Raw genomic sequence first — 279,561 nt, 5'->3', positions numbered from 1 at the left:
TTTCTATCACTTCAATATGATTGTGGACGCACTATACATACACACAATTCTGTCCTTAGAGATCTTCATCATAGGTGCCCCTTAAGTAAGGTCTTTAAACTGAAAGGAACCATGCAGATGCTATAACAATCTATCGATAAACAGCTTTCTGCTCCGCTGAGCCAAAAAGAAATGTAAAGGGGACTGAGACGACCATGTACAGTTTGCTGAACTAATCACAATATATTTTAATCCTAAACAACCCATATAATCATCCAAGTTTACATCCAGGCTGTGCCTATATGAGAAGGTGTTGATTTTTTTTACGGCCTATTGAGTTGATGCAGACATGTGCATCAGTCTGTTCCTGAAGATGGGATCAGATTATTGCACGCGCTATACATTCACATGTCACATCAATAATATTTTAGGATCTTCGAGAGCAGCCAGCCCTGGGCCCGTCACATGCCAGGGCCATATGCACTTAGTCACCCTTTTCCACCCACTTGTGATGCCTCTTCCCATAGGTAGACTTAATACTTAAGACTTAAAGATTAAATCAAGTGATCATTCACTTAACTGAAAAACATTGATTCAACCAGAAAGAAAGTATCATGTTTCTTGGAGACGAAGCGATTTCATTCGTGGATCAAAATAGATCAAATGACTGCTAATAATTAGTTTGGTTCATGTTTATTTCTGTAGCGCCTTTACAGTGTAGATTGTGTCAAAGTAGCTTCACATAGAAGTTCAAGTAAATTGAAACAGTGTCAGTCCAGACTGACTTATCTGTCACTGGGGTCTTTCAGGAATCAGTCTCATGCTCTCCGCTCCTCCATGACTGCCACAGCATCAGCTCAGAATATGACGTGGTCCAGGATTATGTGATTATATTGTGTCCAGTATGGTGTAGTTAGTTACAAAGTAAATAGTTACTGTGATTAAATCACATTTCCACTGAAAGTAAAGGGATACTTCTCATTTTTTTATACTTGTAACATACTGTAAATAAAATCAACAGTTCTGTATAAATGAATTAAGAGCAGATAATATATAATAATTTGCAGAATAATTCTATTTTTCAAGTAAAGAACATTTAGCAAGCAAGACAATTGCATATATACATTAGTCAACATTCAAAGTGAATCAAAAGTGTTTTTCAAAATTGTCATATAGGACAGGGATAGGTGTTGTTCAGTAGTTTTACGACAACTTCGATAAAAGGTGATGATCCTCTTCATATGTTGACTACTGTATGCTTAAGAAAATAAAACCAATTGTGAAATTAGTTCATGACAATGTAGTGTATAAATACAGAGAAGCTTTTTTTTTAATGTTACCTCAAATAAAGATGGTTTTATTTGTCCGACAACTGCACATGCTTAAGACACAAGTAAATGTTTTAGAAATGTTTGTATGTTTAACATATTTTTTGATACATATATTGTTTGGAATTTAAGTGCGGTTTATTTATAAACTAATTTCGTGAGGAGCACTTGCTCATGATTGATCACGGCTGGTCCCACATCAGCTAACACATGATGCACCAATCCTAACTCACTATAAATAACCATAAAGTTATATAAACAAAGTCACTACAAATAAAGTTTTTCATCTTAGTCATCTTCGTCTTGAAGAATCCCCTATTCCACCCCTACTCCTCTTCCCTTTTCCAGATACGGTGGCACGGAGGCCCAGTGGTTAGCACTGTTGCCTCAAAGCATGAATGTCTCTGGTTTGAGTCCTGACCAGGCCAGTCAGCGAGTCTGCATGTTCTCCCCATGCTTGTGTGGGTTTTCCCCAAGTTCCTTGTTTTCCTCCCACCGTCCAAAGACATGCAACATAAATAAATTGACTAATGCAAAGTGGCATCATAGACAAACTCTTTGTGAGCTATTTCTCATAGCAATTCCTAACTCATTAACCATAACAAGCAGAGGAGTTTTCAAGGCCTACCTGAGTTCAAACTCCCCTCTTGCCCTTAAAATGGGAGGAAGCCTCGGGCTCGAGGATCTTCTGAGCTCACGGCTCTCTCCTGAGGCAGCATGCCAAACATGTTTTAATATCAATCATCAGCTAACTGTGAACTCTTGAAATGTTATTATTTAAACAAAACTAAACTTTCCCCCACAAGTCCAAAGATATGCGTCATAGGTGAATTGGGTAAGCTAAATTGGCCATGGTGTATGTGTGTGAATGAGTGTGTATAGATGTTTCCCAGTGTTGGGTTGCAGCTGGAAGGGCATCCGCTGTGTAAAACATAAACTGGATACGTTGGTGGTTTTTCCGCTGTGGCGACCCCTGATTAATAAAGGGACTAAGCTGAAAAGAAAATGAATGAATAAATAGAAATATCTGCCATATGAGATAAAATAAGGCTGAATTATTGCTACTGTTACTATTTATTACCTGAAAAAATAGATCTCAATTTTACTTAAAAAATCTTTTATTTTCCACAGCTTTAAGTTAAATTTTACAGTACAATAAAATTTGATCATATAAATAAAATCACTGGATTTGGCAACATTGCAATTTCAATGCATTTTAAAGAAAGAATATCTGTAAACACTTTAAAATTTGCATTTCATATGTTAAAGTTTTTTTTAATATAAGTGTGCCTGGTTAGTACTCTTTAGGAGGCACTGGAAATCCACAGCTTAAAACCACAAGCACAAAAGAGGCTTTTCATAAACAGCGTCCACCCAGTTTTTCAGCAGTGTCGGTTCCAGAAGTATTTTTCCCATTCATTTTCCATAAAGATTTTAAACAAAGTCATATAAGCCATTAAATAAACAAACCATGAGCCTAACATTTGCTTTAAACAAATTCAGACAAGCACTGTGTACTTATCAGGAGGTGCTAAATATGTGTTTTGGTGCAACCCTCTCATTCTGTGAACAGCATCATGCAATGTGATTTTTCAACACAATGTCAGCATTTAAACACATTGTGTATTAATGTGAACAGATCATTTCAACAAGAGCATACAATCATATATCATGTAGCAGCCTCACAACAACTTTTACTTCAAGATTGCTATCCTTATTAAAAAACTGTGTAGCTGTTGGATTCTCCATATCCAGCCTCCTTCAGATACTGTTGAATATTGATTGGCTCTGGCACACGGAGAACACTGCTGTCACTGGCGCTCTTCTCTCCTGATTGGAGTTTACGCCTGACTTCAGCCAATGAGGGCCGATCTTGCTCCTTCCAGTGACAGCAGGACTTGATAATTGAGTAACTAGAAAAAAAAACAAGTAAATGAAAATACAATAAACATTTTTTTATATAATCGTGTCAGATAAATGGCTGTAACTGTGCATTTACAGTGAGTTGGAGCAGTTGTTGGGTTTTCTTATTGGTTTCACTCTCTGATGATGCTGTAGAAGTTCTTTAACAGGGATTTCAGCAAAAGGAACTTCACCTGAAATAGGTTGAAACAAAAGGATATACAAAAAATGTGAAACAAAGTTAAATTTGTTAATCATTGTGAGTAACTTCTCAAAAGTGCCAAACTCACCAAGTGTCACCATTTCATACAGCAGCAGCCCAAAGGACCAACTACAAAGGAGAGCGAGAAATACAGATATTTGAGTTGAAAATGTTCACACTTAGTTGATGATTGATTATAAAGCTTGTTTGGCATGCTGTCCCGGGAGAGAACCCTGAGCTCATGAGATCCTCAAGCCTGGGGCTCTCTCCCAATTGCAGGGTTAAAGGGGAGTTTGAGCTCAGGTAGGTGTCGAGAACTCCCCTCTTATTTAGGGCTAATGACAATTAGGAATTGCTATTTAGAGATATACTACTGGTTAAGAGCTAAACTATAGTGCCAATTTAGATTGGCCAGTTCATTTATGTTGCATGTCTTTGGACTGTGGGAGGAAACCGGGGGAAACCCATGCAAGCATGGAGAAAACCTGTAAACCCAGCACAGAAACATCAACTGGCCTGTTAAGGACTTGAACCAGTGATGTTATTGCTTTGAGGCAACAGTTCTAACCGCTGGGCCGCTGTGCCGCCCTATAAAGGGAAAGGTGGAGGAGTAGGGATGGGAGGGGGGATTTTTCAAGGCGGAGATAACTGAAGTAAGAAACTCTGGTTATTTATAATGAGTTAAGAATCAACTGATTGGTGAATCATGTTTTGGCTAATGCAGGACCAGCCGTGATCAATCATAAGCACGTGTTCCTCTCGAAATTATTCTATAAATAAACTTCACAAAGTTTTCCTCATAATAGATATATTGTGTGCTTTACTTACATATCACTTTTTGGAGTAGAAGGTCTCTTGGTCAGTAGCTCAGGAGCTTGCCACTTTTTTCTTCCAGGATCTTCACTGTAATTAACATTTTCTGACGTCCTCGCGTACAAGTCATCCAAACCCCAGAGTTTTGCAGTACAAATCTTGCTGACCAGCACATTTCTAGCCTTTATGTTGCAGTGGTGAAGATCTTTGCCATGGAGAAAGTCCTACAGAGAAGAAGAATGAAAGGTGAGAAGATACGAAGCCCTAAAACTGAACAATGAGAGCATATGACACTATGGAGGATTACAATTTTTCAACCCTTGTGTGCAACTCATGATCAACAGTACAAATGACATATTTCCCAAAAGGAACGACCACGCACATTCAAGAATGCATGATTATGGTGTCAATGGGGCAAATCAGCCACAAACATAACAAAAGGCTAGTAAATTTAAACAGTACACAAAGGTTAAAGGGCTGCTACTAATGTTTATATTACCAGTTTAAAAAAGCATAGATTTGACTGTAAGAAAGTGGTGGTAAACTAGTGGAGCGCTTACCAGTGCTGAGGCTACATGGGAGGCCATGTTGAAGATTTTTTTCTCTGTCATTTGACACATGCCATCTGGTCCAACATTATCCTATTTGAAAAGATTTATTAATAAAAATTACTTGTACATTTTACAGCAAAATATTTATGCTTTTTTTTCTTCAAGACATTATGGTTAATCAAGTGATTTACTAATTAATTATTTGCAAAATTTACTAAGAATTAAAATTTTTAGACACTATTCGACACAATTATTTTGAGTACTCACAGTCAACTATGATTAAGCATGTTTGAATATGAATTCACTATACTTCAAAACATATACAGTTGAAGTCAGAATTATTAGCCCCCCTTTGAATTTTTTTTTCTTTTTCGAATATTTCCCAAATGATGTTTAACAGAGCAAGGAAATTTTTACAGTATGTCTGATAATATTTTTTTCTTCTTGAGAAAGTCTTATTTGCTTTACTTCGTCTAGATTAAAAGCAGTTTTAAATTTTTTAAAAACCCATTTTAAGGTCAAAATTATTAGCCCCTTTAAGCTACATTTTTTTCAATAGTCTACAGATCAAACCATCGTTTTACAATAGCTTGCCTAATTACCCTAACCTGCCTAGTTAACTTAATTAACCTAGTGAAGCCTTTAAATGTCACTTTAAGCTGTATAGAAGTGTCTTGAAAAATATATAGTAAAATATTCTGCACTGTCATCATAGCAAAGATAAAATAAATCAGTTATTAGAAATGAGTTATTAAAACTATTATGTTTAAAAATGTGCTGAAAAAATCTTCTCTCTGTTAAACAGAAATTGGGGGAAAAATAAATATGGGGGGCTAATAATTCAGGGGGGCTAATAATTCTGACTTCAACTGTATTTTACACTGCCATCAAACATAAACAACGGCTAAAGCCAACGTTAACATATGAAATAAACCAAACTTGTGTTAGTACACGCTCTACCAAATGGCAAATAAATTAGCAAGAAAGTAAGAAAGTATCAAGTTTATGTAGATGCGCAATGTTTGAGCTCAACAATATAAGATGTAAAAAGCATTTTAAAAGATAAGTTTACAACACGTGACATAAATAAGACTGAGCACAAATTAAGAATTTTATTGGCATAAATCAATAGCTTGTTTGTTGAATTTTTTAGATCTGTTTATTGCTATTTTGCATGTTCTAATTCGGATTGAGCATGTTGTTTTTCATTGACCAAAGCAACCGTTAAAGCACATATTCACACGTCAAAAAGACAACTTTTTATAAATTCTAACATTAGTTACACATCAATGCTTTGGAAACCAGAACATGCTAACTTATGAAAATGAGCTTCATAGTGGAAAATTTTTTGTTGTGGTCACGTAAAGTAAGAAAATCTGAGTAAAAATGAACATAAACCAACTAAAAAATGTGAAATCAGTCAGAGGGTGGTAAAGTCATGCTCAAACATGTTACATTCTATAGCTACGTGCGAGTACATGACAACCAAAACAGCAATAGCTACTGGCTTGGCTAGCATAATGCAGCATTTTGTTTGTGATTTTTATGTATCATTGAGAACGAGGGTGGTATTGACAACATACTGTAGTCTACTCATCTGTATGTAAAACTAAAAAAAAAAAAAGCAGTAGAAACAAGTAAATATAAATACAATACAAAACTGTCCAAAAACAAATGGTTATAAAGGTGCATTTGCTTTTCAGGGACACAAAGGTGTGTACTGTTGTCAAATAAACATTTACTTTTCTACTGCTTAAGAAACTGCTGCACTGAAACCTATAGTAAAATCTTTTACCTGTCTACATCTCCACAGAAATCCAAGCAGATCTCTGTTTTCCATCTCCTCAATAACAGTAATGAGAGGAGCCCGCAAGGATATCACTCCCAGCAGCTCCGGCAAGAAGGGATGAGGCCCTAACTGGGACAGGAAGGCCGCAAAGCCCAAGAATGACTGACTATCCTGATTACTGGCTGAATCTGAGGATGATATTTAAAAAAGGGTCAGTATACCTGGAATTCAAGATTTCGGTTAGACATTATGTGTAAGTTAAAAAAAACCTCATAGGCACCTTTAAGCACACGCAGCACCACATTTCTGTTTTCCATACGAGCCCTATAGAGCGAGATGGGGCTGTCTGACTTCAGTGAGTATGAAGCTGGGAGAGGAGCCACTCCGTTAAAGTTCTCTGGCAGTCGCTGACGTGGAAGTTCTCGTGGCTTTGCAAAGGCTGAAGCTGTGGCGCCAAACATGCCATCAGTAAAGGCAACATTGTTGGCATGATCAAGCCTGGCTGGCATTGGAGGGTTGAATGTCATGTAAGTTGTAGTGTCCAGTGCTATGGGCTCCCCTTCCAAAGCATTCAGACCCAGAGGAGCTACACAGACAGAACCAGAAAGAGGGTGAGAGACTGATTAGGTGGGGATTAGGCATGGGACGATAACCGTTTTCAAGGTATACCGGGGTTTGAAAAAGTCAAGGTTTTAAAACCGTCAAAATTTTTTGCAATACCGTTCCTAAGGTATGTGTACGATTTTTTATTTACATTGTTTTAATTTATTTTTTTTAGGACAAAAAGTATCTCCAGCAGAAACGATATCCAAAGACATAATTTTTAATTGTAAAAAAAAAAAAAAGAAAACAGCAGAGGTCAATAATTTATTTGAAGGATTTAGCCTGACATGTTTACTGTTCCAAAATATTTTAAACATTTCTTTAAAATAAAATATATTTTTTTCAATCTGGGGTCGCCACAGCGGAATGAACCACCAACCTATCCAGCATATGTTTTAAGCAGCCCTTCTAGCTGCAACCCATCACCAGTAAACATAATTATATACAATATATGCCAAATCTTAATTGATCACAGCTAATGATGAGTATTGATGTTTAATTATATTTTGAGTAGAACCATCACAAATAATTACATTTAAATTTATTGGTGGATACAAAAGTACCGTAATAAAACTGATGGAGTCAAAATTCCTTGTTAATCTTACTTGAGTAATAGTGTAAAAGCTACAAAAGTATGCTGTCTGATCATGTATGTAGCCTATGTAAGTATTACAAGTAGGCCTACCAGTTTCTAATTAAGATTAAAATATGGGCATGTCAATATTTTACTATTTGACTATTTCATACAGCTCCCATTTTTTACATCAGTTTTAGCTTTCGAACAACTGATCGTGGTGGCTCAATGGTTAGCACTGTTGCCTCACAGCAAGAAGGTCGCTGGTTTGAGTTGGACCAGTTTGCATTACGAAGTTTTCATGTTTTTCCAATTATTTGTGTGGGTTTCCTCCGGGTTCTCCGGTGTCCCCCCATAGTCCAAGGAGATATAAGTGACTTGGTTAAACAAAATTGTATGTGTGTGATTATAGTGTATGTGTGTTAATGTGAGAGTGTATGGTTGTATCCTAGTGATAGGTTGTGGTCGGAAAGGCATCTGCTGCTTAAAACATATGTTGGATAAGTTGGCAGTTCATTCCGCTGTGGCGACCCCTGATAAATAAGGGACTAAGCAGAATGGAAAATGAATGAATGATAGTCGTGCCTATGATTTTAAATTTACAGTTGAAAAAAATTCAATTCAATATAAATGTACTTTTTGCGCCTTCAATAGCGAACGCAAATTAATCAATGGTAACCCTTTATTTTGATAGTCCATTTGAGTATTAGTAGACTGTATGCTAAATATCTGTTGATACTGCTGCTAAACAGACATTTAACTGACTATAAGAAACTTTGCAAGTACATGTCAACTTACACTAACCCTAACCACAACCTGACAGTACACTTATAATCTAATGAGAATTAATTGGCTTGAAGATGCAATGTAACTTAAATTCAACAAACAGACCATCAAAATAAAGTACCATCAGAATATATTCGTTTCCCATATATAGAGTGGTCGCAACGACAATTTTTACCATAGTCAGATATCGATGCTTTTGGGAAATGAAGCGTAGTGCGATTTGCGAACCAATTTAACAGAAAAAGTCTCATTAATTGAACACTTGAATTTGTTAATTTCTAATGAGATATGGTTGGATTTTATGAGATATACAAGAGTAAAAAGGTACAGTCATGTGGAGTGTCAATTCCTGAAGCTTGTTAAAATAGATGGGATCAGATTATCACACACATCTAAGGAGCGTGCTGCTATACACTCAATGCCACAAGAGTAATATTTCAGAATCTTCGAGAGCAGCCACTCAAGGGCCCCTCACATGCCAGGGCCCTTGGCACTCAGTCATCTTTTTCTGCCCACTTATGACACCCCTGTCTGTGAGTGATTGGGTTACACTCTCTTACTTATAGGACTATAACTTCTGAAGGTCACCAATAAATAAAAAAACAAAATAACATTTGATTATTATACTTCTGGAGTTTGCATGTTCTCCCTGTGTTCTTGTGGGTTTCCTCCGGGTGCTCCGGTTTCCCCCACAAGTCCAAAGACATGTGGTACAGGTGAATTAAATAAGCTAAATTGTCCATAGTGTATGTGTGTGCATGAGAGTGTATGGATGTTTCTCAATGATGGGTTGCAGCTGGAAGGGCATCTGCTACGTAAAACATATGCTGGATAGGTTGGCGGTTCATTCCGCTGTGGGGACGCCTGATTAATAAAGGGACTAAGCCGAAGGAAAATGAATGAATGAATGAATATTATACTTTTTTTATATACTCACCATCAATGCCTTGCAGGTTTCTCCTTGTCCTGGATGCTCGACTGGAAGCAGGTTGCAGGCGATCCACCTTCTCTGGACAGAACCTCAGCAGCATAATAAACAGCAGCGTGACCAAGAACATCATGAAGAAGATCACCGGTACGATGATCACCTCTTGTTCATACACACGGATTTCTGGGGTCAAGGAATAAAAGGGACATGTTTAAATGACAACTTTGATAATGTAGTTGTGTGATGGTGACGATTCCATTATTCAATCTCACAGGCATGATCTACTCACCACACAGTGCATCTCCAGTCTCACATTCAGAATGTGCAGCGCTGGAAGTGGCCGCCATCCTGCGCGAATACCAAATGAAAATTTAAAAGGTTAGAGGTGCTTTTTAATAATCTACTTGTTATTTGTTGACCAACGTGTAAGTGGATTTCCAGATGCAGAGATCACTGAAGCTAAAATAATCCTCTCTCTCTCATAATGTCAGTATGAAATATTATGAGTTGAATTCGGGGTCAGTGAAACATGATCTTTGTTATCAACATGAAAAGACTTTGGCAGCTGAGACATCTTTCATAGTGTCCTTTCCAGGAACTTTCCAGAGAGATTTTTTCCTGTAAGGGCCACAGTCAGAATAAGGGAAACAAAATACTGATCCATTTGAGTATTAGTAGACTGTCTGCTTAATATATGTGGATACTACTGCTAACCAGACGTTTAACTGACTATAAGAAACTTTGCAAGTACAAGTCAACTTACACTAACCCTAACCTCAACCCAACAGTCTACTTATAATCTACTGAGATCTTATAATCTAATAATTAGTCAGCATGTAAATGCAATGTAACTTAAACTCAACAAATGGACTATTAAAATAAAGTGTGACCCATTTTATTTGTAATGTAATGATCACAGACAGAATAAGGGGGGCAAATACTGGAGTTTGTTTTCTGTATGGACCACAGACAGAATAAAGCGGGAAAACTAGGAAATACATGCATGTACATATTTACTGTACATGTAAGTAAAAACTGTGGATCTCACACTGACGATGGTGTCTTATATTCTCAAATACACACTGTTTGTGCAATATGAGAAGACCTCCTTTGTGAGCAAACAGCTGAACACACCCAATCTTTGTAAATGTCAGTCCAATAGTACATTTGCCGGGTTGTGTTTGAGTGTTATCATGGCTCTGTGAGATGCCACTTGATTAGTGTTTTTACTCTTCCATGGCTAAATGTGTTTTCAGAATGTAAATTGAGGGCAGAGTTTAAGCTCTGTCTCTGACACAAACACGGAACTGCTTTTTTATTTGGATTTTGATGCTTAACCTGTTTGTCTGCATTTTTTTTCCATTCTCAAAGTCTACACTATGACACGTCACATGCAAAAAGGTGCACAAGGAAACGCAAATAAACCAATCTTTACATAGTAAGTGTTTTTAATAACTGGGTATTTGTATAAATGGATAAATGCTGCTTTGGTCATTTAAAAAAATGCTTCTTGAGCACCAAATAAACATATTAGAGTAATTTCTGAAGGATCATGTGATCGCATGAAGACATGAATGAATAAACTGTAAACATTTATTTTTTTATTGCAATATCTGTCTCAGAATATTAATGTATACTTATCCAAATAAATGCAGTCTTGTTATACTGAGATGAAAAACATGAAGAAAATCATAGCCAGTTAAACTTTAAAACAGTATTGTAATACAGTATTGACTTAATATTGTGTTTTGACACCCTTAACTCATCTGTGCACTGTGTAATAGAAACTAGTCCACAAAAAAAGATGAAATCATCTGTCAGCTATTTCCACATATGCAAAATGCCAAGTCACATGTTCACAACCCATCACCACTATGGGGATTTAATCTGCAGCTCTCTATTGATTTACCTGATGATCACTGCAGATGTAGACGTTCTTAGCTGTTCAGTTTTTCCTTGTCTCTATTCAGAGAGTTTTCCATAATGGAAATAATATCCCATTGATGAATACATCACAAACATATTCCACTGTTGGTCACCTTCCTTGCTTCTAGAGAATTTCCTTATGGTGAACGATACACCAAGTCTGCTTGTATTTGTCGAGGTCACACCTTTGTTAGTTACTTGGCCCCGCCCTCCTCACCTTTGCTTAAATCTCATCTGAACTCTCTGTTGTTGTTAACACACTGCTTTATGGTAAGGTTGCTAAGTACAATATATGTGTGTTATTTCACAATCTATCCTTTTTGCAGTGTATCTAGAGATTTAATGCATAATCTCTGTGTTTATCTCTGGTTTGGTGTATTAAACTGATCAGAACTCGTGTTTAGCATCTTCTTCCTGAATCTAGCCAAACTGAAACCTGAAGATCCAGCTCCTCAAGTTTCTCTAGAGGTTCAGACTTCCTGGCACGGCTGCTGACTCAATCAGTGTGCATTAAACACAGTTAAAGAGGCCGTGCGAATTTTACATTTCATTCAATATTTGAGATTTGTGACAAAAATGTTTTGATGAATCTTGGATTTGAGGACTGACTGAGAATTTGGATCTTTCTATTGTCATCTTTGCAAGTTACTAGCAGTCAGAGTTCATTTTTACATGGGTTGTGCGTCAGCAGCAGTTTACAACATGACAAGAAAAATACAGTAGTCAATATTTGAAGTGGATCAAAAATGTTTAAACAATTATTTTCATTAAAAAGACAAGAATGTGTGTTGTTCAATAGTTTTAGGACAAGTTTGATGAAAGCTTGTGATCCACTTCAAATGTTGACTGCTGTATACTAAACATATCTACACTCTTAGAAATAAAGATACGTTAGCTGTCACTGGGGTGGTACCTTTTCAAAATGTACAAATTTGTACCTAAATGGTCCCTATTAATACCTGAAAGGTACATATTAGTACCTAAATAGTACAAAAGTGTACCTCTTAAAATTTGTAGATACTAAAAATACACTTTGAGGTACCAATATGGACCCTTTAGGTACAAATGTGTACCTTTTGAAAAGGGACCACCCCAGTGACAGTTCACGTACCTTTATTTCTGAGAGTGTAAGAATGTCACCTGAAAAAGTAATGTATTTACTGCTTTTGTTCTCACCAATCAAACCATAAATCTTTTTAAAAAATAGTTTGTATTTTGTGATCTTAATGTTTTAATCAGGCTACTTGACTTATCCTTATAAAGCATTATATGATAATATATAGCAAATGAAAGGTTCCTGTGAAACTCAACAGATCAGATTGAAGTTCATCTTTATAAGCTTAGTGAAGCAAATCATGTAATACAGTGCTTATAAAAAAATCACCATACCCCTTTGAAATACTGACTTTATTTGTCATACAGCCTGAAATCAAATCACATTTCAAATAACTTTTCCAGTCTTTGACATGTTTTTGTAGCCTTCTCCTGACCTGTGCCTTCTACAACTTCATCCTAAAGGATTCACAGGGTATGATGATTTTCTGTTGCCACTGTATCGGATAAAGAAATGTATGCAGTATGGAGCAGAAGCATCACATTGTGGTCTTGATTGGACAAGGCCCCACCCACTTCTCCCCTGAAAGGCAAAAGAAAGAATGATTGGAAAATTAACTTAAAATTAAGTTTTTAAATCCTACACTTAGTTAGGAATTCAAGGTTAATTCATGACACAGGAAAACCAGTTTTGGTATATACGTATAATAAAGTAGGTTAGATGACCATTCATCTAGTTGGATCATTAAACCAGTTAAACCAGTTAAACAAGATGGTTAATTGACAAGTTGTAAATAAACATGTAAATACACATGCATGACAAAAGCTGCATGTTTCTTAATTGACAGAAACAGTAAATGGATGAAATGATCTGATTATCCTGCCTAATACAACATCACTAAAATGTTTCTTTTAGACAGAAAAAACATGCTACTGTACACATAAAGCTAATTAGTACCATAATGAGTTTAGGTATAAAGTGAGTAATCAAATGCTTGTTATTGTTAATTAAACTGACTATGATAAACTGAGTGATTCGTTCACTGCTTTTTACTCAACTATAGTAACTTTAATAAGAATTGATTACTTGATTCAGTTAGACTAAATAGTTTCATTTGTACAATTAATTATTAAACTGCTCTGAATGAACAGATTAATGGGTTTGAGGTCCATTTGGGATTTTTATTTGGGTGCATACAGGGGCCTCATCTCAGAGTTTTAATATAAGTTATATATAAGTTTAGGACTGGCTCTGCAAAAATGTGTACATTAATGAATGGCATTAGTCAAACAAATTGTTAAAGTTGGTTAATGAGGTAGTCCAATCAACAGTTAACAACCTGTAGTTACTGATTGTAGTTACCGATGCGATGAGCTATGAGCTCAAATCTGTCACAACCGAAGAAAACCTCAACCTTCCCATTAAAATGGCACACAATGAATGGAAGACCAAAGGCCTAAAAAAAGAGGGGAAATTATGTTTACTGCAATTTCAAAAATCATCACAAAGAGGCTGTGGCATAAATAAAAGTCACTAACATTTTTCTCCAGGGCTTCATGTGTGACACTCTTCAGCTTGTCTTTAATTGGCTGAGAGTTGGCAATGGTCAGCATTTCTTTTCCCTCATTGGCTGAGAGACCTGCCAGTAATCCTGCCTGCACAAAGCAGAAACACAAAAAATGTCAAACAATAGATTGTTTTAGGCTTTAATTAAAATCTTTTATATTGAAAAGAGCCTTTTAGAGAATATTGGTTTGTTTTTGCCACTTATTGAATATTGAGTAATTGAGTGAGGGCGGCACAGTAGGTCAGTGGTTAGCACTGTCGCCTCACAGGTCGCTGGTTCGATTCCCAGTTGGACCAGTTGACATTTTTGTGTGATGTTCGTTTCTTCTAAATTGAACTAAATTGACCGTTGTGTGTGTGTGTGTGTATAGATGTTTCCCAGTAATAGGTTGCAGCTGGAAGTGCATTCGCTGTGTCAAAATAGTTGGCTGTTCAATCTGCTGTGGTGACCCTGACCACTGATCAGGGACTAAGCCCAAGGAAAATGAATGAGTATTGAGCTTTACAGATACTTGAAGATCTGTAGATTTGTAGGAGGCCGTTGTACCATTTGCAATATTAGTGTTGAATTTTACAAACGTGATTGCTCACAAACCATTTGTTCCTGTTTTTTAACTTGCATACCTGTCAAATCTCTAAGGTGCTCTAGTCCTCATAGTGTACTGTTCCAATAGTCTGGTAAATGATCTCAGTTTCACCGCAGACATTACAAATAAAGACCAGCGGTGTAAAGAAAACGATGCTTAAAGTACAGATATCTAACAGTGAAAATTATTCCATTAGAAGTTATGTCACAAATTCCAAAACCCCTTGAATTAAAGTATATTATTACTGTGTCAGTATTTTAGTTATACTGAACATAAATGTAATGTTTCTGTAGTGGTGGCAGAACCCACATTAATTAAGCTCTGTGTTTAATCAGTTTTTTTTATATAGAAGATTTAGCTATAAAGCAGCACTATAATAACCAGTAGTGTGATAATCCATCTTAAATCATTTTAAGTTTCTCCTCTCATACGTGATACAGAGTCATCAACTAGCTGCTAAAGTATTCTTATTCATGTAAAGTAGCCTTGTCCGCTATAAGAGATATAAGAGCAAAATGCATACTATCTAGGTTTTGTCTCAGTGATGGCTATATTTTTTCCTGTAAGGCTGAAATGAATTGTATTTGAATAAAGAGTACATATATTTATAAAAACATTTAAAAAAGTAAAAGTTGTTAATATTCTTTTTAATCATGTAGCTAAAAATAATACAGTAACTAATTACACTCAACTAACTGACAACACTGGTAATAATTGAAAGATCATTATGTAAATGAATACTATTTGGTAGTTTTTATTTATTTGTTTATTTGTTTGTTTGTTTCAATTTCTCCATCCTGTGTATAGGATACCTCAATGAGTGAGGGAGCCTGGGTATTGTCCAGATTGTTTTGCCATGCTCGTTTCCAGAGCTCTCTAGAAACCTTCTCCACCAACACATTTTCCTCTTGGTTTTTCTCTGCTATAGCAGTCACAAAGCGCATTGCAAGCAAGGTTTCTTAGATGGAAAAAGACAGTGAGAGGAAAAAATTGTTTAAATAAATTATGAAAGGAAATGGGGTGAAATATAACAACTTCTTTAATAATTTTTTGACAAAATACATGCTTTCATTAACACAGCCAACATCAGAAAAATAAAAAGGAACAAGTAAAAAATGGGGATGCATCATGAGCATGCACCAGGGATAAACATAATAAGATTTTTTTTAAATTAACTGTTCAGAGAAAGATCTAACATCATGCAAACTTACTGTCAAACAAAAAAAAAGTACACACCAGAAATATAATTTTTTTACTAGTTACTTTTAGTTTGACTGTACATTGCTTTTCATTGTACCTGAGGCCATGGCCATCATCATAAAAAAAACTGTGAATTTTAATACCTTTGTTAAAAACTGGAGGTGGATTCATAAGGACCCCGTAGTACTCAGACATCAGTTTCAGATCTGCGAGCAAGTACCGCTGCTTATTATCAACTGATCCAGGTTCAATGTTACCTAAAAAAATAACAAACTTGATTGAAAGTTTTCATCTCTTCATTAATAAATGCAAAATACAGGTGATGTGTTGTTGAATTATGGTGTAGCTGTTACAGCATAATTGCTGCCAGAGGAATCTGATCTATAATTACACACAAAATTGTCGCATATTAATGATTAAAGCTGGTGGTTCATTCTGCTGTGGCAACCCACGATTAATAAAGGGGGAAAAAGCAGAAAAGAAAATGAATGAATTAATGATTAAAGCATTCTAATTAGGAGATTGCATCCATTTTCTATGACCATCAACTCTTACATTTTAAATGAATACACTATAACTTGAATGTTGTGTCTAGAACTAGTTTATTTCTATATAAGCAAGAATATTTATGTAAAAGCAAAAATGGTTTCCTCCATTACCTGAACCTTTAAAAACTCCACCTAAAAAGGCCGGTTTATATTTAAGGTCAATGTTCCAAACATTTTTGTAGCGACACAGCACCTAAACACAGAAATACAATTATATTGGTACACTTAAAGCAAAAATAATATTAAATAAAAAGGATAAAATTACGGACCTCAAATGCCAGCCAAGAATAAGGAGAGACAACATCATAGAAAAATTCAACCACTTTTCTGGAACTGGACATCTGTAATATAACCAAATGAACATGAACACATAATTATGGGCTACAGTTTATGAATAGCTAATCATTTACATTTTTCATAATTCACACACTTCATAATTAATAATAAAAAAAAATTAACAGTGCTATTCTATAACCTGCAAATCTATTAGCATCTACTACTAGAATAAAACACTTATTTCAGCTGTTGATGTGAAATGAAAAAAAAATCATTAACTGGAAATTTTTAACAGATTTTTAATCAGATTTTTAGATTTTTAACAGAACACTCAAGGAAATGTGAGTATTAGTGACGACTGTAGGCTCATTCAGGGGAGCCTGTCAACATCTCATTCAAACCATACAAAATATATGATTTCATGTATATACAATTCTATTGTAAGCTTAATTTTCATTCATTGTTCTCTGAAACAACCTTTTTGCAAAGCTGATCCGAGGAGAATGAACTCAATACTCAATGAAATACTTCATTAAACATACCACAACAACACAATTTCCACTATTTTGTGCATATATGAAAAATTACTTTATGAGACTTAACATTGTATGATGCTAAAAACTCTATTACCTTGTTGAAAAACAACTTTTGTTTGTGACCGCTTCTGTAAACGCACTAATTATTTCAGAGACATTTTAAGACAAAACAGAAAACTCATGAATATTCATGTATAATCCATCCAGCATCACCAAATATCTAAGTCACAGAAAATTTCAGAACACCTGTTACCGTATCAGCACACAGCGGTCAACAATTTTAGGGAAATTAATTATCCCTTATTTTGTATTTAACACAAAATCTTCTTATACAAAAACACTGTAAAATATTTAATACAAAATATTTTTTGAAAGCCAACATTTATTAGCATATAGATATATGACATGAGTAAAACATATTATGAAATATGTTATATAAAATATATACATTTATTTATTTTTAAATGTCTCTGGCATGTTTAAAAGGGTCGGTCCTAATGTGCGGGTGGGCCGTATGTTGCCCATAAGCTGTAGTTTGGGGACCCCTGCTCTACACCCTCTTAACATTCTCATTTTAATATAGACTAATTAAAAGCACCATTTAGCCATCAGAGAGGATTACAATTCACAATCTGATCAGAGAGTATTCCAATTCACCATCAAAAACCTGATAATTCAGCACCTCAATTTTCTCTAGCAGGTTCAGACATCCAGGCATGACTCTTGACTCACTTAATGTGCATGAAATACACTCTGTGTTTATGATTTGGGACAAAAACATCTTTTTAGAACTTAGGCATATGAATTTGAATATGTTTATTTAGAGGTTGTTTAAAAATAGAGTTTGGAAGGGCAGCATCACACTGTGGGCTGGTAGGGTGAGGCCCAAACCACTTCTCCCCTGAAAGACAAATGAAAGAATGAGTGGAAAATTAGAGCCTTTGACTAAAGATATTAATACCCCTCAGTTTATGGTTTTATTTATGGTTTAAAACTGGGTATAGATAATATAATAAAGTAATAAAAGGACAAAAAAAAAACACCATACTAAATTAATAGCAATCTAATTGTATCTGATCATATGCAGTGTAGATTTAATGTGCATTATGGGTACTATGCTTTTGGCCCAATTTCTAATGTCACACTTAATTTAACCAATGGCCCAGTTGATTCAGATAAACTGCATCCACATATGATGTATTCTATAGATTTCTAGCCTCAATCTGTAAGATTTCCGACACTCTTCTGTTCACTTGTTTCTGCAGTTGGTTAGATTTCCTGCTTGTCTCTGGCTGGTTTGACATATCATTCGATTTTGGTGTATTTTGGCTAAGAAATCATTTGGTGCCAGCCATTGTATTTGATTATTCTGATACATATAATAAGTAAGCTTGACCAGAATTCTTAAGTGAAGAAAGTGTAATTCCTTAGTAGTGATGTTCTCATCTATTAAAGTATTTAACCCTTAGTCTACAGTACCAGACACCAGTAATTAGTTACAAATAAAGGATTTGCACTGCTGGAATGTTCCACTAGAGAATCTGCAATGCACAAGATGTATGTGATGCCATGCCAAGCTTATTGAAGAATGCTTGTCTTTTGTTTGGTGCATACATACAGTATAAAATCCTATGGGCCATACACCTGAATGTTACAGATATGGATTGCATCTGAGGTAAGACTACAAATACAGTTGAGTTCATCTAAGGTGCAATCACAATATAAATGCATATGACTAAACATACATGCAATATTTCAATGTGCACTTGCAGTCATGAACAATTATAATGGCTGTCGTGTGCACATGTCCACTAAGTCCATAAGACTGGGGATTCCAGAAAAGTTCTGCTTGTGTGCATCAGTTTGTTTTTGATTGAACTGCATCACTTTCATTACAAGCATTGATTTGGGGGTTTGCCTAGAGATTCAGGGATTTTCAATCTTCAATATTACACTGACAAATAAAGTAAATTATATCTTAAACTAACACAGGATTTTTACTAGGGCATCTGTTGCAGATGCTCTGAGTAGACTTCTACCATATATTCAAAGTGACATAACATCACAGAAGTGCTCAGTAAATTAAGGCCTTGATACACCTCAAATGAAGTTCTTACTCTTCGTTTGAGAACAATAAGAAGTTTGAAAATGCTGAGTGACAGTTTACTGTTTTCAAACACTCCACACTGCTTGCATGCACCCATAAACACAGCATTGATGACAGCTTTGAGAGAAAAACCTAAACAACTGCATTTAGGATTCATGGGCTTTGTGAGCTTCGTTTGTGATTTTTTTTTTTTTTTTTGTGAACTTCGATGTGAGCTTGTCTTTGATTTGCTGAGATTTAGCAAGGGTCAAGATGTCTTCCACCTCAACAGCTGAGAAACAAGCCTTTATTCCTACCTGTGAAAATCAAAAGGATTTTAAAGAACAAAAGAGTTTATATTATGACCTTTGTTACAGGTTTAGTATATGTCAGTGCTAAAATATATTTTGGAATATCCACGTGTGTACATTTTTTTTTAAAATCTTGGGTATAGGGTACCTCAGTGAGTGAGGCATGCTGGACTATGTCCTGATGAGTCCTCCACATTCGTTTCCAGAGCTCTCTAGAAACCTTCTCCAATAGATCACCACCATCTTTATCCTTCTCTGCTACATTTTTTCTTTATTCTTCTCCCAGGAGAACCAGGAAATATTGCGGTGAAAAATGATAACAACTGTAGATTTGGTTTAAGTAAAAAAAAAACAGATGGGTTACATTTTGTACTTACATGACTGAAGTACTGAGACAGCAGCGTCAGATCTGAAGTCATGTAGATGAGCTGATTAGGGTTTAATCCAGGGGGCTGGTTCCCTATGAAAACAACATACTTTAATAAGCTTTTACAAAAAAGTTAAAATGTTATATAAAATATATATAATATATAATTATATTGACATTATTTATAATGTAATTTTTTTCTATTAATTATAATATTATATATATATATATATATATATATATATATAATATTATAATTAATAGAAAAAAATTAAATAAGAAGAATTATAATAAAATAGTTACATTTACTGTCTGGGATTTTTAGATTTTGTAGTGTATAGATTGGAATGAGGTCATTTCCCTGTTACCTGAGCCTTCTATGACTCCTGCTAAGCAGGTTTTAATTTGAGTTCGACATTCCAAATATTTTTATAACGACACAGCACCTTAACAAAAAAAACCCCCCCACAAATATAAAAAATGCCAATGATTTAATTTATATCTTTCTGTAGTTCAAATGGTAGAGTATGACGATGTTAAAAAAAAAATGATCAAATGTGCACGATCAATACAATGTGTGGTTAAAGCCAGAAAACACTACGCACCTCAAATGCCAGCCAGGAGTAAGGAGAGCAAATATCATAGAACAACTTGATCACCTTTCCAGAACTGATCATCTGTAATAAATGAGCACATTTTAACATTTGCTGTGAAGCTGTTCACAATGACATCATCAAAACATTCATTAATTTTCATCGGCTTAGTCCCTTATTAATCAGGGGTCGCCACAGCGGAATGAACCACCAACTTATCCAGCACATGTTTTACGAAGCGGATGCCCTTCCAGCCACAACCCATCACTGGGAAACACCCACACATTCTCATTCAAACACATACACAACAGACAATTTAGCTTACCCAATTATCCTGTACCGCATGTCTTTGGACTGTGAGGGAAACTGGAGCACCCGGAGAAAACCCACATGAACGCGGGGAGAACATGCAAACTCCACACAGAAATGCCAACTGACCCAGTCGAGGCTCAAACCAGCAACCTTCTTGCTGTGAGGCAAGAACGCTACCCGCTGAGCCGCAGCGTCGCCCAAAACTGTTTAAATTTATAATTTTTTTCATGCATAGAAAAATACACAAAACATCCCCAAAAATCTTGATTTCATGAGGCAAATAAATATTCCAATGTACTAAATTGCATGTTGACAGTATATAGTACTGTACAACCAGTTTTGCACCTAAAAATAATTTAATGGATACTCACCTAGACAAGTTAGTTTGGTTCATAGCCTATATGAATCTGGCAGTTACTGAGAATAATGATTAACATGTTTGACATATAGCAAAGTTTATCTATAGTCTTTGCCTATAGCATGCTGGCATTGCATTTAAAACTGATTGTAATGGTTCACAAATTTGACTAAACAATTCATTTGTACATTGGACAGACCCCAACACATATGTTCTTTAGTCATGAATTTACTCCACTGAATTTATTAACTGATTCACATGGACTCAAAATCAGGAGATTCTCTTAGCTTGAGTGTGATTATTGGCATGAAATGTACGTTCTCTAATGCTGCAATTTTAGGATTTATTATTGTATTATAATACATACATTTTTTATAATAATCATATTCATGTCATGACGAGCAGGTGTTTGTGAACTAAATCTATTAAAAGGTCGAGCTGCAAGGCCAATTGTATGGAATGTGCAAAAATGTTGCATTTCTTTCTTTTTTTCTCTCTTGATACACATAAAACACAAAACTAGAATTCTTACCTGTCATTCTTTTCATTTTTACTTTCTTTTTATATTGTATGTTTGTATTTGTCAACACATTTTCTTAAAAATACACTAGGTGGTATATTTAGTTATTTTCATTTGTTTGTACACTTGAATTGTCATTGTTGTTAGTATTTGCCAGTGTATGACAAGTTTTGATAATAAAATGAAACTATTTATTTATTTATTTATTCAGTAATTGAAAATTTGTACAAGTGAAATTCGAAAGGGGGACTTTGTATTTATACTGGAGAACTATTTAGTTAGGGTAACGTACTTCGTCCTTTACAGACATCCAAAACAATGTCCCTGACTAAATGCTCTTGTCACTTTTCTTGCCGTGTCTTCATGTGTTAGTATATTTATCAGCTGACAAGAGCTTATAGAATTCCTGTGGCACACAAATACCTGCTGCCAAGAAATGAGTTTTCAATGCCTTTATTTATCATTAATAATCAACATTATGATAAGAAAAACCTGATATAATAAGAACAATTGGTAATATTTTGCCAAGGTATGATTTAATGTTTTGAAGGTGGCATGACCCCATCACCTTGTCTGACATTAGAAATGCATGCTTCTTATTGTATTTAAGTTCTTTTTTTATCATAATCATCAAGAGGAAGTAATGTGAGTATTATACTAATAGCACATTTTACATTCAGTGAAACACAAAAGTAAAATTTAGAAGGTTGCAAATTTAAAAAGAAATATCAAGTAAATATATATAAATTCTGTAAACATTTTCTAAAAGCTGTTGCAGTTAAAAGTATATACCGTGCTCAGCATATACAAGTACACCCTCACAAATCTATCCTTTAAATTCACATTTTTAATAGGAAGCCATACAATATTATATTTGTGCATATACAATAGATTAGTCAGTACTGAAGCCAAATCTATAGCTCATCTAACAAAATAACTCACAATAACGATCCAAAAACTAGTAGCCCAAATGTATGTTACAGAAAAAATATTAAATACAAATTTAAAAAAGCAAAAATCAAGAGAAGCAAAAACTTTCAATATATGATGGATGGTATATTAAACTTAGATTACACATGAACTAGGATGTTGCTTTGACATGCACTTGACCTGAAATAGAAGTTACTTAAAAGTGTCCTTAAACTTTCAGTTCAGGAGAGGAAAGAATTTAGTAACAATTGTGTTTGCATTGTGTAATTTAAATGTCTTGTTATTGCATGTCTTTAACTTACCCTGCTGTTCTGTTGTGCTTTTCTGATTTGGATGTGATGTCTGTTTTATAGTGCACTGCCACCACCGACTACACTGTAAAGCCACAATGTATGCTTGGTTTATATACAGTCCAGCTATATTTATCTTCAACGTGACACTGAAGACTGGAGAAATGACTTCTGAATAAAAAGTTTTTGTTGGCCTTCTGGCCTTGCTCACTGCGTAGCTATCCAGTCAGCTAACATAAAAGGCATAAAGAACCATAGTTTGCAGTTTTTTACAAGTTTTTTTACAATGATCTTTTTAGCGGTTTTTAGCCTTTATTGTGATAGGACAGTGGAGATTTACAGACAGGAAAGTATGGGGAGCAGAGATAGGGCCAGCAAAGGACCTTGAGCTGGAAATCGAACTCAGGTCACCGTGAGCACCTCAGTGCCACGTGTCGACGCACTAACCACTAGGCTATTGGCGCTGACCACAGTTTGCATATTGAAGATCCGTCCCTTCTGTCCATTATTCTGTTTTTGTAAAACTGTGAAACACAAATAAATCTCTTTTAATCTCACATAAGTCTTGTGCAGTGGTTTATCATCTCAAAGTAATGTTATTTTGATTAATTTAACCAACATCAATGAGCCATATAAAAAAAAACCAATAAGATATTTTAACAGAAAAGTCTCACTACAGTTACATTTATCAATTCAGCCAACACAAATTATACTTGCAGTGTATTGTCCTCGATGACAAGAAGTGTAAACCGTTATCACAAAGTTTCCTTGCGATAAGAGATTGTCAATCTACCATAATGCCTCGACTCTGCCAAACTGACTAAAATGAAACCGAAACTTCTGCTATTATTCCGCTACCAACTTTATTCAATAGATGGCAATGGAAGAAGACAACAGAGATTACTGACGTTGAACAAAGAACTGCAGAGTGTTACAAGGACCCGATTGCCATTTCTTATGCTGTTTTCTTATACTTCTATCTCATGCTTTATTTGTATCTGTATCTGATTTCAAATCTCAAATGTACACAACAAATTTGATAGCAGTTACTTTAAATTGTAATAATATTTCAAAATATTAATCTTTTTAATGTATTGTTGATCAAGTAAATGCACCCTTAGTGAGCAAAAGAGACATACAGTACCAATAAATCCTTCTGTCCCTAAACATAGATCGCTACAGAATTTTGTTTTCTCTGTGTACATGATTTGTTTTTTAGCTTTGATTTTGAACTTGGTGAATTAACACGATTTTCACTTTTTATTTAGAAATATTTGAAATATACAGAGAATGAATGAAAGGTGATCACATTTTGGCCATTGGTTTGACAGGATTAGGCCCCATCCACTTCTCTCCTGCATCACAAAATAAAAAGAGAATGACTGGACAGAAAGTTTTTCTTTTATACTGTAAAATTACTAAGGAATCTATGGATTTAAATATGTTATAGTAGTAAGTAAAAAGCTCATAGTTACCAATGATGTGAGCCATGACCTCAAATCTGTCAGAACCAAAGAACATCTCAGGCTTCCCATCCACATGACACACAATGGTGGGAAAACCAAAGCACTGCAAAAACAGTTGGAGAAAAAAAGTCACTGTAAGGAGCATTTATTATATTTTACAACAAAGACATTTTGGATAGAAAGGAGAAAATGAAAGTGCACTGACTTTATACTTAATGGCTTCACTTGTGACACTCTTCAGCTTGTTTTTTATTGGCTGAGATGTGGCGAGGGTCAGTAATTCATCCACCTCACTGGCTGTGAGACCTGCTTTTAATCCTGCCTGTGAAAAACAGAGAGAAAAGGCTTGTAATGTAATGTGCATTTACACTTACCGGCCACTTTATTAGGTACACCTCTCCAACTGCTCGTTAACTCAAATTTATAATCAGCCAATCACATGGCAGCAACTCAATGCATTGCGTCAACAACATGAAAGCGTGGATCTATTCTGCCTTTTATCAACAGTTCAGGCTGGTGATGGTGTAATGGTGTGGGGATATTTTCTTGTCAAACTTTGGAAATATTAGTACTAATTGAGCATCGTTTCAATGCCACAGCCTATCTGAGTATTGTTGGTGACCATGTCGATGCCTTTATGACCACAGTGTACCCATCTTCTGATGGCTACATTCAGCAGGATAACGTGCCATGTCATAAAGTGCAAACTAACTTAGACTGTTTTCTTGAATATGACAATGAGTTCAATGTACTCAAATGGCCTCCACAGTCACCAGAGCTCAATCCAAAAGAGCACCTTTGGGATGTGGTGGAACGTTAGATTAGCATCATGGATGTGCAGCTGACAAATCTGCAGAAACTGTGTGATGCTATCATGTCAATATGGACCAAAATCTCTAAGGAATATTTCCAGTACCTTGTTGAATCTATGCCACAAAGGATTAAGGCAGTTCTGAAGGCAAAAGTGGGTCTAACCTTGTAACTAGTACGGTGTGCCTAATAAAGTGGCCAGTGAGTTTATATAGCACATTTATTGTATAGGGCCATTCACCCAAAACACTTGGATTGTTGGTGCGGAGAGTGAATAAATGTCCACCTCAAAACCACGGCTGAGATGATTCTCCTGAGCAAGGCATAAAGTAATAAAATATATTCTTATGGAAAATTGTTTTTTAAAATAGTAAAAATGCCTGGCTTTAATCCTGCCTGTAAACAACTGAAAGAAAAAAACATAAGGGTCAATTTCAGAAACTGAAATGCTCATATTTTAGATTTTCATTGTGGAACTGTTTGGAAAAAATAGCCTTACAAAAATATACAAAAAAAAAAATAATAATAAAAAGAGTAAAATAGTTAATTAATGAAGTAGGAAAAAAATAGATTAACAAAAATATACAAAAAAAAAGAGTAAAATAATGAATTAATAAAGTAATGTTTATTTCATTACAATAAACAGACACACATTAGTATAAACAATACAACTAAAAATAAAACAAAAACTGTTTTCTTATCTGAAAATGATTCAGTTACATAAAATGATTCAATATATATATATATATATATATATATATATATATATATATATATATATATATATATATATATATATATATATATATCCATGGGTCAAGCGTTAATTAGAAGGGGTCAATCCCCCCCAAACCCCCCTGTAATTCACACCCTGAGTATACACTTCTTTGTTTTTACACTTTATGATAGGGTCTCTCAAAAAAGGAACAATTTTTTGGTCTGTGGAATATTACAAAATGACGTTCGATTGAAATTAACCATAGAAAGGCTATCTTTTTACAGGAATTGGGAAATAAAGTGCTTGAATATATATGTATATATTGCTTAGATTGTTACTCAATCATCAACCAGTTTGTAAATGATCAGATCATAAAATAGATTAAAGCATTCCTCTGTATCTGATTCCTCTACATCTACGCAATTCTTAAACATACTGACACCCAACTTAAAGTGTATCATTGCCACCTTTAGACTGACCACACAACATAAACTTGATTACAGTGTCACCTATTGGCCAAGTGTTATACATCCTTCATCATTAATTAATAATGAAACTTTCAAAATTGGTAATAACTTTTGATAGCATATGCTTATTTTGATAAACTTGGTATCAAATTATTCATTATATCATTATATATCATTAGGTCATGCTAACAAAACAGACAACAATTTTGCCATAATCTGCTAAACTTTGTCTGCCATAGTGATTTTGTCTAGATCACACTTTGAATGGTTATTTGGCTCCACACTGCTAAACTGTGCTCCATCTTAACTTCGTCTCTTCAACTAAAAACACTACTTAGCCATCAAAAGATGTAAGATATTATTCTGTCACCTATTGTACTCAGTGACCAACAGTAATAGTTAACATTTTAGACTTAAATGTGTATGAATTTGAATGTGTTTATTTGGTCGTAGGTTGTTTAAATACAGAGTTTGACGGAGAAGCATCACACTGTGGTCTTGGGGTGAAACCCAAACCATTTATTCCCTGAAAGACAAAAGAAAGAATGAGTGAAAAATTAGAGCCTTTGACCAAAGATTTCAATATCCTACTATACAGTTAGGTAGACATGTATTGTTTAAAACATCATAAGGAAAACTGGGTAAGTAAAATGTGAAAAACTAATACAAAAACAAATATATAAAACAAAACAAAAAACTAAATAAATAGCAACCTAAGTGTACTGCATCTCATCAAGTGCAGTGTGTATCTAGCCCAATCCCAAATGGCACACTTTATTTATGCAAGGGTTTAGTTGATTAAGTACTGTAATTTGTTTTTGTTTTCAAGACTTTTGTTCTCTTCTTGCTGCAGTTGTTGAGATTTCCTGCTTGCCATTCTCTCCTGGATGGCTCACTAAGATTGTTAGATTTGATTATTCTGATGTGTAAAATAAGTAAGTTTGAGTATATTTTTGTTTTAATATTATTTATTGAAGGTTGTAGTATATTAAAGTAAACGAAAAACAACTCACCTTTCAAAGACCACCAATCACTTCACTGAGCAACAGTCACGGCATAATAACAAATCCATGGCTACTTCCGAAACCGCATACTTACATACTATACAGTACGCTAAAATCAGTTTGTGAGCCAAATAGTATGAAGAATTCAAAAATCGCATAATTGCAGCGCGTTTCTTAAGTTGCATGTGTTGTGACCATTTGCTGTGCGTTTCTTCAGTTTGTGTTATGAGAATTTGCAGCACGTGTGCTGTCAAATTTATGAAGTTCGCTGCTTTATATGCTGTTTTTTGTAATTGCGTGTGCTTCCTCAAATTGCAGCACATTAAGCTCTCTCAGCCACCGTACAATAACCTTATTCATGTGTCCAGCAGGTGGCATTGTCTGAGAAAACGATAGGTCTGAGCGTGCGGGTTTGAGCATGATCTCCGGGCTTGCAGCTTGACCCTACTCATAGAGTTTGCCCTGAACTTACATGGCAGCTTTACACACGAAGGTGGTTCACTGAATGAACAGCCCTGGGATTATTTAAGTAATTTTTAAAATGTTATTTTTCTTTTGTCAGCATCAAAGATTCACATGGACTTTACATGAACTTTGAATGCCCAAAGAGATGCCAAAAACCCTACTAATCACTCCATGCAAAAACCCTCAAGCAGATGCTGGCCAATCACGTTTACGCAACCCTGGAAAATAATGTGATTGGCTGTTGTTCTCTGCAAAGTGTAGATGCTGTGACATATTTTGTGAATGAACCATGAAGCACGCAGCCGCCAGAGGTGTGACAATCTTCATAGCATGTGTAAGTATCATCTCAGGTGAGTGTGGTGAAGATGTGCAGCGAGGAGACATCTGATAACCAAGATGAGCCAGTAACTGCGAAAAACACCTGACTTAAGCAGGTTTTTGAGCAGGTTTCTAATGCGCATGGTCATAGTGGTAATGCATCTGAGCAGTCTCTGACTGTAATAAGGCTTAACGTTATTTGTCTTTTGTGCGTTATGTTGTTATGAAGCGGCAACGCAGTGGCGCAGTAGGTAGTGCTGCCGCCTCACAGTAAGAAGGTCGCTGGTTCGAGCCTTGGCTGGGTCAGTTGGCGTTTCTGTGTGGAGTTTGCATGTTCTCCCTGTGTTTGCATGGCTTTCCTCCGGGTGCTCTGGTTTCCCCCTGACTGTAATAAGGCTTAACGTTATTTGTCTTACTGTTATTAGTCCAAAGACATGCGGTACAGATGAATTGGGTAGGCTAAATTGTCCGTAGTGTATGAGTGTGAATGAGCGTTCATGGATGTTTCCCAGAGATGGGTTGCAGCTGGAAGGGCATCTGTTGCGTAAAACATGTGCTGGATAAGTTGGTGGTTCACTCCGCTGTGACGACTCCAGATTAATAAAGGGACTAAGCCGAAAAGAAAATAAATGAATGAATGAAATAACTTTGTTATGAAACGTATGCATTACCTCTGCACTAAAATATCTGTTATTACATTCTTTAGTTGTAACATGCAGTGATCAATGTGTTGACTGCATTTATTTAGCAGAAATTTTAGCCGGAGTGTTTAATTGATGGTGTCATCAGCGAACTTAAAAGTTGACTTCCAAAAATCTTAAGTCATTCAACCCCTAGTGTGCACTCTTAAGCCTGGTTTATACTTCTGCGTCAAGTGATCGGCGTGACCCACGGCGCATGCATTTATACTTCTGCGCGCTGTGTCTGTTCCTTTGCAATAACAATTCAGAAACGCTAGTTGGCAGTCGGTGTATATGTTCCTCTGTATCCAGTTTCTTCGCTGGTGTTTTTTTTTTCTGAACGGTACCTTAATGTACAAGTGGCTCAAACTCGCACATTTTGAGGTGGGAATCGAAGGACGTGCAACAACTTTAATTATAAGGTAAACACAAAACAACAGTCTTCATCTGGAGCTCCTTCACGGAACTCGACACTTGTAAACACTTGCTGCATCAGGCTCGCGCGGCTCTCCCCTCCACCCACACTCGTCAGCTGACCAAGCTGACCACAGAGCTTGCACTACACGTCGTGTAGTTAAATTTTTTTGAGAGGTGCATGTCAACGTCGCCAACGGCCACAGCAAGGGCTATGCGTCCACGTGTAGGCTGCGACGTAGCGTATGCGTGCGCTTGACGCAGAAGTATAAATCAGATATCAAAAGACAATGTTTAGAACCTGAAAATATGTGGGCTGACATGATGGCACTTCTCGTCTGGTGTGTGACCCCCTCATTGTCTTTAAAATCTTTCCGCGAACAATCATACAGGTGCGGATATACATCTGGACTAGCTCTGCTACTCAACCCTCCAGTGTATTCATATTGCTTGTTGTTTTTCTGTCTGACCTCCATGAATACGAATCAATCGGACGTCAAAGAATTCCAGAACAGACCCACTAATTGCATAATTGTCACAGATTAACGGTAGCTCAAAGGTGTTTTAGGAGCCACAATAAACTCCCTCAAAAAGTTTGCTTTGGTGAGCTGTTTTGAACTGCTGAAACAAACTCAAAATGAATTTTGTTATGTCCGGATTTAACAATGTCATTTCGATTCGTTCTGTGTTTTAAGTATATAAGGGCCTTTAAAAGAAGTTGCAAAGATTTAGAGTGCCATTTAGTTAACAAGGAAATACACCATAAGCTCAAATTTGTCAGAAACGAAGTTACACACAATCAATGGAAAACCAAAGCACTGCAAAAATTGTGTTAGTATGTTTTATTAACACAAATACATTTTGGATGGAAAGACAAAGGGTGCAGAGATGCAAGCAAACATCACTGACTTTGTACTTCGTGGGCTTCATTTGTGATATTTGTCAGCTTTGATTTGCTGAGATTCAGCAAGGGTCAATGGCTAAGAAACCAGACTTTATTCCTACCTGTAAAATTCAAAAGGATTTTTAAGAACAAAAGAGTTTATTTTATTGTCTTCATTATAAGTTTAACATATGTCAGTGCTACAGTAAATTTTGTAATATCCACATGTAATTAATTAATAATGGTACTTTAATGCTGATTTAATTTTTTAATCTTGGGTAAAAGATTCCTCAGTAAGTGAGGCATGCTGGACTATGTCCTGCTGAGTCCTCCACATTCATTTCCAGAGCTCTCTAGAAACCTTCTCCACCAGATCACCACCATCTTTATCCTTCTCTGCTACTGCTGTCACAAAATGCATCAGAATCACAGGGCCTAAGGTGGCAAAGAGAAAATGGAGAATACATCACTCACTCACTTTCAGCTTATTCCCTACTTTATTAGGGATCGCCACAGTGGAATGAACAGCCAATAACTTTGGCAATTGTTTTACACAGCGGATGCCTTTTCAGCCTCAAGCCAATATTGAGAGTACAACCCTCAGTGCTATGAAACACCCATACAGTCTTCTCATTCTCATTCTTCTTACATGTCTTTGGTTTGTGGAGGAAATCAGAGCACCCGGAAGAAACCCATGCAAAGAGAGCATGAAAACTCCAAATAGAAAGGCCTCCTGGTTGAGCCAGGACTTAAATCAGCAACTTTGTTTCTCTGAGTCAATTATGCTAACCACTGAGCAACAGTGCCGCTCCAAAATACAATACATTACATTAAAATAATATAAAAATCATTATCCTCTTCCTAAAATTACAGGAGTTTTCCAGGAGAAATAACAAAACGAGAGGGTGGTGGAAGATGGGTGTGAAATACAAGAGACTCCCATGAAAAACAAGATTGTTGGCAGGTATGGTCAGGACATTCTGTACAGGCTAAACCATTGCTATGTTCTTTTGACAGTCCTCCGTAACTGATCCAGGATGCAGCACCAAGCGTGGTTTTAATTAGCCGAAAAGAACACACTGTTCATCTGTTACCGATAGCCCTTGCATTAAATTCAAGGTGATATTCACTAACAAAACAGCCAGTAGACCTGCAACTTTTCACCTAAATTCATTTATTCAGTTTTTCAGGAGAAATAACAAAACGAGAGGATGGTGGAAGATGGGTGTGAAATACGGGAGACTCCCGGGAAAAACAAGATTGTTGGAAGGTATGGTCAGGACATTCTGTACAGGCTACACCATTGCTGTGTTCTTTTGGCTGGCTCTCCAGCCTGTGCTACCAGTCCTCTATAACTGATCCAGGATGCTCCCTCTCACCTGGCTCGCCTCTCTTAAGTTTTTCAAAAAAGATGGAGGAACTGGTGTTTGCTGGACCACTCCATTGCTGCAAGCCCCCAGTTAGCAACCAAAAAGCAGCAAGCTCCAAACCCACCTCTGAACTCACCTCGCCCTCCACCTGTGAGAGTTCCCACCAACCCCCATCTTCAGCTGGTAAATATAACAACTCTCAGTGATGTGTGTCGGGTGCCCGCTAAGATAACAGTATCTTTATCAAATGTTTACAAAACAAGCAGGAACCCAGCATGCCTGTAGCTTTCTCTAGCCAGATATCTGTTTTGTTATGTGATAGAAAATCAAAGGCCTCTTTAAGTCGTATAGCAAATTAAAATCTGGTGCATATTAAAGGTAGATCTGAGACTGTTGGGAAATAGCTAAAGCTGTTAAATTAGCACTTTTTAACATCTGATCACTTAACAATAAGTCACTTCTAGTCAACGATTTTATCAACACAAATTGCCTTGATTTTATTTTTTTAATGACACTTGGCTAGATGACAGATGTAGTGCAGCAGTCCTAAATGAAGCAGCCACCACCCCCCCCCCCCCCCTCTCCCCGGCCCCCCCAAACTTTGATTTTATGAGTGTTTGCAGAGCTAATAGGAAAGGTGGAGACATTGCTGTTTTCTTTAAAGATGTATAGGAGTGTAAACAAATGTCATTTGGTGACTATTTGTCCATGGAATATCTGAGTATAGCACTAAAGGGAGCTCCACGCATTTTACTGATCATTATCTACAGACCTCCAAACTCGTCTCCAAATTTTATTAATGATTTTTACAAAGCTGCAATCAATAGCAACCTCTGAATTTGACTATTTTAGTATTACTAGGGATTTTATTATTTGCATGGATAATCCTGAAGTCAATACTGTAAAAGAACTCATGACTGTTTTAAACACTTTTAATCTGACTTAGCATCTACAAGGACCCACACACAATCGTGGACACACTGTGGACAATTGTAGACTGTTGATAAGGATGGCGCACAATCTTATCATTTCTGTATATTCTTTGATAAATTGATCACTTTAGCCGTTGAAGACAGATCTGTCTCGGTCAGAAAGAAATGCAAAAATGAGAACACTAGTGAGCAGTTTGTTAAGGTCATATTGCTAACACCAAGCATATTTGCAGACTCTGTTGATTTCCTCCTTGATTTGTTTAAATCTGAAGTTAAGAATATCTTGGATGGGTGAAGTTGCTTGCTTACCAGAGATCTGCAAGCCTCGATGGCTGGTGATTGTGACAGAGATCCCCCCCCCCCTTAGGAGTGGATTCCAGATGCTCCAATTACCGTTCAGGAGGGAGGTGGGGAGAAGGCGGAACATGTGGAAGGTCTGTGCACCGGAGGTGGCCCTGGGCGTGGAGCATGAAGCTGCGGTAGATCTAAGGACTCTGGTTCAGTAGGTACTGATGGGTCAGACAACCCCAGTGGGTCAGGTGGTTCTGGCTCAGGAGGGACTGGTGGTACAGACAGCCCCAGTGGGTCAGAAGTCTCAGGTTCAGAAGGCACTGGCGGATCAGGCTCTGGCCGTTCGTGGGACTTAGGTGGTGGCTCTGGCCATTGGTGGGACTCAGGTGGTGGCTCTGGCCATTGGTGGGACTCAGGTGGTGGCTTTGGCTATTGGTGGGACTCAGGTAGTGGCTCTGGCCATTGGTGGGACTTAGGTGGTGGCTCTGGCCATTGGTGGGACTCAGGTGGTGGCTCTGGCCATTGGGGGGACTCAGGTGGTGACCCTGGCCATTAGTGGGAGTTATGATAGGAACAGATTAGGAACATGAAGCCATCTTGTGAGCTGATGGCAGACTGGTAGTAACCCTCATGTGAGCTATCAAACTAGCTGCAGCCATTTTGTGAGCTGGTAGACTGGAGCTGGCTGTCTTTGATCTTAGGTGGCCCGGTGGCATGGAGTTGAGTATCCACGTGCAGTATTTATTAACCAGAGAATGGTTAGGCAGGCAAAGGTGGATCACAGGTATGTATCCAGCCTTCCTCTGGATCTGGTCAAAATTCTCCAAGAGGAAAATCCCTCTGACATGTGGTTCAGCTAGACATTCCCAGAGGACCCTCACAATACGTTTGTGCCTGCTGGGTCTATCTGGCCTTCTCCTCTACCAGCGGATCCAGTGAGTTGAGTGCCATGTGCACTGATGGACATTCTTTTGCTCAAACATGGTGTTTGTTTTGGCCAAACTGTGACTTGGACAGAAATCCAAAATCAAAATACCACTCAGATTCACATCAGGGAGATTTTTTTTACAGGCTACTGTCCTGAGTAAGATATTTTACATAAAAGATACCCTAAATATATTTCACAAAACAAAAACATAGGCTGAAATTACAGACCCCTGGTTTTCAATACTGTGTGTGGTTTCCTGATGTTTTACAAGTGTTTTTTTTTTTGTTGTTGTTGTTTTGTTTTGTTTGTTTGTTTGATTTTTGCTTTGTGATGGTTGTTGATGAGCCTCTTGTTTGTTCTGATCAGTTAAACTGACTACTGTTCTTCAGAAAAATCCTCCCTGTCCAACAGATTTTTCAGTTTTTTAGCATCTTCTGCAGATTTAAATCCTTCCAGCAATGATTTTGTGATTGTGAGATCCATCTTTTCACACTGAGGATAATTGAGGGCAGTGTGTCCTCTAGGATTTTTTCCAGCTGTGGCGGCAGACTCTGTTGGGCCTTGTACACAGATCTTCGAACTACCTGTGGCGTTTTTTCATTGACAAATGTCGTGAGTGCAGTATTACAAGTCAAGATCGCATTCATGTAATATGAGCATGTGAATCTCTGTGCTCGAGCGCCGATTTCATCTGTTCGTGCACAAAACTATTTGCGCACCCTCAAATATACGCTGCTCAAGTGCAGAGTTTCTTGTGCGCTCTCAAATAAACGCTGCTGAAGTGCGATTTAGTGCCTTTATGTAACGAGTATGCCTTCAACATTTATTAGATTTGCTAGGAATATTTGTGAATGTCTCCAATAGACCTACAGAGCGGCATTAATGCGTTATGAAGTAAAGTCAAAGGGTTATAAACTCCAGCAAGATAAAGTCATTGAATGCAGAGACATAGACCTTTAACTATAAATAAAATATTATGGAAACTATGTTCATGTACTGAAAGCTACGCCGTGTTTTCTGGCCTCACGCATCAGCCAGTCAGTCAGCAGGTCACCTTAAAGGGTTAAACAAATAATGCACAGCAGTACTTCGATTACAGAAAAGTTTGCGCTTATAATTCACTTGCCTTTTGATACTTTTTGGTGCGATTATAACCCGCTATTCAAATAAACGACGTGGTGGGATGAATTTTGGTGTGGCGCCCCGCCATGGAAGAATGAATGTAGAGGACACCTTGGAGGGACTCAAACAAAACTGCTAAAAAAGGTTTAAACCCTCACAACACAAAGCATTAAGCTGGGGATGAAGACTTTAAAACAGGAAGATGCTTAAATTTCTCCTATTTTATTGAAATATCATTGTTTTCCATTTGGTACTGCCTTTCAGAAATAATAGAAAATGCTTACAAGTTTCCTGGTACACATTGATTAGTTACTGATCTATTCCCTGTCTATCAGTTCAGATGCAAAATCTGATCCTAAATAATCTTCAATAGAGTAAGAAAAACTTGTTCATATATTGTTGTGGGTTTGTAAAATAGGCCTGTGTTGTTAAATAGTTTTTATCTTGAACTTGGTACTTGAAAGCTACGTTGTTAGCTAGTTAGCATCTCCTCACAACTTGTTACAATGTTACACATTATTTTTACTCATTCCCTCAATATCCTTTGGGTTAGTCCCTGATTTATCAAGTATCACAGCAGAATGAACTGCCGCATCATTTTACTTAGCTCAGCATGTTTATATATTTTATTTTACGTTATTGGTTTTGCCATAATGTAAAGATGTAAACATGCAGTGTACCTTTCTAGCAACTAATCTGTTTTAATACACAGATAAAAAGATACGATTTTTAAGCTAATTTTCTGTTTGCCTGTGAAATGCAGCAGTGCATTTCACATGCACAAAAATCATCACGGGTTGTCACAAAGATAATGCAACCTGTCTGAAGAACAGGTGACTTGACAGTTTTGTATTAAGGACAATCAGGAGTTAAGTGCACTGGAAATGAATGTTTTTTTAATTATTATTTAATTCCATATTTGAAACTATATTGCATTTCCTCTCTTGGAAGACCTGATCTGATCCCACCCTTTGACTAAAATTAGACTAGCAAGCTGCTTTTTCTATTTTATTTTAGATGGTTGTTAGATGGGTGGATTTCGGTCTCTATTGGCTTACCTGCAGTGGCAGTGTGGCAGATTTTCTTACTCTGTCCTCCATGTGTGTGTGTGTGTGTGTGTGTGTGTGTGTGTGTGTCTATATATATATATATGCATTTCAAACGCAAAATATTATTTTGTCATTTGTATTTGATAGGGTTTATGAAAATGTGTTAATATATTATATTTTATATCAAAAAACTTAAGGCTCTTGTATTTTTGTATTTTAAGATACTGTAAATGACTTTGTAAAAAGTGTACATAATGACATCTTAAAAATGCAGCCTCAGGTTGATGCTTTCTCAGTTGTTTGCCTAAGCTTGAGGTCAGAACAGAAAATTGATTAATATTGAAGGTGGTTAATATAAAGAAAATAAAAGATAAATAGCATGGCATGGGTATATTTGGGAACAAGTCAACAATCATTGAAAATAGAAATCTAAGACCAGCAATATTTAACGGCATTATAGTGTACAATGCATCAGCATCTTTGCTTAAATTAATGAGATGGAATAAAATATCAGTGCAAAAACCGGGATGTGGAGCCTACAGCACATAATCATCATCAGTCTCAGTGCTGTAGGTGGAAACGCAGATGGATTGCTAATGTAGATGCCAAGAAAATAAGACAAACACTAAAATAATTCCTACAGTGGCGACACCTACAGCACTGTTTCAAATGCCAGTATAGCTGATCTGCAGGTGCTCTGTATAGTTAATGAAGAGGAAAGATGTCTGTCTAAAGATCTCAGTGGAACAATACAGCATATTAAACAAATATATAATAATACTCCAGTCTACACAGACTGGTCAAACACTTTAGACTACCTTTACACTTCCTTGTGTACAGGAGTAGAGGAGAATGAGGTGGCAGAGAAGCTGACTTAAACTTGCTTAGAGAAACACTGTTGCTACATCACAGAGTCAGTTTAACAATGAAGAGATTGATTTCAAGAGGCCTATTGATGTCACGCTCACACAAGGAAGACAAAAGAGGATAAAACTTCAAGGGCGTTTATTCAAATGTAGCAACAACAATAGTTGTAAGCTCAGTACTTTGGTTAAACGCCAACATAAGAATAGTCCATTCCCTGAAACAGGTGCAACTGCATTCGCAAGAGAAGGAGAACAGGAGAATTCAGGAGAGAAGGAGAGGAGAACCATGCATCTTTGATTCAAGCCAAAGACTGAGTGAGGTGAGTATTTATGATGAGTGGTGATTGCAGGTGGGGGTGATCAGTAATCAGGTGAGGATTTACGTGTGGTGTGTGGTGGATGGTGAGGGACAGCGGTGACTAGGACTGCAGGAACGAGCCGAGGGTGTAACAATTGATGCAAGGTTTGCGAAGAAATTTCATGCTTCCTTGTAAAAAATTTTTGTAGTATTTTAAAATACATTTCACAGTATTTTTGCCCATCCCTGTATGCGCATATATATATATATATATATATATATATATATATATATATATATATATATATATATATATATATATATATATATATATATATATATATATATATATATATGTGTGTGTGTGTGTGTGTGTGTGAGTGAAGTGATGAGGACATGACAATGTAAACTCCCCATAAACTTTATTGGCAAAACTGATACATTTTGACAAAGCTATTACATAGACTCAAGAAAATGTGAATTTTCATTTATCGTTCCCTGAAACATATTTACCTTTTTAAAAAGCTGATCCGAGAAGAATGATCTCATTACTCAATAAAATATTTAATTAAACGTACCACAATGACACAATTTCTAACATTTTCTGTATGACAAATTATTTTTTACGAAACTTAACATCGTATATTGTTAAAAAATCAATTACCTTGTTGAAAATTTTCTGTAAACTCACAGAATTTTTTAGGAACACTCAGGCAAAAAACTCATGAATATTCACGTATACCCCACCTATCATCACCGAATATCTTAGTCACAGAAAATTTCTGAACACCTGTTACCGTGTCAGCACACAGCGGTCAACAATTTTAGGGAAATTATTTATTCTTTATTTTGTATTTAACACAAAATCTTCTTATACAAAAACACTGTAAAATATTTGATATATGATATGAGTAAAACATATTAAAAGTATATATTTTTAAATGTCTCCGGCATAGTTAGCAGGGTCGGTCCTAATGTGGGGGTGGGCCATATATGGCCAACGGGCTGTGGTTTGGGGATCCCTGCTCTACACTCTCTTAACATCCCTATGTTAATAAAGAGCAGCTAAACACACTATTTAGCTATCAGAGAGGATTACAATTGTACAATTGACAATGTGTCATTTCAAAAAACTTTTTTTTTATGAAACCAATTTTCTCTAGTAGGTTTAGACAAACAGGCATGACTCTTGACTTAATGTGCATGAAATACACTGTGTTAATGATTTGGAATAGAAATCGTCAACTTAATGGCATATGAATTTGAATATGTTTATTTAGAGGTTGCTTAAAATATACAGTTTGGAGGTGCAGCGTTACACTGTGGACTTGGTAGGGTGAGGCCCCAACCACTTCTCCCCTAAAAGACAAAAGAAAGAATGAGTGAAAAATTCAAACCTTTGACCTAAGATTTCAATATTCTACAGTTAAAGGTTTTATTTTTATATATATTTCAATGGTTTAAAACATTATCAGAAAAACTGGCGTTGGAAAATTAAAAAAAGTTATAAAATAATAAATATATAAAAACCAACAAACAAAAGATGAAATAAATAGCAACCTAAGTGTATCTCATCATATGCAGCGTAGATTTAGTGTGCAATATTAGCACTATCCTTTTGGCCCAATCCTACATGGCACACTTAATTTAAGCAAATTTTGGCAAAGAAATCATTTGGTGCCAGCCATTGTATTTGATCATTCTGATAAATATATTAAGTAAGCTTGACCAGAATTCTTATGTGAAGAAAGCTTAATTCATTAGTAGTGATGTTGTCAGCTATTAAAGTATTTTAACCCATAGTCTTTGGGACAACACCAGACACTAGTAATTAGTTACAAACAAAGAATACGGCACTGCTTAAACCTTCCACTAGAGAATCTGGAATACACAATATGTAGTTGATGCCATACAAAAGCGTATTAAATAAGGCTGGTCTTTTGTTTAGTTCATGACTATCAGTTCCAATGGGCTATACAACTGAATGTTACAGATAGGGATTGCATCTGAGGTAAGACTACAAATACAGGTGATTATATCTAAGGTGCAATTACAATAAAAATGCATATGACTAAATATATACATGCAATTGTTCAATGTGCAAGTCTGGTGACAGTTTACTGTTTTCAAACACTCCATGCACATCCTAAACACAGCAATGATGACAGCTGTGAGAGAAGAATATAAATAAATGCATTTAGTGCTTTTATTGGTGCATTTTAGAAACTTGGAGAGTCTTGCACATATTAGACCATTTTCTTTCAATTTTAAGTCTTACCAAGAAAATATGCCATAAGCTCAAATCTGTCTGAACCAAAGAAAACCTTAGCCTTCCCGTCAACCTGACACACAATGAATGGTAAACCAAAGCACTAAAAACAAAGGGAAAATTGTGTTAGTATGTTTTATTACCACTTATTTTGCTAACACCAGACATGCAAGAAACCCCCACTGACTTTATACTCCAGGGCTTCATTTGTGATACTTCTCAGCTTGTCTTTGATTTGCTGAGATTTAGCAAGGGTCAGAATGTCTTCCACCTCAATAGCTGAGAAACCAGCCTTTATTCCTACCTGAGGAAATCAAAAGGGTTTTACAGAACAAAATAGTTTCTATTATTGTCTTTGTTACAGGTTCAGTATATGTCAGTGCTAAAATACATTTTGGAATATCCACGTGTGTAATCTTGATTTCATTTCTTAATCTTGGGTATAGTATACCTCAGTGAGTGAAGCAGGCTGGACTATGTCCTGATGAGTCCTCCACATTCGTTTCCAGAGCTCTCTAGAAACCTTCTCCACCAGATCACCACCATCTTTATCCTTCTCTGCCACCGCGGTCACAAAACGCATCGGAATCACAGAGTCTAATTTGACAAAGAGAAAAAAGAGAATAAAAGAAATGTGTGCATCGTTGGATTTGCTCTTCAGTGTTGGGACTCTCAGCAGTGAATATTAAACCACACTGAACAGAACTGAACTAAACTGACACAGTTTCAATTCACTATAATCTTCTATGTGAAGCTGGTTTGACACAATCTACATTGTAAAAGCGCTATAGAAATAAAGATGAATTGAATTGATTCCAGCACCCCGTGCTCCATCATTTTCCTTCAAGGGGAACCAGGAAATATGTGAATGATGGTAGTGACTGCAGATTTGGTTTAAGCAAAAAAACAAACAGATGGGTTACGTTTTTGTAATTACATGTCTAAATGGGATAAAACTCTTTCTCAACAATAAAAAAAATACTTTAGAAATATTTTCTGAGAGACCTTTTTTGCTAAGTTTTGAAGTTTGATACATTGGAACCCCAAAGTACTGGGACAGCAGCATCAGATCTGAAGTCATGTACATGAGCTTATTAGTGTTTAATCCAGGGGGCTGGTTCCCTATGAAAAGAACAAATTTTAATAAGTTTTTACAAAATAGTGAAAATGTATGTTATGATTAATAGACATTTTAAGTACACTTGTAAAATAAGTATAATCATAAAATAGTTACACTTACTGTCTGGGAATTTTATATTTTAATATTTTGTAGTGTACAGATTGGAATGAGGTCATTTCCATTACCTGAGCCATCTATGACGCCTGCTAAATATGCCGGTTTCAACTTGAGTTCCATGTTCCAAACATTTTTATAACGACACAGCACCTTAACAAAAAATAAAACAAAAAATACAAACATACAAAATGGCAGTTATCTAATTTAAACCTTTCTGTAGCTAAAACGGTAGAGTATGAGAATGTTAAGGTTGTGGGTTTGATTGCAAAGAAAAGCATTGATCAAATGTGCACCTTAATGCAATGTAAGGGTTAACCCAGAAAACACTACGCACCTCAAATGCCAGCCAGGAGTAAGGAGAGGAAATATCATAGAACAACTTGATCACCTTTCCAGAACTGATCATCTGTAATAAATAAGCACATTTTAACATTTAATGAGAAGCTGAAGTTCACAATGACATCAAAACTGTTGAACCATAGTTTTTTTCCTTGAAATATGCGTTTGTAATTTAAAACAAACATGTCTATTGGCATGTACAGGGTTTTTAACAGTACTATAGTAAATATTAATGTTGTTAATTATTAATCTTTTGTGGTAATACTATTGCTATAGTTCAACAGTTAGTTTTTACCGCTCGTGCTCGCTCTCTCTTGAACGCGCAGCACATGTATGCATACAAACAGGTGCGCAGTAGCTCAAATTTGCATTTACTGACAGACGGTTTGAGCTACTTATCAGAATTATGGGAGATGTTGGCCCGACAATATTTAATTAGATGAACATTTTTTAGTGTTATGCCTTATATAAATATAAAAAATATAAAAATATATATAAACACAGTTAGATAATTTAGTTTAACTACTCTTGGAATGTGAAGAGACCTTCAAGCAGTACAACAAAAAATGTTTCTGAAGACAATCACCTACTGCTAGGCTGTAGCACTAAATAGACTGATTTCACGCGGCCGCCATTTTTAAAAGCGAAATCGAGGCTGCGGTGGGAAGAAACCCGGAAGTATCGTTGGGAGTTACACTGGAACGTTGTGCACCTGGCTGTATATCTTATCAGCGAAGAGAAAGTGACACAAATTAATAATTTCACTGCCTTCCGAGTGACCCGAAGGTCCGTTCTAAATGAATGGTGAAAATAAAAAGGGATATCAGAGCTCATTTTCAGCTTAAGGGAAATGGCACCAGTTAGCTAACGTTTTCTTTCCTAAACACTCATTTTAGATGCCATTTATCAAACTCGAGTTAATGAACTGATTCTTTCACTATATTAGACTTGTCACGATACTGAATTAAAAGAAAAACCATCCATTTCCCGTTAACATTTGAGGCACTGTTGATGGCTTTCTTAAAACAGCACTGATTTGCCATTGTGTTCACGTGCTCAACAGAAATGCTTGTGATTGGCCGAGAAGGTCGTCAGTTCCCTCCGCTGTTAACCGAGTACAAACACAGACGAGCCGAGCGATCTGCTTGATAACTCGACTGATCTTCATGGCTGCTTTGCGCTCGCGCTCCAGTCTCCGTGTATCTGTGTTTGCACTGGGTGAAGGGCGGTAAACTGAGTGCAATACACGGAGCCTCTTGGCATACCGTAGTGTTGATAAGTGCGTAGTGCGTCATATTTTTCTCTGTTTTGGCCCGTTTTCACTGAGTGGTATGGTACGGTTCGGTTTGGTACACTTTTATGGCCGTTTCCACTGTCAAAAGGTGTACCGAACTGAACCGTACCGTACCACTTTTTCGGCACCCTTTCGAAAGGGTACTATGGCTCGTTTCCACTGACTGGTACGGGTCACCTTTCTCAGGCTTGCGTTTCCACTACCAAGGGTACCCTTTTGGTGGGCGTGATGTATGACAAAGTTTCAGTCGACGTCATTCTCGCTCGAGGAAATGTCTACAATAAAGCTGTAGGGGTCATTCACATATCATATGAGAAGCACTTCTCACAAAACAGATGCTTTATACACATAAATACTTGTGTAGAAATGTTTATTACTAACTTTTCTATGAACATGAGTTGATTATAACTGCAGATCAAAGACAGTGCGAAACAGCCTACTGTAACGTCTGTAATTATATTAAATAACTAAATAAATGAACATATATAAACACATACAGCCTCTTACAGTCTCTGATATGTTACCAACTACAGAAGAACTACATATAGCAGACATTTAGTCCGTATTTAAAACAACACAAAATATAGCCTACAGTCAGTGTAAACCTCTCATCTGTGTCTGTAATCTTCAGCAGCACATGTAGCCTCGGTTATAGAGTAATTCCACCTATCCCAGTTCATATTAGTCCAAAAGGTGAAGATAATAAGTTAGTTATACATGGCATTTTGTTCATGTTTGCTGAGAAATAATGTGCTCCTTTTTTCCGGCTTCTCCTTTGTTTCTTCACGCTTCACTCTCGCGTTTATCAGTGTCTGACAGGATCGGGTTTCAAAAGCACATCAATACTCAAGCGCAGGTTATTATCATCAGCTCAAGAAGTTTGTTATTTCAGATAAAATGTTAGACGCGCGTGAGCGCTAGCAAAAAAAGCAAAACCGCTCGCGCCTCAGACTGGCTCGTAAAAAACTACGGGGCACAGGGTAAATCTGCTCTTCTTCTTGGCTTTGTGGCTGTTATTATATGTATTTATAATTCCGCTATAATCTCTCGCTGTGTATTTCAAACATGGCGGGTTTTTTGTTTTCATTCTGGCTTGTTGCATAAGCGAATGACGTATCTCTGTAAGCCAATAGTGTTCAGCTACGCGTGTGGCTCCACCTTTTGGTACCCTTTCTCGTGTTTGGTACCCTTTCGAAAGGGTGCCAAAAAAGTGGTATGGTACGGTTCGGTACGCCTTTTGACAGTGGAAACGCGTACCAAACCGAACCGTACCATACCACTCAGTGGAAACGGGCCACTAAACACTAGAACGGGTACCATAAGTCGGAGCTAGACGCGCAGCTGAACACTATTGGTTTACAGAGATACCTCATTCGCTTACGCAACAAGCCAGAATGAAAACAAAAAACCCGCCATGTTTAAAATACACAGTGAGAGATCACAGCGGAATTATAAATACATATAATAACGAGCCATGGTAGATCCGGGCTTAAACAAACCTTGTCATCGTCTTGATAAACAGCCACAAAGCCATGGAGAAGAGCAGAATCTACCCTGTGCCTCATAGTTTTTTATGAGGCAGTCTGAAGTGCGAGCGGTTTGATTTCTTGCTTGCGTTCACCGCGCGTCTATATCTGAAATAACAAACTTCTTGAGCTGATGTTAATAACGTATGCTTGATTATTGACGTGCTTTTGAAACCCGATCCTGTCAGACACTGACAAACGCGAGAGTGAAGCGCGAAAAAGCAAAGAAGAATCCGGAAAAAAGGAGCACATTATTTTTCAGCAAACATAAACGAAATGCCATGTATAACTAACTTATTATCTTCACCTTTTGGACTAATAGGAACTGGGAATGATGGAATTACTGTCTAACAGAGGCTACATGTGCTGCTGAAGATTGCAAATACAGATGAGAGGTTTACACTGACTGTAGGCTATATTTTGTGTTGTTTTAAATACGGACGAAATGTCGATTGTGTGTGTTCTTCTGTAGTTGGTAACATATCAGAGACTGTAAGAGGCTGTATGTGTTTATATATGTTCATTTATTTAGTTATTTAATATAATTACAGACGTTACAGTAGGCTGTTTCGCACTGTCATTGATCTGCAGTTATAATCAACTCATGTTCATAGAAAAGTTAGTAATAAACATTTCTACACAAGTATTTATGTGTATAAATCATCTGTTTTGTGAGAAGTGCTTCTCATATGGTATGTAAGCAACCTGTATAGCTTTATTGTAGACATTTCCTCGAGCGAGAATGACGTCGACTGAAACTTTCTGTCATACACCACGCCCACCAAAAGGGTACCCTTGGTAGTGGAAACGCAAGCCTGAGAAAGGTGACCCGTACCGACCCGAACCGTACCGTACTGTACCAGTCAGTGGAAACGAGCCATTAGTGTTATCAACACTGATAGGTGAGACGTGTTAATGATAGTGGGATCCTTATCTAAATACATCTTTGTTATTAACGCTCAAAAGTTCTGTTTACTGAGATATTCTGTGTACTAAACTGTTAAATATCAAATGCAGAGTAATATGAAGAGTTAAAAGGTTGGTTTATTTTTTATTTTTGTTATAAAGTGATTAAGGAGAGGTACGGCTCATGCAAAACCATTGTGCCTGCCTGTTAAGTTTCGTATTGAATTTAAAATATTGCTTCTTACCTATAAAGCTTTAAATAGTCTAGCTCCTGTTTATCTAACCAATCTTCTGTCTCGCTACAATCCAACTCACTCTTTAAGATCTCAAAACTCAGGGCTTCTGGTAGTACCCAGAATCGTTGGATTTGCTCTTCAGTGTTGATTTTCTCTCAGTGGTGATTTTAAACCACACTGAACTGAGCTAAACTGAACTGAACTTAAACACTACAAACTGAACTACACTGTTCCTATTTACTACGACATTTTATGTGAAGCTGCTTTGACACAATCTACATTGTATAAGCGCTATACAAATAAAGGTGAATTGAATTGAATTGTGTTACAATATAAGTAGCAGTAGTTAATAATAGTGAATGTTTTTGAGATCTCTTTTATTGTATTGAGACTTAACTGCGTTTGTGTTATCAACACTGATAGGTTCCCTTCTGTCCAATTAATGGTCGAGTCACAATCGCGGACCTTTCTTTGCCTGCATCTCCTGTTTACCACCTCACAAACACATACAACACAACGCAGAGTTGCAGCGGTGGTCTAGCATAGTAGCTAGAGGCCAGTGAGCCCGTAGAGAGCGACTGGGTTACATACAGATGACCTCCAGAGGATAATAACAGATGTGCGTCTTTCGGCTTTACTCATAATGTACAGAGCGATTGTGGTCGTACAAATGTAAAAGCGGAAAAAGTGCACCGCCGCGCACGCATTCAATGAGATTTCATAATCTTCTATATTGTCAGCGGCTTCCTCATACGCGCACACTGTAGGACTACACAATATATCGTTATATTACTATACACAGTAGGCTAGGGGAGAGCGAGGCACAAAGTAACACTTTTTGGTTTTGGTCAAATAATGAACAAAGTAATAGGGTTAGACAAACCGTTTTTTTACCAATAACACACAAGCATCTCCTACAAATGAGCACTGGTTATATGATCGCCAGACCAATGGTTTCTGTACAGTATTGCCAAAAGTGCAAGGAGTAAAAATGTTACCTTTTACCCCACCTGCGGGGCAAGTTGTAACAGTCAGAGGGTTAGTTGTAACACATGCTTAAAAAGGCAGATTTCACACAATTAATTTAAATTCAGTTTACTTTAAATAGTAGCTAAATCTCATCAGCAATTGGCTCATTTCTTTTTTATTCTACATAGCACAGTATGTTTATTTATTTGTTTATTGGATATTCACATTTGAATCTATTTGCATTATCATACAATGCATTTATTTGCATCATTAGCAATAAAATATTTTTTTGTATTAAAAATATTCTCTATTAAAAAACATTTTTATTTAAAACATTACACTCAAAATTCAAAAAATTATTGTTTGTTTAATTGGTGTCCAATAGTGTGTGGCTTAATTGTAACACCCTGTTACAACTAAGCCCGCTGTGTCATGTTTTCCTCAAAACTGGCTAGCAGTCTACTATAGGGCTGCAATTACATCCCTGAATGACATTAAGAATGAAGCAGTTACTGCTCGTTGTGCACAATGACGAACAACGAAGGAAAAACCATTAGGTCGTCTGCTTTTGAACCTCACAATGACCATGCCCCATTGCATTGCAAATACATGGCATCCTGGCATTGCATTTAAAAACTGGTTATATTGGTTTATACATTTGACTAAACAATTCATTTGCGACCTGGACAGACCCGAACGCATCTTCTTGATCCACTGAATTTATAAACTGATTCACATGGAGTCAGAATCAGGAGATCCTCTGAGCTTCAGTACCTGCTACTATTGACACGAAATGTACGTTTTCTAATGCTGCAATTTTAGGATTTATTATTGTAAATGATAATCATATTTGTCATGACCAGCAGTTGTTTGTTAACTAAATTTACTGTAAAGTCAAGCTGCAAGGCTTATTGTCCATGTTTGTGTAGTGCCAAGAGTGGATAGGTTTTCACCACAAATGAATTTACTGTGCCCTAACACATTTTAGACACAAAACTAGAAAGATTACTTCTCATTCTGTTCATTTGCTTTGTGTTATTTTCTTTTTATATTGTATGTTTGTATTTGGTTATTTAGTTGTTTTCATTTGTTTGCACACTTGAACAATCTGTTTGTTAGTAGTAACCAGTGTATAACAAGTTTTGATAATAAAATTAAACACTTTATTTATTCAGTAAAGTAAATTGAAAAATCAAGAAATTTCGTACAAGTGAAATTCGAAAGGGGGTGCTTTATATTTATACTGGAGAAATATTTAGTTAGGGTAACATATCCTTCTTCCTTTATTGGCAGACATCCAAAACAATGTGCCTGACTAAAGGCTCTTGTCACTTGTCTTTCATGTCTTCATGTGTTATTTTTATCAGCTGGCAAGTTATAAAGAGCTTTTTGCATTTCTCTGTAGCACACAAATTCCTGCTGCCAAAAAATGAGTTTCTGATGCATGCTGTATTGAGCTAATAGGCAACACTATAAGCAAAACCTGATAAAATTGTAAGAACAATTATTAATATTTTGCCAAGGAATGACTTAATGTTTTGAAGGTGGCATGACCCCATCACCTTGTCTGACAAAGGAAATCCATGGTTCTTATTCTAATTCTTGTCTTTTATCATATTCATCAAGAGGAAATAATAAGAGCATTATACTAATAGCACATTTTAAATTCAGCAAAACAGTGAAACACAAAGAAACGTGGAAGCTTGCAAATGTAAAGAAATATCAAGTGAATATATATCAATTCTGCAAACTTTTTCCAAAAGCTGTAGCAGTTAAAGTATTTGCACTTTTTCTTTTTTTTTTTGTAAAGTGTAGATTTTTTTTTCTCCACATTTGACCTTAGAAACTTGACCAATAAGAACAATATTAAACTTGAAAACTTTTTTAATATATGATGGATGGTAAAACGCAGTTAGATAGCTACTGCATAGTCATGCACTTGACCTGAAATAGAAGTTACTTAAAAAGTCCTTAAACGGTCTGTTCACGAGAGGAAAGAAAAACCTGACTCACAAAAAGATGCATTTAGTAACAATTGTGGTGGCATTGTGTTATTTAAATGTCTTGTTATTGCATGTCTTTAACTTACCCTGGTGCTCTGTTGTGCTTTTCTGATTTGGATGTAATGCCTGTTTTATGGCGTACTGTTACCGCCGACTATAATGCAAAGCCCCAATGTTTGGTTTATATAGTCCAGCCAGGGCCGTGCAGAGACCCTTCGAGGGGCAGGTGCTTAAAGTGAAAACCGTGGGAGGGGGTGGGTGAGTTGGGGAGCGATCGCGAATTAAAGATTAAAGAGCTGGGTGGGTGAGTCTTGTCTGGGGGTTGGCGATCGAGAAGTGAAGGGACACTCTGCACAGATTGAGCCCTACCTGTGGACGTGCCTGAATCCAGCTATATTTAACTTCAATGTGACACTGAAGACTGGAGAAATGACTCCTTTTTGTAGGCCTACTGGCCTAGCTCGCTGCCAGCCATCCAGTCTGCTAACATAAGATCCATAAAGAACCACAGTTTGCAGTTTGAAGATCCATCCCTTCTGTCCATTATTCTGTTCTTTATTTTTCTTTTTTGTAAAACTGTGAAACACAAATAAATCTCTTTTAATCTCACTTAAGTCTTGTGCAGTTGTTTATCGTCACAAAAAAAACGTTATTTCGATTAATATAACCAACATCAATGAGAAGTAATAAAAAACAAGATATTTTAACAGAAAAGTCTCACTACAGTAACATTTATCAATTCAGCCAACACAAATTATACTTGCAGTGTATTGTCCTCGATGACAAGAAGTGTAAACCGTTATCACAAAGTTTCCTTGTGGTATTGTCGATCTACCGTAATGCATCGACTCTGCCAAACTGACTAAAATGAAACCGAAACTTCTGCTATTATTTCGCTACCAACTTTATTCAATAGATGGCGCTGGAAGAAGACAACAGAGATTACTGACGTTGAACAAAAAACTGCAGAGTGCTACAAGGACCCGATTGCCATTTCTTATGCTGTTTTCTTATACTTCTATCTCATGCTTTATTTGTATCTGTATCTGTTTTCAAATCTCAAATGTTATTGCCATTTCCTTTGCTTCACCTGTTTTTACTTAAATGTACTTATGGTCTACTAAAACCATTACACTGTTTAACAAATTTGATAGCAGTTACTTTAAATTATAACAATATTTCAAAATGTTAATCATTTTAATGTTTTTTTAATCAAGTAAGCACCCTTAGTAAGCAAAAAAGACTTACTGATAAAACCTTCTGTCCTTAAACATTCATAGTTACAGATATTCTCTGTGTACATGATTTATTTTTTAGCTTTGATTTTGAACTTGGTGAATTAACACGATTTTCACTTTTTATTTAGAAATATTTGAAATATACAGAGAATGAATGAAAGGTGATCACATTTTGGCCATTGGTTTGACAGGATTAGGCCCCATCCACTTCTCTCCTGCATCACAAAATAAAAAGAGAATGACTGGACAGAATTTTTTTTTATACTCTAAAATTACTAAGGAATCTATGGATTTAAATATGTTATAGTAGTAGGTAAAAAGCTCATAGTTACCAATGATGTGAGCCATGACCTCAAATCTGTCAGAACCAAAGAACATCTCAGGCTTCCCATCCACATGACACACAATTGTGGGAAAACCAAAGCACTGCAAAAACAGTTGGAGAAGACAAAAAAGTCACTGTAAGGAGCATTTATTATATTTTACAACAAAGACATTTTAGATAGAAAGGAGAAAATGAAAGTGCACCGACTTTATACTTAATGGCTTCACTTGTGACACTCTTCAGCTTGTTTTTTATTGGCTGAGATGTGGCGAGGGTCAGTAATTCATCCACCTCACTGGCTGTGAGACCTGCCTTTAATCCTGCCTGTGAAAAACAGAGAGAAAAGACATGTAATGTGCATTTACACTTACATGCCACTTTATTAGGTACACCTCTCCAACTGCTTGTTAACGCAAATTTCTAGTCAGCCAATCACATGGCAGCAACTCAATGAATTGCGTTAACAACTGAAAGCGTGGATCTATTCTGCCTTTTATCAACAGTTCAGGCTGGTGGTGGTGGTGTAATGGTGTGGGGGATATTTTCTTGGCCACTTTGGGCCCATTAGTACCAAGTGAGCATTGTGTCAACACAATAACCTACCTGAGTATTGTGGCTGACCGTTTCCATCCCTTTATTACCACAGTGTACCCATCTTCTGATGGCTACTTCCAGAAAGATAATGCACCATGTCATAAAACGTGAATCATTTCAGACTGGTTTCTTGAACATGACAATGAGTTCACTGTACTCAAATGGCCTCCACAGTCACCAGAGCTCAATCCAATACAGCACCTTTGGGATGCGGTGGAATGGAAGATTCGCATCATGGATGTGCAGCTGACAAATCTGCATGATGCTATCATGTCAATATGGACCAAAATCTCTGAGGAATATTTCCAGTACCTTGTTGAATCTATGCCACAAAGGATTAAGGCAGTTCTGAAGGCAAAAGTGGGTCTAACCTTGTAACTAGTACGGTGTGCCTAATAAAGTGGCCAGTGAGTTTATATAGCACATTTATTGTGTAGGGCCATACACCAAAGCACTTGGATTGTTGATGTGGAGAGTGAATAAATGTCCACCTCAAAACCAAGGCTGAGATGATTCTCCTGAGCAAGGCATAAAGTAATAAAATATATTCTCATGGAAAATTGTTTTTTAAAATAGTAAAAATGCCTGGCTTTAATCCTGCCTGTAAACAACTGAAAGAAAATAAACATTAAGGTCAATTTCAGAAATTGAAATGCTCATAATTTAGATTTTCTTAATTATTTTCCCCTAAAGAAAGACACACATTTAAACGTTATGAATGTATATTTACTATATAAGAAATCCTCTATTTTGTAGAGATGTTGAGCCAAATTAGAGAGGGGTAAAACAAATTCAGAAAAAAGAAAGCATCATTATGTTATTTTTAGGAAGAATTTGCAAGGTCTATTAGCAGAATTAATTGACTATAGCGATCCTTGTTGAATTTCTCATCAATATGAATGAGGTTTTCCATGTTTATAATTTTAAGAAGTTAGAGCTCAAGATCAACATGTAAATCTATTCTAACTAGCCGTTCTTTTAATCAGTTTCTACATCTGAGACCTCTTTATTAAAAGAAAACAGTGTACCTCAACAAATGAGGCAGGCAGAGTAATATCTTGATCGTTGCTCCAGATTCGATTCCAGAGCTCTCTAGAAACCCTCTCCAACTTCACATCTCCCTCTTTCTCCTTCTCTGCTACCGCTGTCACAAAGCGCATTGCTTTCAATGAACCTACATAGGAAGAAAGAGAAAAAGAAAGGATAGAAGCAATTTAATAAGAAACCAGGAACATCCTTTATTTAGATTTTTCGTTAAGAGTTCACACAAAAATAAAAAATATGTCATTATTCACTTGTTCTAAACCTATCATGACTTTCTTTCTGCTTTTGATCACAAAAAAATAATAAATAAATAAAAATAATAATAGTAATAATAATAATAATTATATATATATATATATATATATATATATATATATATATATATATATATATATATATATATATATATATATATATATATATATATATATATATATATATATATATATAGAGGAAAGCTGGAAACCTGTAACTATTGACCTCCATAGTACTTGTTTTTCCTTCTATGGAAGTCAACAGGTTTCAGCTTTCTTCAAAATATCTTTTTTTTGTGTTCAATGTCATATCCACTTGAGGGTGAGTAAATGTAAGCTATATTATATTCATTTTTGGGTGAACTATGCCTTTAAATAAAAAGTACTCCAAACACAGTCAAACATTATTTTACTAAACATAAAAAGTATGGCTTGTACTGTGCATGTAGTCATACATATCATCAGGAAACGTTTTGAATACCTTTCTCAAACATTGTCTCAAAAACGTTGGAAGGTGGATGCAAAGGAACCCCAAAGTACTCGGACACATGCTTCAGATCACTGGTCATGTAGAAAAACTTGTTGGGGACCATTCCAGGAGGCCGGTTACCTACAAACAAAAGACACTTGAAATTATACTTCATTATACTTTATGATGTACAGTTTTTAGGCCTTAATCTTTTAGCTTTTGTTTGATTATTCTTCCCAGGGTAGTTTTTAGTTAGCAAATACCATAAGAGATTAATAAACTCTTTGAAATTATTTTTATTTCTTATCTTGTATCAAAATAATTTTGTAAAGAATGGACCATTTTGAATCATCAAGGTATTTTTGAGTCTTATTGACTAGTAAAAACTGAGATTTATTTGTAAAATATTTACATTTACATTTAGTCATTTAGCAGACGCTTTTATCCAAAGCGACTTACAAATGAGGACAAGGAAGCAATTTACACAACTATAAGAGCAGCAGTGAATAAGTGCTATAGACAAGTTTCAGGTGTGTAAAGTCTAAAAAGCAAAGCATTAGAATTTTTTTTTTTTTGAGAGAGAGAGTACAGTTAGTGGTATAGCCAGAGAGGCAGTTACAGATTAGGAGGGAAAGTGGAGACTAAATAGTTGAGTTTTTAGTCGTTTCTTGAAGACAGCAAGTGACTCTGCTGTTCTGATGTAGTTAGGGAGTTCATTTCACCAACTGGTCAGATTGAATGCGAGAGTTCGGGAAAGTGATTTCTTCCTTCTTTGGGATGGAACAACGAGGCGACGTTCATTCACAAAACGCAAGTTTCTGGAGGGCACATAAATCTGCAGATGTGAGAGCAGATAAGAAGGAGCAAAGCCAGAGGTCGCTTTGTAAGCAAACATCAGAGCTTTGAATTTGATGCGGGCAGCAACTGGCAGCCAGTGCAAACGGGTGAGTAGCGGAGTGACATGTGCTCTTTTGGGTTCATCATAGACCACTCGTGCTGCTGCGTTCTGAAGCAGCTGAAGAGGTTTGATAGAACTAGCTGGAAGCCCGGCTAGTAGAGAGTTGCAATAGTCCAGTTTGGAGAGAACAAGAGCTTGAACAATAAGTTGGGCTGCATGTTCAGATATCAAGGGTCGGACTTTTCTGATGTTATAGAGTGCGAATCTGCAAGATCGAGCAGTTCTAGAAATGTGGTCAGAGAAGTTTAGTTGGTCATCAATCATTACTCCAAGGCTTTTTACCATTTTGGATGCAGTAATGGTTGCCCCATCCATCTGGATTGAAAAGTTATGGTGTAGAGTCGGGTTGGCAGAAACTTCAAGCATTTCCGTTTTCGCGAGGTTAAGCTGAAGATGATGATCTTTCATCCAGTGTGAAATGTCTGACAGGCAGGCTGAGATGCGAGCTGGAACCGAGGGATCATCAGGGTGAAAAGAGAGGTATAGCTGGGTATCATCAGCATAGCATGTAAATATACATATAAAATGCAGCTTGAAGACGTACATTGTAATTCAGGGGTTTTCAAACCAGAGGGCTGCAAAGAAGTGCTAGGGGGAGTCTGTGGAACTGTTTGGAAAAACAGCATTACAAAAATATACAAAAAAAAACTGTGTAAAAAATTTATTAATGATGTAGGGGTAAAATAACATATCCTTACAATAAACAGACACACATTAGTATGAAAGATACAAAAAAAAAAAAAAAAAGTAATTATCTGAAAATGATTCAATTACACCAAACAATTATGATAAAAAAATTGGTGAAAAAAGATAGATTTGATTTAAATTAATAATTAAAATAGTAAAATGTTATACTTAGTATATTAGGTAAACTGTAATGATATAATTCAGCGGAAATTAAATATTTTTTAAATAATTAATTTCAATCAAAATATAGTCTTCATTTTTCTCAATTTGTAGAGGATCTGATCATAAAATAGATTAAAGCATTCTCTTAACTGAATCTTGAAATATTGTTTTTAATGGCTCGGTGCATGACAGGCTTGTTTCTTACAATGACAGTATGAATAATGATTGAGATAAAGTTGGTTTTATATTTGCACATTCAGACTTTCTCCTTAATAATATAATTTCAGAAAAGTATTATTTACAAATTCTAAATAGGGAAGTCATATTATCAGCCAATGACTATTAAAGTACAACATTGTTAAGTCAGTTAAATAGTGCTAATGTTGTTTTGAAATCATTATTAAATGATTTCAGAGCGAATACTCAAAGTAGCATAGAAAACAATAAATGGAGCATTAAAATGAACGAATGTGCGAATACAAAACTAACTTTACCTCAATTGAATGTGACTTTTCCAGCTAAATTCTGTGAATGTGGAAATGTAATTTCTCCTCTAGTACCTGACTCCTGCATGACTCCCCCTAAAAATGCTGGTTTCAGTTTAAGGTCGATGTTCCACACATTTCTGTAGCGACACAGCACCTAATGAAAGCAATTAAACATACGTTAAAACATCTTAAACTAATATATAAATCGCTATTTACCATTTCACTAAATGCGACACACGAAATACCTCAAATGCCAGCCATGAATACGGAGAAACAACATCATAGAAGAACTCGACTACTTTTCTGGAGCCGGACATCTGTAATGAGTGCGCACAGTCGCAAAACTGAGCATAAAATTAAAAGTTAAAAATACAAAATGTCACTTAAATGCATGCGCGCAGCTTACCCTTGGTTGAGAAGTGTGTCAAAGTTCAGAACAGAACACGGGGTCCACCCCTTATGTAAAATGCTCTTTCCTACGTCAGTTTCACAAAAGTGGTTTAAAATCTAGTTTGGACTAAAAACGAATTGCTAATTATTGTACTTTTTTGCAATTACACGTTATCTTATTCTGTACGCCAAACATAGAGACGACCCAATACGTTTGATTATTTAATAGTAACTTGGGTAATAGGATAAGAAAGTTGAGCTTGCGAGTGCAGTGCAATTTACGTATACTTTCTGATAAAAATGAGTTTATAAACGATTTCAAAATATCTCATGAACACAACAGCAGAACTGTGCATCCAGTGTGCGTCTGTGTCTGAGCTCCGCCCACAGCAGCCACAGTGAAAGTTCCCGTCTGTTACAAGGGTTGCCAGATATGCTCACAAAAATCAATCTAGCATGCTTATTTACTTGCCCACGAACCATCATATAAAGGTGTCTTTTAGTTGATAAAATAAGATTTTAGCTTTGCGATGCAAAGATCAATGGCTACATTATAAAGGTAGCTAAATCTGTCATGTACATAACAAAATCAGTAGCAAATCCAATAAGCTTGCTAATCTAAATGTGAGAACTTGTGATAATAATATTTAAACACATACAAAAATTATTATCACAAGTTCTCACATTTAGATTTGCAAGCTCTTGGGATTTGCTACTGATTTACTCTCATACTACAGGCACTTTCTTTGTGGAACTGGGTGAGGGTTCTTTAATTAATTAAGTTCATTAACTTCAATTTTATCAGAGATGGGTTGTGGCTGGAAGGGCATCCGCTGTGTAAAACTAAGCCAAAAAGAAAATGAATGAATTAATTAATTAATTTCAATGCTTGGGATTTAAAAAAATAAAACAAGATAGTAGAGATGCTAAATTATGCAAATTTAAAATGTTTTATTTATCAATATACGGTGCTCAACATATATATGTACACCCCTCACAAATCTATCTTTTAAATTAATTTTTTTAATAAGAAGCTATACAATATTTGTCCATATACATTAGATTAGTCAGTACTGAAACCAAATCTGGAGCTTATCCAGCAAAATAACGATCCAAAAACTAGTACACCCAAATTTATGTTACAGAAAAATATTTAATACAAATTTTTTAAAAAGAGGAAAAATCAAGAGAAAGAAAAAAAAATTCATAGAAAATTTGTAGGTAATTTTATTACTTTTATAATTTTTATTGGTGACGCAGTGGCGCAGTAGGTAGTGCTGTCGTCTCACAGTAAGAAGGTTGCTGGTTCGAGCCTCAGCTGGGTCAGTTGGCATTTTTGTGTGGAGTTTGCATGTTCTCCCCGCGTTCGCGTGGGTTTCCTTTGGGTACTCCGCTTTCCCCCACAAGTCCAAAGACATGTGGTACAGGTGAATTGGGTAAGTTAAAATTCTGCTTAGTGTATATGTGTGTGAATGAGTGTGGATGGATGTTTCCCAGTGATGGGTTGCAGCTGTAAGGGCATCCGCTGCGTAAAATATAGGCTGGATAAGTTGGCAGTTCATTCCACTGTGGCTAAGGGACTAAGCCGAAAAGAAAATGAATGAATGAATTATTTTTATTACTTTAATTTAATTATTTATTTTGCAATATTTTGCTTAGATTTAATTGTATTATCTTTCAATTTCTAAATATGTTTAATGACTAAAATATTATTTTATTAAATGTATCTGTTTAATAAATCTGTTTTGTTTAAATGCATCAAAATACATTGCCTATATTCACAGAGAAATTGATAAAAAATATTCATTTTCAAGATGGGGTGTGCTCAATTATGCTGAGCACTGAATATGATGTCTTATTTTTAATTCTCTGTTTTTGTGCATCTTGTGCATGTTATTATAATGTTTCAAAATAATTAATTGACATAAAAAATAATAGAAGCTAAATTCATCAAAGACTTACCAAATAGCAAATAGCATGCAGTTTTTTATTTTAAAGATAAGCCTCTGGGATTTTACAACAGGCTTTTTCAATAGATGGAAATAATACCTATTTTTAGAAAAAATACCTAACTTTAGAAAAAATACCTAACTTTGCCTTTATTTAATTAGATAAATTAAATGCAATAATTAAATAAATGGAACAGGAAACTTAAACGGTTGCATACAGTAGCTAAATGCTGTAGTCATTTTTGTGAAAACCTGGCAACTCATAAAGCGATTCATGAACATATGCGGTAGTAGGAAGTGGTGAATGAGGAAAGAACACGCCAGTGCGCGGGCGGTTAAAGGGGACTGCAGAACATTATTATATCCGCCAGAATAAACCGTCTTTGAAAGCCCAACTCCATACTTCACCGCTGTAAGTATTGCTGTTGCCGTTTGGAAAATATAGATGGCATTTTGTCCATTATCGCTGTACCAATTTCAATTTGTTTATCTGCAACACCAAAATTGGATGCATGCGATACCTTTCAGATGAATCCCAATGTCAGTTTTATAAAAGCTGATATTATATTTGCTGTGGTGTTAATATAATGTTATAATATAATAATATAGTAATGATCAGTGCCTGTCTGGAAGTGACTGCAGAAGTTACTGAGCTGTCATGACAAGTTGTAAATGTTTGGCTTAGTAAAATCACGTATTGAATACAAGCAAAGATTAAATGCCCTCTAAATACATAAGCATTATCCTCTGCGTATCTTTCATTTCTGGTAATGATAAGCTGATGATGATTTAACTGGTGCTGACAGTTTTCCAAACTGTTTAGTCAAGGTGTGATTTACTGTTTATGATGTATAATTTCATATATAGAGAGTAAAATCTCATGTTTTGGTGCTGTAAACAGAAGGATGTCACCAGATGAATTAGTCTACCTAGGAATCCTTGCTGCAACAATACCTGTGGGATTCCTCTTCCGCTACCTAAGTAAGTCTGGGCATGTCCATCTTCACATTGTTGTGCCAATACTCATAAAGTAGGATATTTTTGTTGACATAGTTTTACAGTATCTTTAGAATGTGTGAAGACTGAGAACATTTTGTTTTGTGTGTAAAAAACTATAAAATAATAAATGATACAGCTTGAAATCACATCTAAAACACACAATAAGCTCAGCTGTAAGAACAGACTTTCTGACCAAACTGAACTTATTCATTCACAAAACAAACACTAAAACAATAAACTTTTAAAATGAAAGTTTGGTGGCACGGTGGCTCAGTTCGAGTCCCGGCTTGGTCAGTTGCCGTTTCTGTGTGGAGTTTGCATGTTCCCTTCATGTTCACATGGGTTTCTTTCAGGTGCTCTGGTTTCCCCCACAGTCCAAAGACATGTGCTATAGGTGAATTGAATAAACTAAACTGACCTTAGTGTATTAGTGCATGTGTTAATGAGAGAGTGTATGGGTGTTTCCCCATACTGGGTTGCAGCTGGAAGGCCATCCACTGCGTAAAACATATGCCGGAATAGTTGGTGGTTCATTCTGCTGTGGCGACCCATGATAAGTAATGGACTAAGTCGAAAGAATATGAATGAAATGAGAGTTTTTCTACACAATAAACATCTTACCAAATATACAGACTTTACAGATCTCAGTTGTTATTATAGTGCATTATAGTGTATTATAGGGGTTTCTAAGCTGTTCAGCCCACAACCCCAAAATAATAATGCCAGGGATTCAGGACCCCCACTATCTTCTGAGGTGGTTATAAATATACAAATGTTAAATACACACACTAACAATAGGTCTAAATAAACATGAGCATAATGACAACACAAAAATGCCATATAATCATCTTTTTATAGTAATTCTTTTTTTTTTTTGGTTATTTTCAACATGATAAGGACTAATAAGATGGGAGGGAACAATGTTGGAACATAACGAGTACATTATTGATTTAATTTTGGAGACCGACACTCTAAGATCATCCTCCATGTTCAGTTTTGATCTGTATATATTTATAATGTGAGTTTCAAAAATGTGTTGGAAAGCTTATCATAGTGCTGAAAAAAATGTATTTGATGCAACTAACACTTGCCATGTCATTATTAATCTAACTAATGTAATCACCCCAGGGGTCGCAATCCAATGAAAAAAAATTGAAAGGCTGATGACTTTTTATTTGCATGTTGTTGTTTTTTTACTATTTAAAAAAAATCTTTTGTAGGATATGGGTAAAATATGGTAAAACTATTCATTCATTCATTTTCTTTTCGGCTTAGTCCTTTTACTAATCTGGGGTCACCACAGCGGAATGAACCGCCAACTTAGCATATGTTTTACACAGCGGATGCCCTTCCAGCTGCAACCCATCTCTGGGAAACATCCATACACACTCATTCACACTCATACACTACGGATAATTTAGCCTACCCAATTCACCTGTACTGCATGTCTTTGTACTGTGGAGGAAACCGGAGCACCCGGAGGTAACCCACGTGAACACAGGGAGAACATGCAAACTCCACACAGAAACGCCAACTCACCCAGCCGAGGCTCAAACCGGCAACCTTCTTGCTGTGAGGCGACAGCACTACCTACTGCGTCGCCTGGTACAACTAATAGTTTAATAAATTTATTTGATTTTTGGAACTCAGCAGGAGACCACCATTCACTGTAGTGCAAGCCCCACTTTGGGTCAAAATGTAATGGTCAATTTAATGGCGGTTACAGTTTAAAAGTAATATTTTATTCCAGCACTATGTTAATAAATAAAATGTTCCCATAAATGCAGCATGGTGGCGCAGTGGTTTGCACTGTCACCTCACAGCAAGAAGGTCGCTGGTTTGAGTCCCGGCTGGGTCAGTTGACGTTTCTGTGTGGAGTTTGCATGTTTTCCACGTGTTCGCATGAGTTTCCTCCCAGTGCTCCAGTTTCCCCCACAGTCAATAAGACATGCGGTATAGGTGAATTGAGTAAACGAAAGTAGTAGTGCCGTAGTGTTTGAGTGTGTGTATGAGAGAGTGTATGGGTGTTTCCTAGTACTGGGTTGCGGCTGGAAGGGCATCCGCTGCATAAAACATATGCTATTCATATGGAATAGTTGTCGGTTCATCTGCTGGTGGCAAGCCCCGATAAATAAGGGACTCAGCGGAAGGAAAATTATTGAATGAATATCACATAAAAGATGTCAACTGATTTTTAGTAATAGAAGAATATCTACTGGGAAAATTAAGCTTAAGTGTCTCACTTTAGGGTTTGTAGTAAAAAAAGGAAAGACCTTCACAAATGTTGTTTAGCACTCAGTTTCCTATCCTACCTTTTTATTTTACAACAGTCTAATATCTTTGGATATACCTCACATTAAATAAAAGAGCCACATTTTACATTTCATCTTTTTGTGTACATTATCTACCAGGTCCTCCAGTCAAGCAGGGGGCAGCATTGCTTTTAGGTTTGATCATTTCTATCGCAACCTGTGGGATCCACACCCTTCATTCACTGTGTACAGTGTTAGGAACATGGCTAATTATCAAAATCAACTGGAGGTTAGTGTGATATGTAGATTTCTGGACATTTATTCAGAGCTATTCCACTGCAACCCTGTTCTCTTGTTTTATTTAGAAGTGCTCCTGCTCTGTCTTTGGCCTGGACGTTTCTATATCTCCTCTTTTTCCGTCTGGTCACCTGGTTTGGCCTTCCTCAGCCCACACCCTTTGCCAATGCCATTCAGCTTCTTTTGACATTAAAGGTAAAACAAAACAAATTCTACACATTTTCCATGTTTTCATTTCTTGATGTTTTCTATTGGATGTCATTTTTTGAACACTCAGATGGTCAGCCTAGCCAATGAGGTTCAATGTTATCACTTGGAGAGGAAAAAGGAAGTGAGCACCTTCAGCAAGTCTCCAGTGGTGGCAGGGCTTTCCCATGAGCCTTCACTCTATGACATTATATCATACAGCTACTGCTATGTGGGCATAATGACAGGTATTTTGCATGTTGCTTTGAATGTCTTTATGTCTATTCAAATGTTGTGTACAGTACTGTTTGTTTTGCATGTGTGTTAACTTGTCTCTCTTGTTTTTCTCTGCTACTAGTTCAGTAATGTGTGAGTCTAATTTCTTTTCATAACTGATTGTTTATTATTTCCCCTCTCTTGACATGGTTTGTCCTCCCATCCATGTGCTTCAATTCAATCATTCTGTTTGTCAAATTGATGTGCCTCTTTTTACACTCCATTGCATTGATTCCACACCCTTCCCTTTCTATCCTAATATCATGTGCCATCTTTGCCCATCTGCTTCATGTCTTCATTGATAACTCTTACCATGCTCTCGTCATGTTTCTTCATTTTCCATTTTCTCTCCCATCCACTCAATGATTTCCCCCAGGTCCATTTTTCCGGTTTCAGACATATGCAGACTGGTTGCAGCAGTCAAGTCCGCTGTCTCTGCCGGGTAAAGAGCCGTGTCTGCAGAGGCTGAAGATGGTTCCTGTTTATGGACTTCTCTTTATTGCCGTCAACTCTGTCTTTCCTTTGTCGTATGTGCGTACTGAAGATTTCCTGGAGCACAACTACTTTTACAGGTTTGTTTTTCTTGAATAAAAGACCAATTCAGACTAGTCTAAAGGCCTTGTCACACTGAGTGTGCCACAATAATGTCAGACAAACACACAGATAGAAAATAAATTTTTGCTCATTCATAGCGGCATGCAAGGTTGCGCTGACCAAAACTATGCGTTTTTGACAGTCTGACCACTACAATGCTTATTTTGCAAATACATCTTGTTTTTTTCTGTTTGTCTGTCAACTGCACAATATAAATAACAGTAAATTAAGAAAAAGTTTGTTTTTACACCAGAATTACAAACTATCTATCATGATTACAACACTTAAAATTATTAAACTTACCATTAAGCACCATTTTCAATGGTTATTTTTATTTATTTATTTATGGCGGATGTCCTTCCAGCTGCAACCTATCACTGGGAAACTTTCATACACTCTCATTCACACACAAAAGCTAAAGATAATTTAGCCTACCCAATTCACCTGTACCACATGTCTTTGGACTTGTGGGGGGAAACCGGAGCACCCGGAGGAAACCCACGCAAACATGAGAAGAACATGCAAACTCCACACAGAAATGCTCGAATCAGTGAACTTCTTGCTGTGGGGCGATCGTGCTACCCACTGCGCCACCGTGACACCCCTTCATTTATTTATTTATTTATTTGTTTGTTTGTTTATTGTGTGTGTGTGTGTATGTGTTTTGTAGTTGCTGTAACTTTCATCAGAACATTCTCTCTTCTCAGTCATGATAACAAACATCTAAAATCCACTACATTGGTTTTCAAAACAGTTGTCTATGGTATAACGCCATCAAATGGGGCCTCCCCATTTCAGTTGGAACCCGGGGAACAGTCAAATGATAAGATTGACATGAACGTAGGGCATACTGGCTTTTTGACTTATGAAAAAGGAAACTTAAATATAAGGGCACCGGACCCAGAAGGGCCTTGTAGACCAGAGTCATCCATTGGGTGTACCTTCTTACATTCAGAGAAGGCCACTCAGCTTTGGCATACAGTTCACAATGGTGAGTTAGTATCTGACAGCCTGTAACAAACCTTGGAGCGCTGTGATAAACATAATTGTAGCAGCTCTGGGAGCTTCAAATCTAAGCATATGGCACATTTCCTTTTAGGTAGAGAAAAAAAATAAACAGACTGGTCAAAACGGATGCTCAGTTTGTCGAGCCCCTGTTCATCGCATCTGTTGTGAACAACTCTGTTGGTATCTGTTGTTTTGATTCAAGAATGTCATCTTACAATTGCATGATTTAAAGGGCCGTAAAGACACGATATGACTGAACCCTAAAATTACTTATGTATGATAAAACAGCACTGCTGCTTCTTCTCTAGAGGTGAAAATTGCATACTTTGCCTTTAAGGGATGCTCAGAAATGTTAGCTTTTCAAAAGAAAGTGACAGCTTTACCCCTTTGTTAACAATGTCATTTTTAACACCAAACATACGTGCAATTCATAAGCAGGGGCAGATTTAGCATTTGGGGGCCCTTAGCAACTCCAGCTATAGAGCCCAATTCCTGAAATGTACCCTTTCTACTTTTATTTCATTTTTATTTATTGTGCAGTTTTTATTATATAACTGAATCTTGTTTTCTATGTTTTATCTTAATGCAATCTCTACATTTTAAATGATTCATTTTCTTAAAGTGAATTTACAACTAAAAATAATTTATTTATTTTTTTTTTATAAATTTGACTGCCGGACTGCTCCATGATTGGGGGTGGTGGATAATTTATTTTATAGTATTATTATTACATAACATTACATTATTATATTATTATTATTATATTTTAGTGTGTATTAATATTTATTTATGCAAAAATGTATTTGATTCTCACTATACAAAATATAATAGAAAATGATGTTATATATGGGATATAGGTATAATTTATACTTCTGGATATTCATTGGGGGCCCCGAAAGTTCCTGAGGCCTTCAGCGGCCGCTTACCTCGCTTATTGGTTAAATCCGTCCCTGTTCATAAGGTAAATGCATGATCACTTCAGAATGAAAGTCAGCTCAGATATTTTTAATCCATATTGTATTTATACTTAGTGGAGTAAGACTTCTTAAAAAAAAAGGTCTGGACCCACATATTTATTGCACCAAGGATCAGATTACTTATTCGAATGAATATTTACTAAACAATTGAGTTTTTATCTAACCAAACCTGACAGATGTGAACACATTTTAAAAGTAAGGTCTAAAGGAGATGTTAAAATAAAATCTCAGTTCATCACATTTTCCGTACCCAAATCATAGGACCATATTGGTGTTATATTTCAGGTTTTTCTACATGGTGGCAATCTTCTTTGTATTCCGGATGCGTTTCTACTCAGCATGGTGTGGAGCAGAAGCAGGCTGCATCAGTGCAGGACTAGGCTGTTACCCACAGGGGGCGCTGTCCAAACCTGGAGGAGGACCAACTGTGAAATATAGGTATTGTAGGGTGATTCATTTTACGACCTGAAAGCTTTTTATAGTTTGACTGTAACTTGTAAATATGATTACTTTAATGTCCTGCCCAAATATATTCAGTCATGAGGCATAGCAGGAAATAACAATGATTGTTCTTTGAAGTGATGTATGGTAGAACTTTAATTGCAGAAGAAGAAAAATTTACACGCTACAGTAACTGACATGAAACAGGATCCCATAAAAACACAGCAATAGAGGATCACAGTTATGCAATATTAACCGCATATGTAAAGACAAAGACTATTTGTAAAGGAGGATAGATGGAGAGGATGCAAAACCACTTAAAGGGATAGTGTGCTGTCCCTTTAATGCATATTTCATTCATTCATTTTATTTTCGGCTTAGTCCCTTTATTAATCAGGGGTCGCCACAGTGGAATGAACCAACAACTTATCCAGCATATGTTATTATACAGCGGATGCCCTTCCAGCCACAACCCAATACTGGGAAACATCCACACACTCTTGCGTTCACACACATACACTAAGGCCAATTTAGCTTATTTATTTCACCTATAACGCATGTCTTTGGACTGTGGGGGAAACCAGAGGAAACACACGCGAACACGGGGAGAACATGCAAACTCTACACAGAAATGCCAGCTGATCCTTAATGCATATTTGAACTGTTTAATATTTGTTTAATATATGTTTAATATTCGATTTTTCTTTTAAACATAAAAAAAAAAAAAAAATATATATATATATATATATATATATATATATATATATATATATATATATATATATATATATATATATATATATATATATATCTGCACACCATGACTGCAGTTATTTTATACATTTTAAAATGGTTTGTATATGTTATGGGGAAATGCTAATTTTTCAGAAACCAATACTTCCGCTTTTAGTGTCACAGGATCCTTTAGAAATTAATTGTGCTGCTTGTTTATGCATGTTGTTCATTTATTTTAGATATTATATTCAAAGTTCATAATAACATTTTTGAAAACCAAAATAATTTAATAAAAACAACATGAAAATAAATATTTATTTACAAACATAGAAATACATAGAAACTAGATTTAACAGTGTTAATAAATATGAACTTTTCAGGGAGCATTAGATGTCAACAATAACCTAACAACCTGTATTTTGTAAACAATAGGTGAAATGAGGATGCACAAACATATAAATATTACTTATTTAAAAAAAAATGTTATGTTACCAATATATTAGAATCAGTACTCACTTACTCTTAAAAAAACATTATTTCTTCAGCCTGTACCTACAAAACTATCTAGAAGAAATTCTAGCTCACTTGTGGTTTGATCATATGATTGCTAAAGTTAACGATATGTTGTTTACCTTTCAGCCCTGATCCTGAAACAGCTGTAGAGTATGACTTTAAAACGATCCAGAACATTGACTGCTATAACACTGATTTCTGCGTGAAGGTCCGTCATGGTATGCGCTACTGGAACATGACAGTACAATGGTGGCTTCACCACTACATCTACCCAAACGCCCCATTCAGAGCATATGCCCTCAGGTGCGAACATGTACATCTGACCATTGCATTGTGTTTTAAAGAGTCGGTTCACCCAAAAACGAAATTCTGTTATTAATTATTCACTCTCATGAGACCCTAAGACCTTTATTCATCTTCAAAAAAAAAATAATTAAGATAATTTAGATGTAATCCAAGAGCTCTCACATACTTCATTGACGACAATGGTCCAGAGACATTCAAAGTCCAGAAAAGGAGCCAAAACACTGTCAAAGCATTCCGTGTGACTTTAGTGGTTCATATGCAATACACAAACACACACACACAAAAGTAAACACTACTCTTCCTGGGCAGGGTGTGCGTTTACTACAGGCAGTATAACATGTTGCAATTAGGGCCAGGACACACCAAGTAAACAGTCTGCCATTGGGCTTCGTTGGTTAACGTTGGTCCGTGTAGTTGGATAGGTGTGTTTCACATGTCGCCTCTTGTCCGATTAATGTCGGATCATGTTGGCCCAATTCAGCATGTTGAATCTGCATTGGCACTCTGGTTATTTAGTAACAAATAGAGCGCGGGTGTGATGTAGTGAAGTGACAATTAAAGTCACAAAAGGCAACACAAAGTTTTTTTGCTACATTTCTCAAATATTTGCAAGCGATGTGAATTATTAGACAGTTACTGTGATAATGGTACCGAACGCTGCTTTGTTTATGCTTTGCACATGTGCGTCAGAAGTTCTGGTTGCACAATGTGAATGAGAAAACAGATACTGCCATCTGGGAGTGCAGAAAGACACGTCCTCCCATGCAGGCACAGCATGCCCACTTTCATTTTAGTCTGCTGCCGTCTGTTTGGTGTGTTCAGGAGCAGCTTTTCGGACCAGACAAGACCAGACGGGACACAGCTGGGTTTCATCTGTGCTAGTTATTTTGGCGTCGGCTTGGTGTGTACAGGCCTTCAAAGTTAGCATCGCAACACGCAGGCATCGTATTGCCTTTAGTAAACGTGCACCCTGATCTGATATAGGCGTAAGACATAGGTCAGGGATAGGCAACTTTGGTCCTGGAGGGCCACTGTCCTGCAGAGTTTTGCTCCAACACTAATCAAACACACCTTAACAAGCTAATCAGTATCCTCAAGATAACTAGAAAGTTATAGGCAGGTGTGTTTGATTAAGGTGGAGCTCAACTCTGCAGGATAGTGGCCCTCCAGGGCCGAAGTTGCCCATCCCTGAAGTGAACGCAGTTGTTTTTGCCATTTTGTTTTGGCACATTAAAGTGATCTTGAAGCTTTGTATGATTACAGCTGAAGTAACATAGAAGGTTTTGACTTTGTTTTTGATTACTTTTCTGGACATTGAGCAACTCAGGGTTTTGAAGCAAATGTATGGCGAGTAATTAATAACATAATTAACATTTTTGGGTGAACTAACCCTTTAAAAGTACCATTATTGATCAACTTTGACTTTCCTTATGTTATGTCAGGGCTGGATGGACGATGTTAATCAGCGCTTACTGGCATGGCCTTCATGCTGGTTACTACCTCTCGTTTCTCACCATCCCACTGTGCATCGCAGCCGAAACGGCAATGGAGGCATCAGTCAGAGCCCGTCTGGGACCAGCAGGCCAGAATATTTTTGACCGGATCCACTGGTTCCTCAAGATGAGGGCTTATGATTACATGTGCATGGGCTTTGTGCTCCTGAAAGCCAGCGACACTATCAGCTACTGGAGCTCCATTTACTTTGTAATTCACATCATCGCAGTTATTTGTATTGCAGTAGGACAGTTTATGAAAGGAGGGAGAAAGAGAGAGAAGAGAGAACGAGGTGAAGGAGAGAAAGAGGATGCGGTCAGAGAGAAGGCTGAGTGAAGCAAAGGTGTGATGTGATAATGCTGATTACTGGAGAGGTGGTATGTTTACACAAAAACAACAAAAACATTTTCCAACATGCACTGTAATAGCCATGACCTGCCATTTAAATGTATTTCGTTTAAAAAACAGCAACAGTTATGCGTAATGAACCCAGGGACGTCAGTCTTTGTTTTATTAACAGTTTCTGTCATTTTCCTAATTCTGATGGTACCATTTATTTTATTATTACACACTTTGTTGTCAGCAGTGCAACATTATATATACATCTGGAACTAGTCAGTATTGTTTAAATTATATTATTGCTCTAAGATGCTTTTAACGATTGGAAAAAGGTTTGTATTATATTTCAGTAGTAATTCTGTCTGTGTTGATCAGTGACCCTGGGACTCCATTTCATCTCCCACACACAGTACTTATAACCAAATCCATCCGTTTACAAAAAAAAACCTGATGAATGTTATATTCACATTACTACTTAGAGCACAAATTAGTAGAGATTTCCTCTTGTGTAATTGTGTCATTGAGGCGAAAAAGGGTTATGTAAGTTGGTCTGCCTTGTTTTTCATCAATTCTGATTGGTGGATTGAGTGTCCGTTGATGGTTATGTGTCATATATCATTATTATTATTACTATTATTATACAAAGAATGTGAAAAGAGCTCATTTTTTATAAAGTAAGTGATTGTTTTTGCAATTTTTTCTTCATTTATTCTTTTTTTTCATACCACATGGTGTACTGGAACATTTTTAAGCCAAAACTTTGTGCTAATAAGCTAAACAGAGTCTAAATAAGGATAAAAGATCAGATGTAAACAGAATCTAATTATTATATAAAAAATCTTTTTCAAAAGAAAATTTTTGATTCACACTGGATGGCAGCGCTTCTGTTTTATTCCTGCTACTGTATACTGTACCTCTAATGTGGCACTTATTTCTTCAACCTTTTGTTTGAAAAAGTATTTTCAATAATATAACCATGAGATTCATTCCTGCTGAATATCCTTCTGATGGACTTGTTTTGTTTGGAAACAACGAGATCGCATCGGATTTTTACATGAGGTTATAGTTTTCATTATTATCTCAAACATTTTTTATCCATTTTTTCCCCACAATAAAAAATAATAATATCATAATATTGCACTAATAGCTGTCATTTTGTCTTGATTTACTCAAAAAATGTACCATTAAAATTTGGCTGAATATATATATATATATATATATATATATATATATATATATATATATATATATATATATATATAGTTCAAGTCAGAATTATTAGCCCCCCTTTAAATTTCTTTTAACTATTACCCAGATGATGTTCAACAGAGCAAGGAAATTTTCACAGTATGTCTGATAATATTTTTTCTTCTGGAGAAAGTCTTATTTGTTTTATTTCGGCTAGAATAAAAGCAGTTTTTAATTTTTTTTAAAACCATTTTAAGGTCAATATTATTAGCCCCTTTAAGCTATTTTTTTTCGATGGTCTACCGAACAAACCATCGTTATACAATAACTTACCTAACTACCCTAAACTGCCTAGTTAACCTAATTAATCTAGTTAAGCCTTTAAACTAACACTTTTAACTAATACTAAATAAGTGATAGAAATATGTTAAATACATTGCCTATTATATAGAAAGTGAGGACATATAATAAAAATGTCTATTATGTATAAAAACATTTTAATAAAGCTTTACATCGCCAACATACAATGAGTGAGCAAAAGCCACGTGATCAAGCTAGTTTGCACTGCCTCACCTGCCTCCCCTGACAGCACGTCCCTGGTTAGCAGCCACCCAGAACACCCCAGAAACTACCCAGTGCCAAGTTTGCCATGGCACCACTATCATTTTAGTTTAGTTACTATAATTTCAGTTCAAAGTTTAAGTCTGTTTAGTTAAAGAACATACTTTTTAAAGAACGTAATCGACTTTGATCCATGAAACAAAAATGATTTAATGAGCAATAAACCACAGGAAGACAACTAACAAACAATACATTTTAACAGATTTAAAACTTTTATTTAATTACTAGTCATTATTCAAACAATCTCACAAATTTATTAAATCTGCAATCAGCTTTTAATCGCATTTGTGATAGAAATATTCTAACTGTGTGTGTGTGTGTGTGTGTGTGTGCGTGTGTGTGTGTGTGTGTGTGTGTGTCTTCCACACATGGTAACAGAATCTGTCAATAAGTTGCCTTTGTGCTCGAGGTCTGACAAGACACAGTTAATGTTTTTAGCTTGTGAGGCTGGTGTTCAGCTGGCAATGAGAACAAGGAAGTGTTTCCAAAGTTTATTTCCATGCGACTCAAAGTCCACATGACAGAGTCCTGACACGCCTGTGCTCTTCTCCGTCAATGGGAATTTGCCTCTGAAACTATGCATTACTGAGTACTGCTATTTTGGTATTGTGCTGTTTGTCGTCTTCATTTTACGTGGTGTCCATCTGATTTCTGATGGAGCTTAGAGAATTCAACAATGTAGTCCATCCACGTCCAGGTAAGAGTGAATGTCTAATTAAGAGCTAATGTCGTTCATGTATGAGCATAAAGGGACAGAGATTACATTACAGGTTAGAGTTGCAAATGCTTGTCCACGTCTATACTGTTTTCTAATTCTGATTATTACTTTATTTATTCATACATTTATAGCCGTATAACTGGTATAAGCCGTATAACTTGTTTTTAAAGACTTTATTTTAGGGACTGTAATTGATCATGTTATGAAATTATGTAGTTGTAATGTTCAATCCTGTCTGAGCTAATCTTACTGTTTCTTACTGTAATATGACGGCTCTACAACATAAACATTTTAATATACAATGTAGAATTATTAGAATAGTTTAAAAACAGCTTTATAGTAAAATACATATTTTATAAAAGAAATCTTTTTGCTGCTTGTTGAAACTCCTTATTTAAAACGAGCTAAATCAACAAAATTTTGTTTTCTGGGGGGATAACTTCATTATTTTAAGTTCAATCAACTTAAAATTGTAAAAACCATTAAGCTAGCTTAATTGATTTTTGTTGGGACAGCATGAAGAAATTGTGTGGAATCCTGCTTTTTAACAGTTTATAGCATGTATCAGAAAATAATGATGAATTGTAATAAAAATTTAAAATAGATATTATTTACACATATACACTACCTGACAAAAGTCTTGTTGTTGATGCCAGCTTTAAGAGCACCAAATATTAACTTGACTTCTAGTTGATCATTTTAAAAGTGGCAGATGGTAGATTTTAACTATAAATTATCTGTTGAACTGCATCCCAATCATCACAAATACTGCAGACGATCTATTGGAACCCACATGGACCCAAGATTCTTATAGAAATCAGTCAAGTTTAGTGAAGGAAAAATCATGGTTTGGGGTTACATTCAGTATGGGGGCATGCGAGAGATCTGCAAATTCTTCAGCAGGATAGAACTCTTCTCATACTTCAGCCTCCACATCAAAGTTCCTGAAAGCAAAGAAGGTCAAGGTGCTCCAGAATTGGCCAGCCCAGTCACCAGACATAACCATTATTGAGCATGTCTGGGGTAAGATGAAGGAGGAGGCATTGAAGATGAATCCAAAGAATCTTGATGAACTCTGGGAGCTATCTTATGTTTGTGTCTGTGAGTTTGTATTTACTTAATTAAATAACAGCTTTAACTTTGGCATTGTCATGTTCTTTATTGATTTAAACAAGTCAAGATTTTCAGGTATAACTGTCTGATAACACTAACAATAGAGCAAAGCTAACAGTCCATAGATACCCTCATGTTTAATGTGAACTCTATTCTAGTTTAAATGGACAGAGATATATAGGTCAGGGCTATGTATAGAAATGTAGTGCATAGAATATTTCAGGAGCTCTCCATTTTGTACAGTACTTGACTGTGTCTCTCTCTGTACAGTTAAACATCATTTTAATATAGGGTAAAATGCGTACGGTTGCAACAGCTTTTGCATTTCCTTCAGTATCTCAGAGACTGTTTGTTCTATATCTTAATATTTTTGTATAACATTTTTATATATTCAAAATTCAAACCCACATGTATCAGATACTCACTCAAAACTCTTAAACATGAACAAAGTCAAACGTTGCAACTATATGAAAATAAGCATTATAAAACACAATATTGGACTTTATTTTATTTGCAAACAGTCTGAATGTAAATTTGTCAAATTCTTAAATGTATTAAATTGGCCATGTAAGACAGGCTAGTAAAAGAGCCGCAAGAACCACATTTTGGTCAATTATTAAAATATATTGTGTGTGTGTGTGAGAGAGAGAGAGAGAGAGACCTCACTGTACTGCCTTCATCCTTCCCTTATTTGCTGCTGACTTCAGAACAAATATCTGCTGTGGGTTTCCACTCTCATAGAATACTGTTAAAAATTAAAATAAAATATAAATTAAAATTATTTAAAAAAACAGACTACACTACCTGGCAAAATCTTGTCGCCTATCCAAGTTTTAGGAACTACAAATAATAACTTGACTTCTAGTTGATCATTTGATATCAGAAGTGGCTTATATGAAAGGCAAAGACCAGATGACGCTTATTTTACCACAATAAAATATGATGATGCCTTGATTTTTTATTATTTATTAGGACAGTAAGGTCAGACTTTACAGAAACAATGTATAATGTAAAGTATCGAATATAAAGTCATGGTGCAGTGGAAAATAAATTTATTTTGTGTATGACTCCTATGAGCTTGGAGGACTGCATCCATACATCTCTGCAATGACTCAAATAACTTTTTAATAAAGTCATCTGGAATGGCAAAGAAAGGACTCAAGATTCTATGGATTCATCTTCAATGCCTCCTCCATCTTACCCCAGACATGCTCAATAATGTTCATGTCTGGTGACTGGGCTAGCCAGTCCTGGAGCACCTTTGCTTTCTTTGCTTTCAGGAATTTTTAGGTGGAGGTTTAAGTATGCGAAAGAGCTCTATCCTGCTGTGGATTTTGCCATCCTGTGATTTGTAATGTAATGGGCAGCACAAATGTCATGATACCTCAGGTTGATGATGTTGCCATCCACTCTGCAGATCTTTCGCATGCCCCCATACTAAATGTAACCCCAAACCATGATTTTTCCTTCACCAAACATGACTGATTTTTATGAGAATCTTGGGTCCGGGGCAGCACGGTGGTGCAGCAGGTAGCACTCTCATCTCACAGCAAGAAGGTCGCTGGTTCAAGCTTTTGGGTGGGTCAGTTGGCATTTCTATGTGGAGTTTGCATGTTTTCCTCATGTTAACGTGGGTTTTCTCCGGGTTCTCCTGTTCCCCCACAGTCCAAAGACATGCGGTACAGGTGAATTGGGTAAGCTAAAAATTGTCTGTAGTGTATGTGTGTGAATGATTGTGTATGGGTGTTTCCCAGTGATGGGTTGCAGCTGGAAGGGCATCCGCTGTGTCAAACATATGCTGGATAAGTTGCCAGTTCATTCCGCTGTGACGATCCCAGATTAATAAAGGGATTAAGCTGAAAAGAAAATGAATGAATGAATGAATCTTGGGTCCATGCAGGTTCCAATAGATCTTCTGCAGTATTTGTGACAACTTAAACTTGAACATAAAACATCTTAATTGCTTTATGTTCAATCTAATTTGTAAAAACAGTTTGGTTTGCAATTGTAATTGCTTTCAAATTCATTGTTTTCACCACCAGACTACCCCAGTCCTGATGTCTCCCAGCATTCCCTGAGGTTACGGACAGCTGCGGCTCCGGCTCAGGAGAGCAGCGGGGTTCAGTTTGACTGGGCTTCTCCTCCTCCTGAAGATGCTGAAGACTCCAGTGAAGCCCGAAACCTCCGCGAGCTGCCGCTGCACATGAGTCTGAAGAGAGCAGTAAGGTAGACATCAATTATCTCCTTACAGCAATGTACAGACATTACATTACCAAAACTGGAATGGAAAGGGAACAACTATTTCTATGTCCAACGAATTTCTAACAGAAACAACCACAGAAAGTTAAGAAAAGTTAACATATACTGTTGAAGTCAGAAATATTAGACTTTCTGGGTTATTTGCTGCTTGTATATAATATTTTCGCACTTTTTTCAACACATTTCTAAACATAATAGTTTTAATAACTCATTTCTAATAACTGATTTCATTTATCATGATGACAGTAAATAATGTTTCACTAGATATTTTTTCAAGGTACTAGTCTTCATCTTAAAGTGACATTAAAAGGCTTAACTAGGTTAATTAGGCAAGTCATTGTATTACGGTGGTTTGTTCTGTAGACTGATAAACTGCTTTTATTTTAGCCGTAATAAAACAAATAAGACTGTCTCCAGAAGAAAAAAATATTATAGGAAATACTGTGAATAATTCCTTGTTCCTTGTTCTGTTAAACATCATTTGGGAAATATTTAAAAAGGGGAAAAATAACAGGAGGGCTTAATAATTTTTAATAATTTAAGGTTAATAATTTTAACCTTAACTGTAATCATTAAGTTACTATATAAACTATTATGGGTTGTTTCTGTTTCTTCCTTCCAGGCAGGTGCAGCAGATGAGAGTTCCAGTTGTGTCCAGTTCTTGGAACATTAAACATTCACAGACATTTCGGCGTTTCTGTGAGGTGGCCAAAACTATTCTTAGCTATTTTGTTCTGTGGAAGAGGGGAATCCAAAGGATAGGAGGTGAAATATTATTGTATTTTGTATTAATTCATTAATTCATTTTCCTTCGGCTTAGTCTCTATTTCAGAGGTGGCTACAGCGAATGAACCGCCAACTATTCCAGCATATGTTTTACGCAGCGGATGCCCTTCCAGCTCCAACCCATCACAGGCAAACATCCATACACACTCATTCACATTTTAGCTTACCCAATTCCCCTATACCACATGTTTTTGGACTTGAAATTGGAGCACCCGGAGGAAACCCACGCAAACACGAGGAGTTAACAATTATGTTTAAAACTAAATTCTCTCTCCATTACACTTACTGATTAAGTACTTATTAAGTTGATTGACTATATGATAATTGTTACTACTAATATAATTAGCCTACTTTTGATCTAATCTGTTTAGCACATTGATTTGAACTGGGTAACAAGTCCATCAAGCATCACATTTAATCATGATTGGGGTGTTTAACTGCTAGCAATTAATTGTATTAAAATTGTATTAAAAGACTAAAATTAGAAATTATAAAACTTAATGAATTACATTTGAGGTCAGAATTATTAGCCCCCCTGAATTATTAGACCCCCTGTTTATTTTTCCCCCAAATTTATGTTTAACGGAGAGATGATTTTTTTCAACACATTTCTAAACATACAATATAACAATTTAAATATAGAACATTTTAATTAAGGACAATCAATAAATTGTGAATAATTTACTGCCCTTGTCTGAATGTAAACAATAAAAATTAACTGTAACCTGAGTATGAGTATTTTAAAACATGATAAAATCCATTTAAAAGATTGCATATAATCTTTTATGACCCAGCTCTGTATAAACTATACACAGAGATATAAAATTGTTTAATTAAAAGACTCTATATGCTGCTCTCATTAAGTACACTCTTTGTCTAGTAAAAGAAGCTCCTGAACATGATAAAATGGAGTTAACAACAACAATTAAACTAAATTAATTGTCATTTCCCCTTCTCTTCATCCACTTGTTTTGCTCAAAGGTCACTTTGGTGGAGGAGTCCAGTCCTACTTTCTGTTCCTGAGATTTCTGGTGATTCTCAACTTTCTGTCCTCCTTGTTAATCGCAGCGTTCGTACTCATTCCCAGCATTGTGTTTCGCTCCTTGAACTTCAACTCCACCTCCAACATCACTATAGTCAACATAACAGGTAGGAACACTGTCTCCCTTCCAGACACAAACACAAAGGCTGTCACACGTCAATGCCTCTAATGAGAAGATTCTTGCTGTTTACCTGATACCACAATTCTCTTTGCTTGGCCTGAGATCATTTCGAGTATTCATAAAAGCAGAAAAACCAGTCTGGCAACATACATCTACTTTACAAAGCCTATTAAATAAATAAAAAAAACAACAACAGCACTTATGGCATGTTTTGTTCTGAAGCATTGGTTGATCTGGTTAATAATTCATTTTAGTAACTAATCATTAAAAAATAGATCACTTTACAAAGAATTTGTAATTTAGGTCATTTCTTCCTTGTTCTAATATGTTTTTCTTATGTTGAGCAAAACTTGTAATAGTTTGCCGTGCAGTTTTACTAATCTTTTTCTCTTAATTATATTAGTTTAAGGGTTTAAACACAATAAGGATTAACACTCTTTGTTGAAATACTACAATCAATTAAGCATTAAACACAATATTTCTTTATAATTATAAATCCATTTGAAAAAACACTCTTTGAATGTCTGTTTTCACTATACTGGTGTGAATTCACTGTACATGAACTTTTAAATCGCATTTTGATTATTTTGATTGCCACAGGTTTAGAGACCTGCATGCAGTATGATCCAAAACCTGATGCTCTCATGGTGTTCTTCACATACTTTCTGGACCTGGTTTCAGGCACGGTATGGACAGATTTATAGATATTTTTGTGGATACATTGAAAATTTAGAAATACTGAAAATTCTGAATAGATATAAAAATACAATTATATTGAGAAGTATCACAATTTAAAACATACCTTTTATATCAAAAACTGTTTAAACTAAAATCTAATTTATTCCTGGGATGGCAAATCTGAATTTTGAGTGGGAATTTTGATTTCACATGATGAATTGGTTATAATATATATATACATTTTATCCATTTCTCTGTGAATATAGCTAATATATTTTGGTGCATTTTAACAAAACAGATTTATTAAACAAATATATTTATTAATTTAACATTTTAGTCACCAAACATTTAGAAATAAAAAGATAATACACTTAAATTAATGCAAAATATTGGGAAAAAAATTAAAAACTACAATTTTCAACTAAATATATTTAATTGTTTTTGTTTCTCTTAAATTTAGCTCTTTTTAAAAAATATATTTTTATGTAACATAATTTTGGGTGTTCTAATTTTGGACTGTTATCATAAGTTATTTTATTAGATTAGCTCCAGATTTGGCTTCAGTACTTACTAATATATATATATATATATATATATATATATATATATATATATATATATATATATATATATATATATATATATATATATATATATATATATATATATATATATATATATATATATATATATATATATATATATATACACACACACACACACACACACACACACACACACACACACACACACACACACATACAGTTGAAGTCAGAATTATTAGAATTTCTTTTCATTTTTTTTTATATTTCCCAAATGATGTTTAACAGAGCATGGACATTTTCACAGTATGTCTGATAATATTTTTTCTTCTGGAGAAAGTCTTATTTGTTTTATTTCAGCTAAAATCAAAGCAGTTTTTATTTTTTAAAAACCATTTTCAGGTCAATATTATTAGCCTCTTTAAGCTATATTTTTTTCGATTGTCTACACAGAACAAACCATCGTTATACAATAACTTGCCTAATTACCCTAACCTGCCCAGTTAACCTAATTAACCTAGTTAAGCCTTTAAATGTCACTTTAAGCTGTATAGAAGTGTCTTAAAAAAATATCTAGTCAAATATTATTTACTGTCATCATGGCAAAGATAAAATAAATCAGTTATTAAAACTATTATGTTTAAAAATGTGTTGAAAAAATCTGTCCTCCGTTAAACAGAAATTGGGAAAAAAATAAACAGGCTTCAATTGTAACTGATGCCAGTCTTTAAATAGTAATGTAAAAGAACTGTATTAAATGTAGCATTGTCAGCATTTTTGTTGCGAGCTTTTACAGTTACACATGTAACATTTTCATTTAAACTTAAATGTGAACCGAATTAAAATAAAATGCACAATATATTATTCACAAAATGTACGCTACTACTGTTTCAAGTTTATTTAGTCTGACATGTAAGCTATTTCTTTGTCTGTGAATATTTGCATTGTCATGTCCTCCATCAGGGTTTTATGGAATATTCATACCTTTTTTATGGCTATTATAATAACACAATGATTGAAAGCAATGGCTTCTCTTACAACATCCCTCTGGCCTACTTGTTGACGGCAGCCTTCTACTTCCTCTTCTGCTTCGTTTGTATAATTATTAGGTGAGTCAGCTTTTGTCAGAGTTGTTAAAAGGACATTGCTGTAGAATTAAGCTGACTTCTCTGTCTGTCCAACAGAATGGGTGGCACGGCTCGTGTTGTTGTAGAGACAGGTGCAGGAGCAGCCGGGGGTTACTGTATGCTGGTGTTTACAGGATGGGATCACGGTCTTCAAGGAGACCGCGCCATAAAACTAAAACAAAACAACGTTCGCTACCGGTTACAGGTTTGTGCACGGGAAAACAAAACTAGAAATGAAATGCCCTCAGGTATTTATGATGGAAATACTACGGATGCACCAATGTTTTTATGTTTTTTTTTTGCCTGTTACCAGTTCTGAATTTAACATTTAAAAAACTTTTAACTGATATGATACCGATATTGGTCAATTACATACAGAACTATATTTTTTCTGCAATTAATTTGATTGAAGATGAATTGGATCTGCATAACATTTTACTAAATATTTTACTAAATGCAAAAGACAATAAATCACAATCTTCAAAGGTGATTTTTGCTATTTAATAAGTCTGGTGAAAGGGGTGGTTCTTTTTTTCTCAAAAAGTGGACATTTTTGTTACTCATTTTGTTACTCATTTTGTTATTCATTACTCACCTCATTTTCTATTTAACTATGAGGTTTAAATAGAGCATTTTTTTCTGGATTAGCTTGTCAGATGTCATTACAACCACACTTTTTGATGTACCAAAAACATCTCCTAAAGATTTAGAATAAAGAAATATGAAAAGGTTGTTGTTATTATTATTTTTAAATGCAAATATATCACATCATATATCATTAGAAAAAAAGGAATCTATTAAAGTTTTAAAACTGTAACCTCTTGTCATTCATTAGGCTGGTAACAAACTGGGGTGCGTTTCCTAAAAAACAACATAACTCGTAGCTGAACTATCAAAGTACGATGCATCATTTGGGAAAAGAAATATGTAGTGATGAGTGTTACCCCAAAACCGTAGTTTCTCTGTCGCAGATCCATTGTTTGAACCACATTACTTTTAACGAAAAACGCCCATAATGATGCTCTAAACGGGGTGGTAACAACTTTTTTAGAGCAGAACCCCATTAATTTCAACAATTATATTGTTTTACATGCACATGTGTAAAAATATTATTATTATTATTATTATTATTATTATTATTATTATTATTATTATTATTATTATTATTAAGTAGGACATTGTTTATTTATTTTTTATTTTTTGAAAAGTCTACTTTTACAATTTGACACATTGAAACCACTGCAGAAATATACAGCGCCAGAGGTGTAGTTGCAAGCATACAAGTTTGCAAGTTTGTGAATGTTCGTTGGAACGAAGGATTCGGGAAATGCCAAATCAACGAACTATGTTTGTAATGATGGAACTTGCGACCTTATTAGCCAAGGATGGTTTTCGGAAACGCACCCCTGGCCAGCACATTCAACTTTGCTCAGTCAGAATTTGTCCATTTGAATAATAAAAAATAAAAACATAATAATAGTACATTTTTTCTAGCCTCTAGCCTGAATATTTCTTTCATTAACTTTTATTTGACATATAATAAAAGAGATTTAGTGAACTCAACAAATAAATCTGTGTGCTTGCTGTTTGTAAATTATATATTTTTCTGACTCACTACAAATTTTTTATATTGTCCAAGATGTAGCCAAGATTGAATAGATTTAGACAAAACTAGCCAATGGTTTTTGCCATCGCTTGATCATGGTGCACACCAGTTGCTTACATTGCTTGCATTTTGAACATATCAGACAAACAGGTTACATTTACATTACATTTTTACATTTTAAATTACATTTTTTGCAAGCATTTGATGATTTTTGTCTAAGAAAAATGTTGGATTATTCAGCAAATGTGCAACTGATTTCCTCCATGTAAGCAATAAACCATCTGTATGTGCTTTTTTATATTATTGCTGATATGCTGATAGCTTTCATTTAATCTAATATCAGCAGCAGATATATATATATATATATATCGGTGCATTCTTAGAGAATACGGTGACTCATTGCACAGGTTCTTTTTGGAAAGTATTTTTGCCTGTCATTTTGACTCCATCTGACTCTGTGTTTCTGTTCCTCAGGTGGATTTAGAAGAGGAGAGGCTTAAAAAGAAGGCTGCCTCGCTGACTTTGGGCCAAACAGTCTCTCTCTATGCTCTTCGAATTTTCCTTAATCTAATAGTCTCGACACTCGTCGGTGCAACCTTCTTTGGCATTGCTAAGGCAACACAGTTCAGCCAGGTTAGTTCAATAAATTAAAATGAGGAAGTTTGACAATGTAGAATCCCATTATGGCCAGTAATTGGTGGTAATTCCTGATTCATGGTAGGGCAATATGGCAAAAAAAGTATATATTATTATAGTATTTTATTGTATTTTAATTATTTTGCTGAATTACTATATTACACTGTATATCTTGATGTTTTATCTCTGTATTTTGTTTGTTTAGCTTTTTGTTCACCCTGCTCAGGGTTGTCCAGTGAAGCTGTTTATATTAAAGCATTTGATGCTTTTGGTCTGAGAAAAATGTTGGATTATTCATATATTAATTTAATTATTTTGTTTTATTTTGTTGTATTTTAATTGCTTTGTTGAATTACTATATACACTGTATATCTTGGTATTTTATCTCTCAGACAATCCTCATTCATTTATTTTATTTTCGGCTTAGTCCCTTTATTAATCTCGGGTCACCACAGTGGAATGAACCGCCAACTCATCCAGCATATTTTTTATGTAGCGGATGCCCTTCCAGCTGCAACCCATAACTGGGAAACATCCATACACACTCATTCACACACACACTATGGACAATTTAGCCTACCCAATTCACCTATACCGCATAGGGAAAACTGGAGCACCTGGAGGAAACCCATGTGAACACAGGGAGAACATGCAAACTCCACACAGAAACACCAACTGACCCAGCCGAAGCTCGAACCAGCGACCTTCGTGCTGTGAGGCAACAGCACTACCTACTGTGCCACCGCGTCGCTCAGACAATCTTTATATAATATAATATAATATAATATAATATAATATAATATAATATAATATAATATAATATAATATAATATAATATAAGCGACGCAGTTGCGCAGTAGGTAGTGCTGTCGCCTCACAGCAAGAAAGTTGCAGGTTCAAACCTCGGTTGGGTCAGTTGGCGTTTCTGTATGGAGTTTGCATGTTCTCCCTGCGTTCGCGTGGGTTTCCTCCGGGTGCTCTGGTTTCACCCACAGTCCAAAGACATGCGGTACAGGTGAATTGGGTAGGCTAAATTGAATGTATGTGTGTGAATGAGTGTTTATGGGTTTCCCAGTGATGGGTTGTGGCTGGAAGGGCATCCGTTGCGTGAAACAAATGCTGGATAAGTTGGCGGTTATATTCGCTGTGGCAACCCCAGATTAATAAAGGGACTAAGCTGAAAAAGAAAATGAATGAATAATATAATATAATATAATATAATATAATATAATATAATATAATATAATATAATATAATATAATATAATATAATATAATATAATATAATATAATATAATATAATATGATATAATATAATATGAAAATTGAATTAAAATTCATGTGTTTGTTTAATTTTTTGTTCACCCTGTCCAGTGTTGTCCTGTGCAGCAGTGTTTATATTAAAGGCTATAAAAGCGTGTGTATGTAACCATCTGTGCTACACATTATGGTTAACATCACATGACATACTAACATTGTAAAAACAAAAATTCATGCTTCATAAAACTGATGTTAAATTCACCAAACTAATAATCTTTTAATAATTTAATGAATCCCTTTACAATAGTCCAGTTTTAAAGTGTGTCAAAAAAAAGGTAACACTTTACAGTATGAGACTTGTAGTTAATATTAGTTAATACATTTCCTAACATGAACAAACAATTAAAAATAAATTAATTACTATATTATTTCATGTAAGTGCCAATCTGTAAGCAGCACACAGCACTATTTAAAGTATGTTTACTTTATCTTATGAGCTATTTTAAAGCCCCAATATAAAGCATGACTCATGACAAAGTGGATTATGCTCTTTGCCTCCAGCAGCTCAAATGCACATTTATCAAACTGTTGTCAGTTCACTAATACTCTAATGACTGCTAGTTGACATGTAGTAATAAGTAACAATAATTAATTGTTGCATATCTCTCTTTTCCCCTAAGTCTATGAAAACAACAGGTTTTACGGGGCTACTGTTGCAGTACTTACCCTCCATGGTCATAACAGCAAGCAATTTTGTGGTGCCCTTACTCTGTGACAAGATTGCATTACTGGAAAAGTATTCCCCCAGTACCACGGTTATCCTAGCCTTGCTCAGGTTTGATCAACACTTGCATCCGCACTGAATGAAGATATCAAAGAGAACAAAGAACAGAAATATAATAAGCACTTCTTGTTTAGCCTTGGTTGGAGTCCTCGATGAGAGCTCTTCATTAAATAGCTTACAAAAAATGATTTTAAATGAAACCCTGTCATATTCTCTTAACACTCACACATTGTCCATCCATCCACCGCTCTCTTTGATTTGGTCTTTGTTGTCATTCTCTTTTTCTGCTCCTGCAATGCTGCTTATTCTCTTTGTTGTTTGTTGTAGGGCAGTGTTTTTGCGTTTGGTCAGTTTGGGTGTTTTGCTGTACACTCTATGGGAGCAGATTACCTGTAAAGGAGAGATTGGCAGTGATGACTGTAAACTTTGCGGTTATTATTATAACCAATACAAGGTAAATGAGATATGCACTCATTCATAAATTGGTCAGATCAGATACACTACCACTAGTTAGCATAAAAAGTCATTGTATAAAAATGGTTTGTTCTTTAGACAATCTAAAAAAAAGAGTGCTAATAATTTTGACCTTAAAATGGTGTTAAAAACACTTCAAACTGCTTTTTATTCTTGCCAAAATAAAACAAATAAGAAGAAAAAATATTATAGGAAATACTGTGAGAATGTCCTTGCTCTGTTAATCGACATTTGGGAAATATTTGAAAAAGAAAAAGAAATTTATAAGAGGGCTAATCATTTTGACTTCATATATTATATTGTAATAAATAAATATATTAAAATAATTGTCAATGAAGTTACCATATATAGTTCTTCGCCTGATAAAGGTTTACATTTTTTGGATTTAAATGCTGACTAAGGTATATTTGTTTAGACAAAGATGTAATAAAAGCTTAAAATGTGCAATTTTACTATAAAGTATAGATTTGTTTTTATTGTTTTAATATATTTAATATACGTACTTAACCCTATATACTCCTGTCTTTTGGCCCTCAGTGTCTAGTGATCTTTTATAAATTGGTATAATATGCTGATGTTAGTGCTCAATACACATATATTATTATTAGTGATGAAAACATATATTCTATGCAAAATATTCTATGCAAAGCAAAATTCAAATTTCAAAAGAACAGCAATCTTTTCTGAGTAGGTTAGGTTAGGTTACTTCATTTATACCCGAAGGTAGATCTGGTTTGCAGTAAAGAGTTCTCATTTCATAACAGTGCCACACACACAAAGAAAAAACTCACATAGTCACAACAACAAATGGACACAAAGACATAAAACTTAAACATACAAAAACACTCTCTTCCAGAAAAAAAAAAAAAATAAAAATGAAATAAGTAAATAAATAAATAAAATAAAGAATAAATAAATAATCACTTCAAGTGTCCCCTCCACACACACTCTTTAAAAGAATCTATCGCATATACAAGTCACAGAAACACCTCTGCTTTAGTCTATGCCTTATTTAAAAGTCTAATGGCTGCTGGAAGGAATCTAACTAACAGCTTGATACTAGAAACCTGTGACCAGAAGGAAGGAGCTGAAACTCCTATAGTATAGCGTACGAGCAGTGTCACTCAAAATTGAATTTATAATTCTCTTTAGCTGCCTGGTGTAAACAGCCTCCATATTGGCTAGTGAAACCCCAGTCAGCTTACTGGACCACTTAACTATTTAGTGAGTTTTTATTCTTAACAGAAAGGTTCCCAAACCAAAACACCAAAGTAAAAGATAAAACGGATTCAAGAAAGGCATGGTAAAATAAAATCATCATGTGTTTATCAATATGGAAATGATTTAACTTTCTCAAATAGGAATGGTCGCAGTCAATAATTGTGCTAAGGTATTTATATGATTGCACTGTTTCGACAGTCTGATTTTTAATGGAAGTGTTTACCTGTGTGTGAGCAGCCTTCCTAAAATCAATTATCATATCTTTTGTCTTTAATATATTTAACTGAAGATATGACTTCTCACACCATCTAACAAAATCAGTAAGTACCGGACCATGACCTGTTTCATTAGCATAAAGTCGGCTGACAATGACAGTGTCATCTGCATACTTAATATTTTCCCACCTACTCAGGCACATACTTGTGTAAAGGATGTATAATAGGAGCAAACTTTATTAGATAAGCATCCATTTACTCTAACACTTTTCTATAAGTGTTCTATATTTAAACTGTTCTATAAGTCTACTAATAAAAATGTGAGGTTGAATTGTGTTAAAAGCAGAGTAGAGAAACACAATTCTTTAACTAAGAAATGAATGACTTCAAACGTTTGAATAGTTGAAGTTTTAGGATTGATGTCTTAATGGTTATTGCCTAGAGTCTAACATTTTGCAATTTTTAAAATAATTTCAATCCTTCATTTACACTGTTTAGTGCTGGGAAACGCGAGTTGGACAAGAAATGTATAAATTAACTCTTTTTGACTTCCTGATTACCATTGCTACACTGATCCTGGTAGAGTTTCCACGCAGGTATGTTTCTTTCTTTTATGTTTGTGTGTGTATATTACTTCATACAAGTATTCAGTTAAAAATCTAAGTCTGTTACTTTACATGTTCAGGATCGTGGTGGATCATTGCTCATGTAAACTGAGCAAGTTAGTGGGACGGCAAGAGTTTCTGGTTGCCCCGAATGTTCTTGCTCTCGTTTACAGTCAAACGGTGGTTTGGACTGGAGCTCTTTTCTGTCCATTGCTGCCGCTCATCAACACCGTCAAATTCATCATCTTTTATTACTGCAAAAAGGTACCAGGAGCACATTTTTCTCAGATGCACAAATACGTTTGCAGTCATTTGCAGTCATTGCTTCTTTTTTTTGGCTTGTGTCAGATTACTCTCTTCCAAAACTGTCAACCGGCAACAAGAAACTTCAGATCCACCACCTCCAACTTCTTCTTCCTGTTAGTTCTGCTCTTTGGATGGATGTTGGCCAGTGTGGTTCTGCTTTACAGTGTTGCTAAGTGAGTGACTTTCCATTCTGTAGATCATTCTACTGTATTTCAGTAGTTCCCAAAGTGGGGGTTGGGACCCCCCGGGGGGTCGCAGGACAATGATGGGGAGGTCACTTGGTGATTTCCAAAAATCAAATTCATTTTATTAAACTATTGGAAATCTCTTATTTAGATTTTATCCATAACCTACAGAGGAAAATACAGTAATTAATAGTTACATTAAAAAAACAACATGCAAATAAAAAGCCATCAGCCTTTTGGGGTTTTTTGCAACCCCTGGGGTGATTACGTTATATTAAAGACACAGCACACTGATTTTATGGCAGCAAGTTAAACTTTCTGACACCTTTATGGCACTCGCGTACATTACAAATAAATACAGGCCACAACTGAACATGGAGGATGGTCTCCGAGTGGCGTTCTTTAAAATTAAATGATGAATAGACTTGGGCCTATTGGTATGTGTGCGCCAGCCACCTCAGAGGATATTGAGGGTCAAGAGTCACTGGCATTGTAATTTTGGGGGTCGTGGGCTGAAAAGTTTGGGAACCCCTGCTGTATTTAATACCAGAAATGGAATATGAACGTATTAACATGTATACATATAAAGGTTGAGATTGTTTGGAACCTTTAACATCCATGAACACTTTAGATTGTTAAAATGTTCTTCACACTATGAAGAATTTTTCACTGAAAGTTTGTTTGGGAAACCTTTCCATCTTCTATGGCTTCACTGTAAAACCCCCACTTTTGGTTCTTTCTACTGTCAAGATTTATAATAAGTCTGTTTTAGGATCCATCCGTCATATGGCTGTGGCCCTTTCCGCCTTGACCCAACTATGTGGGATGTTGTACCACAAGCTGTTAAATTGCTAAACACCACCAGCAGAGCTTTCCTGTTTTACATCGGCTCCCAGAAATGCTCTATTCCACTCTTCATCTTCTCTTGGTATGTATAAACAGACATGGGTTTATACACACACTGCCAGTCAAACGTTTGGGATCAGTAGGATTTTTAAATGTTTTAATATAAGTTTATCCTACTCACCAAGGCTGCGTTTATTTCATCATTACTACAGTACAAATGCTAAAATTGTGAAATGTTATTGCACTATAAAATAACTGTTCAAAAGTAGTTTATCATTTAATTTAATAATTTATTGCAGTGATTTTAAAGATGAATTTTTAGCTTCATTACTCCAGTCTTCAAAGTCACATGATCCTTCAGAAATCACTCCATTATTATTATTATTATTGGTATTATTATTATTATTATTATTAATGGTAATAGTAATAAAAGCAATAATGAGTGGAGTAATAATGTCATTTGAAACTACATATAATAATAATAAAGCAGTTATATAAAATAGTAATATATATTTAATGATTTGACATTTATATTTTTACATTTAATAAATTCACCTCGGTAAATATTGTTGGTTATTATTCTTGGTGAATATTATTGATAAAGTAATTTTCTTTAAAAAAACATGCAAAAAAACGTAGTACTCCCAAACTTTTGACCAGTACTGTGTGACTTCATGTAAAACTTTAGTTTACTAGTTTACTACTGATAAGTCCAGATCCAATACTATAACACTTTTCACACTTTTAAGGCTTTTCACACTGCACATAACCCCAGAATATATTGCCATTGTAAACACCACTAAGTCTAAGTAAAGGAACCTTTCACACTTACAATTTAGAAGTGCTGCTTTTTACCTATGAAACCCTGCAATGGAGCAGCAGAGTTAGTGCCTCTTTTACACTGGTAACCTCACATTGCAGTGCCAGTGCACAGATCGACCGGCCATTGTTTTACTTTATCCAATCTCTGCTCTAAAATGGCAAACAAACTACATTGCAATCATTTTATATCTAAATAAACGGTAACACTTTACAATAACAGTACATGAATAATATATTAATATGTAAACTTAACATTACTTCATTATGAATTAATGCTGAGTTATGGTGCGCTAATTATGAACTAACTTTCACTACAACATGAGTCACATAAGTTCATGTGTGAATAACTGTTACCTTAATTACTTGTCAGTACATGCTGTTATAATGTAATTAACATTTAAGTTTAAGCTAAGTGTAACCAACATGAACTCATGTGCTGTTAAAGTATAATTATGTCCTGTCTACTTGAAGAGGCACATCACCATTATCTCATCCTTAACTACTCATGAACTCCTGTGTTTAAACTGTTCTTGTTTATGCGACAACACTTTAAATTGTTATTCAGTATGAACGCACTAGACGGATGTGCATAAGGAGTAGTTAAGAATGGGTTAATGATAATGTGCCCCTCCAAGTAAAGTCATGATATAATTATACATTATTATATCATGAGTTCATCACGGTTAAATTAAGCATGAACTAATGTGGTGATTAAAACATTAATTAACAAACAACCATGTACTAACAAGTAATTAAGGTAGTCGTTATTCACTCATGAACTCATGTAGTTATAGTTAGTTCATGATTAGCACACGGCCACGCATTAACTCATCATTTGTTCATAATAAAGTAATGTTTAGTTTACATATGAACACATCATTATTCATGTACTGTTATTGTAAAGTGTTACCAATTAAACTTAAACTAACATTAACAGCGGCCAGAGATGCCAAATACCCACAGAGATAAATATATAAAGTGTGAAAAGCCCTTAGTTATTTATTTATTTATTTATTTCAAGTTTATTTGACAGAGATGATGCACATTATCAATATTAAAAAATGTACAATGTGCCAGATTTACCCAAAGGCTATTTTTCATCTGCAGTCTCTGGACTGATGTTACAATAGTCACCCTAAACACATATTAATCAATACATAATATACACAAACATCAAAATACATATAAACTTACATCTTTCCTCCTAATTATGACTTCGGTTGAGGACTGCTCATGAGATTATTGTTTCTGTGATAAAAACACTTATGCATACCCTTCGATTATATGTTGATGTAGGACATGGACTGATTTTGAATGTATTTTTTTTAATATACAGCATCCTCCTGTGCTATGTGAGTGCTTTAACGTCAGTCCATGGGAAAAGTGTAGCGCTGCTGAAATCTCAGTGTGCACTGGTAAGTACCTGAATATTAGTCATCCAAATCTGCAGATATTAAAGTATAGTGTAATTACATAATAGATTGATAATATCTTTCTGATATTGTACTGCTGGTTAGACCTAAACTGCATTTCGTTGCTATGTACTTGTACATGTGTAATGACAATAAAGTTGAATCTAATCTAATCTAATCTAATATAATCTAATCTAATCTAATCTAATCTAATCTAATCTAATCTAATCTAATATAATATGTTAAATTTCCTGTGAATACCTTTCAGCACAAAAATAAAAATTAAGTATAAAGATCACAGAAAGCCTAAATAAAATGATGTAATATTTACAGTAATAAGTTTGAACACCTTCCTGAACAAAGACATTCTTGCGTCCAGTTTAACCTCTCACTGAATCTGTTACTAATTCGTCTTCATCTGTGTGTAACAGGAACAGCGTGACAAGCAATTCCTGATCAGACAAATTGAAGAGCTGAATGCCACAATGCAGAAAGCAGAACATGAACCGCAGCTGCTAAATACAGAGACTGAGCCTTTCCAACACACAGCAGCTACACAGTGGAATCAACATAACAATTACGCTTTTGACCCTGATGAAGATCCAAGGCCATATTAAGACTTCAATGAAGTGTATTGTGCACTCCAATATTTTAAGGAGAACATTTCAATCATATTTTCATTAAGTCTGGCGTCTAAGACTGATTTAAATTATTGCTTTTAAGCGAGTGAGCTTATTTGATCAAAGAGACGGAAAGGGGGATTACAAATATTGTTGAATAAATGCTAATCAAAGAACCCTGAAAAAAATAGATAAGACTGAAGATTGGAGTAATGATGCTCAATACATTGGCATGACAGGAGTACATTTATTCTAAACTAGACAATTTACTGTTTTTACTGTGTATTTGACCAACTTCAGTCTTGGTCTCTTGGTCATTCTTATTGACCTCAACCCTTGGCAGTGGCAGTGTATATATGTTTATATTTATCCAATATTATGTCTGTTTATTTGCACATTTTCTCATTTCATAATTTGCTTGAATTACTTTGAACAGTTTGTCAACGTGAACAAGTTTCTGTGATGTATATTAATGCACTTTATGCACAGGCCATATATGCTGTGCCTGCTTAAAAATTAAATCTGAATTATTTATAAACTCAAGTCTTTTCATTGAGTTGGATGTGTTTAATTCATTTTCAAACCATAAAAACAAAAACAAAAAACTACTTCTTTCAGGCCTATAGCCAGGGGGTGGTTCGAAAGACCTGAAGACTTTGACCTTACTGACAAAGTCCAGAATTTGGGCTTTACATGTGTTCCTTTGTCCCATTTTTGACTGCTGTGCCATCATAAATTGTGAAAATTACAGATAGAAGAAGGCTTTAAGACTAATTTAATTCTTAATTATTCAAGTGGGCAAATTCTGACTGAGGAAAGTTGACTGAGACGGCCAGATTTTTATTGACCTATAGGCTACGCTTTTTATTTTAAAACTAGTTTTAAATATTCTATCTTTAATGATGGATGATAATAAATTTTCATTTAAAAAAAAAGTATTTTTTCATATTTTATTGTTCTTTATTGTTATTTTTTATTTAAAATGCTAATATCATAACATATCTAAAACTGTAATAATTTACAGTTTAAATGCAAATTTGTAAATAAAAAACTTGTCATAAAATAGTATGGTGAGCACTCTGACAAAATATTTTTCGGTCATCAAAAACTGTGGTTATGATCCTCATCCGACAAGCTGATCCAGCAAAAATTAGTGCTTAAAATGTCACTTAAATGCAGTATTTTAACCTCGCAAGAGGCAAATAACTGCAAAAAAGGTCCACTTTTTAAGAAAAAAGAACCTCCCCTTTCAATTGGCTGGCAACGGGACTGTCTTTTAATCATTTTCTAAGGCAGAACTAAAATATAATTATAGTTTCCTGAGTGTTTTGATGGTGCGATAACTACAAAGATATTTATCATCTCAGAAGGAAGTGTTGCGCAAATCTGTTTGAGAACTGTTTCCATTTTAACCCCTTCTGACCCTAATTTTGTTCCAAGTTTCTGAAAAATGTAAGAGTAGGTTTTCACAGTTCTTGAGGCTCCTATAAATGATGAAATAATTTTAAAAAATTAACATTGGGCAACATGGTAGCGCAGTGGGTTGCACAATCGTCTCACAGCAAAAAGGTCGCTGGTTTGAGCCCCGGCTGGCTCAGTTGGCTTTTTTGTGTGGAGTGTGCATGTTCTCCCTGTGTTCACGTGGCATTCTTTTGGGTGCTCCTGTTTATAAGCTAAATTGGCCGTAGTGTATGTGTGTAAATGAAAGAGTGTATAGGTGGGTCCCAGTGTTGGGTTGCGACTGGAAGGGCATCTGCTGCGTAAAACATATGCTGGATAAGTTGGTGGTTCATTCCGCTGTGGTGACCACTGATTAATAAAGGGACTAAGTTGAAAAAAAATGAATGAACGAATGAAAATTCAGCACCCTTAAAGTGTATATTTTTTGTCCATTTCAATGAACATCAGGTCAGAGCAGTTGTACTTGCCGAACATTATACCAACATAAAATACAAAAAACACATGATTGCTGGTATAATCTTTAATATTATTTTCAAAATTACTAAAAACATTAACAGTGTAACATTTTTACTTTAAGTTTGAGGTTTTTGTAACATAGATTGCATCTTGTTTATAACAAACTTTATCTTCATCTTCCTCACCACTCCACATAATGTCCACATCTTAGATATTTCTATCTGTAATATGCTCTCAAGAACTTAGATCTGTATATTCTGCAGATGACATTGTTTCAGCAATGGTTTACTACATCAATATAGTTATATATTATATAGTCAATATTGTTTTTTTTATTTTAAAAAGTTCAATCAGCACTACAGGAGAGTGGAGATTTAATGTCAGTAACAGATCTTGAACCCGTTGACCATCCTAATGGACAGACATATTTGAAAAAATCTAAAGCTTGCAATGTTACAAAAGATTTTAAACTTTATTAGTAAGTGCAATCCCTCTTTTTTACATACAATCTAAGAAATATTGACAAACATATCAATAAATCTTAATAAAAACATTGTGATTGTGGCTCACGTCTGTGTCTGGAGTGAAGTGATGCCATGCTGCTTTTCAGTGTAGTGTATTTTTTTCAAATTACAACATGCCGAGAGTTACTGCCATTTAATGCTATATGGGGCGACGGTAGGCTCAGGAAGCAAAAAGCTAGTTGAATGTTTTTAGGGGCGCCCTCACGCGGTACATGACATGATTGTTCGGTGCGTTGCAAATATTTTACGTGTGACGTAGTTCACTCACGTCAACTTACTTCCGGTGTTTTCAAGATCTCTTTCCGTACAATCGTGTTGATTATTTTTTTTCGAAACCTGTCTATTTATGTTACGTTTTGTTCGTGAATATGCTGTATGGATGTAGCGGACCTAACATACATACGAATCAACTGACGAGTTTAAATTTCGTTGCGTAACTAGCCGACGACTCCGTTTCGAGTCATAAACTAAACTATTGCTTCGTTTGTTAGACTCTTTATGTGGTCTGACAAACCTGCTACGGTCGTAGAATTATATTCCTTCGGACTCACTGCTCTCTTACATATTAAATAATGAACATTTTGCCAAAAAAGAGCTGGCATGTGCGCAATAAGGACAACATTGCGCGCGTGCGCCGCGACGAGGCTCGTGCAGCGGAGGAAGAGCGCGAGATTCAGCAGCGAGTGGAGCGCGCAGAGCAAGAGGTAACCATAGCAACCCTGCATCCTTTCACTGTTTCTAGGTTAATTTACTCCATTTACATCCTCTTTTGCACTCAATGACCTTTACATGACATAACGAATGTGATCCCCACATCAGTTTACATATATACATACATGTAAAGGTTGTGTGTTTTGACTATTTTGCAAATAACGTAAATATAATGCTATTTGTGCACATCCTATCACTTATTATGAGCTAAATGTGTGTTTCTGATGTATCCAGGCTCGAACCGAGTATTTGAGGAAGAAATCTCGAGGAGCCCTTCAACAGACAGGGGAAGATGGAGAGACGGCGGAGACCAGCAGAGGAGCCAGAGAGATAGAACATCTCAATCTCTTTCCTCTGGAGGACTCGACTGAAAAGAAAGGAAATGCAGAATACCTCAAAGAGAAGAAGGAAGAGAAGGTGTGACAATAAACTAACACACTCTTAACTGTTGTCTTACCCGTTGTCTTATAGATATTCAGTAGTCAATATTTGAAGTGGTTCAAAATTGTCTTGAGACCAGTGTTAATTTCGTTGATGAAAACTTTTTGTCATAATTTTCGTGACAAACAAGGTTCTACCGACGAATCTTAATAAAAATTAAGCGATGATGATGACAGCTATAATCAAAATATACTGATATTTTAGTTGACTAATAAAAATGAGACAAGAATGTGATTAAGGGATATTTTTTTTGAAAATATCCAATCAGAATTAATCTTGGTGTGTGATTCATGAAATTCATGAAAAACAAACTGGTCCACTGGTAGACGTGGGCAATTATCATGTGGATTGATTGCCGACACATAATTTTACATATTACTTATGATGTAAATAAACAATGTATGTGTAATTTTGGGTTTTCAATGAAAAAGCTATTTTCCATATTTTATGTTTTATTTAATTTGAAGTTATATATATATATATATAAGTTTATATAAGACATTTGTTTATATACAGTATACAATATTTAATTAACTTACACTTAAATACACCAAATATATTTTAGTCAACTAAATCTAGAGTAGATCTAGTCGACTGCAATTCTATGAAATTTAGTTGAATAAAACTAAAATGATTCAAAATATTAAAATATGACTAAAATGGAATTTTAGTCAAACGACTAAGACTAAAACTTTATTGAAATTTGCTGTCAAAATTAACTCTGCCTGAGACAAGAATAGGTTTTGTTCAATAGTTTTAGGGCAACGTTGATGAAAGGTGATGATCCACTTCAAATGTTGACTACCGTAGTAAACCTAACAATTTAAATTGTTACATCCTCCACTTGTTCAAAAACTTGTTTGAGTTTCTTTCTTCTGTTGAACACGAAGAATTTTGTGGAAAAGCAGCCATTGACTTTGATTGTGCTTTTTTTCTACTGTGGATGTCAATGCCTGCTTTGATTTAACATTCTTCATAATATTTTGTTAATGAAACTTAATTCTAACTAATTTCTTTGTTGTTGATCTAATATATAATTGTGCTATAAAATATCCTGCAAGTTTCAGAACTCAAAACTTTATTGTTAGTCCAAAACAGCTTATGTTGAGGCCAATGTGGTAAAAGGGTTGTGGAATGTGTGGATTTAGTTTTTTTAATTTGTTTTTAACGTTATATAGAGCAAAAACAAGAAATCACACAAAAAACAAAACACCCCCTTTAGGAACAATATATAATCAAGTGTCCATAGAGGAAATAAAAGATGAAAATATGACACTAGTTTCTTTTTTTCTCATATTGTGTGCATCCATTTTCATCATAAGAGTTAAAAAGAGTTATAAAATGCCTCAAAAGACCCTCTGATAGTTTGCCTTATTTTCTCCAACTTAAGATGAGACATGACTTCTCTTATCCAGTGATTACGTGTAGGTGGAATAGGGTCTTTCCATTTAAATAACATCAGTCTTCTAGCCAGAAGAGAACCAAAGGCTAACATTTATCTTGTGTTAAGAGCAGTGTTTTTTAGGGGCCACCCTGAACAATGCAAGAAATGGTGATGGATACTACCCCAAATCCCTCAGAAAAGGTCTCAAAAAACTAATCCAGTACTTGTAAAGCTTTGAACATGTCCAGAACATGTGCAGCAGAGTAGCAGGAGCCTGCGCCTACACTGGTTTCAAATAGGACCTATATCAGCATTGATCTTACAGAGTCTGACCTTAGACCAGTGCAAACGATGAACAAATTTTGAATTGTATTACAGCATGTCTGAGGCATATGGATGATGAGAAGATGCCTTGTATTATTTTGTGCCAAATTTCATTTGAGTTTGGTTCCAGCGCTGGATTTTAAGAAACATTGAAAAAAGATGATGACGTGCCAATTAAGTTGTTGCGCGAAACAAGTAGGAATTACGTAGCCATTATCTCATTGTTTGTTATTACAGATAATTGGATATTTGCTGAGTATTTATACATTTTAACCTATATCACAGTAGTGCATATTTATGAACAGGGTGATCTTAAGTATTAAAAGTTTATAAATAAATTGTGAGAAAATTAAGGCTTTTAAAAGGTATTAAACGGTATCTTAATTGCGTTTTTACGAGGCCTTAAATTTTGTTCAAGTATTGTTCAAAGTGTTTGAAAGTTTCCAAGTGACTCCAAAAAAGCATAAATTTATTTATTTCCCTCTTAATATTAACAACGGCATGCTCGATCCATGCGATTGGTTTAGGCCGGGGCGCGTCCGGCCAAGCTCCTCTGTCCGGGTTATGTCAAGTAATTTGCGACAAACGTGGGAAGGTGATGTGACGCTCTCCACATGCAGCAAAACCATAGAGCGAAACAGATGGCAAAATGGGAAAATGAAAGTTTGCGTACTCCTGGTTGGAGAAAGACGAGTTTAAACAGTGGCTGTAGCCTGTCGCTAAAAACAACCACATAATTTATTCCTTCAAGCTTTGTTTCTTCCACGCTTATCTGAGTTCTGTTGCATGATTGTGCTCCGTTGACTTATTTAACTACAACTGTTTATTAAGTTAAAGGTTCTTATTGATTAGAACTTGAAGTGGTGATGAGGTCTTATATATTCTGAGAAGGTTTTTAAAAAGTCTTAAAAAGGTATTGAAATTACCTTTAGGATTCCTGCATATACCCTGATGAAGAATGTAGACTGTCACGTATTCAGGAAGAAGTTTACATTGCTGGGCAAACCGCTGTCTTGTCAAAATATTTGTATAATATTTAGCCAATTATAAATAGCCAATTGTTAGCCAAAAAAGTGAGCCAGTCACACCAGTGAGCATTTACTTTTGAACCTACAATCCACCATATAAATAGTGTGCTCTGATGAGGGGGTCAAAACAGGAGACAGAATATAGTCTATTACTTCTAAATTATGTATTTTTTATGTTGATAACATTATAAGTGAGTCTCAGAGAACAGGCTAAAATAACATTTCATGACCCTTTTATTGCATTTTGTCTTGAGATTTGGCAGTATTCGCTGGCATGCAGTCAATTTGAAATTGTAATTTTACAGATTTTTGTGTTTTGTGATGTTTCATTCTAGGAGAAGCAGGAGCGTGCCATTGGGCTTTTGGTGTCTCTAGGTCCTGCCCCTGGAACAGAAGTCACTCCCTGGTACCTGAAAGATGGAAAGGCAAAGGAGGAAGAGAGAGGCAAAAACGAGAAAGGCAAAACCATGCACAGAAGCTTAACTGTAGAGGAGAGAGAAAAGAGAGACAGGAAGCTGAAAGACATTTTGGATCCTCTTAAGGAAATGAAGAAAGCACTGGCAGTGAAGGATGGGAAGGAGAAAAAGCATAAGAAGAAGGAGAAGAGAGACAGAGGAGAGAAGAGGAGCGGAGAGAGGTGCGAAATAATTTGTCTATTTCTGTCAACACAAATAAAGCATCCTGCCTGGCTACACAATTTAGTCATACTTCACATGTCATTACACTCACTGAGGCGTTAAAAATGTTTTTTTAAACCTGCAATAAATTGATGTTAGGTTATAAGATAAAAAAAAACACAAGTGTTTTTATTATAAACATGCAACAAAAACAGGAATGTTGTGAAATAATATTAGTTTGTTTCAAATAGTATAACAGATTGAATCATTTTAAAACACTGAATCATTTCAGTGAGATTGAATCAATTAGAGGCCAGCACACTGGCTCAGTGGTTAGCACTGTTGCCTCACAGCAAGAAGGTCGCTGGTTCGAGTCCCGGCTGGGCTAGTTGGCATTTCTGTGTGGATTTTTTACATTTTTCCCCTCTGGGTGCTCCGGTTTCCCCCACAGTCAAAAGACATAAGCTATAGGTGAATCGGATGAACTAAATCGACCGTAGTGTATGAGTGCTTGTGTCAATGTGAGAGTGTATGGGTGTTTCCCGATACTGGGTTGTTGCTGGAAGGGCTTTAGCTGTGTAGAACATATGCTGGAATAATTGATGGTTCATTCCACTGTGGCATCCCCTGATATACAGTTCTACAGTTCAGTCCCCTGATATACAGAACTATTTAGACATTGACACAATTCTAACATTTTTGGCTCTATACACCAACACAGGGGATTTGAAATGAAACCAACAAGATGTGCTTTAACTGTAGACTGTCAGCTTTAAAGGTGCAGTATGTAAGTTTGACACCCAATGGTTGAACTAGGTATTGCACTCCTGGATCAAAACAAACGGAAGCGCAGGTTGCCAGATTGAGGACAGGAGCAAGTGGTTTAAATCGTGTTCTAAAAAAAAGCAAAGGCACCCGATAGAAGGAATATTTTCCATAATAAAAGGAGTTTTTGTTCTAACCAACACCTCCAATAGATATATTAGAAATGGATTCAATTTCGCACAGCTGAACAACAGAAAACGTGATGACATGATCACCTCAGGTAAACCTCATGTGTTTTATTCAGTGTTAAATGCTAACAATGCAAGTTTAAATGCCATTTTACATGACATTTATTACTCTACTACTGAAAGCAGCAGCAGATAATTCTCCTTAGATCTTAAAAATAAAATAAACCGTTTTAAATAAACTTTAGAACTAAACACATATCAGTGATTCAGCATGTACGTTTAATAATGTTAAAGAGGTTTAATATGTATTAAATAGATTATAAACCTTACCATTTCATGAGTGAGTCCATATTCTGTGCTTCTTAATGGCTGTATTTAAATTTCTGTCATGTTTCATCTGGTGCAAACAGCCAAATTGCTCATTACTGCGTAACTCGTCATGAAGCGTGTTGTTAGGACACGAAGTAACAGTGTAACCTGCTCAACTAATGTTTACGTTCAAAATATTTATATCATTTGCTAATTAATAACCTCACCTCATGGAACTGAATGTTCTACTGTCCACCGGAGATTGCATTTTGGTCCCGGACGCATGCTTTAAGAGACTTTCTGACTGAATGAAATATGTACGCAATTTTCCACCAAGGCAACCCGGGGGTGCTGAAATATAATTGGCCCAAAACAATGCTTTAGAAGAGTAAAAAACTTACATACAACACATTTAACATGAGGGTATTTACATCCAAATCAGGTGAATGCTGACAGGAATTACAACAGTTTGCATATGTGCCTCCCACTTTTTCAGGGTCCAAAAGTAATTAGACAGAATAATAATCATAAATCAAACTTTCACTTTTTAATACTTGGTTGCAAATGCTTTGCAGTCAATTACAGCCTGAAGTCTGGAATGCATAGACATCACCAGACGCTGGGTTTGATGCTCTGCCAGGCCTCTACAGCAACTGTCTTCAGTTCCTGCATGTTCTTGGGGGATTTTCCCTTCAGTTATTTCTTCAGCAAGTGAAATGCATGCTCAATCGAATTCAGGTCAGATGATTGACTTGGCCATTGCATAACATTCCACTTCTTTCCCTTCAAAAACTCTTTTGTTGATTTTGCAGTATGCTTTGGGTCATTCTCCATCTGCACTGTAAAGCACCATCCAATGAGTTCTGAAGTATTTGGCTTAATATGAGCAGAAAATTAAGTATTCATCCTGCTGCTTTTGTCAGCAATCACATCATCAATAAATACAAGAGAACCAGTTTCATTGACAGCCATACATTGTTTTCTGTCGTCGTCTGGGTCTTTAGTGTTGCCGAGCTCACTGGTGTGTTCTGTCTTTTTAAGAATGTTCCAAACAATGGTTTTAGCCACACCTAATGTTTTTGCTATATTTCTGTTTGGTTTGTTTTGTTTTGTTTTTTCAGCCTAATGATCGCTTGCTTGACTGTTAATGACAGCTCTATGGATCTCATCTTGAGAGTTGACAGTAACAGATTCCAAATGCAAATAGCACACTTGAAATGAACTCTGGATCTTTTATCTGCTCATTGTAATTGGGATAATGACGGAATAACACACACCTGGCCATGGAACAGCTAAGAAGCCAATTGTCCAATTACTTTTGGACCCTTAATAAGTGGGAGGCACATATGCAAACTGTTGTAGTTCCTACAGCATTCACCTGATTTGTATGTAAATACCCTGAAGTTAAAGCTGACAGTCTGCAGTTAAAGCACATCTTGTTCCTTTCATTTCAAATCGATTGTGTTGGTGTATAGAGCCAAAAATGGTAAAACTGTGTCGATGTCCAAATATTTATTGACCTAACTGTATAAGGGACTATGGCGAAGTAAAATTAATGAATTAATTTTCATTTTGTATTGTCAATATTGAAAATAGTTGTACTGCTTATTATTTTCTGTGAAAAATGTGATTACATTTATTTTGGCACAAATATTTAATTAATCAAAAAATAATGATTGTCTTTTTGCCACCTCTTCATCCTTAAATGATTTCTTTTCCTCTCATGACAGTTCAATTGAGAGGTTACGGGCAGAGCGGCTGCAGAGAGAAGCGGAGGAGAAGAAACGAACACAGGCTTTACTGGAACAGAGGAGCGGAGGCGGGAAAGAAAAAGAGCCTGAGATGGGGGATAGAGACAGACCATACAACAGCGCCTACTTTCCTGAATTGGCAAGGAAAAGGCAAAGGAGAGACAGAGATCAGTATGGCTTTTATTAGCTTACAACACTAATGATTCACAAAGTCTCGAATTTGCAGAACTGTTTCGTGTTCGGACAAGAAATTAAGCCACGTGCAATGTGTGAAGACCGTTTAAAATAAATGATTGCTACCTAAAAGCAATCGATCTGGCCTCTACAACACTTTTATTGGCATCAGATGAGTTGGTATAAAAAATGTACAAACAGGAAATTCTCTTTCTTGCTGTTTTTCAGTGCTGGCGGCACCAGAGCGATTAAGTTGTTGTAAAAATGACATCTTTTGATTTGTAGGAACTGCATCGGAGTTGTTTTCCGCTACAGTTCTGAGGCATCAGCATTAAAATGTGGGCCAGCCATTATTATGAGACTAAGAACATCTTCCCTTTAGTGCTGATGCTGGAGTCTGCAAAATATTTTTTTCCTGTTGTGTAAATACATTCTTACCGTTTAACCCTACAGTGATTATCTTTTTTTGTGATAAATACTCACAAAAAGTATATATCACAAAACTGTAGCAATATCAGTGAAAAATTATACAAAAAAAGTGGAAATATTGCAAAAAATGTATAGCATGAATCATAAATACAGACAATTTCTCAAACATTCTTAAGAAAACAAAGGATAATATATAATTTTGTGCAATATACGCTCGCTGGCCATTTTATTAGTTACATCTGCCACTCACACTGCACGATCAAGATGATTTGCTGATTTGTGATTTAAGTGATGTGGCATGATTGTTCATAGATATTTCAGAAACTGCTGATCTACTGGGATTTTCAAGCACTACATGAGAAAATATCCAGTGAGCGGCTGTCATGTGATTGAAAATTATTTTTATAGATGCCAGAGGAGAATGACAAGACTGGTTTGAGCTGATAGTACGGCAACAAAAGCTCAAATAAACACTCATTACAAGCACTGTTTGCAGAGGACATTTAACCTATAAGAAGTGGAAAAACACCTTGTTGACACTCTTACCAGCTAAGAACAAAAAACTAAAGGTGCAATTTGTTCCTCGCCATCAAAATTGGTCAGTAAAAGATTGAAAGGTTGTCTGATCTGATGAGTAAAATTCTCCATCATTTGTAGTGGCAGGGTTAGGATTTGGTAAAAATAACATGAAAGCATGAATCCATCCTGGCTCATCTGAACAGCTCAGGCTGCTTGTGGTGGTGTAAAGCTGTGGAGGATATTGTCTTGGCACACTTTAGGAACCCTTAGTACCAACTGAGCATTAAAAAGCAGAGCCTTCCTATGTATCATTGCTGACCATATTCATAACCAGTCTCCATCTTGTGATGGCTATTTCCAGCATCTTTGAGACATGCTGGTACAAGAGATTCATATTATGGATGTGCAGCTGACAAATTTGCAACAACTTGAGTGATGCTGTCATGTCAATATGGAGCAAAAGCTCTAATAAATGTTTTCGGCACCTTGTTGAATCTTTGACACAAAGACTATTCTGATGGTAAAAATAGGTCCACACTGGTACCAGCAAGGTGTACCTAATAAACTGGCCTATGAGTGTACAACAGTCATATACTGTGGTAATCTTCATGCTGACACTAGATTAACAGTAATACAAACAAATATATAAATGATGCAGTTTGTGTCAATTCTTCATATGCTTTGTTTTTTACACACACAAATACTATAAATGAATGCTGTGATTTTAAAGTCAATTTTAATTCATATTTGTGACCATGGACCACATAACCAGTCGCAAGTGTAATGAATTGTATTTTAACTACAGCGATTTGAACTGTAGTTTTGCTGAATGATTAAAATGTTATCAGTATGATGGTGAAAAACTGTACATTTCTAGTCAAACCATCCTTCTGCAATCATATGCCAAAAACGGAAATAAGGGCAGCATTATGAGCTGAAAATGTGGGAGAGCGTTGCTATTATGTGATTGTATTGTATTGCAATATGGAGCAATTAAGTGTTGATGTTAAATCAAAAGTATTTCACAAATACTTAAAAATGAATTCATTTAATGACAATAATTCTCTGTTACAGCTCAATTTGTTACAAATAACTGTATAAAATGATTAAAAATGAAATGATGAAAAATATATGATAATAATTGTACCCAGCTTAAATGTAAAATAAAGTTACCTGAGAGAGAAGGAGAGATGGGGAGAGTGGGAAAGAGACAGAGCGGGAAAAGAGACAGAGCAAAGTTTACCATCTATTTTGAATCATTCTTGATCATGTGATAATACTGAAAATGCTGAGACATACAAACTGATCAATCACCATTTGACCACATCTTAAAATCCCAAAGGTCCACATATTAACCAGGCCCTGATCTTATCAGTGTCTACCTTTAGAGTCAGTATGCACCTTCTAGGTAAAAAAAAACATGTTTTGCCATATAAACAAATCCATATGATAATTTTAATTCCTACACAAGTGTAAAATTTTGTCAGTTCAGATTTACACACTATCTGAAAGCTGAATAAATAAGCCCTCTGTCGATGTTTGGTTTGTTATAATAGGATAATATTTGGCCAAGATGCAATGATTATAAAATCTGGAATCTGAGGGTTAAAACAATGTAAATATTGAGAAAACTGTCCATTAAATCTGCCCAAATTAAAATGACTAATAAAATTTGGTTTTCATATATATACAGTAGGACATTTTCAAAATGTCTCAATGGAACCATTTTTTTAATATTTGAATGGCTTGTCCACATACAAGAAAAATGTATTATTTTGAATCACACAATGTGTTTTCAGCTTTCCTCACATTTAAGATTAGTTTGTGGTCTAGTGACACATTTAAAGGAATCTTTGTGGTGAAAATATTTGGCCTTTCTCAGACACAGACATTTTTGCATGTCATTAGCTAGAATGCTATAGGGAATTTCAATGGCACGCTCCGTGCACCTGTCCTCCCAAACGGATCATGTCACCTCTCTATGGAGGTGGTCCGATTTAGGGGGATTTTGATGCAATGATACCCAAAGCCACGACACGGGGGCGTTGACGTCCTCCAGTCTCATAAACAAACGCTTTTGTCGGCCGGGAGCGGGTACCTGAGCGAAGGGCATCGTGTGATTGCGAGGCAACGTCTGTCTCTACCTACGAAAATCACCGCGAGGCGCGCGCGCAGCTCCACAGAGATCATATTAGCGCAAACTCGCTGGCGTCTGACGTAGAGGGGCTTCTTGGAAGAAAACATAGCTGGACCACTCACATGATGCTGACACGGTATATAGGATAGGATAGGATATAGGACCAATAGAATGGCTTCACTGGTATTTTCGGCCCGTTTTCGACCCACTGGACGCGATGAGCTTGGAATAGCAAGAGCGCGCTGGTGAGGATGCGGATCGCGGGATTAGGCTGACACAAAAGAGCGTTCACGCCGTGTTTAATTGCGGATTAAAGGAGGGCATCAGCCTTGCACAACAAGGAGACGTTTCTTTATTTGCGAGGAGCCAAACGCGCGACGGGGAACGTTGACAGCATCGCTCGAATGGTGGTGCCGTGGACCGCGCGACTATGTCACAACAGTGTTGGGTGATTGTTCTGGTGGGGCTGATGTCGTACTTCAACCCGGAGAGAGCGCTCGGAGCCCCGCAGAAGGAAGGTGAGCGTGTCGTTCGGATGGCATGATGTTATTTATGCGCTCGAGGGGGGAGGAGGCGATGAGACACTGTATGAATAAGGGGAATTTGACAGTCTGCTGAGAGAAAATGGGGGTGACGACTCTTGTGTGTGTCATTAATTGTCATTTCATGATTCAGTCGCGTGTATGTACATCATTGTAAAAAAAGAAAGTCATATTGGCATCATTTATGCGTCCATACACTGAAGTCAGGCATATCCCGCACTGGGGATGATAATAAAGGTGTCTGGCTGTTACTCTGGTACGCATGTATGTTTTTTCATTGTGGGCCTGCATTACCGCTCTCAAATTTTAAATATGGGCCTGAGGTAAATGGTATTTTACATAACACGATTATTCCCTCAAACATCATCTGTTCCTGTTTTAGGTAAGAGTGTTCGCTCATTATTTGCCGCAATTTATAAGTATGCGCGATGTTTTATTCCGCGTATTATTTTAGTGCTGTGCCAACAGTAATGTGCCAGCAGGCCCGCGTGTTTATTTCTGTGTTCTCGTATGCAGTATGTGGAACCATATGGTCAAAGAAGGGAACTGCGCACAGGTCCGTGTCTGCCAGTGTCTGGCCGCTGTTCCTCGAACAATAAAAGGTTATCAGATGAATAATAACACCTTTCATTTCACAAATGTACCTGCTCATTAGCCTATATATTTTCATGCTTCATGTAGACGAATACCTTGGGGTGATTCTCGAACACAGAACGTGTGTTTATTGTTAATTGCAAGCTTGGCTTTAGTGGTGATTATAATTTCTGTTTTATATTTTACTCGATTTTTTTATCATGGTGCACTAGCATATGAAATGACCTTTTGCAATACGTATTAGGTTCAAGTGTTTTGAAATATCATTTTTTGAACTATAAGGCTGTACCATAGGCTATATGTTTCATAAAGAACAGACTTGATGTACAAGACATGTCTGCTAAATGAAGTTATTAATTGAAAAATGTACATTTCATTATGGTTTAATATTTATTTATAAATAATAATAATAATAATAATAATAAATGTAATATTTACAGTACCGGTCAAAAGTTTGGGGTCAGGTTTTTATTATTATTAATTTAATTTAAAACATTTTATAAAATTATTCTGTTCAACAAGGCAGCATTTATTAATTGTTTAAAAAAAGTTAAATTGTTAAATACCTATTTATTAAATGTTTATTTATTACTTATTGTATGTAGTTTCAAATGAAATTATTACTCCAGTCATTATTGCTTTTATTACTATGAAGAATGAAGAAAAATATGATCTAATTATCGAACACCACAGGTCAGAATGCTGGAAAGTTTGTAATTTTGTTAATGTCTTTTAAGAAAGCATTATTTTTCAACCCTGAATTTCTGTCAATACATAAACCAGGGTATATTTTAATTTTTTGATTTTTTGATGAATACATATCAAAATATCAGCACTTATTTTTTTAATTATTGTAATTTCTGATAACGTTTTAATTAAAAAGTGTCTTCAAGCAAACGTTTAAAAACAAAAACAAATGAAGCAACATATCAATTTCCAAGATTGATTATAAAGAGATATAAAGAGTTTTAGCAAGAAATAATAATATTAGAATTATTTCTGAATGAATTGCAATATAAAATATGCTTAACAACATTACTATTTATTTATTGTTTGTATCAAATACATTTTTATATGTGTTGGATGGTGGGGTTGGAGGGTTAATTGGTGGTTAATGTTTTTAATGGTTTCTGTTTTTTTAACTGACAATGGAATCTGTATGTGTCTAAAATGAACACCATCTTAAATGACCTCCACAGTTTTCACACAACAGACCTTAATGACTGCTTAGTACCCCGTGACTCTTTTAAAACTGCCAACCCAAGCCTCAGACGAGACTGTCAGTAATGATGTGTCCAAAAAAGTCTTTGTGGTGCCAGTGCTATTTTAGGAAAAACCATGACCTGCTGCTTCTAAAAGTTACACCACCATTCACAAATTACTAAGGAATGATCGTCTTTCTCCTCACACTCTACATTAATGTTATTATTACCCCCATTCTTTTCATTGATATTCTAAATTTAAACATATTTATTATACGTGCATTTATTTTCCCACCTAAACTCTCAGTAATAGCATGTGTGCTAACATTGATGAAGTCGACTACGTGATACATGTGATTTTATTTTAGCAGCTATTTAATCTAAGCATCTGGATAATCACAATACCAAAGGTATTTAACCTCATTGCCCTCCTCCCCACCTTCTCTTCTCCACAGATGGCTCTCCTAAAACAAACGGCCAAATTGAGGTACAAAATCAAGTATGGCACCTTTCTTTCTGACCCAGCAACCCTCCAAAAACAAGAATCTTTTTCAATGATCCAGTCCCCTCCCTAAAAAAAGGCCCTTCACCCCAAACAAAACTCCAAATACCTTTCCTACTTCTTCAATAGTGACGAGTACAAGGATGTCTTGTATGATGACTCTCTGGTTTCTCTCCTTTGCTTCCCTTAAACTCTCAAACCCCTCCCTAAACCCATACTGAAGGTGATCTACTCTCAGTTCCTCTGCTTTTCTCTGTACTTTCACCCTTTGTGCAATGAAAACTCTTCATTGGACTCCTGTGCTATGTTCTGAATGTAACGCTGCCCTTTTCGATTTTTCCCTGATAGGAACATATACCGTATTCTTTCTTTCTTTCTTTCTTTCTTTCTTTCTTTCTTTCTTTCTTCTTTCTTTCTTTCTTTCTTTCTTTCTTTCTTTCTTTCTTTCTTTCTTTCTTTCTATCTATCTATCTATCTATCTATCTATCTATCAATCAGTATCTGTGGGGATAGAAATGTAACACTCTTCCTGTTTTTTTATTCCCCTCAGTCTCTCTATCCCGGGACGGCTCTCTCTCTCCTCCCCCTTATGTGATTATTCTCATCTCCTGCTCTGGACTGGTCTCTTTTGTTCTGTTGCTTCTCACCTGCCTTTGCTGCAAAAGAGGAAGTGTGGGATTCAATGTAAGTCTTTTTACTGTCTGTGAATTTTGCATAATGTGGCTGTTACTGAAATAAATCCGCATGGAGCATACGTTTTGTGTTTCTTTGGGTCTTGGATCAATGTTATATGAGCAATTTAACACGAGTAGCAATGCGATAAGGCTGTGTATCGGCACTGGTGGGAGGCATGGGCGGCCTCGTGCATTAGTGTCCCACCAGTGACGAAATACAACTATATCGCACTGCTACGAGTGTGATATTGGGTTCATACAACAGTTTGACAGCATAATCGTGTGTATATAAAAAAGAAAATCAAACACAGAGAGTCTAAAACCCCTTTAGTATGAGGAACTACTTTTTTCCACCACTTCAGAATAGCAGAAACCGTTGCTACTTCAGCATCGTTACTTTAGAGCTAGTATTTGAATTATTCTCTAGCGTAAAGTTTAAAGTGATGACAAAACAGGTGATTTTGCTGACATTTTAAGATTAGAAGGCTGAATTAGTCTACAGAGATTTCTCCCAGTATTTCTCTGTTGCAATTGGGAAATCTCAATAATTAACCCAGAAAAAGCCAAAGCAGCGCAATCACTACCAGATTATCGTTGTGTTTGCGATAAGGATAAATTCTAAACACATGCGGGCATTTCTTCTTTCTTTCTTTTTACTGAACTAGTCTGCAGTAATGAAAACAGGAGACTCCTTAGAAACAAACAGATGGCCAACCAAAAAAGATCTGAGAGTTATACAAAGAGTGGCCAACACAAAATGCAGACATTCCTGATATCCGAGTCCCATATCACACTTAATACACTACAATTACTATGGTATAAATACAGCACTAAAACATAAAAAAGAGAGAGATCGACTTAGAAAACCACTTATCAGTTTAATAATGATTTGACCAGCTGTAGTTTTTTCCTCTAAGGGCTTATTATGTAGTCTCTGTCGCCATCTTGTGGATGGACAACGTCAACCGTCTTTAATCTGCTCAATGACAGGCTCATGGCCACCGACGTGCTGTCTCTCAGAAATTATAAATATTTAAAATAGGCACTATCCTTATAAATAAACTGCATAGATACAATCTAAACAACTACATTCTCACATAAAAAATGCTCAAAAGTACATTATGTTGTCCAACAGCAGCAATATTTGTCAAACTGTAGAGTGTGCTTGTCACTGTATGTGGGCGGTATAATACACAATGGTGAAGGTTGGAGAGGAAGTACGAGTGCTGTTATTTGCAGAATATTGCATGGCTATCAGCCAATTAGATTCAAGAACCAGACAGAACTGTTGTATAAGTATAGCTATATACCTCTTCTTTGTCAGGAATTTGATAATGCTGAAGGTGAGGAGTGCTCCGGGGCATCCAGTCCTGTTCCTGAGGACAGTTTGTCCTCTTGTCCATCACTTCCAGAGGTCTACACTCTCCCTCTGCGGGACAAGAACTGCCACTCCCTACCAAATGGCACAGGTAAACCCACTGACTACATGCAATATTACATTTCATTAGCTTTACATTTTGCCACTGTTCTTCAGATAAATGTAAACTGATGTTTTTAATCATTAAATATCATACAGTTGAGTGAATTCAACGATACTTTTATATATTTTAATAAGTACAGATTTGTATGAGTATGTCGTCATTTAATTTTTACACTGAAAGATGATTATTTCACAATTATCTTTAATGTATTTCCTATTATATTCAACAGACAACTCTCAATGTTTCCGAAGGCACACTCTGAACTACCTGCAGGAGATTGGAAATGGCTGGTTTGGAAAGGTTGACATGTTTAAATAAAACTCAAAACTCATGCTAGATTGGTACATGTCTAAGAAAACTGAAAAATGCATTATGCATTTATTGATATATTTATGTACAGTTGAAGTCAGAATTATTAGCCCCTGAACCCCTACACACCCCCCCCCCCCCCCCCCCCCACCGGAATTATTAGACCTACTATTTATTTTTTCCCAATTTCTGTTTATCAGATCGAAGATTTCTTCAACACATTTCTAAACATAATCGTTTAATAACTCATTTCTATTACCTGATTTATTTTGTCTTTGCCATGATGACAGTAAATAATATTTTACTGGATATTTTTTAACACAGCTTAAAAAATACATACAGCTTACAGTGACATTTAAAGGCTTAACTGGGTTAATTAGGTTAACTTGGCAGGTTAGGGTAATTAGACAAGTTATTGTATAACGATGGTTCGTTCTGTAGACTATTGAAAGAAATATATAGCTTAAAGTGGCTAATAATTTTTACCCTAAAATGGTGTTTAAAAAATTAAAACCTGCTTTTATTCTTGCTGAAATAAAACAAATAAGACTTTCTCCAGAAGAAAAAATATTATCAGACATACTGTGAAAATTTCCTTGCTCTGTTAAACATCATTTGGGAAATATTTAAACAAGAAAAAAATACAAAGGGGGGCTAATAATTCTGACTTTAACTAAAAACATCAATGTAGGCAATTTCAGGTACACATAAAACTGTAAGAAACATTTACCACGTCTCCTTTAAACTTATGGAATTTCAGGCCATGGTCTCATTTTCATCCTCTCTTTTTTACTTGATGACCATCTATAATTACACTGACCTGGATTTGTAGTCTGTTTGGCATGTGTGGGTCATGCTGGTCTGTACGTTTTAACTGCACACCACACATATTTAATGATGCCAGCTTAATTTTTAGTTTACTTTCTCTTTCTCCCCACTCTTTCATTTGAGAGTGCTGTGCAAATTTGGTGTAGTAAAGTGTTTTTCTGGTATAACTGCTTGATCTGTCTCTGTCAGGTGATCCTAGCTGAGGTGCTGTGTGACTGCAGCTCTTATCAGGCAGTGGTGAAGGAGCTGAGGGTCAGTGCTAGTCCTCTGGAACAGCGGAAGTTCCTTGCAGAGTCGGAACCATACAGGTCAGACAAACTGGATTGCTCTAGCTGCTTTTATGGCCCTGTTTCCACCTGTTGTTAGCATGCATTTTAAGTGTTCAAGCTGAGACACATTACCATTTCCACTTGGTATTAACATGGATTCATAGAGACCGTTACCTCTTATTTCATCACTTTTGCAGGAGCACTGCACAGGTATTCATGAATTAACAAACCCAATGTTACATGCCTACATTTTAAGTATGTTGAAGCAAATATGGTCTTTTGTTGCTGTTTGAATGCAATTGACGACATGAACATTTGCACTATGAAAAATAAGAGTTTCGTCTTCCATAATTTCAAAACTTTATAAAGGATTTTGATTGAATAAGCCCCAGACAACGGAATATATTAAAGAAAAATGGGAAAAGGAAAGTTATCACATTATTTCCGATGAAGAATGGTTGGATATATGTAGATTTACGTCAAAATGTACTAACTCACAGAGAGAATTTGGATGGAAATGTCTAATAAAATTTTTCATCACGCCAAAACAAAGAGCGTACGTCACAGGAAAGGACACTAAGTGCTGGAGACAATGTGGGTCTCAGGAACCCAATAACTGGCACATTTTTGAGGAATGTCTAGTAATAAAACAATTAGGGGTAGAAGTACATGGAGTAATAGAAAACATACTTAATATTACACTACTCTTTCAATTTATGAGTATTTATTTTGGAAGCTTTGATATCCAAATAAGTAAATCTGAAAAATACTTACTTGATAGTTTACAAATCACAGTCAAAATAAAAAAGCAATTACAAGACACTGGTTACTTCCTGAATCCCCAACAATCCAAGAATGGCTAGAAATAGTATATGATATTTATGTGATGGAAAAAATTACATTCTCCTTTCGACTCCAAATTAATTTATTTAGAAATATCTGGTCCAAGTGGACTGAATACATTAGGTTGCTCCATCCAATCTTCATAGAAATAAAACAATATTACTACTTAATACCCATTCACAGAACAAACGTATTTCAATTCAAGACCCATTGCACTCCCCCTCTTAATCCTGTCTTTAGATTAATAACTTACAGCTGATAATAACTCAAATAAAGATTCGACCCTCTCTGACCTATGTATATTTAGTGATTGATATAATTTATGTTATCGTTTTATTGTTACTGTTATTTTCAGATATTTAATTTCATGAAACTTTTATGTTGTATTGTGTTCTCTTACTTTACAGTTTGTAAAAAAGAAAAATGTTTAGCTATGTGAAATGTGCATTCTCTTAAGTTAAGTCATTGTAATGTTTATATTGCTACTATACATTAAAAAAATCTAAATAGAGTTTCATCTACCTCTGGAAGTGGTCAAAAAAGGACAAACTCAAAACATTTCAGACCCCAATTATGCCTGCATGCAGCATTGTAATATTTTTGGGTTTTAAGAAAACACATCTTAATATGAGGTGTAAATAGGGCTTGCTGATTGTTGTTTTTCCTACTTAGCCAATTTTTTTCTTTAAAGGGCTTCAATTGTGCCTCTTTGATGTTCCCAGAATGTGTCTGTGGAGTTTAAAATACCCACCAGATCATTTATTATACCTTGTTTAAAATGTAAATTTTTCAGGTCATAGGGAATTTTATCTGTTTTGCGCCTGTGCCTTTAAATGCAAATGAGCTGGTTCCCACCCATTGTTAATTTTTTTTAATTCAAAAATATGCAAATACATTGTTGTACATTAAAAAAAACAAACACAAACAAACAGTTCATTTCTTTTAAAACTTGATTTGCTTTGGGTGATAAAATCTTGTGAAAGTCCTCATGTTCTCATTTCTAAAATACGCATAGAGTTTTTCTAGATATCCTTCTGTTTTCATTCAAAAAATTCTCCACTCATCCATCACAATTTTTTCTTTTTTCGCTATAATTCTTCTTTCCTACATAGCGCTTTTCATTAATGTTATACAGAGATTTACAAATTTCTTACTTTCATTTTTCTTTTCCCATCCAAGCATCACCTCTCTGTTCCATTCTATTTCATTTTCATCTCAATCTCCAATCAAACTCTTAATTAAGTTTTTGCTGTCTTTAAAAAACCTTCCAGCTCTTGACAATATAAAACATATGTAAAAACCCTTCTTCTTCTCTGACATACTTTACATAGTCTGTTCTGTTCCATTCCTATTTTGTTTAAAATTGTGTCTGAAAAAAACTGCTTTGTGTCTTAGAATGTAGAGGCTATTACCTAGCACTCAAATACTCATTTAAGCAATTCATTATTTTATTTTTGTCCTCATTCATTTTACATTTAATATGATATCATAATATTAATTTCAACACTAGACATGTGGGTCCTGGAATGCTCAAAAATCTGTTTATTTTCTACAAACTTTGTTTTTTTAAAAAAACAAAACATTAAGTACCATTTATTGATTTGCTTTTCTCGCCTGACAGAAGTCTCCAGCATCCAAATATCCTCCAGTGTTTGGGTCAGTGCAGTGAGAGTGTTCCTTTTCTCCTGGTGATGGAGTTTTGTCAGCTGGTGAGAACTACTGCTTTGGCTAATGTGCTTGTCTCCTATTGGTAGTGCAGGAAAATGTAGTAAATTGGATTTGTTCGTGAAACAGTGATGCATTCAGTTTAATTAAACCATTTATGCAAGAATGGGTTTGCAGTGTATTGTAGTAGATGGTTAATGGATTTACAGACAAATTACAGACATTAATCTTGCATGTTTAATAAAAAAGGCCCATTGTTTTTACCAGTGCATTGTCCTATCACAGATTGTCTTAAACCTTTAATAATATACTTGATTAGACAAAGTATTTAATCCTGTTCTCTGTACCATGTAATATTCTGGATTTACATTTTTATTTGTGTTTGTATGTACAGGGTGACCTGAAGAGGTATTTAAGGGCTCAGAGAAAGTCTGATGGGATGACCCCTGACCTGCTAAACAGAGACCTCTTGACCTTACAGCGAATGGCATATGAAATCACATCAGGCCTCTTGCATCTCCATGAGAACAATTACATTCACAGGTTAGAAAATTATTAACAACAATCTTCCATTAGTTCATGTATTTACTGCCATTTATTACAGTATTTATACATCTTTTTAAATTAAAAATAAAGCTGTTCATTGTTAGTTCTTTTTAACTCACAGCACATTAACTAACGTTATCACACAGCTCTATGAAATACTTGATTCTAATTGGACTGGCAACCAGTGGTGGAAAGAGTACTGAAAAATCATACTTAAGTAAAAGTACCATTACTTGTCTAAAAATGTAGAAAGTATCTGTTGTAAATATTTTTCAAAGTATGAGCAAAAAGTAGCCCTTTTAAAAGTACTCAAAAATAGTGAGTATTATGCTATAAAAAGCTGATGCATTTACATGTAATTTGTGGATGTGTGTAAACGTAACATCCTGTAGTGCATTCATTAATTGCCAAGCAGGCACACACCATCATAAGATGTTAATATTAGGTTCGATTTAGGTTGTGATGTCAGGTGACCAAAATGTCCAATAACAGCATCAAATGGCGGTGATATTTGTTTGATTTTAGTTGAGCCAACATCTTAAACCAATGTCATATTGACGTCAGATACTGACATTTATTCGTCAGGTATGGCAACCAAAATCCAGTGTCTGATAGACGTTGTATTGGTAACGTCCACACAACATCAAGCTGTAACATCATTAGACGTTGATATTTGGTTGATTTTAGGTTGGACATTGGACATTGACAAAGGCCTGACATTGAGTTCTGATGTCAACCTGATTTTCATTTCCAAACAAAATGCAATGTCCCCACAACATTGGGGTACAATGTCAATCTGACGTCACATTGACGTCTTGTGCCTGCTGGGAGTTTTAGACCATTTTGGTCATCATACAGTAAACATCCGACATCTCATCAGTGACAGGCATCTAAACAGTCTCTGGGTCATTGCGTGTGACGATTTTGGACATCTTCTGGACACTTTTAATGCTTCCAAACAGTTTGCTGCAGTTATAAATTACCCACGTCTTGAGGTTGTTCAGTATTAAGTGATTTACCTTCTATGTTTGATTTAATTGGACATAAATGCTTCCAATATGCTTGCTTCCAACGGGCTGCTTATAAGCCTGTCAGCCTGATGTACATAATTTAACAAGCATAACTTTGGATTTTAATAATCCATTAGTAAATGTTGAACTATGATTGAGAAATGTTCTAAAAGTACAGTTCACATTTGGTTCATGTTTGTTCATGTAATGTTGCTAAACATTAACTAATAGACCCTTATTTTAAAGTGTGACTAGAAAATCTAAATGAAAATGGAGAATTGTGAAAATGGTCAGGTATCAAAAACAATTTTTACAATTGTCTATTTGTCTTTTGATCTTCAGTGATTTGGCACTGAGGAACTGCCTCCTCACCTCAGATCTCACGGTTCGGATAGGAGACTATGGCCTCTCACACAACCAATACAAGGTATTTAAACAATTACTGAACTCCAGTTTAAAAAGACTTTATTGACCAGGCCTTCAGTCAGTCAGTGGTATAGAAGGTTTTTTTCTGTTCAGCTTAATTTGCATTTTTATTTTCATACTTTTCACAAACAGGAGGATTATTATCTAACCCCAGACAAATTGTGGATACCTCTCCGCTGGATTGCCCCTGAACTTCTGGAGGAGTTTCGTGGAAATCTGATTGTCACCGATCAAACCAAATCTAGCAATGTGTGGTATGGAAAATTCGGGACTAATGTATTTCTGAGCGAATTTTCAATAGAGGAATCCAATAATATGACAAAATAAAAAGTATAATTTAATTACTATGTTTAATAAAAAAAACAACACATGCTTAAGGTACTTGAATTGGTCATGCTTGTGCTACTCTTGGCTGTTTCTAAAGTTCAAACACTTTTTCCCTTAAAATGACATATAGGTCTTTGGGTGTTGTGATATGGGAGCTCTTTGAATTTGGGGCTCAGCCGCACAGACACCTGAGCGATGAAGAGGTTCTCACATTTGTCATCAGAGAACGACAGATCACTCTTGCTCAACCTCGCCTCAAACTCGCTCATGCAGACTATTGGTCAGTATTTTTAAATGCTTTAGTTTAATAAAATATATCTATATAGAATTTACCTACAAAACATAAAAAAATAATAAGTGTCATTTTTTAAAAGTATAAATATTTTAGTCAAGTGTGTTTGTTTCATAATAATATGCATATTTCATCAGGTACGAGGTAATGCAGTCATGCTGGCTACCACCATCCCAACGTCCTACGGTCGGTGAAGTCTTCCTCCTCCTTTCCTCTCTCCTTGCTGCAGAACAAGGAAGTCGAAGGAGCACTAGAAGAGATGAGGATGAGGAAGATTATGATGAAGACAGTGGACAAGGAAGGAGAGGGGAGAGTGATGAGTCATTTGAAAGACGGTGGGATGCGCTCCGACCTCCAGCTTTCCAGTCAGCTGCACACAAACTTCTGAGGGAAAGAGAGTATGGGAGAGAGGATGGCTGCCTCAGAGGAAATGGAAACTCCTTCCCACTTTTGGACCCCGTGGACAATATTACTCCCACATCTGAGCTTGATGACATCCTTACAGTAACAGAAACAAGCAAAGGGTTAAACTTTGAATACTTCTGGGAAAAGGCACATGGCAGGAGAGGCTACAAACCACTTCCTCCACCTCAGCCAATACCAACACCCAGTTCTGGCCACAGGCAAACACTGGACACACCCACAGTTGTCCCTGTGATCAGCGCTCGAAGTCCTTCACTGGCTAGCGAGTATTACATTCGCCTGGAAGAGCATACTCCCCAGGATAAGTCCCCTAGTTTAGGAAAAGGGCGCTCTTTAAGAACAAATTCAAAGTGCCCTGGAGATCTGGAGCTGGTTGAACTTCAGACAGGGATTACTGCAAAAGACAGGCCAGCTTTCTGTCATCAAGATGGCTTTATGAGAGGTTCCTCTCAGACTGTCAGATCCAGTGAGGTAAAGGTTTTGGTTCCAAACACTGGCTTGGTTGAGTTTAGTAAAGAGAGTTGTAACCGAGTGACGGATTATGCTGTTATAGATATTGGAGAACCAAACCAAAAGTCTCTTGGTCCTCAAGCACCTCTCCTCCCACCTAAACCTCGTTCAATGTCCATGTCCTCTGGCAGCCATCTGCACTCACGCCCCCTGCCTGCTCCTCCACTAGGATATGCAAGAACATATGGGTTAGACATTTACCCTGGATCTTCATACCCGTCTGGCAAAGTTGAGACCTCTGATTCTTTACTAATGAGTTCACTTTCCAAAGCCAACTTTGACCATTTGGGCTTAAATCGAACTCACCAGACACTGCCTCCATCTCCTTCGCTTTCCCCCTCCATTCCACCATCCTCGGGCACTCACTCCATGTTCCTCCCACCTCAAACATGTCCTCCACCTCTCCCTCCCCACTACAGACTCCAAAAGGGTCAAAATTACACATCAGAGATATATTCCAGATACAATGCGATGCACTTACAGAGAGACCCACTAAGCTGTGACTTTATTGATGCTAGAAATGCTGACAGAGGCATGACACGATCTCAGTCTTTGTATAATTCTAGAGATGCTCCAACTTCACACACTACAGATGATGAATTCTCCTCCAGAATGACTCGACCCCAATCCACAATTCCAAAAATTGAGAGAACGTCATCCTCTAGTCCAGAATTCTCAAAAGATGATGATGATAATGATGATGAGGATGATGATCCTTTCATGTCACCGCACAGACCGATGAGTAGCACAACCATTCAACACACCAGCCTGGCTGATGACCCAGCTACGACTGAGCTTTTCTCAAGGGGGATGAAACGAACACAATCCCGCCTTGCCACTATTCTCCCAGCAATATGGAGAGAAGATGCAGTCATGCAGCGAGAGCGAGTTGCAGCCGCTAGGAAATCTCCCATACATTTGTTTCTGACTGAGATCTCCAATGACCCTGTGGATATGAAAGATGGCGAAAACACATGGACACGAGAAAATGAGGGAAGGAAAGACAAAGGAATGCGTCGATCCCAGTCTCTCATCTCAGAACTTGACTCAACCTCACAGGCTTGGGCCTCAGACAAAGACTTCCTATCTGGTTATGAAGGCAATACCAAAAAGAGAGATTTGTTCCTTACAGAGATTGAGACATCTGTGTCTGACTGTGAGGATGCATATGACGGTGAAGGTGGGACTCCGGTCTCCAGATTTGGAACTACACCCCATCCATTTGCATTTCCCTCAGATTTGCCAGCATATTCAGAAGCTGAGGATGCTTTCTTATCAGGGATGAATAAGTCTCATTCCCTGCTTTCTGAAATATCCGATGAGAGCATTAAACCTGAGGCGAAGAAAGGGGAAATGACAAGAGAGGAATTTTTAAAGGAGATTCAATCTGCTGAAACATTTCTAACTGAAATCATTACAAGGCAACGTAAAAAAGAGGAGAGTGTTTCACCCACTCCATTGTCTCCTGAGTATGAGTCAATATGCATAGACCCAGAGTCATCTCAAACAATACAGTTTGAATCGGAAAGAACAAGAGCAGGAAATCCACCAGGTGACACAAAAGAAGCAATTTATGCTCAAGTCACCAAGCGGGCAAAAAGAAGTGAAATAAAAGTTGCTATGCGGCCAGAAATCCCAGTACTTCAGATTGCATCTGAGTTACAAAATCTTGAATCAGTTCAGAAATTAACTAAAGTCAGCCAATTTACATGTGAAATCGAGCAAGAGAAAAATTCCCTTAATGATTTTCCCTCCACAGAAGTAAGGCCTAAAAATGGACCTCTTTTGGAACAGATATCTCCTGTTATAAAAGAGAAACAAGACTCTCAGCAGTCTCAGAATAAGCATGATTGTGTAAGAGAAGGTGCAATAGAAACCATGAATGCAAACAATGTTAAAGGTTCACAAAGTTGTGATGAAAATCCGATCTCTCGTGATATGCATATTGGAACTGTAGAGGAAAATGATTTGAAGGACATGTTTGTTCAGTCAAAAGAGCGATTGCAGAAAAACGATCACAGTGCTTTACCTGGCATCAAGGTGATGGCATCAAATGCAACATTTGGTGTTGAATCACACAGTGAGGAACCATCAGAACATCCAAACCAGACTCCAAATGAATCAACTTCTCTTGATATTTCACCAAAAAGAAATTTACCAGGTGGCACAAGCTCTACAATGACAAGAGAATACAGTTCAGACATAAGTCAACACTCCACCACTGCCAACAGACTGTCTGAATCCCTTGAGCAAACCACCTTAACTGACAAGGAAATCGGTTCGAGGGCCACATGGAATGACAAAGACACAAAAAGTGCAAATGAGAACATTCTTCCAAGTGACTCTTTATTGTCTTTGAATGAGTCAAGCACAGATGTGTTCCATTTGCCTATGGTGCATGAACCCAACTCAGATCAGTCACTGTCTACCATGACACCCTCAGATTCTGTCTTGTCACCTTTGACATCTAGTTCATTAGACTGTCTCACACCTGGAGATTCCTGGTTGGGTGGAGGAAGCAGTGGATGGAGGGCCCTGGGAACTGAAACACCACATCGTGATTCAGCCTACTTTTCTGATAGTGACTTGGACGGTGGAGAAGGTTTAGGCAGAAGAGGCACTGATGTGCTTGGCTCTTCTCGTCCAGGTAGCGTTCGCGCAGGAGAGCGAGGATTATTAATGGGAATTGAGGAAAAGACTGAAGATGAAGGGCTGCTGGAACATTTTGAAAAGGAAGTGGAGATGAAACAGGACATACAGGACTTGTGGATTTCAGATAATTCGGCTGATGTAAAGAAAGGACTCATTCATCTGACTTCTACTGACATCCCAGCAGATTCTCAGAGTGAATGCAATGCTGAGTTTATTGCCAAGTTGTTTTTCAATGGTGAGGATGAGCCAAATAAAGGAGTTCCATTTAACAACTCTCTTAACTTCCAAAATTCCACTCTGGGTAAAAAAAGTGAGCTGGAAAAAATGCTATGTGAATCAGGTGCTATGGATCTAAGACTGCTTGCCCATGTAGTCTCAGAGCCTCAAAAACCAATTTCTGAACAAGAGTGTGAAGAAGAACTCATTGAACACTGTTCTTATGCGCAAAAAGCTAAGTATGAAGAAACACGTTGTACTTCACCAATCGATGAACAGTCATCAGACACAAGTAAATCAAGGTTATCACGATTTTACAGCTTACAGTCTGATTATTCTAAATGCATAAGCAGCCTGAGATAAACACCAAGCTCAGCAATGATGACACCGAATGTGGCAAATCCCAAGTAATCTGGTCTGAGGCAAATGCTGAACAACCTACAGAAGTGAAAAGGGCTGAGCTTGATATTAAGGATACAGACGCAAATGAACTAGGTTTGAGAAACCTCTCATATTCAGAAGAGGGTGAGGATGAGCAGGCAAAGGAGAGGTCTGAAAGTCAGCTAGCTGTAGGGGAACTCTGCTTCACTATCAATGAATCATCACAAAGTGCTGCAAATGCAAATGTCAGTAGTTTGGAGCAATCAAAAGATGACAATTCTAATGAATTTGGCAAAGGTGCCTCAATGGGTCTTGAACTGAAGGAGAGGGAGTTGTGGAGTGCCCTTGATGAAGATTATGGTATGGAGGAAACTGTGAGAAGTGAATTCAACTGTCAGGCATTTCAGCAGGGAGAACTTCACCTTTGGCCTGTGGAAAATGACCAATGGGCTGCTGCCGAAACTCGGACACCAGAAGCAGGACTCAGTTCAGAGCTCTTCCCAAGTTTTGGTAAAAAGACCTGGGTAGCTGATGAACACTTGGTTGTGAGCCATGAATTCTGGGAATCTGAGGCAAATGATGAGCTTGCAGATAGTGAGTCTCACCCTTCTGCTCAGAGAGTATGTGAAGATACATTTAATGATGAGAAGGTAGGACAAGCTGTTTATCCATCATCTGAGAGGTTGATCTTTTCTGATGGAACAAAAGGAGCTTTTTTATCTCCGCAAACACCTTTAGAAAAGCTGGATGTTCAGCAAGAGGAAAACATGGAAAATCCAGATTTGGAAAATGGAGCACCAGAGCACTATACTTGCGATATAAAGGTGGAAGTTGAGAATCTGGAGATCCCAGAGCAGGAGGCACCTGTTCGGCACAGACCTGTTGAAATGTTGATTGATACGCAGGATACTGAGGCATGTTTACAAAATTATGTGGGAGAGGGAATGTTTAGGGAGGATGACAAAAAAGAGTTTGACCGTCATGAACACATGGTAGGTGTAGGAGGTTGTGTGACTCAATCCTCCTCATTTTCTATTACAAATTCGACTGATGAAGTGGAATCTTTGAAAAACCACAAAGAATCACTTTCTGGTCACAACAAAAATGAGCTGACAGACCAAACCAAAACCAAATGTGCACTCATGACTGAAGCTAGCAAAATGTTGGGTGCTACCCATGAAGACCATCGAACCTGCACAATAAATTTGTCAAACTCAACCACCGACTTGGCTGACGGTTCTAACATCATTGCAGTGTACTCTGACTGTCACAGTGCTGAAACTAGTAGACACAATGTTGACAACATTCACTGTCCTACTACAATCAATGATGCATTTATGGAAAAAGAAAGATCGGATTCTCCATCTTGCCCTGATCTTACCATTAGCACTGACCAAGAGCCATGCAAGATCCACAGTAGCAATGTTCAGTGTTCAGCCCCTGCACTGATTTCAATGGAGCTTTCTGAATGTGCTGCTTCCACACTTTCAGAAGTTGAAAAATGTCAAGGTTCAAGTAGTTTCCCAAATACCGTACACCACATAGAAATCAAGACCAGTTCAAGCCTGTTCTGTTCTGCAGATCAAATGCCTGCTAAAGGACACGAGGAGCCATCAGGCTGTACTGATGATGTTGACCTTGCTATAAGCACCACTACACACAGCAAAGGTATCACTGCAAACCTGGGACAAAAACTGCACACATCTCTCATGAATGAAAACCACATTCAACCAGAATCAAATTCTTTACATGAGGATGACAGAAATAGCCTGCCCCAGAAAGCGGCCCATCCACCTCTATCCCAATGTTCACTGAACTCCATCCCCGAGTTGTTGATCTCTGAGTGGAAGGACTTGGATGAAGAGCCTCTGGAGGATTTTGAAAAACTGGAGCAGCTATGCTGCATTTCAGGGGATGAAGAGACCCTTGGAGATCTGTTTTTGGGAAACTTAGATCTGCTTGAATCTTTGAAGAGAAATCCAGAGCAAAGAACAAGCAGTGCCAGTGGCATAATAATCCAGAATGACTCAGCAAATTCAGAAGAGAAGACGAGAGTAGAGCTAAAAGAGGAAGTTGGTGGCATATCAAAAAGTACCACAGCTGTCTTACAACACCTAGAGCAATTTGGAAACATTTCTACAAATTTCCCAGGAGAAGCTCATCAGTCCATGGAGAAGACAACAGGGCAGCCCCTCTCACCATGCCATTCTACAGATGGTTCAAAAGGGCAGAGGTCACTTTCAAAATGCCGACAAAAAATGGACTGATGATGCAGGTGTGTAAAAAATTCCAGTAAACTACCACTGTAATGACACTCTCTTTTCCTAAAACCTTTGTGCTTTCATCCAATTTTTGTTTAGGTTTGTGAGGAAAGGCTTCAGTACTCTCTCAGTGAAAACGTTAAAACCAATGTCCTGTGGGGAACTACAATTAGTGACAGTGTGATTATACACCCTTGGGGAGCATCCACCACTTCGTCCTCTGAAGAAAGTACTGCAAGCAAAGATTTTCTGGACAATGAAAGGTGTGGTTATGCTTCAGAAACATTACAAAAATCTAAATAAAAGATCGAGTAGAGCTGAGAACACTATTCAATTGCTTTTTTATATTCTAGCCATATATTCACTATTTATGCAATCAGTATGAAATGGAGAATATTGAATCTTCTTTTAACATCAGTCTCATTATGGCATTCAATGTAACCAGGTTTTTACTTTCAAAATAATTAGTAGAATGCATTTCTTGTTAAATGAAGTAAATAACAGATTTCTTCTTATTGTGAATGATTTCTCTTAGCAACAAAGAGGACACCCCGCCCTCTTCTCCCTCCGTTTTATTGAATGAACTTGCTGAAGCACAGACAGAAGAACTGACTGTGCTTGAACAGCCTGAGGTTACTCCCTCTTTGCCTGCGGCAAATCAAGCTATGAAAGGTACTGTACATTGAAATCATTTGAAACAGTCCAATTCGGATTTGTGTTATTTCCCACTGAGCAGTACAGTTCAGTGCAATACAGTATGGTATGATTAGAGTTATTAAACTCTGATATATCTTGTGTTTCCACTGCCAACAAATACCCTGATATACCTTAAATACCTGATAGTCATAGTGTATGCTGAAAAATAGCAATCATTCAAGTACGAAGTCTGTCAACCATTTTAAAATCTGAAATGAGTCTAGCTCCACCCTTTACATCAAGGGTCACCAATCTCGGTCCTGGAGGGCTGGGGCCTCATGTATCAATGCTGCGTACGCACAAAAACTTTGCATATGCCAGATTTCACGCTCACATTTGGATTTACTTACAATGAAATTAATGTGAGAATGTGCGTTGGTCCACGCCAGCTTCATGTCTGGCGTACGTGCATTTCTTGTGTGTGTTGGTTTTATTTCCTAGACGCAATTGCGTTAAATTGTACACTACAAAGTATCTTTGGGCTGTGCAATGCCAGCTGAATGGGATGGGATCATCCGCATGTCTAGCAGGTATATAAGGTTTCCATACCATGCAGTTGACCAGTCAAACATTAAACTGCAATTTGCAGCGATCGGCAGTTTTCCCAATGTAATCAGAGCGATCTACTGCACGCACATTGCTATAAAGGCGCCATCTGAACACGAATTTGCATACGTGAATTAGAAACATTTCCATTCAATAAATGTGCAAATAATATGTGATGCTCAAATGCGCCTAACACAATACATACACTTATTAATGATTCCTACTTGTCTTCCTCGTGATGAAGAGTAGGCAAAATCTGATATGTAGTAAGGAAAAAACGAAGAATAATTTCATCAGATGCTGGATTCGAACCGGGTCCATGATCTATCGTGTCAAAACATGTTGCCATGCGCTTTACGAGCTACGCCACTCACGCTGCTGTTTGCACTTCTCTTTAGTTATGTTGTCTGTGTCAATCAAACGGTGATGGGTGGGAATCTCTCAACTAGCTCATTCCAAAAAGGTGTGCGATTTGCACTTAGCCTAAATAGACACTACAAAATTTTACACCTTTACATAGGACCATTTCTTTTTTAATTCACTCACAGTGCGATGTTCAGACCCCACTGCGTTAACCGCGTCAGCTAAACTCTTCACTCTTTTTTTTTCTTTTGTTATTAATTCCGGAGGACAAACTTGCAAATAACAGTTTTTCTCCAATCTACCTTCGAAAGGAGCACCTCCAATTCACATTCTATGAAGTTTCTCTTCTTGCTTGCTTTTGCCATTGATTTTTTGTCTGGTTTTGCCAAAGTAGAGTCATTACTATATTTATTAGGGGGAGGAGGCAGGGAGGGGTTTTGCGCTCATGCACGTGCGCTCAGTTTCACGTTAATTCGGCTGTACAAAGAGAATATGCATGGGATTCCGCGTACGCAGTGTTTCATACATCTGATTTTTTTACTGTGTACGCACATTTACAGCTTTGTCCGTACGCAATGTTTTAGTATGAATTCAACGTAAATCTTTGTACATGAGGCCCCTGGTGTCCCTGCAGAGTTTAGCTCCAACTAGCCTCAACACAACTGCCTGGAAGTTTCAAGTATACCGAATAAAACCTTGATTAGTTTGTCTGGTGTGTTTGATTAGGGTTGAAGCTAAACACTGCAGGTCACCGGCCCTCTAGGAACAAGTTAAGTGACCCTTGCTTTATGTAATGGACTACTGTATTAGATGCCCAATTGAGGGGTACCAAAAAAGTGGTACTGTTTGCTATTTTTGTACCATTCACTGCTCACGACTGACAACAGAAATAGAAATAACATACTGTACTGAACCGTTTGCTCTGTGGGAATGAGCCATTAGTGTGAGTTGTACTTTTTAGTGACTGTTCCCTTTTTGATTGTTAGATATCCGACATGCCATCTTAGATGTTTATCTTCTCTCCCACTCCACCTTTATTTCAGCTAAGTTGGCTCGTCTCTCCTTATCCCTCCCTCCACTTGCTCTTTCTCTTCCTCTCTCACCAAATACCAAAGGAGGATTCTGGGAAGGGAGCGAGTACAGAGGTGGAAGAAGGAGAGCAGCATCAACAGGTAGCGATCCAGATGAAGATGAAGAAGAGGAACAGGAGGAGGAGTCTCCCAGGCGCGTCATCGTTGTCACGGAAACAGATGTTGACAAGAGAGTGGGTTTGCGTAGCTTGTTGAAATCGCCAAAGGAGCCCGTGGACAAAGAGAACCGTGACCGTGGGAGGAATGTGTCATTTTTTGATGACGTCACAGTCTATCTCTTCGATCAGGTATGTCAAGGGTGTTTATACAAGCATCTTCAATTACGAGGTTTCACACTGGGCTGTTAAACATCATATGTTTTATTATATTTCAATGGCTTGGCACTCTTCATATCAGGAAACTCCAACCAATGAGCTGAGCTCTGGATCTACTAGTACATCTCCTCACGGAAAGCACCCTAGCACTGATGGTTTAGGTAGGTGTATTCAGCAGAGTGTATTATAGTTTGGCCCTGATCTGCATAACCCAATTGCAAAACTTGTGATTATGCGAAACGAGTAAAATCTTTTTAAGCCAATTTTAATGCCGACCACAAACGACAAAAAATAGACAGCCATTAATTAATTAGATAAAAAGATTTTAAAAATGAACACTCTAATATTCTGACACTGTGTCCTAACAACGTGCAATGCAACAAGATTCCAGTGACAAGCAGTTTGGTAGTCCATACAAGGCGAAACACGACAGAAACATTTAAATACTAGAGCCATTAAGAAATGCTGCACTCCCAATGAATTCAATTCAATTCATCTTTATTTTAACAATGTAGATTGTGTCAAAGCAGCTTAACATAGTAGTTCTAGTAAACTGAAACTGTGTCAGTCTAGTTTTTAGAGTTGAAGTTTAGTTTAGTTTAGTTCAGTTCAGTTTAGTTTAAATTTCACTGCTGAAAGTTCAAACACTGAAGAGCAAATCCATCAGTGCACAGCTCCACAAGTCCCAAACCAAGCAAGCCAGTGGTGGGGAACAAAACTTCACCAATTGACGAAAGTGAAGGAAAAAAAAAAACTCAGGAAATGAAATGGTATAATTGATATATAAAACTTTTAAATAAATGAACTTTACTAAAGGTAAATGCTTAGTGACTAATGTTGTTGGTTCATGGTTCTAATATTCATTTTTAAACAATATGTTTGCTAGTTTTTCTTTTTAAAATCTGAGGTAAATAACTGCTGCTGCTTTCAGGATGACAACAAATGTCATGCAAATCGGTATTCAAACTCACACTGGTAACATTTAGCATTGCATAAAACACACAATCAGTACCTGAGGTGATCACTATCATAGTAGTTTGTGCTGTTGTTCAGCTGCAAATTTCAGTTCTGTCGATTTGTCCTATCTTGTCAGATTGTCCTAGTAAACAGCACATTTTGACGACACAATATGCTACCCATCAGATTTTGCTACCAGTGTTAATTTTAATGTGGAGTAGTGTGATATGAAGCTGTCAAATCGCTCTAACCTACCTAATTCCTAACCCCAATCTCAGAATCATTCAAATACAAATGTTGGTAGCATAATCTGATAGGTAGAATAAAATGTCAGGACACCATTTCTAAAATAGAATATTTGAACTACTTTTTACATGTAAAAAAGCTTTTATCACATCATGGGTAGTTAGGACACGGTGTGAGAGAAAAATGTACACACATTATACAGGCATGAACCTTTTCAATGCGCATCTATTTGCACACTGAATGGAATGCATTTTGAAGAACCGTGCATCACACGTAATAAAAAAGGCAAAATAATTGAGATGCCCTCTAGTGGCTGTCTGCAGTACATGTACAAAATCCTACCTTTTCCATATCAATAAAAAAAAGAGTTTACACTTATTATTTTCTCCTAAAGATGTCATGGTAGGCACGTTAAGCAGTTCTTATTATGCTGATTTATGTATTTTTAAGTGTACTGTATAATATATAGCTAAAGTAAACTCTTTCAGTGCAGTTTGTAGTATTAAAAGAAGTAACATTATTTTCTTTCATCCTGATTTTGTTTACAGGAACAGGCAGCCACAAGGCATCAAAAAGTAAAGAACATGTAGTGAAGGCAAGATCTCCGACCGGAGTCACGTCCGGCTCATCATCGAGGTTTACAGTGAGCCCTGCCGATGACCCACATTTAGTGTGACATACTACTGTTCCCCAAACAACCTGGACAAAATGAACCCCCCCCCCTGGAGTGAATGAGTGGCCCCCGCTGTCATCGGTAACTATGACGACTCCTGGAGGTTATTTTTGTAAACTAAAAGAAACAAAAAGAAGGACTCCCGTTTCAAAAGGCTGGAGGCAGTCCAGGTTTTACTCACTGCAGCCGCTGGAGTGGCAAATCCACAGATAGAAAGTACCTTCAAACAGCCAAAAACCTTGGGGTTATGTAAAATCTGACATGTACTTTTCGGCTATGCAATGGGAGTCTTATTATGTACCAGCTTAACTGTTCTATTTTCATGGCTTCTTGAAGTACGTTTGTATTTTAATCCCCTTAAATGAAGGGGCGCACTTTCTCTGACCAGTACCTGTCTATTTGTGAGCTTAGAAATATTGACATTGTAAATTTGTTCCCATTGCCAGTCAGACATTCTTGTAGTTTGTGATCGATGACGGCATCGTCTCTCCAAATCACAGCAGTGCAGTTCTCATTTAGCATTTGTACAAACTAAAAATCGAATTGTATCAGAATACGAACTCATTTTAAAACCATTTATTTTAAATGTATTCTTAGAATGCATGAACAAACTGCAACTCTTATGTTTTATACCGTATTTTTTATTGCAAATGTTATTTATTTGTTATTTATTGCATATTTGTGGTTTTTTTTTTATTTTATTTAAATGTACGTTTGTCTGTAAGCTTAATTCCCATCATATGTTGAAGTAAACTGTATATTTACTTTGTTTTATTTGACATTTATGGCATTTTCTGTTTAATCGAATTAATAACCGCCTCAACGAACATATATCTTTGCATAGATACAAACACTTTGAAATGTTTTCTCTAATTTAGCTCTTTGTAGATGTCGATCTGTATCTAGTTGTCCTATGATGTGTCTCTCAACAGGTGTTATTTTCTAATAATGTATTTGACATTAGCTTTTCCTTTGTTCATTTTAAAGCAGTAATTATTGCTTGGCATGAAAAAAGAGATAAATCAGCATACATGATGAGTAATTGACTTATTTATTATTTATTTATTTAATTTCTTTTCGTTTTTATTATTATTCATGCAAATGACTGAGGGAAGACTCTAGATCATTACGTCACGTTCAGCATTTGTTTCATTTAGAGGTTTCATATTATTCTGTAAGAAGCTGAAGGACTGAAAATAACATGGAAACTGTGAAACATTTATTGAACTGTTTGATGACAATAAATTGTTCTGTCTTATAATATCTTTGTTGTCACCTTGCATTGTCATATATATACAATAGTGCATATATGTTTAGCCTATATTACACTGTTTTACCAAAATAACATGTACTTTAGTGCTATTATTAAGTTTTTATCATATTATTTATAATGAAAAAATCTAATAATTATTTTTTAAGCACAATTTAGTTCACATCTTCATTATTTTGTTATTTCACACACACACACACACACACACACACACACACACACACACACACACACACACACACACACACACACACACACACACACACACACACACACACAAGGAATAATATAATAACCAAATAAAAGAATTTAGTTTGGAAAAAACTGAGATGTCAGGCTTTTTCAACAATGTACTGTAATGAGCATTTACATAGTTTACACTGTTGCCACACAGCAAGATAGTCGGTGGTTCGAATCCAGGCAGGGTCAGCTAGCATTGCTGTGTGCAGTTTGCATGTTCGTGGGCATGTGGCATACGTTTCCTCTGGTCCAAAGACATGTGGTATAGGTGAAGTGAAAAAACTAAATGGCCATAGTGTATGAGTGTGTATATGGATGTTTCCCACTACTGGGTTGCAGCTGGAAGGGCATCCGCTGTGTAAAACATATGCTGGATAAGTTGGTGGTTCATTCCGCTGTGGTGACTCTTGATGAATAAAGGGACTAAGCTGAAGGAAATGAATGAATGACGCTTATAGACCTTAACGCAGATTTGGAGCTTTTACTTGTATATGCAATTTAGAATTATAGGATTCCCTATAAGATAATCAAATATATCCAAATTATTGTTAATTATTCAAAACTGTCTTTTTTCAATGTCCAAAATGTGTATAAAATGTACGTAAACAAATAGGTCATGGACTTTTTTTTCGAATCTTCCTGAACACATTTCCCAGAAGCCTTTGCTGCAAAACATGTGACGCATTTACTCTGCGACTGCAGCTCGTCGTTTGGTGTTGTGCGTTCGTAAGTCGTTATACGTTGGCTCCTGTTCTTTCGATAAAGTGAGAAGAAAACGGGCGGGTTGAATTGTAAGTAATCGGATTTTAGCTTGAAAACTTTCTTAATGACTCCGTTCAGCAAATATCAGTTTTATTGTCTATCTGTGGTTTATTTCCTCGCTCTCTTCGCAGATGTCTTTGGCAGACGAGCTGCTTGCGGATTTGGAGGAGGCAGGAGAGGAGGACGGGCTGTATCCCGGCGGAGAAGACGGAGAGAGTGATGGAGAACCCGGAGAGAGACAGGCCGATGGAGGACTGGAGGACATCCCGGAGGAGATGGAGGTGGATTACAGCAGCACGGAGAGCGTCACGTCCATAGCAAAACTACGACACAGCAAACCGGTCAGTTTCTGACTTCAGTGGCAAACAGATTCATTTCAGATCTATTTTCAGAACATAACTTATTGCAAACTTCTTGATATTTGCAGTTTGCTGAAATCATGGATAAAATCAGTCACTATGTTGGAAATCAACGCAAGAATTCAGAAGGTAAAATTGAGGTTGTTTTTATTCACACATTCGGACTTTGGTGTTTTGGTGTAAAATACTAGAACAGATTATTTATAATGACGTAATATTATAAACACAAAGTTATATTAGAACACGTAATATTAGAACACAAACTGCTTGTGACAAGGTCCCTGCATTGTTTATCACGCTACTTTGACTATTCGTTCTGAAATCCTATTTAGGTTAAATATTCAGAGTTCAAAACAACATTAGTACTACTATTTGACTGTGCTCAATGTTGTATTTTGATAGTCATTGGCTCCTGATATGATTTGCCTATTTAGAATTTGCAAAGAATACTTGCCTGAAATTGTATTAAGATGGTAAGAGTCAGAATGTGCTTATATAAAAACTTTACACCAATAAAGATAAGTAGCTTTCTTTTTTGTGAAGCGTGCTAGTGAACGTTGATTTTAATTATAAAAATATTTCTGTTGATTTTCAATAGTCGTCCCACAACACTCATATTAAGACAATACATAGTTACAAACATACTCGCACCCCATAAAGAAAGAGAGAGAAAAAAAATTAATAAAATAAAAACAATTAGGAAAATGGGGATAAACTTTCACTTAGCATATAGTAACCCCTGAGCATTCAATGTAGGATAGGAAAGGCTGCCAAATCTCATAAAATCTTTTTGTAGAGCCTCGGATGGTGTATTTAAGGTGCTCGAGTTTAAGATGTGATAACACTTCCAATACCCTGTGTTTGTGGGATGGTGGGTTTGCTTTTTTCCACCTGAGAAGAATCAGGCGTCTGGCCAATAATGAAGACAAGGCTATGATTTCTACATGATAAGCTGATAAGTGCATTTCTGCTGGCACTGCACCAAAAACTTAAGTCAAACGATCAGGATCCATATCATTGTTAAATATAGATGAAAATTATATTAAAATATTGGTCCAAAATCGATCTAATCTAGGGCATCCCCAGAACATATGACTCAGATCTGCTGGCTTCAAACCACATCTGGGGCAAGATGAATCTGACCCTGGATATGTTTTTGCCAGCTTGCTTCTTGATAGGTGAAGCCTATGAAGCACCTTAAACTGTAGAAGACCATCTCTAATACATACAGAGAACATTAATTTTAATTAACGTCATTTAAAAGGGATGGTTCAACCAGAAATTAAAATCTACTCACCCTCAATGGTTCAATGAGTTTTTTTTTATATTCTGTTGAATAAAAAGATATATGTATACTTTGATTAAAAACTGAAATCCAGTAACCATTAACATCTGTATTAAGAAAAACAAATACTATACAAGTCAATGGTTACAGGTTTTATGTTCAACCAAAGAAATTAATTCAAACAGGTTTGGAACAAGTATAATTTCTTTTAACAGGGTTTTTCCACTTTTTTTTCAGTGTCTGGACCTGTTGAAGCAGACCCAGAGTACAGGCTCATTGTCGCTGCCAACAATCTGACGGTGGAAATAGACAATGAGCTTAGTGAGTTCACGGTTTGTTTTATACTTGTGAATTAAAGTCATATATTACATGAATTCTAACGCTAGAGCTATGAAGGCAAATTTCAGATATATTTGTTTTATTATTAATTTTTTCCAAATGAGCTTTTACCATGCTTCTGGCGGTTTTTGCATTTTAATATCCTGGATTCAATTTTTCTTTCTATTTCTATTTTTTAAATGGTTGTTACATTATGCTAATCAAAGGACTTGTCTAAATAAATGATATCATGAAATGTACATTTTAACAATTGACATTGAATTGTATACATTTAAACAGTTCTGCAGTAATTCTGTGAAATTCTGCATTAATTTATTTCTCACATTGTATTATTATTATTATTATTATTATTATTATAGTTTTTCTCATAAAATTTTATAATGCTTTTGAAGTGACTCTTGGAGCATAGCAGATGAAGTTCCCGTCCTCATCTAGTGAAATGGCAGACAGTGTTTGACTGTAGTAAACAAAGCCACACCACTGATTTACACAAAACATGCAGACTTTATATTAAAACAGTATTTTTACAGTTTAATATTCACAAACACTAGTCTGTATTGCAATTTGATTATGTGAACAGGACACATTTTAAATGAGTTAATAGATGACTGGATTTTGTTAACTTTTCCTGCGTCATGACCCCTCTTTAACCCTTTATAACATTAGAATTATAATATTTCTTATGCATTTTAACACCACTTTTTACTTTATTTATTCCTCAGATATCATTCACAAGTTTGTTCGTGACAAGTACTCCAAAAGGTTCCTGAGCTGGAGTCTCTAGTGCCAAATGCACTGGACTACATCAGAACTGTTAAGGTATGTAGAAACCTGCCGGTCTGGAATTTAGTCTTTATGAGCAGACTATTTCTGTCAAAATTGTGTTTTGTGAGTTACAGCTTCTAATCGGCTGGGTTTTTTTGAATACCTGTGTGTTTGATAAGTCAATGTGTTTGTGTGTTCAGGAACTGGGCAACAATCTAGAAAAGTGCAAAAACAATGAGACCCTTCAGCAGATCCTCACCAATGCCACCATCATGGTGGTCAGTGTCACAGCCTCAACCACACAAGGGTGAGCGAGCAGATATAAATCCTTGTTTAATGTGTTTGCTGTTACTATTTTTAAGCATTGTAAAAAAAGTCAAATAGTGAAAGAAATGTATTGTTTATAAAAAAAAAATGAATAAACCCTAAATTGTTATTCTGATGTTTGCAGAACAATGCTTGGAGATGATGAGCTCCAGCGATTGGAGGAGGCATGTGACATGGCGCTTGAACTCAACCAATCAAAACACAGAATCTATGAATATGTGGAATCCAGAATGTCATTTATTGCTCCGAATCTTTCAATCATCGTCGGAGCATCAACTGCTGCCAAGATCATGGGTGAGGAAAAGAGGTTGCTGGAGTAAATGAGCTCATTTAGAATTCACCTTGTTATGTTAGATAAAAAAATTATATAAATTGTATTGTTTTAACATTTTGAATGTTTCAGCTATTCACTGACGAAAATTATGCTTGTTTGCAATCACATATACTGCTTTTTTTCTTTGCTGTCAAGTGATCACTTCTGTTTTTTGCGATTCTTTCCTTTTCATTTCAGGTGTTGCTGGTGGTCTGACTAACCTGTCCAAGATGCCCGCATGTAATCTAATGTTGCTGGGAGCGCAGAGGAAAACACTGTCTGGATTCAGCAGCACTTCACTGCTCCCCCACACAGGCTACATCTACCACTGTGATGTAGTGCAGACTCTGCCTCCAGTGAGCATCAACTTGTTCGATTTCACTGACAATTAGTTCCACTTGATATTACATTGTTGCAAAATAAGACACAAGGTTACATTTGCATGACAATAATGCAGCTTTTGAAGTTTCATGTATATGCAGCAAAAACATCTGAGGATTATAGATTAAAAGATAAAAATTGATTAAAAGATGCTTAAAAATGCTGTATGTGTACCAGGCCTGTATTCTCATAAGTGCATCTCAAATAATTGACATCTGCATGACTTGTTTTTGTAGTTAACAGAGACGAAAATGAAAAACGTTTTTAGAGGCCATTTTTAAAGTTGGTATTTTAGACCCCCAAAAGGATGGTGTTGTTGTGACGTAAATGAACGGCTAAAATTAATTAAAAAGCCATCAGTAGCCATAAAAAGACAATGATTTAGTGCTTTAACAATTAATTACATACTAAATAAAAGTTTGTATTTCAATAAAATATGTGTAGACATTATAATTTATTGTGTAGAGTTTGAAGCCAAAGTGATGTTAAACAGAACAAGAACATTTTCACAGCATTTCCTATAATATTCTTTTCTTTTGAAAGAAAGTCTTGTTTATAATTTGTAAATAAATATTTTATAAACAAATAAACTTTTTCTATAGCTATATGGGTAAGAAAATCTGTAAATGTTGGGATTAATGTGGAGTTAATCTGTGTTTGCAGGATCTGAGAAGGAAAGCAGCTCGTCTGGTTTCTGCTAAATGCACTCTGGCTTCTCGTGTGGACAGTTTTCATGAGAGCGCGGATGGCAAGGTGACAGTAGATCATGATCTGCATCTTTCTGCTGTTCATTCACTTCACAGTATATTAAATAGTTAGCCTGTAAGCTTTTGTATGTTGGTTGCTTTGCAGGTTGGCTATGATTTGAAGGAAGAGATTGAAAGGAAGTTTGATAAATGGCAGGAGCCTCCACCAGTCAAGCAGGTCAAGCCTCTTCCAGCTCCTCTGGATGGACAGAGGAAGAAGAGAGGAGGAAGAAGGTGAGGGTGGGAATGTTGTGGGGTTGTGAATGGCAGGTAAAATTGAGACCTGTTTCATGTCCCTTTTTCTTTTCTAAAGAAACATTGAGATTTTGCGTTTCAGTGGTTATTTTAGACAGTTAATCAGAAGAAATTAAGAAACTATAGTCATTATACATTCATTCATTCTTAAAAATGCTGTATGTAAGTTTTTGACTCTTCTAAAGCATAAAAACACCAAAATATGTTTGCAGATATTTAAAAACATGCCAAGTGGACATAATTGTTTATCTGAAAAACAATGCTGTCAAGTCAGATATTCTGCTTTGAAATTGTGAGTTACGTGGTGGAATGGCTGTCTGTGTTTTGGTTCTTGTAACCCACCGTATGCCAATTTAGCCAATTAAATTTCAGCACCCTGGGTTACGTTCATGGAAAACAGCGTATTTTATTCATTCACTCAGAAAGGCTCTCAAAGCATGTGCTCACGACCAAAAATGTGACCTCCGGTGGACAGTAGCTGCCCTGAAATGTCACGCAGATTCCAGAGTTCCACATGAGCTATAATTGCTATAGTTAGGTGAGCAGATTATATTGTAACCCCGTGTCCCAACAACACACTACATGATGAGATATGCAGTGATGAGCAATTTGGCTGTTTGACAGAAATTTAAATACAGCCATTCAGAAGCACAGAAAACAACACTGCACTCCAGCGAAATGGTAAGGTTTACAATCTATTAAATACATATTTCACATTATTACATGCTGAATGATTGATCAGCCTGAATCAGCCTTTGGGCTTGATAGTCAAGCACGCTCACGTCAATCTGGCAACCTGTGCTAGGAGCCAAGTGAAAATGTCTTTTGATCCAGTAGTGCAATACCTAGTTCAACCACTGGGTGTCAAACTTACATACTGCACCTTTAAATATGACTTGTAAGTTAAGTTTTTGAGAAAATAAAGTGAGGACAATGGCATTGATGAAAAAGCAAAAAAAATACAAAAAGCCGAAAAGTCAGCGCCAATAGTCTAGTGTTTAGTGTGTCGACACATAGCACCAAAGAATTGTCTAAAGTGACGTTTTTGAAAAAAAAAAGCTATTTTATTTATTAGCGAATAACCTTATCATTACATATGAAATGACATTTCTGAACCTTATCAGAGGAGCCTGATAGAAAATGCTCATTTACAAGAGGTCAGATGGATTTAGAGGGTTTTGCATCTGAACTCTTCATATATTAACGCATGGCCTCTAAGGACTTCCGTATATATTGTACTCATCAATACTCAATGTAAAAAGATGATTTTGAATATTAATTTTCCTAAGAAAAGAAACCCTTCATAAATTAAGAGTTGTTTTGATTGCATCTGCATTGTCATTCCTTGTTCTCTCAGGTATCGTAAGATGAAAGAAAGGCTGGGTCTGACAGAGATCAGGAAACACGCCAACAGAATGACGTTTGCAGAGGTCAGATGACCTGCATCAGCAGCTCTCCATTAGTGTGCTTGATTTTGAATTTCTATTGATTGATTCAGCTGCTGCGGGTTATCAACGTTCTCTTTCTCTGTGTAGATTGAGGACGATGCCTATCAGGAGGATCTGGGCTTCAGTCTCGGTCAGCTGGGAAAGTCTGGCAGTGGCAGAGTCAGACAAGCTCAGGTCAACGATTCCACCAAAGCCAGAATATCCAAATCTTTACAGGTACGTCTGGAGCTAAATACTAAGGGAAAATGTAGCTTCTTTGAAAGCAAATCTGGGCACGCTTTCACAGATAGCTAATTTGAAGCATTTGTTTTTGAATCTGGTGTATTTTCTTTAGAAATGTACCGAAATGAAAATTCTGGCATGAAAATGAAAACAAAAATACTAGATGCACTTGGCAGAAAACCGAAAATGCTTTGTATTAATTATTAATTATTTTATTATTAATATAGAGTCATTTTTCAAGAGTTTTGAAGTTTAACATAACTGATTTTATACTGATTAAAAAGACACAAACCAGTAAAGTAACCACATTTTACTGTAAAATGTTATTGACGATGTACATGTCAAGAGGCATCTTTTTACTATTGCACGCAGCAGGAACAAGTTTACTACGTAGAAATGCCCTGGCGGTAAGATATTTGAGTAGACTTTGCTTTTCCAGTGAGCTTGTGCGGTTTATGCAAAGATAAGTTTACAGGTATATGAGTGGAGTGTACACCGAGTGGCCCCACTCAACCAATTTAGTTAATAGTGACCTCCGCTGCTCTTGCACTTTTGTTGGCACCGCAACAAAACCCTCTTGTGCAGCGCAAGCCATTGAAATGAATTGGTTTCATAGTGATTACTTTTGGAGCAAGAGTGCACCAAACACTGCTGGGCATTTTTTCTATTTTTTACGTTCAGACAAACTGAAAATGACATTTTCAGTCGATAATTTTCAGTTGCCAATATTTGGTGCATCCCTAGTTTTCTTCTTTAGTTCAGTTAATGTAAGCAAATATGAATACAGTAATTGCGCTTCAATCTACACTGAAAAAACTGAGGTTAACTAAGCCTGATTGAAATTTAGCTCTGTTTTTTTTCACTGAAGGCGAAAGAGCAGTTTAACTCTGTGAACAAGCAGATCAGGTACACACAGCGTATGATGCGCTTTTATGTACATGAAAATCATGTGTGAAAATTAGTGTTTTTGCGAATGCTTTTCTAAATGAATTGTGGGTTAATCTGGAGCAAATGTCAGATGAAATGCCTAAACTAAATTTGGCTGGACATAACGTTTCTTAAGAATTGTCCAAAAAAAAAGAGAGAAACTGTACAGACAAGACTTTGTTTCTTGCTCAAAATAATGAATTATTACAACAACTACAAAGAAGGGCACAATATACTTTCAAAGCTGTTTATTTGTGATGAATACAGACATGAATACGGGCGCAGTCTAAACAATGACAGGGCAAGATCATGACTTCATGAACATGAATTCATTTTTCTGTATAAAGCAAACCATCTACAGGCTTGGAAATGTTCTTCATTTTATCTGTATAGTGTTCAATCAAAATTAATTAAAGATATTATAAATAAAATTAATAGTTATTTTATTTATAAGACTCCTGTGCTCATCAAGGCTGCTTTTATTTTAATTTTATAAATTGAAAAAACAATAATGTGAAATTAATTTACCTTTTTATAATAATTCAACTATAATAATATATTTTAAAATTAAAAATAATATTTCTATGATGGCAAAGCTGAAATTTCAACAGACATTACTCCAGTTTTCAGTGTCACATGATCTTTCAGAAATCATTGCTTCAATATAATTAGCTGATTTGGAGTTAAAATAAACCTTTTATTATTAATATCAATGTTGAAAACCATATTACTCATTAATTGTTTTGAGTTAACTTTTTTTTTCAGTGGCATATGTGCACACAGTCTTTTAATTTCAGCCAGCCAGCCCCAACCCGTGCTTCCGGTGAACTGTCTTTCTATTATAAAATCGGCAGGTTTAAGGTCTGATTTCTTTAAAAATCCGTGATCTTCACTGCCTGATTGATATACGATATAAAGTGGGTCTTAGACTGGACAGGAAGCACTGCATTAAATTACATTTTCCATGCCATGTCTTTAAAATAAGATAATACATGTCTTAAAAAAAGATAATACATTACATTAAAAAAGGGGGAAAAGAAAAGTAGATGAACTCCAATATAAAGACAATAACTACAACAAAGCCCCTGACAGCATTTCAATGATCAAGTATGTATGTTTCGATTAATGTCCAGGTCTGTTGGAAAATATCTGATTTCAACTGCAAATCTGCAGTCATTTTCTCAAATATGGATATCTGTTTCAACCTCTGTGTCTATTCTGTCAAAGTAGGTCAGCGGGTCTTCATCCAGTTCACTGAAAATATCTTCCTAGCTGTTAATAATAATATATGTAGTGCAAATAGGTGAGGCTTACTGAACTGATCAGGGGTGAAGCCATCAAGCAAAAAAAGAATAACAATACTGGGTGCATTGGCATGTCGGATCCTAAAACTTTACTAATCTCCCTTTTAACCTCCTGACAATACACTGGTATTTTGGGACATTGCCAAAATATGTGAACAGGGTCCCCGACGTCTCCACAATCTCTCCAGCATTGGAATAATTGTAAAGAACTATTGAATTCGAACTGCTTCCATATTTGACTGCTTATACCCTGATGACAATTTGTGCATATTTGTTCCTACATTTCATCCTTTATTATAGTGTTTAATTTCTTTATATATAATAAGAGTCGTCAGGTTTATCCTGCATTCATTTTCTATATAAATTGTCTACTTGATTTTTAGTAGGCAGACCATGTTCAATAATATCTATAAAATATTTGTCTATATTTGTTGGAGATCTTTTATTTATATGCCATTGTTTATGATTTGTGATATAGTGTCGCAGTTGTAAATATCTAAAGTAATCATTAGATTTCAGTGTTAATACCCCAGTATTTGCAATGGAGTTTCTGCACTCACCTGCTCATCCTGACGACGCTAGCGGTTACAGTGTTTCATTGGGTTTTATGCTTGAACAACTAAATGAATGCTGAAGTTTATTTAACTGTAGGTTTTGTAATTACATTACAACAATGATGCTGTAAAAGAAACCTTCTGAAATTGAAAACATTCACCAGAAGTCCATCATTGGCTGAAAAACACTAGCTGTGCATGGAGCCCATTCAATCATTTTATAATGAGTTCTTTTTTTTAACAAAGCTCTCAAGGACAATATTTACCTGGGATAAAACTGACTGAATCACTTGTCACCTCTGAGTCAATTTGCTGCTTTGCTCTTCTTTAACAGAGTTGAATCTGTCAATTAGATTGTTGTCATTATTTCTTACCTCAGTTGTGTTATTGCAGAGGACGCTGCAGAAGCAGAGCATGACATATGGAGGCAAGTCTACAGTGAGAGACCGATCATCTGGAACCAGCTCCAGCGTGGCCTTCACTCCTCTACAGGTAGGCAAACTCACAGTCCAGCAGCTTTCAACTCTTTTCTTTGCACATTCTGGTTCATTCTGGCTTTCCTTGCTGAGTCTCAGAGCACCAGCGTTGGTTTGGTTGATTTCTTAGTAAAGCGTCTGCTCTCTGTCAGGGGTTGGAGATCGTGAACCCACAGGCTGCAGAGAAGAAGGTGGCTGAAGCTAATCAGAAATATTTCTCCAACATGGCTGAGTTCCTCAAGGTCAAGCGTGAGAAAGAGGACAAGGTGTGAGGCGGCGGCGGGGCGTCAGACATGCAGTGACAGCCATGGATAAATTAGCAGATGAAGTGTGAATCTGTCACACACCCACTCAGACAGACTTGTGTGGGGATGGTGGCATTATGAGGAGTGCATCCATGCACATTTTGTACATTTGGTTTTCTTTTTATGTCACCATGCAAAGGAGTTTAGTGCTGTCTGTATGTAAGAAAGAACATTGTAAATGCGAGTTTTTATTTTTTATTTTGACAACTACGGACAACACTGAGTGAATAAAGTTGCTCATCTATTTGGACCAGAATTGTTTTTTATTAATTTTTTCATTTTAGCGCTTGTAATCTTTTTAATTTGTCCTTTTAAGAAACTAATATTACATTCAAAATAATCTGAAGTGGTTCCCAAGAGAATTTAGGTCTCAAACTCAATTCCTGGAGGGCCGCAGCTCTGCACAGTTTTGCTCCAACTCTGATCGAACACAGCTGATCAAGGTGTTCATGACTCTTTTGAACACCTTGATTATTTGGATCAGCTGTGTTTGATCAGGATTGGAGCAAAACTGCAGAGCTGCGGCCCTCCAGGAATTGAGTTTGAGACCTATGATTTATAGGGATAGTTCACCCCAAAATTGAAAATTCTTTATTATTATTATTAACAAAAAATAAGATATTTTGATAGTTTAACGTTGAATGCGTGAACTTCCACAGTAGGATATCTTCTTTTGTGTTCAACTAACTTTTTATTTATTTATTTATTTTTTTGGTTGAATTATCCCTGGGGCTGCAGGGTGGCGCAGTGGGTAGCACGTTAGCCTCACAACAAGAAGGTCACTGGTTCAAGCCTCGGCTGGGTCAGTTGGCATTTCTGTGTGGAGTTTGCATGTTCTCCCCGTGTGAGTGTGTATGGACGTTTCCCAATGATGGGTTGCAGTTGGAAGACCATCCGCTGCGTAATACATAAGATGGATAAGTTGGCGGTTGATTCCGCTGTGGCGACCGCAGATTAGTAAAGAGACTGAGCTGAAAAGAAAATGAATGAATTATTACTTTAAGCTGGTATTTTTGGGGGGAAATTCTTGGCTTTCTTATTAGAGTTTTCAGCATGTTACAGGTGGTGTTATAACCTTATATTTTGTAATGCTGTCATAAATTTGACATTCATTTTTAAATTGTGAGCTTAAAAATGCTGTTTTTGGCATGTTTTATATGGGTCTCTAATATTGTTCATAAACGAATCGTGACAATAAAAAGCGTGAAAACAGGTGTTTTGACAGACAATATAGTTATGTAGCTTTAATGAAATTCTGACGTTAGTTTATTCATGTTAAGCTGCTAGTCAGTCATCTTATACCACATTTGTTTCACAGTTATGTAATAATATAATAATAATAATATAATGAATGACATGAAATTTTCAAAGTGTTAGCGATAATCCAAACAACACCATAATATTTTAAAACTCGTTTTTGTTCAAGATTACTCGAGGAAAAAATGTTTTCATCTCTGTATTAGTTGCTCTGGTCTATTATTGCGTCAGATGTTTTGGAATCTGCATCAAATTACACTTACAAAGTGATTTTATATAAATAGAAGGAATATTAGAGTAAAATATTTCAAATAACCAAAATAAAATTACAGAATTGGGGTGTACTATCCATACGTAGTTTAAAGAGACAGTTTATCAAATGAAACAACTCATCCTCGAGTGGTTTGTTTCTTCTGTTGAACACAAAATGAGAAACTTAACTGGCTTCCGTAGTATGACAAAAGTAGTCAGCGCTTACAGGTTTTCAGCTTTCTTCAAAATCTAATCTTCTGTGTTCACTGCAGAGCCACTTGGGCAGAGCTGAGCTCCAGCTCCTCCTTCCTTGCACTTCTTCTACAAGTGATGTCACAGGGGGGTTGGAGTGTTGTGGGTGCACGCATGAACAGCTTACAGGAGGAGCGAGAGACCAAGCTCCCCTCAATGGAGCTCAAATGGCTCCAAGAAACAAACAGGTTTGGAACAAGTGAAGTAAATGATGACAATCTCTTTAACCCTTTATTGGGCACTTTCATATGGTTCTTCGTCAGATAAAGGGCTAACATATTTTAAATCAAATCATACTAATACATATATAATATCATTTAACGTTTATTTTTATGCTTAACTTTAGCATATAGTCTTAGTATGTAAATTATAGTTCAATATGACCAGATTGTTCACCTCTCACGAGATAAAATTGAAATCATTGCAATATGTGGACTAATAAATAGTTAATGTGTTGTATTACACGGTTATATTACATACAGAAACGCCAGGCGCCTGCATATTTGTTTATAGTTGAGGGAGAAAACAAGAACAGACACTGCATCACAAAAGTATTTTATTGAAATTGTACAACTCTGTTATTTGTTTCCTCTCAACCTACGAAGCGACGTCACAATCGCATGCTGTCCTGTCCACGTCAAAAAGGCAAGGATGACGGTGTTCAATTATCAGAGAGAAAAGAAACAAATGCGATCAGCTGCCCTGTGCATCAAAAATACTTTCCCATCTCATCACATCACATCAATATATTCATGTGTTGGTCGAGCCCGTCGTTCTCCCCAAACAATAGAGGAAACTGAAATGAATGGAAACTCGCTTGGGATCGTGTCACAATGTGGGGTGTTTCGAAAAAGCTGGAGTAACAGAACAATGATATATATATCTATATATATCTATATATTTATAAATTTTGCTGTCGTTATTATTGAGGGAAACTGTCCAGCAGAGTAATGTGAGAATAATATCAAGATGTGACTAACTGAGGAAACTTTGGAGAAGGTTTTCGTTGTTTTTTGTTTACTTTACATGCACACACAAAAATATTCAGCCATGGACAACCTAGAGGACACTGAAAGAAAGAAAAATAAGGTGTTTCTTCGTCTTTTTTAAAACTTGTACATATTTTAATCTTTGTCTTTTTATTATTAGATATTTTTTGAAGTGAGATCAATCATGCCATGTTTAACAGACAAATAATCACACGCCACTTTTGAAGGCTGAACACTTCAACCCACCTTGCTTGGGAACACATGTAAGAGAAGATGCTACAGAACATTACCCTAACGCCAACTGCATTTCGCGCTCTAGCAAACCCACATTTAGGTAATGATAAAGGAAGGGAGGTCGAGAGGAATTCAATTGCATAGCAATTTAATGGTCGACACGTTTATCTCGCAAGGCAAAGTCACAGTGCCTAAACACTCCCAGAGGGGCTCAATGAACTAAGAACAACCAAATCGATGCTTAGGATATCTCACTTAGTGCCGGTTCATATCATAGTCAGTATATGTCATCTAAGAGGATAAGACTCGCTAATGCAGCACTCCACCAAACACAAACTACGAGCAAATATGTTTTGTCTGTGGCATTCTAAACCAAATCATTTCCGTTGTGTTTTTGTCGCTCGGCTAGACGGGGGTGTCTCGGTTAGAACAGAAATGAAGGGGATAAAGACTCAACATTAAAGGAGGTTCAAATGTTTGCGTGTAAACAGGCACTCGACCCCCCACTCTTTCTCTCTCTTTTAAAGAAAAAGGCCAACTTCACATCCAACTTTAACCACGACATGGAGTTCATCTCGGAATGTCAACAGCAGCGGTTTCAGTGTCGTAGCGTTCGCCCTCTCTCTCAGTCTCCGTCAGTCACTGCAGGTCTCGGTCCTCCAGGTATCTGTACTCGAAAGTAAATCCTTCCTTTTTTCTCTGGCCCCACTTTTCATAGTCAAAGTAAATGTACGTGCCCTATAAACAGAAGGAAAAATGTTAAAAGGGGATCACATCTACAAAGTAAAAGCGTATACACACATACTATATGCATACACTAGGAATTAGGGCTGCGCAATATTGGAAAAATCTAGCATTGCAATGTTTTGTTTTTTTTGCAACATAAATACACTTTCACTAGATGAGTTGGGTTACTATTTAGAAAAGAGCTGATCATTTTAGATTGATTGGGACGATTCTGTGGGTGAGTACATATGCATTAAATACAAGAAACAATCTACAGGCGTAGATAAATTCAATACAGAAAAAGATTGCAATTAAATAAACAGCGCTCAAACAATTCAATCGTTATCAGTTTGTCAAAGTTACAAACAGTACAATTTTTTAGGCCTGATTGCTCTTAAAACCCTGACCAGTCACAGGCCTCAAAAAACACAAAATGATTTATAATCCAGACTCAACATTGCGTATGCTCGCGATGTGACGATTACGAATGTTCACATCACTATATCGGTGCTGAACGATATATATTGTGCAGCTCTACTAGGAGATGAATACTGTTATTCAGTGAGGACGATTCAATGGATTAAAACATATAAAGCAGATTTTGAAATGACTCTGAACTTTCTATTAATCGAAAAATCATGAAAAAACAAAATGTTATACATCTGTTTTCAATATCAATAATACCAAATATCTTTAACACCAAATTAGAATCATTCATGAAGGATCATGTGAAAATGTATCTTTGCATCACAGAAACAATACTTTAAAACAATATTATATTCCAGTATTACTATTTCACAGTATTAATGCTGATTTATACTTCTGCGTCGAGTGATCGGCGTCATGCATTTATACTTCTGCGTGCTGTTTGTGTTGCTCTGCAATAACACGTCCGAAATGATAGCTGGCAGTAGGTTGTTTTTTTTTTTTTAGGAGTTTCTTCGTGGGATTTTTGTTCTTTCTGATGTGCACTACCTTAATGTGCAAGTAGCTCAAACTTGCTCATTCAGAGGTGGGAACCAGCAGACGTGCAGCAACTTTAATCATAAGGTAAACACAAAACAAAAGTTTCCATCTAGAGCTCCTTCACAGGACTCGACATTTGTAAACACTCGCTCCAACGAGTTCGCGCAGCTCTCGGTCCCGCCCACACTGGTCACAGCTACCAAGCCAACAAATCACAGAGCTTGCTACGCATGTCAGTGTTGGAGTTAGCCACGGCAAGGGCTGTGCGACCGCGCGAAGACTGCGCCAGAGCATACGCGTGCGCTTGACGCAGAAGTATAAATCAGCCTTCACTCCTTTAAGATAAATGAATCTATACTGAACAACACATTTCTTTCAAAGAAATGTCAAAATTAAAACGAGATTGTTTAATTTTTTGTAACAAAATGATTTTATAGTTAAAAAATATATAGAATTATAAAATATATAAAACAGTATGTGTCCTGTACATAAAAAGCATATTTATTAAAAGGAAAGTACGATTTCATTGTTTTTTATTTTGAACAGTAAAACTGAACATTAACAAATCAGGGTCTAAAACCAGCATTTGCCACACCAGCCAATGACGTTATTTTCTGGTCATAAATATTTTATTGTAAATGAAAATGTGACTATCATTGCATCATTTAAGAATAAAGCAGAACAAATTTAGAAAACAACTGCATTTATTAGAAATAACATTCATATTTCATGAATTTTTTATTATCTTCATTATAAAAATAATCAAAATAAGTATCATTATAGCGCTACTGACCTGTAAAGTATTTAATTATTGCTTTATGGGTTATAATTTTTCAGCCATGGCAGGGTACTCTACATTTGACTGTTTGAAGTGTAAAGTCATCTTCAGATCTGTTTTTTACCTGTTCAAACTCATCAGTGATGGTCTTGGGTTCCTCGTGCCGCTGAAACCACATCATGTATTTGGTGTGGAACCTCCACGATTGCTTCTTCAGTGCTTTTGCTGACAGATACTGCGCCTTTGTACCCTGACAGATAAGGTACAACCCAGAGGAAAGAGTTGGAAGACTGAAACATTCAACAGACATGGTCAGTAAACATAACACACAAACACACACACCTCCAGGTAGTAGAATATGAAGAAGAGAGTTTCTGTGGACAATCTCTGGTAGAACTCAATAGAGTCTGAATGATGTGGGGGCATCTGGTGGTGGAATGGCGGAGTAGGACAAGGGTTTCTCATCAGGTACTGCCTGCACATGGATAAAAAAAAGAAAAGATTTATGCCATATTAAAGCTTTAATCTACAGCTGGAGGAGTAACTTTTAAACATCTATACAAAATACAACTGTCCACAACACAGAAAATAACACTCAAACAGTGGAGATCAAACTAAACGACTAAAACACGTCAAGCTCAGTTTTTAGCACAGTTCACTAAAGCAAAGTATAAATAGCTTAAATGAGGCATTTGAAAAAGACCACAGATGAAAACTAGAGCACACTTTCAGATTCCTCACAGTCACGGGTGTTAATCAGGCACCTGATAGTCATTTCACTAATTATCAGACAAACACTCTTGAACTGAAAGCCTCATGTTACAGGTTTCACAATAAGGTAAGATGCTTTAGAATGACTGAAACCCTCCGACTGCAGGTTGACCAGATAAAGGGGAGTCATAGCAAGAGAAGATGGGAATTCAAATCTTTCTAGAATAATTCATTAAAGACTTCCTCAAAATGCTGGTTGTCCATGACAAATGACCAAGTAGAAAGAATCATGCAGAGAACATCAATGGACAATTGGTTCAACACTACAGCTGGAATTGCTCCACAGTTTAGCTCTGAACACGGTAAGGATTTTGACATACAGTGTTCTTTGGATATAAAGCCTGCAGTGACCTGATCAGCAGAAAAAATAAAATCTAATGACTTGAACCAGATTTTCTGCAGATTTCACCAAGTCAAATTTAAAACTTTAAGATCTTTTTAAGACCATGAAGAATGAAATTTAATTACACATTTTAATGACCCAGCAGAATTTCTTTTTAGTTGCCCGTCAAAAAACAAATATTAATAAGTTTCTTCTTAGCCACATATTTTAAATAATGTGTTAAAACAAGCAGACACTGGTCGTATACATGCATATTTTTTCAACAGACTTATATTTTTTATAAATATAGTTTTGCTAAAACAGCAACACATAAAGGTAGCTTCACATAAAGGAAAATTAAGACCCGTTTAAAATGATTTAAGACAATATTTCAGTCAATTGAACACTTTAAGGCCTAAAATTTTGTTTTTGAAATGTACGGCTTTTCAAGAGCCTGCTGATACCCTGCTAGACTAACCAGAGGAGCATGTTGTGTGGACAGCATACTGGTCCAAAGTTCACTTCAGTTATACAAACAAGTTATACATGTATGATGGGAAACATTGTGTCTTCAAACTGAGGACAACCCAAAGTGTGTGAAGAAGTTGAAGCATCAAGGTTTGTGGAGCATTTTCATGAGACTAGTCAGAATGCAAAGTTTTCAATAGCTTGCCTTTCAGTGCGTCTATACAAAAACAGAACACTGGCATTTCCAAACTAAAATGGGGTCTTCTGCATTTTCAAAACACTACATTTTTCTGGATCAAAGAATACAGAGTAGTGTGACTGGCAGGTGTAAATATAACAAATGCATGCATTTAAAAACAAAAACACTTGTGATTAGGGCTGCTCGATTATGGGAAAATCAGAATCATGAATATTCAAAATGATATACAGTTGAAATCAAAAATGTTTTTTATAAATATTATATATTAGTTTATTTCCTCCCTCTTAGTAAGGAAAGGGAAATAAATGCAATAAAATATTAAACAAACTGTACTTTTAAGCATCTTTAATTATACTTTAACTTAACTTTTAATAAACTTTTAAACTTTAAACTTTTAAAAACTTTAATTATAGCTACAAAAGTCCTTCAGTCAAGAGCAGCGAGTGATTTTGTCCTTTAGTTGTTTGATTAATGATAAAAATACTTGACAGCAGGACTATTGCGCACTGTCACTTTAAGAGCAGTACGGTTCTGATTTAGGGTTTCTCTTTCACATGTCTTGATTCTCAACTCGTTTGTTTATTACATAAACGAGGGTTAATATGAATAATCACTAAACATCGCGTTGACACTAATTTACATGTTTGAACCATTTTGAGGGATGTAAACAAAAACAATATTCCCAACACATTTCCTGTTTTACATCTTTAATTTCTATAGCTTCTAAAAATCCAAAAAGAGCCACATATTGATAATGTTATGATATCTGTTTTTAACATTAACTTATGATTGAATTGCCTCTTGTCACAGTTATGAAATAGTTTGAAAACAAGCAGGAAATGTTCATGGGCCAATGACATGACCACATTGAAATGGTCTATTTGACCATTAAAGCGCTCACATTAAGATGACTTTAGATGTGTGTGTGCTCTGCTCATCTCTGAGGCTGAGCGCATACACACAACAGCATGCGATCTCTTTCGCGCTTTTAAAAACATGAATGATTCGAATGTACATCAATGAACAATGCGCATCCCGTGCTGCAAAAGTTAGATTACAGTACATGCTTTTGGACATTTTCACGTGAAACTGAGCTTTGCAGAGCAACAAATGTGTACAACTGGAAAGGGGGCGGTATACGATGATGATACAATAATCGTTTATCTCGACTAATGCTTTTCATAATCATTAGAAGCCAAAATCAAAACTGAAATCCGATTAATTTCACAGCCCTACTTGTGATACATGGCAGCTCAGAACTTTATCAGACACCTTCCCTGAGTTCATCAACGCATCAGAAATATAATTTCATGCAGGACAAAGAAGCTTAGGTTTTTGTTAAAGGGTCTTGGTTATATGGTAAAACACTCTTCTACTAGCCATTGAAGATTAAATAATGAAGATAAAATCATTTTTGTAAACAAACAGTGTTTATAAACTTTTACTTCTCTCTCCGTTGTACTTTTCTGAGCTTTTTAAAGCATGGAGAATTCTGACTGGTTGTCATTTGTATAGGTTTATCAAGCAGCTGCTTAAAAAAAAAAAAACAGACTAGTCCATAGCATGCGTACCTAATTCTCTCTGAATCGGACGGGTGAGGCATGTGTGTCCAGGCTGCCTCCTGCATTGCCTGTTGGTAAAGCTGCTCTTTTGTGAGGGGTGTGGGGCCCAGTGGACAGGCCCCTAAAGATGGCGGCAGGCTGACCTCTGACACAGCAGGCTGAGGGGCTGTTGTGGGTCCCGGTGGTGCTGAAGAGCCCGAGAACAGTTCTAAGGAATCTAGAAAATGGTATTTTGATTTATATTATATAACATAAATCTGGCACACACAACCATTAGATGGAGTCATTTTATCATTAGCTTCATGAAATGATGGATGAGGTGTGAAAGTTGGCTCAATCAAACATGATGAAATAAGCTGCAACTTCCCATTGTTAAACCGGCCTTTTTCTGCGTTAAAGCAGCTGGTGTGGAACATACCTCGATCTGTGAGGTGTAGTGATGGGATTTCTCCATCCAGTGCCAATCCCAGTGCAGCTCGCTCTGCCATAGCTTTCAGAGAGCTTGGAGGTTCTGGAGCCTGCGAGAAACCATTCGGAACGATAGAGGAAAAGGCATTTTAAAACTATGGGAAACTAATTCCAGCAAATCTGACGGGCGTGACTTTAGTGAAACTGAAAGTGAGTCAGTTCTGCACCACTAGTAGCGTGAATGAATCAAAACACACCTTGATGGCCTCAGTGTTGGGTGTGTAGGAGTGTGGGCCGTTTAGGAGACTCCCACCACCAGGTGTGCTGTCAGTGAAAGCAGGTGATGGGGAGGAGGGGGGCAGAGTGATAGAGCTCAATAAACTGGGGCCATTATCCAGACTATAATACGCAGGAAGTTGGAGGAAGAGAGAGAAAGAAAGATGGTAACAATCAATCAACCTTAATATGGTTTTATTTAGTGGAGATCACAAATATGTGAATTTATACTCACGTCTGATTGGTTGATGAGCTTGAGGATGAGGAATGGCTGTTTTGTGATTGGCTGGCACTGCTGAGTGAGGAATCTGGTGTGTTGTCTGCAACCACAGCACTGTAACCTGTATAAACAAGTCAGATCATCTTGAAGCACCTGCAGTATTTCCAACAGCATTGAAATGTTTTTAAGCTATAACAGGAAAGCCTCAGTTTGGAGCGAAGTTATCATTATGCAAAAATCAAGAAAATCATTGTTTGATTTGTAGGTTTTGTAGGCTATTGTAAAAATGGACATTTTATGTTGATGGACAATGAGGGGAAAACGATGACGACTGATGGCTGTTATATGCAAGCAAAAGCTCCTTTTTAACAGGAAATAGTTTCTAAGTAAACTCAAGTTTAAGGAATCGTTAACGCACAAAAGTAAAATTCTATCATCATTTAGTCAACTCATGTTGCTTCAAACCTGTTGTTGTTTGTACTCTAAAATAAAATTGTTAATGGAAAAAGTGCTAAAATTAAGGGGATAATTCAACCAAAAATGACAATTCTGTCATCATTAACTGACTTTATTCACTTGTTCAACAAATACTATTAACTATTAATAACTGTAATTTTCCAATAGGAAAAAAGGTTGGTTAGTGTGTTGGGTGTACACTAAATAAATCACAGCTATAGCCTTTTTTTTGTGTTTGAGTGGTGCTGGAGCGCGCTCTGATGGAGAAAAAATCCTGACACTCCAACTTGTGGTCGGCTAGCTTCCAAAGCAGAGCACCTTTCAGAAAGATTTGTTTTGCGGCTTCTTTCTTTAGTTGTGTAAATAAACTGAGGTGTTTATGACGTAGATCCAGGACAGAAGCAATCAGCATCAGCGCTGGTTTGGCATCAACTTGTCTGTGTCAAACTGTAACCAGCATTATTCTTCTTTCATTTTGCTGCTTTGGCAAAATATGTCTGTAGGAACGTGTGATTGCATGTGCTAACAAATATGAATTGCAATTTTTTTTTTTTTTTGCGTTTAACTAATACCATTAATCGGTTAAACTTAACCATCTGGTTAACAGTGAATCGATTATTATGAGCTTTCCTAGTATAATCATTTATTTTCATTTATTTATTTTTCTTTAGTATCTTTGTTTTGTTTAAAAAAAAAAGATTTTTTTTATTAAAAAAAAAAGTTATTTGATTTTTGGTAATAATAATAATAATAATAATAATAATAATAATAATATCCAATTATTTCTTTTTGATAGCATTTCAAAATATGATTACTTTTTATTATTTTTGTATTTGCCTAATGAATAAATGCTACATTTGATTTTTCACTAGTTCTATTTTAAAATTTCTGCTTTTATTACTTTTAATCATTAATAACAATTTTTATTTTATATTATTTTATCATTTTTTTTCTTTATTATTATTACTACCACCAATACATTTAACAAGTTAATATTTTAACGGAGAAAATACAGCATTAACCTTCAGTTAAACATTTGCTCCGAATCATTAAATCAAAAATGAAAAAACTGTTAAACGGATGAAGATGATGATGATTACCCAGGCTTAAAAAGGACTCACTGGTTGCTCCATTTTGCTTGAGGCCGCTGGGGGGTCTTGCAGGCGCTACATTAGTCCCAACTCCTCCACTCACACCAGAACTGCTTCCATTCCCACCCAATCCACTCTCTCCAGATCCTCCTCCAGGCACTGTTCCCACAGGGCTCACAGGCACCTGAGTGGACCCCTGAAGAGCCGACTGCCCTTGTACCAGACTCAGAATCCCTCCAGTCAGGGTTCCGTGTCCTGGACTGGACCCTAGCAGGCCTATACTGGCTCCTGTACCCGTACCATTACTAGTCGGCCCTGTGTTTGCACTCCCTACACCTCCACTCGGTATAGATATGCCAGAACTACTACTGCCGCTGCCCACAGGACCACTAGAGGCACCACCCGTCGTTCCCCCTGCTGCCGCCTGGGCGTAAGGGGCAGGGGTGGAGCCTGAGAGAAGCCCTGCCATGGTGTTAAGAGAACTGGACAAGCTCGTCAGGCCCAAACCTGGCATCTGAGACACACTACTGCTGCTGGTTACCGTCACGCCGCCTTTCCCCAGGCCGAGTCTAGAGCTCTCCATCCCAGGAACTGATGAAGCCTGGGACAGGGAGTTGGAAGTAATTGGGCCAGGTGTGCTGGAACTGGGCAGAGAGGAAGCAGTGGAGGCCGGTAATGTGGGGTGGCTGGGTGGGCTAGGTGTGTTGTTGGAGGGTATGGACGTGGAGGACAGTTTGACCTGTGTTTGCTGTTGAGACTGTGGTGGATGCTGCTGCACCGCACTGCTGAAGCTTGCCAGTAGGCTGCTGCCCCCGGAGACTGCCGTGCAGCCCCCAACAACAGTAGCCATAGAAACCAGCGAAGAGGAGGATGAGGAGGAGCCCGAGGAGGCGGATGAGGAAAAGGACGACAGAGACGGGTTGCCATTCTTCACAGGAGACTAGAGGAAAGCCACAAAGTTAGAATATAATTTGACTAAACATACATTAGGGCTGCACTATTAATAAAAAAAAAGATCACAATCTCAATAATAGATTGCAAGCATATTTCTCAAACATAATAACTTCAGAATTATCAATAGTTGACAATCACTTTACTGTGCATTAACGATCAGGACAAATTTAAAGTCTATTCAAGTCCACCATTCAAAGTCTAAACAAAATTTGGCATTTTAACCAACAACAGACCTACCCATAGACCTAATGTTGATGTTGCTGTTTATTAGATGTTTGAGAACAACAATAACAATAGCCTACTCGTATAACCGTAACATACAAGCCATTTTAAAAGGATCATAAACTATCAGTAAATTCAGGTTCTGGTTACTCAGTTCCATGCAATCTCAATGGACATTTCAAGTTAAACAGAAAAGTACTATAAAAAAATGGTCTGAACAACCTATGCACTACGTTATACAGTAGTCAACATTTGAAGTGGATTAATAACGTTTTTCAAAACTGTCCTAAGACAAGAATGGGTGTTGTTCGGTAGTTTTAGGAAATCTTTAAAAGATTTGATCACATGTTGACTACTGTATATCATGATAAAGTCTGCTAAAGCTATGTAATTAGATTTCTAGTGCTTTATGAACATTCAAAACTCCTAGTGAGGTCTCTTACCTGGCTGACTTCACTGTCTGTCGATCGACCTCTCTTATCCTCCAGAATCTCCTGGATGAAACATTGACACAGAGTGTATATAGTAAGCATGAAGTCTATGGCTAAAGGTCAATAAAACACAAGAAAGCATGATTAAAGATTCTGAGGGATTATGAATGATGAACATTGTTTATATTTTTAACATTCAACAGTAATGAGCAATAAGCCACACCAAGCTCCAATTATTTAAAAAAACTAGGTGACCGTATCGTTTCTGTATAATCAGGGTTTCTGCAGGTTTCACTAAGTCAAATTTAAGACTTTAAGACATTTTTTAAGACCATTATGTATAAAATTTAAAAAACTAAGAAATTTTTCAAATGGCCCAGATAGAAAAAGAATTTTGTTTGCCCCATAATTTTTTTAAAATATAATTTATTACATTTAATAATACAATGATACTTTAATAATAGAACATTTTAGATGTTTCATAGCAAAATATTTTAAATATTGTGTAAAAAAAAAAAAAACTCGTATCCAAGCACGTATCCAACGTACACTTTCTTTAAAATAAAAAAAAATCTTTTTAAAAGTTTTAAAAACTATAATAAACTAAATTATGACCAACAATCTGTCCAGGTCAGTGTCCTCAGCAGTAAATACATTGAGCACTTTCAAACAAATGTTATTGTAAGGAAAATAATTAAACCATTATAATAAATACAGTTAATTACCTTTTGAAATAAAGTTTAAAAAGTTTTGGGATAGATTGTTGGTGATTGCATGGGTTTTGGACAGATTGGGTAGCAATGCATGAACAAAGGAAAATTAAGACTTATTAAAACACGGTATTTTGAAATGGCCACAATCAACAAACAGTTTATTTTACCAAAATATATTGCATTATTGATCAGCATAGATTACAGGTGTCATATCCAGTTCCTGGAGGGCTGCAGCTCTGCACAGTTTAGTTCCAACCCTGCTTGAACACACTTACCTGTAGGTTTAAACAAGCCTGAAGGACTTAATTAGTTTGATCAGGTGTGTTTAATTAGGGTTAAAGCTAAACTGTGCAGAGCTGTGGCCCTCCAGGAACTGGATTTGACGCCTGTGGCATATATGATTAGGCACAGGCCCAGATGATTACATATGGGCATACATCTTTAATAAACATTTTCATTTAACAAGAAATTTTCATTTGGATGTTTGATTAAACTTAATATTTCTGGAGAAACATTTTTGGAGACATTAAAGAACGTTTACTACAGAACGTCGCCTAATGGGATTTACAGTGGTACAATACAACAAAATATGCTTTATAGATCTCAGTAAAAAATTAACTTTTCAATAATCAGTCATTTTGGATTGACCAGTTTGGACCACTTATGTCAGCACACAAAAATAAAAACTTTAAAAATATATTTCATTTATAACTAAATGGATTTAATTTAGTTATTATTACTACAGTTGTCACATTGTGCCATTAATTTGTTTTAAATGCATATTATTTGGTACAGGTTTAAGCTGATATATCTGAATCTGAAGAATATGACATTCTAAAATTCTTGAAGGAAAATATAAAAAAGATGTGTATTTTTCTTTAAAAGTTTTGATATTACTTTAAAAATTTGGGAAGTTTTAAACTCCCCTAAAAGTGTTTATTAAAATGTGATGAACTTAAACATATTTCTGGGGTATTGTATGGTTTCCAAGTGCTTTAAAGCCAATAAAAACTATCCAAATGCTTTCAAGGAAAGATGTAATTAGTTTACCGTAGTGCCTGTAGCAGGAGATGGAGGGATGGGGGAAGAGGAAGTGGTGGACGTTGGTGTGCTGCTGGACTGAAGGAACATCTCATCATCAATGTGGCCCTGAGGAGATGTTGCCATCAAGGTTGCCGCTAATAAGAAAGTAAAAATAATAAATGCAACCAACATTAGGGCTGTGCAATATGATGATATATATATTGTATGAACAAAATAAAACATCTATCATTTCAGTTTAATATTATCCCCTATTGCTTATTTAGTGGTGTCGTTTACAGTAATAAATTTTTCATCATTTATTTGAGCACAATTTTACACACCATCATAGGAATGCAGACAGAAAAATGAAAAAAATCATAGGAACGCTGCATTCTTGGCAGTAAAATGTTTATACGTTGCATAGGCCTGTCATGATATTTATGTGTTGTAGATATACTGCATAAACATATTGCGATAAACGATACTATTGTCATTTTAAGACCATTTTATTTCACTCATTATATATTGCCAGAATGACAATATAATAGCATAATATTGCAAGTACACTCTTCCAAAGAACACATAATATTTTATTCTTAAGAATAATTTAATTAGTCACTTTAACAATTCAATAATTATTATGCATTGTAATTAGAATGTGAAAACATATAAACTAAACAAAAATAATAATAAATGTTACAAAAAAATGCAAGGTAAAAAGTAAAAGTAACAGAGACTGCGATATCTGCTATCAGAACTGTTGTCAGGCACCCATATGAAAATATACTATAATAATTTATAGTAAATACTATAGTGTTTTAATCACAGTGACACCTCAAATAAAAAAAAAAAGGTTGTGCAATCAGCCAAAATGTTGCTGGAATTGGTGTTTATGTATGGGAGATAAATGCTGCATCATCAAAAATGATCGTAAATGGTCATGTCCATGTGTTGTGCGATAAGTCGATATATTGATTATTGTGACGCGCTACGTTGCATTTTTTTTAACGTTTTATTTTTTATGTTGCACCTGTAATCATTAGTTTTTAAAACTGTTTTTATATTTTTGCAATATTTATTTGATATTTCAACATTTTGAAATCAAACATTTGCCCTGAAGTTCTAAACAAATTGAGAAATATGATCACGTTTAAATGAGTACATTTCTGAATACATTCAATATGTAAAAAATGTTTAGTGCTTTGCATGTGATCAATATAAACTATTGATTTTATTACCAAAAACGGTATAAAAAGGAATGATATTGTGATATATATCTTTAACAGATGTGATATAACTTGTATAGTGATATTTATATTGTCTGTCAGTGAACAACCAGTCCTTTCATTTGACAACATCCATCATGTTATTCCACACGCACACACTTGTTTCTATATCCTGGTGGGCACTATGTAATGATGTTTCTACTATACAAACCGCATATATTCTATCGACCTAGCCAAATCTTACCCCTAAACCAAACCCAACAAGAAACAATCTGCATTTTCAAAATACTTCATTCTGTGAGATTTTTAAGCATGTTTACCCATCGGTCCTCAATTTTGGTCCCCATGGTGACACAAATCCCCATTAGTCCCTACCAGGATATAAAAACAAGCGCGCACACACAACACACAGACTTACGTATGTCCTCCAAATCCAGATCATCATAAAGGAACTCGTTCTCTTCAAAATCTGGGTCTTGCGAAGAGTCAATGTAGTATTCCACGTCATCTTTAATCTTATGGATGGCATCAACCTGAATTGAATCATTATCCAACATCCTCAAAATGGTTTCAAGCATACGTATGTGGTACCGGTGTCTCTCGATTAACCTCTTTAGCTCCTCAATGCGATCCTGCTTCTGAAAACAAACACAAACGGCTCCCTATAGATCAAAACTGCATGAAAAACACAATGAGATCTCCAACAATGTGTGTTTGCATTACAGTAAAAGCATAAAAATTGAACGCCATGGAAAAACGGAAATGCCGACCTCCTTGTCTCCTTTCTTTTTTCGTGTTTGAACAGAAAGGGACTCAACTTCACTCTCAAACTGGTCCACCTGCATGTTCAAAGTGTCTATTGTGTTCTGCGAGGGAGAGAAATCATGTCATTAATGCACTGCTTGAATCCTGTTCAAAGTTTTATTTCAATCCCCCACTGTTATTCTGTGAGCCCTCTGGTACCGTGAGCCACTGTTCCGTTTCCTCCTTCTCTTTCTGTGCTGGGTCCACTTTCTGAGCCAAGCCCAACCCCTCTTTAGAGTAGGCCTTTGTCTTGGTTTCTCTTTCAACCACCTTAAAGCGCTCCATTTGCTGAGGAGAAAAAGGCCGAGTCGGGTTAAGGAGTTGAAAGATCATATACCTTTTAAGAATACACATGTCCTTATCCAAATCTACGGTCAATGTTTTTTTGTTTTCATTAAAATTGGAACAGTTTTTTGAGAACTGTGACAAGTTTGTACCGTTTCGATAAGCTTGCGGTTCTCCACTAGCTGCCTTTTGTCTTTGATCTCATTGGATGCAACCCATGTCTTAATCTGGTCTCGTAGTCGCTAAGAAAAACAGGTGAGAACAATTATAATAATTGAGGACACATTTCCCCCCCACTTTGTTATATAACAATTCATCTGATGCAACAGTTCTGCTTCTCTACTTTGATTGGCCACACAGAATTTCAGGACAACAAGACATCTTTTTATGCATCTGTACTATTATTGGTGAAATTTGCACTAAATGTCAAAGTGATTTCATACCTGCAGTTTTTTAATCTCTTTTTTGAGATCTTGCTCATATTTTTCCTTCTGATTGGCATTGGCTGCATTGTGAAGCTGAAAATGAAATTAATTATTAAAACCTAACAAGTGGATGACTGCTTTTTCTTAATTGAGGTAAAGTTGGTTTTATATTTGGACATTCAGACATTATCCTTAAGAATATAATATCAGAAAGGTATTCTTTGTAAATTCTGAATAGTGAAATCATATTAGCAACCAATAACTTTCAAAGTTCAACACTGTTCACACTCAAATAATTAGCGCTAATGTTGCTTTAAAGTCATACATAATGGGATTTCAGACCGAATATTCAAAGTAGATTGGTAAACAATATAGGGAACATAAAAAAAATAAACAAATGTGTGAATATAAAACCAATTTTACCTTATTTTTTTCTTATATTTGCAGTATGCATTGAGTTTTACCTTTTTCCAAATGTCTTCAAACTGTTCAACGCCTTCTGCAACTTTTTTCAAACATCGATCTATTTCACCTGGATGTGTAAAGAACATGATGCATAAGTCATGAAATGATTAAGAAAAAACTCTGAACAGAAACAACTGTGTCCAAACAGCTATAGCAGGTGGACGGGAATTACAGTAGATCTATATCGTGTTGTCTTACCTTGAAGTTTTCTCTTATCAGCCATGGCTTCGCTATGATACTGTCTTCATACCTTCTGTCACTGCAAAGGCATCAGAGAGACTGTTAGCTTGCAGATCATTCAGTGTGAACCAGATGGTAAGTGTTTCTACTGCTCCTCGCAGATAAACCTCAACAGAAAGGGCTGATATCAACACATTCTGCTCAACTAACGTTACACCATAGAGAGCAGAAAAACGGTTAAAAGTTGGGTCCTACACAAATTCTTCCCATGCAAACAAATAAATGTAACTATAGACTTTGCAGCACTCCAGGATAAAACAAAACACCAAAAAATTCAATGACAGCCCGACTTGATCGTTCCCCCAGTTTCGATCACTTATACCGTAACGCCAACACATTCACAGAGTGTTTACGCAGATTTACGCAGCCTCTGATCACTAGCCACCATGATGCTAACCGTTCAGATCAGCAGCATTTCATCGCCATATCTCATCTGCATTGAAGAAATGTCACCCTGACAGTATTTATAGACTGTATACTGCATATTTCTGCCGTTAACGTGGATTAAGCTGCTGCTGTTGTGATGTCGAGCAGCGCTGACGGCTAACGCTCTGCTAGCACACACATAGTTTTTCCAACAGAAGGTGTGGGGGATTTACACTCTTAAATTGAATGCACGTTCGTCGTATACCTTTTTCAAACGTGTGTAATATTCGTCAGTATCTCTGTGTGACAGCCAGGACCAAAATATTCGCCAATTCCTTATTTCAAATTTGGTAATGTTTTCAGCTCGTCAATCCCCTTCTGTCCAGTACATTAAAGATGGACGGCAGACTCCGCCCACTGTTGGCCGCTGCAGCTCCCGCCTCCCGTCTTTTTCCGTTCTTATGATTCGTTAAAAATGCCTGTCAATCAATTCTCAAGTTGCGATCATTTCCGTCTGAAAGCTAACCCCATTGGACAAAATAAAGGGTGAAAGGTTATATTTACGGAAAGAGACCGTTTTTTTACCAAAAAAAAAAATCTCCCTGGGTCTTAACATTTTTCTTCCCAATATTTTTTCGTTTGTAACAAGAATACCAGTTCGTATATAAAATAGTGGATATGGGCAGTGTATTTTGGTCCATTTAAAAAAACAGATTTATTAAACAGATATATTTATTAAAATAATATTTTAGTCACCAAACATATTTAGAAATTGAAATATAATACAATTAAATTCAAGAAAAATATTGCAAAAAACTAAATTTTTCAATTTTTTTTGCTTCTCTTGATTTTTCCTCTTTTTTAAATTTGTATTTATTATTTTTCTATAACACATAAATTTGGCTCTACTAGTTTTTGGACCGTTATCAGACCGTTGGCTTCAGTGCTGACTAATTTAATGTATATGCACAAATATAATATTGTATAGCTTCCTATTTAAAATATGAATTTAAAGTGAGATTTTTGAGGGGTGTACTTATATTTGCTGAGCACTGTGTGTGTATATGTATGTATGTATGTATGTATGTATGTATGTATGTATGTATGAATGTGTGTGTATGTGTATATATATGTATATGTATATATATATATATATATATATATATATATGTATATGTGTATGTGTATATGTGTATGTGTATATGTATATGTATATATGTATGTATGTGTGTGTGTGTGCGTTTATAACTAAAATAATTATGATATCCTTAATTCATATTATTGTTTACGTCATTGTTTGTCTTATAGACCATTTTGAAGGATGTAAACAAAAACAATAGTCCCAACATATTTCCTGTTTTACATTTTTTATTTAAAAACTGCTATTTTAAAGATTAGATTAGTTAAAAAATGGATCTAGTGAAACCCTTTTGGCAAGGTGTTATTGAAACAATTGACTAACCTGCCTAGTTAACCTAATTTACCTAGTTAAGCCTTTAAATGTCACTTTAAGCTGTATAGAAGTGTCTTGAAAAATATATAGTCAAATATTATTTACTGTCATCATGGCAAAGATAAAATAAATCAGTTATTAGAAATGTGTTATTAAAACTGTTCTGTTTAGAAATGTGTTGAAGAAATATTCTCTCCGTTAAACAGTTATTGGGGAAAAAAATAAACAGGGGGCTTAAAATTCTGACTTCAACTGTAAATGTTGGCGGTCTGCTACAACAAGAACCAGTTCTGAGGGAGTAGGGTAGTATCATGGTCTAAACATAGACTTGGGAAATACTCTTTACCTGATTTAAACATTCGCACTTCTTTTTTTTGTTTTGTTCTTGTTTTATTTTTTGTTTATTAAATTTTTTAGGGAACAGGTTGATGGGACGGAGAATAGGGTGTCAAATGATTGCTGTGTCTACATGATTATTATTCTGTAACTGTGTAATCTGGCGTCACGGTGGCGCAGTGGGCAGCATGTTAGCCTCACAGCAAGAATGTCTGTGTGGAGTTTGCATGTTCTCCCCGTGTTGGCGTGGGTTTCCTCCGGGTGCTCCTATATATCCGCTGCGGATATATAGGCAGTTCATTCTGCTGAGGCGACCCCAGATTAATAAAGAGACCTAGTCGAAAATAAAATGAATAAATGAACTGTGTAATCTGTTGTGATATACAAACTGAAAAAGTAATAAATATATTGCACAAAAAAGGATCTTTTTAAAATGCTTTCTATTAGTTTTACCCACTGATCTATATAGATGACTGGTTTTACATTTTCCCATATCAATGCATGTATATGTTTATGTATGCAAGTATCTTTTTGTGCAAATTAATAAAAAATGTTGAAGTTTTGTTAAAATATCACTAAAATGTTCAGTTGTTTACGTTTATTTTATTATATATACTTTTTCCAAAATAAAAAATGAAATGTAAATATTAATTTAGCCAATTTTCAATTATTTATTCATTTTCTTTTCGGCTTAGTCCCTTTATTAATCCGTGGTCGCCACAGAGGAATGAACCAACTTATCCAGCATATGTTTTACGCAGCGGATGCCCTTCCAGCTGCAACCCATCACTGGGAAATAAATTTAGCCAATTTTAGTTTTTATAATTTAATAAAAACTGATCATTTCAGCAATGATTAATGTTGCAATAATGTTGTTTCCACACCAACATACTGTCTCTGAGCTCTCTCATGATAGGTATTAAATATTATTCCTATTAAAATCTATTAACAAGCAAGCTATGACTAAAAGATGTTCTACCCATAAAATGGCCAGGCTTTTTTACATGATTATATCTGATATCTTGTGTCTGCGTATTTTCCACTTTTCACATATGACTTACTTTCAAATGAGAACAGTTTGACTGTATATTCTGTGAATATAACCGTAATACCAACGCTAAATACCTGTATATGTACAATATAATAAATGCTAAATATGCTTCACATCGATTATCAAAAGAGAAAGTGCGTAGAAAATACGCTCTAGGGCCTTTTAGGTTGAACTGGGGAGTATGGGAGTATCGCGCAAAAGCGTGTTTTATCGCCAAGATAGGACTGACCAGACGAGTTGTACTTCATGATTGTACGTTTATCATGTCAATCATCCGCTTGTCTCCGCCCACCGCTTCGATAGACTTCCTGAAAACGCTCGTGCCTCCCCTACAGCTCAGGAAAGCTGGAAAACTCGCGATGTAGGGGGGACAAAAATACCAGGTAAGTCCGCTATTGTTTTCGCTTTGTCGTGTATTTTTATTACTATCCCGCCAGGAACATCAAAGTTAATAGCTCGGCATATTTGATAAAGTATTTGAACAGAAACAGATTCGTTTTTCAGGTTGATGTGTCTCAGCTCCCGTCAGCTGGGTTATTTGAAATGACATTAACAACATGTTTTCCGAATACATTTATCACTGGAATAAGACCGCGGTTTGTAATTCATTACATTTAAGGATTTAAACGCCTCCTGTATGTACAATCAAGTCCATTCATCCTGATGATGAAATGTTACTAGTTCGTTGTGTTGGCCTGTCATCAGTTAGCTGTGTTTATATGCGAGTTTGCTTCTGAGTTGCTAAGAAACTGCAGTTGTACATATTAATTTCCTTGACATTAGCTTTTATGGTCTTTTGAAGACCCGTTTCGCCTGCAATTCATTTTATAGTACCCTCAGCTTCAAGATAACATGGGCTGTTTGTTTTCTCAACCGGCTATGACCATGCATTATAATTTCCAAATGTCAAAATGTGAGCAGCCTTTTGTACTATAATACAAGTTCAGTCAACTGAATAAAACCCATTTCCCTTAGTTAACTAGTCACTGTCACAGCTGACTGGCCATCTGTCAAATTCAGAAACACTTTGTAATTGTGTCAGAGTGCCATTAGATTTCTAATGTGTCAAATAGAGCTTTTTATTTTTGTCTGGATTGCAAAGCATACTTTTATTTTCTGTTAGTAGGCCGTGAGTTTATCAATTTCATAAAATACTTGCATAAAGGAAGATCTAGATCTACACAACTGTGCGAAGGTCATCGGTATCTTTGATTTACGATCTGTTAGATCACAACTGGCTAATTGTAAGTCAAAGGCTTTGGGGTATCTGAATAAATCCTGAAACTATCATATCATTGATGCAGTAAAGTCTTCTTGGTGATAAAGGGGACAAAGTGTGCATTCATGTGAGAGAGAGAAGCCCAGACAGTCAACAGAAGCTCTTTGGCTCTAGAAAGGTGGCAGCTTTATAGAGGAATGCACTTTTGGTCTTTTGTGGGTCTTGCTTTTTTGGTAATGTCACCACCTAGCTTTTTAAGGATACACGTGGGCGAAGTGAACGTCAGTTTTTTTATTATTATTATTATTATTCTTTAACAGTTATGGAAATTTGCCAAGCATTGATTTCACATGAGTCTTAAAATGCAGGACAGGAAGAAAATTAAAGTGCGTGTTTAAAAGTCGCATATTTGTGCATTGAGTCGACTCACTGACTGACTGAACTCCAAAAGAAAGACTACAGATGCTGAACAACAGCTCAAATGTCTTACACAGTCATGCGTCTCGCATCCTAGATGTTTATAGACTGACTCGATATATTAGGGCTCTCAATTGCAGCCGTTTCCTGTCAGCCATAAACTCACACTATGAGATCTTAATCTGCTGAATCTGTCGTCAGTTCGCATTTCAAACATTCCTCTGTGTTCCATTTAGTTAAACTTCCAAATGCTGATTAACTCTGCTTTTTATCTGCGCTCTTGGTGTAGTGTTTCGTGCTCAATTGTGGAATTTGAAGATACGGCGTCATCCAAGATTGATGCTGAACAGGTGTAATTCCACCCCAGCAGGTTTTCTTCTCTGTTTGGTTTAAAATGACACGGCCCTGCATTTTTTGGGTTGCCTAGCACTGGCAAACCACAGGCATTTGGAACGTTTGAAGAATGAACTTTGCATTTAGTCTGCAAATCCATCCGTTCACATTTCCTCAGATTAACAGTTGCCACACTCACACTTGAGAAACAGAATCGTATTGTTCAGCATAATTCTCTTGCTGATGTCAGATCATTGAAGATATTGCACTATATGTTATCTGATTACTTAAGTCTCTTACGGCTAGGTGCAGGTCAAGGGTCAGTTCAACATTGCATTGATTTAGAAGGGAAGTAACGAAGATGTTGACTTCAGAATCAAGAAAAAATCTTATTTGACAGAAATTCTTCAATTAGAAGAAAAAATCGTTATATTCTTAAGATTCATCTTATATGACTTGTATTGTTCTTTAGAATATTGGATGAAGGGCTGCACGATTAATCGAAGAAAGATTACGATCTCGATTCAACTCTACACACAATCTTAAATCAGCTTTTCTGCGATTCAGCCAAATATATTTTAAAGGTCAGGAGAGAAGCATAAAGGTGGTCGCACAAGTCTTCAGCAACATGGACACCTCCAAATGCTGTTAAAAGCGTCACATACTGTATTTATAAGGTATATAATTGATCACAGAACGTAATTTCTTTCATAATGTAATGACGTATTCGCAGTAGCGAAATCACACGTGAGCTGACGCTCTGTTTGTTTACTACCGAGAGGACGTGCTTGTGCCCGCAAATGATTGCTACTTGTGAACAGAACCTGCATAGGCTCTGAATAACAGGTAATGAAGTTGTAAATAACGTTCAGTTTGTTGCAAACTGAACACAAAGTGACAGCAGGCATGAGTGCACTCGGCAGTGAAAAGTGAAACTAAACGTGTGCACATAATTTAAGTCAGTGTTTCTCAACCACGTTCCTGGAGGACCACCGGCTCTGCACATTTTCCATGCATGTCTCCTTAACCAAACACACCAGATTCAGATAATCAGCTCATTAGCAGAGACTGAAAGACCTGTAATGAGTGTGACAGACAAAGGAGAGATCCAAAACATGCAGTGTTGGTGGTCCTTCAGGAACGTGGTTGAGAAACCCTGATTGAAGTAACCATATCGCATTTTAGAGTTATGTTCACAAGGATTTGGTATGTTTTTTACTTTCATAGCAAACACAGTGTGTTGTACATGAAAATATAAATGTTTCCTGGCACAATATAACTACTCTAGCCTAACATTGAATATAATGCTAAAGGGAATCTGATAATGACAAATGTTTGATTTTACCGGTGAAAAAATGGTTTAATAATGTTGTTAATGACAAATGACAAGCATATGTCTCAAACATAATAATTCAACTTCAGAATTATGAATAGTTGTATTCTGATGTCATTACTGTGAATTAACAACCAGGACAGATTTAAAGTCCACCATTCGAAGTCTATACAAAATTTGGCATTTTAACCAACAGTAGACCTACACAAAGGCCTATTATTATTATTGTTGTTGTTGTTGTTTTACTATATGTTTGAGAAATAACAATAATAATAGCCTACTTGTATTAACCTTTATTTTACATCTACAGAATCGTGAGAAAATCGCGATCTTGATTTTAAGCAAAAAAAATTGTGATTCTGATTTTAGCTAGAATCGTGCAGCTCTAATTAGATTCAATCTGCAAAATGTAATCTATCTCTTTCTGTCTCTTTTTCCTATGTATCAGGGCACCTGTAACAGCAGCTAAAGAGGAAAACCATGACTTGAGACCCTGTTCCAGCACTACTCCACTTTCTGTATTCTATACTTTATTTATTTACCATTTTGAGGACCGTCCTGCAAAGACCGAAGAACAGAATTCAACCTTAATGGATATCAAATCTTGGATTTTCCTGCATTTTTTTATTGGGTGAGCTAAAATGCCTGCATTCCCAGCACTACTACAATCTCTGATACTGTTTTTGACCAAAACCAAAAGTTGCATCCCGTTCATCTCTATCACTTCCTCAACCTTGTTGTCTTTGGAGAGGAACTGTGTTTTCAGTTGTACACCTCGATAAGGCTTCATTTGGATTCTTTTCAAACATTATCTTCGTCCGGCCGTTACCTCTGCTCTCTGTGCTTGTTTGTCACTGAACATTTTTTGTAGCTTTTCTAGGGTTATTATAACCTTGCTGTGTTTATTTTTAGCCATCGTAAGTTTAAAGCTCCCTGACCTTTAAGAAATGCATTGTTAATTGAAACTGTGCTTCCAGTTTTATTTAAAAGTGTTGCAAGAGAGGAAAATTGTTAAAATGAGTCACTTTAAAGCTGTTGAATGATTATTTATGTAGATGCACAATGAAATCCGTTTAGCCTTGACAAAAGACTTGCACCTTTTCTCATATTGTGACATTTTGCCAGTATGTTCACATAAAGACACAAATGAGAAAGGCAAATACATGTTTTATGAAGCAAAAATATAGTTTTTGTTAGGATATTATTAGGACGTATTTGTTAGGACATAGCAATACTAAACTGGAAATCTCTTTTGTGTATTGTATTTTGATCAGATGATCATAAGAGGAATTAGCATTGTTTCCAGGCAAAATTGCACTGATTGGAAAGATTGAACACTATCAGGGAAAGAAAGGCCTGCTGAAGTTTCTTTTTTATTTTGAACAGACACCTTTTGAAGCGCTGTCATCATTTATAACTTTATTGAACGTTCAGTTTATGTAAAACATCTCCAAACGTCTACTGCATCCGTCCAGAAAGTCATCTCCCTACAAAGCTGAAGGTAGACCTCTGTATGAGGCTCTCACCCAAACCTACCCTTTGCTTCCCAGTGGCACTACTTTTTGAGTCCAGACATTGAGCATGCGTTCTCCTGGCCCTGACAGCCCATCCATGACTGAGGAAGCATTGTTGCATGGACAGTTTGGTGGTTGGAGTAGTGGAGGGGGCAGTGGAAGTAACAGCAACAGCTGCCCCAACAGCCCTGGAGGTGTGTCTTTACCTTCCAGCCCTGCCTCCACTAACTACGCCCTGACCCTCACACCAACTCACATCCATGTCCAGCGGTTGTCTCCACGTGCAGGGAAGCAGTCCAGGTTGCTTCTGCCCATGGCAGAGCTGACCGGATGCAGCTGCCCACGCTCGCCTGCCCCTCCCTTGCTGGTGCTTTACTGGTACCCTCCCGGACGCCGCCGGAAGGGTGTTTCTAGACACAGACAGGTGAGGGCGTATTTGGCAGAGAGCCGAGCTGAGGCGGAGAAATGGAACGCTGCTATTCAGAGCCTGCTGAGGGGGATGGACGTCAGCTCCACTACAGGTGGGTGTCAGAGTTTGATCATTCACAGATGCTCTGTATTCAGGTGGTTATGTGTGTCTGTGCTTATACGAAAGCATTTGACAAATAGCTTTTAATGCCTTTACTAAATGTATAAATGCATCCAGATGCTGCTAATTCTTCAAGACGTCTGAGTCAGTGCTGTTGCATTAACGTGGCATCATGAGTGTGTGTCTTGTAAATATGATGTTACTTTGATTTAATTTCATGGTGAGCTAAATTTATATGAGCATGAATCATTGCTGTCTGCATTTATTTGTGTAAGAGTTTAACTGTTCACTACTGCTCTTTTTTTTTCAGTCTGCTCTTTTTTTTCCCTTTGCTTTGCACTCATAATGTGTACCACATGCTGTCATTGATGGTCAGAGATTGGGTGGGTCTGCGGCAGGGAAAACATAGCCTGTTTTGAGTAGTGTAGATCATTCGGTAGCAGTACGCCAGGCGTTATTGACTTTACCAGATGCTGCGTGTTGTTGCTCTGTCCCTTTTTTAAACTGTTGTGCTGTAGTTGCATGTGAGTTGTAGTTGTTGCAGCTCAATAAATAATTAAAATGCCTTTATATGATGTTAATATATTTGTTGGTTTGTAGTTTGTGTGGTCAGATTAAACCCTGAGGTGTGAAATGTTAGTACACCCTATAAAATGGTCATTTTATTTTTCAGATGTTTGATCATGCTTTCAATAATGGGTAAAACTACAATGTTTATATCATATTAAAGCAACCGTAAAAAATAATGTCACAATTAATTGTTGAAATCAAGAGAAACGAGTTTTACCTTTTATATTAAGCAATGTTGACATTATTGGTAGCTTTTGACAGTGGAGACATAAAAGCGTACTGAACTGTACCGTACCGTACAATGGAAACAGGCCATAAGGAATTGCCGGGAAACTCTTGTCTCAGTTAATTTTCAAAATACTAGAGTAAGATAAATTCAAAGGAGGAGTCAACAGCTGAATAAAAGCAGCACAACTTTGCCCTATGTGGGAAGAAAGAAGTCTTCAGATAAATCTAGGTGAAGATCAGGAATGTACATGCATTGTGCACTGGAAAGATAAAATATTTCTCAAATCACAACCTTAAGAAAATGATGAAATGCTCTCAAGGTAACACACAACTGAATCTTTAAGACATTTTATTGAATAAATGGTTAGCTGGATATCTTTAACTTGATCTTTTAAATGTCAATTTATCAGGATTTTTAAAAATGTAGGTCAGAAATACGTGTATCTTTTAAAAACATACTGTCTCCTTTCAGATCACTTCATATGTGGCTTAGTGTTTGGCCTAGTGCTTACTTTGCCTAAGATTAAAGGCTTTACGCTAATTTGTTTTTCCATTGTATTGGGCAGAATTTTGCAAAAGCATGTTGCCTCGTCCCCGTCGACTGTTGCTGCTGGTCAATCCATTCAGTGGCCGGGGTCAGGCAATGCAATGGTGTCAAACGCATATACTTCCAATGATAAGAGAAGCTAACATCAGCTATAACCTCATACAGACAGGTAAGACCAAACATGTGCAATCTCACAAACAAGATGCCAGCTGTAAATGGTTCAGAATATAATTGATGTACCATGTACACAAAGCAACAGTGGTCAGAATCGCACTGAACTGATGTGATTTTTGTTGTTGTGCAGAGCGTCAGAATCACGCACGTGAGCTAATCAGAGAAATCTCACTACCGGAATGGGATGGAATCATCATTGTGTCTGGAGATGGACTTTTGCACGAGGTGGATATTTTCATCACACCTTGCATATTTAATTACTACAATGCTTAAATGGAATCAGTCAAATTTTTACCAGTATTCTGTGTGAATTTTTTGTATTGTAATGATTTTTAACATGTCAAATGACTGAGAAAAATAAACTTAGTTGAACAGATTTCTTAAAATATGTTAGACGGGATGTGTACATAAAAAAAAATTACAAAAGAAAAGCCATAGGGCTTGCATGTAAAAATAAGTTCTTGTTTTTTTCATATAATTTACATAATAATTAATGTGTTCTTTTTCTCTAGGTGATAAATGGCTTTATGGAAAGGCCAGATTGGGAACAAGCAATAAAAACTCCTGTGGGAATTCTGCCTTGTGGCTCTGGAAATGCTCTTGCTGGTTCCATCAACCACTATGCTGGGTATGAAATGTACTTGAGCTCACCTGGGACAAACTGTGAAAATGTGCAGTTCTTTAGAGAGCCTCCGTTATTTTTAAAAGAGCAGTTTAAAATTTAAAGTGGTCATCATTTATTCACTCACAATCCAAAATATGTATATTGTTACTTTTTCTTTCTCACCCAGTGTGGAGATTTTTGTTTTAATTCTTTCATGTGTTTTAAAATGCAAAACATACAGATTTGGAACAATATGAGCGTTCGTAAAGAATGAAAGATGTTTTATTTTTAAGCACTCTTATTCTTCATGCGTGTTTGCAATCCCCTTTGGTGCAATTTATTTTTAATGCTTTGTTACATGAACAATTTCACATGCTGCAATGTGCATATAAAGGGCATTCTGCAACTATTCCTTTTGAAGAACGACAAAATGAATGTAGAAGGAAAAGTCTTTGATACTAACATGAGTGTGAAACTTCTCTGTAGTTCTTTGCTATAGTGTAGATGTACTAGTACCAGGCTAGTTTTTTTAAAACTCCCATTAAAGGTCTATGTTATGCAATGATGTTTAATTCGTATATTGGAGTTATTATTTTATGTAAGGAAATCTAAGGGTGCTTTCACACCTGTAGATTTATTTTGTTCCGAAACAGGGATTAAAATTGTTACAATGTTGCACTTTGTTCTTGGTGCGGTTCGCTTTCACACAGCAAAGTTTCTACATGGACCAAAATGGCTAAAACAAGTCATGTGCGAGTAAACTCTCCTCACATTGGTCAGAGTTTCAGGGTTTATTTTGCAGAGTCCTGATCGGCTTATTTTAATTTATGGCACTGAGCAATAAGACATTATAAGTGAAAAGCTGTGCTTTAATTTTTAATGGTGACACCCACAGGTATCGTCACCAGATATAAATCAGAGAGGTCAGACTTTCTCATACATAACCGTTGGCTAGAGTTATGCATTATAGTCTTTACATTATAGAGAGAAATAACAGATAAACCAAGATTGCAGTTTGGTCAATTTTCCTAACTGATAAACAGCTCTCTGTAATAATTCAACATGCTTTTACATTTGCATTTAACATGTAACGCATTTACTTGTAGGAATGACATCCCGCCCTACTCATAATTCTCTCTTCTTATAGCCATATATACATATATATGCCTATTACATATCTTTAATACACTGTGATATAGCCTGGTTCGTTAGTTTGTTGGATAATTTTGCTTTCTAACTACAATCCATCCACTCCAGAGTTCGTTTCAGTCAAGCCGAGACCACCTCATTCAGGTGATCTCGGACCGATTGTTTTAGCGCAGATCCGAGCGCAATTGGCAGGATTCACATATGCCAAACAAACGACGCTAACTGGGCAAACGAGACGGGTTCTGAAACAAAGGTCTAGGTGTGAAAGCACCCCAAGACTCCTCTTGGTATTGTTAATTATGTTTAATTGTCTATTTTGCTTTCTCTCTCTCAGATATGACATGTGCCTACGGGAGCCTCTCCTCCTCAACTGCTGTTTTCTGCTGTGCCGAGGTGGGGTTAAACCGTTGGACTTGGTCTCTGTTACAACCAGCCCGTGTGCTTCATCATCCACGTCTAATCAAAATGGGCATCCACCTGCTCCCAGGAGGCTTTTCTCATTCCTTTCTGTGGCATGGGGTTTTGTTTCTGATGTGGACATAGAGAGCGAACGATACAGAGGGCTGGGCTCAGCTCGTTTTACACTGGGAACACTAGTGAGATTGGCATCTCTGCGCTCTTATAAGGGTCGTCTTTCCTACCTGCCTCCTGCTGTAGTCAACCCGTCCCCTGATGCCACACCTCAGCCACCCCGCAGGCCCCTATCGCGCAGTATTACTGAAGGTCTGGAGGGATTTTGTCGCACACCCATCCACCGCACATGCTCTGACATGGGCCTGAGTGAACAAAGAAGTCTCCGAAAAGATGATGGAGAAAGAGAGCGGGAAAGAGAGCGGGAAAGACAGGAGAGAGAGCGGGAGAGGGAAAGGAGGAGAGACAGGGCAAGAGGGGTTGGGGTAGTGAGAGCTAGCAGTCTCGCAGAAGACCGAGAGAGAGAGGTAGAAGCAGAAGAGAAAATGGAGATGTCTGGGACCAGCTCTGAATCAACTGAAAGGGATGAATGTGACAACATGGCCAAGAATAATGGTAATGGAGAAGAAAATAAACCAGGAGAGAGTGAGATAGATGGCCACGAGGTGACAAATGCAAGAAATTTAACTGACAGAAATGAGGTAAATGAGTGTGACGGAAGTTATCAGACAACACCACCTGAACTGCAACATACATTACGTAAAAACTCGGCTCCCTCTAGCCAAATAATTAATGCCTTCTTCAGCCAACCGATTGGTGCGGACACTGACCAAGACTTGGAGCTGGCAGCCTATGGCAAGGAGGATGAGGACATAAATGGCACTTACTTTCAGAAAGAGGCATATTCATTGGACAAGTCTCGCGAGCGAGCCCTCACTATCTCATCCTCTCCATTCCGTCAGTCTCCTTTCAAAGCTTTCAAGCCCAAACCTTTGGACCAGAACCAGAACCCCTCACGGCCAAGGCCCCTCTCTCTTCTCCACCAATCACATTCAAACTCTCTCCCTCCGAAATTTCCATCCCTTTCTCTGTCCCTTTCTCCAACCCCTCCTTCATCTCCATCTTGTGCCTCGCCACACTCTTCTTATCTCGCACCACGTCCCAACACTCCCAGCTCATCTTCTCCGTCCCCTTCAATTCATTCACCAACTCCTTCCTTCAACTTTGACCTAGCAGAGCCTGCAGGACCCCTAAAAAACCAACCTCACGTGACATCCTCCATCAACCTTCCAGAGGATGATTTGCTACCTCCTCTGGACCAGCCTCTCCCTACAAGAGACTGGGTTACTATTGAAGGTGATTTTGTCCTGGTTCTTGCCATCTACCAGTCCCACCTGGGAGCAGACCTTCTTGCTGCGCCTCAGGCTCGATTTGATGATGGATTGATCCATCTGACATTTGTGCGGGCTGGCATCTCCCGAGCAACACTACTTAGACTGTTCCTAGCGATGGAGAGAGGAGCCCATCTGTCTCTTAGCTCTCCTTATGTTAGTCACGTTTCTGCTCGGGCGTTCCGCCTTCAGCCACTTTCGCCACGAGGAACCCTTACTGTTGATGGAGAGCTGGTGCCCTATGGGCCACTGCAGGCACAGGTGAGTAGAGAGCTACTAGTGGAGGTAGAAATGCAAATTCTATTCTTGGAGTGTCCAACCCTGCTCCAGAAAAAAAAACTATGTTCTGCATATTTTAGCTCCAAACAGTTTACCCACACATACCTAAAATTGTTAAGAGTTTAATAAGATGGTTCATGCATATAATGAAACTTTGCGGAACTTTGTTGTTCTCCAGGAACAGGTTTGGTCACTCCTGGCTTGCATTTTTTTAACATCCTTCCCTCACTAACTTGAAGTTAGTTACTAACTAACAAGTGCAGTTTTGAGTGGCCTGAATGGCTATGTCCTTAGCCCTTGATGGCTTATAATCCACTACGGAAATTATTTATTTTTTGCATTTTTTTAACCTCCTTTGAATGTCTTACACCACTATATATGTCTATAGGTAATTTATCATTGAACTGTTTGGGATGGGGGTCAATAAACATGATCTGCAGTGATGTTACAATGTTTCACAAATTGGAACACACTTCAGAATGGCGACAGGGATCCTGAGAGCAGATGTTTAGAGAATTTGACACTAATTTGATACTCCGGAAGCTGCGACCATTTTTTGTTATTTTGTATTGTGACGCAGTTCCTAGAGAAACTAAATATTAAATGACAAAACAGTGGCTGTGGCTTGTTTTTTCTGCTAAAGTAGGCAGTTCATTCAGAAAGATCTGGAAAAGGGTTTTAGAAGAGTTATTACAACCTAACAGACCCCCTCCTCCTCACCATTTCTGTTTGTTGTCAAAACTGACAGTTGGAGCAGCATGGTTAAGTATGTTAACCACACCCAACACCTCAAAATCGCGTAATATGAGAATTTAATAAAAAAAAAACAGGAAGTACATTTTCAGATTTTAATGTTAGATCACAAGAGCAAACATATCTATCTTAATGACATGCACGGATGATTAGTTCACCACCAAAACTAGCAATGTGAGCTAACAAAATCAATATGGTTAGTTTTGATTTCATGTGTACTTTAATCTTTCAAAACAAATAATTAATTATGAAAATCAAAGTATATATTTTTCATACTGTAACTTTGAACTTTTGTTAAGTTATAATTGATTTTAGGCTAACACTTTTTTTTTTTTTTTAGAAATTCAAAAAATTTTTACAGCGCTGTTATGCATGTACGTACGATGGACTTATAATAGTCATTACCTAAACTGGGTAATAACTAGGTTCTACCCTTCAACTAGCTAACCTTAACTAAAGTGCAACCGCTTTTAGTGTTTATTTTGAATACATTGAATTTGAATGTTTTTGTGTGTTAATTTACCTAGAAAGTCTGTGGATTATCTCTCTCCCTCTCTCTCTTTATTTACACAACTACAATTTGATTCAAAGTGAAGTGCTGTACTATCAAGAAAGACCAAGAGATATAAGCTTCAAAGCAAAAATAGATAAAACACAAGGCAGCTACTGACGTAACAATCACTGACATAACAATAGATATAAAAACACAAGGCAGACAACAAACAAAACAAACCGGGAAACATAGTTAAGGCTTTGGAGTTGTTAAAAAATTTGTTTTACTAGAGATTTAGGTAGCAAAGACACAGTTCTGATAGAGGATGGCAGTCAAAAGCTCGATCACCTTTGCCATGCAGCCTTGAGCGAGGAATTTGGAGAAGACCTTTGTTTGCTGGGTCTTAGAGATAATTTTGGTTTAGAAATAGAAATCCCTTTGGCAACATATAATGGTGCTAGGTTAGGTGGAAGCCACTCTAGGGTGGGTGAAATGTGATCGAACCTCCGACTGCTTGTCAACATTATATGTAAAAATGATATGTAAATATGTTAAAGGGCTGAGAAAAAACTAATTTGTTAAAATATGTAGTAAATGTAAGACTGGATGTGTACGTATAATGTACATAAAGATGATTTCTGTAGCTAGGTGGTCAGCCAGCAGGTTTGCATTTAAGAATAAGTTTTTTTCATTATTACATGATAATCAATGTCTTCTTTTTCTCCATGTGATATTTTTGGCTCGTCTTAAAAACATTTCTGATTTTCCCAATCTTTTGTCGCAGGTTCATCCCTCCATGGCCCGTTTGATTGTTGGGGACTCTGGAATAAAGATTACAAGATTCTGACCTGTTTGGATTTGAACGGGCAGGGATTAGTGTGACGCTTTGGATTATATAACATTTTGCCATCCGCATATTGGGCGGGAGAGAGAAACAGAAAGCCAGCAGTTGCAATCACTGCTTTTACTGGGATTAACTAAGGGATTGCTTATTCAAGCTGCATATGCAAGGAGTATTTTTGAATTTAACGAAGGGATGAAAACTTGCGGCCTATTGCACGACTGTAGGATTACCATTGGATTACCCTCACTGTAGTTGGAGAGAGTATGCAGCAATGTCCACATAGAAGAAAAATGAATGTGTCCAACTGGTGTATACATTTTAGTATGCATTCGTGAGTAGATTCAACAGTGCTCCTGCCTTATTTCAGAGAGTGGAAAAAAACAATGACACACTAAAAAAACAATAGCTGGCTTTTAGGTTGCCGTCCCCACATTCATTAGGTTGACTCCTCCCATTTTGCATAATAGGTACCCCTGGAATGCCTTATCCGTCTCTGAACTTTAAGTGAAACCCCTCCTTAATTTATATACTTGCTTATTATCACACTTACAAACTTAAACCTCATTAGCAAAGATTTATCTGCATTGAACTAAGTCTCCGTCCAGCTTTTGAGAATCTGTTGTTGGAACTGATCCGAAATATAATCAGTTTAGATTTGCGTCCATTTAGTTTTGCGGGTAATTTTAGGACACCATCACTGACTGCAACAGTTAAACTGATAAGGTGTAAATTGCACTGCTAGTTTGTTTACGAAAAGCATGCCATGCTATTTTTGCTAACTAGCATTATACACTGCAGTGAACACAGAAAGAAAGCTTGCAGTATGAAGTTTTTTCCTCCGCCCAGTGTCTTTTGCACAACTTATGTGCATTTTTATTCAGCTTAATTAAGATAGAACTGGAAGTAGTTTGTGATCAACTGGTAATGCACCTTTAAGTGATAAAAAACAAGGACATATGTTAGGCAAGGGTGATTCCAGTAATTTGGGCAGATGGTCAGTAAATTCGATAACATTTGAATCGATTTCTCTCAAAACTATATTTAAGATTGGGTCATTAGATTAAGTAGAGTGTATTTATCAGCTCTTTTAAAAGCATACCTGTAGAAAATCCAGCTGTGGAGCTGATTCTAAATTTAAAGAAACCTTTTGAGTGCTTTTACCTAAATATTTATTGGAGAAATGTCCTATTTACACTTCTGCTTTAATTTTCTTATTTTCCAGATGACCACGGTTTGACATTTTTCACTTTTGCTGTAACTTCTAAATTAATAATAAGTAACTCCAGAACTCGATTGGTATTTCCAAACAGCTGTTCAATTCTGCCTTGTGCATTGATTTCTACTTTTGTTGATCACTGCTGTCCTCAGCTCTTAAGGTTGATATTTATTTCTAGTTCATTTGTTTTCGGGTCCGGGCACTCAAATGATTTTCAGCTATAATCAGATGGCCAGTTATTTGGTTTTGCTTTTCATTCCCTATATTTCCTTCCTTCCTTTTTGTTGTACCATGCTTTAGCGTGATCAAATAATTTTGGTATCAATCTGCTGTCCACCTTGAAAATTCCAGTTTAAGATCATCCTCAATTGCTTGTATTAAGATTGTAATTACTATTAAAAGAATATTATATTAAACATATATGCATATTATTTACAGTTCCTAGATCTGTATGGTTTGAGAGTTTCATTCAGATAAAATTTAACTATGAAACCCTGCATTTGTCTCGTCCAGTCTTTCTTAATCGTACGATAAAGGTATCACTATAAACACTGATCGCATAAATGTTTTCGTCAGGCTCTTGATAATCATATTTCCAAAGGAATTCAAGTACATAAAAGGAACTGGAACTATGAAAAAGTGACATAATTTTGAACAATCTCTGTCGTAATTAATGCAAGAGGTGGAAAACAATGCAAGTTCCTGTTAGGCGAGATGAGTAAGGCACCAGCGGTCTGATAGCCCAGTGTTTCATTTCTCTCTGTCTCCTGTTGGTTATCAAGTTTGCACGGATTGGTAAACAAGGAAGCCGTCGTCTCAGACTCTCTTCCTCTCTTTCTTTCAGCTCTTCATCTATTCACCCTACTAATCTCACCGCACTACACGGTTCAGCTACACTATCTTGTTTTGTTGTAATATCTCTGCCTTCCTATCAGCTTCTTGAGCAGTTTATTTCCCCCTTGTATCTCAGTAGCCACACCATATGAGACATGCTGTGTACTACATTGCCCTTTTGCTCCTTTAGATTACAGCAAACCTGTGTTGCCCTCTCCCACCCTCCCTCCCTCCCTCCACATCCCTCCCCTCCTTTTCCCCTAGAAGCAATACATTGTTTTGGTGCTCTTTTGTCCTCAGGAGTTGCTCAAATGTGGCCTACACCATGACTTTACTACACAAACAGGTCTCTGTGCAGTTGGTGGCCTCCTACTGGTTAATTTAGTAGACTCCCTGCGGCTTACTGGGTATTGTGAGTATGTTGATTGAGTTTATTCCCAGCCTCAAGCTATTAGCGGTGGAAAGAGTACAGAAAAATCTAACTTAAGAAAAATACCATTACTTGGCAAACATGTAGTGCAGTATAGTATAAGAATGTGTTCTAAATACAAAGCTAAGTATGAGTAACCTTTTAATTGTACTCAAGAGTAATGAGTAATAAGAATTACACTGAAAAAGATTTCACCTTATACCCTGCAAATTAAAATGGAGCTTACATCAATGACATTTTCTTTTAAGGGTGTTTTTAAGTGTAAGTTATTGTATTTGCCTTTCATGGACTATATGAAATAATTTTAATGTGAGAAGAACACAACGTTAATACACTTATCGGCCTCTTTATTAGGTACACCTTACTAGTACTAGGTTGGGCACCCTTTTGCCTTCAGAACTGCCTTAAACTTTCTTACACAGATTCAACAAGGTACTAGAAATACTCCTCAGATTTTGGTCCATATTGACATGACAGCATCACGCAGTTGCTGCAGATCTGTCGGCTGCACATCCATGATGCGAATCTCCCCTTCCACCACATCCCAAAGGTGCTCTATTGGATTAAGATCTGGTGACTGTGGATGCCATTTGAGTACAATGAACTCATTGTCATGTTCAAGCATCCAGTCTGAGATTATTCGCACTTTGACATGAGTGCGTTATCCTGCTGGAAGTAGCCATCAGGAGATGGGTACACTGTGGGCATAAAGGGATGGACATGCAGCAGAAATCGAGACTCATCAGACCTGGCAACGTTTCAATCTTCCAATCTTCCATTGTCCAATTTTGGTGAGCCTGTGCGAATTGTAGCCTCAGTTTCCTGTTCTTAGCTGACAGGAGTGGCACCCGGTGTGGTCTTCTGCTACTGTAGCCTATCTACCTCAAGGTTGGATGTGTTGTGCGATCAGAGATGCTCTTCTGCATACCTCGGTTGTAACGAGTGGTTGTTTGAGTTACCGTTGCCTTCCTATCAGCTCAAACCAGTCTGGCCATTCCCCTCTGACCTGTGGCATCAACAAGGCATTTAAGCCCACAGGATATTTTCTTTTTTTCTAGCCATTTTCTGTAAACCCTAGTGAAGGTTGTGCATGAAAATCCCTAAAAGCATTGAGCTGCTGCCATGTGATTGGCTGATTAGAAATTTGTGTTTAATGAGCAGTTAGCTGTACCTAATAAAGTGGCCAGTGTGTGGATAATAAAGCCAACAGAGAACAGGCTGCGTTTACATGCGAAGTAGAATCTGAAACCTAAGAGGCAAAAATTTAGCTGTGATGATATGTTAATGCTTAGGTTATGAACTTTGAACCCTGACTAAAAATCTGTGTTCAGCAGTTGCAATCTGTGCATGTAGTTGAAAACGTAACATTCTCTAGTGCACTTGGTTAATAAGGTCATTTGCTATTTCAGTTGTTCTCAGTTTGAACAGTGTCTTGGTTGTTGCGTGTAATGATTTTGCATCTTCATGGAAACTTTTAATACTTTCACACTGTACACTTTTGCATGTGTCTTAAGCTTTTTTTGTCTATGTATGATTTGATTAGAGGAAAATCACGAACCTGATTAATCTTAGCCAATCACTATAGACCAGAGGTGACCAAATTCGGTCCTGAAGGGCCGGTGTCCTGCATAGTTTAGCTCCAAATTCCTTTAACACACCTGCCTAGAAGTTTTTGTATACATAGAGCTTTATTAGCTGGTGTGTTTAATTGGGGTTGGAACTAAAATATGCAGGACACCGGCCCTCCAGAACTGAGTTTGGGCACCCTGGCCATACACTAACATAGTAACTGCAGGTTAAAGGAAAATTGCACAGTAAAAGTACTGATACAGCACTAAAAATGTACTAAAGTAAAAGTACACATTTTAAAAAGTACTTAAAAAAAACTCAGTTATAGTAATTTGTGTATTTGTAATTTGTTACTTTACACCACTGCAAGCTATGAAAGCCAATTCCAGACTTTAGCTCTTTTATATAATATATACAAGATATGACTTTATCATTTGATATTGCAGCATGACATTAGCTATGTTTCCATGCACCTATTTTTATGCGCATTTTGAAAATGCGCATAAAAAACTTATGCGCATAACTGAGTAGGATAAAGTTTTTATCCAATAAGAAAATATGTGCATAAACTACGATGGAAACACTTTTACCGCACAAATTTTAGTATGCGCATTAAAAAAGGTCATGTGATTTTGTTATAAGAGATAATGTGATGATGAAAATGTGCGTAAATGGACAAACCAGCAGCCTGTAAACACAGCACACTGTAAACCATCTGAACTGTTGTTTTGGTCATTCTAAAACACCTTACCGTTTAAGTATTAGCGTTATTATATTATTAATGACCTCCAGAATCAAGAGCGTCTGTGCTCCACGTCTGACACCTTCAAACGCCACCGCGTGTTGCACTACGTGCAAGTCATTTATTAGATGAAGAAAAGATTGACGCAGCTTCTCCTACTGCAGTAAATTCAGTTTTTACTGTTGATATTTGCCGCCAGTTAATCAGGAATTGACGATTTTGTTTGCTTTGACTCGTTGGATGGAAACGCTGCTTTATTCGCACGTCTTTAATGCGATAAACCAGTTTTGCGCATAAAGTTCATTTGCATTTTTTGAATGGAAACATAGCTATTTAAGCTTTAAATGAGATTTTTTCATTTAAAAAATGCCAGACTGTTTCATAATATTCATCATATTTCAAGCAGTTCAGTAGTTTGCTGTAATGTAGTTTGAAAAATCTGCAAAGTGTTAAAGATCAATGTACTCAACAAAGTGAGTGATCTAAATTTCCAGTTTCAGTTCCGTTACTGACATAATGAACTTGCACTTTGACCTGCCCTCATGTTGAGGCATTCTTCTTGACAGAATCACTTTCACAAAACTCTTTTTACAATCAATGACATGGTGAAATGAATCCCCTACACGAACATGTTGTTCAACCAAATCTTCTTATGTTTCATCATCAGACTCAATCAAGCTGATGCGTTATAACCAACACTACAGGTTTACGTGAAAGAAAAGAACAAACAAATCTTCAAATAAATAGTTTAAGAATCTTAAAAAAATTAGGAGACGTTTTCATTTTAGAATAATTATGAATGCAGGGGTGGATTTAACCAGGGAATTAGGGGGCCTCGACCAATGGCAAGAAGCCTATATTAATTACATAGCTCTTCTTCTTTTTTTTTTTCTTAACTTTTCATTTTTATTAGAGAATATAGCATTGCATAGAGTAAAATACAGTGTAAGTTTTTTTTTTCCATGTTAGACCATCAATTTCTAGCTACCAAAATGGCTGTAAATACATGTACAGAACAAAAAACATCCTTAGGAAATATAAAAGAGAGAAAAGAATAATTATAGATAAAAAAATTTAATTAAAAAAAGCTAAAGTTAAGAAAGGAAGAAAAAAGTGGCCTGGTTCTCCGATACTTCACGGAGTTCAGTATGGCTCATTATTAAAGAATTAAAGGTATGACAGGAGACCATCTCTTTAGGAAAATAGTTTTTTGATGTCATAATGCATATGTAGGTCCACACGGAATCTGCACGCGCAGAAATCTGCAGATTTTTACTTCGTCATTGAGTCTATTTATTTACTTTTGTAAATGTATGTAAATTTATATTTATTCATTTTTTAAATTAATTATAGTAATATTATGATTTATTTACAATACAGTTTGTAAAGTCATATTTTCTGTCTTTTGGTAGATATATGAGAGACTTGCTTTTTTACCAAATAAAGTGGATCTAATTGGATTTGCACTGTAAACATATAAATAAAATTTAAAAAGGTATTACTTTTTATTTCATATATAAAGGTTTTAGTTATGGTACTCCCAAAATCATTCTGCATAAATCTGCAGATTTTTCACAAAATTATATTAGAATTAGTTACAAAATGTACCTCACTGCAAACTTCCTCCCATGTTTCCAGAGAAATTGTTCTATTCCTTTCAGTCTCCTATTTCTCCTTTATCTGTAAGGTGTTATTTTTATTGTTAGACAAGAATATTGAGTAACCTTTAGAAATTATTTTATTGGTCTCATGTCCAGTTTGTATATCTTTTAGAATTCGTATATATTCCAGAAATAAAAACGAAAGTTGGGGAGTCCCAAGCCCCCATTATTCTTACATGACTGTATGGTTTTAACCTCCTAGGGCTTAGTGTCCACATATGTGGACAGCACATTTTAGCTCTTAAGTGGCTATTTAAAATACTTTTAAAATGTTTTATATTTTGTTACAGACATACAGTGTCATTCTGCAGCTGTTTTGCAAGATATGAAATGTCCCAAACCCTATTTTTAACTGTCCAAAATGGGAAAAAAAAATGTTGTTTTTACTCTCTTATAGTCAAAGCAAGTAAAAAAAAAAGTTCTATGTTAATTATGCATTAAAAACATTCAGGAAAAAGTGTTTTATGTAAATTCGGACCACAAGTCCACATATATGGACATCATTTTTATTCTAATTAGGTTCCAATAAGCCCAAATAGCAAAGAGAAATAAAAAATGTATGTAAAAAAACACCTTGGGCCTTAAGAGGTTAAGTCGAATTCTTGGTCGTTTCCCCTGCCTTATCCAATAAGTCAAATGCAGATTTGGGGACTTCTATAGGTAACATTTGGAACAAATACAGTAATCTCGGCAAGCCATTCATCCGAATCGATTCTATGCGGCCAATCAGAAACAGGGAGAGCTGACCATCGATCTAGATCATCCGTAATATTTTTTTATTAATTTCTTGTAATTTGTATTATATAATTGATTCAAAGAGGAGGGAATAAAGATACCTAGATACTTAAACCCATTTTTAGGACATTTAAACATGCTTTTGAATTTTGAATTTGTTTTGAGATTAGGTTGTTGACGTTGTTGATGTCGTTGACCACTGTTTTGTCCACATTTACTTTATAACCTGAATAATAGCCAAACTCAAGAATTAGCCTTCTCAGATATGGAATAGTTGTTTCTGGTTCTGTTAGGTAGAGTAGGACATCATCAGCATATAATGACAATTTATGTTCTTCTCTTTCAACTATAATGCCTTTAATTAAACTGTTATCTCGGATGAGTTGTGCAAAAGGTTCAATACTAATAGCCAAGAGTTGAGGCGACAGTGGACATCCTTGTCTGCACCCACGTTCCAGAGCAAAGCTCTGTGATGTGTGTCCGTTAACTCGAACAGAAGCCAGTGGGCTGAGTCTGAATCCACTTTATAAAGTTGGGGCCAAATTTAAACCGTCTAAGTGTTTGACTCAAAACCCTATCAAAGGCTTTATGTGCATCAAGTGATAAGAAAAATGCCTTTTTCCTAGTAATTACATAGCTCTTTTATTTTCTGTCATATGTTGTAAAATCTGTCTATAAATATTAGGAATTTAACGTTTTTACTTCTTTTCAAAACAGGGGGCCCCTGTGAATAGTGGAACGTTCCTTCAGTACGGCACATGCAAATATTAAAATCTAATCATAAATATGACTAATTAACTGTACATAGATAGTGAACTTGATTTTTTTTGTGAATTTATTGTACTTAATTTTACATAAAGAACATAAAAGTTCGGCTTAAAATATATTTTTAACATGCAGTTTATTTATGAATCTACAGAGAAAAAACATATCTATAGTGTGTCAATGCTACAGCCCCCAAATCACTAGGTCCACCCGTGCTTGAATGCCTGTAAACATATGGAGACCATAACAATGGGACTTTTGCAGAGCTAGTGTTTTTCAGCCATTGTTAAACTTCTGCTGAAAGGTTTCTGTGACTATTTTACATTTTATAAGGTTTCTTTTACAGTATTGACATCGTAATGTGATTAAAATACAGTCAGTTAAATAAACCTCAGCATGCATTTAGTTATTCAAGCATAAAACGAAATGAAAGGCCGTGTAACTGATAGCGCCTTCAGTAGCAGCAGGATAGCACAGAAACTCCATTCAAAATACAGAGGTAAAATAAATGTTCATATTTTAAAGACATTGTGGGGGAATGGAATTTAAACCAGTGCTTGTCCAGTCTATGACCCACTTTATATCGTAAATCAGTCAGGCAGTGAAGATCACTGATTTTTAAAGAAAACCGGACTTAAACGTGGCGATTTTGCAATGGAAAGACAGACTGGCTGAAAATTAAAAGTCTGCGTGCATATACACCATTTGCAACCAAAACTACATTATAGGGGTACTTTTACCTTTGATGCAGATTACTTTGTGTAAATGGCCAGATGGCTGCTTAATCTTCTATATAGCTGATCATGAAATAATATCAAAAATTGAGTTAAAATTATTTTATCTTGTAGATTTATAAAGTATTAAAGAAAAGTCCATTACAATGTTGAAAACAATCAATATTTCCCATGACAAATAACAACCTAGTGAGATAACATTATTATTATTATTACTCATCTTAATCCTTTAAGCATAGACTTCTGAGACTATCCATCTCTAAAAGCTTTTTATCTTTGTGAAAAATAATGGTAACATTGTAGTGGGACTTAAAAAAAAAAGTGCAGTAATGTGCGAGACATGTTTGTAGCACCAGTTGCTGAAAAGTGATTCAAAATTACTCCAATTGACATTCAAGTCAATTACTGTTCTTACAGAAAACAATACTTTAGAATTGATTTATATAAATACCAAACTATGAAAGAATTTGCTCTTTGCACTGATAAAAACAGAACCTAACACATGTCACCACCACAAGGTGGCGTGAATTAGCCACTTGCAAGATTTTTATTTGTTTACTGGTGACATTTTAAACTGCATTTAACAAGTAAAGGTATTGCATTACTAAACATTAGTTTTTGCTTGCTTGCTTTTGGTAGGTTATTATTTAATAAATGGTTATTTTTTTCCACTTTCCTTCTAAAACTGTATTAGCTGGATTTGACTGTTCAGATCCCTAGTTAACGTCAAGAATTTATAAAGCTCAGAACTGACTATATTCAAAGTTTGGATATGTGTAATTTTAGTAACCAACTTAATATTCTGAATCCATTTTTATTCTCATTTTAGTCTTCGTAATTAGTTTAATTATTTTAATTGTTACATAGCTTTGCTTCTTTAGTAGAACAAATGAATATTCAGTAGAATAAAGCAAGCGAATTTCAGTTAACCTAATGACACGTTGCCAAACATCTATTAAAAACAACAGGTTGGTGGTTGGTTGTTCTTTTGTTAAGGGTGTTTTTTGGCACTGGTTATGTTTCACCTGTTGTACAAGGAAAGAACCTCCTTTATATATTTATTCGTGGGTGGGGGAGGGGCTTGAAAAGGTGGTGCATGTGTGTTTTCTCTTTTTACTTTTCTGAAGCTCTAGGCATTATAAGTGATGATGTGTACGTGCACACCTGTCAGTCGCTCAAGTGAACTCAGGGAAAACATGGATTTGATGAGCTTCTTTCTCTTATTGGCTGTGCTGATGAAAGTCACAGAAGCCTCAGTTGCACAGTTCAGCCAGCCGGGAGCCTCGGCCCCTGGAAACATCATCATTGGAGGACTTTTCCCCATCCATGAGGCAGTGGTGCCAGTAAACTACACCGGCAACAACAGCATCTCAGCCCCTGAGCGTCCGGCCTGCATCAGGTGAGCGTTCATCCAGTCCTGAAAGTCAGACAATGGGGAAATGGAGTCTGATTATTATTTGTCAATAAATAATTTGTGTATTTATGTTGGAGGCTAAAGGTTTTTGATGGTATTTGTTATTAGGAGAAATAATAGACATAAAAAATATGTTTGTATGTTACAAATACTTGTTTTAATTTTGAAGATTAGTTAAATTAAGATCTAAAATTGAGATGGTCTCTGGTGGCATATTGTTCTTGGAATTTTTTGTTTAAATAGAATTAAATCATTTGAAAGTATTTAATTTTAAATAAAATGACTTACAAATGAGGAAAATGGAAAATGTACAACATGTAAATAATGACAATTCTCATTCTAAAGCCGTATACACATTTTAAAAGTATATAAAAGTTTATAGAATGTAAAATGGAGTAAACCAATATCTAAAATATAAAAGCCAAGAGTAGAGAGCCCCAAAAGAAACATGGTGGTGATATGTGTAGGTATATATTTAGTTTTTCTTTTTCAATGCCGTGGTTGTAGTAGGGGTTATCTGATCAGTAAAAAAGGAACATGGTGGTGAAAAACCTATTTTCATGTTTTTCAAATCACTTTTTCTCAGCTTTGGGTTCTCCTTACAGAATTTGTTCTTTTTTTTTTTTTTTTTTTTTTTAATGCATTAGAAACAATATAAACCACTATACGATAAATTTTCAGAGGAAATATTTCAAAGTTCTCAAAATTTGCAGCAACATTTGTCACCGTCACCAATAAAGTCATGTTATTGGGAGACTTAGAGCAATAAATTATATTTATATAATATATTTCATATTCCATATGTTAGAAGTTTGGCGATTGATACAATGCACAGCCCAGTTCAAACAGGCTGAATGTGCGTTGAGACACGGGTCACACACTAGACACGAAGCGCTGCACCGTGCCTAAAAGTGGGATTTATTTACTTATGCCTGGCTCTGCAGATATTGTTATTTCTGATTTTCATCTGCTTGACAACACATTTCCAACATGTGTGATCTGAGCAAAAGTGCACTGTGCAACCTACAGTGAGCAGAGAAATGTAAACGCGTAATTAAATGTAAAAAAATGTAAATAAGTTAATAAAATATGTCTATTTTGATTGTTTAATAAAAACAAAAGTGTAGACATGTTCGGGTCCCCCTAATATAATGGTAGGATAAACACTGCCAGAGAGGGAACAAGGGCAATTAGTATCTAAGGAAACAAATTAAGGAAACTTGAGGATGACACTGGGGTGTGGAAAACAATTGGGGCAAAGCATTATAAACATCAGTGTGACATGTAATTAAACTGAGGAGTTGTTTATTGTAGATATTTAAATGTAATGTCATTCGTGTTTTGCAGTAAATGCACTTGCCTTAAAGCTATACTTTATAAAGATGCTATATAAATAAATGTGACATGACATGGCGTGCCAAATTGCTGAGCTGATGCAAATTTCCACATCATGCTTATTATACATGAGAGAAAAACAAACAGCACATATTTACATATTCATCTAAGCGACACTTTCAGAAGTGTGTCTGGTTATTTTTTTATTGGTATATTAAAAAAGCTACCCAGGCATTTCAGATTAACCCCCAAATGAAGAACAGAAAAGAACTCTGAGCCTTAAGAGCTTCTTGCTCAATGCAGGGGCCATCTTAGCAAATGTTTCTATTTATTGCCCAGTGTATTGGATGAGGCATAATCATCATCCTGTATTTACTAGTAAGTCTAAGTCTACAATATGCCTACCATATTGTCTCTTGTTCCTCTATAGCTTCTACACAAAGGGTCTAAATCAAGCTCTAGCGATGATTAATGCTGTGAAAATGGCAAACAAATCCCCTATGTTGAGCAGTTTGAACATTACTCTTGGATACCGCATCTACGACACATGTTCTGATGTCACGACTGCTCTGTGGGCTGTCCATGATATCATGAGGCCGTTCTCAGAGTGTGAATCACCAGAAGATTCCCCTCAACCCATCCAGCCTATAATGGCAGTAATTGGGACCACTTCGTCCGAGATCTCAATCGCAGTTGCTCGAGATCTCAACCTTCAGATGATTCCTCAGGTAGGCCATCACAAGTTCTCCTCTAACAGTGCTCAAGTCAAAATTAGCTTGAGGTAACATGCTGCTGTCCGTTTATCTGTTGTGCAGATTAGTTACGCATCTACAGCCACGATTTTGAGTGATAAAAGTCGTTTCCCTGCTTTCATGAGGACTGTGCCCAGTGATGAGTATCAAACCTGTGCCATGGCCAAACTTCTCAAGTCCAACAAATGGACCTGGGTTGGCATTATCATTACAGATGGAGATTATGGGCGTTCTGCCTTGGAAGGTTTCATACAGCACACCCAAACAGAGGGAATTTGTATCGCCTTTAAAGCAATCCTTCCAGACTCACTAGCAGATCAACAAAAACTAAACGCAGACATCGACAACACCTTGAATATCATTGAAAACAATCCTAAGGTTAGAGTGGTGATTTCGTTTGCTAAATCCTCTCAAATGCAGTTGCTGTTTAAGGGGCTGCAGAGTAGGAACATTTCAAATGATATGGTGTGGGTTGCCAGCGATAACTGGTCGACTGCTAAACATATTCTGAATGATGGTAGCATCACTGATATCGGGAAAGTGCTGGGCTTTACCTTCAAGAGTGGAAACTTTACATCTTTTTATCAGTACCTTACGAATCTACAGTTTGAAAGTGAAGATGAGATAAAAGACTCATTTCTGAAGGAATTTTTAGAACTCAATGCAGGCAATGCTTCCAATGCAGTGCTGGAGCTGATGAAAAGCACAAATTTAGACAAGATTTTCAGCATTGAGATGGCCGTCACTGCTGTTGCTAATGCTGTGGCTAAACTATGTACAGAAAGACAATGTGAGGATTCTACAGATATCCATCCTTGGGAGGTAACATTTTACCATAATATGACACACTTTCTGCCTGATTTTATTTTGGCCTCATCACAATTAGCATCCTTAAAGTCGCTGTATATTTTCTGTTTCAGCTCCTTACAAAGCTGCGGAGCATCACTTTTGAGAATGGAGGAGAAATGTACAAATTTGATGAGAATGGTGACATTAATTTGGGTTATGATCTATTCCTATGGGAAGGAGATCAATCTGACATACATGCTAATGACATAATAGCAGAATATGATCCAACCAAAAGTGGATTCCTCTACATGCACAATGATCTGAGTGAAATTGAGGTAATGCATACTCTGTTTTATCCATATATTTTCTAATAAAATAGTTTTTTGTTATATTTACCAGCTAAAATGTTACAATGCCCAGCTTTTGTATGTGTCATTACATTAACATTAAAGGGTAATGCCAGTTTTACTCACACTCGTAGAGGCAGAACACCACAAATACGTTAAAATTTTAATATTTCCATTTAATCTTATATTTCTATAAATCATTTATAAATCTTATATTACACCCTTTAGGGGACATGGTGCCTCAAAATGCTACTGTACGACTGGTATACCATGTAGAATGTCTTGTTGCATTTCACTGTTTACTTTATAAATTTTTAGTGCACAAACCCCAAATTTTTAACAACAGTCTTTCTCAGCACTGTATATTCCTTTTTAAATAGCATAGCTTTCCTTAAAGCAATCTTCAACTTGTTTCTTCTCAGAAAGTGGTCTCTAAGTGTTCAAACAGCTGTCAGCCAGGCCAGTACAAGAAAACAGCAGAGGGTCAGCACACGTGCTGTTATGAGTGCCTCACCTGTGTGGAAAACCATTATTCCAACATACCAGGCAAGTTTCTTGCTGACACTTTATCACAAAAATATGCTCAGATTTGCAAATAAATGTTTTAGTTCATGAACAAAAATGTGGGTTGTTTCTTGTCATTGGTGTAGCATTGCTCACAAAGAAGTAACTGTCTAATGACGCAGCTTTCTGTTGGACAACTGTTAGCAAATTTGAGTAAAATCTGCTCGTAGTTTAAATTCATCATTTACTCACTGTAGTGTTTTTTAAACCAATAAGAAAATTGTTCAACTTTGGGGAAAAAAATGAAGTCATATTTTTAATGAAATCTAAGAAACCTCTGTCCGGCTGTTGTCTAAAAGTCTGTTTGCCTAAATCTCAATACATTTGCAAAGCGATCACAAAAAAAGATCAATATGAATTGAGCGGTTAAATCTGAGTCCTCTGAAGAAACATCCCTTCATTTGAAGAACAGATTTAATTTGGATAAAAGGACTTGGATTTGGATTAAACCGATTCATAAGGATTTATTTCTTCAGCTTTATGAATAATTTGAAGCATCAGAGTTCAAGGTGGATAGACTTTCTGTGGAAAGACAGAAACCTCAGAATTCACTATAAATATCATAATTTTTGTTTTGAAGATTGAAAAAAAAAGTCTTATTTTAGTTTATAATGAAAGAATTCATCTTTTTAATCTTCATTTTCAAATCAAATGCAATGTTTTTCAATTTCAGATGCTGATGAATGTTCCCCATGTGACAGTGAGAGCATGTGGTCATTGTCCAACAGCACTGAATGTCATCCCAAGGTTTTTGAATACTTTGATTGGAACAGCGGCTTTGCTATTGTCCTGCTGATACTGGCTGCCTTCGGCGTCCTTCTCCTCTTCTTCATATCCGCACTATTCTTCTGGCAAAGAAACTCTCCGGTGGTCAAGGCTGCAGGCGGGCCGCTTTGTCATCTGATCCTTGTCTCCCTGCTGGGCAGTTTTATCAGTGTCGTTTTCTTTGTTGGAGAGCCGAGCGATCTGACATGCAGGGCAAGGCAGGTTATCTTCGGCTTCAGCTTCACGCTGTGCGTCTCATGCATCCTGGTCAAGTCCTTAAAAATCCTGCTGGCATTCGAGATGAACTTTGAGCTGAAGGAGCTTCTCTGTGTGCTCTATAGGCCATATATGATTGTCAGCGTCGGCATGGGGGTACAGATCATCATTTGCACTGTTTGGCTGACCTTGTACAAGCCGTTTAAAGACAAAGAGGTGCAGACCGAATCCATTCTGCTTGAATGTAATGAGGGATTCTATGTGATGTTTTGGTTAATGCTGGGATATATAGCTTTGTTGGCTTTGTTCTGCTTCACGTTCGCATATATAGGCAGAAAACTACCTCAGAATTACAACGAAGCCAAGTTCATCACTTTCAGCATGGTCATCTGCCTCATGGCGTGGATTATCTTCATCCCGATTCATGTCACCACCAGTGGCAAATACGTGCCGGCTGTGGAAATGGTTGTTATTCTTATTTCAAACTATGGAATCCTGAGCTGTCACTTTTTGCCTAAATCTTACATAATTCTTTTCAAAAAGGAGCACAATACTAAAGACGCATTCATGAAGAATGTTTATGAATATGCAAGAAAGAGCGCGGAGAACATCAAGGGCTTGCCTGGGACTGAGCCGCAATTTAAACAAGAGAATTCTGTCTACACAATATCCAATCTGTCATTCGTGCCTGAAGAGAAATATTAATAATAAATACCATGACTTAAAATGGTACTTATTTGATGCCAGAATTCAATATCGGGAGTCAATGCAATAATTTTGCTAACAGTATGTCTTTGTTTAACTTGAATATATATTTTTTTTAAATCTATGATGAAATGATATGATTACTCTGACTGATGATTAAAATTTAATTGTGGAAAGCTTAATGTTTTTGTGTATATGTTGGAAAATATATATACCATGTATAAATTTTCAGTCTCTTTGTAATTGCTTTTCAAATTTGCTGTCAATATATAAAGCATAGGTCTCAAACTCAATTCCTGGAGGTCCGCAGCTCTGCAGAGTTTTGCTCCAACCCTAATCAAACACAACTGATCCAAATAATCAAGGTGTTCAAGACTTTTCACCTTATTCTTCACGTACGACCGGGCGCAGCCATTTGAAACTTTTTGGCTCGAGACTTCAGGTCTCATTCACTTCCATTCATTTTAGAGGTTAAAAACAGCTCGTTCTGCTGCTTGATGTTGCAAACTGATATTTTCTCATGATATTATTCTACTTTTTATGTATAGTCATGCACAGACTTGTTTGTACAGCAAGTAGTTTTACTGTTTTCTGCCGATTATTATTTCTAGTCATTTCTCCCAAAGGCGACTGAATCGGAAGTTTTAAAACAATCGTAAAAACGAGCGCACTTCCGCATTTTAGAATAAGGTCAATAGAGACTATTAAGCAGGTGAGTTGGAGGTGGTTGGAGGTAAACTGTGCAGAGCTGCGGCCCTCCAAGAATTGAGATTGAAACCATTGATATAAAGTAAAGATTTCTACAAATCTACATATAAAACAATACATACAACTTTTCCCACCTTGATTCTCTTCAATAAATGTTTTCATTTATTACATTTGATTTTCAGTATACCATACTGATTTTCAGTATACCATCATTAAACTAACAATAAATCGAAAGAATTTAAATAAACTTTCAAACCTGATTAATAGCATTATTTCATTTACATTTTTTTAATCATAGTAAACTGTTTCCTTATAATAAATACTGTTAAATATTAAACTTCATCAGTAGAAATAAACAATAATCTAGAATAATAATTAATATAAACTTATTGTTTATTTTCTATTGTTTTGTTTATTAACTAACACTTTCAATTTCCATATATCAACAATAATCTCATAGAGAAGATTGTTTACTTAAAATGAATTTTCAGGAAGCTGGCACCAATCTTATGACTCTACAGACATCATCATCATCATCATCATCATCCATATCCATTCCAGAATGAAACTATCCTTTTTTGTTTCCATTTTTCCCCTGCTCTCTTTCGTGTAACAGACTCTCTTGGCTGGAGGCCTCAACATCACTGATACTATGACATAAATTAGAGACCGCGAGAGTGCCAGAAGCTTTGACTGATTCTGTAACATTTAGATCAGCCCCAAACTCTCACCTCAGACAGGGAAATGGGTGATGTTGCAATCTATTTTCTACAGTCATCTAAACTGTAAGTAACTGCAGTCATTTAGCTCAATTTTAATGTAGATTTAAAGATATAATTTGGGCATGTTTTTTCATATTTGTATGTTTTTCTCTAGTTTTGTTCAAATGTTAAATGCTTTCATTTTATCTTTCACTCCAGCAAAATATTACAAGCATCAGTATCATATGTCTGTTTAAGAAAATCTGTTTAAGAAACTTGAAATGTGAGGTATGAATGCAAATACCCAAGGCCCATAAACTGACGTTTTCAACCATGTGATTTAAAATGGGAGAATGAATCGGTTCTTTATTGTCACTCGTGTAAAACTTCATTCAGAAAAACCACCAAAGCAGACGGTGGAGCGATTGTTGCCAGTGGCATGAAGTTCTCAGGTGTTGTTTCATGGCATTTCCCCTCTCTAAACTAGCATGTCCAGTTTTCATGTCACCTGAACAGACACATTTCCAGCTCAACGAGAAAAAAAAACATATACTCAGCTTTTTAGATCTTACCTTTAGATCTTAACTCTGGCTGATGATATTAGGAGATAAAACTGCTGATTCTCTTGTCAAATATTTGTTGAGGTGATTGAAATGACTCACCTTGATTATGTGAAATGAAAGGAATTTAAACAGCCAAATAAGGTCATAGAAACCAAGACACAAGGACAGTGAGCTTGTCAAATACTGATGATACTGTTTTTTTAAAGGCTTAAACTTGGAAAAATATATACATTTTAAGTAATAAAATGTATCCTTTTTTATATCAGCTATAAAAATGGCTGGATAATTAAAAGAAAATTACACATGATGTCTGTCATCCCTAAATATATTCATGACTTAAGGATTAAGATTTATATCTAATAAAATAATGCTAATTAAAATGTACAAAATATATTTTTATTCATTTTCTTTTTGGCTTGGTCCCTTTATTAATCTAGGGTCACCACAGCGGAATGAACCGCCAACTTATACAGCATATGTTTTACACATTCCAGCTGCAACCCACCACTGGGAAACATCCATACACACTCATACACTACGGTCAATTTAGCTTATTCAATTTACCTATAGCGCATGTCTTTTGACTGTGGGGGAAACCGGAGCACCCGGAGGTATGCAAACATGCAAACTCCACACAGAAATGCAACTGACCCAGCCGAGGCTTGAACCAGTGACCTTCTTACTGTGAGGCAATCGTGCTTTCCACTGCGCCACCGTGATGCCATACATTTTTAAATATAATTTTAATAATATTAAAAGCAAGTGTCTGCTATAATGTTTCAAATAACTTCAACATTCAGCATATACTAAAAAAACTAAAGTATATGCAATGATACAAAGCCTTAGAATGTTTTTAGTTATTAAAACACAAGCTGCCAAATAGGTTAATCCTGCTAGATTGAATGAAGTATATAAAATTATATTTATTTATTTAATATTTTGCTCCTGTGATCCTCCATCTTTTAGTTAAGTCCTTAATTCTGTTTTGTTAAATGATTATTGTTCTAAACATCCCTGACAAGACTGTTTGGTAACTATTGTTACAGCGAATGACCCTTTAGTGAATGTCTTCTATAATTCACTGTAAAAAAATTATGTTTTACTTTTAGTTCTAGAACTGAATTGACCTGGTCTATCCAGACCTTGTTTCCATTAACCTCTTTGTATTTGTAATGATCAAATAACCATAAATCATTAAAAACTCTCTAAATCATTATAAACAAGTTAGTAAGTGTCTACTGTTATATGTATTCATTTTATCGTAATGATTTTTGATATCTTCAACACTTCTGTTCAAGACAAAATAATCAGATGCGTTCAGCATCATCACTCTACCATTCAAATAAAATGAATGTATTAAAAAATAGCTTCTATCTCATTTATTTAATATCTTTTCTTTGCTGTGAAATTGTGGCAAGAGATCAAACGGTCAAAAGACATGTTTAGCGTTTGAAATTAAATGACATGGCTAAGTTGGAATATTTAGAGAGCTATGCTAAAATTATGCAGTGTTATTTTAATATGGGAAATTTAAGGCACCTTGAGAAAAGATAACTGAATCTAGGTTAGTATTTCTGACCTCACTGCAATCCCTAATGTTGTATATTAGTTGTATATTAGTAGTATATTATTTCATATGAATATGGTTGGTTTAGGGGTGTTTTTTTTTTGGATAAGAAATTGAATATGAAATTTTATGAATTTGTATGAGCTACCCACTTTTCCACCAATGCATAATAGTTGCATTTTCTTGTGAGATCAATCGATTCCAGTTCAGTTTGAGTAATTTGAGTCCACTTTGAAGAAACCTAGAAGCGAATACCCCTAAAGCCAAGCATTTTTATAAAGTAACCTGCACCCTGATATTACCCTGCCTTTTTCTTTATTTTTTAAAAAACTTGCTGAACATTTCATTAGACATGTTGTTGAACACTCTAAAAATATCTATTCTTGCTGCTTGTTTAAAATACAACTTATATAAATTGAGCTGAATCAATACAATTCTTGTTTTTTTGGGGACAACTTAATTGTTTAATGTTCAATCAACTTAAATTTGTAAAAACAATTAAGTTAACTTAATTAATTTGTGTTAGAACAGCATGAAGGAATTGTGTGGAACCCAGCGTTTTTTTACAGTGAAGATGGCTAGGGGGGTTTGTTTCTATACACGGGCTAGCAGTTGGCATTTTGTACAAGTCGGTTAAGGATTTTTGCACACCGGACTCATAAAACTATTATTTTCTGACTTTTGCAATGCCATTTATCACTGCCATAAACGCCATTGTCTGACATATCATCTACACTGGAAAAAGGCAAACCTGTATATTTGAAGGCGTTCACATACTTTTTGCTGTAGTGTGCCAGACCTAGACTTCCTGGACATGCTTTACTTGAGTACAACTGGAAAAAAGCCTCTCCTTCTGTTCTGTGGAATTAAAAAAGCAACATCATTAACAATTAAAAGTGACTCACATTTAGTCTCAGCTTTTGTTTTTATTTTTCCAGTCAGTCATACTTGCGTGCCATTCCCTCACCTGTAAACCACAACAGAAACTGATTCAGAGGACTTGAATCAAACAGCCCAGGTCGTGACGTCGATTATAAATGTATTGCTTTCATGGTTTAGGTCCCATGGAAATAGTTTACAACATTTTGCATAAACAAATATTGTGTTTCAGTCTGTCATATATTCTCATTAAAACACTGTTTACAATTGCATTGCCGTTTCTATAGTAGCTTGTTTTAACTGAAATCTTTTAGCTGAAGGATGGAACTTTGATTAACTTATTGTAATTTGTGTCATTATTCTAATGGATATTGAATTATAATAAATGCTAAATTAACGTCATCATTTCAGTAACATACTTATATTTCAATAAAAAAAAATCCATGACATGACAGAAAGTGGAAGTTCCTATAAGTGTGACATTCATTATCGGATTTAAAAGAAAAAAATTACTTTTCTCATGCGCTGTAACTTTTTTAAACAATATTTGACTTGGTTATACTTTTTTTTTTTACCCTAAAAAATAGATTTTGCTTGTTAATCTCTGTTACTGTCAATTGTTATATTCTGTCAGCATTGTAACTCTACACCAGGGGTCACCAACATGGTGCCCTCCCAGGTCGCCCGGGAGGATCACATGAGTTGCCTGTGGGCCTGTTCTAAAAATAGCTCACTATCGCCACTTACCAGTAAGCTTCATCTAATATTTTTTGTTGCTATTATTTTTAAATCCCACTTGCATTCGTGTAAATGGGAAGGCAAAACTGTGCTTGAAGACAGGAACGGATGCAATCTCCACTCTCTCTGATGTCCATCTCGGGGCAACTACAATGGTTAGAAGAATGTGGGCTATGTTAAAAATGCTGTAGATTTGTAATTTTTTGAGAATTTCAGTAAAATCTAAAAGTTGATTAATGTTACACAATTGATAATCTGTACAAAAATATTACAACGTAGTCCATGACTTGTTAAAAATTGTTAGTGGCTAGTGAAAATATTGTAGAAGTGATCATTTGAAAATGTAAATACTTGCAGTGATTTATAGAAATAAAGTATAGCATACTGATATTTCATACTGATGTTTCCTACCTACAAATCATTGTTGACAACTATTGTGAGAAATCATTAACATGATCAGTGTCTTCACATAGATGAATATCATTAATTATTATTAATAATATATAATTAAAAGTAAAATGAGCAAATTTGTTATTTGAGAAGCGTGTATCAAACTGGTAGCCCTTCACATTAATTGGTACCCAAGAAGTAGCTCTGTTTCAAAAAGGTTGGTGACCCCTGCTCTACACCTTTCTAACAGTGTTTGAAGTTAACAGAATTGACACATTTTTACTCCATAGCATAATGCTAGGAACACAAGTCATGGATGAAAAAATTATTAAAAGACTTAAACAACCTTTGGTCAGCACTACATTTACTTTCACATTAAACATTACAGTTCAGATTTTTTTTTAAATCCTTGGGGTAAGGATGTTCTCTGGGATAGTACATTTTAATTCCTCAGATCTCAGATCAAATGACGAAAGTGACAATTATGGTAACAAAACAGGTGCAACCTTTATAACGTTTGGCACACTTTTATAAAAAATAAGTATATTTTTTTATAAAAACAAATTAAATATTAGGCCAACCAAAGTAAAACAATAATATAAAAATACAAAGCAATACGTTATGGCAAAATGGACAATATTTGGTGATTGGTGACACTTTTTTGGCTATTAACTAAGCATCTTGTAACACATTATTACAATTAACGTTACTAAGTACATAACGGATGTCAAATGGTTTGAGAAAACGTCCCCATGAGAAACCGCATTTTTATTTTAGTAACGTTAACTTAGACACGTTTTACTGCACAACGCTACTTCTCTTATTATAAGCGTCAATAAACATTAAAATTTGATGAACATACAGTGATATGAGCAAAAGACAACTTTTCAATTATATTACCTCCGCATTTGGGGAATTCCACGCTGCGCGCACGTTTAAAGACTTGACTGTAACGGCAGAGGGGCGTGGTCTCAGAGAGCTGAATGACGCAGTCGTATAAACCTTTAATATGTATAAAACGTATAAAACTTTTTTTTACAGTCTGGTAACTTAAAAAATGAAAGCATCTACCAAATAAAAAAAACTTGCAAATTTAAACCGTGTTTTCATACTTGTCGTTTTTAGTAATGTCAGAGAGCACCGTGCATGAGACCAGATAAATATTAAACATTGTTATAGTCAGTTGAACCTCATTTCAGTTGCCGGATTATTCAGTTACTGGATATGTGCCATCTTTCTAGGGCTTTTGGGAGGACAAAGGAGTCAATTTAAATCAATTTATTGTGTCTTTCTTTTGGGCAACTGTCGCCTCACAGCAAGGTCACTGGCTGGTTCGAGTCCCGGCTGGGTCAGTTGGCATTTCTGTGTGGAGATTGCATGTTCTTCCCAGGTGTTGCCAGATATAGCTGACTTTTTCCAGCCCAAACGCTGTCCAAAACTTGCCAAAACGCACAAAAACCGCCCAAAATAGCAGATAATTATTTTATTTAATCTTATTTTAAATTAAAAATTAGTTACTTTAACGGTCATATTTTTAAAAATTCAGCAACCAACTCCAGCAGTCACAGAACCACAACACAACCGGATCACGTTGAAACACTGCCCCCCTCTCAACCACACACTGCACGTACTGTTGTGGAGATTACACTATTAGAGTATGTTTTACTGTAAATTCGCCCTAAGTGGCGTTTTATACTCTTTAGAACATAATTTGGGCTGCTTGTCAATCAGACAATGCTTATAAAAGTGTCATGATAACAGTTATGAGTTTAACTGCACGTAGGGAGTCAGATTTTAATACAACTTTCCTTCACCTCCTCTTGCGGGTGGGCCCACGCGGTTTGAGCTACGCACTGGTCACTACTAACTGAATGGAGTAGGAGCACACAGTTGTTTTGTTGAATAAGTTGCATATAAAAGTTACGTTTCAAAACCGCCCAAAATTTGTCAACCCGCCAATGCCATTTTTTACGCGCATAATCAAATTTAAAACGCCCAATCTGGCAACACTGCCTGGTGGCGACCCCTGATTAATAAAAGCCCTAAGCTGAAAAGAAAATGAATGAATGACTTTCTTTTTTTCATTCCTTTATAACCTTTTTAAAATACATTTTAATCTGTTTTTCATAATTTTCACCGTTTATGTAAAGCACTTTAAATTACCATCGTGTATGAAATTTGCTATACAAATTAACTGGCCTTGCCTAAATTGAATTACTTTCACACATTATCATTTTATAGCAGATCTGCATCAAACATCAAAACTGTTTAATGTTTATACCGTGGAATGTTAAATTTGGTTTTGTTTTCGCTGAGATCTGTAAGAAAATCTGACAGCGAGTCCACATTTTTATTGCTTTTGCAAATAATTGTAAAACTATGGATGTCTCTGACCATTGCATGAATTTCATAATTATAAGTCCATAAACAGAAAAAGAGATTTCTGTAGTATTTCGTGTTAATGATAAAACATTTTAGCAAATCAAATTCACAATAGAGCTCGGCCTTGCATAGCATGCTCAATTAAAGTCACGCTGTTCATATTTAAATGTGTAACAGAATATTTTATTCATCTACATTTCACACATTATCAGCATTTGTCCTCGAGGAAAGCAATGATCTCCTCTATACTGTTGGTTTGTACCAATGATAACTTAAAACACAGATGGGTTTCTCCTGATGCGAAAAAAACAACCCAAACTTAGAAAACATTGTACAAACATGAGAAATTTTACAAAACTATACACAATCCAATGTGCTTGATAAAGTTTCATTTTACAATCTCAATGATTTCTTTCCTTTGTAAATATAATGAATTTTCCTTATTATAACTCTTATTTGGGTCAATCAATAAAACAAAAAAAATGGGTGCAAGTCATGGGCTGAACAAAGTAAATCAACACACCAAAAACAAAAGACTTGAGAGGAATTACAAATGCATGTAAATTCAGATGAAGCGTTTAAAATAAAGGAAGAAATTACAATCACAAGAATTAAAATAATTCCTTAAAGGAAAAGATATGTGAGCGCTAGTGGGGACATATGAAGAAAAGCTCTCTGAATGAACAAATGTAACGAAAGACGCTTTCCTTACACAACTATTTCACTGCACACCAAGACCATTTCACTGAAAAACCTTCTCCTCCTACCCTCAATGTATATATAATATACACATTTAACTACATCTCAACACTAATGCCATCATTAAATAAATCAGTTTAAAGCCAGTCCGCACAAAAAAAAAAACACCTTCAGGTGAGATGAGAAAAAAAACATACCCTCAATGATACGCATACATACAAACAACTGCATCTTAGTGATCACATGACCACACTTAAATAATTGCATGCAACGCTTTTAACGCTTTAACAGCATTAGCAAAGCGGGCGCTGAGAGGAAGTGGCCTGGTCGGACACAACAGACCGATTCCTCCCAAAAAGCACAATAAATACGGCTCTGAATCTCCCAGGTCAAAAACGTCAGAATAAATAGTGTAATTAATCATGACATGCCCTCGGGATACACTGTGAACAAACACAGTGCGACATGAACGATGGGCGCGTTTGCACACAAAGTCGGGGAATTCATCCAAACGCAAATGTATCAATGCAAATACATTACTCTGTCTGGCCAAAGAGTACGTTAGACTGTGTGAATTCTGCCACGCAGGAACACACAACTGTTTGCATAGAAGCATTTACTTCACAAGAGCAGAGAACTGTCGGAGCTAAAGGCTGGGTGTCTGTCACACACTTCGTTTTCTGATTGAAGAGGTAGTTTCACATTTCTCAAGGGATATGGAGTAAAGTTTACTTTGCAGGACACCAGTGCCTAATAAGAACAATAATAACAACAACAATGAGAAGATGCTTTTTGTATGTCAAAACAGGACTTCGACTACAGCTTTTGCCTTCCTTCTGCATGATCTCTCTCGATAAAGGAGCTTGGAAGATGGGGCCGGATGGAAATGGAAGATTAGGTGGGTCGTTTTGGGGGTGCGCAGGAGTCTTCCCTGCTGTGAGTGTCAGGGTCTCTGGAGCTGGACACCTGTGCTGCAGAGGACAAAGAGGAGACTCCGGGCAGGATGGAGGATGCTTGGCTAATAGAGCACGGATGAAGGTTAGAGCTGAAAGCCTTCCATCGGTCCCTCAGACTGCTGAAAAATGTACTGGCCCTGATTCTGATCCACCTGCGGGACGATGCTGGCGTCCTCCTCTTCCACGCCAAAGTAGTGCTCGATCAGGTCAAAGGCCTTCTGGTAAATCTCCTGATTCTCGTGGCTCTGCAGGAACTCAATCTTGTCCAAGCCTGAGGGGACAAATCAGCCAAACAAATTTGCAAACAGAACACGTACAACAGGGTTTACATGAATGAAAGGCATAGGAAAATGAAGAAGTTTCAGTTACGCATTTGCATTTTGAAGATATTCCCTAATACACAAGTCCCACTTTCTTCATTGGAAATGCGATGCGACTTTAAACTCCAAAAGCAAATTACACAATATAACTGACATCAAGTAAGTAAAACATGCACAGATGTGCAAACATTTGAATTGGCACCCAATGAGTGGCATGTGAGATGTTGTACTGCACTTTTCCCATAAAGCGCTAGTTTCAGTTTTGCTGCAAATATATTTGATTTATCGTAAATGTAAAAATAGTTATATAGTTTTTAATGAAGATCCATACTTTACTTTCAGTTTGTTTTACATTTTGTTTCTGAATACTATAAAATACATTCACCGGCCACTTTATTAGGTACACCTATCCAGCTGCTCATTAATGTACATTTCTAATCAGCCAATCACATGGCAGCAATTCAATGTAGGTCAAGACTATCTGCTGCTGTATAAACTGACCATTAGAATGGCGAAGAAAGGTGATTGGTTATTGGTGAATGGTTATTGGTGCCAGACGGGCTGGTCTGAGTATTTCAGAAACTGCTGATTTACTGGGATTTTCAGGCACAACCATCTCTAGGGTTTATAGAGAATCGCCTGAAAAGAGAAAATATCCAGTGAGCTGCAGTTCTGTGGCTGCAAATGCCTTGTTGACGCCAGAGGTCAGATGATAATGGCCAGACTGATTACAGCTTATAGAAAGGTAACAGTAACTCAAATAACCACCTATTACGACAGAGGTGTGCAGAAGAGCATCTCTGAACGCACAACACATCCAAACTTAAGGCAGATGGGCTACAGCAGCAGAAGACCACACTGGGTGCCACTCCTTTCAGCTAAGAACAGGAAAGTGAGGCTACAATTCACAAAGGATCACCAAAACTGAACAATAGAAGATTGGAAAAACGTTCAATGACAGAGAGTTCACTGTACTAAAATGGCCTCCACAGTCACCAGACCTCAATCCAATAAAGCACCTTTGTGATGTGGTGGAACGGGAGATTCACATCATGGATGTGCAGCCAACAAAACTGCAGCAACTGCGTGATATTGTCATGTCAATATGGACCAAAATCTCTGAGGAATATTTCCAGCACCATGTTGAATCTATGCCACGAAGGATTAATATTTCTGAAGGGGTCCAACCCGGTACAAGTAAGGTGTACCTAATAAAGTGGCTGGTGAGTGTATATATTTGCTGTGGAGTGAGGAGACCTAAAAATTAATATTTAGAGTGTTTTTGAGTCCTGTGGGTTCATCTAGGGCTAATGATTTATTGGGCTTTTTGCGATATTATTGAATAAATGATAACATATGCTCATTGTCACTTTTAATTAGTTTTCAAACTTATTTTTGAAACAAATTTCCCGTATTTTCCAAGTTTTTCCACGTTACTATGTGAGAATTTTTAAATAATTAAAGGAGCAATTTCTAATAAATAAAAATTATAATAAGCAAAACTACAAATATTTGTCTTTTGTCAAAAGAATTCTGTAAAGCATTATATATAAATATCTATAGAATTTTTATACATGTATTATTATAACAACAATAATAATAAAGAATAAGTCAAATTCAAGTTTTTGGACAATAAATCACACTACCACATACAAAAGTAACAATTACATTTAGACAAGGTTAAAACTGTTTTAAGCTTAGCACAATGTCAAAGAACAAGCTTTTTCAGCTTTCTTCTGTGAAATGATGTGATGTCTTTATCCAAATGAGGCAAAAATTGTATCATTTAATAGTACTTGATTCAGTGATTCAGCTTTTTTATCCTTTATTCAATATCCAAATCAAAATATCAGTATATGATAATTATTGGCGAGGTGTAGTATACCTACCGTAAGCCTCTTCAATGAGGGCACAGTAAGGGTTGATGCCCGTTCCGTTCTGCTTGGACTCCTGTTCTCCCAGTCTGAGGATGTTCTCCAGACCGTTCAGAGCCACCTGCACGATCTTCGAGTCCATCACCGTGAGCAGGTCACACATGGGCTTTATTGTGTTGAGAGAGACCAAATACCTGTGTGTAAAGCACAATTACATTAATTTTTCTACAAGAAACTACAACAGCTGATAAAAAGCTTTACTTAATTAGTAATTATGTGCGACATTTTAATAGATATGATTAATAGAGTTAATATTTATTGAAGAGACCTGGTAATATTAAATTATTTAAAAATAGATTAAGTTAAATTGACAGTCCTAGATCTTACATCAAAAATTAATAAGGGTCTACCAATCAGTATTAGAATCAAAATTCTTATTTCAATTGACTAAGTCCTTCAAGTCTACATCGCAACAAAACCACCCACATGCTCTCTTAGGTTAATATATATCAAATGTACTATATAAGAACATTGAAAAAAATTCATTGATGCAAAATGATTCCTCCTGAATCCCAGAAAAATCCTTTTAAATTTTGAGATCAAGGTAAAACCCACAGCAAGAGCCCACAGTGTACCTGATCTGCTCTGGAGTGCCTCCTGAAGTGGCGTTGGTTATCGCCCACGCAGCCTCCTTCCTGGTGCGGAACTCAGCTTTCTGCAATATCTCAATCAACACTGGGAATATGTTGGAATCAATCACCGCCTGCAACAGAAAAGCATCAAGTGAGTCACAGATGTTCAGACACAATAGGGCTTTTGCACTGCGCTTAATTTTCCGTTTACCATTGTTCCAAACCCCAGGTTAACTTGTAATATTAGATTCTTGTTTAGCACAGCTTTTGTGTTGTTAACCCTGCACTTCAGTGCTAAACAAGACAAAAGCAGGGCTAACCAAGCATCTAAATTACAATGCATAATGATGTTGTGTGAGAATTTAACAGCTAGATGCTAAGAAACTTCTTTAGGAAAGCATTTCGATTTAAAACGTACAATGGCTAGTTCAGCTAGTGTGATTTTACCAAGTAGAACATTCATTCATTTTCTTTTCCACTTAGTCCCTTTATTAATCAGGGGAATGAACAGTCAACTCCTCCAGCATACATTTTATGCAGCGAATGCCCTTCCAGCCACAACCCAACATTGGGAAACATCCATACACTCATTCACACACACACTGCGGCCAATTTAGCTTATTCAATTGACCTATAGCCCATGTCTTTGGACTGTGGGGGAAACCGGAGCACCTGGAGGAAACCCATGCCAACACGAGGAGAACATGCAAACTCCACACAGAAATGCCAATTGACCCAGCCGAGGCTCGAACCAGTGACCTTCTTGCTGTGAGACTATCGTGCTACCCACTGCACGACAGTGATGCTCCAAGTAGGACATTTTTACATTAACATCTATGTTGATCCTGGAACAATGTTCCAATCAGCCAATCAGATTTAAGCGCAAGTTTCCAGTTATGCTAAGTTTAGATCTTACAGTTAGGGTTATGTGCTTCTACATCATTGTTATCCATCTATTAATCCGCAGTTAGGGTTAAGGAAAAGGCATGGATTATATTTTCAAACAGGAATGAAGTTTCAGGATCAACAGAGATGCTAATCCAGGACAGCATTCTACTTGACAAAAATCACACCCACCAGACAGTTCACTTAAATAAAAAAAAAGCCACCAACATCTTGGATAGCCTGAGGGAGAGTAAAGTTTATTCATCATTTTTGGGATCGGTTATGATTAGGCCCACACGGAATCTGCGCGCGCAGAATTCCGCAGATATTAGCCCATCACAGATTCTGTTTATTTACTTGTTTAAGTGTATAAATTTATATTTATTTAGTTTTTAATGTAATTACAGTAATATTATTGACTAATGTGAAAATATTCATATGATTTATTTACAATACAGTTTGTAAAGTAATAATTTTCTGTCTTTTAGTAGATCTATTATATGAGACACTTGCTTTGTTTACCAAATGAAGTGGATCTAATTGGACTTGCATTGTAAATATTAGATAAAAGGTAAAAAGGTATTACTTTTTATTTCATATATTAAGGTTTTATTTATGATATGAAAAACCCGCATAAATCTGCAGATTTAACACAATTCTGTGCAGAAATAGCAAAAAATGTCAGCAGATTCCGTCTGGCCCTAGTTATGACTTTCGTTTTAGCCTTGGAATGATGTCACGTAATTCCATAATTGTTATTTCTTCAGTTGCGTTTGAAGTATAGTAGAGCCTTTGTACATGTGGTGTCAATCCTATGGTAGTCATTCTGAAGTACCTGAATTTGCGCTCTGTTCCCGGCGGTGATATTAGAGACGGTCCAACAGGCCTCTTTTTTGATGGATTCCTTTGGACTGCTGAGTAAATGGAGCAGGCAGGGCAGAGCGGAGCAGTTCAGAATCACCTGACATACAACAAAGCAGCAAAACAGGTCAGAAAACTGCTTCAGTTTGACACTATCTGAACAACTCAGCATCTAACAAAGTTGCTCCTCTACCTGGGTTTGAATATCATCTCCGGTTACAATGTTTCCCACTGCTCTCAATGCAGGAGACACCACTTTGTAATCACTGTGCCTGTTAAAGAACACAGATGGATGTTAAGCTAGTTCAACGAGGGCTATTGCTTGCATCAGCATGTCTGATCCTCACATGAGCAACTCCACCAGTCTGCGGCACACGCCTGAGTCAATGACTGTCTGGATTTTGTCATTGGGTCCGTCTGACAGGTATGAAAGAGCCCAGCAAGCATCTGCGAGGACGTCAGGATCGCTGCTAAAGAGCAATCTGGAGAGCACACTCAGGCAGGGTGACACCTGTAATGCAGGAACAATATCCTTTAAGTATATGTATCATGTTTACGGAAAAAACAACAACAATGGTTTACACAAAAAGAGTGATTGTGTGGATCAAAGAAACTTGATAACTATGCATTTGGAATGTGGTTTAACCAGAACTGTTTAGGGACCTCACCTTCGCGAAGTCCGGAGGGGGATTTTTCCCTCTGCACAGGTTGGACAGGGCCCACACTGCGTTTCGGGTGGTAGTGAGACGATTTGACTTTGCAAGCAACCTGAAGAGAAGAGTAGAGTATAAAATCGTTGTGCTACACAATCTGACCACTAGATGGCAGATTTGGGAAAGAGTTTGCCTAAATGCTGCAGCAAAAAAATAAAAAAATGCTAAAAGCATAGCAAAAAACAAGCTCAAAACTCAAGTCGCAAAGCACACATCAGCGATTTGAAACAAAAACATTTAATGACATAAGGAGGTTTTATTCTGTGTCAGCGGTTCTTATGACGATACGGCTCCCAATCATGAAATCGCTACCAACAACTTCCTTGAACACAACGACACTTACAAGTATTTTCCAAGATAATTCCAAAAACAAATAATATGCAACTTTCTCCATTGATAGAGAAAAAGACGCATTCAAAAAGAATTTATTAAACTAAGCAAAAGTTAAAAAGATTTATCATCATGTCACAAAAAATTCTGTTCTTTTTGGTTTCATCAGATAAATAAAGAATCAATGTTCATTAAAAATCAAATCAGCATATTATGATGTCTGAAAGATCATGCATGCAGTACTGAAGACCAGTGAATGCCTTAAATAGAACTTTTTCAATACAAGTAGTGGTGTAACAGATCACAAGTCTCATGGTTCAGATCACATTATGGTTTTTTAGTCACGAATTGGACCATTTTTCAGATCATCCAAAAAGGAGAGGAGAAAACTGTACTTTGCTTTCCATTTTTTACAAAAACAGCACTGCAAGAAACTTTTAGATTTAACAAACAGAACTTAGACCCTGTAATTTATAAAAAAATAAAACAAAGAAATGATCAGCTGGATAAAAATAAATTGTAAAATATTCAGTACTGTGAGGAAAAAAAAATCCCTTACTACTGTTGCTGATGATGCTAAATGTTGAAATCTAACATTATAATTTGTACAACCCATATTTATTTTAAGTCTCATTTTCAATTAATGATTCAGTTATTCACTCATGAAACGTCATGTTTCATTGCTAGATCGATCATTTTAAAAGAATTATTCAGTGGCATTTTTTGGAAGGCTGGTTTTCACCAGCTATTGGTTAAATAATGTAATTGCTACCTACAACTTTCATTTTTGAGCACATGATGGTGATTTTAAGCTTTACCATAAAAACAGTGGTTATATCTAAACTATAAACTGTCATTCAATACTTATTATTTTTATTTTCATAGCTAACTCAAAAGACTGGATCTCTTTCTTGATTTTTGCGTTTTTACCTTTAAAAACCTAAGAAACCCACCACATGCCAAATAACCTACCACAACTTCTTCCATCATCATTATATTATACAGGAAAGCCTAAAAGCTTTCATACATGTGATTTGAATGACCCGAGAGGCAATCTCTCTGCAATCATTACAAATTTATGATTAATCTACAAGTTAGATTTTTTTTAATCCGCTGGACACGTGTTCCGAACTGTGGAACATTACATTTCACAAAATTACATTTACTGATAGTTCTGATAAAGTAAATGTAGTATTTACTCCTGTCATGTACTGATAGGAATAACCTCAGTCCTGTTGTTAACTTATTTACATCTATAGTTAAAAACGCCAGTAGTGTCACTTCAGAACTGCTTTCATTTTTGTTCTATTTTTCATCCGTGAAATTCTTTTGCTGAAGTAACTATTCACTGACAAAATGAACTGCTGTGTAGTGAGACAGTTAACAGCTTTGGCAAAGATGAATAACCTGCGCAACTGAGATAACGGAGAGCTATTCACCAGATATTACACAATTCCCAAAAAACCCAAATATAAAGGCATGCAATCACAGATTCGGTATCAGCCGAAGGAACTCACTGCTGAAGAGAGGGCAAAATGCCACAGTTGAGGACGTAATCTCTGCATTCTGCGTTATCGCCAGCAATATTTCCTAACGCCCACACGGCCTGCAAAAACAGCCATACACAACACTTACATTGTGCTCTGGAGTTCTTAAAAACCAACTACTGGCTGAAAAGAACGAAACAAATGGCAATCTATTTAAAAGTAATAATTATAATCACCTGCTCTTGTACATCCTCATACTCCGAGTTGAGCAGCTCTATAAAAATGGGCACAGCTCCAGTCTCAATGACCACCTTGGTGTGTTGAAAGGTCCCTGAGGCAATGTTGGTCAGGGCCCATGCAGCTTCAAACTGGACAAAGCATGCGACAATATATCATAAAAAAATTGGCTGTAATGGCAATGTAGCATTCGCAAAGCTTTTGTATTGTTATGTTCTTACCTGCAGTGTGCAGTTATCACTCCTTCTTAGGAATTCAACAAATTGGTTGACGACACCAGGTGTGCCGATGACCTCATCAATGGGAGGATTGGGCTCTGAGGTAAGCACACAACAAGTGTACCATTAAACGACTGTCATCCTTGAGTCTATGAGAGCTTCTGTGATAACACTAACCTTTAGAGAGTAACTTTCTAAACTTCTGAGTGGCTATTAGCTGCTGGTCTGGATCCTCAGAGAAGATCATCTGAATCACGTCTTGAGTTATGACTCCTTCCTGCAGATATAACGTTCATATTGCATGTGGTTTTAAACTCAATAAATGGGTAAAATGTGCCAGTATGGGACTTGTGCTTTACCATTACTCTATATTCATTTGTTGTGTGTGCATTTGAACACATTTAGGGGCAGTAAAAAATTTTTTTATTATTCTTTTTTTCTTTTTTTTTTATTCAGCCAGCCAGCCAGATAGACATACAAACATACACAGGGTTTTCACTGGCTCAAAATGAGGCAGAGGTGGTATTTTTCCCTCCCCCTTCATACTCGATCTCATGTTACTTAAAGCTCCAACACGTACAAGTAGCACTTCTTGTTTGTATTTCCTCTTCATGTTGAATTGCTGAATGCCTCCTCATTTGTAAGTTGCTTTAAACAAAGTTGCTTTAGTGTCTGCTGCTAAATGATTAAATGTATCAAAATAATGAAATTTTGTTATTTAAAACATTATATTTGTATTATTCTTGTAATCTTATCAAGTAAATCATTATCTTTTTTAAAAAGGCTACCATTGAATGTCATTAAATACATGAACAGAGGTGGCAAAAATTTGATTGAGCTGGCCACTTAATGCTCTATGCAGGAAGAACCCAGTGTGTGTGTGTGTGTGTGTGCATAACTGCAAGACAGCAATGTTTCAAATACCTTTTGTGAAAATGAAATGTCATAATATTGATTCATTCAATATGCTTCACATTATGCAGCACTACTAAACCAAGCCCATGGCAAGAGCACTTGTCTTGTCATGTTTACACTGTCAGGTCTTGATGTTCAATTTCCGATTTGTTGCCCATATCTGATTTTTTTTGTCTATTTACACGTTTTTTTAAATTGTGACCCATTTCTGATTCATGCGTTTTTACTTGCCATACAATTCAAGATGTTGCGCATGTGTAAAGACGTGTGTAAACAAATTGTGGTGAGCTTTGATGAAAATCAGTAGATATGAATTTTTAGGATGAGCAAACCAACATTTGAGATGCTTTTTCAAAGCTTGTCCACATACCTGTCCTACAATGACACATCGTTTTGTTAGGCCATCCCTTTGGAGATGCACGTCAGAGTTGCACTCTGGTGGCTAGCAACAGGTGCGGGTTATAGCACATTGGCACTTCTGTTTGATATAAGCAGTGCAGTGGTGTCTCTAAGGCTGCATTTACACTGCAGATCTTGATGATGAATTCCGATTTTGTGGCTGTATTCGATTTTTTTGATGACCTGCTTACATCATCTTTTAAAAGTGACTCGTATCCGATCGTCTGCATTTACACTGCACACAGCAAAGGCGCAATGTCCAGGAAAGAAAAAAAAAAGAAAAAAAGAGTGGCCGCTGACTAAAAGCTGATAATTAAAGAGTGCTCTTTTCTCTATTCCTGTATGTAATCTGTTCGCAGCTTTTGACAATCTGTTCTCATTTGTCCATCTTTTTTTTGATATATAGGCTTTTTTTAAACCTTTAGGCATCTTAACGTAATGTCCATGGTGTGATTTATGCAACAGTTTTATATTAGTTTATATTGGTTGCGTGGCGGACATTGCACTCTCTCTCTCGTTAACACTTAAATAACTGTGCTATATGTCAAAAGCTGTTTAAGTCCTCATGTATGAGATTTAAGGTTTGGAACTCTGCTGAAGTGTATTCTGAATGAAAGCGTCAGAGTTGACGTCATCCGATATGGTTTTTAATGACGCGAGAGTTGCATTGACAGGTAAAAATCCGATCTACCTGCTTACACTGCAGACACGAGGGCACAGATCCGATTCATATCGGAAAAATGTCCACATATGAACAAGGCCTGAATCTGATTTGAGTAAATCGGAATCCATGCGATTTGTTCCTGCTTACAAGTACATTGGCCATATCCGATCTGTGCCACATGGGGAAGAGGAAAAAAAATTAACATTAAAAAAAATAAATAAATAAAAAATATTCGGAATCGAGTCACTTGAACAGTGCAGTGTAAGTGGAGCCTAATAGTGAGTGAGTTCTATAAAGCCATGCAAGACGAGTTTCCTCTGTTGTTGTTTTCCGCATTGGGGTCTCCACACACGCTCTTCTATGTCATTAAACCACAGAGAAGTACTACATTGTCGCAAATGTAACGACATACAAAACCGAATGCCTCAATAAATCTGATCTGCCTGTTTACATGATAGTAGCATTGCCACATATCCGATTTATATCTTATTTATTTCCACATATGAAGGAGGCCTGAAACCGATCTCTGAATATCCAAATGCATGCATTTTTGTCTATGGTCATAGAACAGATCCGATCTATGTCACATACGAGCAAAAAAAAAAAACCAAAAAAACATCGTAATTGGGTCACATTTAACTTGCAGTGTAAACAGGGCCTTTGTGTATTGTATTATACATCATTTGCATTGATTATTATATACATTATATAGTGTTTACACAACAAGAACAGTCTGCGGATTGGAATACTTACACCTGATACAGGTACAGTGGAGCTGATATCAGGATCCTGAATGGGGCATTCAAGCATGGACTCTTCACCAGGTGGTAGAGACACATTCCTCCTCTTGAACAGCTGCAGAGAGAGAAGAACTAATACATCAACAAATTAGGTGACATAAAAAATTATGTTTTCATTAAACACTTCTTCTAATGTGTTCAAGAAATCCATTAGTAAAACTGCAATTTAGTGTAGTAGATTAGAGAAGAAAAAAGATGGCAGACCTGCTCCTCCCTCTTCTGTTTACGGAGCTGTATCCCTTCCTCCTCTCTCCGTCTCCGCATTTCCTGGGGGTTCAGGGCTTTATTCTTGTAGCTCTTCATTCGATAGTTATCTTTGCCTGGGCTTGCCATTGCGTCTTCAGATAAGCAAAAGGAATGCAGTCAGTTTTTCATCCTGATACTCAATTGCAGTCTAAAATCAGCAGATTAACTGAGCAATGACCTAGACTACAGTATAGACTATGAGATTCAAAACTGGTTAAGCCAGCATGCAATTCTACTCATAACTTGAGTTAAATAAGTGTAAACCAAAAAACAGGTTTATCTTAAAGCAATTGTGCTTATTAATACTTGTATTTCCTTTGTAACCCTACTAAACACTGACATTTTTGTGCTGCTCATCTTTTTATATATATAACAAGATATATTAACTCAAACTTCTGTCCCATTTATTGGTTGAATTTCATTTTGACAGTGTTCTTTAGAGTTCTGTAGATAATAGAAGCAACTTTGCAACTACATGTCAACTACCACTAGTAAATTGTTTTGGCCAATTAACATCAGGTATAAACATTCATTTTAATTTATCAGATCATGTGGAGGGAGACAGTTGGTTAACTTTGTTTTATTAATCTTCTTTTACTCACTTTCCTGATTTATTCAAAGAGAAGTTCTATTTGTGGGTGCAAGTTTAGGCGATATCTGGTCTTTCGATCAAATATTGCGAAATAATTTCACATTATTTATATATGAACAACATAAAATGATACAGTATATAGAACTGAGAGAAGATACGCAAAACACTCTTGGTTTGTGTTACAATCAGTATGGGTTAATAAAATAAATAAATATATTTTTTAAATATTACTTATTTTTGCCTTTGAAACAAAGTTACCATCATAGATAGTTTAAATCTGATGTAGCTAGCGCACTTCAACAGCACGTCATGTAATGTGTAATATTTAGGCATTAAGTCAGCAGGCAGAGAATAGATGGCTTTTGTGGCTGTTTGAACGCATACGACCAAATGACCATCTACACCACAAGAGAAATTTAATCCAAGGTGATTTCTAACAACTCTAAATGGTAAAAACATTTAAGAACCCAGTTACATCTGTGTCAGAATTGTCCACTCCTAACAAAATGCATTCTAATACCAGGTCACAGCTTGAACAGGGTTTCAAGTTAGGCCTGCTAGAATGTGCTGACGTACTACAAAGTTACTTTTAGTCTGAAGAATGTCTGTTGATGGAACATTCAAACAGATATGATGAAGTCTTCCAAATACACCAATAACTACAAACTGACATATTTCTGTAGTTGTGGTTAAGTTGAAATTGTAGTTCATTAATCTTGGTCTATCCAGACTCAAGCCAAATCCTATTTCTGTGCGCAATTTAGTATAAAATTTCAGGATTTATGCAGAATAATTTTTAGAGTATAGGAAATGAAAACTCAAACTGAAATTTAATGAAATACGTTACCATAATTGGCCACAAGTCACAACTTTCCTTTTAAAAAAAACACCTGAAAACTTGTGAAGAGCTTTTAAAATTTGTCAAAATAGCTGCAGGGTTTCCTCTGTCACACACAAGTGAAGATCTACAAGGAGATGTGTTTTTGATCCTTGCACTGAACTGTAATGGACAACATGACATTTAAAGTCACACCTAATGACATACATGTATGCTTCTGGTTTGTTTCGATGTGTTGCGTTCACAAGAGTCATTTCAGTAGTACGTTTGTTTGGTACACGCCACAATTCAGATGGCAAATTTACCAGAATTCACACATTCAAATAAACTGCATAGAAATTACATAAGAGTTAGTTTTAAACTAACCAAACCTGCCAAGCGCAAAATTATGCTGAATAATATCTGCAATAATACGTTTTTGGTCCACACACAGTACTCATTAGGATTTTGGTCCATCACAGTAAATGTTTAATCCACCCAATAAGATTAAAAACATATTAGCCTTTTCAAAGCCACAAAAAATAGCATGTTCTGCAAAATGGACACCAACAAGTATCCATGTTTGAGGTAAATTTGGTTTTACATTCACACATTCAGACGTTCTCCTTAAAAACATAATTTCAGAAAAATATTATTTACCAATTCCAAATAGGGAAATCACATTAGCAGCCAATGACTATCACAGTACAACATTGTTCACAATCTATTAAATAGGGCTAATGTTGTTTTGAAGTTATACTTGCACGCGATTTTAAACAAATATTCAAAGTAGCGTGGTAAACTATATAGGAACTGTTAAAGTGAACGAATGTGCGAATATAAAACCGACTTTACCTCAATGTATCGATACATGGGAAAAGCGTAATAATAATGAATGGAGACTGTCAGCCTCAACACCTGCTTACACTGAGGACGAGAACAAATCACGCAGGTTTAAACTGAAACAACTTGACGTTTAACAGAAGTGTAATTTGTAGAAGGGAATTTCACTCCAAGGCTTAAAACATGATTTAGACAATAGAGGTAAAGTTGGTTTTATATTCCCACATTCGTTCATTTAGAAGTCTGTATATTGTTTACCATGTTACTTTGAATATTCGGTCTGAATTAGCATGCGAGTATGACTTGAAAACTACATTAACAAGGTTTATTTGACTGTGAACAATGTTGTACTTTGATAGTCAATGGCTGCTAATATGATTTCGCTATTTAGAGTTTGCATATAATACTTTTATGAAATTATATTAAGGGGAAAGTCCGAATGTAAAACCAACTTTACCTCTACATGTCGACATCTCTAACTTCTGAATACTTGGTTTACATAAACACAGCAGTCGTGTTTTAATCGGATCAGCTGGTTATGCTGGTGGTGGAAGACTGAAGTACTTTTACACACATTAAACTTAACATACACTACATGACCTATTCTAGTTTTAAAATCACTTAAAAGCATCTTTAATCATTAAAGCAAGCCGATTGCAGTGACTCATAAAAATAAACGTTCCTTCGGTAACGTTAACCCAATTGACACATGCTTTTAACTGGACAGCGGCGACCAAGACGACTTGGATCAAAAAGTCGGTTAAAACCACTAGTACCTTTTAATACGTTACATGTTTATAGTCGGTCTAACGTTAATCCTGCAGGCCTCTTCACTTTCACCCGGATCTGCGATCAGCTTCCTTGTGCTAACTCGCTAACTGTGTTATGCTAGCTTGGATTGAACGTCAAAACTTCCCTCTGCTCTCTTTAGTCGCCCTGCTCTCTCATTCACTTCCCAAAAATAAACGCCATTGACATATTAGAAAGTATACGAGTCTTACCCATTTGTTGTAGACTGGAGAGAGAAATACTGGCCGTGTGTTTTTAAATTTCTCTCAAGACCCTCCCGAGTTCCTCCAGCTGAGGGCAATATGGCGTCGACGGGAGAGGAACGTCATCTCCTCTGCTGTTTCCGTTTTTTGCGAGCGGCCTCATTCAATAACAAATGAAAAGTGAAACGGCCGGTTGTTGGTGTTTGCATATTTACTTCTGTATAGGTAAGTAGCATACTAATGGCGATTTCGACATAATCTCAGAAGGAATTTTTGTTATTGTTGTACACGAAGCGATTATAAGAAGGGTTTTAGGCTGGATACATGTTACTGTGTGACCGACTAGTTAACCGGTTTTCTTTGTTGACAGTCAATACACAACGTCGCGTCAGGTGCATCTTGATAAAACCCAGGTTTCTGCTTAACTAAGGTCAAATTGTCACGTCTGAGTTTTAAAATTGTTTATACATCATCAAAAGAAATGCTACACATACATAAATTTGTCAACATAAAGTGTCAAATAATGTCATGTAACATAATAATTACTATATATCATATATTATGACAGCTTTTAAATCACTTGAATGGTTAAAATTGTTAAAATTCAGAATAAACTAATATTATCTCCGATAACTGTTTGAGTCTTTAAGTATGATTTTGTGATTTCGATTTTTTTTTTCTCTATCAGGGTCTTAAAAAGTCCTAAAATGTCTTAAATTAATTGAAACATTGTCTTGTATGTCCTAAAGTATTTTAAAGAGGTCTTCATTTTCATGTTACCTACACCCATCCTATCACTAACAATCCATCTAAAAAACTCTTAACAAAACTCTTATTTATAACGCCATTTACCAATATGGTTTAATTATCTTTCTTGCACTAACATTAGTTCTCTGTGTATTTATAGACCATATATGGTGAGGACACTGACCTGGACAGAATGTTGTGCACACATTTAGATTATTATAGTTTGTTTGTTTTATTGAAGAAAAGTTATGTTGAAAAAAGTACATGTAAACAACTAAGGTTGGCTTATTTTGACACATCATTTAAAATATGTGGGTAAGAAATGTTGCTGGTTGGAGTCCCGGCTGGGTCAGTTGGCATTTCTGTGTGGAGTTTGCATGTTCTCCCTGTGTTGGTGTTGGTTTCCTCCAGGTGCTCCGGTTTCCTCCACAGTCCAAAGACATGTGCTATAGGTGAATTGAATAAACTACCTTAAATTGGCCGTAGTGTATGAATGTGTGTATGAATGTTTGCCAGTGCTGGGTTGTGGCTGGAAGGGCATCCACTGTGTAAGACATATGCTGGAATATTTGGTGGTTCATTCCGCTGTAGCTAATGAACAAATAAATGAATTAATAATAAATGTGGTTAAGAAATAACTAATTAGATTTTCTGGATGGGGCAAGTAAACGTCTTTTCCATAGGACCAACCAGACTATTAGAAAAAAACCTAGTGTTTAGTCCTGTATAAGTTTGCAATTACATTCATAATGGTCTTAAAAAGATCTTAAAACTTCTTTCTAATGGAAAAAAGAATTAACTGTAGTAAGTGTGAACGTTTGGCTGAAACTCATAGCAAATTAATCTGTTTGTTTCACCCAGCCTTGAAACAATGCCTGTGTGCGATATCTGCTGTGAAGAGCTTTCGTCTGAGGCAGAGATGAGAACGCATATCCTGCTGAGCCACATGGAGAATATGATGGTCTGTCCATTCTGCTCTTTATCCGGGGTCTCGTATGACGAACTGAGCTTTCACATCAACACGGCACACACGGAAAAAGATTACCAGGACACAAATGTGACAATGGTTAACAGTGGACAGAAAAATGACTGCATAACCAAAAGTACTTCTAATATAAATGCAACAAATAAGTGCAAAGCATCACATCATCTGCTACCTCAAGTAAATGGGACGGCTACCCAAATTACAGGGACTAGTATTTCCCAAGGACCCTCAACTAGTCGTAAATGTTCACCACCTGCAGCAGCTACAGTGAATGGTGCAATAAAACTGGTCAGAACAACACAAACACCCAGTAATGACAACAGAAGAATGAGTGAAGATGGACACCAAAAATCAAAGCAGAAGCGCTTGTCTTCCCCTATTAAAGGTGCTCTTGACTTTACAACATCAAACTTATTATACATTTCACAAGTCATTAAACTAACACCACAGAGTATTTCAGAGTATCTCAGAGCAACATCAGGGTGTCAGCGGGGTCTTAAAAAGTATTGAAAGTTAATAAATCAATTTAGAGAAATTTAAGGCTCTTAAATAGTATTAAAAAGTCTTAAATATATTTTTTACAAGGTATTAAATGCTGTATCATTTATTTATTCTACTATGTGTAGTTGGTTGCTAAAGTTTGCCTGAATTTAATCTGAATATTGAGGTGCTGTGTAATTTATGAAATCGATAAGTTCGACTGTTTTTCATGCAGTTCTATAAGTGCCAATTAGCAATTTAATTCAGTATAATTAATGTTTTAGTTTAGGATTCATTTCTTATAACCAGTATTTCTTACAATCACTATGAGGTTTTAAATTGTATGGAAAAAGACTTTAAAAAAGTCTTGAAAGTTATTGAATTTCACTCTCGGATTCTTGTATATACCCTGAACATGAATGAATCAATTGAATTGAGTCAATGATTCAGTGATGCATTTAGAAAGATGTTCACTTGTTTGATTCCTAAATGAACTAGTAGTTTTGAACAAATTATTTGAATGCACCAGAGTCAGGGAATCCCTCAATAAGACTGTCATTTTATTATCATATTAATTTATCATGACTGGCATTGTAAAGATACCTGCACAAAATTACATTCTGCTATATATTGGTTAATTGTCTTTATCAAAAGAGGTTATATAATCAAAATATTGGATGGTGAAATGTAAAAAAATAATCGAAGTTTCTAATGTCCACCAAAGAACATTTTGTTTGATCAAAAATACAGTAAAAATCTTAATTTTGTAAAAAAATACTACAGTTAAAAAAATGTAGTGTAAATGATGAAGTATGATTGTAAATTACGATTCTTCATCATTTAATCTAATACACAATTATGAGATAAGCATTATAAGTTTTAGATACAAGTATTAGCATCTGATGTAAATACTCTATGCTAATACTTTTCTCTTCATTAATTGCAGAAGGATGCTTTCCGTGCCCAATGTGCAATTTGGTTTACAGTGACTGCTTTGCTCTTCAGGAGCATGTTGAGATTCATCTACAAGAGCAAGGTGCTGATGAAGATTAAATATAACATAACCACAATATAACTGCAACAAGTGTATTTGTGAGTTTATTTTACAATCTTTTTATTATTAACTGTCAATATTTCATATCTGATGGTTTGTCTTCTAAAGGAACTGGACCTGATGTTAAAACATCAACTGAAAAATCTGCTACAAGCAATGGTAGAGCAGGTGAGCTTGTAGCGAACTCGTTCTTTTAGTTGTTCTGCTCATTTAAAAAGTGGACTGGCAAGCTAAATTGAACCAAATGTACCCCTGTGATCTTCAGGAGGGATGTGTTATGAGTGTCCGATGTGCTCTCTTAGCTGTTCCAGCAGCAGTTCACTGCAAGAACATGTTGAGCTGCATCTGGAATACAGCTCAGCATCTGCTTCAGGTATGTGCAGTACTCACTGAGTGTAGGTAATATCTGTAACGTCAGCTCCAGGGTTCTCATGCAGGAGTCATGGAATTTATGGATGATGATTGATTTTAAAAGATCTATTCTAGACATTGAAAGTCAAGGAAATTTGTAAATTTTTAAATTTGACTTCCCATTTATCAAAATGTAATGATATTTCACATTGTTTCACGTGTTTTGCCTATGGTTATGGTTAGGCTGTTTTGTGCTACTTTTTTAATTTCTTTCCCACTTGTCAACAAGCAATCAAATTCAGTCACCAGGCTGTACTTATTAAAAATGGCAGTTTTTTTGTCCGCTCGCTGCTAAACCAGTGACTGCTGGGTTTTTGGGAAATTTTCATGATTATTGCTGCCTAAAATGACTGATTTTTGCCTCAGCTTTTTTCAAAATTTGCATAAATATTTGCAGCATTTTTATTATGCCTGATCAAAAACTGAAGGAAATCTGAGGCAATTGTAGAATGCCAAAGTTCTGGAGGGACTGCTCAACACAACAGGGCCCTGTTTTTCTCTTCATTGTTTATAGGTCATGGAAATTCAGCTTTTTATATAATTTTTTTTAGTGACAGTCAGGCAATTTTACATTTGGCTTTGAGTGGGTCTCCTGCAGCTCACATGATGTTATAAAATCAGTTATGATTATCATAGACAGTACCACACACCTCAACTGCTGCTTTCTGACTTTAATTTATTTGGGGGGTTCAAGGTCATTCACCCGGAGACCTGACTCTGGCCAGGAAGCTTCAGGAGGAAGAGGAACAAAACTGGAGGGAGGTACAGACCAGGCGGGAAGCTGAAGACTTTAAGAAGCTCCAGGTAATCTACTGAAAACCACACTGTCAGAATTTAAATAATTGTTTAGAAGAAAAAGGTTTTGAATTCTTGCTGTTGACACTTATTTCATTCTTTTTTGTGTGATTCCTTCAGAAGCAGTTTGGGCTTGATAACAGTGGTGGCTATCGGAAGCAAATGGAGAGGAATCTGGACAGGGCTGTGTCTCGAGGTCAGATGCTTCCTGCAGATTTCCACAGGAAGAGAGCAGAGATGCTTGAGTCTCTGGCCTCTGGGGTGGATGATGGCAGAAGCAAAACGTCAGGTCTGATTCTGACTGTTATCATAGTGCCACACCAATAATCTCTACTTACTTGATTCGGCTGGAGAATTATTAGGATTAAATTCTGTCTCTTTTCAAATTAAGTCGAGAGAAATCATTATTTAAAAAATTTGGAGTCTGTAAGTTTTTTTTTTTTTTTTGGGTGGCACGGTTGCTCAATGGTTAGCACTGTCACCTCACATGGTTGCTGGTTCGAGTCCCAGCTGGGCCAGTTGGCATTTCTGTGTGAAGTTTGCATGTTCTCATTGTGTTGGCATGGGTTTCCTCCGGGTGCTTCGGTTTTAGGTATGGTGGGCTGGTATAAGTTTCTGATGGTGTCATAACCTTGGTTAAAAATACCACAGTATCACGGTATTGTTATTGCAAAAATAAGTTCTTTTTAAATGTCTGGGTGAAAAAAAACAACATTCTTTCCCCATTGAACGCAATTTTTTTATTTTAAGAAACATTTATAAAATTTTGGAGCATTAAACCTGTCAGGCTAAATAATTTAAATAAATCATTGACTTCTGCTCTCTTCATTAATTTCAAAAACACAGATTTCTTGACAACACATAGAAATACATTTAAAAAAATGTACATATACCTTGGGAATGGTATAACAGAACATTTTAGCGATATTTAAACCTTGACTTTCGAGTAAACCTTGATAGCTTTTATCGTCCCATGACTATCCGGTTTCCCTTACAGTCCAAAGACGTGCTGTAGGTGAATTGGATTAACTAAATTGGCCAAAGTGTATGAGTGTGTGTGTGTGTGAATGTAAGAGTATATGGCTGTTTCCCAGTACTGGGTTGCATCTGGAAGGACATCCGCTGCATAAAACATACGCCGGAATAGTTGGTGGTTCATTTCGCTGTGGTGACCCCTGATAAACCAGGGACTAAGTCAAAGGAAAATGAATAATTGAATGAAGATTTTTTTAAATGTCTTTGGCAGAAGTAGAAGAAGAAGAATAGAACAAGCTCACCAACACTGCATTTATTTGGAGGAGAAAAATACAGTTAAAAGTAATGTTTCGAAATTTGTATTTAAAATAAAATAAACGATATCTGTGATGTCAATACTAAATTTTCAGCAACCACTGATCCTTCAGAAGTTATTATAATGCTGATTTCATGCTCAAGAAACATTTCTTATTAGGCCCACATGGAATCTGCGCGTGCAGAATTCCGCAGGTTTTCCACAGATTTTTAGCCCATCATTAATTCTGTTTATTTACTCGAGTAAATGTGTGTAAAATAAAGTGAATCTTATTGGATTTGCATTTTAAACATTAAATAGAAGTTTAAAAGATATTATTTTTTATTTCACATATTAAGGTTTTAGTTATGATACTCCCAAAATAATTCCGCAGAAATCTGCAGATTTTTACCACAATTCTCCGCAGAAATAGCAAAAAACGTCTGCAGATTCCGTCTGGCCCTACTTATTATCAACATTGAAAACATTTGTGCTGCGGAAAACTGTCATACAATGAAAAATTTATAGTAATGGGAATGGAATCTGTTTTGAAACATTATAATTGTATTGCTGTCATTTAATAGTCACATAAAGTGTGTCCTTGCTGGATAGAAATATAACTTTATTTACTTTATATTTATTTTAACATTAAAAATACTTACTGACCTAATATTTGCAACAATAGAGTATTTATATATTCATAACTAGTATTTAATTAGATAATGATTTTAAAATTAATAATTTTTTTTACTGAATATAATTTATTAAGTAATAACACTATTACTATGTTAATAATATATTATTATTAAGTAGCAGTACTGTGTTTTTGCATAGTCAAAGATACAAGCATCATATCAAATAAAGTTATACAAAACAATTGAAGAATATGTTTTAGAATTTGATAAATAGAAATGTTTTATTTAGTAATAATAATGAAAATAATTAAATATAAGTAATATGCTTCTAATATAATTTTTCCATTTTAAATTCATACAACAAACTTACTGCATCAAATAAGTTGATATTAAGCAACTGAAGACTTGGTTAACCTTTCTGTTTCAGGTATTATGGAAGCTCTGTATAGATATTACCAGAGAGACGCATCTGACTGTGCGCATGTCTGGCTTTGTGCTGAGACTGATCACTACTCCTCTTCGGAGGGGGACAAAGGATGGGGATGTGGATACCGAAACTTCCAGATGCTTCTTTCATCATTGCACAGGATGGAGCAGTATAAGCTTTTACCTGGTAACATAGTGTTGTTCTTGTAGCTCCTTGTTGATTTTCAGTCTGACAGTTAAAATTATAATAATATTTTCCCTCACAGTTTCAGTTCCCAGCATTCCCAGAGTCCAAGCCTTGATGGAAGAGGCGTGGGCTCAAGGTGCAGATCCTCAGGGTGCTTCACACTTCAACCATCGGCTGCAGGGCACACGGGCTTGGATAGGAGCTACAGAAATATATGCAGTCCTCACTTCTCTTAGTGTGAAGTACGTATTGAAGCCCAAAGCTAACATCCACATAACAATTACAATTTTGAAAAAATCTGTAACGTTAAACAAAATTTATACGTCAGTGTGCATTAAATTGATCTAAAGTGAAGCTGAATCCAAAATCGCCCCTTAATTAGTCTACTGAAATGGATCACTTAAAGGGATAAATGAAAGTTTTGCCATCATTTACTCATCTTTCACTTGTGCCAAACCTGTTTTAATTTTGTTCTTCTGTTGAACACTTAAGATTTAAGTGAGATTTGAAGACTTGAAGATTTACAGAACTGAAAAATGTTGGAAAAAAAGTCATTGATTCTACAGTGTTTTTTGTTTCTACCATGTTAATGGCTGCTTTTTTCCAAGATTGTTCAAATTGTTTTGTTTTCAAAAGAAATTTATAAAACTTCAGAACTTGAGTGAGAGTAAACGGTGAGATTTTTTTGGATAAACTATTCCTTTAAAGCATTGAAACAAGGGAATTTAGACACTTAGCAAATTGCCTGTGTCTATTAGTAAGAAAACAAATGATTTCTGACATGCATACATGCCTTAATTTAATCATTAAATGATATGTTATTTACAAATGTACACCTATGTGATTCAACTGTGGGTGCCATTTTGTGGTCACACACACACACACACACACACATTTGATGGGACGTGGGATTTAACAAGTGCACCTTTCTGTGAATGTGAATACACATTTCTGTCCTCTCAAATAGAGGACTATATTTGACAGCCCATGACTTAGAAGAAAAAAATATGTTTAAAATGAAGTAGTACATAAAAAATGTATTGTGGTTTCCTCAACTATTTGGATGCGTTCAGTATTGATTATAAGAATTGTTTCTTGAGCAGCAAGTCATTATATAACAATGATGTTTTTAGGAGAATGTGATACTTAAGATTGGAAAAACTGCTGAAAATTCTCGAATCACTTGATATCACTTAATCAATCTTTATCACTTTATAATCACTTACAATTATCATGTTAAAATTTATATTTTAAATTTTATTTAAAATGACCATTATTACTGTTTTTTCCCAAAGAAATGCAGCTTGAAGGAGAATCATTTATTTATTTTTTTTATTAAAAAACTTGCCTTAGTGACCCACCAAAATCTAAGTAATATTAATGCCATGTCTTCTCTGTCTTTGCATTTTAGAGCCAGAATTGTGGATTTTCACAAGCCCACTGGTCCTGGAGAGACACACCCTAGGCTGTTTGAATGGGTAAAGAAGTATTTCACACATTCTACCAGCAGGGGTGCGAGACTGCCGCCTAAAGTAGTGCAGACAACATTACCACCTGTATATTTACAACATCAAGGTATGCCAAAACTCCCATTGACACCCAATTCCAATGCATTGATGAAATGAACAGTTGGATGTGCCAAAACTTTCTTTAGTTAAACAAAGACAAAACTGAAATCATTGCATTTGGTAACAAAGACAAGGTTCCCAAGGTGAATGTGTACCTTGACTCCATGGGTCAAACAACATAAAATAAGGTTGAGAATCTTTGTGTCATTCTGGAGTCAGATCTGAGTTTCAGTAGTCATGTCAAATCAGCATACTATCATCTCAAAAACATTGCAAGAATTAGATGCTTTGTTTCCAGTGAGGACTTAGAGAAACTTATTCATGCTTTTATCACCAGCAGCGTGGATTACTGTAATGGACTCCTCACTAGCCTTCCCAAAAAGACAGTCAGACATTTGCAGCTCATCCAATATGCTGCTGCCAGGATTCTGACCAGAATCACAGCAATCAGAGCACATCACACCTGTCCTCAGGTCTTTACACTGGCTCCCAGTTACATTCAGAATAGATTCTTAAGTATTACTACTTCTCTATAAATCTCTGAATGGCCTCAATACATCACAGATATACTCACTCAATACTAACTTAACAGATCACTCAGAGAATTATGATCAAGTAAATTAGAAATTCCAAAATTCTGTCAAAGCAGGTGAATGCTCTTTCAGTTACTACGCCTTTTCTGCTGGAATCAGCTTCCAGAAATGATTAGAGGTGCTCCAACATTAGGCGCATTTAAATCAAGACTTAAAACGCATCTGTTAAGATGTGCCTTTACTGAATGAGCACTTTGCTACGTCCAACAGGCACAACTATTTGTGTCTTTCTTTCTTTTTTTTTCCCCCATTCCCTTTAAATCGGTTTCAACACATTTTAATCTGTTTCAATTTGGATTCTTTGTTATTTACCCCACACTATCACACAGCATTCATTGAATCCAGTCTGATGGTGTCTCTCAAAGCATCTTTTGGCAATTGAACAAGTCTGTGAATATCTGAGAGATTATGTGCCGTAATCTGAAGATTACAAAGGATTGATTTGACATTTCTCTTTACGATCAGGCCACAGTCGTTCTATCATCGGAGTGGAAGAGAAAGCGAATGGGAATCTATGCCTCCTCTTCTTTGATCCGGGGGTTGCACCAGGTGAAATGAAGAAAGTGCTGTCTCAGGATACTGTAGCAACCATGGTACGACGTATGCGCAAATATACCGGTGGCCTAAAACACAAACAATATCAAGTGGTCATTGTGGAAGGGGTGCTAACAGCTGAGGAGAAACAGGTAATTCATACATACAGCTTTGGGAATGAATTACTGTGCAGGCTTATTTGTGCAACATGACTGCTGAACCATACTGTTGTTTATATATTTTATTAATTTACACCCCTTTAATGCTTAATTGGATTTGAGGTCTTCTGTAATGGGTTTAAATGGTTAAATGTGTTTTGATTACATTTCTGAGCCATTGATTGGATAATTATTTGGACCAGAAAAAAGATAAAACATGCATTCCAATTTATTTAACGCAGGGTGTTAAACTCAATTCCTGGAGGACCGCAGCCCTGCAGAGTTTAGTTCCAGCCCTGCTTCAACACACCTATCTGTTGGTATCAAACAAGCCTAAAAGCACTCGATTAGTTTGATCAGGTGTGTTTAATTAAGGTTGGAACTAAACGGTGCAGAGCTGTGGCCCTTCAGGAACAGTTTGACACCTGTGATTTAACGCTTGGTATTAGCAAAAAATAATCTATGGAACTGGTACTGTTCACAAAAATCCCCCTTTCTGAATGCCTTATAATTTTGTAGAAGTTTTTATAACATTTTTATTTACAAATCTTAGATTGTTATGGTCATAAACAGCTTACACAATGAAGAAATGTTATATTTTTAAAAAAGCGTAACAGGGGCACTTTAAGTCCAATTGTGTATTACATATAAAAAAATTTATATAGGCAATCTATGATACACGATTGAACTTCTAAATCTGTATTTTTCAGAGTCGTATTCTCAATTCAAGAACACTACGTGCTGAGAAAATTCCCTGATGGAATACCCTGACTGCAGTTTTATTTACTAGCCCCTGCTACTTTTATCAATCTGCCCCATGATACACACTGTGAAACACTGTATTTTTGTATAAATGTCAATAAACATGAATAAATATTGAGTTTTATCTTACAAGCTGCACAGTAGTTCATTGTCACTTCCTGTGGTGTGTAAAGATTTTGATCTAATTAATGATCAGCTCATTTACTACAGTTGGACAGATATCTATAGTTGATCAACTTGACCCTATCATTCAGCCCTAGCCTAGAATAGCGTTGAACTCAATGGGTTATATGCAGAGGGACAAATAATTATTTACAATTACAAAAATAAGCCTGCTCAGGTTTACACACTTACAGGAAATTACAGGAACTTAATTTCACTCAATTATACATTTTTTGAAATAGTTTTCATATAGTGGAAAAATGCAACCCTGGACCACCAAATCAGTTATTAGGGCCATTTTCTTTGAGATTGAGATTTATCTGAATAAATAAGATTTTCATTTATCCATGGTTGGTCAGGAAAGGATAGTATTTGTTTTTTGACAGCTTTTTGACAATCTGGAATATGAAGGTTTAGATAAAATCTAAATACAGAGAAATGTGCCTTTAAAGTCCGAATAAAATGCTTAGTGAAGCATGTTGCTAATCAAAAATTTAATTTTGATACATTTATGGTAGGGAATTTACAAAATATCTTCATGTATCGTGATCTTGATATCCTAATGATTGTTGGCATAAAGGAAATCAATTATTTTCAACCATTCTAATTGCAAAAATGTATCTGCGCAACATTGTTGTCCAGGCTCACAAATAATTAACAGTAAAAAACTCTGGAGACGCATCTCTGGGAAACCTCATCCTCATTCCAGTGTAAATGAAGCCATTCAGCAGAATAAGAGAACAAGTCAATGGTTTTTAATGGCAATAGTTGTACAAATGACAATATGTTTGGAGGTTATCATAAAATACGCTGCATCATAGATGGTAGTGACAGAAGAGTTTGTGTTTAGTAGAGTTGAGCTCAAGTCCTGGTCCACAAGGCTGCTACAGAAGATGTTGGCGTCTTTATCATTCACGTCGGATTCAGTCTTCATCGCTACCCAAGTCCAGCGGGTCGAAATCTGGGTCATCTTCGTCTAAATCCAAATCATCCATTTCTTGAAAAAGTGACTCGTCCACTTCCACACTGTTCCCACCTATAGGGAAAGAAAGCAAGTATGAAGGATGATCGCAAAAATACAAACATCATCCCATGTAACTTTCTATTAAAATAATAATAGTAAGTGACTTCACACTTACCGTCCTCCAAGAACTGGATATCTGATGTGTCAAGATTATGGTCTGTCTCAAAGAGCTGTTTTCCTGTTACAGAAAAAGAATGAATATATTAGCATAGAAGCATGACGAAAGGTGGTTCCTCTTCAAGTTTTTAATCTCAGGTTAGATGCAGACCTGTGAGTTTTTTCTTGCCTGACTGCTCCTCCTCCTTCTGCCTTTTCTTCTTTAGTTCTGTCATCTCTGCTTCAAATTTAGCTTTCCATGATAAGAAGGTCTCAATTGTGACCACGGTGCCTTGAAAGGCTTGCTGGGATGAACAAGACAAACATCAGCCAAGAAAAAAAAAAAAAAAAACCTTTCCTTTGTACTTTATTAAAAAATGTAGTTACACTATTGTGCAACGTTTTTTATCATGTCTTGATGGTATAATTGAAAGTTATAGGATTTTTTTCCCACCAGTTAATGTTTTCAATATTACTAAAAATACTTTATCATACAAATGTGACTGAGGGCCACAAAAATCAATCAAATTTACAGCAGTTTATTGAAATTGAGACTCTTTTGCCCCCCCATCCCCCAAATTGAGACTCTTTTGAGACCCCCCCCCCCCACACACTCACTCTCTCCTTTTAACTTACACTTCCCATAAACACTGCATTATTTATTATTTATTTTACTCATTTATCTTGAATTGTACATACTCTTTGTACATATACATTTGTACATGTGTTCATATCTATCTGATACCTCCGATTATTAATAGCAACCTGTACACGTATTCATCTATTGTAAATCTCTGTTCATAGTTAATACAACCTGTTTATAATGTACATTCATCTGTAAATATCACCAGTTTTTCTATAACTGCACTTTATAACTTATACCTGTATCCTGCCATTGCTGCTATTGCACTCCTGGTTAGACCTAAACTGCATTTCATTGCCTTGTACTTGTCCATGTGTAATGACAATAAAGTCGAATCTTATCTAATCACTGAAGTATGGCTTGTTACATTAGAACAATATTTGGCCGAGATACAACTCTAAATCTGAGGGTTCAAAAATATCAAAATAATGTGAAAAATCAATCAAAAGCTTATCAAGTCATTAGCAATGCACATTATTAATTAAATTACAGTTTTGATATATTTACAGTCTGAAATGTACAAAATATCATTATGGAACATGATCTTTACATAAATTTCGATGAGAAAAATCTGTCGTTTTGACCCATACAATGTATTTTTGGCAATAAAAGGCAATGTTTGTGGTCCTGGGTCATAAATAAGTATTCCTTTTTATTTGAAATCATACAAAATACATAAATTCATATGTAAAGGCATTAAACAATACAATACACTACTTGGAAACACTCTCAATATGTATTTTTGTAAGTAAATCAATATATTATATAAATATATGAATCCCTCTATATATATATTAATATATTTATAAAAACATGTTCAATTATTCATCAATAGTAGCACATTAGAATCTTTTTACTGCGTTCACAATTGAAACAAAAGTAACCTTAACACTTTCAAATGACTGGTGGCCTTGGTTATGAGTAGTAGTGAATGTTGCTGACCATGTCACATTCATTACAACAATCTTATTTCAAGTATTTATTAGGAACATCCAGTTGAGCAAGTCTGTATTTTTAGGTTATCATGCCCCCTGCTGGTAGATGCTGACTTGTATTTTTTTTTAAACAGACTACAGCTTTAGCTAAAAATCTTCTTTAACCCTTCATTGGGCAAATAACCATAATAACACCCTGTAACACTCTGATATATTTCAAGGAGTGCCCTACAAAGGATTAATGTTCAATTCCATTTAAAAACAAATTAAATCACCTGCATCTTGGATGGGCTAAAATTAAGTATTAATTAATGAATGAATTTTTAGGGTGAAGTCCCTTTAAAATGATCTTCTCCTTGTCTCCTGAATTTCATGTCATAAATCAGTATATTTAGTACACCATATTCAGGTGAAAAAAGATTACTATTGAAACAGACCTTCTCAGCTTCTTCGGCCTCCTTTTGTTTCCTTTGCTTCTCCTCTTCTCGTCTGCTTTTAATCTGGTCGATTATTTCATTTAGTTTCTCCTGCACAGCGGTCACTAATGTGAATATCATCACCATTCCCAGATTTTCTTCGGCCTTCAAAAAAAGAAAGAAGAGGTTGTTAATAGCCTTTGATTAGTCTCAACTTCATTTCATGCAAAGAAAAGCAACTGGAAATGCTTCTGTGCTTTTGCATTTAATAATAGTAATAACAATTCCTTACATTTATAAGGCTTTTCTAGACACTCAAAACTTTACACATTTTTGGGGGGAATCTCCTCATCCACCACCAGTGTGCAGCATCTACCTGGATGATGCGACAGCAGTCATATTGCGCCAGGCCACACACCAGCTGATTGGACATGCTTCAGAGTGATGAAGCCAATTATGATATAGGCATAGTTAGGAGGCCATGATGGACGCCAGTGGACAAATTTGGCCAGGATTAAACCCCTACTCTTTTTTTTTTTTTTTGAAGAACATCCTGGTATTTTTAAACACCACAGAGAGAGAGAGAGGTTTAACTGAAAGATGGCACTCACTGAGCAGTATAGAGTCCCCTTCACTATACCAGGGCGTTAGGACCCACACAGACCGCAGGTTGAGCGCCCCAAGCTGGTCTCACCAAGACCACTTCCGGCAGCAACCTAGCTTTCCCATGTGGTCTCCCATCTAGATACTGACCAGGCTCAGCTTCAGTGGGCGACCATGCGAGAGTTGCAGTGATTATTAAACCACACTGAACTGAGCTAAACTGAACTTCAACACTGAAAACTGGACTGACATGGTTTCAATTTACTATGATCTTCTATGTGAAGCTGCTTTGACACAATTTACATTGTAAAAGCGCTACACAAATTAAGGTGAATGTAATAATAAATTTAATACAATAAAATTTGAATATTTAAATTCAATTCTTACAAATGTTATTGCTTTACTTCACAGAAATGTACATCTGCATTGTGTCCTTAAACCAGGAAACAAGACTTGCTTCATGAAGTTTTAAATCATCATTTTAATATGAAGAAATAATAAATTAATTTCTGTGTTAAGATATTTTTTAAGGTAAAAGGATGTAAAAGTTTACTCAAAACATTTTTTCAATACATGTTGTTCCTCGCATTTGATTGACCTGTTGGCCTTGTAATGACAATAAAAGAGTCATTTAAGTGTCTGGTTTCTGCAACTTCCACTCAGCAGCAAAATTCTGCATTAAAATTTTAAAGAAATATAGATTTTTTTAGCATTTGTTGTGATAATTATTTATATGAACTATAAAATTATGAAGCCATTGATATGACCAAAACAAACTGTGATGATTCTATTGCCATAATTATCAGCCCTTCATGAAAAGTAACAACATGGCGAATGTAGTCTGCAATCTAAATTTAATTAATCACACTCATGTTCATTCCCTATAATAATTGTGAAGAATATGAAAATTGTAGCACCTTCCATACTGTATATTATGCAATTTTTGAGACAGTGAAGGATTTATCAGTATTTAGACTCATGCCCTAATAAAACCAGCCTATGAAATCCACTCCATCCATATTTTAACATGTTTTTGCAGTGTAAGATATCAGACGTGCAGACCTGTTGTTTCAAAAGCGTTAGAATTTCTTCTGCGTCTGAATCTTCCAGGTTCTCCTGTGAGAAGATCTCCCAGAGAGGGGGCTCGTCCGGATATTTCTCCACATATGTAAACTTAAGGGTCAGCTCCAGTGCTAAAACAGACAGTAATCAGCAACATTAGGATATTTCAGATGCAAAATCAAGCTTTAACATACTTTCAGCGAAATAATATTCATCGGGAACTCACTCTCTTCATTTTCTCCTGTGTCAGAGGTAACTGTGATGGTGAAGCTTGTGGGCTCCTCAGAAAGCACTGGAAATATCGAAAGAAACAAATGAATGAAATCTTCCTTATGAATTATTTTAGTAAACATAACCATGTTTATGTCTGACACATGATTACCATATGACGTGTTACTACAATGTTTTTTACAGTGGTATAGCAGCCATGGATAATCATAGAACAATTGTTAATTTGTGGTTACCACTATTCAAATACAATAACCGTTTTTTCCTAATTATTATTTAATTTACTGCTAGTAAGCAGGTTTGGTCCACAACAGAAACCGACAAAATGAACTCCAGAGTGTAGACAGTTCACGTAATCCAGAAGGTAAACATAAATATGATTGATAACAAATAAATTATCCAGAAAGCGCAACGTTTGCTTGACAACATATTGGTGTCATTGATTAGTGTTTGACTTCTTTTTTTAAAAACCTTTGGCAGTTGAATATATTGCTATAATGATATTGAGACAGTCTTGTGTTTAACTAACTTTGTTTCGTGAAAAGCTAGGTAGCTAACAGACAGCGTAGCTAAGTTGTGGACATTAAACCCACATAGCGTGCGGTCAGTCTTACCTGTAAATGAGTCTGGGTAAATGGACTCTATTGCTTCTAGTTCATTTCTTTGCTCCTCGCCGTAGTCTGTCATTTTATGTCACAAATGTCCATAGATTCGAGTCTGCATGGAAGAAACGTGTGCTAAGGCCCGGCCGGCATCGATGTGGTCTGCGATCTTCAGTAATGTCTGAATCTGGAAGCTCGGGATGAGCTAGTAAAAAACACCCTCAAAAAGTAATGACTTTTTAAAATATTTGTAACACTAATGTAATTCGTATAACGATAGTAAACTATTTAAAAAAATGTATACAAAATAAACAATGGTTGAAAAGTTTTTACAGTCTGGTAAAAAGTGTGAAAGGGTTTGACTCTGGCATGGATTATGTAGCCTGGCATTTCAACTTTCTCCACCTTTTCTCCATCAAAGCAAATACATATTTGTGTAACAAATGTTCACAACGTCGTCTTTTATTTTATATTATTAAGTATTGAATCATAGTTTAATTTAACATTCTAGCTTTGCATGTTGCCCATTGAACAAATTTTGTACCTTTCACTACATGAATTGAGATTGATGAATTCAAGCACTGGTTGAAGACAAAAATCAGACAAAAATAAATGCTTTACTGATTGTTGAAAAATTAAGGCCTTTTCATATCATCAGGGTATTAAGTTTAAACAATTTACCATAGCAATATTAATATGAAAATTTAATGTAAACAAATTTAAGAAACATAGCCGAACTTAAATATTATGTAGTTGAATAAAGCATGTTTTAAGCATAAAATAATGCAATACAGATTTAAAACACTATTTAATTGTTATTTTTAATCTGTACATTTATAAACCACCAGATTTAATAACTGCAAAACATGTTAAGTAATGTAAACTATATGGTCATGAAAAGTTGTCATTCATAATTCAGCAAAGTCAGTTATAATTCGTTAATAACCCACAACCGATCTTTATCAGGTTTGTTAGTACAACTTTTATTTTACTTTTCATTTGATATATTTATATATTTTGAATATAACAGAGCATATCATTTTAATACTTTTTATGCTTTAGGATACTTTAAACAACCTGAGAATGAGCATCTTAATATTGTTACTTTTCTTTTACTTTGCTGAATCTTAACCTGAGAAAATGTAGGCTACTTCTCTTTCACTGCAGTGCAGGAAACAGACACCACAAACTTACCGGAAACCACCACCTTACCATCTTTAACACTTCAGATATTATAAAAATTACATTTTTCTGCTTTTTGAAAAGAGAGCATTGTTTTGATTTTGAAAAGAGACATTTGTTTTAATTGCTGGGTCAATATTCAATTGCAAATTAAGTGTCAAAGTCTGAATGTGGTTTTCCTGTTTTTCAAAACAAAAACCAGCAGGGGAAAGAATTGTGGTTGACATGTTCTGTGCTCAAGAATGCAAGTACAATGTGACAGTATTGTATATTTTAATAAATTTTGTACAACATGAGAGTTACATGTATTAAATATACAGAAGTCTTTGAGGTTAACATTCATATTAAACACAATTTATGGATATTGTAGCAAAGATTTTTAAAAAGAGGTCTTGATTCACCCAGAAAGCTAAATGACTCGACTAAATGAAATTTAAAATTGTCCTAAGGTTTTTACTTTGAAAAACCTGAAAAGCAACACTCGCACAATATGGAAATTGGACCCTGAAACTGAAATCATCACAGACACTTAAACCTGCCTACAGACTTGTGTTGGTTTAATACGAATGTATAAAAAGGTACAAAATATATGCAGTTTGAATAACGCTATGGACTCTTACACATCTGACACACAAATGTAGCTTGTTTCTTTCTAATGAAATCAGAAACTTTGTATTAGTAGCATAAAACTTTGGATAAAAGCATCTTCTAACTGACTAAATGTAAACATAACACCAAAAACCCTTTTAGTCGATTTACTTTCAATATAGACTGTAGCGACCAAACAAAACTGTCATTCTGCCAAGATTCACAGTTGCTGTCAGTCTTAAGGGCAATTTTCTGGGAAACACTCACTGTCCTGCGGCATAGTCCGTGATTTATCAGGGGTCACCACAGCAGAATGATCTGCCAGTTACTCTGGTATATTTTATGCAGAGAATGCCCTTCCAGCCGCAACCCAGCACTGAAAGTACATTAACTCATGAACCCTCCCCCAGTGCTGGAAAACACTCACACACTCGTTCACACATACATTATATCTGAGAATTTTTTTTTCTCACAGACTTAGCTGCAGACCATGAAGCCTATACCATCTCTATGCCATGGTCCATCTCAACCATAGGATGCTCATCAGGGGTGTAGTCCCGATCGCTGCGCTCTACGTATCTCTGCAGTGTGCTGTAGTGCTGTTCACTTTTTCTGAAAGTGTAAATAGAGGAGATCTCCTCCCAGGCCTTGTGATTCGGAAAGGGAAATGCTTCTGGGAATTTGTTGTCAAAGAAACTCTTGAGGTTACGATCTGCTAGGTTGGTGGCATAGTCGTTTGCATAAGTGTCAAACTTTTCCCGTTCTTTATCCATGTAGATCTTCCAGAAAGTTAGCTGAAGGTAGCTTACTTGAGAGACACAGTTTTTATAGCAAGTCCCGATCAGCGCTACTACTACTGCTGTGATGATGATGGACCAGCCGAGGATCTGTGCATCAATAAGTTGAATATAATAAAAGGTTATTATTTCAAATGATCACACAGCTCTCTGAAATACAATATAAGAAATAATCATTTAAATGTTTTATACGTTAACCCTTTAACCTCTTAAAGTCAAGTGCTATTTGGGGGTTTCTGCCTGGATTTTGCCTACCCAAATTCAAAAGCTTCCCAACTCCACATGCAGATGTGTAAACACAAAAGTTTGGTAGCATTCCTAAAACACTGTTAAAAGTGATTTAAATATTTGTATATGTTGTCTATTTTGTAAACTCAAATTTGAAATAGTGTACCTTTTAGGTTTTGTGTGGTCTAGGTTGCTGTTATTAATTTAGATTGTTCCTGTACATGTCAGTAATCATAGGAAAAAAGAAAAATGTCTCTATCATAATCTACGCAAAAGTAATTCTATTCCAACTGATAAGAGAACGGAACCACTTATGGGGGTATTGGGCCAGTATGGACCCTGCTCTACCAAATGGTTGACCATATTTTGACTGTTCTAAATAATGGTTTACACAAAGCATTGTTGCTTTACAAAAACAAAAAAACAAACATAATGCTGTTGCACTACTACACTTGATTTTGGTTTTATTGTAAACAAACAACAACAAGAAAACATGTAAAATGAGAATCTGAATTATTTTATGGCATAATTCAAAAAATAAAGATGATTTAGTATTCAAAAACGTTTTATTTTGATTATGTTATTAAATAAATTAGTCTTACACTTCATAGTTTCAGATTTTTCATAGTATATGTTTTAATTCCGGTACTTTTACCATAAACCGACATATCAACCATTTTGTAGAGGTTCATATTTAAGAAATTGTGTTGGAGAAAAAATGCGTTAAGTAAGTGTGTTAAGTAGCAACATTAGGAGTTAAGTAATGCAATTCAATTTATTTTTTTCTTAGTGCGGCAATTAAAGGATTAAGATGGTGTGGGTTTGTCAATTTTTGGGGTCCCCTGACATATTTGCAGCCCATTTCTGTATTTGTATGTGTTGTGAGAATGTCCATGTGAGTGTTAAACATACCATGAATACAGCTGCTACATCAGTTGTTTTACACAATTTCTCACTGGCAGTTACAAACCTCAATGCATAAAAGCAATTCCTACTCGTAATTTCAAATTTGTGGTAATGTTTGTGTGCATTAAGATTGTAGATACAACTTTTTCAACATGATTTGAATGCACAATGACATAGTGGTGATAAGATGTGAGATAAAAAGTCAAAAATGAAAATTTAACAACTATTTACTCCCCCTAAAGTGGTTAAAAACCTGTTTCATTTCCTGTAATCTGAAAAAAAGAAAACCTGTAAGCATTGACTTCCATAATAGGAAACTATTATGGACACCAAAATAGGACACTATTGAAGTAAATGGTTACAAGTTTCCTACATTTTTCAAAAAATATTCTTTTGTGTTCAACAGATTAAATAATCTCGTAGAAATCGAATAAAAGTGAAGGGTGAGTAAACTACAACATCATTTTCAATTTTGGGCGAAGTGCTATAACTGATCAATCAAAATTAAGAAGATAAAACTTAAGGAGTGTTTATATCATGTACTATATTTACAAAAGGTGTGTAAATAAATGCATTACGATTATATTATGACCACTCTACTGCTGCAGCTTAATTTTGGTCGAGATTTGTTGCTTTAATTTGTCTGAAGATTGTAATTTCATCATGATGTGAATGTGTTTTTGTTTGTGCTTACCTGTGACTGGGCTCGCAGCATATACAGCAGTTCCGTATTTTGGTCAGAAGGAAGTTGGGATTTGCCGCAGGGCACTCGGTGTAGCTGATCCTGGCATTCAGGTCCCTTATCTGCGCAGAAAATTTGGACCACCGTAATTTCTTCCAATCCACTGACAGCACACTCATAAAAGGTTCCATTTAACAGGGCTACAGTAAGCCACATGATAGGGGCAACGCAGGCTCCAGACAACACCTTTATAAACACTGACAAGCATCCCACAAAGTTTCCTCGGGGGCAGAGTTTGAGAGGGTTCAGACAGCACCCAGTATATAACCGCCAGAAACGTGTACTAACAAAGAACCCGACTACCAGTAAGACGACAGCAGGTCCAAGCAGAAAACACATTCCATAGGGAAAATTCTGTCCTTTGGTGCAGGGACACTGAAAAGACACCATGGAGAAAATTCGTTCACTGCCTATTGTCAAAATAGCCATAACGCTGTAGCCAATAGTAGTCTTCTGATCGGTGAAAAACTTTAAAACAGTCTTAAAAGAATCCATTCTTGGTACAGCCATATTTGCAAAACACACCAGACAAACTGCTAAACCGAAAGAGATGATCTGTACTTGTCTATGGCACTCCTATTTCTGGCTTGGGTTTCAATTTGTATTCCACACCCTCCATTATCCCCTCCTATTTTGCCTCTGACATTCACCACGGCTCATCCGATTTCACGAAAAACCCCAGTGATTCCTTCAGACACGTGCAAACACGTCAACGGGAGTTCGAGCATCTCCATCTTTCTTTCTTTTTTTGGGAGTTTCTATGTTGTCTTTAAAATAAAAAAAATGTATGTGTGTGTGTGTGTTTCTAATTGCGCGCTGCTTTCCCTGTTAAACAAACATAAAAAACGATATATCAGGTTCGGAAATGTTGATTATTTTGTTGAATTCCAAATAGATGCATTTTCTCCCACGCGTCTCCGCGCAGGCGCGCAGCAGCAGTCAACCCTGATTCCTGCCTGCTTTGAGCGAGACTCGAACCGCGACTCAAGGTCTGAGGTGGGTGTTTTGTTACTAGAGTGAAATAGCATTTACCTGCACATCTCTTACTGGCTAACCTCGTTTAGAAAGTGGGATTGGTAGCGCTGGTCTCCTTTCCAGTTCCAGTAGCCAAAGTTTACAGCTAATTACCCAGACCAAAGGGAATTTGTCTTGCTAACATCCATGACTCATGAGCAACCCATTTATAGCATGAAGTTTAGTTTAGTAAGGCAATATGTCATGGGGATAAAGGCTAATTTTAAGATAGTTCACCCAAAAATTCTGTCATAATTTAGCCTACTAACCCTTGATTTGATGCAAATCAGTTTGAGTTTTTTTTTGTGTTCTGATGAACATAAATTAAGATATATATATATATATATATATATATATATATATATATATATATATATATATATATATATATATATATAATATTCATTCATTCATTCATTTTCTTTTCAGCTTAGACCCTGTATTAAACAGAAGAATGAACCGCCAACTTATCCAGCATATGTTTTACGCAGCAGATGCCCTTCCAGCTGCAACACAGTACCGGGAAACACCCCTACGCTCTCATTCACACACATACACTACGGACAATTGAGCACCAGGATGAAACAGGAAGGTGCTACCCACTGCTCTCCCTCATATTATAATATATGTATAGAATAATAGAACAGAAACCTGTAACCATTGACTTCCATAAATGATTTTACAATGGTCAGTGGTCACAGGTTTCCAACATTCTTCAATAAATCTGTTGTACAGAACAGAAAAAAACTCACATTGATTTGGAACAAGTCAAGGGTATACATAGGCAGAATTTTCATTTTTGTGTGCCCTTTAAAAGAGAAAAGCAGCTGAATAGTGAAATGATCCTCAAATTGTGTAGTCATTTAATATGAAAATATACTGATTATTAGTAGCATAAAAGCAAGCAGATTGTGGCTTAGTTCTTTGTTGTAGCATGTTCTTATGACACAATTAGTGAACTATAAAGAAGATCATGGTCGTTTGTGAATTTGTGCAAACTGAGTATTCAAAATGTCTGTGCACATCTTTGGTTTCCTTCCCCCTACTCAGTAAAGGACCGTGACCAAAACCAGTTCATCAGGTTTGTTGGAAGTCAAAACAGAGATGTGTATAGGCACAATCATTCACCTGTCATGCAAAAACAATCACACTATTAAAATCTCATGCTGCTTCATGGTTTAAATAGGTAAAATTCTAAGATGTGGAGAGGACAGTGTGCTTTGTATTACTGCAATGTTGTAATATGGAGGTTCCCCAACAGAATGTAAAAATCTTAAAGCAGGAATTTCTCTTTAAGACAGAAAATAAGTTTAAGTTAAACAACGGGGTTACATTGTAACATTATGCTTTGCATTAGTTAGAATAAAAAGGAAGTGATTTGTTCTGCTTATGTATGAATCAGCAGTTTCTGTTCTGCTCTACTTGTGCCCAAACATTGTACTTAGCTCTTCTTTCGTGAAGACACAGCTTGAATGCTAACCACAAATGGCTGCGCTTAATGAACATTGATTTTTTTGGAGTGAGCTTTTAGCAGCGAGATTGTCAACTTGCACATGATTATTGCATGAAAAAGCCCCACTAAAGTGCTGACAGTTGAAATTTGAGATGTGAAATATGAGATTAGGCAGCCACGTGAAAATACGATTTATAGTTGTGTGCTTCATTCTGTAATTTACAGATTACCTTTTATTTCAAATAAAAATGCTAATATTTATAACATCGCAGAAAAGAAATGATCTAATCTGGCAGAAATGTGCCATGTTACTAAAATTGGCTATAGTGTATGTGTGCGAATGTGATTGAACGGGTGTTTCCCAGTTCTGGGTTGTGTCTGGAAAAGGCATCCGCTGAGTAAAGCATATGTCGGAATAGTTGGCGGTTCATTCTGCTGTAACGACCCCTGATAAATAAGGGACTAAGCCGAAGGAAAATGAATGAATGAAATGTGCCATGTTTATCTTCATTTTTACACAACACAAAAAATGTTTTAACCTCATAAGTATTTAGAAACCAATCTTTGGAGGAATAACACAAATTTATAACCAAAACAAATAAAACCATTTGTTAAAAGAAAACACTAAATTGCTATATTTCTATTTAAATAATTCAAATAAAACACATATTAACATTTTACTCAAAATCACACCTAATAAGTCCTGAGATTTCTCAAGAGTCTGAATGTTTTTCATAACTTTGAAAGATTATTCACCAGGATAGACCACGCCACACTTTGAGCTATTGTGGGGATAAAAGGGATGGTAAGGGAAGAGTGGGATGAAGGGGAAGGGAAGTAAGAGGATGAACAGCTAGCTGTCTGCAACTCTCACATGGTCGCCCAAGCTAAGAAGAGCTACGGTTGCTGCCAGAAGTGGTGTTAGTGGGGCCAGCAGGGGGCGCTCAACCTGTGGTCTGTGTGGGTTCTAACGCCCCAGTATATTGATGGGGACTCTATACTGCTCAGTGAGCGCCGTCTTTCAGATGAGATGTTAAAACCGAGGTCCTGACTCCCTGTGGTCGTTAAAAATACCAGGATGTCCTTCGAAAAGAGTAGGGGTTTAACCCCGGCATTCTGGCCAAATTTGCCCACTAGCCTCTGTCCATCATGACCTCCTAACCATCCCCATATCATAATTGGCTTCTTCACTCTGTCTCTTCTCCACCAATCAGCTGATGTGTGGTCTGGCTCAATATGCCTGCAGTCACGTCATCCAGGTGAATGCTGCACACTGGTGGTGGATGAGGAGATTCCCCCAAAAATGTGTAAAGCGCACAGAAAAATTGTCCAGAAAAGTGCCATATAAATGTAAAGAATTGTTATTATTATTATTAAAAACAGCGAACAGGTAGGAAGGTTGATTGGGCATCCTATTCAACCCCAATTCAACCTAGGAGAAAAGAAAGGGCTATAAGTATTGTTAATGGGAAGCAAAGAAACAGAGGAGGGTGGGTTCGAGAGAATGAGAAGAACAGTGCTAGAGGGCTGGTCTGCCTTAAATAAGCTTTTAGAGAGTAGGTGATTGGTTAAGTGAGGCATGGTTCACCTGCTGAACCGTTGTTAACAAGTAAACTCCATTGAAAGTCAACTATTACAATGCATTTTTTATTTGTATGCTAAAAATGGCACGGTTCGAATACAAATGTATGAGAAAACTATTTTGTTCAAAAATAGACTCACTTGCCATAAGAAAGGTACAGTATTGTTCACATAAAAATGTTCAAAGAGAAAAGTAATATAAAAACGAATGTTTCAAAGTGTTAAAAAGAGAGTAGACCTATGAAACTTAAAAAGGAACAGTCAAAAAATAGAAGCTCTGTTACATTTGACCACAAAAACATGGTAAAGAGTAAAAAGGAAAGCATGTGTGCATATCTAAAGGACCATTTTGCTTTCATCCACAAATGCAAGTGCTGCTGGATTTGAGAAATCATTTTCAGACCTCACTGAACCCCTCGAGACTGGGTTTTCAAGGTCCTCACAAGTGCACACATACTTGTGCAGGATGCTGTAGTATTGGTTCATGTTTTGGTACTTGTAGAACCTCGAAACCTTCTCCCAGGCTTGTCTTGGAGGACTCTTCATAGGAATGGGTTTGGTTAACTCAAAGAAACTGGTTATGTTTCTTTTAGCAAGCTTTTCGGCATGTTGAGATGTGAAGCTGTCCAAAAAGTCACTCTCCTTCTGAGTGTACATCTTCCAAAACTTTAGCTGCATGTAACTGATTGGAGAGTAGCATCTGGCCACGCATGTGAGCAGGAAGGTGAACAGCATGACAGAAGCTATCAGGATCCAGCCAAGCACCTACAAGTATTTTACAGAGTTAATCACATGATTAATAGCATGCTATAAATTGTCATAAATATTGAAAAATACAACATCAGATGTGTACATCAGATCTCACAGCAAGAAGGTCGCTGGTTCATGCCCGTGTGGGTTTCCTCCGGGTGCTCTGGTTTACCCCACAGTCCAAAGATATGCACTATAGGTAAATTTAATAAACTAAATTGGCCATAGTGTATGCGTGTGAGTGTGAATGAGTATTTATGGGTGTTTCCCAGTACTGGGTTGCAGCATGAAAGGGCATCCTTTGTGTAAAACATATGCTGGCGGTACATTCCACTGTGGCGACCCCTGATTTTTATTTTTTTTAAATACTTTCATTGTGTCAGAAAAATGTGATACATACATACTGTATTAGTAACCAAATACCAATCAATGAACACCCACCTCATCCTGACAGAGCCATAAAAAAGTATGTATTCACATGCAAATAATAAATACATAAACAAATAAATGGAAAATAAAAAATAAACTAAAATAAGATAAAATAATAATAAAAATAAAAAGGGCAATTTTGTAAAAAAAAATATATATATACCATTAAGACATTGACATTTCAACACATACATTCCAATGAAAATGAAAAATATATTAAAGTTAGTCATTACAAACACAGCACACATTAACACAGTCACATTGTTTGGGGTTACTAAATGGTCAGTCCATTCTTATTTAAAAAATGAAGGAAGAAACGAAGGTCTTGTAAATTATGTGCATTTTTTTGTTTGATTAAGTAAGTCAATCTTTCCATTGCTATACACGAAGACATTTCCTTAATCCAGAGTGACAAAGATGGACCATGAATACTTTTCCAGTGAATGGCAATCAGGTGCTTCGCATGCAATAGACACAGATTTATAAACTTCTGTTCATATGACTTCAGCGATAAGGCAGGTGGGAAAAGACCAAGAATACAGATTTTAGGGCAAACAGGGATTTCTTTACCAATAACTTAAGAGATTACACCTATTAATTCTTTCCAAAGTGCTCACACTGCCAAACACAATGGAACTGTGTGCTCTTGTAAGTCAAACATTTTCCACAAATGTCCAAAATATTTCTATTAAATTTATTTAACATTTCCGGTGTTATTTATGTTCTCATTATCCAATTATATTGGATTAGTAACGGGTATTGATTGAAAATGTTTGCGCATGAACACAACTTTCTTCCCATTCATTTTCTGTAACATCCATCTGAAAGTCATCAATCCAATCCAGTCTTTTCTGATTTGTAGATTCTTTGGAAGCATTAATGAATTTGCTATATAGTGTGAAATTTTGTATTTGGCAATGGGACCTTTAATTGCAATTTTTTTAAACTACTTAGGGTCGGGCACTGATATGAATGAGTTTTAGATCTTATAAAATTACAGATCTGAAGATACTTAAAATAATAAGACTGAGGAATTTTAAATCTTTCCTTTAAGGTTTCAAAGATCATCAGTATTATCTTCATAAAGATCTGATATCTTCCTTAAGCCTTTCTGGAACCACAGCTTAAAACCCATGCCTGATTTCCCTGGTATGAATAATACGTTACCCCAAATTGGAGAGAATTTAGAAAGTACCGTGGTTTATCCCAGCTCAACCTGTGACTCAAAAATAGTGGTTTTCACAAATTGGTTAGACACATTTTGTTTGAGTTTCTTTAAAGAATCAGAGTATAAATATGTGTCAAGAGTCAAATTGCCTGTACATTTTCTTTCATTCTGTATCTATGGAATGCAAGGTGAGCCAGCAAACCAAAAACATGCCAATCTCAGCTGAGCTGCCTTAAAATACCAAAAAAGATTAGGGAGTCACAGCCCACCTCGTTAATAAGAAAGATACAGGAGTGATAAGCGAAGCCTGGAGCATCTATTAATCCAAATAAATTTAGCAAATGCCTTTTTCATGTTTGAAAAAAGGAAGGAGGAGGGGTCAGGGGGATTGACTGAAACAAATATAGAAATTTAGAAAGAATATTCATTTTAATGGTATTCACCCTTCCAATAGTAGTGAGAGGAAGAGACATCCATCTGTTCAAACTTTCGTTCACCTGTTTTCAGAGGAGTATAATTGGCTGAGATAAAATTTTTTACTTGTGGAGTAACTTTGATTCCCAAATATCTAAATCCATCTATAGGAGTTTCATAAGAGTGTTGTATGACTGGATTTTGTCTCTCCTGTTCATTAAGAAAGAGGATAAATGACTTTGAATAGTTAACTTTATAACCTGAAAATATTCCAAAATTATTTTTCAATTTGTTAAGATCGAATCTTTAAGTTTTGTTAAATATAAAACAATATTGTCTGCGTATAGCGAAATCCGATGCTGTACACCTCCAATTTTAATTCCCTTTATAGATGGGTGAGTTCTAATTGCTATTGCCAGAGGTTCCAGAGTCATTACAAATAATAATGGTGACAGTGGACAGCCCTGACGTGTGCCACAATATAGATTAAATGGTTTGGAATTTAAGTTATTTACTTATTAAGTCTTTACCCACTGACAAAAGTTCTGTCTACATCCAAAACGGCTGAGTATGTCAAATAAATAGGACCATTCGACTCTGTCAAATGCTTTTTCTGCATCTAACGATAAAATGCATATCTTTAGAACCATCCATCTCATGAACGATATTTAGTACTCGCCTGATGTTATGAAAGGCCTGTCTGTTTCAAACAAAGCCATTTTGGTCCACTCCTATTAGGAACGGTACAGTAGATGAGCTTCCAATCAAAGGGCTAAAATCTTGGCTGTAATTTTGGCATCTGAATTCATTAACAAATTTGGCCTATATGATTTACATCTGTCCGGTGTCCCCTGATTAATAAAGAGACTAAGCCGAAGGATAATAAAAGAATAAATGAATGAATGAATCCCCCAGAATATGTTGACCTGCGATATAAATGAACTTAATACTGAAATATTTCTTACTGATGCCTGCTACAACTTTTTTATTTTTACAAATTTTATACTCTAATGACTTACAATAAACTTTTCTTTGCATCTAATTCTGATAAACAACAACAATAAACAATATATGTTTAGATTTATTTCAATGTACAGTTAAGAAAGCCAAATTTTAAGGAACAATCCCTATTTCCAAACCCAACAAATGAAATCTACTGCTTGCATTTAGAGACCAATTGCTAAAATTGTACAGTTCATTCAAACATTTTTACATAAACATGATTAGCTGTTAACAACTTTTGATATATGAAGCTGAGTAGTTTCCCAAAAAGGGAAGTGAAGTTTTTAAGGGCTTCCTGTTAGATAAACATAATGAACAAAATAACCTGATGTAAGCATTCACAACAAATAACTTTTCAAATAGATACATACCCTGCTGAAAAATCCAGCTTAAACCAGCCTAGACTGGTTGGCTGGTTTAAGCTGGTTGACCAGCCTGGTTTTAGAGGGGTTTTGGCCATTCCCAGGCTGGTTTTCAGCCATTTTCAGCCTAGTCTTAGCTGGTCAGGCTGGAAAATGACCAGCTAAATCCAGCTAAAACCAACCTGACCAGCCTGGTTTAAGCTGGACATAGCTGGTTTTGGCTGGGCTCGCAGCCTGCCAAGGCTGGTCAAGCTGGTTTTAGCTGGTCATCACCCAGCCTGACCAGCTAAATGGAAATGGTGGAAACCAGCCTGGAAATGGCCAAAACCCCTCTAAAACCAGGCTGGTCGACCAGCTTAAACCAGCCAACCAGCCTAGGCAGGTTTAAGCAGGATTTTTCAGCAGGGTAAATTATACTCGTTTTCTCAGTTTTTTACCCATATAATACGTTGTCCCTTTTTTTCAAATGCTGAATTATGTTTTGTAATTAATTCAAATACTTTATTCTTCGTAAACTTAATACTTTTTTAGTACAAAAGGTGAAATGATTTCATCACAAGCAAGTCAACAACTTCTCTGCCGGAGCCTGCTCACCTGTGACTCTGCTCGTATGAGGGACAGAACAGCTGCTTTCTCACTTTGCGGGATTCCAGTGCCATCACAGGGGAACTTCTCCAGGTCTGTCCGACAGTGAGGATACTTATCGCTGCAAATGTGACGTCTGAAGAGGGTAAAGTTGGCGCCAGTCATTGAGCACTCGAAAAACTCTCCTTTAAGCAAAGCGACTGCGACCCAGCTGAGAGGTGCAACCATTGCAGTCACCGTGATTTGAAGAAAAACGCACAGAAAGCCAAATATATAACTAAAGCGACATAGTCTCGATCTCCTATAGCAGACACCGGTGAATAATTTCCATGTTTTGTTGCTCAACATGTAACTTAGGATGAGCAGTGCACCCGCGGGCACGAGGAGACAGACGTTGCCATACACGAAGTTCCAATCATTGCAAGGGCACTTAAAAGCAAAGACCGAGAAGACGTGCTCGCTTCCCACAGTTATGATAGAAATAAGTCCGAATCCTAAACTGGTCTCCTGCTTCTGAGTGAAGCTGAACAAAGATTTCAACTTATCCATGCCTGCTAGCTGACAACCGTCAAATTATGAAATGACACACTCAGTTCCGTTATGAGACTGATGAGTGCAGTGAGAAATAGAGGTAGCTACACAATCTGTCACTAGGGCGGTACCTTTTTAAAAGTAAATTTTTTCTTCCTAACAGCTCCCTAAAGGCACAAATTAACACGTAAAAAGTACAAACATGTAGCCTATCATACAATACCTTAAAGGTATAAAAGTGAAACTTAAAGGTACAAAAGTGTACCCTAAAGGTAGGCTATAATGTCCACCTGTAGGCTACTGTACAAAAGTGTAGCCTACCTTTTGATAAGGTACCGCCCAAGTGAGTGTGTCAGTCTGAGTGTCAAATACAATGGGTGCACAATAAAACATACAACGTGCTGTTTGTATAAAAAGAAAAAAAATCATCCGTGGTTAACTATCAGAAACTAAAAAACAAACCATTTTTGAAAACTAATTTGGCTACAGTATGCAACACCATACCTTCGGTGACGTGTGAAGCCACATATTTCCACTGTATCAACAGTCTACAGTGGTTCTCAGTTTTGCAGGGACCCACTAGGGGGCCTCAAAGCTAAGGGCCAGACTTTAAAACTATAAATTTAAATTAAATATATATTTAGGGGAGTTTAGCAAATGAGACTAACTTCTATTTACAAAATAGCCATTTATAGGTTTTTAAAGTAATGTTGTGTAAGCTAACCGTTTTACTTGTTTGTATTGTATGTCAGTCTATTGCAGATACAGATAATAAAACCATGGCTGTAAACGCAGTCAGCTTACACTCTGCTCACAGACTGGCTTGGACCATTTATGTATGATGGACAGGTCCTAGAAACTGACAGGTCCTAGAAACTAGCAGGTCCTAGAAACAGAAGCAAAAGAGGCATCTCCTCACACACGCATGTAAGATGCTAAACGTGAATTATGCATGCACAAAATGTCGCCCATTTTAAAAATGTTTACATTTTAAGGGCTCCAAAATCTAAATCTCATCATGCTAAATGAAAAATCAAAACATTACAGTTTTCAATTTAAAAAAGTGTTATTCAATGGCCTCTAATATATTGGGTAGAAATTGTGAGTGTTTTTTATATATATATATATTTTTAGGAGTTTTTCACCTTTATTTGGAAAGGACAGTAGAGATTGCAGACAGGAAAGCATTGGGAACAGAGAGAGGGGAAGGGTCAACAAAGGACCTTGAGCTGGGAATCGAACTCTGGTCACCGCGAGCACCATAGTGCTATATGTCAGCACACTTAACCACTAGGCTATTGGTGCAGACAGAGTGGGTTTTAAAAAATACTATTTTTATTTTTCATTCATTTTCCTTCAGCTTGGTCCCTTTTGTATCAGGGGTCGCTTCAGCGGAATGAACCACCAACTATTCCAGCATATGCTTTATGCAGTGGATACCCTTCCAGCCATGACCCACTGCTGGGAAACATCCATACACTCATTCACATACACACTGGCCAATTTAGTTTATTCAATTTACCTATAGAGCTTGTCTTTGAAACTGGAGCACCCAGAGGAAACCCACACAGACACGGGCAGAACATGCAAACTCCACAGAAATTCCAACTGGTCCAGCCAGGACTCGAACCAGCGACCTTATTGCTGAGAGGCGACAATGCTAACCACTGAGCCACTGTGCCATCTATTTTTATTTTTATACTAGTATATTTACTATATACAAATTTAATATACTTCTAATATACAAAATGCCAACTTACTAGAACCAGTGACCTTATTGCTGTAAGGTGATCGTGCTACCCACTGCACCACCTTGATGCCTTATTTAATCATTATAAAGTTTAGTTTTTAAAAAACAAAAATAAGTCAAAATATTTAAAATAAAATATTTTGAAGGCTGTAGTGTATGAGTGTGTGTGAATGGGAGAGTAAATGGATGTTTACCAGTACTGTACTGGATTACAGCTAGAAAGGCATCTGCTGTGTAAAACAGATGCCAGAGTAGTTGGTGGTTCATTCGGCTGTGGTGACCCCTGTTGAATCAGGGACTATAAGCCCAATGAAAATGAATGAATGGATGAATATTTCAAAAAATGTCGGAAACCGGTGGCCATCGACATCCATATTAGAAAAAACTAGTAGCCTACTCTTTTGTGATCAGTTAAAGAGCCCATATTATACATGAAATAGGGTCATATTTAGGTTGTAAGGGTCTCCAACAACAGTCTAATATGCATGCAAGGTCAAAAAACACTTTCACTGTCTTATAATCTGCATTTATTTTTACCTAATTATCCCAGCGACTCCCATATGAATCGTTCAGCGATTCATTTGTTCCCAAACCCCTCCTCAGCGCGAAGCTAATCTGCGCTGATTGGACCGATGACAGCCTGCTGCGATTGGTCGACACGGACAAGGCTTCAGCGCGAGAGTGAAATGCCCAGCTGCTAATCTACAATATAAAAGTAGTCACAGTGCACACACGCTTCATAGTGGATTTTGGCTGCCAGTGGGTGAATGTAAATACAGACGATGGACTAGAAAATACTGACGACTAACTATTTTATTGAGCAAAAGTCCAAGAATTGGCGAGGAGGTCACAGTGTTTTGCTCTTTTCACACACACACACACACACACACACACACACACGCACACACACACACACACACAGGGCCTGCGCGTCCATAGAGGACCGGCTGAATAGAGAGGGCGCGGCGCTCAGTAATATCCACGAATACCCGTGCGTTACACACACGAGGAGACACACACACACACACACACACACACAGAGGGCCGGCGCGTCCATGGAGGAGCGTCTGAATAGAGAGGGCGCGGCGCGGCGCTCAGTTATATCCGCGAATACCCGTGCGTTACACACACGAGGAGACAGACACACACAGGGCCGGCGCGTCTATAGAGGAGCGGCGCTCAGTTATATCCGCGAATACCCGTGCGTTACACACACGAGGAGACACAGACACACACACACACAGGGCCGGCGCGTCCATAGAGGAGCGGCGCTCAGTTATATCCGCGAATACCCGTGCGTTACACACACGAGGAGACACACACACACACACACACACAGGGCCAGCGCGTCCATAGAGGAGCGGCGCTCAGTTATATCCGCGAGTACCCGTGCGTTACACACACGAGAAGACACACACACACACAGGGCCGGCGCGTCCATAGAGGAGCGGCGCTCAGTTATATCCGCGAATACCCGTGCGTTACACACACGAGGAGACAATAATATTGAGCTGAAATATTTTGAAACTTGTCCGTTGCATGTGTGTAAACAGCTGACGATCCGTAATCAAAGCGGCACGCGTCGCGTTTTCAACGTGGCTTTACACGCGATATGAGAATATAAAGAGTTAACCTGATACAGTACACGCAGTTACAAGTAACAAAACACAACTAAATACATAATTTGCAAGCTAGAGTAAACGAGGCAATAATTTTAATCGCACTTACTTACACTGGTGAAATGGGGGTAGAAACTGATCTATGATGCACTGATCCATGTTCTGACAGTCTATACTGATCCTTCCTTTAACAAACTGATGAAGTCTTCTTTGAAAGCATATAGTTTTCAGAAGCACTCAGAACTGCTCAAGGCTAGGCTATATTGCTGATGTTTTATCTTTGATTAGACTGTCCATAATATCCATCTGCACAGCGTGACTTCATTCGACCGGTGTCTCTCTGTGTGTGTCTCTCTGTGTGTGTGACTTTTTTTTCTGTTAGTGGGCGGGGCCGCAGGTTTCAAATCTCCCGGGTTTGCGCGCCCAACTACTTGTGTTTCGTAGCTGCGTCATCGCGAAACACCTAATGACTCGTTATCAAGACGACTCGTTTGAAGCACTATGAGTCGACTCTTTTATAGATGAATCAATAGTTTTAAACACTGTACACTTACAGATTTAAGCCTTAGCTGTATATTTCACTTCACTTAGAGCTATGTTACACACTACATGGAAGGGCATTTTCAAAAACCCATAATATGGGCTCTTTAAGATCATATTGTAAAACACTCAAAGGTTAAGAACATTGTGGAAGGTATTAAACTGATTAAATTTTGATGAATTTATATTTTGGGTGAACTACCACTTCAAGACAAATGTGATATCAAAATATGCTTCACTGTAATTTAATTGAAATAGAATCGCACAATGTTTTTATCTCTAGTTCGTACTTCATATTCGGCGCCTCATGGACACACATGATCCCGCGCATGTGACCGCAAGAGGCGGGGACTGAATAAGACTCTCGCGTTTACAGTAGCTCAGCTGCATCGGGCACAGACATAACGAGTAACACCCCCTGTCTCCGGACAGTTTTTTCTCGGGGTCGATGCAGGTATTTTATTTGAGGTCAGTCAAAGTTGACAAGTGACCCGGCGACGGATAAACCCAGTTCGACCGAGAGAAGAGGACACTGGAACCGAAGGTACACAGGGTGCGTGCGCTTTTTAGCCCGTGGATGTCTGTATGTTTATCATATCTTTTCAACAAACAGAAACGTTCAGACAGTGTTTACCGACGGATGCTGAAAGGATATACCGAAGCAGTTCACAGCTGAATGTCACAAGGTTGCCTTTGGGCGGGTCTTCAGTGAGGATTATATTTATTATTGCCCAAATATTCTTGGTTCTGCCCTGTTGCTAGGAGACCTTTGACAGTTGGGGTTTAAAAGTAATTGTGTAGGGACTCTCGACCAATCACTCCAATATAAATGTCGTGGCAGCATTTATTTGTGTTCGTGACGTATTGTTTTATATATCGAAACAATAATAACAAACTATCTAAAATTGGCCTGCATGTTAATATAACTATAGTTTTAATAATTATGCCTACACTTTAGTTTAATTTGTACGCGACGTTAATGTTATCTTAAACTGTCACCTTTAGTTTGATGGATTAAGGGTGTACTCTGGTTAAGTAGGTCAGTGACAGGCTAAAGATGATGGATGGGACCATTTGAGTGACAAGTCAACGCTGTCGAGAAAATAACTGTCACACTGTGTCATGAATGTTAGTTTTATTGTTCTTATGCATGTCTTTACCTCATTTTTTCTCCTCCATCTTCTACAGTCTGGCGGCTGAAGGTCGTTTTGTAATCAGATCAATATCTGCTGGGATGCTTCAGACTCCACGGGCCATTAGACTCAACTGAGTCCTGCATCAGTTCACCTTCTCTCTTTCTGCCTTTAAACCATTTGACCATCACATGAGGCTCTGAGACAGACTGATTTCAGATCAGAATGAACATTGCCTGTAGCTGTTTTGTGTTCCAGAACACTGTGCATCAATAAGGTGAGTGGTGTTTTTATTATATTTCTTCTATTTTGTTTTGCTTTGGATGAATATTTACTGTGTGAATCACTCGAAAGCATGTCTAGGTTATATTTGTATTCCTTCTGTTTTGTATCTTCATACAGAAAATCTGGCCTGGATTTAGCACCATTTACTTTATTATTGTTATACAGTTAAAGTTAGAATTATTAAGAATTATTATTTTTTCCCCAATTTCTGTTTATCAGATCGAAGATTTTCTCAACACATTTCTAAACATAATAGTTTTAATGACTTATTTCTAATAATTGATTTATTTTATCTTTGCCATGATGACAGTAAATAATATTTGACTATATATTTTTCAAGACACTTCTATACAGCTTAAAGTGACATTTAAAGGCTTAACTAGGTTAATTAGGTTAACTAGGCAGGTCAGGGTAATTAGGCAAGTTATTGTATAACGATGGTTTGTTCTGTAGACTATCGAAAAAAATATATAGCTTAATGGGGCTAATAATTTTGACCTCAAAATGTTTTTTAAAAAATTAAAACCGCTTTTATTCTAGCCGAAATGAAATAAATAAGACTGTCCAGAAGAAAAAATATTATTAGACATACTGTGAAAATTTCATTGCTCTGTTAAACATAATTTGGGAAATATTAAGAAAAGAACAAAAATTCAAAGGGAAGACATGAAAGTGAATTTGAACATCTCTCATGGCCTGCACAGTCAATAGATCCAAATATTATTGAGTCACTGGTGTTTTGGAGTCAGGAAACTTTCTCCTCCACCTGCATCATGTAGTGACCTGGCTACTATTCTGCAAGAAGAATAGCTCAAAATCCCTTAGGCCACTGTCGAGATACCTGTCCTGCAGAGTATCTGTCTTCCCAAGATGAATTGATGCTTTATTGGCTGGAAAAGGAGGCCCTACACCATACTCTAAACCAGGTGTTTCAGTTTCTTTGTTCAAGCCCTGTATATATATATTTTGATAAAATTGTGTAAATGCAGAAATATGGTAAACCATGATACTGTTTCAAGTTAGTTTTTTTAACATTGGATTCTTAATGAGAATTTGTTGATAAGAGACAGTACAATATGAGCTATGAGTGTTTTATAAAGTAATGGTTCTCTTGGTCCAAACAGACCCAGAATGCCAAAATATTTTACTGATAATTGATGCATTATGAGGTTTAAATATAAATCAATTGTATAAATCAATTGTGAAGCACTGTAATGTACAAAAACAATATAAAGTTGAAGTATGTCATTTCTGTTACTGTCATATAGCAGAATTTTCACAATAAATAGTATTTGCAAAACATTTGCAAACATTCAACAAAGCCTTTTATATAAATACATTGTTGAGATATGGCTGTGTGATTTGGGGAAAATATCTAATTGCAATTTTTCTGACAGATATTGTGATTGCGATTTGATTTGTGATTTAATTTTGTATTCAAGCTTAAGGTCAAGAAACTGTAAGCCATGGCAACAATTCTGCGACAGCTCTTAAAATGACCTGTTTTGGTTTGGTGTCTGTGACTTTGAAACCAAAATATTCTCATATTACTGATGTCTTGTTTTTCTTTGATATTAATAAGTTTATTAATGCTTCTGAAGCAGCAGACACCATCATCCCAATTGTCCACGTATTCCTGATTGTTTTTTGTTTTTTTTATTGTGGGCGTTTTGCATATTTCAGTTGTGCAATTCTGATTGGGCAGAACAAAAGTGTGCTCACTCAATTGGCTAGTAAGACTACCACACACTGACGGCAATCACGCATTTGCTCTGGGCGGGGGAAATTAAATAATACATAAATATTTCATATTGCAGCCTCTTGCGATTAGCTAATCACAACGTTTCAAATTGCAATTAGATTTTAATTAATCATACAGCCCTAGTTCAGATTGTTCTTACCTTTAAAGTATTGTATTATTTTACATGGGGCTTGACAGTAAAGAGCACCGGTGTTTAACCTTGTTTTACCCCATAGTGGTTCTCAGATCTCACTTTTAGAAATCTATAGCAAGTAGTAATATAAATCAAATTCATTTCTTGTATTTCACTCTGACTAATTTCAATTTGTAAAAGCTCTTCACCTCAGCAGCTTCATTGAGATGCACAGGCTGTATTTTTATTCACTCTCACCCTTTGCTGTTTCTGTTCTCCAATTGTAGAGTTCTGCACATGCTCAGTCGGGCCTGTCTGGTGTTTTATAGAGTCAGCAGGAAGCAGTCGTTCATCCTCCTCCTCGTCTGACCTCCAGGAAAATGCCCTCTGAGCCTCCTCCCAGGTATATTCCGTCAGTGGATGGTGACCATGTCCTCAGCACCTTTAGTGATCTTTCATTTAAAGTAGACGCTGTCGAATCTGATGGAAGGAGTTGTGACATGGACAGCATTATTTAAAGAGCTCTGGAGGACATCTGAGGTCATCCAAAGCGTTTATCTCCCAGAATGCCATGCTACTTTGTGTTAACTAATACTGTTAAATGTAGGGTAAAGAGCAAATTATTTTCTTTAACAAATATAGCTGTGATGTTATTGCACTAGTGATAATATAATATAATATAATATAATATAATATAATATAATATAATATAATATAATATAATATAATATAATATAATATAATATAATATCATATTATATAATATAATATAATAATATTTCTTATGTTTTATAAACACAAATTACATCATTTTTTACTATATGTATATATAAACAGTGTTAATAAACAGTAATGTAACTTACTATTGATAAATTAACAGGTTTTTCTGCATAGTTTCTGCTGTCAATACTTTTAAATAACCATTTTTTCAAGTGTACAGCAGTGAATGGGAGCTAAATCTAAACATGTTGCATTGAAAAGAGCTATTCAGGGCCACGAGAGCAGCGAGAATCAATGACATCTCACTTACTGAATAGATGTATTGATAGAGCAGTGCACAGCAGTCAGAGAGACACATACACTCATGAACAGCTCATTGTTTCTGGGCACAGGCCTCCGTGATGAGTTGATTACAAATGTCCAAGCTTTTCTTCATTTTTCATGTGTTTCAGCTCTCAGGACATGCTGACAGGACAGAGGCTGTGTCAATCCAAATCTCACCAGGACTCGGTCCTCTCTGCCCTTAATCAGCAGCGCAAGGACGGACTGCTCTGTGATGTCACTTTGGTTGCAGGGGAACAGAAGTTCCACGCTCACAAGGCGGTCCTGGCAGCATGCAGCGATTACTTTCGGGTGAGATTTTTACATTCTGGATTTCATTAATTTCAGAAACATGCTTTTTTGTCACACTATTTTATTTATTTTATTTTGTAGGGTTCTGTGGTCTATAAAAAAGCCACACTTTTAAAATAAACTATTAAATTCAGCTGAAAATCATTTAATAAACCAGATTATAAGTCATAACTTTTAAATAAAAACATAATTATAACAAAATGTTGACATTAGGAGTTATGCCTTTTTATGTCATAATTATGAAGTCATAATTTCTGTTTTCGAGATGTTATGTTTTTATTCCATAATTATAGGATTTTTAAAAATAGGTTTTTGCTGTTTTATCTTATATTAAAGACAAAAGTTCAATACATTTTCATTAGGGTTGGATCGATAGACATCATGATGCTGAGCTGGCATCGTGATCTTCCGCCCTGCCCCCGTTTTAAGCAATTTTATCTGACAGACTGGCACAAATATACAGACATCTTCATTCTCACGAGTTTCTGAGTTCTCTCACCCTTCCAACCGAGCTAATCACTAATCATGTTCAGCGCTGCGAATACATCGCAAAAGCATTTCCTGCTTATTCAAATTTGTCATTAATAGTGAAAACAGTTTAATATAGGCTTCTCTGAAACTGTGAATATTTCACTTTAATATTATTTTGGCTAGATTATTTTTTTACATACCAACACAATCTCATGGCAATTCGTGTTTTGACTCATATAGTGGACAAGTTTTGAAGTGCATCACCTCAAATGTTATTCATTATTCTTGTGTATAGATAACTGACTAATTAAAGATATATTAAATTTAAGTTAAAAATTATAGCAAACGAGATTTAGATATTTATTCCAAGAAAAATATACAAATTATATGATGATTTGTTTTTTTTTTGAGGAAAATAAGAATTTAATGAATGCTTCACTGTGATTGTATCACAAATCTCAGTTATATATTTGCTAATTTTTTAATATGTCATTATTTTTTAAGATTATGTCTTGAGCATCTGATTATTCCTTGCTGCTGCTGATGTGCTATTATTTTCTCTGTCTCACTCACGGCAAGTTCAGGCGAGGGAATGTTTAATAAGCAACCCATGGCTGGAAAATATACATTTAGATTTCAAAGAAAATATCTTAAAAAGTAATCGTAAGTTTGATCCCATCAATGTCATAAGGAATGCCCTTAAATAATGTAGTTATTAGTTGTCTGCAAGCATCAGTGTTTATCGAGATTGAAATAAGATTAAAAAAACTTAAATTGAGATAAGAAATATAGTTCGCAACACTTGTGACTGCTTTGGCAAACTACGTTAGTCATAGATGTTACGTGATGGCTGATCGTGAAGTAACGTGTAGTGTGGCACATTTGTTACCCACGGCAAGTCAAGATTTTATCAAGAAAAAAATCGCATAACATAGTGACTTTCATAACCGACAATAAAAATCGTCTGATCTGACCGGGGCTTAAGAGTTGAATACTAAATTACCAATAATCTGTAACAAATTTATCTTTTGTTTGTTGTTTTGTTATTTTGATTGTTTTGTTGGACGAAAAGGCATACATTAAGCATATAAAGTATAACTAAGCCATGATACATGCAAAATACCATTTACATACATTCAAATGTTATGTATCAAACATTTTCTGCCTTATTTATCAATGTGAAATTATAACACAAGCACAACTCCTTTCATTAATTGGAAAAGAGCAGTATAAACATTCTGTGAAAACCTCTGCTTTTCTGTCCCAAAGAAATTGTACAGCTTTGGAACAATGACAGCGAGTAAACAACGACAGGATTTTGTGCTTTAGCTGCACAATCCTGGTGCAAATATGTACAGTTCACACAGGAGACAAGAAAGCAACAGACGGGAAATGAAAAGTCGGCAGCGGCCTGGATACCGTATCAGTGAGATTTGATTTTGGTTTGTTCAGAAGATTAGAAAAGAAGAAATAAATCCAGCCCTGCAAAAGAGGGAAAGATTATGTGCACAGTCCAAAGAACAGAATTAAATAGGGCAGGTATATTTATCACTATATGTCTCCAGGGATGCTCTGCACCACGGTTGGGCTGAAATGATAAGATATGATCCCTCTGTTCTCGATTTTAGCCCTTGGTTTCTGTTGAGGATGCCTTTTGCTCGTGTTATCAAATGACAAGTTGTAGTTTGGATAAAACATGGACTGATCCAAAGCTTCAGTCAATATAGCTGCAGCATCAACAAATCAAATTAAGCTGCTGGCTCTGTCTCACAGCTTCACTTTGACATATTATGCCTGCAAGGTTTCTATTATTCCTGATTTTCATTAGGTGGAATGTTTGAATTGATTTAAATCAGACACATGCATACACACACGTCTATTGTGAATATCAAAATGAGCTTTGTTTGGAATAAATCCCAAATTGACAGTATTATTAGTCTTGCATCATTTGTGCATGAACTATACCTTCATAATTAAAGGCACAATATGTGAGATTTGTTCATTATAGGGATGCAAGGGTTATAGATTTTGTTTGTACAATTATAGTCTGAAGAATAATCACGGTTTCGAAATTCTATTAATTTCAAAACACTCCTTATATTTTTCAGAAAACTCCTTATATTGTAAAGTGTTATTTATTGCTGCTCAGTAACCAAATAATACAGCACAAAATAATAATAAAAAACAAACAATAGTCCATTTTTGTTTGCACTTAAAATTATTTGAAAAAAAAACAACAAATTTTTTTTTTGACATTTTAACATATGTAATAATTTTACACTAAAAGTAAATGACTGAACAATGAATAAATAAACAAATAAATAAAAATAAGAATACAAAAAGAAAATAGTCTAATGTAAGTCTAAGCTACATATTAGCTATGTATTTACCTTTTGAAGAAAGCTAATGTAGTCAAAGGCTGCTGAACCTCTCTCTGAACGGCACTTTTGATCAACTATATTACAAAATTGTTTCGTATTTTCATTTTGTATTTTTTTTCTCATTGGAGTAGAAATGTGTATAATCTTTACAAAATATGAAGCTGATTGGTCCAGTTGTTGTCACGTGATTCGCGGCATTCTTTCAACTAGGTGCGCACCCATCGCTCCCAATATGCTCAAGCCTTGCGCCTCCATTGGAAATAACGAACTTGCACGCACAAAAGATGGGATATGTGAACAGCATCAGCCACAGTTAACCCAGTGTGTGTGCGTATTAGCCTCAGTGTATAAGCTCGGAACTTTAAACTAGTGCAGTGTTTCTCAACCATGTTCCTGGAGGACCACCAGCTCTGCACATTTCCATGTCTCCTTAACCAGGCACACCTGATTCAGATCATCAGCTCATTAGCAGAGACTGAAAGACGTGTAATGGGTGTGACAAACAAAGGAGACATCCAGTATATGCAGTTCTGGTGGTCCTCCAGGTACGTGGTTGAGAAACACTGAACTAGTGCACAGTTAGCATAACTTTAGTTGCAGCAGTTTTGTTTCATGTAGAACACAGTGTTGAGAAGCCTTTATGATAAATTAACTGCGACGAATTAAAGCACGGTTGCTGACTTCTGTACCTATAATATGCCAAAATGTTTCAAAGAATGGTCAAATCCAGAGAAATAAGCAATTTTAACTTGTGACTTAAACCATGCTCTGTGTGGCACTGCTAAAGATGTCATACACCCGTGATTTCCAGTTTGGTTTTATAGAAAACAGGCAAATACCAAAGATGCTTTAATATATGTTGCCTTAAAGTGCATAGAGCAGCATTAAAACAGGTACTTTAAATCTATTTAGTATGATAAAACATTGCTGCTTTTTCCCAAATGTTATTATGACAGGAAGAACCAAATGTGGTGGACTGTGGCATTAATAAAAGCCTCTTTCATGCCTCTTCACGCTCATCTCAACAATTTCAACAACTGCTTCAGCGGTCTCATTTCACTTAGATACTACCATGATGATAAGTTTTAAATACTTAGGCCCAATCCCAATTCTACCCCTTAGCTCTTCTTCTTACCCATACCCTTCGTTTTGCACATTCACGTGAAGGGGTAGGGGTGTCCCAATTCTTTTTAGCTTGAAGGCGTAGGGCTAAGGGGAAGGGCTAGATAGCCATTGAAACAGAGATTTTTCAGGACCACATTCTAAACCAAGGGGTAAGAGGGGCCTTTGTTTGTTGTGAATACACGCCCTTTAGCTGTGAAACTGACATATTGTACCTTTAAGTCTTGTTGAGGCTAGGTGTATCATTTCAAGCGAAACACAAAAATATTCCTTATTAAAAATTCCTTTTGAGGAAAGGAGGGGACGGATGTGTTTCATATCTACACACAAACATACAGTATCATAAAGAGATGGGCTGTTTTAGCCCGGTTCATTGTGTAGTCATGCAGATCATTTGGTCATCATTGCAACCATCCAGAACTTCTTAGAATTGGACCAGTGAGGTTTGTTTTGTTCAGTCGGTAAGCCACCAGTTACATTTTCATCATAAAATGTGATAATCACATCCAGTGGTATATGTCTTGATCTATTTTCAGGCCTGATGTCATTGAGAAATAACAGGATATTACACCCTTTCAAGCTTTAACACCTCAGCTGCACTAATGACTAAATGTGAAGGATGTAATCAGCACTGGCAGTAAAGGCAAACACTAATAATGACATTACACATTAGTCAAGAGATTCTCGTATAGCAAAGCTCTAAGTAAATGCAAATTCACATACTGTAGATGCATTGTATGTTTGAAGATAGACATTTTTGTGACTAAAGAAAAGTTTTATGTGCAGTGTAGGTCAAAGATGAAAAGGGGTTTTCAAACAAACAAACAAATAAATTATAAAAAAGTATTTTTTAACCATGATTTAAATGGTTAGGTCGTCCACAAATGAAAGTTCTGTTAATTACTCATCCTCAAGTTGCCCAATCCCCTAAGAGCTTTGTTCGTCTTTATAACACAAATTAAGATATTTTGGATGCAATCCAAATAAGCTGTAATCATACAGAGCCCCAAAAGCACTTTTTAACAACACAGGTCTTCCAAACTAAATGCTACGATGTAGTACGAAAAGTATGATATATTGCCTTTAGAGTCAGAAGTGCAACACAAGCATCGTATTGTCCGTAGTGAACTCAACTAATTTAGGCTAATTTAGGCTCTAAATGCTCTAAAGCACAACATTTCTATCTTAAACTGGGCATAAATGCCACCAATGGTTTGCAGAATAAAATTGTAAATACAGAGCAACTGATCATTTGAAAATGGTCTCTTATTATTTCACATATAATTTAACGATTGGACAGATAGAGCAAATAAAAACATTTTTATGCTAGAAGTTCATCATTAGGATTTGAAGAGTGTTGTTTGGGGGTGTAACGATGATCCATGTCTTTCGATACAGAGCCCCAAAAACTCTTTTTAAGAACACAGGTCTTCCAAAAAAAGATTTTTGTTGCCTTTGTCTACACTTCCGTGATAGGTCATTGTGTATGTTTCTTAGACAGTACTATGTATTGCCTCTAGAGTCAGCAGTGCAATACACAAGCATCGTATTGTCCATAGTCCATAGGTATAGAGGGTCTAAGAGCTCTCGAATTTCATCTGAAATATCTTCATTTGTGTTCTGAAGATAAGCAAATGTCTCAGTGTATGGGAAGGACACGAGGGTAATTAATAACAGTAATATAACAGAAATAAAAACAGAATTTAAATTTTTGCATGAGTTAACCCTTTAAAAAATGAACCTGTTTAACTTATTTCAATAATAACTTTATGAATCAGACAGTGAATCAAATGTTGATTTAGTAACTGTTCTGGATGACTGAGTTTTGTGAGGGATTAGCTAGACTGATTAGAATTGGTAATCTTTCTTTTGATTTATTCATTAACATACAGCTCATTAAAGTCATTGTTTGGAAATAAGACTTTTTATTGTTCATTCATTCATTTTCTTTTCGGCTTAGTCCCTTAATCTGGGGTCGCCACAGCGGAATGAACCGCCAACTTATCCAGCATATGTTTTACGCAGTGGATGCCCTTCCAGCTGCAACCCATCCCTGGGAAAAAGACTTAATTGTTTCTGATGTATTAGTTTACGACTCATAGGAGTCATTTGTTCATTTATCGAACTACACAGGTAGTGCTGCATATTGCTTATATCTGTGGTCTGTGAGGAAAATTCAAGAGAAATACACTTGCTATTATGTTGCGCGAGAAGCCAATGTGTTTTTATTGCAAATGAGACGTAAAACTGTGCTTCATAACTGATATGGAATAGGATTTCTTTTGCACGCTGCTTAAGATTCAGTGCAGCAATGACAGAAACACTGATGTGAGGCTTTGAATGATTCATAATTTCAAATGACACAAAAAAAAAATGCGCTATATGCAAATTAGCTATTAAAACTGCTGTCTCACCAGCCTGCCTTGCTTCTCCAAGGTTAGAAGTCATCTAGTCAGACATGTGACTCAGGCCTGGTCATCCTTATTACACACAATTCCCTTCCAAAAAAAAAAAAAAACCTGACAGTAAGTCTTGCTGATAGGCAGTGGTGTCCCAGTAAGCAGCTCTCCTAGTAGCAGTCGAAAAAAACAACCCTCTAGCTATAATGAGTCCTTCTGAAAGTCTGAATACCAGCTGGTCAAGACATTAAAAATGTGCCACACTTAAAATAGAAAACAGAAAAACATGTTAGACTTGTACTAGGCACTTGTGACGTACTTCTGGAAGAACGGTTTCTAAAGGTGAGGTGACATAGATAAAAGACTTGGCTCCTATTTTCAGCTCACAGAGACTTCGGTCTGAGCCAAGACCTGCATTAAATGTCTATTGATTCTTTCACAGGACTGGGCACTGATGCTAATTTTGATCAAGAACAAAACTTAATCTCTGTCCGAGAGTTATGACTTCTTTAATTCGACACCGAGTGGCATGTATATATAAAGTTGAACTCCAAATTATTATTTCTCCTGTCAAATTTTTATTCTTTTTCAAATATTTCCCAATTGACGTGTAACAGAGGAATGACATTTTCACAGTATTTAATAGAATATTTTTGCTTCTGAAGAAAGTTTTGTTTCTTTTTGGTTTGCTGGAATTAAAACTGTTTAAAAATTTTTAAAGCAATTTTAAGGTCAATATTATTAGTAAATATGTATTTTTTTTAATTGGCTACAGAGCAAAAGACTTTTGTCCAATGACCTGCCTATTTGCCTAGTTAACATAATAACCTAGCTAATTCTTTAAAGGTTTAAATACAGGGGTTTGGGTGGAGAAATGTGTGTGAATATAGTCAGCTTCTAGTGATAAAATAATTAATTTTATTTTCTTTAATTTTTCATTTTCCTTTGACCTTGTCCGTTTATTCATCAGGGGTCGCAACAGCAGAATGAACCACCAACTATTCCAGCATATGTTTTACACAGTGGATGCCCTTCCAGCTGCAAACCAGTACTTGGAAACATCCATACACACTCATTTACACACATACACTACGGCTAATTTAGTTTATTCAGTCTATACCGCATGTTTTTGAAAAAAAAAAAAAAACAGGGAACTTTGGGTAAACCGAAGCACCCAGAGGAAACATGCAAACTCCACACAGACATGCCACCACTGATCTACCATTTCACCCCATACTCTGATTGACTTTGATTAACATTCTCCCTTTGCCCCACCCTTTAGTGTCGATCTCTCCCTCATTAGCATAAACATCCACCATTAGAGTTTTTAATTTGGCGCTAGGGTGACACATAGGCACTTATAGCTCCACCCGCTTTAGTAAATAGGGCAAGGAGCACAATCTTATTTGAATTTAAAGTCACCTAAATGGCACAATGTAGATCAAATCCTAAAAGAGATTATTTAGAGCATTTATTTTTATTTATTTTATTTTTTTAAGTTGCAAATGTTTTCATTTGGTGTGATTGAAAATCTGAATTCTAAATCAAATACTGAAGTTAAAACATCATTGTGTTACCTAAAAATGAATAAAAATGACTGAAAACATTTCATTTTGCATCATTTCATTTTCTTTTCAGCTTAGACCCTTTATTAATCTGGGGTCACCACTGTAGAATGAACCGCCAACTTGTCCAGCATATGTTTTATGCAGTGGATGCCCTTCCAGCTGCAACCCATCACTGGGAAACACCCATACACTCTCATTCACACACATACACTAAGGACTTGCCTAATTCACCTATAGCGCATGTCTTTGGACTTGTGGGGTAAAGATTTTTTATCTTAAACTGGGCAGAAATGCCACCAATAGTTTGCAGAATAAAATTGTAAATCCAGAGAAACTGAACATTTAAAATGACCTCTTATTTTTTTCACTAAAAGATAGACAGTTGGATAGATGGAGCAAATATATATATATATATATATATATATATATATATATATATATATATATATATATATATATATATATATATATGTATGTGTGTATATATATATATTTTTTTTATGCTAGAAGTTCATCATTAGGAGCGGTTAGGTTTGATCAGTGTTGTTTGGAGGTGTAACGATGATCCATGTCCTTCGACTTTCTCTTCTCCACTGGCTCTGATCAATGACCGTCCTACACTCACTCTGTGACAGCAATCAATGCTTTTGATTAGTGTACTCCTCTCAAAGAACACAGCGGGACAGCTCTGGCCTCTTGGTCTTGGTCTCTCTATTTTTGCCTGTGTGTGTGTGTTTGTGTGTGAAAGTAAAGTATCCACTGATTGTTCCTTATGGACTCTCTTTCAGACTCCTCAGACATGAATGAGCAGTGTATTGACGTTTGTGCTTTACCAGCTATTTACAGGATGCAGTATTACTCTAGTCCCGTAGTTCATGAGTTATATGTGTATATGTGTGTATATGTGTGTCTTCAGGCCATGTTCAGTCTGTGTATGGTGGAGAGTGAAGCAGATGAAGTAACCCTCCAGGGTGTGACTAGTGTGGGACTGAAGCACGCACTGGACTTCGCCTACACAGGCCAGGTAAATTCAGCATAGCCCACACACACACACACACACACAGCTGCATACACACCAGAACATGCAAAGCAAACAAAACTGGCTGTGCTTCAAAGTCTCTTGGTTCTGTAAAGTCTCCATTAAGAATCCACTCTCCAAATAAGAGCAGATACGTGAAACACTTGAGAATAGTAATATTTATTCTGGTGCATCACAAAATGTCCCACTTCCCACTTAGAAAGTTTTGATTATGAGTTTCAAGTTAAATTCAAGTGGTTTAGTTTGTGTTAGGAATAATGAGAATTGTAGAGGACACCAGGTTTGTTCTTGTCTAGTTTTTGAGGACATCTTGTCCTCAAAAAGGGAGTTCACCTAAAAATGAAAATGTATTACCCTGTACCCTGTAAGATGATATTTTGAAGAATGTTAGAACATCCATGTTTGACATCTATAATACTAATAATAAAATGCTATGAAAGTCAATAGTTATTGGTGTCCATCACTTAATTTTGTGATAAAAATAAAACTCTGAACAAGGAGGAGTGTAGAGCGTGAGTGAATTCTGACAGATTTTTTATTTTTAGGCCAACTATCACACACTCACACTTTCCTTCGGCTTATTCACCTGCTTTGTTGCCACTGTGGAATGAACTGCCAATTTCTCTGAACTTAAACTTGAGAACATGCGTAGGGCAGAACATGCAATCTCCACACAGAAAGGCCTCCTGGTCCAGCTGGGACTCGAAGCAGCGACCTTGTTGCTTTAATTCAACTGTGCTAACCACTTTGAAGCTTAAATGTAATGAAGAAATGTAATTCTGAATTAAATGTGCCATCAAGTTATTTAAGTGTCATTTTATACATTTTTGTTGAACATTTCTTTGACCAGAGTGGCACGGCGGCTCTGTGGTTAGCACTGTCGCCTCCTCACAGCAAGAAGGTCGATGATTCGAGTCCTGGCTGGTTCCGTTGGCAATTTTGTGTAGAGTTTGCACGTTCTCCCTGGTTCACGTGGGTTCCTCCAGTTTTCCCCCACAGTTCAAAGACATGCGCTATAGGTGAATTGAATAAACTAAACTGGCCTAAACTAGTGGATGTGTGTGAATGTTAGAGTGTATGGGTGTTTCCCAGTACTGTGCTGCAGCTGAAAGTGCATCCGCTGTGTAAAACATATGCTGGATAAGTTGGCGGTTCATTCCGCTGTGGTGTCCCCTGATGAATAAAGGAACTAAGCTGAAGGAAAATTAAATGAAGAAATGTTTAACCAGAAAAACACTCTCAGATTAAAAATCATTAGTAACGCTTACAAATAATTACAAATCATTAAGTCACTGTTCATTTGCCTAATATCTTTTTTTGATGATCAATGATCAAAAAACACCAAATTTTGTCATTTCAGTTTAGACTGAAGAATATTCCAGTCAGGTGGAGCTGCATACATATAAGCCTTCTTATTCAATTCAGTTTGAACAAAAAGAAATGAGAGAGTATAACAGTTTTGAGAACAAAGAGATTATTTCTGTAGTGTTTTCTTTTGTATTGACCTTATTCTTCACGTCCAATGGAATCTTTTTGGCTCAAGACTTCCTGTCTCATTCACTTCCATTGATATGTAGATGTTGCATGTAGAATTGATTTTTCCTTATTATATTATTCTACTTTTTATGTATAGTCATGAACACACTTGTTTGTAGAGCAAGAAGTTTGATCGTTATTCTTAGTCATTTCTCCCATAGGCAACTGAATCGAAAAATCAAAAACAAATGTAAAAATGGGAACATTTACGCATGGGAGAATAAGGTCAATAAAACAACAGAGATGTGAAGGCAACATCCACAAGATGGCCTTATAGATGATCAAATACCTATGCATTTTTCTTCTAATAGAGACTGAGGGCCAAGCTACTCTACCTAAGCAAGTTAAAATAAAAATACAGAAACATAATTCATTTTTTGCAAGGATTTCACACTGTCGATATTTGGAAATCCTGATTTTGTTTTGGGTTGCATGTTCATGTGGTCAATAACACTGATAAAACAAACACAGGTTGTATCTGCATCTCTATCAGATCTGAGATCTGACTTAATAACTGTTTGTCCCGTTGCCTTTTCTGGCTGCTCTAGGTAACCTGAAACAGGCTGTCCAACTAGCATTGCCATCACTGTGAATCTGCATAAAATGTGCTGATTTAGTTGTCAAACAAAGCATATAAATATATATTAATGTTTTGTTTCTGATTGGTGGTATTTTTCTAAACACTGATTTTAGTATTTCTGATACTATTGTAGCTTTTAATAATGCTTCAAATGTTTTGTTAGATTTATATTGGTAGCTTATATTGGTAGCTAAAGTTATTTATCTGTGTATTTGCCATCTTAATCACTTTTTCTTTAACAGGTTTTCATGTTTTATTCATTTTAATACATCAAGGTAAAATCAAATAACATAATGAAAAATATTTCTTTGATAATTAGCTAACTAATTTATTTCAGTTAAACCAACAAAGTGGTTGTTAGTGATATGGTTTTAATATAATTTAAGTTAACCCTGCTGCTAACAAAGATTTGATAAATGTCAGAGGTGGTCCGGTAAAATGTATGCTGAGATTCAAAAGTTTGGGGTCAGTAAATTTTAAAATGTATTTAATTGGATTATTTTAATATATTTTTAATCATTTTACATTTTACACAAATGACATTAAGTCATTTTTAATGATATTGTCATTGAAACGTGTAAGACATTTTAAACATTTTTGGGAAAATGTTATAATTTTTTATGTAAGTTTTTTTACTTATTAAATATAAAGTTCTTTATAAAAATGAATAATGAAGACCCTATGGTAATGAAAGGAAGAAAAGTATTGATCATTATCTTTATCTAAAAAAACTGCTATTTTTTTCTTTCTTAAAGGCATATAGTACATGCTTTAGGCTAGACTTAAGATGCAACATTCAGCTCTATGCAATATTTAATGCTCCATCTCTCTCTTCCTCTAGGAACCCTTGACCTGAAATATTTGAAGACCTCTGAGTTTGACAGAAAGATAAAGCAATGTTGTTGTGGTTTCTTCAGATAGTCTTACTCTGATCTTTTATCTGTAGATCATGCTGGAGCCAGGAGTGATACAGGATGTCCTGTCAGCTGGAAGCCACCTTCAGCTACTGGAACTGCTCAGTCTCTGTTCACACTATCTCATTCAGGTGTGTTAATATTTACCAGCTCATTCAGGTGTGTTTATGAGTTACATCTGCCTAGAAAACATTGCAAGTTTTGGTAATGGTCAGTTAATGTCCTAGATGAAAATGCAATGAATTTAGGGGGGTGAAAACTTTTGAACAGGATGAAGATTTTGTTGAAATATCCTCTTTTTTTCATTAAGTACTGCCATTAAGAAGTAGCAGAAGCATACTTGTAGGTTTTCCTGGAAAACGAGTGAAGCACATTTTGCCGTGATCTCCAAAAGTTTTCACCCCCAGCTCTTAATACATCATGAGTGAGCGTTTGAACTTCTAAATTGTCCTCACTGTGAAAAGTTGAATCTTAAAATCACACAGTGACTGCCTGAAAATGTTCAAATACACAAAAGATGCTGGATCTGCAGGGCCTAGAGGATTCCTCTTAAGCACAGCAGGCAGTTGTTCAGAACAAACAAGGCACTCATGAACTTCCACAGCATAGCAAAACAACAACAACAAAAAAAAGTAGATCATCCAGGTAACCACACACGCCCAGTATTAAAAACATTAATTTAGTAAATTCAAACTTTTGGTTATTTTAATAACATTATTTTATTGACTAAATATAAACATCTGGCTGGAAGGACATGCATTGCGTAAAACATATGTCGGAATAGTTGGCGGTTTATTCCACTGTGGCTATCCCTTATATAAGAGACTAGGTGGAAGAAAAATGAATGAATGTAAACATTTTTTATGTAATATAAGTCAGAATTATTAGCCCCCCTGTTTATTTTTCCCCCAATTTCTGTTTAAGGAAGAGAAGATTTTTTCAACACATTTCTAAACATAATAGTTTTAATAACTCATCTCTAATAACTGATTTCTTTTATCTTTGCCATGATGACAGTAAATAATATTTGACTAGTTATTTTTCAAGACACTTCTATACAGCTTAAAGTGACATTTAAAGGCTTAACTAGGTTAATTAAGTTAACTAGGCAGGTTAAGGTAATTAGTCAAGTTATTGTATAACGATGGTTTGTTCTGCAGACATTTGAAAAAAATATAGCTTAAAGGGGATAATAAATTTGACCTTAAAATGGCTTTTTTAAAAATTCTATCCAAAATAAAAACAAATAAGACTTTCTCCAGAAGAACAAATATTATCAGACATACTGTGAAAATTTCCTTGCTCTGTTAAACATCATTTAAGAAATATTTAAAATAAGAAAAAAAATCAAAGGGGGCTAATAATTCTGACTTCAACTGTATATTATTCAGAAAATGTATCTTTTGTTACAATTATTAAAATTTTTACAGATTCTGCAAACTGCCAGTATATATCAGTATGTATTTGTATAATTATATTGTATAAAACGTCATATACCAGCTGTTTAATCTGTATAAGCCATAAGCTGAAAGAATCATAGGCTTATTACTCTGTGCTACAGTATATCCCAAATCTTTTGAAGCCTTTGTGTGTGAAATCCTAATCATTATTTCCTAATTCTGAGCCTACCCTCCAGAGTACCATAAGTTTTCCCTATAAATTAGACCAGGAAATGTGAAAAACATTTGCAGAGATTCCACCTGAGCCTCTTCCTAACTCATTACCGCATTTAATAATGTGCTCTATATTTATTCTAACCTGTAGATGGCAGTCATTCTCTGTGTGAAGCATCTGTGCAGCATCCAAAAGCTAGATTTATTGTTCTTTCTCTTACTTATGCTTTTACACTCGTATGTTTTTCAGACATTGTGGACTTTGATGGGATTCAGCTCTGTTAAACTAACCTATTTACTATATAAGACAATTAAATATGTGTGTGTGTGTGTGTGGATCTAATATTGTATGCATGTTACAATGTAGAACTAGTTTGTCTTTATATATTTACCTTTATAAACACTCTCTTCTCTGATTGTGAATATGCCTGTTTTTATTATATTGTGTGTGTTTGTGTCTGTAGGAGCTGAACAGTTTTAATTACCTGGACCTGTATAGGCTGGCAGATCTCTTCCACCTGCCGGCGCTGGAGGAAGCGGTGGTGGGCTTTGTGGTGGACCACCTCTCGGAGCTGCAGAGGAGCAGACAAGAGGAGGTGCTGCTGCTTCCTTACCGGCTCCTCAGGGAAGTGCTGAAGAGCGACCGCCTCACCTCCCTCAGCGAAGAGGAAATATGGCAGGTGTGTGGGCCGCACATTCACTCACTTTAAATGCTCCAAAACATTTTGAGCTGCAAAATATCAGCTTGGGGTTTGAATATCTGAGATTTGCATTGGATTTTGTTCGGTCAGATTTTGAAAACTTTCAAATAAAGAATTGTTGTAAACAGGGTGTAAAACTTTGACACATCTACATTGATGGAGACAATTAAAACGTAACCTTTTTTTCCTGATCATTTAATGTTAAATTGAGTTTTCTAATAACTCATATCTAATAACTGATTTAATTTATCTTTGCCATGATGACAGTAAATAATATTTTACTAGATATCTTTCAAGACACTTCTATACAGCTTAAAGTGACATTTAAAGGTTTAACTAGGTTAATTAGGTTAACTATGCAAGTTAGGGTAATTAGGCAAGTTATTGTATAACAGTGGTTTGTTATGTAGACAATCCAAAAAAATAGCCTGAAGAGGCTAATAATTTTGACCTTAAAATGTTTTTTAAAAAATCAATAACTGCTTTTATTCTAGCCGAAATAAAACAAATAAGTCTTTCTCCAGAAGAAAAAATATTATTAGACATACTGTGAGAATTTCCTTGCTCTGTTGCAAACATCATTTGGGAAATATAAAAAAAACAAATTAGGGGGGCGCTAATAATTCTAATAATTAGTTTTTAATTTTTTAAGAGCCATTTTAAGGACAATATTCGATAGTCTTCAGAACAAACCATTATTATACAATAACTTACCTAATTACCGTGACCTGAGAGGTAAAATACTGAGAGGGCCTACTAATAAATAATAATGAAATCATTACTATTAAATAGAATGTTGTTATTATTATTTTTATTAATGATAATAGTACATTTATAAAACTAATATTTATTGCTTAGTTTTCTTTTAACGTTATTGAGCTTATTCTTCGCATATGAGTGGGTGCAGCCATTTGAATCTTTTGGTCTAATTTTTAAACATTGTAAACAGCTCTCTACATTGCTTGATGTTGCAAATTGATATTTTCTTATTATAGTACTCTGCTTTGTCTCTATAGTAATGGACACATTTGTTTGTAGAGCTAGTAGTTTGACCGTTTTCTGACTTTTATTATTCCTAGTCATTTCTCCCATAGGCGACTGAATCGGAAGCTCTAAAACAATCGCATAAACAAGCGCACTTCTGCGTTTTCGAATAAGGTTAATACCGTAGAGCAGATGTGCCCAAGCCTGTTCCTGGAGATCTACCTTCCTGCAGAGTTTAGCTGCAACCTTCAAACACACTTAATTAATTACCAAGTGCTCTTTCTGATCATACTTAGTTGGTTTAGTTGTGTTTGATTAGGGTTGGAGCTGAATTCTGCGGGAAGGTAGATCTCCAGGAACAGGCTTGAGCACCCCTGCCATTAGGCATGGGATTATAATCGTTTTCAAGGTATACTGCGGTTTGGAAAAGTCAAGGTTTTAAAACCACCAAAATCTTTTGCTATACCGCTCCTATGGTGTGTGTGTATATATATATACGTTTTTTTACGTTTTGTTTTAAGTTTTTTAGGACAACAGTATCTCTAGCAGAAAATATATCCTAAGATGCCATTTTAAATTGTAAAGAAATCTGTGTTTTTGAAACATGAAGACAGCAGAAGTCAATGATTTATTTGAATTATTTAGCCTGACATGTTTACTTTTCCAAAATAAGTTTGACAAAATAAAATATATTGTGTTCAGAGGGGAACCCAGACATTTTACCCAGACATTTAAAAAGAGCAGATTTTAGAGCAGTAATCACAATACTGTGAAACCGGGATGTTTTTGTCCAAGGTTATCATACCGTGAGAATCTTATATCGGCCCATGCCTACCTGTCAAAGAGCTTTTATTTGTATGCAAAATCACAGGAAACCTCTTTTGAAATGTTTCTTTTTTTGTTGACAACATATTTTTAAATTATTATCATTTCAAACTTTGGAAGGTATTTGGCAGATTTAATTTTAAGTCCACCTTATGGACCCTTTTCACAAGACTGTTATGACGTGTTTAGTGGTCATCATAATCCTAAATCTTTGAAAGTTTTTAATATTTAGATTATTTAAAAATGTATGAACATTGATATGTATTTATGAATGTATTATATCATCTTTGAGTCAAATTACAAAAACTAATTACAGGTTGCGTGAGGTGTTTGTAATGGAGTATCTATGGGGCTGAGAGTAAATTTGACGTTATTCTCTCTTCTGTCTGCCTTTATCAGTCTCACACATTTTTTTTTCTTTTTCTGAACGTCTTGATAACAACATTGGGGAGTTTTTCTTTTATTATTTCAGCAAATAGGGCTGTAAAAAATGATTTGTTGTACTCTCCCATTTACTGCGCTCTAAGTTTACCCAACCATGACACCTTCTGCTGCTGAGAAACCCGGAAATGTGAAAAGAATCTAAAAGTGAATCAAACTCAAACAGCACATCAGATTACATAAATATACATTTAAAATATGTCTACATAATTTGATAATTGTTCTAAACTCTATAGCTTTCTCAGAAATTAGTAAAAAAAAAGTTATTGGGCAACTGGCAAGTAACATTATACTCACGTATACTCACCAATGTTGATTTGAGTTCTCATTTGGTGATTGGCGAATTGTAAATTTTACAGGGTGTCTTAAAAAATATTAAAAGTTGATAAATCAGTGTAGAGAAATTTAAGGTCCTTAAAAATTAATTAATGTATTAAAAAGTTTTAAATGCTATTTTGCAAGGTATTAAATTTTACAGCATTTTTAATTTTGCAATGTATGGTCAAATGCAAAAGTTTGCCTGAATTAAATCTGCGAATATCAGGATGCTGTGCAGTTTATGAAATCAATACAAACCTGCTTCTTTGTTTACTGCAGTAACCAAGGCAACACCATTATTTCTGCAGTTCTATAGGTGCCAACCTGCTGAATTAGCTAGATTTAATATTGTTTTCAGTATATGAATAATGCTTTAGTTTTGAATTAGTTTCATACATTAATATTTTGTAAATATACTGTAAGTTAAAATCTCGCCAGTGTTTCCGGTTGAAAGTGGTTTTAAGGTCTTAAAATCTATGGAAAGTGTCTTAAAAAGTATTGAATTTCCCTCTCTGATTCCTGTATATACTCTGTTGTAGGCTGAAGCATAATTTCTAGCTCACTAGTTTTAACAGACGGTTGATGGTCATCCACTAAAGCTTGAATATTGATTCATAATGCATTGTGTGATTTCATAAACTTGTGGAGCTCATTCAGCTCAAGTGTTTAAACATATATTTAAACATATTTAAACATTTAATTCAAACCATTATGCATATAATAGATATCAATATATAGCATTATGCATGCATACAACATATCCCAGATTTTCTACTTAACGAGACAAGAACATCTCAGAGTTTTCAACTCCATGACATTCTCCATCACGGCTTCCAAACACAAAGTGTCATTAAGTAATTCCGAACACTTAAGGTCATATTCACAAACACAAACTCCGCCTGCTTAATTTACGATGTAAAAGAGAGAAAAAAGGTGCATGGCCAGTGTTAGTGTGTGTGTGTGTGTGTGTGTGTGTGTGTGTGCGTGTGTGTGTGTATGTATGTATATACACTCGGGCGGAGGCTGTAGTTGGAGTGGGGGGGTGGTTTGGGGCTGTGGTGTGACTATTCATTTGCACCAATCAGGCGTTCCCCTCGCCCCCCGCCTCCCCCCACCCAGCCTCTCTCTGATTAGGCCCACCGCGGCTCCATCAGCGCCTCAATCCCCCAGCTGTCACTCCGGCCGCCCTACTGATTGAAAACAATCAGGCCTCTGATGGCACAATTACCCTGACCCTTTAACCAGTCGCTGCTGCCATAATCAGGCCCTGATTAGGCTGCTTTGGGCCTCCTTCACTTTGCAGAGAAGGTTAATTTGGGCATCAGACGGAAGCGTGATGGGCACAGGGGCTGGTGCTGCCGTCCGCCGGTCCGAACGTGCACCCGCCAATACTACCCTCCATACAGTTTGGCTGTCAATCATCGTCATGCAGAGTTCTCCGAGTCTCACGCTCTGGAAATCACATTTTCTTCCTCTTTGTTTTTTTTTTTGTTCTTTTTTTTTCTCTTCTCTCGCACTCACTCTCTGTCTGTCTTTCTCCGTGCAGAAGTGGGTGGGGGAGTTCATTTATTTTCTGCCCCGAGGAAGTTCTCTGATCCAGTGTGACCTTCACAGTCAACAGACGCTGCCTCGCTCACACCTCTCTCTCTCTCGCTCTCTCTCTCTCTCTCTCTCTCGTTTTCCACTCTCGCTCATTCTCTGTATTCTTCTCTTTTACTGGCTGTGAAAAGGAGAACGAGGGTTGAAAAAAAAACCTGCTAAAATTCAGAGAAAGAAAATGAACCTCAGTAGAGCGTTACATGATTAATGATGCCAAAAAAGGAATGGAAGGTCTCGCTGATACATCTATGCACGTATGAGTTAAATTTGTAATTATTTAGGAATGCATATTAATATAGATGATAATAAATTATATAGTATTCAGCATATATAAGTACACCCCTCACAAATCTATCTTGTAAATTCATATTTTTAATAGGAAGCTATACAATATCATATTTGTGCATATACATTAGATTAGTCAGTACTGAAGCCAAATCTAGAGCGTATCTAACAAAATAACTTACGATAACAAATTATGTTAAGGAAAAAAATTAAATGTAAAAAAATTTTAAAAAGAGGAAAAATCAAGAGAAGCGAAAACATTGAAAAAATTAGTTGAATTTTTGTAGGTTGTCATTACTTTAGCAATATTTTGCTTGAATTTATTTGTATTATCTTTCAATTTCTGTTTGGTGACTAAAATGTTATTTTATTATTATTTTTATGTATCTGTTTAATAAATCTGTTTTGTTTAAATGCACCAAAATACATTGCCTATAGTCACTGAGAAATGGATACAAATATTCATTTCAAAATAGGGTGTGCTCAATTATGCTGAGCACTGTACAAATTTTTTTCCTTTATAGCAATTGGTACATAAAAAATGTCTATACTGTTTTATTTATTTATATATTTTATAGAATATTTTATACAATTTCATATAGCGGCCTTTTAACTCCATTACCTCAAATAAATATAGGCTTAGAGGATATTTCAATATAAGTAAAGATTTATAATAATCACTTTACATTCAATATACAGATCTCTAAAAATGAGCACCTGAGAACTAAAACATATCCGGGTAACCTGCTTGTGTGAATAGTGGCAGAGGGGGGATCATTTGGGAAACCTGTCTGGCAGCAGACATTATCTCTGTTATTCAGTGCTCCTAATGATGCATGAAAAACACACCGTACCTTTAACTTCATGTTTCTCCTAGCTGTACTTTCCTGTCCCGTAAATCGTTTTGTGCCAGTACAATGGAATCTAACCATTTACGTCATACAATTTACAATCTTTAAATGATAAAATACTCCAGGAAAAACTATATTACAAGCATTTAAATTTGCCATTTGTGTGTCGGAGACAGCTGGAGAACGTCTAGAGGTGGTGGCCCATGATCTCAGGATGCTATAATAAGTTCTCTGTCTCAGGGCTGATTGTGTTAAAAGCCACTTTGTTTCCACAAGAGTGGCATCGCTTATCTCCAGCCATCTCCGCCATACTCGCATGCCTCTGCAGCTAAACAGTCTAGATTGCTCTCAAGTTCAATTAACTCCCCTTTGTCTAACTCCCTTGGCTGCGCCAGAGTGGGTATGTGTGCATGCTTTACACACACCCCTCATGACTGTGTATGTGTGTTTGCTCCCCCTATCCCCCTCCCACCCAAATCTCATCTGCAGCTGTCTTCTCATCACTGTATAGAGACACAATATCTTAAGCATTAGCATGCAATGATACAAAATGTTGGCCCTGCGTAGACAGACAGTATTGTGTGGATGGTGTGAGCTGCAGCCTGTAATATGAGCGGTGTGATCTCCTGATCCCGAATCAGTGCTGAATACTGATGAGCCCCTCTGCCCCTCTGTAGTTGCTGGTGCGTTGGTTGGAGCACGACTGCAGATACCAGTACATGGAGGAACTGCTGCAACACGTGCGTTACGGCTTGATGGAGGTCCCCGCCCTGCACCGTGTGGCCAACAGTCATTCCTTCCTCAACTCCAGCAGCACTGTCGCCGACCTGGTGGAAGAGGCGCTGGACTACCACCGCTCTGTATTTGCACAGCCTTTACGTCAGACGGCCCGCACCACACCACGCTTCCAGTCATTAACACTTTATATTGTTGGTGGACGGAAACGAGAGGTCAGCCGTGTACGGGAGCTGCGGTTCTTCAATCCTGCTGCGCAGGAGCACATGCGTGTTACTGGTGGTTCCAATTGGAGCGAACTAGCACCCATGCCTGCTGGACGAAGTCACCATTGTGTGGCGGTCATGGGCAGTTTTTTGTTTGTGGCAGGCGGGGAGGTGGAACACGCCACCGGTAGGACATGCGCGGTGAGGACGGCATGCAGGTATGATCCGAGGGTAAACCGATGGACTGATATTGCACCCATGAAGGCGTGCAGGGAGCACTTTGTGCTGGGAGCCCTGGGACAGTATCTATATGCCGTCGGGGGCAGGAATGAACTGAGGCAGGTTCTGCCCAGTGTGGAGCGGTACTGCCCCAAGAGGAACAAGTGGACCTATGTGCAACCATTTGACCGCTCGCTGTCCTGTCATGCAGGTTGTGTGGCGGATGGGCTGCTCTGGGTCTCAGGTACTAATACAGTTCCTCACATTTACCACAGTATCATAAATATATTAGGGATACCAATGCATATACAGTTGAAGTCAGAATTATAATCCCCCTGTATATAATTTTCCCAATTTTCCCAAACGGAAAGAAGATTTTTACTAAACATAATAGTTTTCATTCATTCATTCATAGTCTTTTCGGCTTAGTCCCTTTATTAATCAGGGGCCACCACAGCGGAATGAACCGCCAGCTTATCCAGCATATGTTTTACGCAGCAGATGCCATTCCAGCTGCAACCCATACACTCTCATTTACACACATACACTACGGCCAATTTAGTTTCCCCTATTCTCCTATAGCATATATCTTTAGACTATGGGGGAAACCGGAGCACCTGGAGGAAACCCACAGCAAGAAGGTCTCTGGTCCTGGCTGGGTCAGTTGGCCTTTCTGTGTGTAGTGTGAATGTTCTCCCCGTGTTCGAGTGGGTTTCCTCCGGGTGCTCCGGTTTCCCCCACAGTCCAAAGACATGTGCTAAAGGTGACTTAGAGGAACTAAATTGGCTCTAGTGTATGAGTGTGTGTGTGTGAATGCGAGAATGCGAGAGGTGTTTCCCAGTACTGGGTTGCAGCTGGAAGGGCATCTGCTGTGTAAAACATGTGCTGGAATAGTTGGCGGTTCATTCCGCTGTTGTGACCACTGATAAATAAGCCGAAAGAAAATGAATGAATGATGATTAAATATACAGAGCAGAGACTATTCAGTGAGTTGAGTTGAAAGAATGTATTGGTTCAATGTAAAAAGAAATCTCAACAAACTTGTTTGTTGATGGCTTAGGCCACCCCAAAATTAAGGTTGATATTAATTATGTTTTTCCAAACCTCTGAGAACTTTGTTCGTGTTTGGAACACAAATTAAGTTAAAAATACGAAAAAAATCCTCAGAACAAGACCATATGCCTTTAGTGGTGGTTTAATCACAATGTTGTCAATCGATGAGAATATTGTGTGCACATAACACAAAAATAAGGTCTTTCTCAACATTTTTTATCCTGAATGTTAGTTTAGGTTGCAAATGCTTTTTGGTATAATGAGATGCTTTTTGATTCTGAATAAGAGGGAATCATTTGCTGTCTATGGAGGACCAGAGAGCTCTTTGGTTTAATCTAAAATATTTTAATTTCTTTGTTCAGAAGATGAAAAAAGGTCTCAGGGGTTTAGAATGACATGAGGATGAGTAATTAATAACATCATTTTCATTTTTGGCTGAACTAACCATTTAATTGGCTTTTTTAGAATTGAATTTGATTTGAATTTATATGATTATGAACTTAATCTCATCAATTTGAACACATTTTTCAATGATTTAGATGGTTTATTTGCAATATAGACTAAATTTTAACACGGCAGAGATCAAGATAAGTTTAGTTCTCTATACTAGATTTACAGTACTACACTAAGCTGAACTGTTAGTGTAATGAGAGAAAATGTTTAGTTGGTAAAGCAATAAAACAATTTTTTCAATCTAGATCTCAGAGCTCTATAAAATAAATATTAAATATAAATACTAAATATATTGGGTTGATTAATTTTAATAACTTTTAATGAACCGAAAAAAAAAACATTGTGAAAATACAAGTTTAAAGTTGAACCTCAGTAATGACAAAAAAAAAAAACGGCACAAAAAAACTTGAGCGGAATATCCCTAATATATATATATAAATATATATATATATACCTCTTTTCCACCATACTGTAGCTGGATTTTACTGCCTGCTCATTTCAGCACTTATATATCAACAGTGATGTAATGCTGTTGTTTACCTAACTATAATCAGTCTATAAACAAATATTGCGCCTCCTGGTGTTTCGTCAGGCAATTTGGCACTTCTGTTCTGCTGTTCACAGCACCGGGAGCGATTCTAGCACCAGCGGCTCACATAACCTGCTGTTTCTCTCATGTTTTTCAAGAGAAATGGAAACCGTTTATTCACTTGTTTGATGGCTCCCTCTCTTACACATTTTTACATACTTAGACAAAAAGAGCAACATAGTGCAGTGTTAATACAGTGGTCAGTAAGACTGGCATAGACCTTATCAGCAGGTTGAACCGATCTTCCTGTCCTGGAATGTTTTCAGCTGTGAAAATGCATGAAAGAGTTCAGGACACAGGGCAGAAACCTGCAATGGAACTGTTGCTTGTGGAAAGGGGCTATAAGACTTTCTGAGTTCTAAGCTCAAGATTTAAAAGCAATGCTTGCATGAGTTTAACATATACCGATGACTCCTTTTGCTGCAGGTGGTGTCACTAACACAGCTCAGTACCAGAACCGACTGATGGTGTATGACCCAGGACAGGTATTATATTATTATGTATTTTTAATTATTACATATGTCCACAATGTGGTTTACACAAACACACACACATTGATATCACAACTACTTTCAATAAAGATTGCAATAAGAAATATTTCTTGAGCACCAAATCAACACACTGCAAAAAAAAAAAGCTCAGTTTCCTAGAGTTTTTGTCTTGTTTTTAGTACAAAAATTTTGAAATTCTTAAATCAAGAAGCATTTTTTGACAAGTAAAATTATTATCTTGTTTTCAGAAATAATATGCCAAAATTAGGTGAGTTTTTCCTTAAAAGAAGCAAACTCATTTGCGAATGGGATCAGCTAAATAATCTTGTTTTTTTATTTAAAATAAGAACATTTTGCTTACCCCAGTGTCTGATTATTTTGTTTGTTTTAAGGTAAAAATCATTTAATTTTGATGTATTATTTCTGTAAACAAGACTTTATCTTTTGCTTGTTCAGAAAATTCTTCTTGATCAAGCGGCAACATCCCGTTCTCCCTCGTGAATCTAATACGGAAGTAACTGAAACCGCAATTCATCGAAATCCCACTAGGCCTGGCTCCATAATAGAGCACATTTCTATTGACCCCAATGTTAAAATTGCCAAATTTACAGCAAAAAAAATGGTGTTTACAGCCTGGTACAAAAAAGTTTTTAGTGTATATAGCTAATATTACTCTTCATGCCAACAGTGAGGGGGGTGAGTTTTTTATAACTCATCCGTTTCACTTTTATTAAGTTGTATTAAGTCTACATAATTAGGGGTGTGATCATTTGAGTGGTCATTATATATATTATTATATATATATATTATTATGTTTTTGTATTATTTTGATGTGGCTTTACACAGTCAAATGCCTTTTGAAATTATTTCCTACAATAATTAGATAGTACAGCATGCCCTTTGCACTTAATTGTGCCTCCAAACCATTCAAGAGGCCTCCATTTCCCAGGTGAGTGAAATTATAAACTTATATACCATACTTATAAATGTATTTGTTTTATTTAAGATAATATACCATTTATAATTTTCCTTAGACCTGTAATGCACTCCAGAATCTGACAGATTGATTATCTATATGCTACAGAACAGTCATCTGAAACGTTGTCATACAGTGTTATGCCTGGATTTCATAAATAGCCTTGCGTTTACTAACCCGCTAGGCTATATTTAAAGTATTTGGAAGTAATTTGCATTTTCCTCTGGTAGAAAAACATCATAAGAACAATGCTTAGTGGCTCAATCTATTACAACAGTGTTTTTAAAAGACTAAACACTTCATTAATATAGTTTACAACCAAGCACATGCGGTCAGAACACAAACGAGTTGCAGGTAATTGCAAGTATTAAGCGTTTCTGCCGAAGAAAAGCCCGTCTAAGCAAAACGCTCACGCTCCACCTCTTTGCCCTTTTTTGGTAACCCCTGGTCGTTGCAATGACGCGTGAACAAAATGGCGAATGTTGGCCATGCCTACTTGTAGCTTCATTTGTGCCCTTCAGAAACCTATGGGTGACGTCACAGATACTACGTCCATATCTTTTACAGTCTATGTTCTTGATATAAGACATTTTAGATATTTGAACTAGAAATGACCACAACTTAAAATAAAAGCATTTTTGCAGTGATTATATGAAAGATTTCTAAAAAGCAAAACAATACTGATAAATGTAATGCCTGCAAAAAAATCAGTGTAGCCAACCCAGTGTAGTTATTTTAAATGGTAATCATTTTTAGAATATTACTATTTGATCAATTAAATTAATAGAGCTTTGGTGAGCATACGAAAATTCCTGAACAAATTTTACAGTAATGGTTGCTGGTTGGTAACTAATGGTTAATAGACCTTGGTGTAGACTCCATATTTGATTTAGTTTTTTTCTCTTTTTTAAATAAAAACAAGGCTGTGCGTAACAGATGTACAGTCTGTTGTTTGGGTTGTACTATCCAGAGGTCTTGTATCATGTCTAAATTTCACAGCATATGTTTCGAGTTGTCACTCGGAATTATTTCGGAAAGACATATTTCCGGTTTAGTCAGCTAAATGATCGACAGCAAAGTTAAAAACATTATGACCTTTTAAAGGGCTCGTGCATCTGTTTGCGGACATTAAATATGGCATCTAGCCTGATTAAGGTCAGTGGTGTTGCATACATCTTTAACATACAAATTGTATTTAATATTTAATAGAACTGTTCATTTACATTGTTTAAAAACACACAAAAGAGACTTCAGAATCTTATGCATAAACCATGTCATTTATTAATTTTGGATTTAAAAAGACTAGAGAGTAAGAATCGTTGAACTTCTGTGGTCAGTGCAACTGTGTATTTTTCAAAGAGACAGATATAAAGAAAGAAGACGGGAGGCAAGAACAGGAGGCAGAATCTCATTGGTATTCAAAGTGGCTTTGCATTCACCTGCCAGGAACAGCAACCCCCCACCCACACTACCCTCAACAGATGGTCGCCAAACACACACGTGTATATTCACACTCTCACTCACCACTTCTCGTGCAATCTTTGCCTATACACACACACAAATCTCTCACAAATAAATGCATACACACGCAAAAGAAATAAGTGTTGAATATTCGACTTTTTTATTTGAATGTATTTGGTAGTATAGTTTTTATTTTATTCATTAAATTTTTTATGATTAAAAGTGTTTGTTCTTTCATAGAATCAGTGGTTGGTCCGTAGTCCCATGTTGCAGAGGAGGGTGTACCATGTGATGGCGGCAGTAAAAAGGCAGCTGTATGTGCTTGGTGGGAACGATCTGGACTATAACAATGACCGAATTCTGGTCAGACACATCGACTCTTATGACATAGACATGGACCAGTGGACGCGCTGTACCTTCAGTCTCCTCACAGGTCAACACACACACACACACACACACGCATATTCTGACCATGTAATAGATACAATTATTGACGTTTTCTTGCACTACACTTTTACCTTAGGATTTTTTTAGACAACTTATATGCTATAATTGCTACTGGTGAGATTATTTCAGGTAGTTAATATGGTATTTACAGATTTAAAAATTATGGAATTTACATGGTATTTCAGAGTAGGGCTGCACGATATTGGAAAAATTTGACATTGCGATATTTTTTTCTTTCCTATATATATATATATATATATTTAGTGAGAAACAGCATAATATATTGAGATAATTTTACCAGATGACTTGAATAACTTTTTTTGCAAAGACTTTAGATTGATTGGGATGATTTTATAGGCCAGTGTAGTATTTTTATGTCATTTATTATATACATATAATAAACAAAATAGTCATAATTAAACACAATGAAGCTAATATTCAAGTGAAATAAACAGTGATTTATGGTTTCCTGGGGAGAGTCTAACAGTATTCAGTTGCAGAAATTTAATAAACAAATGTAAATAAACAATGCCTAGTCTTCATCATACAAATTGTTCAATAAAATTGATCTTTATTAAATTTCTTTATGCTCTATTAAAATGCTTTAAACTCTCTTAAAATGCTTACATCGTCACAGGCCTTAAAAACACAAGCACATGATTAACTTTCACTCTATTGTGTTAAAATTCTGCAAAGTATCCACAAATCTCATATGTTTTGATCTGTGGTTCCTGGTCATCTATAATTCCAACTCAACATTGCATATCTTGCTGAAAAACAATTGCGATATCGGTGTTCAAACGATATTGTGTAACCATATTCAGAGTAGCACATTGTATACAATGCTTGCCATTTGTACCAAATGGTTACGTATTTGCAGTACAGTGTTAATATCTTCTGTTCTTGACAAAAAATTGCCTATTTTTACTATTTTATTAACATTTTTCTGATATCAGTGCCTAAATTAAATTTTGATTGCATTATTATTTTAATTTTTTTTGTTATTTATTTTGATGACACTTGCTTAAAATAATTATTATAATTATTATAAATAAATAATAATTATGAAATTGTCCAATGAAGCCTTTTAAAAGATATCTGGTTCGTATCAATTCTTCAAGCCATAGTTCACTGTTCAGTGAATTTGTATTATCAGAATGTCCTAATATAATAAGCTCTGGGTCAGGGTCTACAGTTAGGTCCATAAATATTTGGACATCGACACAATTCTAACATTTTTGGCTCTATACACCAACACAATCGATTTGAAATGAAGTCTGTCAGCTTTAATTTGAGGGTATTTATAATCAAATACGGTGAACGGTGTAGGAATTACAACAGTTTCATATGTGCCTCCCACTTGTTAAGGGTCCAAAAGTAATTGGACAGTTGGCTTCTAAGCTGTTCCATGGCCAGGTGTGTGTTATTTCCCCGTTATTCCAATTACAATGTGCAGATAAAAGGTCCAGAGTTCATTTCAAGTGTGCTATTTGTATTTGGAATCTCTTACTGTCAACACTCAAGATGAGATCCATAGAGCTGTCATTAACAGTCAAGCAAGCCATCATTAGGCTGAAAAAACAAAACAAACCCATCAGAGAGATAGGCCAAAACAGTTTGGAACATTCCAATTGAACTGATTCTCTTGTATTTGTTGATGATGTGACTGCTGACAAAAGCAGCAAGACTCATTGAACGGTGCTTCACAGTGCAGATGAAGAATGACCCAAAGCATATTGCAAAAGCAACCAAAGAGTTTTTAAAGGGAAAGAAGTGGAATGTTATGCAATGGCCAAGTCAATCATCTGAACTGAATCCAATTGAGCATGGATTTCACTTGCTGAAGAAAAACTGAAAGGAAAATGCCCCAAGAACAAGTAGGAACTGAAGACAGTTGCTGTAGAGGCCTGGCAGAGCATCACAGGGATGAAACCCAGCGTCTGGTGATGTCTATGCGTTCCAGACTTCAGGCTGTAATTGACTGCAAAGCATTTGCAACCAAGTATTAAAAAGTGAAAGTTTGATTTATGATTATTATTCTGTCCAATTACTTTTGGACCCTTAAAAAGTGGGAGGCACATATGCAAACTGTTGTAATTCCTATAGCATTCACCTGATTTGTATGTAAATACCCTCAAGTTAAAGCTGACAGTCTGCAGGTGTGTCAAATGTGACTGTATGTGTAGATCACGAATATCTGAAAGCACTTAAAAAAACCTCATTCCAAAATCCTTGTATTTTATTTCAGAATACAAAACTATGAGCTAAATTGGCTTCTTTAGATTTGCACTTATCACAAATAGGAAACTTATTGGGGAGTCTATATAGTAGTCTATATAGGACCCTGAACTGGATGAGGCATAATCTAGTGTTGATTGATTGTTTATCAATATCCTCTATTTTGCCAAATCTTGTCCGAAATTTCGTTTTTCGATCTCTCGTTCCCATTCTTCTCTGATCAACTTTGTAGTGGGGGCAGTAGCTGCAAATAACCTTTTATTAAATAGAGTTAATTGACATGTGTGTCCCCTGAACTGTGTGAGACAATCATCAGCGATTGAGGGCAGGACCTCCTCTAGGGAAACATTATGTGTACGCAGGTAATTCCTTATTTGTAAAAATATGAAAAATATGTTTTTGGGAGGTTATATTTCTGTTGTAATTGAATAAAGGTACATAAACCCTATCCAGATAGAGGTCCTTATTTTACTGCTTTTTTAAGTAAATAAAAATAAATAAATAAAGCAAAAACATTGATGAAAATAATTAGTTTTAGACTCAAACACTTGTTTTTTTGAAAGAACAACCATTTTACACAAATTGAACTCCACTAAAAGAATTGCAAGTGTGAATAGACCGTGGTCATTTGTAAGAGTAGTGTTCCTTACATTTTCCTTTATAGGTCAAAATGAGGCAGGAGTGTCCGTCCATGATGACAGAATCTATGTGGTTGGTGGCTATTCGATCTGGACGAATGAACCCCTTGCCTGCATTCAGGTGAGCAGGCTTGAATGGCGCATATCTTTAAATGACATGATGGATAATTAGCGTTGAGATGCTATCATTTGTCTGTTTGACAGGTGCTAGACGTGAGCACCAAGGGTAAAGAGGAGGTTTTTTACGGGCCGACGCTCCCATTCGCTTCCAATGGCGTGGCGACGTGTTTCTTGCCTGCGCCGTACTTCACCTGCCCCAACCTACAGACCCTACAAGTGCCACACCACCGGATAGGAGCTCTCTAACATCTCCACTCATAACTCATCAAGGACAAACACACTAAAAACTAGTGGAATTATGTGAGGGCCTATTGTACTCCCACAAATGGTGATGGATGGATAAAGTGGAGTCATTGTTGATCATACACTGATCATGCAGAGCTAGTATGAAGTGTTCTGATGGTTGTGGAAACCTTCAAAAGAAGTTCAAGAGTTGTTTATTGTCAAGCTTCACTGGCGTTTTATGCGTTTTCGAGCTGGATGTGCTGTGCAGATGCACTATGCTAATTCAGTTTAAGCGTTTAAGCCACTTTATGGCTCAGTCCAAAATTGTACACTTGATATGAACCTGCTGTCCGTCATGTTCACAAGACTGGACGTTCAAAAGGTTGTTTATAACTTGCACTGGACTTTTACTCAATAAACCGTTATTTAATAATAAATCATCAAAATGTTAGAGCAGCATTGTGAACAGGCAGCACGCCAATGGCCTGTACTCATAGATATTTTAAGAGTCAATCATCTCTCCTTTCTGACCTTAATGTTCTTCAGCTTTATCATGTTGGTCTCAGTGTGTTTCATTTCTCAACCTGTGACAAACTGTACTTTCTATCAAAACTCAGGATGAAGACCGTGCAGTTGTTTACTGAATGTGTATGACCATAAATGCATACTTGGCATCTTCACAATCTGCGTCAACAGCAGGCATCTTGACTGTTCTTCATCCAGACACTGCTCATTCCATGAGAAAACATGTAAGGGCACTCCTTTTTTACTCAAAGTCTCTAATAAATAAAACGTTTATGCAGTATTGCTGTAATGACTGACATGTTTGAGTTCTTAAATCAGTGATTTATTGCAGGGGCTCCCAAACTTTTCAGCCCGCAACCCCCAAAATAAAAATGTCAAGACCCCGATTTTTCAAGGTGGTTATACTGTAAATATACAAACATTGCACACACAACTATAGGCATAAATAAACATGAGCAGATTGACAACACAAAAATGCAACAGTCTAATAACTGTATAATTTTTATAGTCATGTATTAGTTTATTTTTCATATAAAAAAATTAAGGCTGATGGCTGATTTTTATTTGTATGTTGTTGTTTCTTTAATGTAACTACTAACTATTCTCTGTGGGTTATGAATAAAATATGGTCATTCTAATAGTTTAATAAAATTTATTTGAGTTTTGGAAATCACCAAGCGACCCCTCGTCATTGTGCCACGACCCCCAAAGGTTTCCCGAGGCCCACTTTGGGAACCACTGATCTAAATTTCCAGAAGACAAGAGCCATATTTTTTAAATGGTTAAATACTAATAATATAATAAATAGTTACAATGACAATTGCATTATCTCTTGTAGAATGAAAATTGACCAGAACCTCTCAGTGATACCCATGAATGAAACATTATTTATAGCTGTATTGTTCAAACTGATTCACAATTCTTCTAAATATTTTCAAGTGATTTCAAATGAATTTTATCCGGTAATCACAAACTACTGGAAAAGAAGTTGGGTGGAAATCCTGTAAATAAGTTTGTAAACAATAATCAGTGGTTCTCAAAGTGGGGGTCGCGGGACAATAACAGGGGAGAGTCCCTTGGTGATTTCCAAAAGTCAAATAAATTTGCTAAACTATAGGAATTACCATATTTTATCCATAACCCACAGAAGTTAAAAATAGTTAATAGTTACATAAAACACAACAACATGCAAATGAAAAGCCATCAACCTTTAAATAATTTTTTTTCATAGGTTTGTTGTGTTTACGTTGGATTACCAACACAGCAATAGTGTCAGCTGCAGCACATTGATTTTATAGCACCAGGTTAAACTTTCTGACGCCTTTATGGCAATCAAATACATAAAAAATAAACACAGGTCACAACTGAACTTTGAGAATGATCTCTGAGTGGCAGTCTCCAAAACTAAACCAAGAATAGACTTGTGTTGAATACCTTGTACCCACCAGCCTCTTTAGGTGAGGTCAATATTTAATCAAACAAATTAATAAATGACTACAAAAATTATATGGTTGTTAGACTGCTGAATTTTTTGTGTTGTCAGTATTCTCGTGTTTATATAGGCCTATTGTTGCGTGCACAACATTTGTATATTTATAACCACCTAGGAGGAATTTGGGGGTCGCGAGTCACTGA

The 279,561-nt window shown here is 36.3% G+C and overlaps 19 protein-coding genes across 28 annotated transcripts; 9 read left to right on the top strand and 10 right to left on the bottom strand.

The window, feature by feature from the left end:
• Positions 1–2,407: 2,407 nt before the first annotated feature.
• On the bottom strand, positions 2,408–11,541 carry styk1b (serine/threonine/tyrosine kinase 1b). Its single transcript, XM_056475124.1, has 10 exons — positions 11,365–11,541; positions 9,745–9,803; positions 9,465–9,638; positions 6,845–7,150; positions 6,571–6,752; positions 4,785–4,865; positions 4,240–4,448; positions 3,500–3,540; positions 3,307–3,403; positions 2,408–3,220 (listed from the first exon to the last, which is right to left on the bottom strand). Exons 2-10 carry the CDS (start codon positions 9,800–9,802, stop codon positions 3,025–3,027), a joined length of 1,344 nt encoding a protein of 447 aa, XP_056331099.1. The 5' UTR covers position 9,803; positions 11,365–11,541; the 3' UTR covers positions 2,408–3,024.
• Positions 11,542–12,773: 1,232 nt separating this feature from the next.
• LOC130243955 (glutathione S-transferase kappa 1-like) lies at positions 12,774–23,034 on the bottom strand. Of its 3 annotated transcripts, none has more exons than XM_056476269.1 (10): positions 22,928–23,034; positions 20,518–20,589; positions 19,923–20,005; positions 16,606–16,677; positions 16,448–16,529; positions 15,932–16,045; positions 15,401–15,546; positions 13,974–14,090; positions 13,798–13,891; positions 12,774–13,017 (listed from the first exon to the last, which is right to left on the bottom strand). In XM_056476269.1, exons 3-10 carry the CDS (start codon positions 19,962–19,964, stop codon positions 12,974–12,976), a joined length of 711 nt encoding a protein of 236 aa, XP_056332244.1. In that variant the 5' UTR covers positions 19,965–20,005; positions 20,518–20,589; positions 22,928–23,034; the 3' UTR covers positions 12,774–12,973. The 3 variants fall into 3 exon arrangements, with proteins under 3 accessions (XP_056332244.1, XP_056332245.1, XP_056332246.1); XM_056476270.1 differs by lacking the exon at positions 22,928–23,034 and adding an exon at positions 20,831–20,984; XM_056476271.1 differs by lacking the exons at positions 19,923–20,005; positions 20,518–20,589 and having other exon boundaries at positions 22,928–23,024.
• A 1,118-nt stretch (positions 23,035–24,152) lies between these two features.
• LOC130243958 (glutathione S-transferase kappa 1-like) lies at positions 24,153–24,760 on the bottom strand. Its single transcript, XM_056476278.1, has 3 exons — positions 24,587–24,760; positions 24,391–24,484; positions 24,153–24,270 (listed from the first exon to the last, which is right to left on the bottom strand). The coding sequence occupies exons 1-3, from the start codon at positions 24,743–24,745 to the stop codon at positions 24,221–24,223; spliced, it is 303 nt and encodes a 100-aa protein (XP_056332253.1). The 5' UTR covers positions 24,746–24,760; the 3' UTR covers positions 24,153–24,220.
• Positions 24,761–37,401: 12,641 nt separating this feature from the next.
• Positions 37,402–48,094, bottom strand: LOC130243956 (glutathione S-transferase kappa 1-like). Of its 4 annotated transcripts, XM_056476274.1 has the most exons (8): positions 47,862–48,015; positions 40,837–40,908; positions 40,571–40,652; positions 40,271–40,387; positions 39,717–39,862; positions 39,453–39,569; positions 39,275–39,368; positions 37,402–38,355 (listed from the first exon to the last, which is right to left on the bottom strand). In XM_056476274.1, exons 2-8 carry the CDS (start codon positions 40,906–40,908, stop codon positions 38,312–38,314), a joined length of 672 nt encoding a protein of 223 aa, XP_056332249.1. In that variant the 5' UTR covers positions 47,862–48,015; the 3' UTR covers positions 37,402–38,311. The 4 variants fall into 4 exon arrangements, with proteins under 4 accessions (XP_056332249.1, XP_056332250.1, XP_056332251.1 ...); XM_056476275.1 differs by lacking the exon at positions 39,275–39,368 and having other exon boundaries at positions 47,862–48,094; XM_056476276.1 differs by lacking the exon at positions 40,271–40,387 and having other exon boundaries at positions 47,862–48,019.
• Positions 48,095–49,110: 1,016 nt separating this feature from the next.
• gstk1 (glutathione S-transferase kappa 1) lies at positions 49,111–54,772 on the bottom strand. The gene is made up of 8 exons (XM_056476277.1): positions 54,401–54,772; positions 54,240–54,311; positions 54,067–54,148; positions 51,712–51,840; positions 50,961–51,106; positions 49,546–49,662; positions 49,346–49,439; positions 49,111–49,228 (listed from the first exon to the last, which is right to left on the bottom strand). The coding sequence occupies exons 2-8, from the start codon at positions 54,309–54,311 to the stop codon at positions 49,179–49,181; spliced, it is 690 nt and encodes a 229-aa protein (XP_056332252.1). The 5' UTR covers positions 54,401–54,772; the 3' UTR covers positions 49,111–49,178.
• A 1,851-nt stretch (positions 54,773–56,623) lies between these two features.
• Positions 56,624–67,883, top strand: mboat7 (membrane bound O-acyltransferase domain containing 7). Its single transcript, XM_056476000.1, has 9 exons — positions 56,624–56,745; positions 57,235–57,314; positions 59,744–59,873; positions 59,950–60,076; positions 60,159–60,315; positions 60,720–60,915; positions 63,208–63,360; positions 64,738–64,914; positions 66,360–67,883. Exons 2-9 carry the CDS (start codon positions 57,239–57,241, stop codon positions 66,745–66,747), a joined length of 1,404 nt encoding a protein of 467 aa, XP_056331975.1. The 5' UTR covers positions 56,624–56,745; positions 57,235–57,238; the 3' UTR covers positions 66,748–67,883.
• Positions 67,884–68,972: 1,089 nt separating this feature from the next.
• On the top strand, positions 68,973–88,492 carry tmc4 (transmembrane channel-like 4). Its single transcript, XM_056475820.1, has 16 exons — positions 68,973–69,256; positions 72,433–72,616; positions 73,272–73,414; positions 74,417–74,584; positions 75,199–75,284; positions 76,782–76,927; positions 77,003–77,150; positions 79,026–79,184; positions 81,127–81,281; positions 81,558–81,684; positions 83,639–83,736; positions 83,826–84,009; positions 84,094–84,224; positions 85,009–85,164; positions 87,241–87,319; positions 87,748–88,492. Exons 1-16 carry the CDS (start codon positions 69,214–69,216, stop codon positions 87,931–87,933), a joined length of 2,193 nt encoding a protein of 730 aa, XP_056331795.1. The 5' UTR covers positions 68,973–69,213; the 3' UTR covers positions 87,934–88,492.
• Positions 88,493–90,656: 2,164 nt separating this feature from the next.
• Positions 90,657–100,147, top strand: leng1 (leukocyte receptor cluster (LRC) member 1). Its single transcript, XM_056476258.1, has 4 exons — positions 90,657–91,081; positions 91,323–91,505; positions 94,601–94,902; positions 97,875–100,147. The coding sequence occupies exons 1-4, from the start codon at positions 90,950–90,952 to the stop codon at positions 98,080–98,082; spliced, it is 825 nt and encodes a 274-aa protein (XP_056332233.1). The 5' UTR covers positions 90,657–90,949; the 3' UTR covers positions 98,083–100,147.
• Positions 100,148–101,584: 1,437 nt separating this feature from the next.
• Positions 101,585–125,256, top strand: lmtk3 (lemur tyrosine kinase 3). The gene is made up of 17 exons (XM_056475123.1): positions 101,585–101,672; positions 104,545–104,678; positions 105,993–106,137; positions 106,379–106,449; positions 107,476–107,594; positions 110,020–110,107; positions 110,458–110,606; positions 111,962–112,046; positions 112,178–112,299; positions 112,503–112,652; positions 112,802–116,817; positions 116,910–118,900; positions 119,207–119,370; positions 119,643–119,779; positions 121,756–122,090; positions 122,200–122,278; positions 123,869–125,256. Exons 1-17 carry the CDS (start codon positions 101,585–101,587, stop codon positions 123,994–123,996), a joined length of 8,001 nt encoding a protein of 2,666 aa, XP_056331098.1. The 3' UTR covers positions 123,997–125,256.
• Positions 125,257–126,199: 943 nt separating this feature from the next.
• prpf31 (PRP31 pre-mRNA processing factor 31 homolog (yeast)) lies at positions 126,200–136,521 on the top strand. The gene is given in 15 exon segments (XM_056476194.1): positions 126,200–126,294; positions 126,397–126,606; positions 126,693–126,753; positions 128,147–128,230; positions 128,971–129,009; positions 129,012–129,067; positions 129,214–129,320; positions 129,465–129,634; positions 129,852–130,009; positions 130,698–130,787; positions 130,887–131,014; positions 132,393–132,465; positions 132,571–132,699; positions 135,884–135,982; positions 136,119–136,521. Coding segments are annotated over 14 exon segments (1,524 nt in total). The 5' UTR covers positions 126,200–126,294; the 3' UTR covers positions 136,239–136,521.
• A 2,049-nt stretch (positions 136,522–138,570) lies between these two features.
• Positions 138,571–155,053, bottom strand: cnot3a (CCR4-NOT transcription complex, subunit 3a). 3 transcript variants are annotated; one of them, XM_056475200.1, is made up of 18 exons: positions 154,918–155,053; positions 154,245–154,305; positions 154,046–154,113; positions 153,600–153,674; positions 153,309–153,398; positions 153,031–153,159; positions 152,838–152,933; positions 152,486–152,705; positions 150,869–150,996; positions 149,118–149,168; positions 147,508–148,438; positions 145,967–146,072; positions 145,713–145,854; positions 145,466–145,565; positions 145,057–145,264; positions 142,068–142,200; positions 141,850–141,975; positions 138,571–139,993 (listed from the first exon to the last, which is right to left on the bottom strand). In XM_056475200.1, the coding sequence occupies exons 2-18, from the start codon at positions 154,267–154,269 to the stop codon at positions 139,895–139,897; spliced, it is 2,727 nt and encodes a 908-aa protein (XP_056331175.1). In that variant the 5' UTR covers positions 154,270–154,305; positions 154,918–155,053; the 3' UTR covers positions 138,571–139,894. The 3 variants fall into 3 exon arrangements, with proteins under 3 accessions (XP_056331175.1, XP_056331177.1, XP_056331176.1); XM_056475202.1 differs by having other exon boundaries at positions 147,529–148,438; XM_056475201.1 differs by having other exon boundaries at positions 152,486–152,699.
• A 2,732-nt stretch (positions 155,054–157,785) lies between these two features.
• sphk2 (sphingosine kinase 2) lies at positions 157,786–171,993 on the top strand. Its single transcript, XM_056474989.1, has 7 exons — positions 157,786–157,875; positions 161,243–162,829; positions 164,202–164,351; positions 164,487–164,581; positions 164,869–164,984; positions 166,444–168,172; positions 170,221–171,993. The coding sequence occupies exons 2-7, from the start codon at positions 162,376–162,378 to the stop codon at positions 170,281–170,283; spliced, it is 2,607 nt and encodes an 868-aa protein (XP_056330964.1). The 5' UTR covers positions 157,786–157,875; positions 161,243–162,375; the 3' UTR covers positions 170,284–171,993.
• An 8,024-nt stretch (positions 171,994–180,017) lies between these two features.
• gprc6a (G protein-coupled receptor, class C, group 6, member A) lies at positions 180,018–185,968 on the top strand. The gene is made up of 6 exons (XM_056475544.1): positions 180,018–180,365; positions 182,146–182,443; positions 182,531–183,289; positions 183,388–183,591; positions 184,026–184,149; positions 184,841–185,968. The coding sequence occupies exons 1-6, from the start codon at positions 180,112–180,114 to the stop codon at positions 185,851–185,853; spliced, it is 2,652 nt and encodes an 883-aa protein (XP_056331519.1). The 5' UTR covers positions 180,018–180,111; the 3' UTR covers positions 185,854–185,968.
• Positions 185,969–193,942: 7,974 nt separating this feature from the next.
• On the bottom strand, positions 193,943–209,379 carry kpna5 (karyopherin alpha 5 (importin alpha 6)). The gene is made up of 14 exons (XM_056474800.1): positions 209,271–209,379; positions 205,976–206,109; positions 205,725–205,826; positions 203,171–203,270; positions 202,997–203,091; positions 202,775–202,906; positions 202,569–202,657; positions 200,677–200,776; positions 200,356–200,519; positions 200,202–200,280; positions 199,983–200,108; positions 198,266–198,393; positions 197,646–197,824; positions 193,943–195,707 (listed from the first exon to the last, which is right to left on the bottom strand). Exons 1-14 carry the CDS (start codon positions 209,272–209,274, stop codon positions 195,520–195,522), a joined length of 1,620 nt encoding a protein of 539 aa, XP_056330775.1. The 5' UTR covers positions 209,275–209,379; the 3' UTR covers positions 193,943–195,519.
• A 6-nt stretch (positions 209,380–209,385) lies between these two features.
• zufsp (zinc finger containing ubiquitin peptidase 1) lies at positions 209,386–219,992 on the top strand. The gene is made up of 12 exons (XM_056474799.1): positions 209,386–209,486; positions 210,870–211,378; positions 212,420–212,509; positions 212,636–212,695; positions 212,793–212,900; positions 213,633–213,742; positions 213,854–214,022; positions 216,066–216,251; positions 216,331–216,493; positions 217,663–217,826; positions 218,878–219,098; positions 219,815–219,992. Exons 2-12 carry the CDS (start codon positions 210,880–210,882, stop codon positions 219,860–219,862), a joined length of 1,818 nt encoding a protein of 605 aa, XP_056330774.1. The 5' UTR covers positions 209,386–209,486; positions 210,870–210,879; the 3' UTR covers positions 219,863–219,992.
• A 769-nt stretch (positions 219,993–220,761) lies between these two features.
• Positions 220,762–225,814, bottom strand: rwdd1 (RWD domain containing 1). Its single transcript, XM_056476246.1, has 7 exons — positions 225,650–225,814; positions 225,034–225,099; positions 224,808–224,938; positions 223,164–223,307; positions 221,321–221,453; positions 221,168–221,230; positions 220,762–221,064 (listed from the first exon to the last, which is right to left on the bottom strand). The coding sequence occupies exons 1-7, from the start codon at positions 225,720–225,722 to the stop codon at positions 220,952–220,954; spliced, it is 723 nt and encodes a 240-aa protein (XP_056332221.1). The 5' UTR covers positions 225,723–225,814; the 3' UTR covers positions 220,762–220,951.
• Positions 225,815–227,078: 1,264 nt separating this feature from the next.
• On the bottom strand, positions 227,079–230,729 carry LOC130243178 (calcium homeostasis modulator protein 5). The gene is made up of 2 exons (XM_056475259.1): positions 230,033–230,729; positions 227,079–228,294 (listed from the first exon to the last, which is right to left on the bottom strand). The coding sequence occupies exons 1-2, from the start codon at positions 230,588–230,590 to the stop codon at positions 227,905–227,907; spliced, it is 948 nt and encodes a 315-aa protein (XP_056331234.1). The 5' UTR covers positions 230,591–230,729; the 3' UTR covers positions 227,079–227,904.
• Positions 230,730–233,934: 3,205 nt separating this feature from the next.
• calhm6 (calcium homeostasis modulator family member 6) lies at positions 233,935–239,430 on the bottom strand. The gene is made up of 2 exons (XM_056476268.1): positions 238,848–239,430; positions 233,935–234,893 (listed from the first exon to the last, which is right to left on the bottom strand). The coding sequence occupies exons 1-2, from the start codon at positions 239,385–239,387 to the stop codon at positions 234,465–234,467; spliced, it is 969 nt and encodes a 322-aa protein (XP_056332243.1). The 5' UTR covers positions 239,388–239,430; the 3' UTR covers positions 233,935–234,464.
• Positions 239,431–243,638: 4,208 nt separating this feature from the next.
• On the top strand, positions 243,639–278,206 carry klhl32 (kelch-like family member 32). Of its 3 annotated transcripts, none has more exons than XM_056475943.1 (12): positions 243,639–243,822; positions 244,467–244,688; positions 246,858–246,973; positions 247,743–247,923; positions 256,781–256,888; positions 259,966–260,064; positions 262,011–262,226; positions 268,228–268,954; positions 271,232–271,290; positions 273,974–274,166; positions 277,083–277,177; positions 277,261–278,206. In XM_056475943.1, exons 3-12 carry the CDS (start codon positions 246,951–246,953, stop codon positions 277,420–277,422), a joined length of 1,863 nt encoding a protein of 620 aa, XP_056331918.1. In that variant the 5' UTR covers positions 243,639–243,822; positions 244,467–244,688; positions 246,858–246,950; the 3' UTR covers positions 277,423–278,206. The 3 variants fall into 3 exon arrangements, with proteins under 3 accessions (XP_056331918.1, XP_056331917.1, XP_056331919.1); XM_056475942.1 differs by having other exon boundaries at positions 243,639–243,831; XM_056475944.1 differs by lacking the exons at positions 268,228–268,954; positions 277,083–277,177; positions 277,261–278,206 and having other exon boundaries at positions 243,639–243,831; positions 273,974–274,064.
• The last annotated feature ends 1,355 nt before the right edge of the window (positions 278,207–279,561 follow it).

The sequence above is a fragment of the Danio aesculapii genome, chromosome 16, assembly GCF_903798145.1.
Source record: "Danio aesculapii chromosome 16, fDanAes4.1, whole genome shotgun sequence".
Taxonomy (NCBI): domain Eukaryota; kingdom Metazoa; phylum Chordata; class Actinopteri; order Cypriniformes; family Danionidae; genus Danio; species Danio aesculapii.
This window is presented reverse-complemented; position numbering and strand designations above follow the sequence as displayed.

Excerpts from the sequence above, each read along its gene's own strand:
- styk1b (XM_056475124.1), bottom strand. The coding sequence starts at position 9,802 with ATGGCGGCCACTTCCAGCGCTGCACATTCTGAATGTGAGACTGGAGAT. Across the intron at positions 4,866-6,570 it reads TTCTGTGGAGATGTAGACAG|GATAATGTTGGACCAGATGG; the intron begins GTAAAAGATTTT and ends CTTTTCAAATAG. Across the intron at positions 3,221-3,306 it reads AACAACTGCTCCAACTCACT|TTACTCAATTATCAAGTCCT; the intron begins GTAAATGCACAG and ends TTTTTTTTCTAG.
- LOC130243955 (XM_056476269.1), bottom strand. The coding sequence starts at position 19,964 with ATGACTTCAGATCTGACGCTGCTGTCTCAGTACTTCAGTCAT. Across the intron at positions 15,547-15,931 it reads ACCTCCAGTTTTTAACAAAG|AAACCTTGCTTGCAATGCGC; the intron begins GTATTAAAATTC and ends TTTCCATCTAAG. Across the intron at positions 13,018-13,797 it reads GCTCATAGCTCATCGCATCG|GGGAGAAGTGGGTGGGGCCT; the intron begins GTAACTACAATC and ends TTTGCCTTTCAG.
- LOC130243958 (XM_056476278.1), bottom strand. The coding sequence starts at position 24,745 with ATGCACATTACATTACAAGCCTTTTCTCTCTGTTTTTCACAGGCAGGA. Across the intron at positions 24,485-24,586 it reads GTGAAGCCATTAAGTATAAA|TGCTTTGGTTTTCCCACCAT; the intron begins GTCAGTGCACTT and ends CTGTTTTTGCAG. Across the intron at positions 24,271-24,390 it reads GGTCATGGCTCACATCATTG|GAGAGAAGTGGATGGGGCCT; the intron begins GTAACTATGAGC and ends TTTGTGATGCAG.
- LOC130243956 (XM_056476273.1), bottom strand. The coding sequence starts at position 40,935 with ATGTTAAAATGTGCTTATTTATTACAGATGATCAGTTCTGGAAAGGTG. Across the intron at positions 40,653-40,836 it reads ACTCCTGGCTGGCATTTGAG|GTGCTGTGTCGTTATAAAAA; the intron begins GTGCGTAGTGTT and ends TTTTTTGTTAAG. Across the intron at positions 40,388-40,570 it reads AGGCGTCATAGATGGCTCAG|GGAACCAGCCCCCTGGATTA; the intron begins GTAATGGAAATG and ends TTCTTTTCATAG.
- gstk1 (XM_056476277.1), bottom strand. The coding sequence starts at position 54,311 with ATGTCCGGCTCCAGAAAAGTAGTCGAGTTCTTCTATGATGTTGTTTCT. Across the intron at positions 49,663-50,960 it reads TGCCTGCCTCATTTGTTGAG|GCAGGATTAAAGGCAGGTCT; the intron begins GTACACTGTTTT and ends TGTTTTTCACAG. Across the intron at positions 49,229-49,345 it reads GGTCATGGCTCACATCATTG|GAGAGAAGTGGATGGGGCCT; the intron begins GTAACTATGAGC and ends TTTGTGATGCAG.
- mboat7 (XM_056476000.1), top strand. The coding sequence starts at position 57,239 with ATGTCACCAGATGAATTAGTCTACCTAGGAATCCTTGCTGCAACAATA. Across the intron at positions 59,874-59,949 it reads ATTATCAAAATCAACTGGAG|AAGTGCTCCTGCTCTGTCTT; the intron begins GTTAGTGTGATA and ends TGTTTTATTTAG. Across the intron at positions 60,077-60,158 it reads AGCTTCTTTTGACATTAAAG|ATGGTCAGCCTAGCCAATGA; the intron begins GTAAAACAAAAC and ends TTGAACACTCAG.
- tmc4 (XM_056475820.1), top strand. The coding sequence starts at position 69,214 with ATGGAGCTTAGAGAATTCAACAATGTAGTCCATCCACGTCCAG. Across the intron at positions 83,737-83,825 it reads CTGGTAGAGTTTCCACGCAG|GATCGTGGTGGATCATTGCT; the intron begins GTATGTTTCTTT and ends TTACATGTTCAG. Across the intron at positions 84,010-84,093 it reads TCTTTTATTACTGCAAAAAG|ATTACTCTCTTCCAAAACTG; the intron begins GTACCAGGAGCA and ends GGCTTGTGTCAG.
- leng1 (XM_056476258.1), top strand. The coding sequence starts at position 90,950 with ATGAACATTTTGCCAAAAAAGAGCTGGCATGTGCGCAATAAGGACAAC. Across the intron at positions 91,082-91,322 it reads TGGAGCGCGCAGAGCAAGAG|GCTCGAACCGAGTATTTGAG; the intron begins GTAACCATAGCA and ends TGATGTATCCAG. Across the intron at positions 91,506-94,600 it reads AAGAGAAGAAGGAAGAGAAG|GAGAAGCAGGAGCGTGCCAT; the intron begins GTGTGACAATAA and ends GTTTCATTCTAG.
- lmtk3 (XM_056475123.1), top strand. The coding sequence starts at position 101,585 with ATGTCACAACAGTGTTGGGTGATTGTTCTGGTGGGGCTGATGTCGTAC. Across the intron at positions 106,138-106,378 it reads CTCCCTACCAAATGGCACAG|ACAACTCTCAATGTTTCCGA; the intron begins GTAAACCCACTG and ends TATATTCAACAG. Across the intron at positions 116,818-116,909 it reads TTATTCTAAATGCATAAGCA|AAGTGAAAAGGGCTGAGCTT; the intron begins GCCTGAGATAAA and ends AACAACCTACAG.
- cnot3a (XM_056475200.1), bottom strand. The coding sequence starts at position 154,269 with ATGGCTGATAAGAGAAAACTTCAAG. Across the intron at positions 153,399-153,599 it reads AAGAGATTAAAAAACTGCAG|CGACTACGAGACCAGATTAA; the intron begins GTATGAAATCAC and ends TGTTTTTCTTAG. Across the intron at positions 139,994-141,849 it reads TCACTGATGAGTTTGAACAG|GGCACGTACATTTACTTTGA; the intron begins GTAAAAAACAGA and ends TTCTGTTTATAG.
- sphk2 (XM_056474989.1), top strand. The coding sequence starts at position 162,376 with ATGCGTTCTCCTGGCCCTGACAGCCCATCCATGACTGAGGAAGCATTG. Across the intron at positions 162,830-164,201 it reads GGACGTCAGCTCCACTACAG|AATTTTGCAAAAGCATGTTG; the intron begins GTGGGTGTCAGA and ends TGTATTGGGCAG. Across the intron at positions 164,985-166,443 it reads TCCATCAACCACTATGCTGG|ATATGACATGTGCCTACGGG; the intron begins GTATGAAATGTA and ends TCTCTCTCTCAG.
- gprc6a (XM_056475544.1), top strand. The coding sequence starts at position 180,112 with ATGATGTGTACGTGCACACCTGTCAGTCGCTCAAGTGAACTCAGGGAA. Across the intron at positions 182,444-182,530 it reads ACCTTCAGATGATTCCTCAG|ATTAGTTACGCATCTACAGC; the intron begins GTAGGCCATCAC and ends TCTGTTGTGCAG. Across the intron at positions 183,592-184,025 it reads ATGATCTGAGTGAAATTGAG|AAAGTGGTCTCTAAGTGTTC; the intron begins GTAATGCATACT and ends GTTTCTTCTCAG.
- kpna5 (XM_056474800.1), bottom strand. Across the intron at positions 203,271-205,724 it reads CCACTGTACCTGTATCAGGT|GAAGGAGTCATAACTCAAGA; the intron begins GTAAGTATTCCA and ends TTATATCTGCAG. Across the intron at positions 198,394-199,982 it reads GGAACAGAGCGCAAATTCAG|GCGGTGATTGATTCCAACAT; the intron begins GTACTTCAGAAT and ends TTTCTGTTGCAG.
- zufsp (XM_056474799.1), top strand. The coding sequence starts at position 210,880 with ATGCCTGTGTGCGATATCTGCTGTGAAGAGCTTTCGTCTGAGGCAGAG. Across the intron at positions 212,696-212,792 it reads TACAAGCAATGGTAGAGCAG|GAGGGATGTGTTATGAGTGT; the intron begins GTGAGCTTGTAG and ends TGTGATCTTCAG. Across the intron at positions 214,023-216,065 it reads TGGCAGAAGCAAAACGTCAG|GTATTATGGAAGCTCTGTAT; the intron begins GTCTGATTCTGA and ends TTTCTGTTTCAG.
- rwdd1 (XM_056476246.1), bottom strand. The coding sequence starts at position 225,722 with ATGACAGACTACGGCGAGGAGCAAAGAAATGAACTAGAAGCAATAGAG. Across the intron at positions 225,100-225,649 it reads TTACCCAGACTCATTTACAG|TGCTTTCTGAGGAGCCCACA; the intron begins GTAAGACTGACC and ends CGATATTTCCAG. Across the intron at positions 223,308-224,807 it reads TAACGCTTTTGAAACAACAG|GCCGAAGAAAATCTGGGAAT; the intron begins GTCTGCACGTCT and ends CTTTTTTTGAAG.
- LOC130243178 (XM_056475259.1), bottom strand. The coding sequence starts at position 230,590 with ATGGCTGTACCAAGAATGGATTCTTTTAAGACTGTTTTAAAGTTTTTC. Across the intron at positions 228,295-230,032 it reads TGCTGCGAGCCCAGTCACAG|ATCCTCGGCTGGTCCATCAT; the intron begins GTAAGCACAAAC and ends ATTGATGCACAG.
- calhm6 (XM_056476268.1), bottom strand. The coding sequence starts at position 239,387 with ATGGATAAGTTGAAATCTTTGTTCAGCTTCACTCAGAAGCAGGAGACC. Across the intron at positions 234,894-238,847 it reads TCATACGAGCAGAGTCACAG|GTGCTTGGCTGGATCCTGAT; the intron begins GTGAGCAGGCTC and ends AAATACTTGTAG.
- klhl32 (XM_056475943.1), top strand. The coding sequence starts at position 246,951 with ATGCCCTCTGAGCCTCCTCCCAG. Across the intron at positions 260,065-262,010 it reads GTTCACACTATCTCATTCAG|GAGCTGAACAGTTTTAATTA; the intron begins GTGTGTTAATAT and ends TTGTGTCTGTAG. Across the intron at positions 271,291-273,973 it reads TGGTGTATGACCCAGGACAG|AATCAGTGGTTGGTCCGTAG; the intron begins GTATTATATTAT and ends GTTCTTTCATAG.